Source organism: Ceratotherium simum, chromosome 25 (genome assembly GCF_057802395.1).
Source record: "Ceratotherium simum simum isolate JZ-2026a chromosome 25, ASM5780239v1, whole genome shotgun sequence".
In the NCBI taxonomy this organism is placed as follows: domain Eukaryota; kingdom Metazoa; phylum Chordata; class Mammalia; order Perissodactyla; family Rhinocerotidae; genus Ceratotherium; species Ceratotherium simum.
The window spans coordinates 33,047,807-33,336,164 of NC_141924.1; the positions used below are offsets into that span (position 1 = coordinate 33,047,807).

Genomic DNA, 288,358 nt, shown 5'->3' on the forward strand with positions numbered 1-288,358 from the left:
TGATGAGCATTTGGGTTGCTTCTAGTATTGTATTACTACAAATAAAACTGCTAAGAACATTTGCATTGTGCTCAAAGAACATAGTCTTTTGGAATTTACTGAGGTTTCCTTTGTGTCCTTTTGTAAATATTCCATATGTGCTACGAAATAATGCATATTCTTTGTGTTGTGTGAAATTCTATATAAATTTAATAGTTGAAACTTATTATTTAGGTCTTTATCTGCTTATATTTTTCTCTGCTTGATCCATTAGTTTCTCAGAGGGTTTTGTTAAAATCTCCAGCTACAATTTCTGATTTACCCATTTTCCTATACTAGTTTGTTGTTGATTTATTTTTAGGTTGTATCATTAGATGACATATATATTTATGATGGACATATATTCTTGTTCTATTGTTCCTTTTACCAGTGCACATCATTCATTTTCCCCTTATGCCTTTTTTTCCCCCCTTTTGGCTTTAAATTCTATTTTGTCATGTCTTAAAATTGCTATCCCAGCTTGCTTTGGTTCATACTTATTGGTAGACTTTTTGTCATACTTTTATTGTTTAACTTTTCTATATATTTTGAAGTGTTTCATAGACAACATATTGTTGGACCTTGTATTTATAATTCAATATATATTATATAAAATTTACTTATCCCAAGAACATGAAAACACCAATTCAAAAAGATACACGCACCCCTCTTTTATTGCAGCATTATTCTCAATAGCCAAGACTTGGAAGCAACCCAAGTGCCCATCAACAGATGAATGGATAAAGAAGAAGAGGTATATATATACAATGGAGTATTACTCAGCTATAAAAAAGATGAAATTGTGCCATTTGTGACAACATGGTTGGACCTGGAGGGTATTATGCTAAGTGAAATAAATCAGACAGAGAAAGACAAATACTGTATGACTTCACTCATATGTGGAAGATAAACAAACAAACAAACACATAGATAAGGAGAATAGATTGGTGGTTACCAGAGGAGAAGAGGGTAGAGGGAGAGCAAAAGGGGTAAAGGGGCATATGCACATGGTGATGGATGGAAACTAGACTTTTGGTGGTGAACATGATATAGCCTATACAGAAGCCGAAATACAATGATATACACCTGAAATTTACACAATGTTATAAACCAATGTGACCTCAATAATCAAAGAAACATTTAATTGAATAGAATTAAATTATGAAAAATAAAATTCTGAGTGTTTTTGGTTAGATTTAATCCATTTGCATTCATTTAAATTATGGCTATATTATCCCTTTATTCTAACATCTTCTTTTGTACTGCACTTATTTGCTCTACCTCCATTACTGCATTCCATCAGGGTGAGTTTTCTTCTCATGGGTTAAAAGTCATAAATTTTTTGTAGTATGTTTTTAACCTAAAGCCCCAAATCATGTTTATTTACGCTGTCTTAAACTGTGCCAATGTTCTGAGTAGATAAACCATTAGCAAGATCTCATGTCTCTTTGGTCTCTCCCCTACTTCCCTTCCCTGCTCTAAGTTGGATATATTTCCTTTTTCTTTCTTTCTCTTTCTTAGATAGAGTAACCTTATCATCAAGCAGACATGAAGCATAGAAGAGAGGAAGGGGGGAATGAATGCCTGTGGGTGTGGTGTCTAGTAGACCATTGGATTCATGGTTCTGGAGCTTACAGAACATCTGGGCTGGAGATTTGGAATCATATATAGCTAAAACCACTGCTCCAAAGAGAGGGGGAGAAGAAAAAGGGTGGAAGAGAGAATATGAGTATTTAAGGTATAGGGAGAAACAGAAGCCTGCAAAAGACACTGTAGATCCACTGAAGGAAATGGTGTCATATAAAGATGTACACCATGTATTTAAAATGTACACCTATATCCACTGCCCAGGAATTAAATTTTACAGATATCACTACTGGGCCCATGTCCAATTCTGCTGATAGTCCAGCTACTCTGATTCCACTTTCAAAGGGCAGTCCCCTGGCCTGCCAAGGCCCATCCAAAACAGGACTCTGGTGAGAAGTGGCCTTGTTGACAGCAGTTTTTTTGGGGCATCTCTCAATTCTTTGCTTAGATAGGCAGAATGGTGGAGAAACTCCATATACCTCAAATAACTGCCACTATACTGCCTGCAACTTGACAATGCAAGAATTAACTGTTGAGATGGTGATCAAGATCCACCTACCATTCATACTTAAGTATGGATTAATTTAATCAGACTACGTTCCCAATATCAGAAACTAAAGCCATGGGGGAAGGAAGGAATAAAGAAGACTGAGTTTTAACGATGAGTCTTCAAGAAAGGGCAAATTAAGGACCAGCCTGATGGTGTAGTGGTTAAGTTCACGCACTCTGCTTCGGTGGCCAGGGGTTCGTGGGTTTGGATCCTGGGCGCAGATCTATGCACCACTCATCAAGCCATGCTGTGCCAGCATCCCACATACAAAGTAGAGGAAGATTGGCACAGATACTAGCTCAAGGACAATCTTCCTCAAGCAAAAAGAGGAAGATTGGCAACAGATGTTAGCTCAGGGCCAATCTTTCTCACCAAAAAAAAAAAAAAGGGCAAACTAGAATGGTTTGGTACTTTGTTCAAGGCAGAAACATGAGGTACCAGGTTCTTATAGGCTATAAATGCTACTTGATGGGAAACATGTTATCCATTGGCATAGTCACAGAAATGTTATTCATGAAGAACTGCATTCCAAAGAACATGAATTTGCCTGAGATCAGGTGTTAGGAGATATTTAGGCACTAATATTTCATTTCATGCTACGTCCCTGATGGCAGTGAACAGCAAAAGAGCAAGGTAGTACAATTTTAAGGTGTCTTAGTTTGAGTTCTCATCTGTGCATTTTAATAATTTAAGTTAATTTATACATTTAATACTTAATAAATATATTTTATTTTAGGCTATCTATATCCCTGTTGGCTTAGATGGTTTTGGAACAAGCATTAATATTAGATTTCTAATAATTTGTTTGCTATCAAGACCATCACTGACATTATCTCTGCTAAGACATATATCAAATCATATCCATCAAATGGAAGCCTAAGCCTTGTGATTACAGTAATAGTAACATCTATTATTTCCTATGTGCCAACAACTGTCCTAAGCAATTTAAATATATTAATACATTTAATATATATAATATATATATTTTTCCATTTGCTGAATTTACTTAAATAAATCAATTTAGAAATGAATTAAACAAAACTTCTGACATGTAACATACTGCCATGTTCCTGAAACAGACGGTAACACCTGATAGAAGTTAATAACCGCTTGTTAGGAAAGCTGTTCATTAATACGGCCAGTCTTCTGCAAAACTAAAAACTATTTTGTTTCTTTCGTTTCCTTTGTTTTTTTCTTAGTCTGACAATGCAATTCTATCAAACCACAATCAAATATAATAAAGACACCACTGGATGAATAGATCTGCACGAATGGTTACAGACATTAAACAGTTTCATTCTTGGCGCCACATAAAAACAATTATGCCTGTCACATCAAACAAATCATGGCTTTTTTAAATCACAAGTCATTAAGTGATGTTACTTATCGTCCTTGTCAAACACGTTTGTAAAGGCTATTACAGTGTACATGGCTGAACATGAACTGTTTATAGTTAGAAAGATACCTGCCAGTTTATTACAATAGGAGATATATATATATAATCTCCTCTCATTAACTTAATGAGGAAAGTATTTTCCCCAACTTGCAGATGAGGAAACTGACGACACAAAGGTAAACAACTTCCCCTAAGTTATAGTAGTAAGGGTGGTACCAGCATTTAAATCTAGGCAGATCCATAACTTAAATTCCTAATTATTTCACTACACTGACTTCCAATTGAGTATGTGCATAAAATTCCACATTTGAGTTTAACTGTCTCATTTTCTTAATTTACTTTTTGTCACTCAAAATGAAAATGTTGTTGAAATGTTGAAAATTGTATCATTGAGTTGAAAATGTATCACTGTTGGGAAGTAATTTAAAACATACCTTTCTCAGATCATCGTTAATAAAACTACCTGCCAGCTCTTCTTTCTTTGTGGGGGCAGAAATCTCTTTATAGACTATTGTATTTTTCATTTTAACACTAAAAGGCAATTCAGCTTCAGGTTTTAAAAAGTATCAATTTAATAGTGAATATTTAGAAATATGTTACACAGACACCATAGTAATAGAAAATGCATACAATTTTAAACTCTTTTCTTAGGAAACCTTAACATAGATGGCTGACAGCATCCAACAAATAACATTTTGGACAAGGTCCCGGATATTTTTGAGGGTTCATTTTAAATATCATTTAGTCATGCAGACAATTAGGAGGCTTTTAAAAAAATAAATATGACAAATATACGGATTTCTGAAGTATAAACTGACATACAAATCTATATATTTTCATAATATTTTTCATTAAAGCATCTTTAAAGAAGCATTCTGTAACATGAAGTTGAGAGCTCAAGTTAGATGTAATGAAAAGGTATGATGTTTTATTAGAATTGTGTAATTCGCATACCAAATATTTACATAAAGTAAACAAAATTGCAAACATCTTCCAAGTCATCAACTTCATAAAATTAGTTACTGGAATAATTACTAGATAAAATTCCCAATTCTGAATGTTAATAAGGTAACACATATAGGAGCAATATGAGAAAAACCTAATCCTACCATCTGAGAAGCAGTGAAGGAGTAACATACTGCCCCTTGGGGATTGTCGACGCTTTCCTAGAACTCTTGGGGAGTAGATTCTTTTGTAAAACAGTGAGAACTAAACTACATCCCTTCACCAGCACACAAACTACGATAAATTTTTCTTTTCCAAACTTACAGATGCTTACAGCTGTAAACCACAGGTTAGTAAACTGTGCTAAAATGTCCCTACCCTCCATTTCCCCAAAAAAGGCAGCTCCAGAGGAAAAAAAAAAAAATCCATTATCTTTTTTTCACCTGAACAGCTTGAATAAAATTTCTATTATGAGTTGAACGAGAAGAAATAATCCTCTTACACATAAACAAGTTTGATAGAACTTAAGATGAAATAAATACTAGTTATCAGAAGAGCATATTCCTTAATGGAACTTAAAACATCAAAACTTAATTGGATTATATTACTAATTTAAAAAGTTAACACAGGAGAGGTAAGAGGATTTTCTTGAACTAATTTAGAGCAGTGTTTGCTATCTCCCTGACTACAAATTAGAATCACTCAGAGCTTTTAAAAAATGGAAGCACGGTTCCACCTCTAAGAAATTCAGATTTCTTGGGGTGGGGTCCACATTCAGAACTCTCCAGATGATTCTGATATGAAGTGAGGGTTGAGAAAAACTGATTTGGAGAAACTATTAATTACACAGAGTGGATTCAATTTAGATTATTTAAAATTCAAATACATGAGCACTTCCTATATGATAAGCATTGTTCTAAGTGCTAACGAGGAAATTCTTTTTTCTATAAAAATCATGGGATAACATTAATATACCTTTTACCTTTTGAATAGTTATATAACTTTATTAAAATATTACTCAAAACTTTTATTATGGTCTGCTGTCATGAAAGATTTCTTTCTACTTTTCTGAACTATCCTCACTTGATACTACACAACAAGAGATCAAACTTAGAAACTCTTTCTCAAGATATGTGGAGAGAACATAAGAATAACATAGATTTCATTTTTCAAGTCATAGTATATGAGGTATAGTCTACCCTATTTCTGGAGTCAAAAAGTCATTATCTAAGAACTGAAATTAGGTATTGCTTTAATGCTTAACAGAATCTCCTGGATCAAACACGAACTACCATTGGTGTCAGTGCTTGCTTTAAATTGCCTAAAAAATAATCTATGACAGATCCTCAGGGAACCTGGGAAGAGTGGGTCTTTAAATGCAGACCATGCTTCTTGTGACCTATTTATAAAACATTTCTTGAAAAGAAGTTACAGGAATACGGTTTTGAAACACACATAATTAGAAATTAGTTATCTCAAAGGAAAAGAAGTACAGTTTTTGAAATACTGCATAATTAGAAATTAGTTACTATCCCAGGATGATAGCTCGAGCTTTAAACTTTTTAAATTAAAACCAACTTTATTAGGTATTATAAAACTCATTTGAGACTTATTTTAACTCAAGAAAAAAATCAGATTTAAACTAATAAATTTGATTTGTATCTACTCTTCAACCTAACATTTTTCAGGTTTAAATTTGCTAAAACCAATGGACTAATTTATTAATCTCATATTAGGCTAATTATCTTTTAAGCTGGACAGCAAGCCAAAAATAATGGAATTTTGGTTAAACTGTAACATATGCACATGTAGAAAATGCAATAGCAATTTGTTTTCCATATTTGATGGAATTAAAACAGCTTTAAAGTTTTTATGAAAGCTTAGTAGTCAAAATAAATATTATATACACCATATCAAGAACTTAGTGTTTAAAAATAAACTTTGTCACATTGTTTTGACTTCAGTTAAACACAATTCATTTTAGTTGCTTAAGGTATCTAAGAATGATTAAGGTGTGTTTTTGGAAACAAAATTAAAAATGAAATACACTAGAGAGATAACACTAAGACGAAAGAGAAACTTACTATGTTGTAACTCAAAAGTTTAAATAAAATTATAGTAACTATTGGGACTTCTCAATATGACTGTGACCCTAAGAAATATAAATAGTTTGGGGAGTAAAAGTCAAAGATAGTCATGATTATGTGGTTCATGCTGTGAAACTCTCAGTGTGTAAAAAAATCAAAAAACAGTATACATGAGCACCATTAGAAATGTGTGTGTGTGTGTACGTATATATATATTTTAAACTTCACCTGACTAAAAATTGCATTTTCGAGTGAAGGTAAGGACAAGCACACAATTACGTAAATACATTCTTAGCTAACATGTCATATGACTTATTTTAAAATGTTTCATCTGGCATTCTTTCTAAAAATTCAATGAAAGAATACAACACCAAGGAAGCCAGCATTCTTTTGTATTGCAAAGTCCCTTGGTTAAATAGTTTACTGAAGAAAAAAGAATGTGTTCAATAAGTGTTTTCAATCCATAGCCAGATTCTAACCGTTAAAGGAAAAATGAAGTTAGCTAATACACGGGAATTCACAGAATAACCAGCACATGTTGGATTTGCCCCCAAGGGATTATCATTCAGGCATCAGATTATTTTTAATTGAAAGTAGTCAAGATTATTCAGCCGAAAGAATCTTTCTTCTACAATAAAAGATACAAATCTGTCACCTGTAATTTAATATTTCTGCTACATTCACCAAAACTGAGAAAACTACTACTGCCATATCTTATATAATACATACCCTGGGTTAAAATAGATCTTTAATGAAAATCTTATTTTGATCCTACGAAGAGACAGCTTATAATAGACTGTTAAGTATCCTTGCTCTTTTTCAAAGCTCCCAGTATAAGCAACCACATGATACAGATTGAAGTTCTTTGAAACCACTGTCACATGATAAAGACTAAAGAGTAATACTATTCACCATTTAAAATACGTTCAATCTCTTCTAGTCTTTTTAAAGCAGCAACTCTTTTCTTCTCAATTTCTTTGATTTCTTTTGCTGTTTTGTGGGAGGTCTCTTTGTCTGTATTTTTTCCTAATTGTTTGTTGGATTTAGATTGACTTTTATTATCACTTGTTTTTATTATCTGTGTGGGTCTGGGTTCATTTCTGATTTCTTTTACATTTTCAGTTGGAATGTTGTCTCCTTCTACACCTGAAGTCTTACCAGCTGGGAATATTGGCTGTTCTACAAAATTAGATGAGGAAATTTTATCCCTGACTATATTCAAATGGCGTTGAATATATTCTTCATGTGGTGCTAATGCCAATGTTTCAACCAGGCATCTTTCAGCTTTTAATAAGTCCTTCTCTTCAAAATAAACAACACAAAGATTGTGTTTTCCTTGCACATTGCTTGGATCCATCTCCAAAATCTTTTCAAAACATTTTTTTGCTCCAAGTATATCTTTCTTTTGATTCATCAGAATGTCTCCCTTTAAAATGAGACCCTTGATATGATCAGGATAGTATCTAAGTAACTCTTCCAAAACTGGCAAAGCCATTAATTCCTTTGCAGTCTGAGAATATAGGAGAGCCAAATTAAACAAAGCACTTCTAAAGTCAGCTTGTAATTTTATAGCTTTCTTCATCCACATCTCTGCTTCAGTGTCCTTTTTGTCATCCATGGCAAGCATTCCCAGATTGAAATAGCCATTAGCATCTTGTGGCTCTTCATTTATATAGTTCAGAAGTCGTTTTCTAGCTTCAGGTCTGAGTTTAACCTCACCTAAGGATAATTTTTTTAAAAAGAAAACAAGTTATATTGTTAGCAAATGAATTAAGTCTGAGGAAAAAAGCCACTTTCAAGTATTTATCTAGTTAGATTACAAAAAGACAGCATCAAAACAACTGCTATACCTAAATCAAAAAGCAGAAAGCAAAAACCTCGAAGTCTTCATAGAAAAGACAGTGTGTTTGAAACACTGAAATGATAGCTCATTTCCTTTCCTTTAAAGCAGTAAGTGCGTTAAAAACCAAAAGGGGTGAATATCTCCTTACAGTTTAGAAGCAGAGGAAGAAAAGAGAATTAAGAGGAAGAGGCACTGGATTTGCCAACAAAGACATTTATTCCATCTTGATTCTGTTAACATTATGACTTATGCACTGAACAAGCTATTTAACTTCCTGGGTTAACTGCTTGAATTTTCTAAGAGACATATGTAAATATCCTCAGCGAATAGTAACTATTATTGAATAAACAAAATGTTTCAGTCTTACTAAACCAGATCTTTCTGTATGTTACTTCCAATTTTTTAGAATGTTTCAAAGGTAAAATATACCATTAAATATAAAGCTTATAAATATAAATTAGGATTTAGAAAACAAATATTAATATTGAGATAATTTCTATTGCAAATAAATACAAAAAAATTCAAGTTCTACAACTTCAAACTTAGGGTTCAATCTTGTGTTGGTAACGGGCATCTTTCATGATTACTAAGGTTAGCTAACTTTACAAAAACACTTATTAGCTTTTCTCCAAACTTACGCTTTTTGGAGTAACAGGCATAAAGTTCTCCCTCTATTATTTGACAATATGATGAAAAAAGAAAATTTGAAAATAAACCAGTAGGCTTAAGTTCTTGTCTTGGACTAGTTACTAAATTACCCATATGAAGTTGGGTAGTTATTAGATCTATTTGATCCTCACTCTTTAATCCACTAAATAGAAGATTGGAAAAAGGAGACTCAAAGGTCCTCTTTAGCTCTAAAATAATATGATTTTATGATTCTTTCATTTTTTGCACAGTTTTAAAAAAGTATTTAAGAATTTATCTAAGAATTAACTAAAAAAAGGTAAATATAGAGACTTTCCTAAACATAAAAATTAAGACTATAAATCATATACACTGCCTTCTGAAGTAGTACTAAAATTCCTATATATCAAAGATCCTGATTTATTGTGATTAATGATTTAGTTTTGATAAATTACAGAAAATACTGGATATAACAATAATATCTCAGAAAGTAGTAACACTGGATATAAAATGATATCAAAAGTACCTGGTCTTATAAATCAAGAGAAAATAGAATGCTATTTTTTCTAAAACATATAATGCTCTTGGCTCCCTAGAAATAAATATGTAAAAAATTTTTACAACTCCAGATTACTTGGACAGTATATTTATATGAGATTATACTTCCATGCATAAAATGACAAGAGTAGATTGACAAGGCACTGCTTAATAGACTGCCTAAAAAATCTTAACACATACCAGAAGAACTAACAATTAATACTGTCATATATGTTAGTGCATTATTATGTGAAAAGTTTACTTCAAGTATTTAAATATTCTTCTTATAAATCATTTATGCACAGTTTTGATATAAATTATCCATTTGTAAAACATTTGCTATGGGTAATGTAATTTAAGTTAAGGTTTTATTATATTTCAAACTATAACATGTTTAAATATAGAAATATTTTGAAAAAACATACCTGATTCTTGCATCAAAATAGCAGAATTGAATAATGCTAACTTATGCTTTGGATTTAGTTCTAAAGCACGATTAAAGTTTTTTAGGGCTTCATTTGGTTCTTTAAGTTCAATATGAACAATCGCCAAGTTGTACCAAAGATCTGCATTATTTTTGTCCAGCTCTAGCGCTTTAAGATATGCTTCTTTTGCCTTGAGAGGTTTATTCATTTTTAAAAGCAATTCTCCTCTGTGGAAAAATCAAACACAAGCTTCACTTAAAAACATTACCATGTCAGTTTGTAGATACTATTTTCCACAAGTTTTAAGCTTTTCCACATATTCACAGCTTTCCTTTTTCCTTTTAACTTAGGCTCTTACAGTTTTCTTTCAAAAATAACTATCTGAAACTGCCCTCAAACCTGAACTCATTAGTTTAGCAAACTTGGCTTGATATGTTTTCAAATATTATTAAAGAAAAAAAAAGCATGCCTGACTTTAGAGGGTAAGATGTGGGGAGGTATCTAAGAAACAGGGACAGAGAAAATACATATTTGAATGTATCTGGCAAGAAAGCAAACTAGACTACATCAGAAAAATGACAGCAACCAGAGTGGGAGATCAATTTGTCAGGAGACAAAGTAATAGCATTTGTGATAGGGAAATTCCAGTATTCAAATCTATGTTAGAAGTCTTACTATACAAAAAGCAGAGCATCTGAAATTTTTTACCCCTTCTTATATTAATTTAGTCTTCTTCAATATATTCTTATAAAATGACCATTCATTAAAAGAAAAAGAAAGAAAGGAAAGGAAAAAACAAGAACTAAGGGAGCTGACTGGGAGGGTGGGAGGGCGCCAGTGCCACCCGCAGATACCTCTGCAGAGCACTTCTGGAACTGAGGATTGCAGTTTGAAAACCATTTTACAAATCTTTCTAATATGGGTCTATTTTTGTTAGACAGCTTAGAAAAGTCATTTTGCCTAAGTACATATGTGCAAATCAATTTAAGCGGCGATATGAGAGTTACTTTTACTATGATACTATTCTTTCCTAAAGTATCAGCATAGGAATGAAATCAAATGAACAACTATTACTATTCTCAATTCAGCAACTTCTAGAATGAGTGTTTGTCCGAAATGTTATTTTTTTAATCTAGAGACTGTTGAATAATTCTTTATAGATTAACACATGACAGGTTTCATTTACAAATGCAATCCCACTAAATTTACCGAATTTCAACAAGTACTGGAGAAGGCTGAATAAGTATAGCCTCCAACTTATAAACAGATTTTATCTCAAAAACTTATTAAATTCTGAATGCATTTTCCCCATAGAAACAATGTTATAAATGATTAGGTTTCTGGGCCAGGTTACAAAACATAGTTTAATATACAATTTTCTGCAAGTATAATACAAACGATAACTCTTACATGGGAAAATATATCAAGTTCTAACAAGTGATGTCAAAATATTTTTTTTACTGACAACTAACAAGTTTCTTTGTGGTAAAGACATTAATAACCAGTCAATTCTCAGTATTTATTTAAGAAAGCTCTTGAGAAATTGGATATTAAAAGTAATTACTATAAAACGTTAAGTCTCAAAGGTTTTAAATAAAAATGAATTTGGTAATGAGAAGCAAATGAAACTAAGAAGGAACTTCTTCTACACTTTCTTTCATATAAAACCTAAGTTTGCCATTATAAGTTACAGACTCTTTTGTCAATTTCAAACCAAATCAGTTAAATTTGTTAGTCTAAAACAGGCTATGTTTCTATGCTCTTGGTTGCCAACTAAGATTACTAAAAGAAAAAAAAGCCAATTTAGTCAAAATGCACATGCAGATGCAGCTTCAATCTTCTAGAATGACAGCTTAAAGTGAACTACAGTACCTGCTAATGTAAGCCTGCTTGAAGTCGGGCCTCATGCTTATCGCTTGTCGGTACAGTTGATCTGCTTCCTCCAGTCGGGACTCATTTGCTCTGATCAAGTTGGCCAGATTGATATAAACATTTAGGTGGTTAGGCGCAATTCTGGCTGCATATTTTTTACCAGGAATAATCTGTTCAGAAGAAAAGGCATTTTCATAATCTGATATTTCAGTGCCAAGTAAAAATCAAAAGTAAGTATTCCTATTGGCTTATTTAAAATACACACAGAACATAAAAAGATTATGCTACTAGTTTTACTGCTATACTAAAATAAATCATAAAAATGTGAAAACATCTACAGTATTCACAAAATGTAAATAAAATAATACTTTGTGGCACTGAAGGATATATTTTTCATTCACGCCAGCTCAACAGAATATTGTTAGCTTTTTATTTACTGTCTAGTTTTTCATATAGATCAGAACTTCCAGAGGCTAAGGTCTCACTCCGTGTGCGTCAGACCAGGAACCGAGTCTCTCGCTCTAGTGCGTGTGCCGCACCACGTCAGCTTGCACGTGGTCAGCAACATGCCTCCCGGTCGCGATAAAGGGTGCTTAACTTGGTTTCAGAAAACCTCACTTATCTGGTGGAGTTAGGAAATAAAATTCTCTAATTAACTCATTATTCAGGTTAAGTAAAGCTTATTATATATAATAGATATGGATGCAAATTTTCAATGATCATAATAACTTGTATCCAGTAAGAACCTACACTGAACAGAATTTACCTTTAGAATCTTAGGACTGAAATAATTCTTAAGATATCATGTGGTCCAACTCTGTTTTTAAAACATTTATCAAACTATTTAACCATTTTAACATTATTCTTCTTATTACCGTAGTATCAATCTATACTACAATTAGGAAAACTGTAGCCCAGGGTAAACTATCTTTTCTGATGACACAAAGCTGGTCAAGGCAAAGATCCGATTTTCCAGCTTTGACACTGTATTGTGATATCTAATGAATCTTGTACTTGTGTCATTGTAACAACTGATGGACACAATACAGCAACAGACATGTACCCATTTTATCACTTTATTCATTTATTTTTTGATAGGAATAATGTTGATTTTAGTGCTTAAAGTATATAAATAAAATTCTCTTCATTTAAAGTCATTGAATTCATCGATAACTTGTAATCAAGAATATCAAAAATTCAAAACTTTATGGATTTAGTTTTTATAAACAGATTATAAAAATTTTTTAAAAAATTAAGTGAGCTAGAAAAGTAAATGTACTCCTTTTAAAACTTGTAGCAATAGATGGTTCATTGGACACTCTATTCAATATGGATGTCTAGTAGACATGACACAATAATAATAAATTACGACAACTTACTTGAGGCATCAGGGACTTAGCCATCATGTAAGATTCTTCAGCTTCTTTGGTTCTATTCAAATTTTTATAAGTTCTTCCTACATTCATGTGGGCACCAATATCATCTAAAATTTTTAAAAAATCATTTGTTGGCAAATATACTAAATATTATTCAATGTAAACTACTAAGAAGACATGTTTCTAGCAACAAACACACTAGGCAAAGAATGCAAAAGCAGGCAATAGGTCCTGCTTCCTCCTTAAAGCTCTTCTAACACAACTTGATATGACTTATGATCAATGTTACACTAGAAAATTATTATATAAAGTACTGTAAGGACAGAAAATACATATGACATGAAAAAACTATTTGAATGGACCCTTGAAGAATAAGACATGAGAGGGGAGAAACAGGGGTAATGAAAAAATACACATCATTTCTCTTCACTGTATTTTACTATACTGTACTAAAACTTACTTCCATTTTCTTAATCTCATAGCTTTAGAATTCACTCAAAAAGTATGGCTCGGGGGCCAGCCCCGCGGCTTAGAGGTTAAGTGTGCGCGTTCCGCTACTGGCGCCTGGGTTCAGATCCCGGGCGCGCACCGACGCACCACTTGTCCGGCCATGCTGAGGCCGCGCCCCACATACAGCAACTAGAAGGATGTGCAACTATGACATACAACTATCTACTGGGGCTTTGGGGAGAAAAAGGGGAAAAAAAAGGAGGAGGATTGGCAATAGATGTTAGCTCAGGGCTGGTCTTGCTCAGCAAAAAAAGAGGAGGATTGGCATTTAGCTCAGGGCTGATCTTCCTCACAGAAAAAAAAAAAAAAGTATGGCTCAACTCTCAAAGTGAAAGGGATCTATAAGTGAAAAGGATCATCATGATCCTAGAATTATTTCATGTGTTATAACTAACAAACATGCACCCATGGAGGAACGGGGCAAAGAGACTGTGAAAAAACTCTGATTTTGTTTTTAAAAATTTTTGTGAATGTGGCTGGAATGCAAGTACAATGGAATATCAGGATTCTATAGTATTACTTAAGATGCAGAGGCCCCTCTCTCTTAAATAATGATAAATTCCTATATAATTTATTTAAAACTTTTTAAAAGGTTGTGTTAACATCAGAATGTCAGGAACTTTTGTCTCATTTTCTAATATGGAAAATCCAATCCTCAGCAAATTTATTCAGGGCCAGAAAAATATGCAATTTAAGTAAGAAAGATATGAGGGTTCATGGCACACTAGTTTTTTTTTTTTTTTTTGAGGAAGATTGGCCCTGAGCTAACATCTGTTGTCAACCTTCCTCCTTTTCTTCTCCCCAAAGCCCCAGTACATAGTTGTATATTCTAGTTGTAGGTCCTTCTAGTTCTTCCATGTGGGATGCCGCCTCAGCGTGGCTTGATGAGCAGTGTGTAGGTCCATGCCCAGGATCCAAACCGGCAAACCCCAGGCCACCGAAGCGGAATGCACAAACTTAACTGCTATGCCACTGGGCCAGCCCCTGAACGCTAGTTTTAAGATACATTTCCCAGTAAATATTTCAAAAGAGTGGAATAAAGATAGAAAGAAGGAAGATCTTAAATCAGACAAATTTTACTCAACATGAATCTCTAACAAACATGACAAGGTTTCAAATTATGATTACTACTTGCCTGTGACACCGATGATTTTGCAATTGTGGAATAGTTCTCTGCCTGCAACTCCCAGGACACTTAGGGGCCAAGCATATATATTTTAGGCATTCCCCTAGGAGGAGAGTAACAGTCCTAAGATCTTGCTACATTATGTTTCAGGCTGGCAATTGTGTGCACTGCACAAAAACTGTCAGATGCAGCACAGGTTTGGTTAGAGAACTAGGGGACAAGGTTGGAGGAAAGGGGTTAATATTTTGTTTTCAGATGTATTGCTGAGTCTCATGGGGTCTCAGGAGGGGGTCAAGCAAAAAAAAAAAAAAAAAAGAAAGAAAAAAATGCTCAGGGTAACCATTCCAATCCTGGCTGCAAATCAGAGTACCTGTATAGCTTTTAAAAATTCAGATAACTTAGCCCCACCGAGCTTTATCAAAACAGAATCTTCAGGGATAGGATCTGCAAAAATGTTTTTAAAAAGTTTCAAAGGCAATTTTGTTGTAGAGCCAAGGTTTAAATTCACTGCATTACCAAGAACATATAAAAATAGAGTAGGTAGTCCTTGCTCTTACATAGCTCAATTTTTTTTTTTTTTAGTATCAGGTAAATCTATACCATTTACTATAGAGATCAGAAAGTTACTTAGGAAAAACTAAGGATATATAGAACCTGAAAAAATTAATTATACAACAAGAACCTGATCTAAGGAAAGAACAAATAAACTGAAAGTTTAGATAAATAAAAGTGTAATTATGTTCCACTAAGTATTTAAAATGTTACTGAAATCAGCCCCAACCAATCTTAGAAAAGAAAGAGGTTATGTATTTATTTGAAACATGAAGCAAATTACTACCCACTGTAATCAGGTTCTTAGAATTATGGCAAGGAGATAGTGTCATCAAAGAAGACTTCAGACACTAGAGTAAAGCAGCCCTACTTTCTCAAAGAACAAAGATAGCAATCAGACAGCCTTTAGCATCAAAAGGACTACAAAATACAGCTAATAAAACAAAGACATAATTTTTAAGCAATTTTTTTTTTTTTTGTGAGGAAGATTAGCCCTGAGCTAATATCTGTTGCCAATCCTCCTCTACTTCATATGTGGGACGCCTGCCATAGCATGGCTTGATTAGTAGTGCATAGGTCCGTGCCTGGTAACTGAATCTGCAAACCCCGGGCTGCCAAAGTGGAGTGCCACAAACTTAACCACTATGCCACCAGGCCAGCCCCAAGCAATTTCTTTTTAAGTTACAAAGCTTTAAGATTTCAGAGGAGGAAATAGCATTACTGGTAAGGTAAATTTAAATTTGAAAAAGGTAAGAAAAGCAGGCAAGATGTAAAAATCAATGACATTTAAATGACTAAAAAGCTACAGAATTTCAAAGAATAATCTTGCTATCATGAGTGCACCATCCATACCAACAGCAGCATGAATCTGACAGTCTGTTTTTAATTCAACATAAATGAGGACTGGCAAGTACCAGGCAACTCTGTGCCTAATAATTCTTCAGCCACCAACAGTGAGGTTAAGTATTCTCACACTGATAATCCAGGCATCTGTGTTGCTCTCCAGTATTTCCTATCCACAAAATTGTCTGTCTATTCATTTAAAAAGATAAATTTATAAATAGCTGGAAACTCCTAAAAACTCTTTAAAAATCATTTCCATCTTGATAGCATCAAAGTTGAAATACAGGTCCATGATTCCTTTCTGATAACAACAGTTTCAAAGATCTGGAGAATTCTGGTGTCCCTTGAGAAAAATCTACCCTTGTCTTGAAAAGGTGTTTATGGAAACTGTAATTCCATTTGCAAAAATTTTATCTTGGTGAATTGGGATTTTTTTTAAAACACTTGTAACCATCAAAACAAAAAAATCGGAATCAATTGTTTAACATGACATACATGTGGCCTGGTCAAAGACCACTGGATAGTTTAGGTTTTTATTCTGGCTAAGCAAGAAAAGCTTCAGACTGAGTTTTTTTTAAAAAATTAACTTTAAAATGTTATGAATCCCTACTCTATGTGATCCTAGACTGTTCCAGGGTTTTAAATACCATCTATACGCTTGTTACTCCCAATTTTTATCTCTAGTCCTGACCATTCCCCTTATCTTCAGACTTATAAATCTATGTCCCTCTCCATCTGTATATCTAAAGGGACAAAAAAGGACTCTTGATTTCCCCTCCCTACACGTTAACTCATGTGTCAAATCTATCTATGAAGAAGACGCCTAAAAAACAAGGAACAGCCAAGAAACCTCTGAATGCCAAATTCAATGTTTCTAAGTTTATGTACCTCTTCACAGTAAACTGTAATAAACTGGTTTACCTGTTTTGCTAGCCCATGGCTTATTAGAAACAGCAATTTTGAGAGTATGGTAGAGAGGTCACACTAAAGGACACAGTAAGAAAAACAGTATCTCAAAAACAGCAAAAAGTGGTGCCAGACCAGTGGCATAGTAGTCAAGTTCATGCACTGGGGTTTGCAGGTTCAGATCTTGGGTGTGGACCTACACACCGCTGGTCAAGCCATACCGTGGCATCGCCCCACATACAAAAAATAGAGGAAGACTGGCACAGATGTTAGCTCAGTGACAATCTTCCTCATCAAAAAAACCCCCCAAAAACAGCAAAAAGTGACAATTAATTGACAATGAAGGGAAAAATTATTCTAAAACTGAGTGCCTATAACTGGCAACATCCTGTGATATGCACACTACTCACTAGACAAAACTAAACATGCACATACACACCCACCCGCGCCATTTAATTTAGTCTTTACAACAATGCAATGAGAATAGAAATTACTCTCCCCATTTAGAAATGAGAAAGATAGGGCTGAAGGGGCTTAAATAACATATTCTAAGTCTCAAAGTCCCTGTGTGTCTGATATTAAAGATGACTTTGCTTCTCTAAAAACTCCTAGAACGAATCTAAGAGACTTAAAAGTAATGAATTTAAACTACCACAGTTAGTGACCACTGACTATGTATAAGACAGTGCCAGATGATGCAAGTGATACAAAGATACATCAGGTGTTCATGCTGCCTCTAAGGAGCTCCTCAGTTTAAGTAAAGAAATATTTTAATAAATAAACATTTAAATAAATAAACATTTAAATAAATAAATACAATATAATACTAAATGGAAAAGTACAAATACCATAGGAAAGATTAGAAGACGTTGTAAGAGGTTTTAAAGATGAGAAATATTTGCTTCTACCTGGAAAGACAGGAGGGTTTTTAGAAGAGAAGCCATGTGAGATGGGTTGTAAAAGATAGATAGGGTATGGTAGAAGGTGGGTGGGAAGGAAGGGAGAAGAAAGGAGTTCTAGGCTCAAGGAAGAACATGAACCAAGGCACAGAGGTGAGGAAGTCCAGGACATGTACCCTATATTTCAAGAAACACTAAACTACATGAAGAGCCAGGGGAGATAAAATTGGAAAGCTAGACCATCAGTTATATTTCTACAACTTTCTCCTTTCTCTACTTGAAATGTGGCTTTGCCCTGGGGACACAGTTTACACTGTAGCTCTTCCAAGTGGTGACTGTTCTTTTTCTTATCCTTTGCAACACGGCCTGGAGGAAGAGTAGGTGTCCTCCTTGATCCTTATCACTTCCAGACAGTTCTGACTCCTTCTTAAAATCACTGATCTCTAAATTTCAAGTCATTAAACTCTATTACCAACTATCCCTTCTTGTTGCAGTCACCAGTCTCTGGGTCACACAACTCCTGGCTCCTTGTCATTCTCTGCAATATGACAGTTGTCAAAATTCTTAGTGATTTCAAAATCTACACAGATGCATCTTCTTTTTTTTTTTTTTTTTTAAATTGCTTTTGAATGCCTAGTAATATATATTTTTTAATTATTTATTTTTCCCCCAAAGCCCCAGTAGATAGTTGTGTGTCATAGCTGCACATCCTTCTAGTTGCTGTATGTGGGACGCAGCCTCAGCATGGCCGGAGAAGCGGTGCATCGGCGCGCACCCGGGGATCCGAACCCCGGCCGCCGGCAGGGGAGCGCGCGCACTTAACTGCTAAGCCACAGGGCTGGCCCCAGATGCATCTTCTAATACTTGGCCTTCATGTCCTTTCTTCCAGTGATTTTCACCTCCTTACTCCTTTAACTGTGGCCAACAGCCATAGTCATATCTAACAGAAAAATAGGGGGCAGCTTCCACCACTCTCTACCCGCTAGAGGATATTTAGAAATGTATGTAGGGGGTACTTTTGGGTCATCATTCTGAATGAAAAGTAATGATGGCATTAGTGGGTGGGGCCCACATTTGGTACATATCCTGAAATACCATTCTGCACACTTGAAATGCCAATAGCATTCCTATTGAAAAATAGTGATGCTCTAGCTAGATCCTACTCAGACATAAATAATTCTTCAAATTTATAAACTACTGATCCTATTGCCTTTCCTCCATTCCTCACCTTCCCTCCCATCCCTTCTTGAACAGCTTAGATTCTGCATCCCATTATCATAATCACTCCCTTATCCCTTTCTTGTTTAACAACGGACGTCCACAAAATCCTAATCCTGTTTAACTGAATTCTCCACGCCTGTACCATTGTAGCCGTAAAGCAGTTGGAGAAAACATATAACCACATCAACTGGTTTAATTTTAAATCAAGTATTCCTATCCTACAGTAGGGTGTCAGAACTGCTTGGCAATTATAGCACATTTTCCTAGTCTATATACTTTACTAGATCTTTGTTTCTCAATGTGTGATCCATGGGCTAAGCATCACCTGGGAACTCATTAGAAATGCAGAACTTCAGGCCCTACTCTAAATCTCTACACATCAGAACATGCACCATAACAAGATCTCTAGATGATTCCTAGTCACATTAAACTTTGTGAGCATCGTCCTAGATGACTACTTCAGACCCTCTCCTGTTCTTACATGTACAGCACTTCCTCCCCTTTCCTCACTCTCTACTGATGATTTTGCTTTCTATCTCACTGAGAGAACACAAGCAAACAGAGAACAACTTCCAGAAGCTTCCTCCATGTCATCTATTCACCTCCCTATATCCATGTCCCTATACTCTGCCTTCACTATTACCACAGGTTAACTATTGGTTCTATGGCTAAACGAAGTCCTCACCTTGTGCACCAGATCCTATTTATCTCTTCTCATCTATTCAAGGACCCTGATCCAGTAATTATCCTCCCATCTTGAATTATCACTTTTCCCAGTTTCAATGGATTAGCCACACACATGCTTTGTTTCTCTCACCTTAAAACAAAAAACAAAAAACTCCCTATCATCCTACCACCCTCTCTTGACCCCATACCCAGCATTGCCATCATTTCTTATCAATACCCTTTAAAAGAGTTTTCAATATCAATTGTCTTCAATTGTTCTTCCCCTACTCTCCCAAACTCACTCCTATCAGGCTTGTGCATCTATCATTCCACCAAAATTGCTCATCAGTGCCACCCAACAACTCTGTGTGTAAAAAAACTCGTTAAATGTCTGATATAAATAGCTCTAACATATAATCCAATTCAAAATAAGCCGGCATCGAACATTGTAGTATTTAAGTCACTTGGAATAAAGCTTGAAAATAAACTCTACCTTATTTTCCCCAAATATAATCAAGGTTTTAAAAAGAAAATAAACTATTCAAATAGTTTTAATTAATAATGCTTACCTGGCTGAACATGGGTAGCCTGTAAGAAGTATTTCAAAGCTCTCTCAAAGTTCTTTTCATTTTCCAGAGCATGACCCACATTATTCCATAATTTGGCATTATTTTTATTTACCTTAAATACACAAGTACAGGTAGAAATTAGTTACAATAAAAAAAAGTATGACTCCAATTAAGGCAGATATTTATTTGTATACTATTAGGAATGGAGTGTTCCAAGGAGATGTCCATGAATGGATGAATGTCATTAAAAGGTACAAACTTCCAGTTATAAGATTAAGTTCTGGGGATGTAATGTACAACATGGTGACTACAGTTAACAACACTGTATTGTATATCTGAAAGTTGCTAAGAGAGTAGATATTAAAAGTTCTCATCCCAAGGAAAAAAAAATTATAACTATGTGAGGCGATGGATGTTAACTAAACTTAGTGTGGTAATCATTTCCTAATATAGAGCCAATCATTATGTTGTACCTCTTAAACTAATACAAAGTTATATGTCAATTATGTCTCAATAAAACTGGAAAAAAAATCATTCAGATTTTCTCCTAGAAAAAAGAAAAAAAAATATATGTATATACACGACTCCAATTAACAGATATTTGTTTGGTATATTACTAGCAATGGAGTGTTCCACGGAGATGTCCCTAGAGACAAGGAAAGAGCCAAATGAACACCACTTCACCAAATGTACTCTCCTTTCTTTCAACACCAACACACTAAAACGATAGCAGTCTGATGTCCTTTATTTTATATATTAGAATTTTACTAAAAATTTTATTTGATGAAAGCATAGTGCTGTCTGAAAACTCCTGCTCTACTATTTGTATTCTTTGGGGAGAGAAGGTATTTGAACCTGAGAATATGTTTAAACATTTCACTGATTACTTATTTTTAGGTTCTATATAAAGCAATTATGGTAATCGGAACCCTAGGATTAAAGTTCTAAGTTGATCTGTGCTTTCAGAGTTCACAGATGGGCATGGTGTTCCTGCCAGGAAAGGATGGTACCTAACCAAGGAACTGGCTGCAGTGATTAGGGCTGTGGTTTCCAGCATTGTCCTGAGAGTAAGGACAAGCAAAATTCCTGAAAATTATGGGGCTCCACTGGTATTTCAGGAGTGTGGATTAATAAGAATGGTAATGAGGTCTCATTTTTTTTGTAGATTTCTGAGATAGGAGAACGGAGTTACTGAGTGGTACAAGAGGAGAGTCATCTGATCTTAAGTAGATGTCAAATCAAGAAGTCACACAGACTACTGGAATGAGGCAGTGATCCAGTAAAGCTAGGCAATGGAGAGTACAGAAATAGCCAAAAGGAAGTTAAGAATTTAGAGATTTGAAGAGAGGCATTGGTAAAGGAACACCTGAAAAAAAATCTTTGCTTACAACTTTTATAGAAAACAAATTTTATGATTTTGTTTGTTTGTTTTTTGTGAGGAAGACTCACCCTGAGCTAACATCCGTTGCCAATCCTCCTCTTGTTTTGCTGAGGAAGACTGGCCCTGGGCTAACATCCGTGCCCATCTTCCTCTACTTTATAAGGGATGCCGCCACAGCGTGGCTTCACAAGCAGTGTGTCAGTCCGTGCCTGGTATCTGAACCTGTGAACCCCGGGCTGTGGAAGTGGAGCACGTGAACTTAACCACTATGACACCAGGCTGGCCCCCAAATTTTCTGATTTTTAGAGAGACTTTATTTCTATTTATGTTGTCCACTCTATAGAAACTATAGAAATGCTGTATCACTCCTTTCAGCCAGTTCCTATCTTTCCTATAATATTGTAACCATTGTTATCTTTCACATAGTGGAGTGCCATTTTTTGCCATGTATTTTATTTCACTGAATCTAAGAAGCCATCAACTATAAGACTCATCATTATTTTATGTACGATTAAGAAAGAAAAAAGGTCACTAATTGATTGTAAGATGCCTTTCCCTGTAAGATTTATTCTAATTTCAGAGATGTTAAAAAGTAAAAACACGTGTACCTTAAGAAGCAATGAATTATAGTATTTTTATTTAAACATTTTATCATTTGAGCTTCAGACAACTGTATAGTATTTAGGGAATTATTCATATATGCTGTAGACATACACCTAAGTACTATTCAGAGCACTGCTTATGTTACATACAATATAAAGAACAAATTATTTTTATTTAACTTTTTAGTGAAGTATTTAAAATTGACAGTTAAACGTCTAATTAAAAACAAAGTTAAAACATTTTAGACATGGCTATAAGAAATAAGCGATGCCATATTTTCCTGTCATTCTGGATAATACTTTACCTTCAAGGCTGACATAAACAGTGTATATTCAGACTCCCAATCCCAATTTCTGTGGAGTGTTTTTAAGGCATGAGTGAATATCACCATAGACAGACAAATCCAGGCTAACTTTTTAAAAACACTGTTTAAGAAAGAAAAGCAAAACACAAAAACATTTCTACATCACCAAAAGCATTTTGCCTTTTAGAACAGAGGTAAGAAATATGCTAAATATCCCCAAATATCATGTTTGAATTTATTCTAAAGAATAAGAAACATCTAATCATCATCCCACTTCAGGGAGAACACCACCAAAAAAATTAGATGAATACTACCTTTCACTTCAGTCTACAAACACATTAAATATTGCAATATTTGCCTCTATTTCAAAAGCTTTGTTTAGATTTAATGACAAAAAAATTGATAAAACCAGTTTTTAATTGTGACTTTTTATATTTAGAGTCCTTTGTACCATTACCTACAACTTGAATACTCTTGTGTTTATAAAGGGTCAATCTTATCAATGGGTATATTTAAAAACGTTTTTGCTTACAATATATACTACAGATTATCATAGCATTCTTAGAATCACTTTACATTTTAAAGCTAGAATTATTTATTAAAAGCCATAGAAAAATAAATTCTTTATAAAACAGATGCAAATTACTTATAGAGTTTATGCTAATTATTTGGGACAATTCTTCATCTATAAAAAGACGGTTATATTTCAATAATCCCCATAATTTCATTTAACACTAATATTCTCCAAGTCTCTGTTTTTGCCCTGGTAACACAGTTCAATTTCTTTCACTTTGATAAATCCACTTAACCAGGATGAAAATGCACGGATCAGAAAGAACACGAACACTGGAAGCAGTCAGATGTAAATCTGAATCAAGACTCTGCTATTTAATAGCTGTGTGATCTTGCGTAATTCAGGTAACCTGTATGAGCTTTAACTTTCAAATGTGCAAAAAAGAGTTAGGGAGTGTCAAGATTAAACGAGAAAACAAATCTAAAGGGTCTATCATGGTACCCGGCACATAGTAGGCACTCAAAAATTGGTAGTGAAATTGGTAGAAAAAGTTTGGTAGATGGTAGTAAAAATTGTAGACATGGATGAGATCATCCAGGGAGAATATACAGTGTGAGAAAAATGGCTGAGTAAAACTCTGAGAAATAAAAAAATATGTAAAGAGCAGATACAGCAAGAAGAATCCAAGAAGAGACTGAACAGAAATGAACAGATGTGGAAGAGAATCAGGAGAGAGACTTTTTACAGATGCCAGGGAAATAAAAGCACTGACTGGATTTAGCTACTAAGAGGCAATTTGTATGTATTAGTAGAATGATGTTGAGAGAAGTGAGAATTCTATGGGCTGAAGGGTGACTAGAAGATAAGAAAGAAGGGAGTGATCATTTCTTGCATACATACAATGTGACTATTCTGTTCCTTAACTGTTAGTTTAAGGCAACTAGGACATGATGAAAATAGTGATGACAGCAAGAAATTACAGACTGCTTATTATACACATTTTATATAATAAACTCAATGTGACTAACTTAAGTAAGAAGACAATATTGCACTATATTCATTGTACAGGGAAGTGGCAATGGTCATTTGTAACTTTAGTCTCCATAATATCCTTGTTTTCATTTGGGCCTGACTCAAAGTTTGTTATGTCTCAGGCTGTGAAATGCAATTATATAAATACAAGGAAGAACATAGGATGAGGTAGGTGCTATGGAGCTTTCCTAACTTAAGTTGCAGACAAATGAGACTATCAGGATGAAAAACAAAAAGGTATAAAAGTATGACTTATAAAACTGAACTAAACAAACATTTAAAATACTTAAATGTATCACATTAGATTTTATAGTTAGCATTAAATGAACTAACATTTTAATTCACCTTTTGTTTGATATTTTTTGCCATCCATGGGCTACCAAAATACAGAACCCCATGCTAGGAACATATAATACTCGCTCAGCAACAACAAATCCAACTGGAAAAAAAAGGTTCGATGCAGGAATAAATGGTAACGCCATTAAACAAAGTGCCTACAAGGAAAAAGAAGATATTTTATTAAATTAAAAAATATATGGACACTCAACAGTCAAATCCAAATATTTTATCATTTAATTTGAATAATGTACTGGTGGACCATTTTTAATAATACTATATAACACTCATTTAAACATAAAGGCTGCAACTTAGGGATAGTAACAACAAACATCAGGATGTATGTCAGCAAGGTGAGGTGAAGTCTTCTTGAATGCTAGAACTTATAACTAAGGCTCGTCCAATTCAACAAAAAAGAAATAGTTTTTGAAAATATATCTAAATTAAGACATTGATAATTTTTATACATCTAACTTACGTGCATGTGGTAAAAATAAATTGACAGAAAGATGTCAACAGGTTTTAACAAAACAAAACTAAAACTGCTAAACATGCCAGTTTTTACAATTTTGCTACTATAAATAACCACATCATATTGGAAACTGATAAGGTGTATTTCAGACAAGACAGTAGACTACTACTTCTGTACTTCAGCCTTACTTTGCATAATATTTTGATGGGTCACATATATTTAAGAGGCTTAGTATATGTACAAAAAGAAAACTGTCCCCCTTTAAGTCAATAGTCTTTTATTCTATAGGAATTGCTAAAATTCTAACATTGTACACTGAAATAAAACATCACAAAAATGCTTAGACTTTTTTTTGCCAGTTTGAAAATGAGATGGCGTATGGTTTCCAGATTATAAAGCCATAACAAAAGGTAGGACACAAATAACTAGCACTCAAATAACTTGTGGAAGGAAATAAGTTGGCTGTCAGTAGAACATCTGTTTCTATGGACATATGCTTTCATATTTTCTCACTCTGATTTGTTTTATAGTACCTAATCGAATAAGTTGTTCCTTCAGCTTCAGAAGTGTGGGAATATTCTAACAGTTTGAGAAAAGAATGTCTTTTATTATACCTTATTAGTGAAATATAGATGTAGAGATGTATACATAGTGAAAAGAATACTTTCTCCATGAATCACAAATTAATGATTTGTAATGAGGCAATACTGAATCTGAAGAAAAGCACTACCATCGAACTGCTCAGTATCATTCTAATTTATATGTCTGAAATTTTAGTGTTTTCTTTTTAACCAGAAAGGTAAAACAGGAACCAGCCTGGTGGCGTAGCAGTTGGGTTCATGCGCTCTGCTTTGGCAGCCCGGGGTTCACGGGTTCGAATCCCAGGTGTAGACCTACACATCACTTGTCAAGCCATGCTGTGGCAGGGTCCCATATAAAGTAGAGGAAGATGGGCATGGATATTGGCCCAAGCCCATTCTTCCTCAGCAAAAAGAGGAGGATTGGCAACAGATGTTAGCTCAGGGCTAATCTTTCTCACAAAAGAAAAAGAAAAAAAAGGTAAAACATTAAAAGTGCATAATTCACCTTCCATTTCCTAGAAGTGCTGGATAAAAATAACCAGCTAGCTGTGAAACAGATAGAGATGTTCCTAAATACGTAGTCCTTTTTTTATCAATATTCTCTATTAATTCATGGCTGCCCTAAGGCAATTTCACTTGAAAGAATTAAAAGTGTCATATTCATCCAAAGATGCATCATGGACTGATGCATACATAAGCTATGCAAAAAAGAAAGGCAATCTCTCAAAAAATCCATGGGTTCTTGAATAAGGAATGTTTCTAATGATTAACTTATTCAGAAGTTCTAATGATACTCTCCATTAATACGCCAACCTAGTTAACTATGATGAATATAATTTTCTTCTCCTAGTGATATATAAACTCTCTTAAAAAAGGAAGGATCGTAGTGGAAAGAGCAGAGTTTGGCGACAAATCTGCTTCACTTCTTTCAGTGTAACATAAGGTAAACTACTCAATCACCTTGCAATCGTTTCTTTATAAATAAAATGGGGATTAATAACTACTTACATTTATTGTTGAGATACTTATGACATCTTATTTAATAAGTGCTTAATATGGAATGTGGTACTCCTGGTAGGTGCTCCTTTGATCTACTTATCCCTTCTAGAGATCTTCAGAAAACATCACCATAAAAAATAGCACGTTTAGGACTATATTTAAAGCAGTTATGCCTAAGGTCACAACTGTTCCTTTTTTATACACATAAAATAAAATATAATTTATATAAATGTGTGTTTATTTCACTGGCACTGTCCTCTCTTTATTTTTTATTCAGTTTACATTATATAAATCATTTTTTTATTTGCCAAAACTTTAAATTCACCTACTCCTCCTTTTTGTACCTTTCTTTTAGCAGAACTTTGGCTTTGGATGTATTCTACCATATATCTGCTTTGTTTGTTTATACTTGAGCAACAAAGCACTACTAGAGACACTCCCAAAGCAGCACAGATTAATATCATCATAAATTCATAATAACCAACTTCAAAGTGATCCTCAAGACTGCTCAGGATTCCTAGGTTTCTTTGGTAGGCTCACTCCAACTCTCCTCGACTAGTTTGAATCTTGACAACTTTTCTCAAACTTTTGATCCACGTCACTTTCAGCAGGTGAACACACTTCCAAACTTAACAGAGAAAACTAAAGCCATGAAACAAGAATTCCTTCAATTCCCTGCTACTAAACCTACTAACAACCACATTCATGCCCATTTCTATCCTCCCTGTAACGTAAGAGGAACCTCCATCTATCTCAGGCCAAACTGGAGCTTTACATCCCCCTGCTCCTTACAAATGTCACTATCAATCATCCCTTCTTTCATTTACTCAACCCCTAATTAACTATATCCTTCCTTTCTATATTTAAATACGCTCTTGCCTCTCCAACCTTAAAAATCTTCTCCTTTGACAACACATCTTTAAGCTACCTTACCCATTCACTATGTCCCTCAGGTATAAAACACGTTTCCAGACTCTTAGGAAACACCTTTTGTAGCCATGGTAACAAGTAGTTGGTTTTAACGCCACTTAATCAATCAACATTTCAACTCAATGAATACGTTTTTGCAAGCCAATCCATTAGTAATATCCCCTTGCTTCTAAAAGTCAGCCAACTGAGTACTTTAATGAAAGGGATTCTAAATACCAACCAATCAACAGTCTCCCTCTGACATCAAACCACTCCCAACTCTAAAGGTCCACTCTATGCTTCCTCTAAGTCCTAGATAAGATCAGTAGTCTGTTATACTTGAAGCCACTGCCTTACCGGCACAGTCTTCTCTTACTCAAGCAGGCAATAAATTCAAGCTTGTTTCACCCTTTGAAATATTCAAACTTAATTACCCTTGAAGGTTATCTACACTAGCAATCTTCACTTCCTCATCTCCTAATCAAATCACTCCACAGAAATAAATTTCATTTAAGTAAATAATACACCTAAAAGAGGTCAAATCCAACTGATCTCACTTTTCTACTTGACAGCATCTGTTAGTGTTACCCATTCCATCTTTCTTGAAACACTCTCCTACCCTTTTGTCCATTTGGTCTATCTCCTGTTTAGGTTCATTCTCCTCTACACAACATCTAAATACGGAAGTTTTTAAAGACCTGGTTATAAGCTTCTTCTCTTTCGCTCTATTCAGCCCTTCAACTATTTTCTGAGGGAAAATTAAGACCAAATACTCTAAGACGTTCATTATGTGTATGAATTAACTTCTATTCTATGCATCTAGAATGGTACTAGCTAGCTACCATCTTTGAGAGAAGGGACAAAACCCAGGTGAGAAAGGCTGCTCTATAACCTCTCCATAGGCCTTCTTATCCATATCCAGGTTTCAGTTACAATCTCTATGCCAATCAATCAAATTTTTATGTGCAGCTCAGGCTTCTCCTCTGAACTCCAGACACAAGGTGCTACTCAAAATCTCCACCAAGACGTTTCAAAGGCACCTCAAACTCAAGAAGTCCAAAGATAATAGTAAATATATATTTCCCCCAAACCATATATTCTTTTAATCTTCTCTGTAACTCAAAGATTGGCTTCAAATTTCTCCAGAATGTAAGTTTCCTGGAAATGGAGACCTTGTATTTCTTTTTATTATCATCTCTTCAGTGTCTAAAATGCTGCCTGGTACACAGGTTGCAATCAAAAATTTTTACTGAATGAATAAATGAATCTAGTGGCTGCAGCCAGAAATGATAATATTTGCAAAGTATTAAAGCACTTTCTGGCATATAGTAAATGCTCAAGAAAATGGTAAAGATTATCACTATCTTCAATATTTTAAAATAAAGAGGGAACAGAACTGTTATGAGTAAGAAGTGAGGGCAGAGTAAGAAAATTATAAAGAAACAGACTTTAGAAAAAACAACAACAAAAAGATTTTTCAAATAATCAGAGTTCTCTGAACGTACCTCAGGGAGTAATAAAAATCTTGCTAATGAGAACTGAAGAGTTATATATTTCTAGCTGCATATCTTACATGATACTCTTCTCTGTGCTAAGGAACCAAAGAAGTATATATGATCCATTTCTTCAAAAAGTGTTTAATCTAGTTGGGTAAAGGTAAGAAATCTAAGAAAATGATGCCAAAAGGGATGCTTCATGATTTCAGACTTCCCACCAAATAGGGAAATTCATAATCAGTTTTTGTTTTACATACTGAATATATATGTCAAATTATGCCTGTCATATCCTGATATATAAATCTTGATATATAATTTTAGGATAACTTAAAATAAGTTCATAAATTAGGATGATGTTGAACAAAGAAAGATGCTGTTTCTAAAAACATGCTTTTGATGAATTAAAGGCAGTCTCTTAATCAACTGAATGTAATATCCTCTAAAAAACTAATAAAGTTTCTTACCATTAAAACAGTCTTGGAGGAATCACCAGGGTATCTGAGACTGAATACTCCCAAAGCCCCCAAAAAGCAAAAGAAAGTAAATGTGGCAAGATTTCGAATATCTAGAAATGACTCTATAAGTGGTATTGTTCCCATGGTCCAATCACAGCACAGCTCTGAAGGATTTAACAGAAGCCACACATTCACAGGAAGGAGGTAGTTAAAAGTTAGCTGTCTTGTAGGAGTTGGGCTTACAGCAGCTGGGTTATCAAACCTGTATAAAGAATGAAAAAAAAAAAGCTATTTGAACTAAAAAACTTTTTAAACACAAAATTAATATATAACATATATAAATAAAATACTGAACAAAAATAAAATCAATATTTTATAGGTAATCTTATTAAACAGAAGACACAAACATTTGTTATAGATATCTCAGATTCTTGCCAGAGTTCAAGCTGCCTAACCTCTATGAAATGTCTACTTGAGAGGAGTGATATTTATGAAGAACTGTTTGAAGGACAAGGAGGTTATCTATTTCTAATTTATTATTAGAATAATTCAGACATATGTACTATAATAATATTATGATGCTCTACGGAAGTGCTTTCATTAAATTCAGACCTGATTAAAAGTAATAAGAAAAGTTTTGAAAGATTAATTGTTATATGTGCTGTATGAATGCTTCTGAGAACACTAACCTATGTTTTTCTACATGAGACACTTCTTTCAGCACTAAATGTTAATAAAATTTATGCTTCCTAGAAAAAGTTACTGTGTTTTTTCTCTTGTTACAGACAGAGGAAACTATACCAGCTATGAGCTTTTTCTCTTTGCTAAGACTTTCAGGAAGCTAAAAACCAAATTTCCAGTACAGTAGTAACTTTATAGGCCTATGTAACATTTTATTTGTGTTCTACTTTTTCTCTTAGTACATATTAATATAAGCCTATATCCTAGTTTATATTTCCCCAGGTCATGATATAATTATTGTACATTTCATTAATTTAGCCTATTTCCTGGAACTAAGTCAAACCATGTTTTTAAAGTATATTTCAAATGAACAGCTTCAGATTTTTATTTCTTTAGGCTATGTTCTCAATTTCACTGGCTATATTAATACACAGTTCTTTAAAAACCAAATTTCTCATTTTAAAATGAGTAAGTCAATGAAAAATCAATCTCTACCACTAATTTGACTTGGTCTTCTTAAAAATATTAAATGGTTAATACAAAGTAAATACTATTTGAACAAATAATACTTTAAAAACTTTCTTATTTGAATGTCTACATACATGAAAAATAATAAATCTTGAGAGTAAGGACTTGAATTCTCAAAACAGCCAACAGAACTAAATACAGAATTGTCTTTTTTCCTGTAATCCACTATACAGAGTTCATTTTTTATAATCAACAGTTTATTTAGGATACCTGATTTAATAATTGAACTGTAGAGAAAGAGTATACGTCAAAGCAAGTCAAATCATATTATAATCAACGTCACAGGGTAATGTAATAGAATAATATATACATACACTCACATTTTTAAATGGTTATATTCATAAAATATATATTTACATGTAACACACCCCATACACGCATCCACACATACATGAAAACCACATTTTCATACTGTAGAACTGGAGACAGAAAGTTAAAACGTATTCTTTACAGAAAAAAATGCTATTGAAAAGGACAACTATGTGAAAAATATCACAAAGAAAGTGCTGGATATAAGATAATTATGTGAATAAAATTTATTCTAACTAGAGCCAGCAATGCTGTGTCACAGAAAGCAACGTGAACAACATTTTGTTAAAAAAAAACTTTTTGCATGTAATGTCAGTCACTTAAATAAAATAGAAAAGGGAACTAGTATAAATTTCATTCTAAATTTTAGCTGAGTAGGGTGAAATGGAAAAATGCTAAATGTTAGAGCAGGAAAAAAGCGATATGTCAACTGTTAAAATTCAGTATAACTTTTGCTTCTAGCCTTAAAAAACTGGACAAGAGATATAAAACTTTTTTTTAGCATACTGGGAATCAGGCAAAGAACAGAGATACTTGAGAGAAGAAAAACAAATGAGGGAGACCTACCTGGAGAGTTTAGTATGGACAGTGGAGCAGTGAGGGGGAATCCGGGTGGAGCCCAGTAGTACCAATGAGTTGAGAAGATGGAACTAGGAGCCCTAGCAGTCCAGGAGGCTAGAGTTAGTGGGCAGGATACCAGAGAGAAGAAAGTTCAGGAGATCTATAGATGGTCTCTCCCCAGTTTTCAGTACTGATGAGAACTGATCAGCATACATATGAGGAAGCACCCAAGGTCAGTGTAGTGGGTTGAATCATGTCTCCCCAAAATTCATGTCTATTCCAAATCTCAGAATGTGACCTTATTTGGAAATAGGGTCTTTGTCAATATAATTAGTTAAATTAAGATAAGATCATACTGGATTAGGGTGGGCCCTAAATCCAGCGACTGGTGTCCTTATACAAAGAGGAGAGAAAAGAGAAACACACAGGGAAGAAGGCCAGGTAAAGACTGAGCAGATTGGAACATGCCAAGGAAGGCCAAAGACTGCCAGTAACCACCAGAAGCCAAGAAAGAGGCACAGAACAGATTCTTCCTTGGAGGCTTCAGGAGGAACCAACTGTGCTCAACACCTTGATTTTGGACTTCTGGCCTCTAGCACTGTGACAGAATAAGTTTCTGCTGCTTTAAGCCCCCCAGTTTCTGGTAATTTGTTATAGCAGCCCTAGGAAAACTAAACAGTCAGGAAAGTACCTCCCAAAAGGATTAGATAGAAATTCCCAAATATCATAGAGAGCTGGGAATAGTTCCTCAGCAGCCAGAGTGAAAATCCTCATAATTCACAGTCCATCAGGTAGAGTAGTCAGAAGGACCTCGTGTCAGTAGCGGAGCAAAACTAGCCCTATCCTAAATGCTGCCACGATCTCACAAAACAAAGCTTAAAAGCAAGACTAGAAGATGTAACATTTTTCAAATAACTAAAATGCATCCTAGAACAAAGCTCTAAAATGTTTATTGGCATATATTAAGGCAAAATTCACATATGGCACCTATTAAAAAATTACCAGGCATGTGAAGAAGTAGAAAAATACAATCCACGAGGAGAAAATTATTGAATCTAAGTTGATCAAGAAATGACATAGATGATAAAATTAGTAGACAACGACATTAAAGCACTAGAACATATAGAGACATGGAACACATTAAAAAGGCTCAAATAGAACTTCTAGAGATGAAAACAATTCTGAGATAAAAAATCACTAGAAGAAATAAAGAAATTAAGGGCAGATTAGACATGGCAGAAAAAAGATTAGTGAACTTGAAGATATAGCCAACCAAACTATCCAAAATGAAAATAGGGGGAAAATAGCTTTGAGGGGCAGGGCAATAAACAGAGCATCAGTGTGACAACTTCAAGAAACCTAATATACATATAATTGGAGTCCCAACAGAAGAGAGGAGAGAGAAAATAGCATAAATATTTCAAGAAGTAACAGCTGAAAAGTTTCCAAAATTTATATAAAGTAAAACGTACAGATTCTAAGAAGCTCAATTAACCTAAGCACAAGAAACATGAAGATAAAAGAAACAGTGACTGGAAGTTTGTACCTTTTGACCATCTTCACCCAAACTTCTACTTATAAGATAAATAAGTATTCTGGGGATGTAATGTTACAGCATGGTGACTATAGTTAACAATACTGTATTGTATATTTGAATGCTGAGAGTAGACTTTAAAAGTTTTCAGAAGAAGAAAAACAAATTTTGTAATTATGTGTGGTGATGGATGTTAACTAAACTTATTGCAGTAATAATTTCTCAATACACATAGATCAAATCATTATGTTGTACACCTAAAACTAATAAAGTGTTACATGTCAATTATGTCTCAATTAAAAAAAATAAAGAGAAGAAAAACAATGATAAACAGAAAATATTAAAAGCACGCACAGAAAAAGACACACTACATGCAGAAGCATAAAGATGACAGAAGATTTCCTATGCAAGCCAGAAAATAGTAGAGCAACATTTTTAGAGTATTGAATGAAAAACAAGGCAGAATTCTACAATGCAAGCCAGAAAATAGTAGAGCAACATTTTTAGAGTATTGAATGAAAAACAAGGCAGAATTCTACATTCAGGGAAAATATTTTTCAAAAACAAAGGTAAAATAAAGATATTTTTATATACAAAAGCTAAAAGAATTCATTACCAGCAGAACTACAATGTTATGAAATGTTCAAGTCCTTCAGTCACAAGGAAAAATGGTACCAGATGAAAATCCTGATCTAACAAAGAAATGAAGAACACTAGAAATGGTGACTTTATGCGTTAATATAAAAGACTTTTTAAAATTACAGTCACGCCACGATGTTATATATAGAAAACCCTAAAGAACCACCAAAAAACTTTTAGAAGTAATAAACGAATACGGTAAAGTTGCAGGATACAAAATCAACATACAAAAATCAGTTGCATTTCTATACACTAACAACGAAGTAGCAGAAAGAGAAATTAAGAATACAATCCCATTTACAATTGCAACAAAAAGAATAAAATACCTAGGAATAAACTTAACCAAAGAAGTGAAAGATCTGTACACTGAAAACTATAAAACATTGCTGAAAGAAATTGAAGACACAAAGAAATGGAAAGATATTCCATGCTCTTGGATTGGAAGAATTAACATAGTTAAGATGTCTATACTTCCTAGAGCAATCTATAGATTCACTGTAATCCCTATCCAAGTTCCAACAACATATTTCACAGAAATAGAACAAAGAATCCTAAAATTTATATGGAATAACAAAAGACCTCGAATAGGTAAAGGAATCCTGAGAAAAAAGAACAAAGCTGGAGGTGTCACACTCCCTGATTTCAAGATATACTACAAAGCTATAGTAACCAAAACAGCACGGTACTGGCACAAAAACAGACACACAGATCAATGGAACAGAATCGAAAGCCAAGAAATAAACCCACACATGGACAGCTAATCTTTGACAAAGGAGCCAAAAACATACAATGGAGAAAAGAAAGTCTCTTCAACAAATGGTGTTGGGAAAACTGGATAGCCACATGCAAAAAAATGAAAGTAGACCCTTACCCTTACACCATACACAAAAATTAACTCAAAATGGATTAAAGACTTGAATGTAAGACCTGAAACTATGAAACTTCTAGAAGCAAACATAGGAAGTACACTCTTGGACATTGGTCTTAGCAATATATTTTCAAGCACCATGTCTGACCGGGCAAGAGAAACAATAGAAAAAAATAAACAAATGGGACTACATCAAACTAAAAAGCTTCTGCACAGCAAAGGAAACCATCAACAAAACGAAAAGACAACCTAACAATTGGGAGAAGATATTTGCAAACCATACTTCTGATAAGGGCTTAATCTCCAAAATATATAAAGAACTCATGCACCTCAACAACAAAAAAACTACCAACCCAATTAAAAAATGGGCAAAAGACCTGAACAGACATTTCTCCAAAGAAGATATACAGATGGCCAACAGACACATGAAAAGATGTTCAAAATCACTAGCTATCAGGGAAATGCAGATCAAAACTACAATGAGATATCACCTCATGCCTGTCAGAATGGCTATAATTAACAAGACAGGAAACAACATGTGTTGGAGAGGATGTGGAGAGAAGGGAAATCTCAGACAGTGCTGGTGGGAAGAGAGGAAAAGGGGAACAGAGAACGGACAGGACAAAGAGAAAACAATTAGCATGACGGTAGATTTACAGCAAATTATATCAATAGACATATTAAATATAAATAGCAGAAACTCTCCATTTAAAAGACAGATGATCTGACCAAACAAAGGAAGACAACTATATGCAGCCTACAAGAAACCCACTTTAAATATAAAGAGAGAGACAAAAAGTAAAAGGATAGAAAAAGAGAAACCATATAACATTAACAAAAGATAGCTGGAGTGGCTAGATTAATATAAGACAAAGTGAATTTCTGAGTAAAGATTATTACCACGGACAAAGAAGCTCATTTAATAATGATAAAGAGATCAATTCATCAAGATAACATTACAATCCTAAATGTTTATGCATGTAATAATAGAGCTTTAAAACACATGAAGCAAAAATTGATAGAACTTCAAGGAGGAACAGACAAATCTACAATTATAGTCAGAGATTTCAACATCCTTCTCTCAATAATTAATAGAACAAGTACACAAAAATCACTAAGGCTATAGAAGACCTAACACTTAATCAACTCGGTGGTCTTATTATCTTGACTGTAGTGGTTTCATGAGTGTACACATATCTCAAAATTTACTAATTTTTATATTTTAAATATATGCAGGTTTTTACAAAATATTAACTATACCTCAATAAAGCTGTTAAGAAACCTCAGTGTAAATCAATGACTTTCTGGAACATTTACAATCACTTAAAATCCAAAGTTAAAAAAAAAGGATGGAAAAAACAAAAAGAACCAGAATTTCATACCTGGTGAATACTGGAAGTTGGGACTGAATAACCTGGACTCTAATCACAACAAGTAATAGTGTACTGAACATCAAAACAATGAGTTTTATTAGTGTTTGCAGCATGGAAAATGGAATACTACCCTTTCCACGGAGAAACTGTCCAGCAGTAGTACATAATAATGGCAAAGTATACTGGAAAAGGAAAAAAAGTTTTAAATAACAAATAACAATATACTACAAAGTTTTTAACAACGTAGTACTTTCTAAATGCAAGATTAGATACAAATTGAATATAATTGTAAAATCAATATGGAATAATTTGTGGAACTGATAATGAATAAAACTGAGCTCAATAATCTTATCCAATAATGAATTACACTGTACAATATTACTGTGTACTTTTCCAAATTGCCTAATGATTCCATTACTGAAACTTAAAAAGCAGTCCTTAAAAAACTGAAGGTGTTATAAAATGTTAAGTAATTTTCAGTACATATGAAGACAAAACATGCTTGTTTCTTACAAATTTTTGGTAGCATTATTGGTAAACAGACTGATTTACATAATGATACATTTAGAAAATAAGTTTATTATAATCCAATTCAAATAGGATAAAAGCAACGATAAAATTCATATCTCTCCTTACCCCCTGGGCAATAAATACTTCATACACACAGCAAATTCCCACAACTGTTATTCCTTGTTCTTTACACAATGTTGCAACAGCTACTAAAAACACTGTCAATGCAATTGGAGTCCACACTGCAATTTAAGAACAGAAAAATATAAAACTACACAAAACAATTTTATAACATTATAAAAGGATATTTTAAGTTAGACAACTATTAGACATTACTGCAAAACCTGACATGATTCTATATTCACATTGCGTTATTTCCCACTGACCTCTACTTTATATTTTAAAATTTATTTAAATGTTGTTAAGTAATTTTTGTTTTATATGTTCAAAACAAAACATGAAGATGGATAACTTGAACTAAAAAATTTCTGTGGAGAGGAAAACTATCTAACCAAATACTAACTTTTAAAACAAAGGTAGGATGGCCAATTTGGAGAAGAGAAACTTACAGGCTTGAGTGTCATGATTCATTAAAGACAAATGTCTGAAATTTTCACACAGATATCTATATACTTTATTATATCTGTAATTTACTAAAAACTTGAAACTGAAAACCACTGGGAAAAGTAGAGTACCATTCTTATTAAAAAGACTATAAAAAATGAAACAGGTTAACAATGAGCATTTAAATCAATACTATTCTTTAAAAAATCTGCAATAGAATATTCACAAGTTCTGTTTAAACAGAAAACCTATTTCATCAACTTTAAGTAAATGCCTACTACTTAGTAGTAATTTGATTGAAGAACACTGAATTGTGAGAGTAATTCTGGATCTACTACTAACTTGCTTTGTGACTTTGAGCAACTGTTCTGAGCCTCAGTTTTCTTACTGGAAAATATGACCTCCAATTCTTTTCCAGTTTTAAAAAATATATGGTAGTATGATTGTGTGACTTCAGTTTTTATTCATTAAGAACAGTAACAAATAATTGACTCAAATCTAGGTAAATAAGAACACAATTCATGAACCTAATATATTTTCTTTTGTTATTTGGCTTAGTAAAGAAACTCATCTATTTTTGAAATTGTTTTCAACTTGAAAGTACTCTAGACCAAAATTACTGAGAGGAAAAACTACTCAAAAAATCCAAAACACTGTTGCAGATACTAAGTATAATAGTATTCCTTTCTCAAAAAAAGTCTCATATTCTAGTTGGGTTAAAATCATCAACAATATTTAATAATAGATTACATCAAAGGCTGAACTATCATGCTGAACTCAACAATAAATTCATAGAGTAAAGAAATCGGTAGATGATTATTCACAATACAAGGTGAACCTAAGGTTGGACCTTGAAGGACATACAGGACATAGAAAAACTGGGAGAGGGGTATGTATGAATAAAGGAGTGGAGGAAGGATTAAGCTTGGCAAATGAATGATATAGAGAAGAGTATGACTGAACAGGTATGCATATATTAAAAACTAGCGGGAAATAATGTCCTTGAAAAGAGATACTTAAAAATATATTTTTTAACCATTTATATAACCAGTTTAGCATACACTATTTAGTATATATTATTTCACTGAGTCTCAAAATCACGTTATGGGATAAAAGTGCAGATACAATCATATCCATTTTTAAGATGAGGAAAGAATTTGGAGGTTTAAAAAAAAGTCATGCAGGGCCAGCCCCATGGCCTAGGGGTTAAGTTCAATGCGCTCTGCTTCGGCGACCCAGGTTTGGTTCCTGGGCGCAGACCTACACCACTTGTCAGCGGCCATGCTCCGGGGGCAACCCACACACAAAATAGAGGAAGATTTGCACAGATGTTACTAGCTCAGGGCAAATATTCCTCAGGAAAAAAAAAAAAAAGTCATGTACAATAAGGAGACCATGACTTCAACTTTGTCCTTCTGATATTAGATTCAGAGCTTCTTACCAATTTGTATTTCCACTCCAAGGAAGAGAAAGAAAACAGCTGCCTTCCATAATGATGGATTCAATCTCAGCAGCTAATAGCTCTAATAAAGGCAAAAGTTTTACTAAAACCAGTCACTTCAGTTTTTCAACCTCTGGTGATTAAATTACTATACGAACACTTATAATCAGAACTCTGTGGCTAAAGTTACCACGTGTGATTTTGTCCAAATAAGTGCCCTTGCTAAATAAGTTAATGACACTTCATTTCGTGGGGGAGAGAGATAATAATTAAATAAACAAGTAAATATGCATTTTGTCGAATGGTGACCTAAATGTTATAGAGAAAAAAAGAAGGTGAAGGGAAATCAAAAGGAGTGGGGAAGATGAGTAGCGCTACTGATGACATCTGAGCAGACACCTAAAGAAATGAAAAAGCAAGTGCACAGGCCCTGAGATGGACCATACTTATAAAAATGGTATGGGGCATGAATAACCTAGAATTTAAAGTGATTAAATAATTGCAAATTGAAAATCTTTGCATAGGACAACATATATTAGATAGAATGGGGAATGCAAAGATGATGATGAAACTGTTTGTGGTCTTAATCGTAAAAATTATGTAACGTGGAGCACAAAGTATCATAGGGGTTAAGAGGGTAGAGACAGGTCCAAGGCGGATTTCAGTATCTTTTCAACTAGAATTTAAAATATATTACATTCATTCACTTGACTGTTTCCTCAACAAATATATACTGAACACCTACTGTACACCAGGAACCATGCTAGGAAATGGAGATAGAAAATGAGAGAAAGTTACCTACCCTAATGAAAGTTACATTCTACTGTGAGAGAACAAACAATAAAGGGGTAAAAGAAAAATGCACATTATGTATTTTTAGGTTAGAAATGAGTCTTATGAGAAATGTAGGTTAAAGAGATAGAGAGGAACATGATTTGGTTTTTGTTTTGGTCAGGTGGTGAACTAGCTTGACCTGTCGACCTGTTGGTCCCTTCCCCAAAAATCAACCCTAGAAAAAGGTTAAGTGAGAGGGGAATATGGCTTCTAAGATATTTAAAAAAAAAGAAACTCCTGGGCACTGAAGGTTATCTTAAACGTGTGTATTTCTGTGAGTGTTATGAGGGACTGCATCTAAAGCAGAAGACAAGAGTGAGAAAAATTTTTTTTAACTTTTGTTCTAGTCAATCCTGACTGCTTCAGGTAGACCATTGTCTGCTCCTTCACTGAAGACATCTGCAGTTACAGTAGCTTGTGGGTGTCCCAGAGATTAAATCAGAGCACTTCAGAAATCTTGCTGGGGTAAGGAGTAGATGTTTTAAAAAGGTGCAAAATGACCAACCACCTTTAGGCAGTCACTTCCACACAGCCCCCATCCAAATGCAGAGGGATGGTGGACTGGCCTTCTCTCAATGCTGATTCTCTTTAGGAGACCTGAGTGGGTGCTTGGTAGAATGATAACAACAGTGATCAACAGTGGCCCTGGGGAACCTGGAGCTCTCCACCCTGGGTTTTAATGAATCACAGGATGGACACAGAGTGGCCCTGGTCTTTCTCTTTAACAGACAAAGTGGTCAATAACTTTAGAACATGCAGCTTGAGCTCACAAGCCAAAATAAGTAGATATCTGAAGGGTACAATAATCAGAAAAGAGCAAACATAATAGCATATACTACTAAATCAGAATTACTTGAAAAGAAAGACAAAGAATTTAAAATAAGTAATTCTAAAGAAAATAAGAGAAGATACTGGAGTTATGAAGAATAAGAAATCATTAAAAAGAACCAAGTAAAATGATTAGGAATGAAAAAATATAATGAAGTGAAAGGTTATTTTAGTTCGAACAGGGAAGGTTTCTCTAAGAGGGAAACAGTCAAGCTGAAGCCTGACAATATAAAGAAGAATGTAAATGAGACTATTATGTGAAGCTCTAAGGGAAGAAAATTCAAGAAAGAGAGACTAGCAAGTATAAAGACAGGTGCTTCACCTGTTTGAGAAACAGCAAAGTCTATTTGGCTATAGTGAAGCAAACTAGGGCAAAAATGGCAGGAGATATGGTTCAAGAGCGAGGCAGGAACCTGATCATGGTCTTGTAGGTCATGGTATTTTCTAAGTTTATCACTCATGCTTTGCTTAGGATGGTATTTAAAGAAGATATTTGTTTGCAATTCTACATTAGCTACTGAACTACCTCTAACTGCATGACAGGCAACAGAGGAAATAGGTATACTGCTTATTATGAACCAGGTACTGCTCTTAAATGCCTTAACATGTTTAACTCATCTAATCCTCACAACAGGTAGGGACTTTTATTATCTCCATTTCATAGATAAAGAAACTAAAGCACAGAGAGGTTAAGTAATTTGCCCAAGGTAGCAAATGACGGATATGGAATGTAAAACCAGACTCTAGAGTCCATGCTCTCAACCTCTATGTTCTGCTGCCACTCAAACTGTTTTAAGAAGGCGTACGTATAAGCAGCAAGAGGCAAATCTACTCATATTACAAATCTAAGAAGACACTAAAGCTGTTTGGCTAAATCACTTATTTCTTTTTTGTTGCTGTTGTTACTTTTTTTTGTGAGGAAGATCAGCCCTGAGCTAACATCCATGCCAATCCTCCTCTTTTTGCTGAGGAAGACTGGCCCTGAGCTAACACCTGTGCCCTCCTTCTGCACTTTATATGGGACGCCACCACAGCATGGCCTGACAAGCGGTGCATCGGTGCGCGCCCGGGATCCGAACCTGCGCTGCCAGCAGCGGAGCGCGTGCACTTAACCGCTACACCATGGGGCCAGCCCCTACATCGCTTATTTCTTGAACCTTAGTTTCCATACATACAAAATTAGACTCCTTATCATCAGTACCTCGGGTCTGTAGTGAGAAAATTCTCCAAGAAGATAAGAAAAAAACTCAGAGATAAATTTTAAGATCAACCAAATTCAGGTTAAGGCCATTATGCAAAGCCTCTTTCATGCCCACTGTACCTACACTCTTAAAAAATCATTTTCGGGGCCGCCCCGTGGCTTAGCAGTTAAGTGCGCGCACTCTGCTACTGGCAGCCCGGGGTTCGGATCCTGGGCGCACACCGATGCACCGCTTCTCTGGCCATGCTGAGGTGGCGTCCCACATACAGCAACTAGAAGGATGTGCGACTACGACATACAACTATCTGCTGGGGCTTTGGGGAAAAAAAGGAGGAGGATTGGCAATAGATGTTAGCTCAGAGCCGGTCTTCCTCAGCAAAAAGAAGAGGATCAGCACGGATGTTAGCTCAGGGCTGATCTTCTCCGAAAAAAAAAAAAAAAATCATTTTCATTACCTGCAACTTGTTTTCTGACAATGCCAGGCATCATTACGACTAAATGAGCTAATGTATACAAAGCATTTTTCAGAGTAGGCGACACGGTAGGAACTCAATAAATAGCTGAACTATGATCAACACACAATAAAAGTTATACTCTAATAGGCTTTTAACTTTGCCTAAACAATACAATTCACAGCCTTCATAGGTGTTATTTATAGAAAGACAATTGAAGGATTGGTACTTGTATCATTTACAGGTAATAGCAGATGAAACTAAGAATGACTCTAAAACTCATATCATAGGGTAACGTTTTAAAAATTAGATCATACAGAATCTGTTAGTTGTGATAAAATATAAACTATACAGAAAAACTTTTAATATTGACAATATTGCATACTTTCATTAGGTCCATACAAATACAAAGATAAACCCCAGATGCGGCATATGTTTTATAAGAAGCACTTGGACTAAATAAAAATTACTTGATCAAGTTTTATAGCTATAGAAAGAAATTAAATGTTAAACATTTACCTATGGAATTATCTGGTCCTTTTGATTTGGTATATGACAAAAATGCAGCTAGAAAAAAGATAGATGACAACAGTTCTGCTCTTCCTACCACACCTGTTACCTAGAAAGGGAAGGGGTGGGGAGTCATATTAATAAAGAGCATCTTCAAAATTTAACTATACATAATAGCAACAGCACATTAACTAGAAACTAAATTGACATAACTTTCCAAGTGCACGTTTCTGTTTCTTAGACCTTGAGTGCCCTCATGTGGTGAATTTGTGTATCTTCCATTAAGATAAATTTATCAGCGACTCTGTAATAGTTTTTAGTAATACTATTTGGAAATAATTATAGACTCACAGGAAGTTGCAAAAATAGTACAAAGAGGTCCTGTCTACCCTTTACCCAGCTTCCTCCAATGGTAACATCTTACAAAATTATTGTACAATATTTAGAATAGTTCTTACTTTAAAAAAAGAAAAAAGCTAAGTCTTTCTTACATATTTTCTTAAAATACAAAGATAGCATAAATTTAGCAAGGTTTATTTCAATAAACCTGCAAACTAAAGTTTAAAACGACAATAAACTTTAAAGTCCTTTTAAATTCTAGAAATTTAAATATAAAACCCCCAAGTCTCTCCCTTTAAAGTATTCTGAATTCACTGTAAAAAAAAAAAAAAAAAGTCTGTTCAGTCAGACACCAAAAGGTTCAAGATAGTGGGAGAGACACACAACCTCCCTCCAACACATACACAGGGCTCAAACATACAGACTTTTGCTTACAACCAAAAGCTTGTAAAAAAAAGCAATTGAAGAGTCCTCTTTGCTCTGCTGAGAGGCAATTTTGGAGTTGCAACGTCACCAAGAAAAATAGTTATAGTTTGAGTATGTCTTGGCAGGTAAGGGCTGATGGATATATTGGCAATAACACAGGCAGTTCACAATTTGGAAACACATGGCAATAGACATTATGAAACTACTGAGAATCATCATTTGTTAGGATATCTGTTCATGTTTGCATATATTTTGATGTATTTTCATCAATTACCTAAATCTGCCTTATTGACTGACTACTTTCTGTCCTTGAAACACAAACAATGCCGAGTTGACAAATATTTAAAATCTATATTCAGGGCCGGCCCTGTGGCTTAGTGGTTAAGTGCGCGCGCTCCGCTGCTGGTGGCCCGGGTTCGGATCCCGGGCGTGCACTGACGCACCACTTCTCGGGCCATGCTGAGGCCGTGTCCCACATACAGCAACTAGAAGGATGTACAACTATGACATACAACTATCTACTGGGGCTTTGGGGGAAAAATAAATAAATAAAATTATAAAAAATAAATAAATAAAATCTATATTCATAAAAAAAACAAGTAAGAGGAAGATTGGCCACAGATAGCTCAATGTGACTCTTCCTCAGCAAAAAAAAAAAAAAAAAAAGTAGCAAAGAAAATAACTGTATTTATTTATATTTTACATTACTAAAGTTAAGAGATTATGGCTTATGTTCTTGATTAATTAATAAATGTTTGTTTCAAAAATTATTCTAAAATTAAAAATTTTATGTGGTAGGAAGGTAGATTGTATACTAGGAAGTTAAGACATTATACCAATTTAAGAGTCTTCAAATACTTGGATTAAAAGTCATTGTTAAATTTTTTTCTTAAAAATATAAACCATTATAATCATTGCGTAGGCTTTATAAAAAAAAGAAAAAAACATTGATTTACAGTTTTACTTACTGCTTCTGTGTGTATTGGGTGCACTGCAAAAAGTAAAGAAGCAATCACACTACTCCTGTTGTCCAGAAAAAGTTTGCAGACTTTAAGAAATATCACACTAACCACAGCGTGAAAAATCATATTTAGGAGATGATATGACATTGGCTTTAGTTCACTAAACAGATAATTTAAGCGAAATGTCAATACTGTTAAGGGACGGTAAGACTTGTGGCTTCTCTCCTAAAAGGAAAAAACCGTCAGTGATTATTAAAGTACTTTGGTCATCAAGGGTACATAAACTAATCATTGTATTTACTATTGAAAGTATCTACATTTAGCTGAGACATAATAAGAAAATAATGAAATGCCCCAAGAATAACACAAACATAAAAGACAGCTTTATAATCTGTGTTTGCCTATTTCCTTAGTCCAAAAACTAGGCAATTTCCTCTCTGATATATAGTGGTCAGAGAATTAACAGTAGAAGAAGAACATTTGATTATTAATTCCTCTTCAATACACAGATTAAAAAGAAAAAAGTAGGACAATAGTGGCCTTGATCAAGTTGGAGCACAGTGTTCTCTCCAAAGCTTGCTTTCTAATCTGTCACCTGAATACAAGTGCTTATATAACTGCAGGCTAGGTCTTCAAAAGGAAATATAAGAATGGAATGCTTACCAGTACAGTCTCAATAGCGATGACTCAAAATGGTACTGTCTAGTTGTTTTATGAAAAACATCTCAGAAGATGTTATAAACATCTTATAACGTATAAACCTGAACATAGTAAACTGAAAGTCCCCAGATACTACACAGAGAGTAACACAAGAGCAAAAACTTTCTTAGAATAAGAGAATAGACACCTTTGTTTGGTAGTCTCCATAGGCTATAAATCAAATTTTATGTGAAGTATTGAATTTCTTTATAAGCTAGAAGTTACATTTAACCAGAAATATTTTTACCCTAAGACAAAATCAAATCAGATTTAAGAATAAAACACACAGTCAAAAACATATAAAATATTATCCTATTCTTCCTAATTTTATATAAGGGAATCCACATCAGCTTCTTTGCTCTCCTACCTATTACCATATTTTGCTGTAACTCTGGTAAATAGGTATAGATGTAAGCCTGTTCATCCCTACTAGGGAACATGAGGAAGCACAAGGAATACACATTTCCCATTTTGAAATTAGGAGCATTTTAATATCTCTGTTTGTATTGACTACACACACCGTGAGTGCCAGCTACCTAGGATATTCTTTCCTGCTTGGCTAATTCCTGTATATCCTTTGAATTTCAGCTCAGGCATACAAATTTATTTTTAAGGCATTATATTGAACTGACATGATTTGTACCAGAGAGCAGAAAAAGGTTCTAGAAAACTTGTGAGTGCCTAGAATGTTACTGTGGCTCCACTGAAACATAACTGCCAGTTGAAAGGATGAAGTTAGAAAGTAGCAGGAAATAGATATTTTTAATTGCAGTATACATAATTGCTTTGTTAGGTTGATTAGATGTACATATGCCATAGGTAATGACCAACTAAAAGATTAATTATTAACATAACTATTCACGTAATTCATTAGTAATATACTTTATACTTAAGACTCCACTGTGACAAATAATTATTAGCTTGGTAGATATCAGGTTTACTCGGTGAAAATATAGTAAAACAGCTATATGTTCCATTATGAAGAAAACAATTCAGATCATTATCACATTTAGGCATATTAAAGAAAAACTTAATTACTCATGGTATTAGCTGGCAATAGAAACACAGCATGAATATAATGAATGAGTAAGCTAACGGTTGCCTGTTAATGTGAATCTCCATATAGGGATGGCAAAAACAGTGAGACAGGATATCTGCAGAAGTTACCTTAACACAGGTACTTCAAAGGCCAAATGCCAGAAGAGTGTGGCTCCTTACAGCTCAGTGGTTCTCAACCATGGCTGCACCAAAGAATCACCTAGATAACTTAAACCACCTTCGCCACCCAAAAAAAATCCCACAAAAACAACAAAAGCAAACACACACAAAACAAGACAAAAAATATTGATGCCCACATCCCACTCTGAGATAACTAATTAACAAGTTTGGGTAGAACTTTGGTAATATTCTTTTTTTTTTTTTTTTTTGTGAGGAAGATTGGCCCTGAGCTAACATCTGCCAATCCTCCTCTTTTTGCTGAGGAAGACTGGCCCTGGGCTAACATCCACGCCCATCTTCCTCTACTTTATATGGGATGCCGCCACAGCATGGCTCGACAAACGGTGCGTTGGTGCGCGCCCGGGATCCGAACCTGTGAACCCCGGGCCACCGCAGTGGAGCCTGCCACTTAACCGCTTGCGCCACCGGGCCGGCCCCGGTAATAGTCTTTTTTGAAGTGCCCCACGTGGATTCTAATGTGCAGCCAGGGTTGTAATCCACTGAGTCATCAATAAGCAGAGTATTACATATTTAAAGAATGGGCTTACTAAAGAGATAATCTGAACACTGAGAGGCCCAGAGGAGTCCAAAGACCCTTAATTAATGGCAGTATGTTATAGCTCAGGAGAATGTGCTAAGCCCAAAATGTGTCTTTAACACGTGCATTGGCACAAAAATCCTCACAAAGTTTTGGGTGCCTGCACACAGGCTTCCAGGCTATCATTACTTGATGACATCAACCATTAGATCTTTTACTGTGCTAATTCCAGGCTTGTCAAGAAACCTTCTGACACTTAAATAATACTTAGAATAACTTTCTCCCTAGTGGCACATTTCCCTACAAGGAGGGAATATGCCCATCAAAAAATACACTATAAACGATTATTCTAATTTGTTCATCTATTCCGTCTGAGTTTAGTATGAGTCTTTTTCACGTGTCCTCTTATAGGTACTCTGAATGAAATCAAATTTTCATCTGCAAAGCTGAGAAAATCACAAAACATAGCATTGACACCATGGTATGATAACTTGCATGAATCCTTTAACCTGGCCAGCTAATCTTGCAGGCCAAAATCTCAACGTCACAATCAAAATCACAACAGCTACTAGCATAAGTCGGGGGAATGGACATATATTTCTAAGCGTCTCTGGGGATAATGGGTACGGGTAGAGGGTAATAAATTTTCTAGAAAATAATGTACCTTATAATAGGACCATATTTTCCCCTCATTATCAAAAGATTTATGTTTTTACAGGCTAGAACTGGGTGAAAACAGGAAGGTTGCGGGAAAATAAAGTGTGCTTATTTAATAATAAAAAATACTTATATGCTTGTGACTTCCACCCTCACCCTTGAGAAGCTTCCAAATTTGGAGAATAAGGAAAGGAGCCATAAATGATGACTGACAAGCTACAACTATAAAAGAGTGTTACATATTATGTTTTGACAACTATGTGCCAGGTACTACAGATAAATTAATTCATTTATTTACCCTCAAGGTGAATTCTTTTATTCTTTTATAGATTAGGAAAACGACTTGCATCTAAAACCTGTATTCCCACCGATTTCACATAGCTACGACATAATAGAAATAAAATTAGAATCCAATCTATATGATCCCAAGCTGACAAGGGATTAATCCCAAACAGTTTAACACTGACCTTCAAAATAAAGTTACTGGCAAAGTAAAAACACTCTCATAAAAATGAACTAAACTTTTGGATTCTCAATACAAAATCAAAATAACTATTAAGTAAGAGGTATGACACAAATTTAAAATTTTTAATAAATCATTTTTGTTTTTCTGCAGAAAAACTGACAATATGTACTTACTATTTTTACCCTTAAAGTCTGATCTATTTATATTGAAGTTACATATATTTTAAACAGTTAAATATATCACAGTCATCTCTTTTGCCTGACTCATAAAATAGAAAAGAGAGAAATAAAGTCAGTTAGCAACAATAAGACTTGTATTACACTTATCTCTCCTAACACATATTATTTTCATATATATATTATTTTTAAAAAGATTAAGCCAAGGTACACAACCAAGGAAAGAATCAAGCACTGCTTTAAAGAAGATAACTGTACCTTCAATTTCATATCTAATTTATTATAAACATGTTATGTCTCATATAAATTTTTTTTGGGGGGGAAAAACCCATAATTGCTATGATGACAATGTTGATAAAGAATTAGGAGTAATAAACCACCACAATATTTTAAAATCTGAGATACATATAAGTAATATATAAGTAATTACTTACCTCAGACATAGGGGTTCCCCAGAAGTCATTCTGAAATAAAGTTTTTAAAGGTGTAGACGGATGCAGGTCTTTATTATCCAGTATTGCTGAAACATCATCAAAAACAAAACCACAAAAGAGGCTGTTCCAATAGCAGGCAGTAACCACACCTACTATTAAGGTTACTTCTTTGAGGTTAATATCAGCCATGTTTTCCACAAACACTTGTGGACAAAATCTGGGGAAAAAAATCATGAAGATAAAATGAAATAAGCAACATATATTTTTCAAAAAAGTACAATTTTAAGAGAAGAATAATAACTACAATCAAGATTGAATGCTAATTCTCCAGGAGAATTAATTCAAAGCTCAGCTCAAATGTCATCCACCCCTACGAAGCACTAGCTGACCACCTCTCCATATTCCTAACGTAGGACAGAACTGCCCCTTCACATGTGCTTTCATAGCTCTATCACAGTCCTTGATCACCCCACTTAATCTGTGGACCTCTCTCTCTAGCAAATTAGATGAACTCCTTATCAATCGTTACAGGTCAGGTTACCTGGGAAACACATATATACAAGTTAACTCTAAAAAACGAGTATGATGTGCTCCAGGAATAGCTAAACGAATCTTTGTTGGAAAACAAATACTTAAAAAGACACGGCTCATGGGTTTTCTGAAATGTAGATGAAGCTTATATTTCAGTACTTTATGAACTAAAGATCAAGTATTATTTAAAGCAGGAGTCCAAACTTGCGGCCTACAGTCTTGTTTAGTTTGACCAAAAGCCTTTCAAAAATATTTGTCTTGAATGCCTTTATGCTACTGTACACCAGCCAGTTAACCACAGTCCCATTATCTTTCACCCAGATTGATTTATTTCATTGATTTATGTTATCTGCTTGGCCGTTGAGTATATGAGTTTATGATCCAGATCTAAATCATGGTTTTTCTTTTTCCCATTACAACAAACGCTTTTAATCTAGAGAATGGGTTTCATCCATGACAATTCATAATTAAGTCACTGTTTTAGAAAGGATTCAGTAAGGAAATGGTTTAGAGTAGAAAGGGAACTGGAAGATAATGAAGAATAGCCCTATGATAAAAACATGGTTGGAAGGTACTCTAAAAAAAAACAAGCTGATGATATCCTTTCCTAGTTTGAGTAGTGTCATTAGTATCATTTCAGCATTATCACCTGTGGAGGGCAGAATAATGGCCCCCAAAATTATCCATATCCAAATTCCCTGAACCTGTGAATATGTTACATTACATGGCAGAAGAGACTTTATAGGTGTGATTACATTGAGGATTTTGAGATGAAATTATCCTGGATTATCTGGGTAGGCCAGTTCAATGGGAAGAGACCTTACAAGTGAAAGGAGGAGGCAGGCAAGTCAAAAAAGCAGAGGTCAGTGTGATAACGATAGCTGGCTGGGGGCCATAAACCAAGGAATTATGGCAGCCTCTAAAAGCTGGAAAAGGCAAAGAAATACATTCTTCATTAGAGCTTCTAAAAGGAGATAGCCTTACCAACATCCCGATTTTAGTCTAGTGAGACCCGTTTCAGACTTCTGACCTCTAGAACTATAAAATAACAAATTTGTGTCATTTTAAGCTACTATGTTTGTGGAAATTTGTTATGGCAGCAATAGAAGACATACATTACTCACAGAGCCAGAAGATCTGAGACTTGAGATATATCTGTAGGAGTTCTGGTCAGATCAGAGAGGAAGAACAGGGTAGAGAGAATGGGTAGAGATTTAGAATCAGATGTAAGACTTATATAAGGATATGTATACAAGAGCCTATGGGATATATATAAAAGAGCCTATGGGAAAGTATTAAAGTCTCTTTAGAATCGGACAAGGAAAACTTAGAATATGTTAGATGTTTTAAAGAAATGCAAAATCCAATCCAACAAATCAGGAAAGGAAACTGGCTGCACCCTTTGAAGAAGCATAATTTTCAATTAAAAGAAAAATTATCCAACGGCTTATCTTGAATCCACAAGTGATTTACCATCTCTAAATGGTATGGACTTGTACACACTTATTATCACAAAAAAAGTTGATGGTGCTTGTTTAAAGATTGGAGAGACTGAAGAGGTATTTGCCTCAGCTCCCTCCCAACCACAAACTAAAATGATGTCAAGGTATTAAAAAAAAAAAAGAAGACTATAAATTCACAAGGATGAAAACAATTGGAGAGGAAATCACAGCAAATTTTGGAAGCTGGAAAGGCAAAAGGATTAGTAAGTAACTCAACAGAGCTCAGGAAAGTGAATCCTAAGCTGAAGTGGGGAAAGCTGAAAAGTTTTTTGTACTCCTGCCAGCATCGATCTCAAACACTGGTGCCAAGGATCTCAGCAAACAGGGGTAGGAACAGATGGCTCTGTTAAAGTTTAGACCCGTCTCTCACCAGGTACAGCCAGGTAACCTTCCCTCCTATAGCAAGGCAGAAGACTGGAGACTTCCTCTATGGAGTAGGTAAAATAGAGTGTCTGACCCAGGGGACACAAGTGAGAACAAAGGCAGCACATTGAAAGTGAGGGTTAAGTAAAAGTCTGTCTATGTATTTTAAGAGCCTCCAGCTCTCTTCTAGCAACTGGGCACAGAATCTTGTAAAATTTTACAACACTAGAAACAAAAAAAAGGATTTTAAAAGCTTCCAGAAAGAAATAAAGCAGTTTCCATACTAAAGAGTAGGAATCCAAACAAATCTTTTTTTTTTCACTAACAACACTGGAAGCTAGAAAAAAAAAAATCCAAGAAAACAAAAAGGGAGCAACGCTTCAAATTTCTGAGGGATAATAGTTTCCAACCTAAAATTCTGTATTAATAAACCCAAATTTCCCAAGTGGGAAAGTAGAATAAAAATATTTTGAGACATTTAAAATCTCAAAAATTTACCTCCAATGTCTCCTTTCTCAGGACACTAATAGAAGAGGTACTCCACTAAAACGAAGTATACTAAGAAACAGAAAGATAGGGAGCTGTTTCAGCTGCTAGCAGGTTAATTTCATAGGGCTGCTTCCCCCGCCTGCGGGCACTACTAGCTTCACCATTACATGTGTGGATATTTTTACCAGCTTACTGCTTGCTACACCTACCAGGAACACCTCTGCAGAGCAGGCTACACATGTGCCTCCAACCTTTATTATTTATGGTGGAGACCTCCCATGCTTTGGAGGACAGCACCTCACGATCATTTGCAAGATGCGCTCTAGTGATCCCCAAAACTTACTGAGAATTTGTGATAACAGTAGATGCTCCCAATGGCACACGCATCCCAAATCCATGCATCCCTGTTACATTCCTTGGCCCCTCAGTCCCCTCCTGGGTGGCTCCCTGGGAGAGGGAGGCTCCCTGGGTGGCTCCCAGCCCACAACAGCACGGGAATCTGAGAGATAACAATAGCAATGGTGTGGGACACAAGGATTCAAGAGAGAACAACAGCCTATATGATGCTGCAGGACATAACTGCATCCCGGATGCTGCCCCTGCAACCTTCCACTTTAGCAGAGATGACACCCAGGAAGACATGGCAGCTGATGATGGCAAGCACTTTCTGGGACCTGGCTGCTGAACTGAATGCTTGTTTATCTAAATCCCTGCTGACAATCCCCTTGAGTGGCATTTTGCAGAGTTAACTATGTGTTTAGCCCAAGGCCACCTTGTTTATTACACTTGCTGCCTGACTGTGAGGTGGTATTATGACTGCCAGGCTGCTCTCTGTTGTGCCTTTGAGCTTTGGAAGGCCAAGGATGAATCCTGCAAATATAAGCCCACTAGTCTGGCTTCACAGACATCTCTAAGCAGGAGAGGGCCCTTATGATGGCAGTGGCAAGTGTGGGGCCCATCTCTGTTAGTATAGATGCAGGCCAGGATACTTTCCAGTTCTATAAAAATGGCATTTATTATGATCCAGACTGTAGCAGTGCAGACTTGGATCATGATGTTGTGGTGGTTGGCTACGGCTTTGAAGGAGCAGAATTGGATAATAATAAACATTGCCTTGCCAAGAACAACTAGGGCACAGATTGGGGCATGATGGCTACATAAAGATAGTCAAAGACTGGAACCACCACTGTGGAATCGCCACCATGGCCAGCTATCCTACTGTGTGAGATGATGGTGATAAAAGAAGGACTCGACTGAGAAGAGAATATCCAGAGGAGGAATTTTATCTTAAAACTGACCAGACCTTATTGTGTGGGATAAAACACTTGAATCCTTTAAGATCCAAGTTGTGATTTGAATTCTACATTTTACACTGGTAAAATGTTACCATTTCTTTAATTACTGATGTCAACAGCTTTGTATTACTGACTTGCCTAATAACTTCTGAAGTTTCATTTTTTAAAAGGATGTATAAAGTTTTACTTTTTAAAACAAAATTTAATTTCAAAGCAAATGAAAAAAAAAGAAAGACAGGGAAATTAGGAGACAAGGGATCCAACACAAGACAGTGAAAAAGGAAAGACAATGACAGCCAGGCAACCAGGCCTACTAACCAGTACACATTGGAACAGGTCAGAAGGTTCCTGAACAACAGTCCTAAGAAGATATAACCGACAGAACACCTGATGTTTAAACACAGTGAGTGAAGAACTAGTCACTCTTGTGTGTGTATAACTGTAATTCAGAAAAACAAAACAACTCAAGACATCCACCACTGGGTAGGTGAATATCAAGTCTTGTGTATGGTTCAGAAACCTCTCTCCCATAGGAGGGGAGTAAAAGAGTAGAGCTTTCAGACAGAGGTCAAACTAAAGAGACCATCGACTTAATACAGATTGCTATATATGTAGGTTGCTATATGTGAACCTCATGGCAATCACAAACCAGAAACCTATAATAAATACACAAAAAACTAAGAGAAAGGAACCCAAACATAATATTACAGAAAGCCTTCAAACCACAAGGGAAGAGAGCAAGAGAAGAAGAAAGGAACAGAGAAGCACTACTAAAACACCGAGAAAAAAAGTAAAAATATGGCAGTAAGTATATACATATCAATAGCTACTTTAAATGTCAATGGACTAAATGCTCCAATTAGAAGGCATAGGGTGGTTGACTGGATAAAAAACAAGACCCATATATATGCTGCATACAAGAGACACACTTCAGACCTAAAGACACTCAAAAACTGAAAGTGAAGGGATAGAAGAAGATACTCCATGCAAATGGCAATGAAAAGAAAGCTGGGGTAGCAATACCCATATCAGACAAAATAGACTTTAAAACAGAAACTGTAACAAGAGACAAAGAAGGGCACTACATAATGATCAAGGGAACAATCCAACAAGAGGATATAACACTCGTAAATATCTATGCACCCAACGCAGGAGCACCTAAATACATAAAGCAATTATTAACAGATATAAAAGGAGAAATAGACAGTAACACAATAATAGTAGGGGACTTGAACACTCCACTTACACCAATGGATAGATCATCCAAACAGAAAATCAATAAGGAAACACTGGCCTTAAATGACACACTAGAACAGATAGACTTAGTAGATATATACAGAACATTCCATCCAAAAACCAAAGAATACACATTCTTTTCAAATACACATGGAACATTCTCCAGGATTGAATACATATTAGGCCACGAAACAGGTTTTTATAAATTTAAGAAGACTGAAATAATACCAAGCATCTTTTCTAACCACAACAGTATGAAACTAGAAATCAACTATACGAAGGAAACCAGAAAAGCCACAAATATGTGGAGATTAAACAAAATGCTACTGAACAATGCTTGGGTCAATGAAGAAATCTAAGGAGAAATCAAAAAATACCTGGAGACAAATGAAAATGAAAATACGACATGCCAGAATTTATGGGATACAGCAAAAGCGGTTCTAAGAGGGAAGTTTATAGCAATGCAGGCCTATCTTAACAAACAAGAAAAATCTCAAATAAACAATCTAACAGTGCACCTAAAAGAACTGGAAAAAGAACAAACAAACTTCAAAATCAGTAGAAGGAGGGAAATAATAAAAATCAGAGCAGAAATAAATGAAATAGAGACTAAAAAAACAATAGAAAAAATTAATGAAACCAAGAGATGGTTCTTTGAAAAGATAAACAAAATTGACAAACCTTTATCTAGACTCACCAAGAAAAAAAGAGAGAAGGCTCAAATAAATAAAATCAGAAATGAAAGAGGAGAAATCACAATGGACACCTCAGAAATACAAAAGATTATAAGAGAATACTATGAAAAGCTATATGCCAACAAACTGGATAATCTAGAAGAAATGGATAAATTCTTAGAAACATACAACCTTCCAAAACTGAATCAAGAAGAAAGAGAGAATTTGAACAGACCAATCACCAGTAAGGAGATCAAAACAGTAATCAAAAACTTCCCCAAAAATAAAACCCCAGGACCAGACAACTTCCCTGGTGAATTCTACCAAACATTGAAAGAAGACTTAACATGTATCCTTTGCAAACTTTTCCAAAAAATGGAAGAGGAGGGGAACTTCCTAACTCATTCTATGAAGCCAACATTATCCTGATACCAAAAACAGACAAGGAAAACACAAAAAAAGAAAATCAGAAGCCAATATCACTGATGAACATCAATGCAAAAATCCTCAACAAATTACTAGCAAATGGCATACAACAATACATTAAAAAGATCATACAGCATGATCAGGTGGGATTTATTCCAGGGATGAAGGGATGGTTCAACAGCAACAAATCAATGTGATACACCACACTCACAAAATGAAGAATAAAAATCACATGATCATCTCAATAGATGCAGAGAAGGCATCTGACAAGATACAGCATCCATTTATGATAAAAACTCTGAATAAAAGGGGTATAGAAGGAAAGTACCACAACATAATAAAGTCCATATATGACAAATCCACAGCTAATATCATCCTCAATGGTGAAAAACTGAAAGCTATCCCTCTAACAAAAGGAACCAGACAAGGATGTCCACTCTCACCACTCCTATTTAACAAAGTATTAGAAGTCCTAGCCAGAGAAATCAGGCAAGAAAAAGAAATACAAGGGATCAAAATTGGAAAGGAAGAAGTGAAATTGTCACTATTTGCAGATGACATGATTTTATATATAGAAAACTCTAAAGAATCCACCAAAAAACTTCTAGAAATTATAAATGAACACAGTAAAGTTGCAGGATACAAAATCAACATACAAAAATCAGTTGCGTTTCTATACACTAACAACGACGCAGCAGAAAGAGAAATTAAGAATACAATCTCATTTACAATTGCAACAAAAAGAATAAAATACCTAGGAATAAACTTAACCAAAGAGGTGAAAGATCTGTACACTGAAAACTATAAAACATTGCTGAAAGAAACTGAAGAAGGCACAAAAATGGAAAGATATTCCATGCTCTTGGATTGGAAGAATTAACATAGGTAAGATGTCTATACTTCCTAGAGCAATCTATAGATTCACTGTAATCCCTATCAAAGTCCCAATAACATTTCTTACAGAAATAGAACAAAGAATCCTAAAATTTATATGGAACAACAAAAGACCCTGAATAGCCAAAGAACTCCTGAGAAAAAAGAACAAAGCTAGAGGTATCACATTCCCTGATTTCAAAATATACTCCAAGGCTATGGTAACCAAAAAGCATGGTACTGGTACAAAAACAGACACACAGATCAATGGAATAAAATCAAGAGCCCGGAAATAAACCCACACATCTATGGACAGCTAATCTTTGACAAAGGAGCCAAGAACACACAATGGAGAAAAGAAAGTCTCTTCAACAAATGGTGTTGGGAAAACTGGACAGCTACACGCAAAAAAATGAAAGTAGACCATTATCTTACACCATACACAATAATTAACTGAAAATGGATTAAAGACGAATGTAAGACCTGAAACCATGAAACTTCTAGAAGAAAACACAGGAAGTATGCTCTTCAACATCAGTCTTAGCAACATATTTTCAAGCACCATGTCTGACCGGGCAAGAGAAACAATAGAAAAAATAAACAAATGGGACTACATCAAACTAAAAAGCTTCTGCACAGCAAAGGAAACCATTAACAAACAAAAAAACAACCTAACAATTGAGAGAAGATATTTGCAAACCATACATCTGATAAAGGGTTAATCTCCAAATATATAAAGAACTCACACATCTTAACCACCCAATTAAAAAATGGGCAAATTGGGGCCAGCCTGGTGGCGCAAGCAGTTAAGTGCGCACGCTCCGAAGCGGCGGCCCAGGGTTCGCTGGTTCGGATCCCAGGCGCACACCAATGCACTGCTTGGCAGGCCTTGCTGTGGCAGCATCCCATAAAAAGTGGAGGAAGATGGGCACGGATGTTAGCCCAGGGCCAGTCATCTTCAGAAAAAAAAAAAAAGGAGGATTGGCAGATATTAGCGCAGGGCTGATCTTCCTCACAAAAAAAAAAAAAAATGGGGCAAAAGACTGGAAGAGACACTTCTCCAAAGAAGATACACTGATGGCCAACAGGCCCATGGAAAGATGTTCACTATTAGCTATCAGGGAAATGCAAATCAAAACTACAATAAGATACCACCTCATGCCCGTCAGAATGGCTATAATTAACAAGTCAGGAAACAACAAGTGGTGGAGAGGATGTGGAGAGAAGGGAACTCTCGGACACTTTGGTGGGAGTGCAAACTGGTGCAGCCACTATGGAAAACAGTATGGAGATTCCTCAAAAAATTAAGGATAGAACTACCATACGATACAGCTATTCCACTACTGGGTATCTATTCAAACAACATGAAAACATCAGTGCGTAAAGATACATGCACCCCTGTGTTTCCTGCAGCATTATTCACAATAGCCAAGACTTGGAAGCAACCTAAGTGCCCATCAAGGGACGAATGGATAAAGAAGATGTGGCATATATACACAATGGAATACTACTCAGCCATAAGAAATGATGAAATCCAGCCATTTGTGACAACGTGGATGGACATTGAGGGTATTATGCAAAGTGAAATAAGTCAGAGGGAGAAGGTCAAATACCATATGATCTCACTCATAAGTAGAAGATAAAAACAACAACAAACACATAGAGACACAGATTGGATTGGTGGTTACCAGAAGGAAAGTGGGGAGGGAGGAGGGTGAAAGGGATGATTAGGCACACTTGTGTGGTGATGGATTGTAATTAATATTTGGGTGGTGAACATGATGTAATCTATGCAGAAATAGAAGTATAATGATGTACACCTGAAATTTATACAATGTTAGAAACCAATGTGAATGCAATAAAATTAAAACAGGGAAAAAAAAAAAAGAAAAGAAAAGAAAAAAGAAACCTCTCTCCCATGAATCATCTCAGGTCCCTGACCAGGTAACACCTGGGGTGACAAAACTACTGTTTGGTTAAATGTTCTCACCATAGAAAATTTTAAAATTAATAGAAGAAAAAGAAGTAAAATAAACCTGTGGTTTTAACACTTAGAAATTATATTCGGGAATAATATGTATTTGATTTTTAGAGTAGTTGTAACGTTTAAGAGAATTTGACACACACTGGAGACTCTAATATACTAGTTTCAAAAGTATATTTTAAAATATAATATATTACACAATAATATGTATAATTTACATAGTAAATTATTGACCATGTAATTTCTGGATTTAGGACTTTTAGTTGAAAAAGTATAGGAATTTAGTCAAGTTTACAAATAGTATTGGAATTTTTATAAGAACTTGGAAGTTACTACAGTTTTAAGTTTAATTTACTAGCTTTATAAAAGTTGTTTAAGTATTAGAAAGTTTTGCTTGTTAAGTCAGGCATCTGAAATCCTTGAATAAAAATTAATACATTAAAATTATAAATGCAGTTTTAAATTAGAGCAATTTAACCAAGTTTTAAATGTAGATGATTGAGGGTAGTCAGTCCTTGCAATTTGAGAGTTGTTATTTAAAAAACGGTGACATGTACTTTATAAACAGAATAAGAATTTTAGATTGAATTTAAATGCTTAAAAAACACAAGGTTATAAAATGTTACTTTAAGAAACTTGGACAGATCCCATGATTTCTAAATACAGTTAGGTAATAAAAAGTTACATAGTCAGTTTAAGTTGCAAAAGTTTCATTCAGTAATTGAAATGCTCAATTTCAACATAATCAAAACTCTGAACTTGATTTAATTTTGGGGATTGTCCTCTGCCCCAGGCTTGGTCTCACAGCAAACGAGAATCCTCTTGTCATGGAATGGGAACGCAGTTTATTCTTCTCCTTTACCTAGAGAGAGTACCTTACGTTCTTGTTAAACATAGTTTTTGAATGTTATAGCATCTGTGGAAATTCATAAAAGAAACCTTAACTAAATTGGAGTTGGGAAGGCCTGTATGGAGAGCCCGCACATCCTCCCACACATTGTCAATTACACCAAGCCAAAAAAGAAGGATGCTTGCATCTTGGACAGGAAGAAAAACTACTTTACTACTGAAGGAAGACTTCTCTCCCTATCCAGCAACAGCCCAGCCAATGAGAACTGCAACTCTTTTGGTGATTCCCAAATAACTCATTTTGAGATAAAATACCAGGCTAATCTGCTTTTTAAGTTCACATGTTAGAGCAGAATGGAAAGACAAGTAAGGAAAGCAAAAGAGCTTACCTGATCACTATATTCAAAGATGAGACTCTCATAGGTATTGAGGGTTCTTTGGGGACTAAAACCCACATCACTGGGGACTGTCACCTGAAGTTCCTTTTATCTCTATTTCATCTTCCTTCATCAGAACAAAGATCCTTACTCCCTCTTTGGAAGATGGTAATATCCCGCTTTTCTTTGTTGAGGTCCATTTGCAATCACCACCCCTACTTCTAACCTCTACTCCCACAGGGGCCTTTTTTGGCAGAACCTCAGATGACCACAACTGAGCTCATGAACATGCACCAGAACTAGCTCTCTCACTTTCCCTCACTATTAGGTTACCTTGGGTAATCTTGTAAAATTCTATTATCTTGGTCCTTTATAAACTTGGCATGGGCGAGGAGTTTAAGAAGCACTAAGTGGGTTTATCAATGAGATGCTAATCTTCATGGAATGGATGGCATTGCAAAATGTTTACTATTCTTGATAGCCTACTGTTATGGTTAGTTTTATGTGTTTACTTGGCTAGGCTATAGTAGTATTCAAACACTAAACTAGGTGTTGCTTTGAAGGTATTTTGTGATGTGGTTAGCATCTACAATCATGACTTTAAGTAAAGGAGACTATATTCCTCATAATGTGGATGGACCTCATCCAACCACTTGAATCACCTTAAAAGCAAAACTGAAGTTTCCCGAAGAAGAAATTCTACCTCAAGATTGCAGCATCTGGTTCTGCCAACCTACTCCACAGATTTTGGATTCACTGGCCCCATAATCCTGTAAGTCCATTTTTTGATACAGATATCTTTGATATATAGATCTATATTATCAATATATGTATCAAAATAAATATATACAAAAAAATATATATATATATATTTCTTCTGCTGGTTGTGCCTGGGGTCACTCCTGCACTTACAATTATCTGCTTGGTTAAGGCTGGATGTCTAAAGGGCAGGAGTCTCAGCTTGGAAAGCTAGTCTCCGCTACTTGTGGTCATATCCTCTAGTAGGTTAGCCTGAACTTCTTTAAACGGCGATCTCAGGAGAGCAGGAGGGCAAGTCCAAGTGCACAAGCTCTTTTCAAGCCTCAGCTTACTGAATATTTTTTACTATCAATCAAGCAAGGTAAACTCAGAATCAATGTGGGAGAGGTGATAATAGAATTTTTGAAGATTCTCTAAGGGAGCATGTTATAAGAGAAAAGGAGAGAGAGCTAGTTCTCCTGCATCATGAGCTCAGTTGTGGCATCATCTGAGGTTCCGGCCCAAAGAGCGACCTGCAAGGGTAGAGGTTAGGGGAAAGGGAGAGGGTTACATGAGGGTATAGATAGAGGGTGGCATGATTCACTGGCGGCCATTACTCTAACAATGTAACACATCACTGTTAAATGTTACTTATGGGAATGCTATAGACTGGATGTTTGTTTCCCCCCAAAACTCATGTTAAATCCTAATGCCCAATGGGATGGTATTTGGAAGTGGGACCTTCAGAGGGTCGTTAGATCATGAGGGTGGGGCCCTCATATATGGTGTTAGCACTCTTATAAAAGAGGCCTGAGAGAGATCCCTTGCCCCTTTTGCCTCGTGAGGACACAGGGAAAAGATGCCCTCTATGAATCAGAAAGTGGGTCTTTACCAGACACTGAATCTGCTGATGGCTTGATGTTGGAATTCCCAGCCTCCAGAACTGTGAGAAATAAATCCTGCTGTTTATAAATCACCTAACCTAGAGTATGTTATAGCAGTGCAAACAGACGAAGACAGAGAATTTCCAGTTTTTTTCCTAGGCACACAAGCATATTCACACAGATGCACGTAGTCTGAGTGGAGTGGATGAGATGATTGTTTTATGTTTGCTTACAAAAATGGGATGTCACTATATATGTGCAAAAAAATCCAACTGCAATTGAAGACCACCCATGAGCTACATTATAGACACATAAAATAATACAATTCCTTCAAGAAAATTATCCTGAGTGCTCATTTTTTCCAATAACCCAACAGTACAAGTGTGGAATAAAATAAACTTATAAGAAAATTTTAAACGAACCTGGAAATATTTAGCCTGGAAAGGAAAGTCCTTTCAGTTAAATAATTTCATGATTATATCTCCTTCAGCAAGAATAATCTACTGTATTTTAATTCTATTTTAAAGTTTGTAAAACTTTGGCCTGCAAAGTGTACATTCACATTGACTCCTACTAATCTTTCCAGTCTCCTCATGTTGAGAGAAGACAAGTGTCTGCTTGCTGCACACTGACTCCTCTCCACGAGAACAAGGCAAAACAAAACATCTACTACACATAGTGGATACTAAATTTCTCATGGCCATGCTTTATTTTAGATGCTAGAAAAGTAAACTAACATTTATTTTCTTGATAAGGTAGCAAAAAGGGAATGGAAGTAACACGTAAGAAATAAAGGTTGATTGGTACAGAGAACCAATCTTTTTTGTGACATGATTTTGGTCAGATAAAACTGCTCATATAACCATAAAGAAGAAAGAAGGCAGGTCTAGGCAAGTATTCCTATAATAAGGCCATTTATAAAATCGTCACATAAATTCCCTCTCTTGGTGAAAACTGACTGATGTAGAAAATTTGGTGAAAAATAATGGAGAGTTTTAGCAATTTTCCTCAAAATTATATAGTGAATGAATGAACTAGAATTTGAGTTAAACTTGATTCAGTCTAGCACAGCATACAAGCTCAAACCTATTGTTAGAATGAGCAAAATAATGAAATTTAAGGAAGATTTTTGCATTTAATCAAGACTGCAATAGAGATCTGGGTTACAATCTCAGCTTCATAATTATTAGGAAATTACTTAGCTTCTCTGAACTTGTTTTCACTTCTGAAAAATGAGAATAAAATTTACCATTAGGCCAAGTACCTTGAGTTGCTGGGAATGCAAATGTGAACAAGAGAGTGAAGGAAGTAAGGGTAGAAAAGACCAATACAGAGAAAACAAAACTAGTAAGTGAATAAATAGAAAATAATAGTTACAATGAATAAAAAAAGAAGAAAAATAAGGTGCTGCAGTAACAAGAACAGATTCCTAACACGAAAATACAGTTTTAAGCATAGAATATGATGCAATATGTGCTCAAAAAACATTAGATTTCATCTCTACCTTCCCCTGCTAAATTATGAATTAAAAACACTGAATATGAAGAATATTTAATTCAAATTCTTGAGCAAACAAAATTATATAATTAGAATATGATAATATTTATTTATTTTTTATGGTAGTTCTATTTTTAATTTTTTGTTTATGGCAGTAACATTGGTTTATAACATTGTATAAATTTCAGGTGTACATCATTATAACTCCATTTCTGCGTGGATTACATCATGTTCTCATGTTCACCACCGAAATACTAATCACAATCCATTATCACACATGTGACTAATTATCCCTTTTGCCCTCCTCCCTCCCCCCCTTGCCCTCTGCTAACGACCAATCCAATCTCTGTCTCCATGTGTTTATTTGTTACCATCTACTACTTAATGAGTGAGATCATACGGTATTTGACCTTCTCCCTCTGACTTACTTCACTTTGCATAACACCCTCAATGTCCATCCATGTTGTCACAAATGGCTGGATTTCATCGTTTCTTATGGCTGAGTAGTATTCCATTGTGTATATATACCACATCCCACATCCTCTTTATCCATTCATCCCTTGATGGGCACTGAGGTTGCTTCCAAGTCAGCTATTGTGAATAATGCTGCAATGAACACAGGGGTGCATGTATCTTTATGAATCGGTGTTTTCAAGTTCTTTAGATAAATACCCAGCAGTGGAATCGCTGGATCATATGGGAGTTCTATCCTTAATTTTTTCAGGAATCTCCATACTGTTTTCCATAGTGGCTGCACCAGTTTGCACTCCCACCAGCACTGTCTGAGAGTTCCCTTCTCTCCACATCCTCTCCAACACTTCTTGTTTCCTGTCTTGTTAATTATAGCCATTCTGACGGGCGTGAGGTGATATCTCATTGTAGTTTTGATTTGCATTTCCCTGATAGTTAATGATGTTGAACATCTTTTCATGTGTCTGTTGGCCATCTGTATATCTTCTTTGGAGAAATGTCTGTTCAGGTCTTTTGCCCATTTTTTAATCAGGTTGTTAGTTTTTTTGTTGTTGAGATGCTTGAGTTCTTTATATATTTTGGAGATTAAGCCCTTATCTGATGTATGGTTTGCAAATATCTTCTCCCAATTGTTAGGTTGTCTTTTCGTTTTGTTGATGGTTTCTTTTGCTGTGCAGAAGCTTTTTAGTTTGATGTAGTCCCATTTGTTTATTTTTTCTATAGTTTCTCTTGCCTGGTCAGACATGGTGCTTGAAAATATGTTGCTAAGACCAATGTCCAAGAGCGTGTTTCCTATGTTTTCTTCTAGAAGTTTCATAGTTTCAGGTCTTACATTCAAGTCTTTAATCCATTTGGAGTTAATTTTTGTGTATGGTGTAAGGTAATGGTCTACTTTCATTTTTTTGCATTTGGCTATCCCGTTTTCCCAACACATTTGTTGAAGAGACTTTCTTTTCTCCATTGTATGTTTTTGGCTCCTTTGTCGAAGATTAGCTGTCCACAGATGTGTGGGTTTATTTCTGGGCTTTCAATTCTATTCCATTGATCTGTTTGTCTGTTTTTGTGCCAGTACCATGCTGTTTTGGTTACTATAGCTTTGCAGTATATCTTGAAATCAGGGAGTGTGATACCTCCAGCTTTGTTCTTTTTTCTCAGGATTCCTTTACCTATTCGAGGTCTTTTGTTGTTCCATATAAATTTTAGGATTCTTTGTTCTATTTCTGTGAAAAATGTTGTTGGAACTTTGATAGGGATTGCGTTGAATCTATAGATTGCTTTAGGAAGTATGGACATCTTAACTATGTTAATTCTTCCAATCCAAGAGCACGGAATATCTTTCCATTTGTGTCTTCTCCAATTTCTTTCAGCAATGTTTTATAATTTTTGGTGTACAGATCTTTCACCTCTTTGGTTAAATCTATTCCTAGGTATTTTATTCATTTTGTTGCAATTGTAAATGGGACTGTATTCTTAATTTCTCTTTCTGCTACTTCGTTGTTAGTGTATAGAAATGCAACTGATTTTTGTATGTTGATTTTGTATCCTGCAACTTTACCGTAGAATATGATAATATTTAATATACATAGCAAGACCGAAGAACAAGCACTTTACAAATACTGGTGCCCTGCATGCCTGAGGCGGCAGTACAGCAGTTAAGAACATGGCCTCTAGCCAGGAAGATCCGTGTTCAAACACACTCTTTAAGCTTGAGTAGAGTATTTAACCTCTCCAAGCCTCAGTTTGTTAACTTCACTGGAAAATGAGGACATTATTAGCACCTATTTCATTGTATTGTTATGAAGAGCAAATGAAATAATGACAAAGCTGTAGTAATCAAAATAGTATAGTACTGGCATAAAAACAAACACATAGAACAATGGAACAGAAGACAGAGCCTAGAAACAAACAAAGGAACCAAGAATATACAACAGGGAAAGGATAGTCTCTTTAATAAATGGTGTTGGGAAAACTGAAGAGCCATATGCAAAAGAATGAAATTGGACCCTATCTTACACTACTCACAAAAATCAACTCAAAATGGATTAAAGACTTGAATGTAAGACCTGAAACCATAAAACTCCTAGAAGAAAACATAGGCAGTAAGCTCCTTGACATCAGTCTTGACTACACCAAACTAAAAAGTTTCTGCACAGCAAAAGAAATCCAACAAAATGAAAAGACAACTTATGGAAAGGGAAAAAGCATTTGCAAAAATATACTTGTTAAGGGATTAATATCCAAAATATATAAAGAACTCATACAGCTTAATAGCAAAAAAACAATCTTATTAAAAAGTCGGTAGAGGAACTTCTTCCAAAGAAGACACACAGGCCAACAGGTACATGAAAAGGTGCTCAACATCATGAGCAACTAATCATCAGAAAAATGCAAATCAAAACCACAATGAGATGTCACCTCACACCTGTTAGAATGGCTGTCTTCAAAAAGACAAGAGATGACAGGTCTTGGCAAGGATGTGGAGAAAAGGGAACCCTTGTGCACTGCTGGTGGGAATGTAAGTTGGTAGACCGACTATGGAAAATAGTACAGAGGTTTCTCAAAAAATTAAAAACAGAACTACCATATTATCCAGCAACTCCACTTCCGTGTATACAGCCGAGGAAACAACATCACTATCCGGAAGAGATATCTGCACCTCCATATTTATTGCAGCATTATTTACACTAGCCAAGCCATGGAAACAACCTAAGTGTCCACCAGAGGAGAAACAAATAAAGAAAACGTGGTATATATACACAATGGAATGCTAGTCATAAAAAAGGAAATCTTGCCATTTTCCACAACATGGGTGGACCTTGAGGGCATTACGCTAAGTGAAATAAGTCAACAGAGAAAGAAAATACTGTATGATCTCACTTATATGTGTAATCTAAAAAAACCAAGCTCACAGAAACAAAGAACTTATTGGTCAAAAGGCACAAACTTCCATAGGCCAGCCCAGTTGCATAGTGATTAAGTTCTCACACTCCACTTCGGCAGCCCAGGGTTCCTGGGTTTGGACCTACACACCACTCATCAAGCCATGTTGTGGCGGCGTCCCACATACAAAATAGAGAAAGATTGTCACAGATGTTTGCTCAGGGACAATCTTCCTCAAGCAAAAAGAGGAACAATGGCAACAGATGTTAGCTCAGGACCAATCTTCCTCACCAAAAAGAATAAAAAAAAAAACAAACGGAAAAACGGTACAAACTTCCAATCATATGATTAAGTTCTGGGGATATAATTACACCATGCTTAAAAAAAACGATAATGAACAGTACTGGGCATATTATCTTTCAGTAATGATTAGACAAAATTATCATTCCTACAAATCTGATGAATGTCTTTAAATATATCTCACAACATCAGTACCTGTTTTTATTTTCTATTGAGCTATTCCTACTGAGCTGTTACCCAAACATGTGGTTTGGAAAAACATCTAGTATTTATTTTCAAATATTTTCAAAAGGAAAATTTATTATCAATTATAGTAAAAAAAAAAAAAAAAAAAAAAAAAGATAAAGATGAGAGGCACTGGTCCAAACAGTTGAAAATGTCATTTAGATTTCAAGTCTACAGCTTAAGTTACCTAGCGGCGTATCATACTCCAGAATGAGAGCAGTGGGATAAGCAAAACTTGCACAAATAAGAGCTGTAAACACCTGAGAAGGCGCTTTCATAGAAGAGCACCCTCGGTAACCAAGCAAGTGACAGCTGCAGGACTGGTGGGTACTGAAGCCCCTTCTCTCTCCACCCCCAGCAGTGGCCCCGACAAGTTCTAACCTCTCCTCTCTAGAGCCTTCACTCTAGACACACAGCTCCTCAACCTTCAAGTCCTTCCACCCGCGACGGTGATGGTGCTACAGGCAAGGCGGGCGGGGTCGGAGGATGCACTGCCCTCCTCTCAATTCCTCACTTGCCCCCAAACTATGATCTCGGCCGCGCGGCCCCCACTCCACTGTACAGAGACAGGTTCTGATACCAAAGAAGGGTAAAACTTTTCTGTCTTCTTACAGAGGACACCCCCCGGGGCGTCGCTTGCAAAGGCCCAAGCAGAAGGCGGGGTCTTCCCACCTCTCCATTCTCGGGCCAGGCCCTTCCGCCCCGATGGCGGGAGCGTCTCCAAATCAGGACCGCTCCCCTCAACTCCTCCCCCGCCGCTGACCGACAGCTCGACCTCACCTGGGAGCGGTTCCACGAGAGGACGGCTCAGGGAAACCTCAGGAAGAGCGGTCCAGAGAACGACGCCACCGCAGGCACACTCATGGTCCACCTCACTCACAGCAGACGCGCCTCAGCCACCGCGCCTCCCGCCGCCGGCTCGTTCCCCCGCCACCCCGGTACGGTCGCAGCCTCTCGCATTGCACGCCGGGAACGGCCTACCTCCACTTCTCATTGACTTCAGTTCCCAGGATGCACAAGCCTCCAAGCAGAACTGCACTCTGGGATTTGGAGTCCTCATCCCCAAGACTTCTCCTTGTCGTTTTCACAGAGTCCGGGAACCCCGCTGGGGAATCTAAACGTAAAGCATCACCCATAGTCGTGAAATGTAGGCTCCCCTGGCATCCGGGGGCCTTGTTCCAGCCTTGGCTGGGTGGGGAATGGTGTCGCCTAGCAGCCGCCGCCGCTATTCCTTGCTCAGGACCAGTTGGCGGGAGCCAGTGTCGGGCTGGAACTGCGCTGGGGAGCGGTCAGGCGTGGCGGCGGGGCCGGGCTTGGTGGGTGCGGTAGATGAAGGGCCGCCTCTGGTTGCCAGGTTTGGCTTAGGTGCCTGGATCCTAGTGAGCATGAGCAGCGGCTGTCTTCTTACGCAGGTTCTTTAAGCCTCAGGGCCCATCTGCAACAAAGCCCCGCTTCCCCGCCTCTTAGCCTTTTTGGTCAGCAATCCATCTGCCTTCTCCTCGCTTCAGCCCTGGTTTCCCCGGCCCAATTGCACTCATTTCAATCGTTTATTTCCTCACTTTTTTACGCCCAGTTCCTGCTTCTCCGAATCAGGGGTCAGTTTCAGCCTGCCGAGCACCTCCGCGGTTGGCACCATTAGATGTTCGCGTGCCTTGGTGGTAAGGGGGCATGGAGGAGGGGACTCAGAATCTTAGTTCTGACCAAGATTGGTTTTAGCAAAGAAGCTGTCGTAGTTTACTTAGCCGATACAATATCTGATGGTTTGTGCCAACTGCTATACTTGTGATCAAGGTTATTTTACCCACTTATCTGTTATACAGTTAAGGAGGCATAACTCTTTGCTGACACCATAGAGGGTTAGAACAATGTAATGTGTAAAAACTGTAAATTGCTGTGAAAACATTAATGCTGTTTACCTTGAAAATGCTAATACCCACCTATCTTGTTACCGCAGGTAAAGCACAGTGAAAGAATTCAAGATGCCACCTAATATAAACTGGAAAGAAATAATAAAAGTTGATCCAGATGACCTGCCTCGTCAAGAAGAATTGGCAGATAATTTATTGATTTCCTTATCCAAGGTGCTTAATTGATAAGTAATATGTAGATATATACATACAACTATGATTCATCCAAGTTGTCCCTTTAATCACTGAGTGGTACAACTGGAAGAGTTCTTCTATTTTGCTTAAGTGTTATAAATATATAATAGTTGTTTTTCTGTTTACTTAGGTGGAAGTAAATGAGCTAAAAAAAGAAAGTCAAGAAAATGTGATACACCTTTTCAGAATTACTCAGTCACTAATGAAGGTTTGTATGCAGTAGGTTTTAATAACAGCTTTGACTATTAGAGAAGGTTTAAGAATCTGTTCTTAAGTAAGTTAATCTCTATAAAAGTACTTTGTAATATCTAAATCACCCCTAAAAAATGAGGTATTTTCAAATGTGGATTGAGAATTTTAGTGTGCAAAACATGGCTAGTTTCTGCTCTAAAGTTCCTAAAAGAATATGTGAGGGAAACAGATGGATATGTTTAAAAATAACATAAGGAGGTCCTATGTTAATTAAGTTAACATAATCCTGAGGTAGAAGTGAAAAATGCAGACGATTACTATAGGGATTTATTAGGAGGGGAAGAGATTTAGATGTGAGAAGACCTCATAAAGGTTAAAGACTGATGGGTAGTTTTAGGTAAGTGGAAAGCAGTGGTAAAATGTTAAGGAGATTCTAGAGCTGGAGGTTACCATAAATAAAAACTGGAAATAGAAAATGTGTATTCTTTACATTTGAGGAGACAAATGCAGAAAGTTTGTAGCAGGTTGTAGAGGAAACAAATGTTGGGTGAAGTTTGAGATAGGCTGTCAAAGGCCTTAAAGGTATATTTTACGCTGTCAGCAATGAGGAGCCATTACAAGTTTTTGAGCCACGCTTGATAGATACAAAAATATGCCTTGGGAAGGGTAAACTAGGTATGGTAAACTAAACTATGGAAGGTAAACTAGGCTAAATAGGACAAATTGAAGGAAATTAAAGCTGTTTAGCCATAATGTTATAAAGGAGGTTAGACAAAAAATTATGGACTAGAATAATCACAATTAGAATAGAAAAAAAGGGATAGTGGAAAACATTACAAAGAGAAAAGTGGCAATACTGGATATAAGACTTGAGGGAAAAAGAAGAATCAAAGATGTTTCAAACTGTTAGGAATCTAAAAATTATAGCCTTAAGTAAGAAAATCATCTATTCATTCAACAGATATTTACTGAATGTCTGTGTATGCCCGGCATTCTGAGCACTAAGTTTTGGGATAGCAAATAAAATCCTGTTTTGGGTGCTTACATTCTAGTGTAAAGGCGTATTGAAATAAATTTTGTGTGTTTAATGTTTAGATGAAAGCTCAAGAAGTAGAGCTAGCTTTGGAAGAGGTTGAAAAAGCTGGAGAAGAGCAAGCAAAATTTGGTAAGTGCTATGGAAAGTTAATTATGATGCTAAATAGTGGATTCCATTTGTTCTCTAAGCAATAGAGAATTAGCTTTTCTATGCAGAAATGGAAGTACAATGATGTACACCTGAAATTTTTACAATGTTATAAACCAATGTTACTGCAATAAACAAAAAATTAAAAAAAAAAAAAAGAAAAAAAAAAGAATTAGCTTTAATATATTCTATAAAATGTGTAGACTCAATTTATTTTGAAGGATATTCTAGAACTCCTATTTCATAGTTCAGGTATAAGATAGTTATTTTCTCTTATATTACCTTATTATTACAATCATGATGGAATCTTTAAAAAGAATTTATTTTATGATTTTATTGGAATTTATTTAGAAGTTTGTCTTGAGATAAATTGACCAATTGAAACATTTGTCTTTTTTTAATAGAAAATCAATTAAAAACTAAAGTAATGAAACTGGAAAATGAACTAGAGGTATGTCCTTTTGTATTCCCTAGGGTGTAGTTGTTAATTTTATTATTTTGAATTATTATTTTCAAATTTTTCTATTATTATTGGCTGGAAAAATCACAAGAATGATATTGTGTTCATAATTATTTGTTTGTTCAGTATATATTTTACCTGTCTGTTATGTACCTTAAATTCTACTAAGGATTGAGCATCCAATTGTGAACAAAATAAAAACATTCAATAACCTCATGGAGCTTACAGTCTAGAGAGATATACGGAAGGATTACTAGTAACTGAGGTGGAATGAGGCATGTGGGAATTTGAGGAATGGTGACAGAAGGGTACGGGAGAAGTAGCAGCTTTTGAGAAAGCTAAGAGCCAAAATATAAATGTATTGTTAGGGAACTGAATACACTGAGATTCCTGAGAATGTGGGAAAGAATGTGATACAAATGTATAAAGAGGAACGACCTTCTTCCTTTATAATAAGAAGAGATGTGTATAGATGTGTATAGAACATTTATGTTTGTAGGTTTAGTGCCTGGAAGTTGAGAGGATGGGGAGAAGGTCATCTGCTAAAAGTAAGAGTGGGAGGGGCTGGCCCCGTGGCTTAGCGGTTAAGTGCGCGCGCTCCACTACTGGCGACCCGGGTTCGGATACCCGGTGCGCACCGACGCACCGCTTCTCTAGCCATGCTGAGGCCGCGCCCCACATACAGCAACTAGAAGGATATGCAACTATGACACACAACTATTTACTGGGGCTTTGGGGGAAAAAAAAGGAGGAGGATTGGCACTAGATGTTAGCTCAGAACTGGTCTTCCTCAGCAAAAAGAGGAGGGTTAGCAGGATGTGAGCTCAGGGCTGATCTTCCTCACACACACACAAAAAAAGTGAATTACCAAAGGAAAAAAAAAGTTAATTTAAGAGTGGGAGACGTGGGGTCAAATTTTAAGGAAGTCAGATAAAGCTTGAAATATAGTGGAGAATGAGCTGGAAATTACAAGGATCTGGAATCAGACAACTTGAGTTGAAATCCTGGTTCTTTTACTGTTGACTTTTGTGTTAACTCTGTGAACTTTGATGATTTATTTTTTATTCCATACTGTATATCCAGCTCCTAGGAAAATACCACCCACTCTCAATAAATACTTGTTAAGTGAATTATGAAGTCAGATCAATTCTATATTAGTGTTTAGCCAGGTAGCTGCTATAGAAATAGAAGGATACGGTAGTTTTGGGGATATTGGTAAGAAAGTGGTTGAAGTGATGATTTTGAAATCTTAGCCAAATAAGCAAGGAAGTCAAGATTGGGGTGGTAGGGAGAGGTTAGGGAGAAGAGGAGTCAAGGGATTAGGGGGTCTTGTAAGGTCAAAGGGCAGGTATACTAGGAGTAATTGAGAGAATGTTCCTGCTTGGACAAGGTCTTGGTGTGGGCATGGGAGTGGGAGACTGTAGTGAATTCAGGAAGCAAGTAAAAAAAAATGAAACCAGAATGAAAGTTACATAGATGTGGAAATTGCCTAGGGGGGATTTTGATGGAGGACTAATGAGCCATGTGCCGAAACTTCTCAATGAATTTTGTGAGGGAGTGGCGGGGAAGTTGGTAGTTTGTTGCTACCACCAGTTGGCAGGGATAGCTGGATATCATGGGAGATTCAAAGCAGCTGGAGTTTTTACAAGATGATGGAGGAATGATAGTCTGAAGGTTGCAGTTTGGGATACTTCAGCACCTTGTCTTGACCCTGAGGTATATGGGATGTGAAAGAATGAGCATCTCCCAGTTGAAAGTTTCAAAGGAATTAGTATACTAAAGGAGCCAAATTGCAGCTAAGGCAAGGAGATGGAATGGATGATTCAGTAAAAAAGCCGAGCATGTAAAATATTAATTTGTCTTGGAAGAGGATTTTCGAGAGCACAGTGGAAAGCTTTCTGAAGGAGGGAAAGAGTGAGAAAAATTTAGTTATAGAGGAATAACAGAGCTATGTGGTGCAGAGATGAATGTGAGACAGATGAGATGACCAAGGGGTTTGATGTTTTGGACCCTGACCCAAAATAACAGGAATATGAAGCAAAATGGATTTAGTCTGCTGCAAGATTTTAAAGATAATCTGAGTCTGGGCTCCACTAGTGTAGCACTAACCACTTGAGGTTATTTACATTTAAATTCGTTACAATTAAAATAAAAAATTCAGTTCTTTAGTTGCACTAGCCCACATTTTAAGCCACATGTAGATAGTGGCTACTGTACTGAACAGTGCAGAGAACATGTCCATTATCTTTGAAAGTCGTGTTGGATAGCACTGGTCTAAATAGTCTGTGGTATGAGGGAAAGAGCAGGTTAAGAGCACCAGTAGTCAGTGACTGGAGTGGAGGCTTTTGTGGTTTGTAGGCTGGTTTCAGAGCTCTGATAGTCTGGGGAAGCCTAGATAGTTCGCTGCCTTTGTTCTGTGCCTTTGCAGTTTAGTCTGGTGCCTGTGGCTCAGTGGCTATAACTGAGCCTGAGTGAATGACAGTCAATTCTTCTTAGCTCTAGGTGGCTCAGGAACGGCCTACAGGTTGTCAGCCTGTGAGCTAAAGCTTAAATAAGCTAAATTTTAAAAAAGTGGTCCTTAAGCTAACATGATTTTAAACATCTGGTGCTGATTATAATACGTATTTAAAGTCCAGATAATTATTTGTATGTTGTTGATTCATTTGAATCTCCAAGTATAATGGAATTAATTTATATTTTTGTTTTGTTACTTTAAGATGGCACAGAAGTCTGCAGGTGGGCGTGACACTCGGTTTTTACGTGATGAAATTCGCCAACTTGAAAAGCAATTGGAACAAAAAGATAGAGAATTGGAGGACATGGAAAAGGAGTTGGAGAAAGAGAAGAAAGTTAATGAACAAGTAAGGCTCATTTTTTCAGTAATCTTAACTGTTCAAGTTACCTAAAAATAACACCTGATTATGCTTTTTATAATTATTGGTAACAGTATCAATTTTTATGTTTGTATGTTGTATTTGAGAATTGATGTATACTTATCGCTAAGGTTGTATGTTACAGTTCATGTTGTCATCACATCTTTAAAATATAATGGATCACGTACTTCCACTGAATGTGACTTGGAGAGTAATTCTTTATATTCGGAGGTACATTTTTCTCAGGACTTAGACTTGTTTACATAAAGTTGATGATTTGGTCTGGAATGTTGGTATGAAGAAATTAATAGGCATTCAAAAACAATTGATTTTCTTATTTGCCATACTTTATTTTGGGGAAAAACAAAATTTGTGTTTATTTATATTAGTAGTGGACTTGAAAGTTAATCTTTCATGATGTATTCAATAATGATCAATCAGATTTCTTGTTTTCATGTGTACCTCACTTTCTGTAATGTATAGATTCTTAAAAAGTTGTGTTACTGCCAGCATTTTGTAAATCAAGGCATATTTTAAATCACGACATTTCATCTTTTATACAGCATTGTTTGTTATTACCTCTTATGTTATTCCTTGTTATTTATAAAATGATTTTTGCAATGTTCACTTAAATTTAGTTTGAGAAAAAAATTATTTTTTGCAGATAAATTTGTATTTCCTGTCAGAAAATTACACGTTTCCTGTTTTCCCTCAGCTGTCAGTAAACCTAATACAAATTTGATGCCTAAATGTGATAACTGTCCTATCCCTGATGCCCAAAGCTTTTTCTCTCTTTGTGTTCTTTAGAAGGTCAATGTTGTATTACATCCTGATAATCTTATTTTGTCCATTGTTCTCTTGGAAATGAAGGGTTATAAATTTTAAGTAAACAGCAGTGATTATCATGTGATGTTGCTATTTAAAGAGAATCTGTCATAAGTTGATTTATAAGGAAAAGCATCCCCATTCTTAATATATCTATTGTACTATATAATTTGGAAGACTAATGTAAAAGTGAGCTCTCTACACAATTTTTCCAGTGGAAAAAGTATGGATTGATGCCACCTAAAGGTTAGGAATAAGCTCTTAGAGGATTATCTGTTTAGTTGACTCACTAAAACATTATAGACCTATGGATTTCTTAATCATAAAGGATCCAGTCTATGATATACAGTAATAGAATTGCTTAGGGGGATGTCTGTCTATGTGGTTTTCTGGACTATTGTTCTATCTAGCTTCTATATTAGTCAACTTCTCATCGTTCATACCACACATCCTTAGCTAATCAGAACTACGTTGTCCATTCATATCTTAGACTACTATCTTTATTCATAGGCACACACAAAAAACTTGAATATGTGGCCGAAGTACCATTCCAACTGCTAGGTTCCTTGAGATGGAATATGAGTATGAGTTGCTTTGGCAATTTCTTCTTTGCCCTTAACCAGTCATTCATTCTTACTGAGTATTTACTGTATGCCAGAGACTGTGCTAGCAATATGGTGGGCAGCAATATTCTGCTTCTCAGTGATATTCACTGTCAATGATAAATGTAACTTAGAGATGATACGATACTCTGGGGATAGATAAGGCTATAAAAATACTCTGGGATACTCTGGGGAGGGATACCTAAATCAGTCTTCAGGTTCAGGAAGTGATCTGTAAACTGAAACCTGAAGTAGGAGTCAGCCTGGCAAAGAGAATGGGATGTATGTGGTGCTTAAGGAAAGGGCATTCTGGGTAGAAGGTACAGCATTTGCTAAGACCTAGAGGTAAGAGATAGCATGGTGTATTCAGGGAAGTACAGTTATTCATTTTGGCTGGAGTATAGATAAAAATATCTAATGTAAAGTCCCTACTCTGTGCCAGATACTTTATATGCATTAATTCGTTATTCCTCATTTGATACTTATCGTATGAGATAGGTGACATTTCCCCCATGCTACAGATGAAGAAACTGAGACACAGGAAGGGTAAGTAATTGCCCATGATTACACGACTAATAAGTGGTAAAGCCAGGATTTGACTCCAAACTTACTCAAGAGTTTGTGCTCTTAACCACTGTGCTATCGTGCCTTCCCAGTTTTAACATCCGTGATCCTCTGGAGAGATAAGCAAAGGCCAGTTCCTGAAGAATTTGGTACTTTTTCTAAAGGGAGCCAATGAAGAATTTTGAACACAGGGATATCATGATTAGATCTATTTATAAAGTTGACTCTGCTTTCTAGAGAGTGGATTGAAGGGAGCCAAGACTAGTAAAGAGATGTTTGTGCTAATTCAGGCAAGTGTGATGATGGACTAAAGTAATGACTGAGGGAGATTAGGGACATAGACACCTTTGGGAGATGTAGATGTAATTGGACATAATTGGTTGTCGATGAAGAGGGAGGAAAGGAGAGTCCAGCTAATTTTCTGGGTTGGGCCACTGGATAGGTAGATAGTGCCATTCACTTAGAAGAGACACAAGAGAAGTTTAGGAGGTTTGTGCTGCTTATTTCAGTTTTGTACATGTTGAGTCTGAGGTCCCTGTGGCATATTAAAAAAGGATATCTGTGGATATGGAATTCATGAGAGACGCTGGATAGATGATAAGGATTTGTGGGTCATCAGAATAGATATTGAAGTCATAGAAGTGATTGAAAGGCAAGTCTCTGTGATATAGAAATGTCTAATGAAATAAGAAGAGATGCTTCAAGGAACAGCCCAAGAAAGGACGTCTATCAAGAGTGTGATGTTTCAAAAACCAAGGGAAAAGATTATCAGTAGTATTAAATGCTTTAGTGTTAAGTTCTTAACATCCCTCTTCTTGTTAAAGTTTTCCGATTTAAAACACAATGGGACTGTTTCTTAACTCCCAGACAATAATAATAATAATAATAATATGTAAAATAAGATTTGTATATCACATTGCATTGTATTATGAACTTTCTTCAAACTTTTTATTTTGAAAACTTTTATATCTTCATAAAGATTGTAAGAAAAACAATAAACACCCATATACTCTTTATATAGGTTCACCAGTTGTTAACATTGTGCCACATTTCCTGTATCTTTCTGTCAGTATCTGTGTATACACAGACATATTTCTCTCTCTCTCTTTCTCTCTTTTTGCTGAGCCTTTTGAGAGTTGATTGCAGATATCATGATACTTCATACATAAATATTGCAGATACCATGATACTTCATACTTAAATATTTTAGCATGTTTCCCCTGAAAAAAGAAGTATTCTCCAACATAACCACTATATAATTAGCATACTCAGGAAATAAAATATTAATTCAATACTGTTATCTAATATCTGGTCCGTAATCAGATTTCCTCCATTGGTCCAATACTGTCTTTCATAGTCTCCTCACCCAATAGCCAGGGTTCTGTCAAGGATAGCATACTGCATTTGGTTATTTAGTATAGACTTTTAAATATATTTGCACACCATTGGGATTCTATCTTCTCCTTGAATAAGGAGGAAGAGGAGAAAAGTGAAAGATCATAAGAGGGATGGGGTTTGGACAGTAGGTGAAAAAAATCCATGGTAATGGGTTATAATATTTGCCTGTTTGGAGACACTAAAGAAAAGAGTCACAAATGAAAATATTTATATGTGGAAAAGAGAACACTTCATAATTTTTTGTTATTCCATGCCCTGAGCATTGTGCGAAGGACTTTATATACATCATACTTAATTCTTATGTCAAGATATGAGATGAAAAAGCTAATTTTAAGAGATGTTAGGTGACTATTCACACTTTACTAGAAATTGGTGGACAAGGAATCTAAACCTAGGCCAGTTTGATTTCAGATTGCTTCTTTTTAGCCATTATATTGTACTGCCTTATATTTCTAAGTAATTTAATGGTCACTCAGAGCAAAGAGTATTCTAGCTCTGGTGTAGAAGAAGTGCAAAATGATAAAGATCTTGGACAGCAAACTACTCATTATTAGATTTTGCGCTAGGGGCAGGTGGTAGTGTTTTTTGTTTTTATAATCTTTTAAACTCAACTTGTTTTATCTTTTCTATGGTTTGTTTTCAAAATTTTTATCTTATTATTTATGTCTTGGGTCGACATGTCCTTAGTGGTTAAAAATTCTTTACTTTATTGGAGAGGATTTAAAATTTTAAATTGATAAGCTGTAAACCTGGCATTATATTGAATTACTACTGAATTTTATCTCATTTATTTATTTTTTGTTATTTTAGTTGGCTCTTCGAAATGAGGAGGCAGAAAATGAAAACAGCAAATTAAGAAGAGAGGTTGGTAAAAAATTTTAGTAGTTGTGGTGGTATAACAAGGATACTCGTTAAAAAAGTTTTCATAAATTTATACTGTAACCAGAACTGGAATCTCATAAGTAACTGATGTTTTTAAACTGGCTGATTTTATGATATGACTTTGTCTCAAGGAAATAGAAGATAAATTGAAAGGTGAGCCATTAAGTACTGCATTCATCTCTTAGGTCTGTGTGGGTACATCTTGCTTTCTGTTTTATAAGCTATTCTTTGCTGGTTTGCTAATTGAATATGGAACTGGATTTCTGTCTTATTTCTCTTATTTTTTCCAGCATTCTTTTAAAATTTATGTTTCTCATGGAATCGTCTTAAGTTCTGATTATTATTTGGTACATCTGAGCCAAATAATGTTTGTATGTTGTTTATCCTGATACGAGTTATCTTTTTAACATAAAATATTCTTTGTTTTGGTTGATGATTAATATTCTTGCTTTCTTTGGTTGTTCAAAATAATATCTCATTCTCCTAAAATTTCTCTTTTTTTGTTTTTTTTAATTTCTGATTATTATTTTTAATTATATATTACCTTTCTCATTTCTAATTACCTTTTCCTGTCCTTTTCTGGAGAACAAACGTCTAAAGAAAAAGGTGAGGCTTTAAGGGTGGTGAAAGCTTGGAAATTTAAAGATACGTTTTGAGGTCACTATTTAGAGGATGAAATTTTGTTTCTCTGGATAGTTTCTTAATAGAATATTGTGTTTGGTCCACCTTCAGAATGAACAGCTTCGTCAGGATATTATTGACTATCAGAAACAAATAGATTCGCAAAAAGAAACACTTTTATCAAGAAGAGGAGAAGACAGTGACTACCGATCACAATTGTCTAAAAAAAACTCTGAACTTGTCCAATATCTGGATGAAATTCAGGTAAATTTTCAAAGCTTATAAAACTTGAATTTCTTTATAGTATAAATCTAGTATTTAGCCCTATAATTTAAATTCTTTAGTATAAATCTGCAACTATGTACTTGTAAAACATGAAATGTATCTTTGAAATTGCAACTCTTCTTGCAAACTCATTCTTTCTATATGCCTATCCTAGGTATTGTTAAGAAGAACTAAGATTCTTAGGTACAGTTTTCTTGATATTAATTTGATTTGTCAACAATAATTGATACTAAAGATCTATAAAGCAGTCTGTTTTCTCCAGCAGAAACTTAGGACTCCATTTAATTTTAATTTAGTTTACATTTCAGTTTCTGAAATTGTTTTTTAACCATAGTGACTTTAACTTTCTTAGACTTTAACAGAAGCTAATGAGAAAATTGAAGTTCAGAATCAAGAAATGAGAAAAAATCTGGAAGAGTCTGTACAGGAAATGGAGAAGATGACTGATGAGTATAATAGGATGAAAGCTCTTGTACAGCAGACAGATAATGTAATGGACCAGTTAAAAAAAGACAATGAGCGTTATCGGCTTCAAGTAAGAATTCCTGTTAGACTGACTTATCTCTGTAGACTACATATTGCATCATTACTATTTATTGGAAAGTAGAAAGTACTTTAACTTTCTGGAATATGAATTTTTGTCTTATACTGTATACTATGTTGTCTTGTACTGTAATATTTTGCCATGCTGATATATTTGTCTATATGTGTTTCTCTAATCCCCTTACACATACCTCGTAATTCTTACCAGAAAGGTATAAAGGTGATAACCTGAATGAAGGTGTAGACAGCAGTCCTGCAAATCTAGTAATTATGGGATTTTTCCACTAAAGACTCTTGGAGGTCCTGTGGACCATAAAGTTTAATTTTACACCTTAAAATAAATACACTATAAATGTCGTAGAAACCAATACATTGTTCACTATTTACATGGGATTAAACTTGTTTAAAAAAATGGAATAATGCTTAAAAATATAATTCTCTAGTAATGAAAAATAATTATACAATTGTAAAGATGCAGAAACCATTAAATGTCGCCTCTGACTGCAGAACTGCTCCAATAATGAATAAGCATTTGTAATGTATATGTATATATGTATATGCATATGCATAGTGTTGATGTATGTGTAAATATTCATATATAATAAATATGTATATGTTGCACTAATTTGCAACAATTCTTGAAATAATTGTTGCCTTTTAGGTGCAGGAGCTTACTGATCTTCTCAAAGCGAAAAACGAGGAAGATGATCCAGTTATGGTAGCTGTGAATGCAAAAGTAGAAGAATGGAAGGTGCTTTTTTCAATTGATATAATGTCTTCTTCATTTGTATTTTAGATTTCAATTTTTTAGTCTTAGTTTTCTTTAAAGGCATTATACTAGTTAATGACATTTTTATTAGGAGTTTTTTGTTTTGTTTTGTTTTGTTTTTTTGTGAGGAAGATCGGCCCTGAGCTAACGTCTGCCAATCCTCCTGTTTTTTTGCTGAGGAAGACTGGCCCTGGGCTAACATCCATGCCCATTTTCCTGTACTTTATCTGGGACGCCGCCACAGCATGGCCTGACAAGTGGTGCAACGGTGCACGCCCGGGATCCAAACTGGCGATCCCTGGGCCGCCGCAGCGGAGCCCGCGCACTTAACCACCTGCGCCACCAGGCCGGCCCCTGGACATTTTTTTAAAGTGTATTAAATGTCTTAGCTAGAAAAGCTCTAAGAACTGTCCTATGTAGTCCTCTAGCTTATTTGTTATTGAGTGAGCTCTTCCACATCAATGAGTTAAACTTTAAACTAAACTTTTGGATAGAACTCTTAAGTCCAAAATATATTTGTCATCTAAAATAGATAATTCTAAATAAAATTTAAATTTTTCACGTAAATCATAGTTACCTTGTATACATTAGTTATATAGTTCTAGATTTAATTTTAGTTTTTCCAACTTTCTTTCCATGTCAGATTAATCAAGCTATTGGCATTCAGTGGGAATGAGAGTAAGGAAAGGGATCTTTCAGAATCACCTGAGAAGTCTTTGCAAAAGTCTCTTCCTCCTCACCATTCTCCAACCCCAGTCAAATCCTCCAGCCTTACTATATCAGAAGCTAGGATACTGATGATTGTATATTTTGAAAAAGTCTGAAATGATTCTGAATAGATAATTCTAATTTTAAAAACTATCACTTCTGGGCCGGCCCTGTGGCGTAGCAGTTAAGCACGCGCGATCTGCTGCTGATGGCCCAGGTTCGGATCCAGGGCGTGTGCCGATGCACCGCTTGTCAGGCCATGCTGTGGTCGCGTCCCATATAAAGTAGAGGAAGATGGGCACAGTTGTTAGCCCAGGGCCAGTCTTCCTCAGCAAAAAGAGGAGGATTAGCATGGATGTTAGCTCAGGGCTGATCTTCCTCACACACAAAAAAAGAAAAACAAACTATCACTTCTATAGTTACTGTTTCTAACAGGGTTCACATAAATCTTGTTGGCTATTTGGAATTGGTTATCATCTGGGAAGCTCAGATAACCTATAGAATCAGTCAGAGGTCAGTCAATTTTCTGTAAAAGGCCAGGGAGTAAATATTTTAGGCCATCTGGTCTCTGGTCTGACTGCTTGACTCTGCTACCATAGCATGAAAGCAGCCACAGATAATACTTAATGGATGAGCAAGGCTGTTTCCAGTAAAACTGTACAAAAGCAGGCAGCAGGGCAGGTTTGACCTATAAGCCATACATAGCTTACTAACTCCTAGAAAAAAAAAGTTGCTTTTACCACATTTAATTTTGGGGGTGAGAGATGGTAACATTTGTATTCCTCTGCACTTTACTTTGTTTTTACTTAATGTTAAGAATTTATATCAGTATATCGGGGCTGGCCCCGTGGCTTGGCGGTTAAGTGCGCGCGCTCCGCTACTGATGGCCCGGGTTCGGATCCCGGGCGCACACCGACACACCACTTCTCCGGCCATGCTGAGGCTGCGTCCCACATACAGCAACTAGAAGGATGTGCAACTATGACATACAACTATCTACTGGGGCTTTGGGGAAAAAAAAAAAGGGAGGAGGATTGGCAAAAGATGTTAGCTCAGAGCCAGTCCTCCTCAGCAAAAAGAGGAGGATTAGCACGGATGTTAGCTCAGGGCTGATCTTGCTCACAAAAAAAAAAAAAAAAAAAAGAATTTATATCAGTACATATAGTGTTTGTTTTTTTTAATGGCTGTATAATTTTTCTTTGTAGAAATGTATGTTATTTATTTAATTAATTCCCTATTGTGTGACATTTAGGAGGGTTCTCATTTTTGCTGTTTGAAACAATGTTTTAATGAATATCTTTATACATTCATTATTTTGACAGTGTATATCTATAGAATAAATTCTACGAGTGTAATTGTGATATGTATTGCAAAAATATTCCTCTAGTTTGTCACTGTCTTTTGGTTTTATGATATTTTTTGCTATGAAATATTTCTTTTTATGTTGTGTAAATTTATTTTTTTTATGGGTTTTGACCTTTATATCATAATTAGAAAGGATTCTGAGTATAAAATTTTCTCATATTTTCTTCTGATGTCTTCAACTTTCTAGTTTCATCTTCTACATTTAAGTCTTTGAAGCATATATAATTCATTTTGGTACGAAGAATGAGATATGGATGCGACACAGCTAGTCTGTTGTCCAAACATCATTTATTGAATATTTTATCTTTCTACTATTGAAATACACTTCCTTTTTTATTACATAGGAAACTCCTGTTGAATTTGAACTTATTGTTGGACTGTCTTCTTTTATATTGATTGATTGATTTTCTAACCATGTATACTTGTTTTAATTATTGTTATGTTTAAATATTTGAAAAAACTGTTCTCATTATTTTTCTGTTTTTATACTTTTTCTTATAAACATGCTTTATTAATACAAATCTTAGAAATAAGATTTCTTATTTAGTTCTTAGTTTTTAGTTCTTAGAAAATATCTTAGTTCTTAAAAATATCTTAGTTATTTTATTGGGTATGTATTAAATTTATAAGTTAATTTATAGATTGATTTTGATATTTGGTTCTTCTAGTGAAGAACACCAGATACCTTTTTTTTTTATTGAGGTGTAATTGACATAACATTAATTTCAGGTGTACAGCGTAATGATGGGATATTTGTATATGTTCAAAAATGATCACCACAATAAGCCAGTTAACATCTGTCACCATGCATAGTTACAGTTTTTTTTCTCTTGTGATGAGAACTTTCAAGGTCCACTCTCCCGGCAATTTTCAAATATGCAATGCAGTATTAAAAGATGATGCTTAGATGCCACAAAGTAGGTGGCAAGGCTTTACCCATATGCTTGTTGTCAGGCCCAAGGGCCTCTTCCATCCTTGTCAGGGAGAATGCTAACCTCCTCTCTTTTCATACACTACTAGATACTTTTCATTCATTCAAGATATTTTATGCTTCTCAGTGACATTTTAATGTTTTCTTCATAAAGATGAGTTGTACAAAACTTTTTGTAATTCGTGGAGATATTTATAACTTCTTGTTTTAGTAATGGTTTTTGAAAGCTTGAGATTGTTTAAAGATTGAATTCCTGAAAAAGCAAAAATTACTGTGTATTTTTGAATCATTTCTTATTTGAACTTCAGATTGTACACACAAAAGGAACAATGAATGTTCCAATAGTTGCTGATACTTTCTCACTTCAAAGAATTTAATTTCCTGTATTTTCTTGAAATTGATGGTGTATATTAGAGTATTTAGCATAAATGAAGAATGGTTTATTAATTTTTCTTTTGTGTAACAGATCCTCTTTTGTTTATTTCTAGTCAATTTTGTCTTCTAAAGATGATGAAATTATTGAATATCAGCAAATGTTACATAACCTGAGGGAGAAACTGAGAAATGCCCAACTTGATGCTGATAAAAGTAATGTGATGGCTCTACAGCAGGTAAAACCTTCTCAAAATTTGGTTTATCAACCAGTGTTATTAAAGTTGGCAATGAAACTTTGAACTATGTCTTACTTATTATATCACCTGTGCCTAATCTAGTGGCTTGTGCTATTGGATGTATAATAAAGTCTTTTGAAGTTTCTTATACCATCCAGTTCCAAGAAAAAATTAGGATTAAGTTTAGAGTTAGGAATGGGATTATTTTGTGTATTTTTCTATGTTGATACAGATAATACATTCATTGTTTAATTGGGAATTATTTAATAAACTATTAAAAATCTTTAGAAATTTTAAAATATCTTAATATATACTTCATTATTAAAGTTTATTATATTGTATTGTAGTGCTGAAATATCCTATACAGTTTGAAAAAACTGAAAAATATGGTTATAATTTGTCTGTGCTACATAAAGACTTCATTTTTAGTATAAATGTATTCTTTTTAGTATAAAAAGAAGTTCCACTTTTGCCATCTGTGTTCTGTAGTCATAGTCTGAAAGAAAGAAGGAAACTTGGGAAGTATTTGGAGAATAAGGACAATTGCAAGGGATGATATTTTTGAATGAAGTACTGAGTAAGAGGGAAAACTCAGGGCAAAACACAAACATACAAAATGGTGAAAAGATGGAATGGGATGAACAATGAGGAAAAGTAACATAAAGAGTCATGAGAAGCCACGAATATTAGAGGGTTCTGGAATTCCTATTTGCCAGAGTGTTATTAGCCATTATATCATCTTTAAGTATTAGAGTGACAGCAGTGTACCGAACATTGTGTAGTGCAGTTGAGGTATACAAAATAGTAAAAAGCATAGCTTAGACCCACAAAAAAGTATATTCAATAGTCTTGTTGAAAAAAACAAAACCTACTTTTTTATTTTTTTTTTGATGGGGAAGATTGGCCCTGAGCTAACATCTATTGCCAATCTTCTTCTTTTTGCTGGAGGAATATTGTCCCTGAGCTAACATCTGTGCTAATCTTCTCTATTTTGTATGTGGGACACCGCCACAGCATGGCTTGACGAGTGGTGTGTAGGTCCACACCTGGGATCCGAACCCGTGAACCCCAGGCCACCAAAGCGGAGCACGTGAACTTAACCACTACGCCACTGGGCCAGCCCCAAGACCTACTTTTTTCTTTACTTTTAAAATATATATTGGGGCCAGCCCGGTGGCGCAAGCAGTTAAGTGCGGGTGCTCCGCTGCGGCGGCCCGGGGTTCGCCAGTTCGGGTCCTGGGCGTGCACCGACACAGCACTTGTTCAGCCATGCTGTGGCAGCATCCCATGTAAAGTGGAGGAAGATGGGCACAGATGTTAGCTCAGGGCCAGTCTTCCTTAGCAAAAAAAAAAAAAAAAGAGGATTGGCAGATGTTAGCACAGGGCTGATCTCACAAAAAATATATATATATATATATGTATATAAATGTTTATGAAGAGATAATATGTAATACTTAAAAATCTTTTATAGGGTCTGCAAGAACGAGATAATCAAATTAAGATGCTCACTGAGCAAGTAGAACAATATACAAAAGAAATGGAAAAAAATACTTTTATTATTGAAGATTTAAAAAATGAGCTCCAAAGAAACAAAGGTAATTCAATATTTTATAAGTGTATAGTTATTTTATATACTGTTAAATATTTAAAGTATTTTATTTTTATTAAAAGAAAATCATGTCATGTCAATAGACATATTATTGATTTTTCTCTATTTGAATTGTATGATATTTTCAAAAAATTGCACAGGATATTATTTACTACTTTACATATGTACTAGTGTTTAAATTTGTAAATGATGGAGATATTTTCTATAATTTTTATCTGCTGAAAATTACGTTAATCTATTACCAGATTGGCTGTATAAAAGAAATGAAAAATGGTAATATAATTGATTATGTTTATTTAATTCTCTTTTTATAAGTAACAAAGAATGTAAGAGAAAAAAATTTTGATCAGTGTAGCAGCATTGCAGATAGTTTTCAGAAGTAATTTGACTTGTCGGCATTTGAATTAACCTTACCTAACTTAATGTCTCATCATATTCTCCCTACCCTGGGTCATGCTGCCTTACCTAACACATCAAATCCTCTCAATATAAGCCCTTACAACATCAGTGATCTTATATTTCCACAACACTACATACTATAGTTAGAGTTAGACCAGAGCACATTAATGCAAACTATTCATAATAAGTTCATGACACATTTATTATTACTGGTGAAGATAAAAACATAAGACACAAAGGGGAAATAGTGAGTGAGTCTATATGTGTGTGTAAATGTAAGTGAAATAATAGTGGTGGTGGTTGGAGGTATAGTTGTAATTTAGGTAGTAAGCAAAAGCCTCACTGAGGAGATATTAGAACAAAGACTTAAAGGAGGTGAGGGAGTAAGCCATGCAGCTGTCCCTAGGCCATGGGAAGAAGTGCAGAGGTGCTACAGCAGGAGTGTACCCTGTCTGAGGAACGACAAAGAAGCCTTTGTGGCTAGAGCAGAGTGAGTGAGTGGGGCAGTAGTAGGTGATGAGAGAGGTAACCAGGAGCCATATCATAGGGGGCCTTACAGTTCATTCTAAGGACTTTGGCTTTTATTTTCAGTGAGAAAGGGCACAAAAGAAAGTTTCTGAAGACAGGAATGATGTAATTTGACTTAGGCTGTGTCTGCAGTAGGTTGTAGGAGTAGAAAGGACAGAAGCAGGGAGACCTGCTACAAGACTGCAGGATGTGGGAGTAAGAGTTATCAGGACTTTTGGTCTGCACACTGGGGAAAACTGTGGAAAGGGCAGGTATAGAGATGATGAGGTATTTAGTTAAACAGGGCATGTTAAGTTTGAGATGCTTATTAGGAATCTGAGAGAAAGGTTAAGTAGGCACTTGTATGTAAAAGTCTGAGGTTCAGGAGAACAATCTAGGCTAAAAATATAAATTTAAGAACCATATACATAAAAATGATAGTTAAAGTCATGAGATCAAGGGAGAAAATGTTGGTTAAGAAGAAAAATCTAAAGACTGAGCTCTGGGATACTTTTACTATAGAAGCTGGGGAGATGAAAAGGAACATCCAAAGGAGACTGAAGAGGAAAGTCAGAGAGATGAGAGGAAAACCAGGAGCGTGTAGAGTCTTGAAAACCACATGAGGGGTGTTGTCATGGAAGAAATATGCAGCTGGTTCGGAGCTGTATTCATTGCTGCTGCTAAGTCAAGATAAGCACTGAAAATTGACCATTGGATTTAGCAGTGGTCATTTTTGTTCAAGAGAAAATGGGTAGAGATGAAATAGAACAAATACAGAGACTCTTTTGAGGGCTGTTTTTATGAAGGGAAGGAGAGAAATAGAGTAGTAGCTTGAGGAGAAAGAGAGGTGAAGAAAGTGTTTTTCTCCTTATTATGGAAGAAATGATCATGCTTCTAGGTTAGTAGGAAAGATCTATTAAAGAGGAAACAATTGATGAAGCAGGGGAGGGAGAAAAGAACTTCTGGAGTAATATCCTTGAGAAGGCAGTGTGATGGGGTCTCATCTTCCAGTGGAATAGTTAGCCTTAGGAGCACAGGGAGTTATCCATAACAACAGGAAGGAAGGGGGAGTGTGTAGATATAGAGGCAGGTGGCTAGGTAGGTGTCCTGATGGTGAGAGCTTGTAGAACTTCTCTACTCATTGCCTCTGTTTTCTCAGTGCTTCTGTTTTCAGGGAAGGTTCTCAGCTGAAAGTGAGAATAGGGGAAGATGTATTAGAAGTTTGAGGAGAGAAGAGAAAGGAGAAGGTATAAAATGGTCATCTAGGAGAAGGAACAGTAGGGAAATGTATTGTGATTGTTGCCCAGCATCAAGGCCCACTTTTATACATATTTCTATATGTGTATGTATTATGTATATATGAGAATTATACTTTGAGTAGTTTAAACTGCTTTAAAAGGATGACTGATATGGATTTTGCATATTCCAGCTACCAGGAGAAAAAGTGGCGGTTGATCTCTGCTATCAAATAAGGAAGAGGTCTTATCTGATGACACTTCAGTCAGACCATAGTCCTATGACCCCTAAAGCCCACAGAAGGTGTATGGATAGAGTATTCTCTATCTTTTGAATTTAACTTGTAAATATGACAGCTAGTGATGTTCTCCCTTCATTGGTTAGGATTAGGTTTAGCTATCAGAAACAGATCTGAAAAATGGTGGCAAAATAGAGATAGAAGTTTATTTCTCACTTGTGTAATGGTCTAGAATTAGGCCATCCTGGGTATTGCCTTCATCTGCCTCATCCAAAATAGAGCTTTACCCTCACATCCACATCCAAAACAGCAAGATAGAGGAAGAGGGGGCAAGAGGCAAAGAGCACATACTGATGAATAGGCAAGTAAATATACTGTGGAGGGCCATGTGGAAGAAAGAGAGAATAGGTATGGGGGACAACTCAGCCTTTGTCACATTCTCCAGCTAGCCTGTTTGTTCCAGAGAGCAGGGCTCATATCTTATAAACATGTGTGATCTCCCACACTAGTCCAATGGCTGTACGTAAGTATATGCTCTGTAAATCAGTAGATGTTTATTATGGATGAGTATAAGAATGATTTGTGTCAATAAATTTTAGAATGATAGGAACACTTTATTTTGGTCTAGCAACAGTTTGGTAAGATAATACAAGTAGAGATTTTTTAGTTGTATGGTAGGATTAAGTTTAGCGGCCAGCGACAGAAAATCAAATGTAACAATGGCTTAAACAGGATAGAAAGGTATTTTTCCATGATATTAACAAAGTTGAGAGAACCAGGTCAGGGTTGGTGTGATAGCTGCACAAATATCAGTTATTAGGCACCCTGTATCTTGTTGCTCTGCCTATCTCAACATGTGGTTTCCATCACATGTTTTAAGACTGTGAGTTCCAGCCTTAAAATCCATGTTCCAGAGGCTGGCCCGGTGGCGTAGTGGTTGAGTTCGTGCACTCCGCTTCGGCGGCCCAGGGTTCGGACGTGGACCTTCGTACCGCTTATCAGGCCATACTGTGGCAGGTGTCCCACATATAAAGTAGAGGCAGATGGGCACGGATGTTAGCCCAGGGCCAATCTTCCTCAGCAAAAAGAGGAGAATTGGCAACAGATATTAGCCTAGGGCTAATCTTCCTGACACAGAGAAAAAAGGAAATCCATATTCCAGCTGGTGGGAAGGAGGAAAGAGAAAAGATTCATTCCTCTCCTTTAAAAACATTTCCTGAAATACACACATGGCCTTTCTGTTTGTATCCCATTGGTCACATGACTACACCTAGCTGCTGAGTGTAAGTGGAAATTTATTGTTTATTTCAAGTGGCCATATGTCCAGCTAAAAATCCCTAGTTCTATTATGGTGGACAAAAGGGAGGTTGAATATTAGGAACAGAGAGCTAGCAGTCTTTGCCACAATGATCACCCTTTGTAAAGCAGCGTTTTGCAGTCTTTCATAATCCATACCCTTTCAGCTAAGATTTTATTGAACTTGACTTTTTTAGTGTGTTTTGTTAATAAAACCAAATCAAAACTGTATTTTACAATTATAAAATTATAATATTGAAGGGACTTTTTTGGTGACATACCACTTGCTCTGCTCCCCGTATAGGAACCAATGATTTAAAGGAATAAGTAGTCAATTTAATTGATTCATGATTTTGTTTTTACGCTGTAGGTGCTTCAACACTTTCTCAACAGACTCATTATATGAAAATTCAGTCTAAGGTTCAAATTTTAGAAGAGAAAACTAAAGAGGCTGAGAGAACAGCTGAACTGGCTGAGGCTGATGCTAGGGAAAAGGATAAAGAACTAGTTGAGACTCTGAAGCGATTAAAAGATTATGAATCGGTATGTATTTTTATCTTGTCACTCAAGGAGCTTGGAATAATTCTTGCCACTCATGGGTAGACTGTTCCACTTGTGGTTAGACTGTTCTGTGCCATTTACTGCATACCATTTGAAAACATTCCAGAAGCATCTTATGATAAAGGTTACCCTAATTGATTTATAGTAAACTATTCAAACTTTTGAGCAGCATTTCCTTTTTGGCAGGAGAATTGTTTTCAAACCATTTTATCAAAGCATTTTGCCCAGATAAGCAGCTTTGGTGATGCAGCAGGATTAGATTCTTTGTAATCCGGGTGACATTGTGCCACCCTGTAGACATGACATCATCAGTTAATCTGATAAAAGTTATAACAGGGATAGTTTTGCCACCTACTGTGCCCACAAAGCCTTACTTTGTACTTTTTATATTTTTAATTCTGACTATCACTAAGTCAGGCAACTAATGACTTACATATTCTAATGGTATAGCTGATTCACCCTCACTATTACTTTTCTATATTTTGTTAAGTGTTTTGTATGTAATATTCTGAGTCACTTTGCCATTAGGATGCTGTACAGGGAAGTTTCAATTGTTCCATTTTTAATCATTATTATTACTGGATTTGTTTTTTAAAATCAATAAAACAGTTTAGTGATATAAATCTTAGGTATCTGTGCACTTCCTCTCAGACTTAATAAGAAAATAAATTCATGAATTTGATAATTTATTCAAATAAACTACATTATACTTAAACTAGATTGGGTATTTTTCAGGGAGTATATGGTTTAGAAGATGCTGTTATTGAAATAAAGAATTGTAAAAACCAAATTAAAATAAGAGATCGAGAGATTGAAGTATTGACAAAGGAAATCAATAAACTTGAGTTGAAAATCAGTGATTTCCTCGATGAAAATGAGGCACTTAGAGAGCGTGTGGGTAAGTCATCTTTTAAAATATGTAGTTTTCTCAACCCTAATTGTCAACTCATTTTTTGTTTTTCTTTTTGTTTATTATTACTAATTTTAAATAGCTGAATGCTTTTTTTTGAATGAATCCTTCTATAAAAATATTTAAAACAAATAAAAGTGGAGCTGCTCTGATTGAAGCGGGATTGGGGATTTTATGGGGTTGAGATGGTGGGTGGGCAGGCCTGGAACACTGCTTTATTCAGTCCCGGATCTCCTCAGTAATAATTGTTTAAAAAATGAAAGTCTACTAAGTTAATACCACATATTAGAAGTTAACCTTTTTTTTCCCAACAAAAGTAGGATTTATATGACCATAGTAGTTTGCAAAATACTCTTGTTTCAGATGAATTCATGAGGATATTTAGAAATACTGTCTAAACCTTTTTAAGACTTTTAAGTACTTTTGTAATTTAGACTGCTTAAGTTTTACTTTGGTTGAGTATTTTAAGGTTACTATTGATTCTAAGAAGTAATTAGTAAATATAGCTTCAGAGTTTATGTATTGATTTCAATAAATAGTTCATTAGTGAATATTAGTTTGAGTGTTATGACAATCCAATGTAAATTGCTACTTTAAAATGCAAATAAAGATCTGAATAATGGGCCAGCCCTGTGGCTTACCGGTTAAGTGCGCGCGCTCTGCTACTGGCGGCCCGGGTTCAGATCCCGGGCATGCACCGACGCACCACTTCTCCGGCCATGCTGAGGCCACATCCCACATACAGCAACTAGAAGGATGTGCAACTATGACATACAACTATCTACTGGGGCTTTGGGGGGAAAAAAGGAGGAGGATTGGCAATAGATGTTAGCTCAGAGCCGGTCTTCCTCAGCAAAAAGAGGAGGATTAGCACGGATGTTAGCTCAGGGCTGATCTTCCTCACAAAAAAAAAAAAAAAAAGATCTAAATAATGATTTCATTATACTTGGTAAATACCAGTTAATACTTTCTTAAAGTTAAAATGATCATCTGTAAAAACTATTCTCTAGAGGAAGGAAAAATAAATATTTTATACAAATTATTTATTTGTAAAAAAGTATCTAATTAGTACCCAGAGTCATGCCAAGCCCTCAAGTTAGACATCTAATCAACTTGACCTATCAGATCACAGCCAATCTGGAAGTTCCTGAATGTGACTGAGCCATCTAGATAGCTGTCACAAATACCAAATTTTCTATTAAAAGCTTCAAATCTTGGTTTATACTTACTTAAGACAATCTTGATATCTGGTTGTCAGAGCATAGCTGCTTAGTAAGAGGAAGTTACACATACTGGGAGCGTCAGACTAGTCATGATAATATAATTGATATCGACATTAATAATGACTACTATGTACCAGGCAATGCAGAAATACTTCATTTGGGTTAATTTTATTATACTCCTGACAGTAAGCCAAAAGTAAATAAATAAATACAGTATTATCCCTACAACTTAGTTAATAGTTGAAAGTGGGACTTGAACCCAAGTCTGTTTTATTCAAAAGCTTCTGTCTTTAATTAGTACAATATAGTACCTGTAGGTTTTTATCAAGATTTCCATTAAGAATTGTGATAAAATTTTAACTTGTAGGGTTACAGTTAAATATCTGGAAAATTCTTACACAAGAAAGTACCCCATTCTTCTGTGATGCTGGCTAAATAAATTATAATCAGTTGCTATATGAAGTTTTTGTAGTTCATTTGAATGTGGATAAGGTTTTAATTATATTACTTTCTATTTTAGGCCTTGAACCGAAGACAATGATTGATTTAACTGAATTTAGAAATAGCAAAAATTTAAAACAGCAGCAGTATAGAGCTGAAAACCAGATTCTTTTGAAAGAGGCAAGTGCAGTAGTCAATTGGTTATTTTCTTGGTTGAACTAAAGAAAAATACTAATAATTTGTACTTTTTAGATTGAAAGTCTAGAGGAAGAACGACTTGATCTGAAAAGAAAAATTCGCCAAATGGCTCAAGAAAAAGGAAAAAGAGCTGTAACTTCAGGTATACTCAGTTATTTCAAACTTTTAAAAGAATCATTGGAAAATGAATTGTCTGGATCTGAAATTTTCTGTATGTTAGAAATATTATCACGGTATTCCTGTGGTTCTGCTACAAGTTTAATAAATTAAATTAATGGCCTGATGAAGAATATATAAGCAAGTGTCTTTGAGTTCAGTCCTAAATCTGAAACAGGTAAAAAAATAAGAAAAATAAAACAAGTGAACAAAAACAAACTTCAGAATCATGGACTTTTGAAAAATTTACAGTATAATCTCTATTAATTTCTAGATGATCCCAATATTTTGTGATTAGCAATGATAAAACTTAGTAATTTTTATGTTACTATATATTACAGTTAATATTTTCCCTTTCCTTGAGAGCTATGCATTGAAAACTTTCTCTGTATATTATTCTGTACTGAGTAAAAGTAATGTTTTATTGAATAAAAATTAATATCTTTTCTTTTGCTTTACCTTACATGATATAAAGAGAACAGTTGGTTAAGTTTTTTAATAGGTATTGCAGTGCTTTTCTATAAAAAGATATAGAGAAGTATTTTTTTTTTAATTTGGCCCAAGTCCAGAAGTATTTATGAATAATAGAGTTTTTTTGTTTATTTGGTTTTGTTTTTTTAGCATTATGGTCTCTATAATACATCAAAAAATTTCTAGAAGGGCAAAACTTCATAATTTATTATTGTATTAACCCAGTTTAGTCATTATTCATGATTCTTGTCTACTTTCTTTGTATGTGTCTTTTAGCTATTTTAGTATTTGTTAGTTAACACTTTAATATAGAATGGGCAAAGAAGGATAGTGAAGATAAAATTCATATTAGTTTTTCATATTAATATCTTTTTAAAAGTGAGCACCTCAGAAGGTTGTATAGGCTACATATGGATCAAGGATTTTGGAAATTATTCTACATTTTGTCTGAGGTAATACTTGATTCTAGTTTTTAAGAATTAAAATATTGGAATAATAAGAGTTATTGTTATGTTTCTAATTTGTTAATTATTTTATATATAGGATTAACTGTTGAAGACCTGAACCTAACTGAAAACTTTTCTCAAGAGAATAGAATGGGAGAAGGAAAATTTGATTTCATGAGCCTCAAAAATATGAGTGAAGCACAATCAAAGGTAAACAATACAGTATCGCTATGGAAAAGAGAATAAAGAATGTTATTATCAGTGCTTTCATTTCTGACCCCATTATCTCATTTTGGATATCATTTCTTTTTATAGATGTTAAGTTAAAAAAAAAATTTTCATATTTAAATAACTTGTTGATCCAAAGATTGATTAATGAGACATTATTTACTCTGAATAGAGATTAGGAGTTCAGACAAAATAGAGCTGCTGCATAGGAGACCATCATTGAGTATTCCACAGTCATATCAGAGTGAGCCAGAAGAGGATGTGACCATAGGGTCATTATCAAGAAGGTTATCTGAACTTCATCATAGTGTAGAAAGTGAAGTGGATCCTTTTGTCTCTTTAACTAGACATTCTTCATCTATACAAGAAAAAGATATTAATTCATCTCCAGAAATTACAATAAAGGAGATTTTTAAAGCACCATGTCTACAATCTTTAAGAAATCTAGAATCATTAGTCAATACCTTGAGTAGGGAGAGTCATGAAGAAATAAATGACTACTTATACTCTCTCTCTGATGACTCTGTGAAGAAATTGTCAAGAAGCCAGCAGGCACTTGAGAAGACTAGTTTCACACAAAAGAGCAGTTCATCTTTACAGGCTTTATCAACAGCTTCAGACTTAATGCAGAAGTTATCACTTAGGCAAAAATCTGCAATATTTTATCAACAAATACGTGATAATAGAGGTGACATGGATAAATCACAAGTAGCAACATCAGAAGATGAACAAGTTCCTGGCCAAATAAAATATGCTGATATCAGTTTGAAAGAAGATATAAGACAAAGTGAAGAAGTACCCTTACAGACAGAGATTTTGAAAAGTAAACTTGAAGTTAATCTTCCAGACCCTGTGCCTAGTACTGCACAGTCGAAATTATCACAGGTAGATCCACTTGAAAGCCTTATAGAACAGCTACGGAGAGAACTAGTATTTCTTAGATCTCAGGTGAGCTTTCCTCCCAATCACATTCCTGAGATTGCTTTTTTATTAACTCTTTTTTTTAACTTCTCGAACATAGTTCTGTAAGTAGTAATTATAGTAAGAATTTTTTTGTATTTGCACATTAACCCTAATTTATACACATTCTGTTTTGTTAAAATCTAAAAATGATATGAACTCATTGACTTGCCTAATTTGTTAAATGTTTCTTTAGAATGAAGTCATAGCACAGGATTTATTGATCAAAGAAGCACAGAGTAGAAATGCAGAAATAGAGCTTGAACGTCATAGAAACCAGGCAGAACAGGTAGTGTAAAGGCAGAACATTAAAAGAGATGATTGTGGTACTAAAGACAAAAACCTTCATTATATCTGTTTGCCTTTTGCCTTGGATGTGGGGGGAGGGAGAAGGTGGGAGGGGGATCACCATCTGTTTTACGTTTTAGATTTTATTTTATTTTTATGGCTGCTGCTGTCTCTATAGCTTGTTTTTGGTGTAGTAAACCTCCATTGATCAAACTTTTTTTAAACATCAAAACTATAAACTGTTGTGATATTTTGTAAATCAATTTTATTCTCTTTATGTTTTATTCAGAATGAATTTCTTTCAAGAGAACTAATTGAAAAGGAAAGAGATTTAGAAAGAAGTAGAACAATAATAGCCAAATTTCAGAATAAATGTAAGTTACTACTATCTCTTATTTTTCTATTTATTTATCCTATACTGAAAATCATGGGTCTGAGAGGACTTTAATACCTTCTGTTTTCTGTTTTAGCCTTAGTTACCTCCCTAATGTATAGACTTCAGTGTTTCTCAGTCATCTGTTTGGTTTGCCTTGCTATATTCATTTTCAGAAAATGTTACTAATCTGAATTTTTTATGATGATAAATAAGTCCATTTTTTCTCTTTTGTTCTCTAATGAAAGTGAAGTTTGAAAAATTTAAAAGATTTTTAATATAAAGTAAAGGCAAAGTATGCTTATGATTTATTTTTTTCATATATACATGATTTAAATAGATGTACCATTTAACTCAACTATTCACGCGTTAGATTTATAGTTGAATTGTTTTGTACGTTTATTTACGTTTGTGTTTTACAAATGAGTTTTTCCTATATGTGAAAAATCTGTCATAGAATAGTGTAAATTGTGAAAAAGATCTATTCATTAATGAGAAAAATATGTTATTTTAGTAAAAGAATTAGTTGAAGAAAATAAGCAACTTGAAGAAGGTATGAAGGAAATATTGCAAGCTATTAAGGAAATGCAGAAAGATCCTGGTGTTAAGGGAGGAGAAACATCTCTAATTATCCCTAGTCTTGAAAGACTAGTTAATGTAAGTTAATTTTTCTTATTAATGGTTTTATTTTGTTTCATCACTTTAAAGATGTTGTTCCACTGTGTACTGGTCTTTAGTTTCTAATGAGACCTGTGCTGTCATTGGAGTCATTGTTCCCTCCCTGTATGTAATGTGTAATTTTTCTGAGGTTGCGTTCAAAACTTTCTCTTTATATTTGGTTTTCATCAGTTTGACTATAATGTGCCTAGGGGGGTGTGTGTGCGCATTTGTGTGTGTGTGTGTGTGTGTGTATCTTGTTTGGGGTTTGCTGAGCTTCTTGAATCTGTTTACTTATGCTATTCACCACAGTTGAGAAGTTTTCCATCATTACTTTCTTCAGGTATTTTTTCTGCCCCATTCTCTCTGGGACTCCAGTGAAACATGTTAGACCTTTTGATATTCTCCCACAGGTTCCTAAGGCTCTGTACATGTTTTTCTTCCCTAGTTTTTTATCTTTCTTTCTCCTAATTGGATAATTGCTGTTGATTTATGTTTAGGTTCACTGATACTTTCCTCTGTCATCTCCCTTCTGCTGTTTCAAGGGTCAGCCTGAGACTTCGCAGAGTTTTTACACAGAAATTGGAGCTCCCTTTTGCTGGCTCTTTTCTTTCTGAGATTCCCTTCTCACTTTTCTGTGGCTTTGGGCTCTATCCTCTGGTTTTCTAGGTCAGAAAGATGACTGGTCACTGCAACTGCAGCCTGCCCTCAGAGTAAAGCCTTAAAAATGGCAAATTCACTTCTTGTTGGTCTTGTCTTGCAAGTTCCATGTGCCCTCCAAAATCTACTTGCTTTTGTTCATCTTCTGGAACCTTTAAGTAGTTGTTTTCTGTATTCACTTGTTAAATGTGGGAGGGTAGGTCTGTTAGGACCTTCGTGCCACAAACCTAGAAGTGTAATAGAGTGTAGTAAGAATATTTTAAATGTTTAAAGACTTACGCATTGCTACAGGAAAGATTTTAGCCGTGAAATAATATTCTATTTATATTTACCATGCAGGGACTTAAGAGTTCTACAGTATTAATGAGTGTCTGTTACAGAAACTTGAATAAAATATGCATTTTAGATCCTTAATATTTAAACATGTCATTTACATAATCTGAACATATTTAGCATACATTATTATATTGATTCCCAAATTTGTACTTGATTTAAATAGAAGAAAATTCTTATTATTCATTGAATTGGTTTTTTTTATGATGACTAGTCAATAGTTGAGTACTTTTTTTGGTAACATCACTAAATTGTTAGCAGAAAGAGAGAGTGATATTGGTATGTTAAAAATTTCCTGAGGCAAGAAAATCATTTGACAAAATTTATGAGAACCATTTGATTCCCTTTATATGTTATTCATTCTGACTTTCCTTCTCTGTTTGGTGACTTTGTTTTGCTGCTGCTGTTTTAAATGTCTAAAATGATTCTTCATGCTTTCTTATATGAACATCTTTTGTCCTGGATGCTACCCACTACTAATACTTGTCTCAGATCAAACTTTGTTCTTCAAGGGAAACTCTACTTGATGACCAAATATGAACAGAGTGAGTAGCCCAGGAAATTCTAACTTCTATTTCAATTGACAGCCACTGGCCTTCCCAGAACCATTGCTTCCATTGATTTCCTCTGCTTCTATTCTGGATTGTCATTCTTTTTTCTGATTGATATGTCCTGTCTGAAACTCACAAATACCTAACAATACCTCCTCTAAGAAATTTTTAGCGTTAGTGATACTTTAGATCAGATAATTCTGGCTTATGCACTTTGGTTCACTTTCTTTTGCTACAGGATATTTTTCAGTGCCCCTAATCATCATCTAATTCAATCTCATTTTACCAAAAGGCCGTGTAGACAACATAGTGCTATTTCTCAGCAAGACAACCAGCTAGACTACCTTGTTGTCTGTCAGAGTACCTGCTTCTACCTACTTCTGTCTTCCTGGTATCTCCTTTGAATTAGTAGAACTTATTATTCCACATGGCCTGCTCTGATCTCCTTAGGGTAAAGCCTTACTTTTATAAATCTACTGCCTAGAGTTAAATCCCAGATTGCCCTCCTGAGGAGAATACATTTGGTTTTACTCATCTTACCTTCTTTGTCTTCTACCATCATTTCTGCAGCTTTACTTTGCATTTAACATTTCTGTTCCATACAGTTCTTTTAAAGTCCAAATACATTTATATGTATGTATTATGTACATGTGTACACAGGTGTATGTATATTTATGTGTGCCATTGTTGGAGAATTAGGACCAGTGAAGCCTCTTGGATAATATTTTAACATTTGACATATTATCTTTGCCTATACAGCACTCTTGCATAATACTGTGTCGTTATCCTTTGCCTTTGTTATCCTGTGTGCTTCAACTATGTGGAGAGGAAGCAATAAAAAATGCATTTAGTGGGCCAGCCTTGTGGCGCAAGCAGTTAAGTGCGCGTGTTCCGCTGCGGCAGCCTGGGGTTCGCCGATTCGGATCCTGGGCATGCACCGACATACCGCTTGTCAAGCCATGCTGTGGGGGCGTCCCATATAAAGTGGAGGAAGATGGGCATGGATGTTAGCCTAGGGCCAGTCTTCCTCAGCAAAAAGAGGAGGATTGGCAGATGTTAGCTCAGGGCCAGTCTTCCTCACAAAAAGAAAAATGCATTTAATTGAATGTAGTAGCTATTTCGTTCCTTTGTTCATGCTTTAAATTCAGATGCTGCATAGTTTCAAAGCATTTACATATAAATTATTTCATTTTGACTGAATAAAAATCTTGTGAAGAGGATAGAGCTAACACCTCTTCTTTAGAGATAAGGAAACTAAAGTGTAAAGAATTTAAGTCACTTGCCCAGCTAGTAAGAGATTGGTTAAGATTTGAACACTAGTCGTCTTATTCCTGTCCAGTTGTTTTTCTAGTCTACCAGTCTACTAAGATTACCTAGATGTTTGTTAACTGTTATAATGAAGTAATTACTATGCTTGGTAATATTGATGGAAGTTAAACTAGAATTTTATAAATTTAAATTCATAAATAAGAAACAGATTTGGCATATTTTGTTTTTATACATGGCAATGGGAATAGTAAAATGCTTAAATGTGAATTTTATTTAAAGGTAGATTTTTTTTTACTGTGATTTTAGTGTTTTTCTTCACATTTCTTCAATATAATCTGAATATATTAGGCTATAGAATCAAAGAATGCAGAAGGAATCTTTGATGCCAATCTGCATTTGAAAGCCCAAGTTGATCAACTTACTGGAAGGAATGAAGAATTAAGACAGGAGCTCAGGGAATCTCGGAAGGAGGCTATAAACTATTCTCAGCAGTTGGCAAAAGCAAATTTAAAGGTGAGAATTTTATTAAATAAAAGAAAATTCTAAGCATATGAACATAGGTTTAATATGAAACTTTTAATTTTTTAAAAATGACCACTTTATGAGAAAATGCCTCTTGAATTAATTCTTTCAACGTGAAGAAAACTCCTGTTTGGATTTTTCTTATAAAATTAAGTGGAAAAATAAGTACCTTATAATATAAAAGAATACAAAAATTCTAAATATATACCTAGTCATTTCTAAATAGAAATTAAATTATGGCGTAATTAATTCCTGGCAGCACATTCATATATCTACTTTTTAAAAATATTCAGCAGGAAACGTAAGTTACTACTTTTAAATCTGTCTTTATTTGGGTGTAAGAGTTGTGCTTCTCATTCCTGAACTGTTTGTTTCCAGATTGATCATCTTGAAAAAGAGACCAGTCTTCTACGACAATCAGAAGGATCGAATGTTGTTTTTAAAGGAGTGGACTTACCTGATGGGATAGCACCGTCCAGTGCCAATGTCATTAATTCTCAGAATGAATATTTAATACATATCTTACAGGTACTGAAAATTTTACATGTGAATAACAAAAATAATTGATAGTGTGTTTTTTAATTTAGTCTTCATGTATTCCTTTGAGTTCTTAGAGCATTAACAGTGAGATATGTTTTTAATGGACTTGGATGTTAGATGGAATATGATGAATAAAAGCAGTTTATTCCATTTATCGGCATGGGAAGCATGCTGATGCATCTTGTTCACATGCAGGTTGTTCATATGAAATATATGATTGACAGGTAGAATAACATGCAGCTACCATAAGGTAGTAGTATATAAGTAAGGTGAGTACTTTTATTTGTTGCTGGTTGGAAAAGCAATTCAAGTGAATAAAGTCTGACACAGCTTTTTAGTGTAATGATTAGAGTTGTTTATTTTTTATGTTAACTACAAGAAAAAGCCTTTAAACCAAAGTGTCTTCTATCTCTTTCTTCCCTTTACCCCGTTAAGTATTAGTTAATCCATCAGCAAATTAGAAAGGGTTCTGCTTGCCTTGTGTTTGTTTCTCAGTTTTGCTGTTTGTATCGTGGTTGTTATGAATGGCCTATGAGAGACGCTTTTCATTATTTCATCTGAGGTGTTAATACCTGTAACATCATGTACATTACAAGTATAAGTATAAAAATGTGTTCAGAATCAATGAAAATATGTTGTTGATTATAAGCACTGTTGTTTCCCTCCATTTGTGAATATACTTGAGTTATGATTATCAAATACTCATTTTTGTATTTGGAAATTACATTAATTAATCTTTTTTTTTGAATATTGGAGTTTATATGTTATCTAAGTCGGGAGGGACAAATTTAACTACTTATTTAGAACATTATAGTTCATTTTATATTATTACTTTTAAATTTATAATTTTAGAACTTTATGATTTCTCTTAGTCTACTGCAGTATAGGAACACTGTCAACAAGTAATGCTTGAAATAAGATTCGTGGGTTTTTTTCATCTTTTATAAAAAACATATGAGAAGCATGTGGTAGATTAGAGAGCACCAATTGGGAATCTGAAAACCTGTTCAAAAGTGGCAAAACAGGTGCTTGGACTCCCAATCCTAAGGCAGCATAGAGTGCTGGAAGTAGCAGGGCCTTAGGAGAGAGACAGACGTGACCTCAAGTGTTGGATCTGCATACACATAAATCACCTAGCCTCAAGCTTGACACATGTGCCCAGGAAATGGTTACCAGGTGTAGAGCTAATGAGTTTTTTAATGTTGAGTAAGTTACTTAATCTTTTTTAAGTCTCAATTTCTTCGTCTTTAAAATGAAATAATTGGAAGAATAGTTCTAGTGGAGGCATGCATGTATAAAAAGAGTATGTGAGGTTGAGTGACTACAGGTAAGGTGGTAACTACTGTATCTGATAATTTGTGTGGTTACTGTAACTATCATATACGATAAAAATTATTTTACCTGTTTTATAGTACTTCTCTTTTACACATGTTGCCTCATTCCATATGACTTAAACTAAGATGTTCAAAATAATCATAGAAATGATATGTGCTGTTTACGGATTTGGTGACTATTCTCTTTTGTATATTTGTCTATAATCTTGTCAGAATATGAATTTATACCTTCAAATTTAAAATGTATTCTGATGCTTTTTTAATTCTTATTTCTAAACCAATTTTTAGGAATTAGAAGATAAAGAAAATAAGTTAAAGAATTTAGAAGATTCCCTTGAAGACTATAACAGAAAATTTGCAGTAATTCGTCATCAACAAAGCTTATTATATAAAGAATATCTAAGGTATAGGTGTTTGCTGAACTTCATAAATATAATTGTAGCATATTCTTGTTAATGATTAAAAGTAACATAAAAAATATTTAGAGATATTTTTTTACCCTTCCCTCTTGCCTCTTCCCTTCTGCTTTGTCTGTGTCTCAATTTCCTTATCTATAAAATTCTGTAATAGTAATACCTTTTTCATAGGATTATGAAACTTAGGTAAATTATTATATGAAAATGCTCAGATATGAGCATTTTGTAAATGTCATGGCACATATGAACACTTTCTAAATGTCAGCTGTTAGCATCATTCATCATCACCATCGTCATTATTCATATATTTTGATAGGAAACTAACCTATTTCTCCTTATCTCTGCCATCTCATCTATATCAATAGAATAATTTCCTTAGTAGTAATTTGAATTCCTGATCAAAAGTGATTTAAATACTAAGGGGTAATTATTTTCTGATCTAACAAGAAACCCAAAGCTAATTATAGGATGGGTCATATTTAGGGGTATTGTAGTATAGGTCACATTATCTCCTGCTGCAGTTATAAAATAGATGCAGGAGTTCAAGGAAGAGGGAACCATGCTCATTCAAGAAGCAGGGCATTTTTTTCCCACATAACTTTTTAATTTTAGATAAAATTGTTTTCCAGAGGCTTCTGACAGATTTTGACTCAGATTTCATTACTCAGAATTAGGCTAATGAGCTGTGCAAGTCTGAACTGTTCAGTGGCAAAGAGAATGATAACACCCTAATTGGTTTATGCCAAGCAGATTGCAGGTGACTGTGGAATGTCTCTTGGGTAGGCAGCAGTGTCATACCTGCCTTCTTTTAAGTCTAAGAATTTCTAATTTTGTTTGTATTCTAAATATTTTGCAAGTATTTAACACTCAAATTTAAGAATAGGGTCAGAATATTGAGACTTGATTTCCAGAATTAGTTTGAGGTATTGATTATTTTCCTAATTTTTTTCTATTTTTAATAAAATATTTATGAGATTCAGCTGCAGTTGTTATATTGTAACAGTTGTAGAGTGGTGATTCATGGAATAATGAAAATAATTTGATAAAATAGTTTCTTTATCTTGCGTTTATTAAATAAAAATTTAACTTCCAGGCTAAATCCTTTTTCAATGGAATTTTGACATCTTAGGTTATCAGGGACTGAGTAGCTATGATGTCTCTTGTTTTATGAAAACTCTAAATTTACATAATCTAAAGTTATCTCTTCCTATAGTTAAATATTTCATTAGGTTTACCATGTTGGTGTCATTTTTATTTTTTTAAGTGAAAAGGCGACCTGGAAAACAGAATCTGAAACAATGAAAGAGGAAAAGAGAAAACTTGAGGATAAAAACCAACAAGATGCTATAAAAGTAAAAGAATATAATGTAAGTAAAACACTTTTAAGATCGATATGCAATATCGTACAAAGATAGCTAAATTCAGCAAGTAATATAAATGTGTCTGTGCAGAATTTGCTCACTGCTCTTCAGATGGATTCAGATGAAATGAAAAGAACACTTTCAGAAAACAGTAGAAAAATCACAGTCTTGCAAGTGAATGAAAAGTCACTCATAAGGCAATATACTACATTAATAGAAATGGAGCGACAACTGAGAAAAGAAAATGAGAAACAGAAGAATGAATGGATATCAATGGAGGCTGAAGTTGGTGAAAAAATTGGACGTTTACAACGATTTAAGGTCTGTGTGATTTTTTTTTGACTCTGAAAATTTTTGAACATGAAGAAAGGATAGTATAATGAAGACCTATCATCAATTAATAGTTAACTTTTATTAACATTCGACCATAATTGCTTCATCTGTCTGTTATAGGAATATTTTAATTGCAGACGTTTTTCCCCTAAATATTTGTGTGCATCTCTAACAAAGCCTTTTTTTGTTTACATAACCACAATAATTTATCACACCTAACAAAATTGACAACAATCCCTAACATTATCTAATGTCCAGACCATATTCATATCTCCTCAGTTGTCCCAGGATCCACTCAAGGACCCTGCATTGTATTTGGATGTTACATGTCATAAGTCTTTTAAATATAGAATCCCCCCTGGTTTTTTCACTCTCTGAAAAATGTTGACGATTTATCTGATTATTTTCTTGTGTAATTTTACTTGTTTCTCAATCCATTTTATTTACTAAAAATTAGCTCTGAAGTCTTGGTTATATTCAGGTTACACATTTTTGGCAAGAATGCTTCATAAGTAATTCTTTGTGCTTTATAAGTAATGCTTTATATTGCATCACTTTAAGAGATGGAATGTCTGGTGGTCCCATGTTTCATGGCTGATTACTGTGTTGGGGGGAGATAGCCATATATCTCTATTATTAAGTGATTTAGTTAACTCTTTGGTGATATTTTGGTACCACGCAAATAACCAATTCTTCATCAGTCTTCCTAATGGCTTCACCATCCACTGATGATTGTTGTTGCCTGACTCAATTATTTCATTAGGAGTTGCAAAAATCGTTATTTTCTGGTTATATTATGTTCTCTACATTTATTAGCAGATACTCATTTGTAAAATAAAGAGCTTTCCCTCATCAGCCTAGGCTATTTAGTTATCTTGAAGTGTAGTTCCTACTAGAAAGACAAGGTAAAAGCTTCCTTCTTTCCTTTTTGTGACCAGTTTTCAGAATACAGAGTTAGTGTACTCTGCTTCTACCTGTCCACCTCCCCCCCGGCCCCCACTTTCTCTTCTTTAAGTATCATAACAGACTCATACACTTTTAAATATTCAGTGTGTTTTAGTCAGTTATAGTCATTCTTTTGTCTCAACTTTGGCCAGTGGGACACCTTTAAAGCTGGATCTTGTATCCTTCTGACAAGAATCCTTTAGTCTTTGAACCAAGCTTCAAAGCTTAGTTTGTTTTCTGGCACAACAAGATGTCCAAGACTTACCTTATATCCTTCCTATCCAGACTGGGATAAGCTGTTTCTCCAAAAGAACCCTGGTTCTTTTTAGTGGGAAAGGCATTTAGATACCAAAAACTGGTCACTGAGTGTCATTGTTCTTGGAGTATCTTTGCTGCTAGTCCCTTTCAGTGGACAAGTTAGGAAAATATGGATAGATTTAAACCATGAATTCATATTGTTATTTCCTCTGCAAATTTAACATTTTGGGTTAAGTAGATGGTATGGAGTTTTTACTAACCTTTGATTTTGTACTTGTATTTCTTTTTTCTTACATGGAAATCTCTAGTAAAATAACATTAAATCTAACATTAAAATAATTATTTGTTTTGTCCTACAATATTCATACATTAATTTGAAAATAATAATCTTGTATTGGTATTAACAATAACAGTAGCAGTGCTACCAGATGTAGTTTAAAATTTCTTCACAATTCTTATTTTCTTTAGAAGATCTCTCAGTAAGGATGTATAGTCAAGGTAATATATTCTACAGTAACTTGAAATAATTCTCCACCAGAAAAAAATGCACCAACTTAATCAGTGTATCCTTATTTACCTAGGAAATGGCCGTTTTCAAGATTGCAGCTCTCCAAAAAGTTATGGATAATAGTGTCTCTCTGTCTGAACTAGAATTGGCCAATAAGCAATACAATGAACTGACTGTGAAGTACAGGGACATCTTGCAAAAAGATAATATGCTTGTTCAAAGAACAAATAACTTGGAACACCTAGAGGTAAGTTTGTGTAATTCTTGAACCTAGCCCGTCTTCTTTGGTGACATCTTATCCATAGGTGCAGAATGACTTCTGGATGACTTCATCCAGGCCATTCTTCTTAGCCCACTTGCGTGATTTAGCTGAATCAAACCTCTTTCCACCAGGCACTTAAAAAATAAAAAAGAGCATGGAACAGATAGGATATTACAATCAAAAGAGGAAGCATCATTAAGTACCTTTCCCGTTCTCTTACCCCTGATCCCAGTGCAAATTATTCTCTCATGGTCCCTTGCTTCTGTTCCTTGGGATGGATGTAGCTGAGAGTGGGTGAGATATTAATGGCTCTTTGTGGACTGTGGATGAGCTCTGCAAATTCACATCCTTTGTTATTGTAGAGATAGAGAAGAGTGGGATGGAGCATCTTTAGTTTAATTCAGACAGTCTATAAATGTGGCCCAGACCCTTTGTAGTTCGCTTCTAGCATCTTGACCTTCACACCTTTTACAGCAGACAGACCAAGCTCCTGATTTGTTCATCTTCCTCATCAGAAATAGGGGCTTATGTCTTTTGGCTTATTCTCATTTCTGATCCTCTCATAGGAGTGGAATGAGATCTAATTCCTTTGACTCAAAAGCTTTTACTTGCTTAGAGGGATACGTTCAGGAAAACAAAACATTATTCTAAACAGCTTTTAATGTCTTCTACAGAATTATCTGAGTCATTACTTATTAATGGTAACTAGAAGTAATTGTGATTAGTTTACTTTTTACTATTTTTGCCTAAGAGAGATGATTGTTAATTTTTTATAGAAAATTCTGAATATTTAGGTGTGGTAATAATTTATTTCCTTTTTCCCCATCTTTCATGTCTGTTGTCCTCTCCTCTCTAGCATTAGAAAATCCTAGGTAAGAAGTCTCCTGTAGAGAACATGTCAATGAGTAATTTTTAACTTTATTTTATCTATTTTTCCAAAGAATATTTTTCATTTTTCCTCAAAACTTAAAAAATTTTGTATTTGAATTGTATCTCTTTCTCGCCTTTACTTCCAAAATCTCAGTTATAATTCTGAACATGTATCCATCCCTGTTGGCAATGGCTTTGTTTTATTCTTTATTATCTGTATTGTGGTAGCCATTACTCATATACCTATCTCCAGTGTTACATTCTCCTTACTGCCACCAGAATGGATCATTCTAAACATGAATCTGACCATGCCACTCCCTTACTTAAAACCTGTCAAAAGCTGCCAGTCACTTAAAGAATAAAAGCGATTATTCCTCTTGTGATTAGCACCCCCTTACCTCAGATCATCTCCTGTGACGCTCTAAGGAGTTTCACAATTTATGTTTTAGAAACTGAACTACCAGTTTTCTACAACAGTGTTTTTTCTTACATATATTCTTTTGTGCATGCTGTTTCCTTTGTCTAGAAGGCTCTTGCGCCTCTCCCAGTTTATCTGCTCAGTGAATTTCTATTTATGTTTCAAAACTTTGTTCAGACGTTATATTTTTTCCTGAAGCATCCTTCTTTATAGAACAAACTCACTCCTTCTGTCTGTATTAGTTCTATATCTAGTACCTAGTTCTATTTATATCACATCATGTTACATATGTTTATATGTCTACCTCCCTTACTGGAATATATTGCTCTTGATCAGGAACTCTACTTAATTCATTTTTGTGTGTTTACCTTGTGTTTGGCATAGAGTTAGAGCTAATAAATCTTGACCTCAGAGAGTGATTAATGGTGTGGAGCCACCGTGCAAAGATCATCAGATATGATTAGGAAATCATTGATGCCTTTTGAGAGAGTTTCATGAGAATAAAGATGATGAAAATCAAATTTCAGAATATAAAAAACAGAAGGGGGGACTTGCCCCATGGCGTAGCAGTTAAGTGCATGCGCTCTGTTGCCAGTGGCCCGGGTTCAGATCTCAGGCACGCACCGAGGCGCTGCTTGTCAGGCCATGCTGTGGTGGCATCCCATATAAAGTGGAAGAAGATGGGCATGGACGTTAGCTCAGGGCCAGTCTTCCTCAGCAAAAAGAGGATTGGCATGGATGTTAGTTAGCTCAGGGCTGATCTTCCTCACACAAAAAAAAAAACAGAATGGGAAATAAGAAAATAAAAAACTGAACGGGTGATAAGGCAATAGAAAAACTGGAAATATGATAATAAGAAAAAGAGAAATAGATATGGATTGAGGTAGAATCGAGAGGAGGATTTGTTTTGTTTTATCAATCTTTTTTTTGTGTGTGAGGAAGATTAGCCCTGAGCTAACATCCGCTGCCAATCCTCCTCTTTTTGCTGAGGAAGACTGGACCTGGGCTAACATCCGTGCCCATCTTCCTCTACTTTATATGTGGGACGCCACCACAGCATGGGTTGATAAGCGGTGCATAGGTCTGCCTCCAGGATCCAAACTTGTGAATCCCAGGCTGCCTAAACAGAGCACGTGAACTTAACCATTACACTACCGGGCTGGCCTTCTCAATCTTTTTTTTCAAATAAAGGAGACCAATGAAGTTTGAGGAGAGAGAGAAGAAAATTTTGAGCTAATAGGAAGAGGATGACTGAAGGTTAAAGGTGAGAGTGGTAGTAAGTAGAGTGCAATACCAGGGCACGGGGATGACCCTGGGATCTGGAGCAAGACCAGAGTTATCCTTTGACAGAATCTGGAAGTATGAGGAAAAAAGGGTAGAAAGATATTTAAAACACCCTAAGCCCTCTCTTGTTGTTCTTCTTTGTATTTACAGTATCTGGAACTGGGCTGTAATTGTGCATGTTACCAGAAAGTCACATTTTGTTCCCTTATCCTGCTTTTCTTTCATTATAACTTTCCTTTTTTAAAAAATCTCAGTACCCTGTTTTATTATTGTTCATAACACTTGTTACCTGACATTATGTTATATATTGGCTCATTTTGCACCTACTCCACTGAAACACAAGATCAAGGATGGAATTTGTTTACCATTGAAGTCCAGTGCTTAGAATACCTGGCACAAGTAGGCATTCTATTTGTTAAAAGAAAGGATAAATAGAGCTTAAAATATTATACTTAGGTGCCAACTCCTACATTTATGTCTCCAGCCTGACTTCTCAGAGCTCTGTTCTACTCTATGGAATTACCTACTCTACACCTCACCTTTCAAGGGGATCTCAAATGTAACACATCCAAAATGAACTCCAGATGTCTGTTTCTCTTATAATCGTTCCTGTTTCAATATGTGCTGCCATTATTTACTCAGTTAGTTAAGGCATTCTCTAGTTATTCTCTAGTAATTCCTTTCCCCTGTTGTTTTATTTCCCGAATGTAATTAACTCGTTATGTGTCCTCTTTTCTTCATCTTCAGTGCTATGACTAGTGCAAACCAGCATCATCACTCATCTGGACTTTACAATATCTAACTGACTAATTCCTGATTTCTCTATATCCTCTTTATTTATTTTCCATATTGCATCCAGAATAATTGTTTAAAGCTTCCTCTTTAAAATCTTGAAATGATTTCCTATTATACCTTAAGTTAAATTCCAGTTCCTTAGCTTGACATACCATGCCTTGCCTGGTGTGGCCCCCTGTTATCTCTCCAACTTTATCTTATGCCTCTTCACTTTCATTTTTGCCCACTATGCTCAAGTCCTCCAACACTATTGTCTTTCTTGCTTTAGAGCATCTGGCTTTATCAGTATATCAGTTTTTTCCATGGCTGGTTTCTTGTCAAGACTGGCTCCTTCTCATACTTTAGGTTTCAGTTTAAATACCACCTCTTCAGTGGTTAATACCTTCTTGAACCACTCTATCTAGATATGCCTCCTTTTATTATTCTCTGGGTCTGTACTCTGTTTCTTTCTAGATCTTGACCTTTTTAATGAATTTTTTGTTTGCTTACGTGTTTGCTGTCTGCTAACTTTCACACCCTCTCCAACTCCTGCCGCACAAACATACTCACAGACACCACCTGATGAGGCCTGTCAAGGCCAGACTTTTGTCTGTTTCTGTTTACCATGAACATACAACACCTGTCACTGATGGCATGCTAGCAATGCTCATTAACAACTACTTGTGTGAATGAGGGAAGTAAGCACTGGTTTGTGAAGGTTGTGTAGCTCTGAATATTATAGTTTGGCCAAAATGAACATGGCAGAAGCTAATACTCAGAAGTTTAGGGCCACATATTACATACACAAGATTCTGATGATTATTTTTAAGTAATATTTGATATTATATATGTGTGTGTGTGTATATATGTATGTATATCTATATATGTATTACATTTAGGGTAACTTTTAATTTTATTAAAGAAAACTAGATTGTGAGTTTTAGGAGATATTATATAAAGTTAAGACAATGTCATTTCTGTGGTATTAGTCTGAATTACAGTGTAGTTTCTCAGCATTGTTTCTGTTTTATTCAGTGTGAAAATGCATCTCTAAAAGAACAAATGGACTCTATAAATAAAGAATTAGAGATTACCAAGGAAAAACTTCACACTATTGAACAAGCCTGGGAACAAGAAAGTAAATTAGGTAAGTGTTATGACTCTGATAATATAAAATGATTAAGATCTAATAGTGAATATTTTTCATTTAAAGTTTCTTTTCTATACCAGATGAAAAGGAAGTATTTTGACAAAAGTGAACACTCTAACTGTTTAATTTAGCAGGCAGTTGATGAATAATATTTTGTACTAATCTCTACCAAAATTTAGTTTTCCGTTATTAAATTAGATCTGTTCCTAATGAAATTGTATGTTAAAAATTTATGACTAAACATTAGCTATTTGGAGCCATGTAACAATCAAGACTGGTGATAATTTTGAAATACCTATATTTTAATGATATTATTATGAGTTACTTTGCTATATAGAAAGTTATTTTAGGAATATATCATTTGATTTTTTTTTTAATTAAAAGATCACCATAAAACACCAAAAAATTTGAAAAGAATTTATATTGCCGTAGTTCCACTACTATATTATTATTTTTTGTATTATCTTGTACATGCTCACATATTTTATGGACTTAAATTATAATAAACATTTTATTATATGCTGTATTCATTTAGTAGATATCAAAATATTTCCATGTTTTATTCATCATACTTATAAATATTCATGTAATATCTTACTGTGTTTGAGTGATTAAATCACAAGCTTTTCTTATTTTTGCCATTGCTTGTAGTGCTGCAATGAAGATCTTCACGTATATCTAACAGAGATATTACTTTCTTAGAAGGTGTTAAAATCTTGGTGGCTCTCGCTAGGGTTTTCCATGTTTGGTGTTCAAATGGTTATGTTAGTTTTTGACATTTAAATAATTTTATCTCACTGGCATTGTGCTTTATAATTTTCAAATAAATTTGCTCCTTTGGATAAAATGTTTTTAATTGTTTGTTTTCTAAACCTTAGAGCTCTAATGCTATTGAAGGTTTCTGTTACTCAATAGAGCTATTTTCTTAAATCAGTAACTGAAACATGTAGTTTAGAGCAGCCGAACACTGCGAAGTCTAAAATAGGCTACTTTTAGAAATGTAATTTTTAATTCAATAAGAGATTAAAAGTGAGTTGACTGCCATGTAGCTTCTAGATGAAAGAAGATACCGTTTAAACTATGATATAAAAAAGAATATTACGTAGTTTTACATACAAATTACATACCATAAGTTCTCTGTGCATTTTGCCCAATCTCTCTTTAATAAGTGCTGAACTCCCTAAAGAAATTCTTTAATTTTCAAATACCTTGATCTCTCCCCTACATGGCTTTATATCACTGAAGTTTTAAAAGCTTTTCTTATTTCCTGTCACCCTTATAACTGTGGTTAAAAGTGTCACTTTCTTAGCTTTTTTCATCCAAGAATTTGTTGGTGTTGGGCTATTGTGTTATGCCTTCTCTTTAAGAAAACCCCAAACACAAGAACAGACAGATGGCTGATCTGCTGCCGCCCCTGTGACGTCTTCTCATCATTATCAGAGTGTAGCACAAAATAGAATGGAGAAGGGGTTTTATGTTCTTTGTATATTTATATTCAGTGCAATTTTTTTTTCTTTCATGGTGCTTAGAGTTGCTTGAATGAGTCTCTACACCGTAATGGACTGGTTTACTAACACTTTTAGCTGCTTTCAGTGATCTGTTACTGTTAGTTACTTGATCACTGCTTGCAACAGCTCTTGTAAAATCGTCTATTTAGAGATACGAAGGAACAAAATGAAGTACTTCTTAAAACTGAGGCAGATACAAAAACAGTTTTTTCTTTATTTGTTTGTTTTCAAAAAATACATATTTCTTTGAGCAAACTCAGTTATAAAACTCAAGCTTAGGGCCGGCCCCGTGGCTTAGCGGTTAAGTGCGCGCACTCCGCTGCTGGCGGCCCGGGTTCGGATCCCGGGTGCGTACCGATGCACCACCTGTCCGGCCATGCTGAGGCCGCGTCCCACATACAGCAACTAGAAGGATGTGCAGCTATGACATACAACTATCTACTGGGGCTTTGGGGGAAAAAAATAAATAAAGTTAAAACTCAAGCTTGTGAAGCTGGAAATAGGAGAGGGCATTATTGGTGTTATAAAAGACTGTTTACAAAGTGATCATTGCTTAGTTCCTTAAAATAAGTGACTTCCCTGAATATATGATTGATTCTCTACAAAATAAAACACTCTACCAAATTTTTTTTTATTGGAACGTGTCTGGTATGCAAAGCCAAAGTAGTAGGTTTTCTCCTTCTCAAAAAATGACTAAGTAACGACAGTCCTACGGTGAAGCCTTTTCATGGTAAATTGGAAGGTTTTCATTTAACCACAGAATTTTGTGTCCAAAGACAAGCCGTGCAACTATATATATATAAGGTTAGGGTGTAATAACTAATAAGAGAATTTAGAATATTTGATATTAGATGTATACAAAGGCCAGATAATACTCATGGTTAAAGAAGGTATTTGGTGAAATTCCTAAATCATATGGCTTCAGGTTTTACTTTTCGTCTTCATTCTGAGGCTTTAAAAATGAAGTCATTGCATTTGTATTCAAAAAGTAGTGTTGCTTCACTGTATTGCTTCTTATACGGTTTATCTCCTTTCAGTTAACAAAATATATTTATTTACCCTTTTTTGATTCTCTACATGTGACATCCCCTACACTACATCTTTTACATTGTTATTTCAATAATCCTATGAGGAATAATTTTTATTACCATTTGATTGGTGGAGAGTGTAAGTTCCAGAGAAACTAAATGGGATAGGCAGCATACAGATAGGAAGTAACAGAACTAAGACTGGAATCCAGGTCTGTCGTAATTCAAAGGCTCATGTGTTTCCCGTGGAACCATATTGCCTCCTTATATACAATGTCTAAAATATCTGGGATATAATTTTGATACGAGCAGCATGAGATTGACTTAAGTATTGTTGCGTATAGGAAATGAATCTAACATGGATAAGGCAAAGAAATCAATAACCAACAGTGAGATTCTTTCTATTTCAAAAAAAATCACTATGCTGGAGATGAAGGAATTAAACGAAAGGCAGCGGGCTGAACATTCTCAAAAAATGTACGAGCATGTAAGGACTTCATTAAAGCAAATGGAAGAACGTAATTTTGAATTGGAAACCAAATTTGCTGAGGTTTGATACTCTAATTTTTCATGCAATTACAGAGTAAAGAATTAGTTATGGTAGACATTATATTGTAAGAGATTTGTTTGGTATCTCTGAAGTAGGGTATTAATATAGTGCTTGTGTTTCATGTAATGGATAAATAAAAGATGTATTTTTAAATCTGAAATGTTTAAAAAGAAAGCATATATATCTATGAAGACGTTCTTATTTCTCACCAGCATTACATTGTTAGATTTAATGTGCAAAAAGATGTTATTTGCTTAATAAGTGAGTTGACTTCCACTACCATCTGTTCATTTAACAAATGTTTTTTGAGTGCCTGTTACATGCCAGACACTGTATGGGGGCTTAGGTTATATAGGAAACAAAATAGACAGTAATCTCTGCTCTCAGGGACTTTATGTTCTAATAGGAAGTTTTAGACTTTTTTGATAGGGTCACAATTATTAAATTGGTTGGCGATAAATACAGTTTGCAAATATTCAACAATTTATGATGAAGTAGCATTCTTGTCATGTTTGTTTACCTTGAGAATTGTATATTTTTCAAAGCATATATGTCATTTTGTTCATTTTAACTCAGTTACTAAATATATATTAAAGATTTTATTAACTCATTTAGTTTTATTTATAGATGATATAATTGAAGTGAAATATCATGAGTATATCACATTCCAAGCAAATTAAGAATGTCTGAGATTCTGATATTATTAGATTGTGAGTTGCCTAATATGAATAACTTCGGGTGGGTTGGCATATAACCAGAGTTTTTATAATTTGTTCCTGACTCTCTCTTTATCCTCTTCAATTTGTTCTTAATACTTAACACCAAATTCAGTATCTGAACTGAGGCAAAGCAAAGAGGACTGCAGTACACCAGAAGCTAAAGTAAAAGGAAAATCTTGCCCGAAACTGATGTTTCTGAACTTTTTTGTTACTTTTTCTCAGCTTACCAGAATCAATTTGGAAGCACAGAAAGTGGAACAGATGTTAAGAGATGAGTTAGCTGATAGTGTGAGCAAGACAGTAAGTGATGCTGATAGGCAACGGATTCTAGAATTAGAGAAGAGTGAAATGGAACTAAAAGTTGAAGTGTCAAAGTAAGTGTCTGCAAGTGTTTCAGTCGTTTGTAGATGTGTGGACTCTAATTGGTCTTTAAGAAACCTAATTACAATGGTTTAGGGGTAATATTTTTAGTGGCGGTTGATACTGGTTTCTTTTTAGAAGAACAGAGTTAAAGAATATTAACAAGATTGATTTTTAACGGGTGTAAATGATAATATTGAGGAGGAAATAACTTCTCAAGATTCATTTTTAGAGTCCAGGAATAGTGTTACAGAAAGTACTGAACTGGGAATCAAGACCCAGTGAGGTCTAGTTCTTCCACATACTAATATTTTTTTGGAGGGAAAGGTGGTGGCTATTTAATTTATTTAAAATTAAGTTTCTTTACTTTATTGAGGGAGTAATAGTACCTTTTCTACCTATTCATAAGGTTGCTATAAAAATATAATGAAAAATTCAGATTTTGATTCAGTTTACATTTATTATCTACTATGTCTTCTGCTAGGTATTAAGCATATATTAATTCGTATAATTATATGTAATAACCCTGAAACAACATTGTTATTTTCATTTTACATGTGGAAACAGTTTATTAGTTTAGAACACAAAATAAATACTTTGTGCCAAGTGGATGCTGTGTACTCACTCTCCTTTGTAATTATATGTTACTTGAGTAGAAAAGTATGAGGGGCCCTGAGTTGATCTATCAAGCACAAATAATTAGTAAAAAGGGTTTTATGGCTTACCCATAAGTTATAGCCGTTTTCTGGAGCCTTGATAGTCCTTTTGAGATTCTCAGTCATTCCCAGCCCTTTTCACTATGAAGGACTCCTTTTTTTTATTCTTCCTCTCACCTCATGGACCTCACCTTTTGAAATAAACTGATTTATAATTATTCGTTTTATTACATTTTAATTAATCAAAACTTATATAACTGGCAATGAGAGCTTCTAATCAATATGAGGAAACCTAATGTAGCTGTCACGCTGAACTAAAATTATTCTAGCCCAAAGTAAAATGCATTTTACTTTTCTTGTGTAATCTTATCACAGTAGTCCTATAGGAAATTTAATGACTTACCATCAAGTGCTGCCCTCTTTTAGTAATTGTAGCAAATGTATAATCTGGGTTTTTTCCCACATTTCTGATAACTTGTAAATTAAAATAAATCAAAATACACATTAATCCACCTAGGGAACGTAGGAATTTTAAATTTCTGTATTCTTAACTGTAAAATTATATCAAATAAACCTGCTTAATACCTTATTCTCGCTATGCCAAGCTATGATAATTAGTGTCTCATGAAAAAAAAGTGTGAGAGCGGAGTTCTTTGGCCAAAAAAATTTGGGAAATGCTATATATGTACAGTTTGAGATGATTTTTAGAGCTTAGAACATTTAATATGATACTATATGTTATGAATTTTCAGGGGAGAAGGATGTTGGGAATGGAGTTTTTTTACAAAACACTTGTTAACTTCTCATGGAATTATGTTTCATGAAACAGTTTAGGAAACTGCTTTAGTATTTCACACAAAGAAGAGATGCTGGAAACTATTGGCTTTTCTAGAAATTTCAAATTCTGGTATTTACTCCAAAAATGTACCTAATCTTTCCGGAAATATCTTACCACTTCCTAGACTGAGAGAGATTTCTGATATTGCCAAAAGGCAAGTTGAAATTTTGAATGCACAGCAACAGTCCAGGGAAAAGGAAGTTGAGTCCATCAGAACGCAACTGTTAGAGTATCAGGTACGCACAGTGTTGGATCTTCTATGTAGATTCTTTTCATTTTCCTAAATTCTCATTAGATATTGGGATGATTTTATATTTTTAAAACCATAAAAGGATAGTTGAATAGAGACTCCTATTCTTATTAATTTTAATCTAATTAGGAAAACTCTTTAATTTGAAATACCATTCATAATCCAAAAAAGCGTTTAAATGCCTATAAATGCGTTGTGCTGCCTGCTGATCAAAGTTAAGATGGTGAGGAGAAATAATGAGGCTTTCATAATAATATTCTCTCTTGTATTTATATGTAGCTTTTCACATATTCTTACGTTATAAGTTTTTTTAGGATTAAAAAAAAATCTGTCCGCATTAGTGTTATACCAGTATTGTTATTCATTACATATGGAAGTTAAAAAAAAAAAAAGTAATATTCCAACTGTTATTTAGTTAGAAGCCAGATTTGGATTCTAAATATGTTTTGTTCTAGATTTTTTTCTCTTACAAGTTTTTGGTAATTTGTATCAAAGCAAGGCTAGATTTTTGTAGGATCTCGTGTACCACACTGTTTTAAATTTTATTTATTAACTTGTGATTTTAAATCCATGCTAAGGTTCATTGGAAAAATTTGCAACTTACTACAAATAGGTATTTTTTCTTATATTAGGCACAGTCTGATGAAAAGGCACTAATTGCCAAGTTGCACCAACACATTGTCTCTATTCAAAGTAGTGAGGCTACTGCTCTTGCTAAATTGGAGTCGGTTACATCTAAACTTCGGAAGATGGAGGCCTATAATTTGCGCTTAGAGCAGAAACTCGATGAGAAAGAGCAGGCTCTCTATTATGCCCGCTTGGAGGGAAGAAACAGAGCAAAGCATCTGCGCCAAACAATCCAGTCTCTGCGACGACAGTTCAGTGGAGCTTTACCCTTGGCACAACAGGAAAAGTTCTCTAAAACAATGATTCAGTTACAAAATGACAAACTTAAGATAATGCAAGAAATGAAAAATTCTCAACAAGAACATAGAAATATGGAGAACAAAACATTGGAGATGGAATTAAAATTAAAGGGTCTAGAAGAGTTAATAAGCACTTTAAAGGATGCCAGGGGAGCCCAAAAGGTAAAACATTGCTTTTAAGTTCAGTATTTCCAAAAGAGTTAGATAATAATTATAAGTTCCTATATGTGCCTATATGAAAAATGCTTAGTATCAGACCAAAATTCCAATTATAATTTATTAATGTAGATTTTATAAATTAGGAATTTTGGCTATTGGATGTCTACTTGTAAAAATAAAAAGAGACTCTTCTAAGCAATGATTTTAGTAGAAATGCTTAGATTGTATAATATCAAAGAGTTTTAAACAGTCTAGAAAAGTTCATATATATTTAATTAAATACAAATTATAATTATTCTTAAACATTATAGTAGTTATCAGTTGAATTCTACTCTTCATAATTATTATCTGTTTAAAATTATTTACAAGTTGTAGGTCCACATTTATTTTTTAATATAATTTTGTTTTTACCCTTGTTTGGAAGGAATTAAATAAAAAATAATAATCTTGCAACTAAATTTTATTTCTAGGCTAGAAATATTTAGAATTTCCATTTTTTAAAGTAAAACCAGTGTTTCAATTACATACTTACAGTAAGTGCCCAATAAATATATGAAAGTGAATGTTAGATATCCATTTAAACATAATTTGAATAATGTTTTATGTTAAAATCCTACACAGTCTTAGAAAACTATGAAAATTTTAAATAAATTTTGCCATGTGGCTAGAACAAAGATAATTTTATATCTTGTTTTATTATAGAATGTCCATTAATTTTGACTAAAGTCATTAGAAGCAATAGAGAAATATTTATATAGCATTTACATTTGTATATATAATTTGTAAATCTTTAGGTAATCAATTGGCATGTGAAAATAGAAGAACTTCGTCTTCAAGAGCTTAAACTAAATCGAGAATTAGTCAAGGATAAAGAAGAAATAAAATATTTGAATAATATTATTTCTGAATATGAGCATACAATAAGCAGTCTGGAGGAAGAAATTGTGCAACAGAACAAGGTTTCATTTTTTATTTATTTTGGTGTTTTGTTGCTAAGATTTTATACATAAAGACATTGCATGAGTGACTACATTATTCTCCTAATTGAATGTAACTCCCATTATTATTGTTATAAAATATTCTTATTTTCTAAGCCATTCTAAAAATCCATATTTACTTAGTTGTTGTAATAGTAGTCTTCAACTTAAGAGGAACAATACATAAACTTATTTAGTAAGTTAATTTTTATTTTGATATTAGTTATTTGACTTTTCACGGGTACAAGTTTCTACTGGCGGTCACTGGTGGAGTAGGAGAAGGCAGCTTGGTGTAGAATAAAGCACATATGCTTTGAAAGCAGACAAATTCACTAAGCACATGCTTGCTTGCCTCAGAGGTTTTGTTGTTCGCTCTACTTAGATTGTTCTTACCCTGGATACCTGTATTGTTTATATTTTCACTGCCTTCAGGTCTTATCTCAAATGTCTTAACTTCTCAGTGAGGCCTTACTAGCCATCCAATGTACAACAGTAAATCCTGCCATCAGGATTCCCTAAATAGATATTTCCTGGCTTCATTTTTCTCCATAGTGCTTCTCCCCCCCTGACATATTACACACTTACTTGTTTATTTATTGTCTCCCTGTCACTAGTATATAAGTTCCATGGGAAAAGGGACTTTGTCCTGTTCACTGCTACGTTCACATTGCCTAGAATAGTGCTTTTCACGTAGTACATGTTATTAAATATGTTTTGGATGGATGGAAGGATGGATGAATGGGATGGATGGGTGAATGGATGGATTGAAATCCTGACTCCACATCTACCTATCTCTGTGAATTAAGCAAGTTACTTCACCTCTTTGAGCTTGCTTCATTTTTCTATAAAATAAGAATAATAATAGTGACCTCAGATGATTGTTGTGAGGATTAAATAAGAAAATGTATGTAAAATTCCTGTTATATGCCTGGTGAGTGTGTCTGAAACAAATTGTCTTTTTCAGTTTCACGAAGAAAGACAAATGGCCTGGGATCAAAGAGAAGTTGAGCTGGAACGTCAACTAGACATTTTTGACCGTCAACAAAATGAAATAATAAATGCAGCACAAAAGGTATGAATGATTTCAAATATAAAAATTATATATTGTAAAAATTAACATTCTCCTTCTCACTGCTGCAGCCGCCATTTTTAAAAAAATGCTGTTTCTTAACAGTTTGAAGAGGCTACAGGATCAATGCCAGACCCTAGTTTGCCTCTTACAAATCAACTTGAGATCGCTCTAAGAAAAATTAAGGAGAATGTTCGAATAATCCTGGAAACGCGGGCAACTTGCAAATCACTAGAAGAGGTAATTAAAAGAATTTGCATTTTGATTAGTGTATTATTGGATATGTTTGTGGAATTTTCTACGTAATATTTTTTCATGAGGGTGAAACATAGGCTCATGAATCTGTTGCTAATTCCACTCTCCTTTTCTACTCTCCCATAACGTTTCTAATCGCCAGTAAAGAACAGCAGCTACACCTAATTTGAATTCACTAACCATTTAATCACTGCTTGTCACTTTTGGGCACATTGATCAGTAGTAGTGAGCATGAAAGGAACCAAAAAAGAGCTTTTGATTGTAGCTTTATGAGCAATATATTTCCTTCCCCTGTATGATCAAGAGTTGTTTTCTTTCATCCTTGTTTATTTTTATGTTTTACTTTGAAGTGCATGTTGTGTACTTTATGAATCAGTTTTCAGTTCATGCCTTTTTGTGGGTGGTTAAAGGTTTGAAGGTAAGCTAGAAATTACTTCTTAATTTAGTTTAGATCTTAAATTTGATTAATAGATGATCAAATCTGTGTTCTTTATTAAATTGTACAGAAAATAAATTGAATATGATTTTTGTTTTAGTTTACATTTAAACCTTTTAACTGTAAATACATTTAAAAATAATTTTGTGAGTCAAATTGTACATTTTTATTCAATTGAGGAAACAGATTTTCTTCAATAATTGTAAGATTTGTTATTTATGTGAGTTGCAATTGAGTTACTTGATTTAAAATATCTGCGTTAATCCTATTGAAGAGTAAACACTTTTTTCTGTTTTGTTTTAATAAATTGCAGATTTTATAAAGTGATTCATTGACTTTGGCCACTAAAGTTCCAATTTTTATACTGACTTTTTATAGCTGACTTTTATGGATTACTCTTCTAGTGCAATGATAGTGGACTGAAATAAAGGGAATGATTAATTACATTTCCTTTCTAAATCGAGCATCACCACACATTTCTAGTTCTAAAACTATAAGATCTAAATAAAGTAACTTAATTAAATTTTATTTTCATCATAACAATGAAGTTTCTAACACGTGATAATCTTATAAATAGATAAAATGTGCATGCAGATAACTGTGCTGTCACATAGAAATACAATCAGTTTAACGTTATTAAATGTCATTTGGCTGTTATAATTATGATGTGAAAAATCAAGGGAAACTCCTTTTTTTGCTTATAACTAATCTGACTAAAACTTAGGTGAAGCATTTTTAAAAGAAAAAATATACTTTAATAATTTATTATGATTTGATCATTGCAGAAGCTAAAGGAAAAAGAATCTGCTTTAAGGTCAGCAGAGCAAAATATTCTGTCAAGAGACAAAGTAATCAATGAACTGAGGCTTCGATTGCCTGCCACTGCAGAACAAGAAAAGCTTATAGCTGAGCTAGGCAGAAAAGAGGTGGAACCAAGATCTCATCACACATTGAAAATTGCTCATCAGACCATTGCAAACATGCAAGCAAGGTTAAATCACAAGGAAGAAGTATTAAAGAAGTATCAACATCTTCTGGAAAAAGCCAGAGAGGTATTTTACTGTATTATGTCTTGCTATTTTATTTATTTTCATGTGTTTTAGTCAAATGCCAAATATTCTGCTCCGAAGTGGTAGTTCATTTCTTGCTTTCAAATGATTCTATTTAGGAATTGTTACTTTCACGTGATTGGATTACAGATCTGTCAGTAAAACTGGCAGTTTGTGTATGTGTATCTTTCTCTTATGGACTGACTAAACCAGGAATAGCTGTCATGGTGAAACCATATGATTTTGAAAAATATCAATTGAGTTTATAGGTGAAGATTGAGACAATAAGTTAGATTGAAATCTGTCACACTGGTAATCAGTGGAAATCATCTTTGCTAGAACTTTGAGGGGAAAAATGTAATTTTTAAAAAACTTTCTAGAAACAAGATAAAAGATGATGGATACATATTATTCTAATATTAAGAATAAATTATGATCTAAGGCTGGACTTGTCAACTTGAACACGTACTAGGGGATATGCACACCAGTGTAAATATATACATACTGATATTGTTCCTTCCCTATCTCATAGGGATTTTGAAAGATTAAAGATGATAAAATATTTAAGATCTTTAGAATGTGAGTTTCTTTAAATCATAGTTTAAGATATAATTTTGATTTGCTGTAAAACAGGAACAGAGAGAAATTGTTAAGAAACATGAGGAGGACCTTCAAATTCTTCATCATAAATTAGAACTACAGGCTGAGAGTTCACTCAATAAATTCAAACAAGCAGCATGGGTAAGATTCTGAGAACTTTGTTCTATTCTTTATTGATTTTTGAGACCATTTAATTGAAAATTTAGCTCTTTTTTTTTTTTTTTTTTTTTTTTTGAGTAGAAGCCATCCTACCTTTTGTTGCTGGAATAATCTAAAAAAACACAGCTCTGATCATTCTTCTCCTTATACCCACATCCTTTAGTAGCTCACTGCTGCCTACAAAATCATGTTTTTATATCCCTTAGCCATGTACTCAGAGCCTTCCATGATCTGACCTCAGTCTTTCTTTTCCAATTCTGTTCATTATAAGTTTACCTATATCTAACTGCTTTTCCTTTTCTGAATTCAGTTTATACTTGCCTCTTTTGATCTTTGTGTTCTGTCTGTGTGAAATGACCCATCTTTTGTCTCCTAAGATGCAAACCTTAGTGTCCTTGAGCCTCAACTTGTTAACTCAGTCTACATTTGTTGATCTTCCACTACATGTAGGCACTTTGCTGGGTACTGGAAATACAAAGAATAAGATCTCTGTTTCCTGTCTTCTTTAAGCCTTCCTTGCCTATTAAATCATTAAATTTTAGATTAGATACTATGTTTTGATCATTTGAGAAACCAAATTAAAATCAGAGAATAAGTATGGCATTGAGTTGTACATGCTCATGGCTAATTTATTCATATTTCATAGGATTTACTAAAACAGTCTCCTACTCCAGTTCCTACCAACAAGCATTTTATTCGTCTGGCTGAGATGGAACAGACAGTAGCAGAACAAGATGACTCTCTCTCCTCACTTTTGATCAAACTAAAAAGAGTATCTCAGGAGTTAGAGAGACAAAAAGAAATCACTGAATTAAAAATCAAAGAATTTGAAAATGTCAAATTACGGTAAGTCTTAGAAATGTAAAAATAGGCAAATGGTAATAATGATATAATGAAGATAAACATAAGCATTTGCTATGTCGTGTGCTGTTCTAAAAACTTTATATATACATATTATTTTATCTTCAGGACTACTTATGACATAGGTTATTTCTCCTCATTTTTCAGATAGGGAACTAGGCCCCAGGAAGGCTCAGTAACATGCCTAGGAGGAGATGGGAAAGCCACAGTCTGAATCTAGTCAGTCTGACTCAAGAGCCAACCCAGAGTCTTGTTCAGAATCTTGTTTTTAACCTCTTTAAGCTGAAGTTTCATCATCTATAAAATGAAAATGACAGTACTTACCCTGGCTCTTTCAGGGTGGTTATATGAAGGTTATATGAAAGTAATTTGAAAATTATAAAGTAACATAAATATAAAACTTTTGTTGACACATCTATAACAGTTTCTGGCACACAGTAGAGGCTCAATAAACAGCATTTATTCTCTCTTTTAGAGATTCCAAACATTGCTCAACCAATTTATCAGAATACAGATTTTAAACCTAAAATAGGTTATAGTTATATATTTTGTAATTATTGTAGAACTAACTGTCTGGGCCTTGATTTCCTATCTGAAAAAATGAGAAAGTTTAACTACTTGACTTATAATTTGATTCCTGCTTTGAAGCTCTTATTAGAACTTTGATTCTTTATTCGCTTACCAAAGATGCCTCTGACAAAATTAACACTACTTTTGCTTTGTTAAAAAGCTGCCACTTTTAAGATATTATTCTCTAAAAGAAAAGAAAATTAGCAATAGCATATGGTATCTTTTCAGTCTAATTTTCCCCATTCTATTAGATTTTATACATGAGATGTTTTTCGTATCATAAGTTTCTGTCATGTTTTTGAGTATAAAATTGTTTGTGCTTTTGAATCTAATTCCTGGGTGTAGAAAATAATCGTCCTTTGAAATTACCTTGTATATGTTATTTTTGTGCCACATGAAATACTTGAGAAGTGGTTTTGTACCTTAGCATTTCATTTTAGCCTAAAATTATACTTTTATTCTGTGTGTGCACATTGGTATGCATATTTTAATGTCTCAGGAAATTATAGTTCTGCATGTTTTCTTTAGTAAAACTGTATATTTTCACAATTTGATGATTATTTAAAGTGACAAGTTTTTGCTAAAGCAACAAGTCTCAGAGTGTTTAACACTTGTTCATGGCTTAACGCAATCTTCCTCTCACTGGTCAAAGTTTTATATTTAATCTCCATATTGATGACCTTATTAATGCAGTGTCTATATGCACAGTGAACTGGATATAATTCAGTGTATCAGACTTATTAATGCTGAATGAGCAGGAGGATTAATTGAATTAACTAAGTCTATTGATAGTATCTACTTTCATATATATAGATACAAATATTAGTTATAATACTGGTGACTTTGGAACAAATTAATAGTACATGTGATTTCTGTGAAAGTTTATATTTTGTTTTTGCAACATGACAGTACAGGGCAGTGTTTCTCAACTGAGGTAATTTTGTTCTCCTTCTTTCCCTTGGGGACATTTGGTAGTGTCTAGAGACGTTTTTGATTGTCACAACTTGATATCTAGTGGGTGGAAGCAAGTGATGCTGCTGAACATCGTACAATGCACAGGACAACCGCCCCAGCCTCTCCTCCCCGACCCCCAACGAAGAATTATCCAGTAAAAATGTCAATAGTGCCCTAGTTGAGAAACCCTGATATAGAGGAAGCCATCACATCTTGCAGGAGACATAGTATTTAAAGTGCTATTTTGTTTGTTCTCTGTGTTACTTGTCTACAGCCACAAAATTACATGATGTAATTATTGCTAAAAATAGTAGACAGAAACTAGAAGAAAAAAGTCTATTTTATGTTAAGTTTGAGTCGTTAGGTGAAATAAAGAATTGTTGTGGGCTGGCCCGGTGGCTTAGCGGTTAAGTGCACGCGCTCCGCTACTGGCGGCCTGGGTTCGGATCCCGGGCGCGCACCCACGCACCGCTTGTCCAGCCATGCTGAGGCCGCGTCCCACATACAGCAACTAGAAGGATGTGCAACTATGACATACAACTATCTACTGGGGCTGTGGGGAAACATAAGGAGGAGGATTGGCAATAGATGTTAGCTCAGAGCTGGTATTCCTCAGCAAAAAGAGAGGGATTAGCATGGATGTTAGCTCAGGGCTGCTTTCCCTCAGGGAAAAAAAAAAAAGAATTGTTCTTTTGGATTTTGATCAAGACTTAAGTTGTAAGGATACTTAGTACCAAACATTTGCTCTTTATAAAATTTGTATCAATCCAAGTGTTAATTGCAGCAAGCACTCCATTAAATATGTATGTTTGCTTATATTAGGCTCCAAGAAAATCATGCAGATGAAGTGAAAAAAATGAAAGCGAAAGTAGAGGATTTAAGGTGTCTTCTGGCCCAGTCACAAAAGGAGTCAGAGAGTTTAAAATCTGAACTTCAGGCTCAAAAAGAAGCCAATTCAAGAGCTCCAACAACTACAATGAGAAATCTAGTAGAAAGGCTAAAGAGCCAATTAGCCTTGAAAGAGAAACAACAAAAAGTAAGTAACAGAAAATTATCAACATTTAGGAGCTACATGTGGTAGATTGCTTTTAGAGAAGACTTGTAAAAGATGATAGCATATATCTCTCTGTTGTCATAAAAAGTATGAGCCTTATCTTATGCTGTTAAGCAGAATCTTTCAAGATAATTCTTTTACATAGCCTTATTGGTGGTGTTTTAAATGCAGATATAGTCCAGTTTATCTTTTTATGTAGTCATCATTCTGATTTGTAGGTTATCTGTAGGAAATAAGGAGAAATCTTAATTCTATTATTTCTTCTTTTCTACTGGGATTTCATTCCTACTGAGGCTATTTTGAACAATTTGAATAATTGAACAATTTTGGGGATTAAGAGGGAAATATGACAGTGAGGAGGAAATATTAAAGAAAGAGATCACAGAGTTTTATGAGAAGGAGTTGGTCAGTGGATTATCTGATTTATTAGTTTTTTTAATTTATCTCAGATTTGATATACTCAGTTGTTTTAGAAGGTGCTGCTATTTTTCTGTGCTAGCTCATGAAATTTACTGGTGAATTTTAAGCCTTTTCTTATCTTGTAACTTTCCTTGTCTATTTAAATTCAATTAATTTCACATGGAAGTATGGGCTAAGTAATTTAGATAAATATCTAACCTTGGATATTTGAAAACAAAACGTACCTGGTTTTTGTAATACAAATTACTTGATTTAATACTGGGTTCTTAAATTGTTGAGGATATGAAGTCTCACACTCAATTTGGAAAGAATTGAGTGCAATTACCAAGGAAATTCATTTGACAAAGTTGGGTTGTTTGTGAATTACGTTTGATTAAACACATAATATTTTAGGAAAATAGTTGAAAGTAATAAAGCTTGTTTACTTTCTGTATTACATATTGCTAATATAAAATATAAATTTTTCAAAAGAAAATTTATATATGTTGTAATTTTTAGGCACTTAGTCGAGCACTTTTGGAACTCCGGGCAGAAATGACAGCAGCAGCTGAAGAACGTGTTATTTCTGCAACTTCTCAGAAAGAGGCAGATCTCAATGTTCAACAAATTGTTGATCGACATACTAAAGAGCTAAAAGTGAGCATCAACACGTGCATTAATATAACAAAATTCCTGATAACTCCTTTGGAAGAGAATCGCTTTGATATATAGTAATTTTGATAATGAATAGGGGATTTATTCTAATGAATTATTGGTGGATAGATATAGACACATACATTTTGAACAATGAGTATCTTTATTGTACTCACGTGCTGATTGTATCTTTATATGTACTCACGTGCTGATTGTTATCTTGGAGATTAGCAAAGGATAGGTCATTATATAAGCTATTCTTCCTAATAGAATTAAATTTAGGAAATATTTTACTTAGGATTTTTACTTCTATGTTGATGAGTGAGATAGGTGTTTAGATTTTTTTTGTTTGTTTTTTTCCTTTTGCCTTATCAGAATTTTCTATCTAGTTTTTGCTGGTTTATAGTATGAGTTAATTAGCTTTCTTTTCTCCCCCCCGAAACAGTTTATGGAAATCATGTAGTCCTTGACATTTAATCTATAGAGCGGCCAGACTCTGAAGCTTTTTTTGACTTTTTTTTTTTTGACAGTGTATTTTATTATTTTCTTACCTGATCATTAGGTTTGGTCATTGAAACATTTTTTTCCAAAACATACATATTTCATAATGATTTTCAAATTTCTTTACACAAAGTTTCGTATAATTTATTCTGAGTAAAAAGAAATACCTATTTTTTTTTTTTGCTGGGAAAGATTCATTCTGAGCTAACATCTGTTGCCGATCTTCCTCTCTTTTGTTTTTTCCCCTCCTCAAAGCTCTGGTACATAGTTGTATGTTCTAGTTGTAAGAACTTCTAGGTTTTCTGTGTGAGCTGCCACCACAGCATGGTTACTGACAGATGAGGGGTGTGGTTCTGTGCCTGGGAACCGAATCCAGGCTGCTGAAGCAGAGCGCACCGAACTTGAACCGCTAGGCCATCAGGGCTGGCTCGAAATACCTATTTTTTGTATGTTTTATTTTGTTTGTAATTTTGATTTACTCTTGATTTATTTGTACATGCCCCTCACCACCATTAAACTGTGTAGGGACTGGATTTTACTCATACTTTTTTTTTTTTTTATGAGGAAGGTTAGCCTTGAGCTAACATCCATGCCCATCTTCCTCTACTTTATATGGGATGCTGCCACAGCATGGCCTGACAAACAGTGCATAGGTCCGCGCCCAGGATCTTTTTTTTTTTTTGTGAGGAAGATCGGCCCTGAGCTAACATCTGCCAATCCTCCTCTTTTTGCTGAGGAAGACTGGCCCTGAGCTCACATCCATGCCCATCTTCCTCCACTTTATATGGGATGCCGCCACAGCATGGCCTGACAAACGGTGCGTCGGTGCTCACCCGAGATGCTAACCGGCGAACCCCAGGCCACCGCAGCAGAGTGTGCACACTTAACCACTTGCGCCACCGGGTGGGCCCCCGCGCCCAGGATCTGAACCTGCAAACCCTGGGCTGCCACAGCAGAGCACGCGAAACTAACCACTACACCACTGGGCCGGCCTCCTACTCAGATTTTTTAAATCTCTTATTGTACCTGTCAAGGTTGTGAGCATAGCTGACAGTAAAAATCCATTAAGTAAATAAAAGTATGAGCAGAAATAGCCCTTTGTTGATGTCTTTTTCAATATCTTTCTCTTTGCCTCAAATGTCATCTTTTCTGAATTCTTCACATTCTTCACGTCCTTTTTTTCAAAGCCTTTTCTGCCTTCTCCAGGACAGTTAATGTTTTTCTTCTAACTGCATTATACTACTACTAATTTATGATTAGTGTTATTAGTAATGCTTTTTGGCCTATAATAATTTATTCAATAAAACGTGTATTAAGTGCAAGTATTCCCATCACTGTTACTATATAGGACAGCTAGAACTCTCTTCTAGTGGCTTATGCGTACTGTCTAGTATTACGAGTTACCTTTTCATGTCCTGTCTTTACAAAGTAGATTAGAAACTACTTGAAGTAAGATTTTCTTTTATACTACTATTATGCTTCGTGGTGTTTAAAATATTGCCATGTACATTGATATGTACTTGTTTCTTTAGTTAATTCAGCTGTAATGAAACATTTGCTTATTTGATAAAATTTTGTTTCTGGGTGTTGAAAATGAATTGCTTCAGACTGTTTCTTCATATTTTGTTTTATTTTTTTCCTCGAAGTAGTCTTGATTCATTTGAAATGAAAATGGAAAATACATGTAGTTTGTGGTTGTTTTTTTTTTCCCTTGTGTACTTAAAAACTTAGATTGAAACTTTCTATGATATACTTTCTGTTTATTTTGCTTTTATCATTGATTGTTGAAGAGTCATGAGTTAAACCTTTCTTTATCTTATATTAGTCACAAGTTGAAGATTTAAATGAAAATCTCTCAAAATTAAAAGAAGCTCTTAAAACAAGTAAAAACAGAGAAAGCTCACTAACAGATAATTTGAATGACTTAACCAATGAACTGCAAAAGAAACAAAAAGCCTATAGTAAAATGCTTAGAGAGAAAGATGAGATTGATCAAGAGAATGATGAACTGAAAAGGCAAATTAAAAGACTAACAAATGGACTACAGGTAATTTTATATTAAATTCTGAAATGTCTTTGCCTGATAGCTTGTCTTTTACAATATATAGGTAGTAGTTTATTCCCACTTTTTAATTTCGTCTATGATATTTGCTGGAACAAGCTTTCAAATCACTTTGATTAATGTAGCTAATTTTTTCAGTGACCTCTATTGTATTTTTGGTTCTAGAATAGCATATTTTATTAAAATGCAGAGGCAGCTACCATGTTATATGTCAATAATGTCATTTAGAAAGTATGGTTAGCTCTAGCTTCAGAAAGTTTCTATAGTTGGAATATTTATTGTGTATTTTGTTTGATACTTTTTTACTTGTAAAATGTAAAAATACATCTTATTTTTCAGGGCAAACCTCTGATAGATAATAAGCAAAGTTTAATTGAAGAACTCCAAAAGAAAATTAAAAAGCTAGAAAGCCAACTGGAAAGAAAGGTGGATGAGGTAGAAGTAAAGCCTGTGAAAGAAAAGGTATGTGAAGAAAGATACTGATTAACGTATTTACGGTAGTGATAGACTAAGTTAACTCCATAATTAATGGACAGATAATACACTCTATTAATTTGAGGACCTAATAGATACTATAAATGGTACTGGATAATGCAGAAAAGTCTAAGACAAGTTTCTGTCCTTTAGGAATTTACAGTCTGCTTGAGGAGACACCTATAGTGTAACTCTTATTCAGAAATTGCTACATCATCTGCATGTCATCTTCCTGACATTATAGTACCTCCAAAATCCCTTCACACCTTACATATCCAACTGTATTTATCTCTTCTTCTCCCCAATTTAATTGTTTACGTAGATTGATGCTTTTGACCTTTGGGAAAGAAAGCGGGGCGTTTTTAGGCTTCTACCTTGACCCAAATGTATCCTTTTTATCCTTCAGTAGACCAAACTGTCATTTCAGGGTAAACAAAGTGATTTGGAGTATATTTGCAGTAATAATCAATAACCAACCTATTCATAAGTTGATTCTGTAATGTGAGAAAAATTGCTTAAAATTTTCTTACAAGTTAACTAGTAAACTATTTTGTAATAAAAATTACTGATAGAAATTATCAACCCAAAGAAACACTAAAATTGTCTAAAATACATATAATTAAATTTGTTGTAAATAATGAACTGACGACTTATATCTTGTTGGGAGCATTGAAAATATCAAAAGTGACCTGGGAAATATTGGTGCTAAGTAGTAATGTTTGTCCCTGAAGAAAATCACAATGGAGGAGCTATGGTTAGGAAAAATTTTTATTGTACAATTTATGCGGAAAATATCCAGTAAGATGAAAATAGAAAAGAAAATTAAGTATCTTTAATGGCCCTGAATAGAAAATGGCAGTGGGATTAAAATGTTTTATTATATTCCAAAAAATATTTTTCCTATGAAAATTCATCAGTGTCAGTATAATTTTGATGAAAATGTTTGCATTTATATACATAGAGCAACAACATACTTGCTCTCAGAAGCTTTGCTGGTGAAAACTATGAGATCAAAATGTTCCTACTCTTCTAGATTGCTTTCTTTGCTGCCTCCCTACTTGGTCATAGGTCTAATCCTTGGATACCAGTTCCTAACCTGATTCTTATCAGAATACCTCAGTAGCCTTGTGGCTTTGCCTGGACGGCTAACTTCTGTGCTTCAGTTTATTTCTCCTTAAAATAGAAATAATACTATTTGCATTGCCTGTTTCTCAAGATTATTTTGACAGTGAAACGAAATAATATGTGCAAGTCTTTTGTAAGCCATCAAGTCCATACCAATGTACCATATTATTACAAACTAGAAATAAAAAGAGAACACAGAGGTCTACACTAATATTAAAATCTTTACCCAGGAATCTAGTGATATTACACAATGCTGGGTATTTCTAATTTGTGAATGTTTTTATACTCAAAGAATGCTTTCATATTGAAATTTCAACACCTTTTTCTCTATAAACAGTGTTTGTAGCCTATCTATATAAGATAAGAGAACCTACCCCGTGCCTTGCAGTCCTGTGTTTCCTATGATGCTACTTTGTTCCATAGCGTTTATTACTCTCTGACGTACTGGAGATTTCCCTACGTGTGTGTTCATCTTTTGGACTGCAAGCTTTGGTGGCAGGAACTTTGCCTGTTTTGTTTATTGTTGTATCCCCAGCACCTAGAACAATCTCTGGCATGTAGTATATGCTCAGTATTTGTTGAATGAATGAAAATTTTAAAATCCAGTAACATTATTCTGAAGTCTATGTGTGAGAGACTATTGGTACAGAAAATATGAAAAGAGAACTTCTCTCCCCATCCTCTCTTCTCCACTTTTCTCCCTCAGTCTAGAGCAGACCCTTAGTGACATTTGCCTTTGTTATTTTTAAGTTATGTCAGCCTGCTTCCCTCACTCTTCCTTTGGAAGATGATATCAGGTGGGCTAGAATTGCCTAATCCCTACAAAGCACTGTGTGCTGCAGAGTGATTTCTCTCCATACTTTATGCCCACGATTAATATTTATGTTTCTGGAAGTACACAAAGTTCTTTGTATATATTTCAGAAAAAAGGAAGTTAATAGCTATCAAACACTTACTAAAGCTTTTCCATTTTTTTTTAAAGGATGCTTGTTAGCTGAACTAAATAAATAAGTTAAAAAATTGGGCAGTATCAAAGAAGAAAGGTTTGATAAGGCAACTTATCTTAGTTGAGCATTGGACTTAAAACTGGCCATTTAACTTTAAACTATGGTTAACCCTTTCAGCCCCACATTCCCTTTTATAATAATTACAGTGTTTCATAATGTCCCATTTACTGTTCCAAATGAAATTCATGGTTAATATTAACTACCTGCATACATACTTCAAAACTATCATCATAAATGCCCTAAATGAAATATCAAGGAGAAACATAAAAGAAAAATAATTTATAAAAATAATAAATATATTTATGTATTTTTCATATTTCAACATATATCTGTTCTGGCATGACTACACTAGAAAACATAATGAAGTAGTCATATTGCTTGTACCATTAGGTACCGTTAACATGAATTCAGAGCTACAAATGCAGACTGATACAAATGTATTGTGTTGGTAACTCATATGTCACAATAGCTTTGCATTTGTGATTTGATTTCCAAAATGATAGGCAATTGTTGGTACAGTTTTCAGCAAAATGATGTCTACAGTCTTTCCTTTTATATGGCTGTTGTATTCCTAGAAAATTCGGTATATAGTAAATATAAATATAATATATTTATATAAATATTATAAAAATAAATATAAATATTCCACCAAGCAATATAAAATTGCTTGGTGGAATGGAGATATATGTTCTGAGTTTACACAGCTAAGACTCATGTAGTAGTTAAAAACTCTGTTCATATCCAGTAGGACATTTGAAAGTTGTTCAGTACATGAGACTGTTCTGCATTATACAGACTTTCCTTGGACCTTTTATCTCAATTGTAACAAACCATGACACCTACCCCTAAAATGTCCTAATTCTCTTCCTTGCCCCACCTTCCTTTTAGCAGTTATCACCAACTAACATACTAAAAAATTTGTTTATTCTTGTTTTTTGTCTATATTTTGCTCCGTTCCCCTGATTCACCCAACCAGTCATCATAAACTAGACTGTAATATCCATGAAGATAGGGTTTTTTTGTCTGGTTTATTCATTGGTTTTATTCCTAATGCCTGGAGTAGTACCTGGCACATGGTTAGCACTACATAAATGTCTATTGAATAAGAGAATTAATGTGCATTGCAGATTTGAAGGGGCTCTGATGCTAGGAGATTGCTGTGGGGTGACAAAGTTGAGTTGGTCATTTATACATATAGATTCATTGTTAGAAGCTTACTGTAGTCATGACCATCTGTATTAGAATCTTCATTTAAAGACTTCTTAAGGGTGTTGGCGTTAGTCTGAACTGTTGCCCAGAATTTCATTTGTCAAGTTATAGAATACAGAATACTTATATGGAAGGGCATTTTTGCTAATAGCTAGGCGTGCCTAAAGATTCTAGAAGTAAGATAGCAAAATGAACCTATTTACATATTCTCTAGGAAACGTTGGTTTACCATTGTTCTAGTAAATTGTAATTGATAAATCTTAAAATAAAATTTAAAATAATACTGATAATTTTCTTCCTCCTTTGTTATTGTTTACAGAGTGCTAAAGAAGAATTAATTAGGTGGGAAGAGGGTAAAAAATGGCAAACCAAAATAGAGGGAATTCGAAACAAGTTAAAAGAGAAAGAGGGGGAAGTCTATATTCTAACAAAGCAGTTGAATACTTTGAAGGATCTTTTTGCCAAGTGAGTTTAAATTTAATGTAAACCTAATTAATATATAAAGTCTTTAATTGACCTGGAAGTTATATAGTTTTATTGTACTTGATAATAAAAGAAATTGTCTAGTTTTAATTATCATTTATTATTTATGACTTTTTCTCTTTAAGATGTGTTTTAAATATATTTTAATAATTTATAAATGGAATTTTCTATAATTTTGAAATTAGTTAGCTCATAGCAAATACAGAATGATCCAATTTTTGTATATTGGTCTTGTAATGAGTAAGCGGCAGTTTAATAAATTGAATAAGCCAAACAGTGAGTGGTATATTTTCATGATTTTATATTAAATCCCACAGAGCTGATAAAGAGAAACTTAGTTTGCAGAGGAAACTAAAAGCAACTGGCATGACTGTTGATCAGGTTATGGGAGTGCGAGCTTTGGAGTCAGAAAAAGAATTGGAAGAATTAAAAAAGAGAAATCTTGACTTAGAAAATGACATATCGTATATGAGGTAAGCTATAACATGGAAATGTGCTGTCCATTATAATGAAGGAAAACTGGTTGACCCATGGAAACTGACGTAATAAATGTGTGTTATTTTAAGCTTGGATTCTGTTGATTGTCTTTTCCCATGTGAATTGATATAGTCCTGATTCTTTGTATGCCACATAATATGGATCATATTCTTGAACTTTTGAAGATCATTTGTGAGACTCTGGATCTTGGTTAAATTCTATAGAAAATGTATTTTATAAATACAAAAATTGTATTTTTGTTTTAGCAGGTTCAGACCCCAAGTTCCAATCTGCTTTCTGTGGGCTGGGGTTCCAATCTCTCTTTTGTTTTCAAAGCCTTTTCAGTGGTATTTGGATCTGTCCTGTCTGAGCACCTCCCAGTTGACAATTTGGTACATGGGCTGTCTCCTGTCTGTTAGTCCAATTCTCAGAATCTTTGATATTTTGATTAGGATCAAATCTATACATGCATAGCTCAGGGGTGAGCCCAGAAGTTCATAAACAGCTTTACAGGGTCCCTTCTTGAGCTCCTGCCTTTCTGTGATCTCCCGGATCCCTCTGTTTCTCTGGGGCTCCTCTTTTCAGTGCTTAGAATGAAATGTGGGGCTTTAGTTACCCTGTTACACTGTGCTCTTTAGCAATTGTGCACATGTCTGCAACTAAGCAAGCAGCAGGAGGGCAGAAAGGGGGTGGGGGAAAACTACTTTCGCACTACCCCCTTACCAATCACAGCTCTACCAGTTGGAGAAGAAGATTTTCCTCCCTAAAAATTTTGGTGCCTGTGGGTTGCCATTGCAGCCTCTGCCACCACCACCATGGGATTGCTTGAGGGTTGGGGCATGAGAGAACAGATAGAAGGGAAAAATGAGGAATTTCGCACTCTCTGTGGGTATTGTGAGTTCCCTTTATCCTTACTCGAGCTAGAACTTTAAGGCTTCCCTGGAGCTCTCTCCATCGGTACTAACACTCACCTTCATGTTTCAAGCAATGTTGCGTTTAGGCCAAGAACTACCAGAGGAAAAGAAAAGGTAAATCCACCACCTGTTTGCTGATACTTCACATTCTGCCATTCTGTCCCAATCTGTAAAATACATACTTTTCAAAGTCCGCAAATAGCTGCTCCATGCGTTTGGGAGAGACAAGATTGGATGTGTCTACTCCATTTTACCTAGAATCAGAACCCGTCATGTCATTTCTTTAGCAGAGCCTTTGAGATTTTTTTTGTTTTACTGTCTCTTTCCAAGCTTTGTCTTTTGATATAGTCATAGTCATGCGAAGCAAAATAAAATCATGTCCAGTAACAATAACAATTAAAACTATTTATAATTTTCTGTTTCACTCATCTTTTCCAAGATCAATTTAGATTAATTTTACGTAATTTGTTACTTCCACTTCTAAGTGCTTACAAACGATCTATAATCATGTTAATAATCATTACTGGTACCTACCTGTAATATTTGGATATGAGGATACTTAAATTTATTCTTAAATTTATCATACTTTGTTTTCCTTTCCATTAATCTTCAAAAATTACCCTCAGTGCTTCTTTATTAATGTCTATGATTGTGTCAATATGAATGTAATGGGAACATATGAAGTTGAACGCCTTTAAAGGAATACTCATGAGCTTCTAACTTACATTCCATCTCCTTTCCTTCTAAGTCATTGTTTCTTCAGTCCTTCAGAACTTTCCTCCTCCATGGAGAAGAAAACAGTGATTCAAGAATTCTTCTTTCTTTTCACATCTATTTATAGTTACTGTGTGGTCTCACCTGTAGCTCCTTCTCTTCCTTGTTTTCCGTGGTCCAAACATATGTTCGAACAACACTAAACCCTTTTATTCTCCTTTGCAGTTTTACTAAGGGTCAAAATATTTTAGTTTTGAAACCTAATACTTTTAGATGTTCAGTTGCTCTTTTTTTTCCCTAATAATGTGAATCTGTGTAGGCTGAAGTAATTGGAGAAGACTTTATAAAAGAGATTGAACTTGTATGCTCTCTCAGCTCAAGCGTGAATTGTGAATTTTATGATCAGATCTAGATATTAAAGGGAAGAAGGACATTCCACGAAAGCAGAACCCTTGCAGAGATGTAGAGGCAGGAGAGAATCTTTCACGTGTGGGTCAGAGGGGGTTTATTTGCCTAATTAAAGGTAGACTCCTGGATGATTAAGTTGAATAGGTGTGGTTGTGCCAAATTACAGACGGCCTTGTAGGCCATGCTGACAAATGTAGACTTGAAGTAACAGATTATTATCTGGCACTACTAAGAGGCTTTTTAAATCCTTGAACTTCTTGAGAAGCACATAGATGTTATGAAATTATTATATAATGTTTTAAAAATAGTGGGTATTTTAATTCATCTATCTTACACAATCATATAAATAGATGCGTGTTCTTTAAAAATGTTAATGTATTTCTAAAAATCAAAATACACTTTTTAACTTGTAGTTTAAAGGAGCCCTGAAGTGAATCCTCTGTAGAGGATCATTTTATAATAGAGTCATGTCCTAATTTATTTTTTGTGAAGTTTGCAAGTTTTGTAGAGTTTAAAATAAATACAATATTAATAAATACATATTTTTTCCTGTATTTTAATAGTAAAACAGTGAAAAGTTGAAGTTTGTGTAGTAAAGAGTCTGTGGTTGCTGTTCATAGGACCCATCAAGCTCTTCCTCGAGATTCTGTTATAGAAGATTTACGCTTACAAAATAAATACCTCCAAGAAAAACTTCATGCTTTAGAAAAACAGTTTTCAAAGGCGGCATATTCTAGGCCCTCAGTAAGTGTACATCTTTTTGTTTTTCTATTTTAAAGTTTAAAAGTGAAATCAACTTCTACCTTAATGTGGCTAAAAACAGTAGATCCCTCTCATTGATATTAATGTAATAAATTCAACTTCCGTTTTTACTAGCCAGTGATGTATGTTAACTTCTTTACTCCTTCTTACATAATAACAATAAATTTAATATTCTTATACTTTACATAAAACTTCATTACAAATGATTTGTGGAGATTTTAAATGTAGTTATGAGTTTTTCTGTGGCAAGAACATACAATTAGATAAAATAGGAAAATATGTTACAGCATTACTTCCATTCAAACGTGTGTTATGTGTTTCTGCTTTTTCTTTATAAAGAATCATTAGTGTAGAATTGTTTGTTGTATCTTATTTTAAAACACTCAGTGTGTCTGTTTTTATTTTTTTTTCCTTTTCTTCTTTTCATGTTTCTTCTCTTCCTTCTGCTTCAAGCAGAATCTATGTGACACAACTACGCTTTCCACCCTTGCTGCCAGTGTTAATAAATACAGGCATAATATTTTTCACAAAAAGAACACTTTACACGGGAACAAAAAAAACCCCATAACAGTGCTCAGAATTAAAACTGGGAAGGGAATAGATGCCAGTGGCAACTTATATCATCAGGTACCTAGAAATAGTCAACGATATTACAGTAACGAAGAAAAACACAAAGCAGAAGTAGATCCCACTCAGGTGAATAAATCTGAGGCAAGACCAAATAGTGAAGCAATTCCATTTAGATCAACTAATGGTACCTTGGCAGAGTTCAATTCCAATTTTGAAAATGAGCCAGATCCTGAAATTGAGAAAATGAATCAAGACTGTTATGAAAATAATAAACAGGAACATAAAAACAAGGAAGAGAATGATCTAGGCAAGAATGAGAAAGGAAAGGGACACATAGCTGAAGATGTGAATCACAGCAACCATATGGATCCAGAAGAATCTGCTGGGGAGGACCATGATTACGCCACCGTTGCTGCTGCAGAGACTCAATGTGCTGAGGATGCACAGGCAAACTCTGAAACTGAATAGTAGCCCAGCCAAGAAATGAAGTGTCCCAGGTTTGAGTAACGGCAGTCCTTTATTTCTGTGTTAGCTGAGGTTTCTAATAGCAAGTAGTCTATGTATATGATGCAAATGGAAAAAAATTGTGTAGGATTTGTAAAAAATGTTGACTATTAATAAACTTCTCCTTAAACTCTAACATCTGACTAGTTCCTACAAAAAATTAGTGGTTATGTATTTCCTAATTCATTTTAGTACTCACTGTTTTACCATTGGCGCTCACTTAAAAAGTATTAGATTAGATAGCAGAATAACAAAAATAAGGCACTTTCAAGGTGTTTGGTTTTTTTTTTTTCGGCGAGGAAGATTAGCCCTGAGTTAACGTCTGTCATCAATCCTTCTCTTTTTGCTGAGGAAGATTGGCCCTGAGCTAACATCCATGCCCATCTTCCTCTACTTTATATGGGATGCTGCCACAGCATGGCTTGACAAGTGGTGCATAGGTCTGTGCCCAGGATCCAAACCTGCAAACCCCAGGCCACCAAAGCAGAGCACGCAAACTTAACCGCTACGCCACTGGGCCAGCCACTAGAGGTGCTTATTTTGCCTTAAAAATTTCTAATTCAGCATGCTGTAAAATCTCACTACAAGTAAAATTTTGCTACAGTGAATAACATCAGTAAAAATTTGTTATGATGCTGTGTGACATTCTATATAGCAAGTTCCTTTAGTGGTCTTTTTGCCATGCTTTTTTTTTTCTTTTTTTCTTGCTGAGGAAGATCCACCCTGTGCTAACATCCATTTCTGGTCCTCCTCTTTTTTTGCTTGAGGAAGATTAGCCCTGAGCTAACATCTGTGCCAGTCCTCCTCTATTTTTTTGTATGTGGGTTACCGCCACAGCCTGGCTGGTGAGTGGAGTAGGTCTGCACCCGAGATCCAAACCTGCAAACCCGGGCCGCTGAAGCAGAGCACGTGGAACTTTAACTGCTCAGCCATGGGCCCGGGCCCTTTGCATGTATTGTAATAGATACGTTTTTATAATGAGAAAGGGAGCTTACATGTGTTGCTATCTAATATGTTGTGTTAGGCTCTGTGCCTAGGTGTAATTTTCTCAGTACTTTGCAGAACATTATTCCTATTTTACATGGGAAGCTTGGAGAGTAAGTAACATCTCTAGTCATCAAGAAGATGCAGAAGCAGGGTTTAAATGCAGGTCTAACTCCATAGTTTATGAACTTTCTATGTACACACTACTTTTGGTCAGTTTACGTGTGGTACAGAATAAGAAGTTTGTTTTTGTTCCCAGTTGAAATCTAAGTAGCATTTATCTTTTTTTCTTTATCCTTTCCACCTCAGATATTCTAGTCACCATAAGTCCTCAAAACATCGACTAACACCAAACAATTAAAATTAAGAGAAAATGGATGAAAGTGACTTCATTCTTATTTAATTTCTTTATCCAGATTCGTAATGCTTCTTTTTTTCACTTGATAATAAGTAATTGAGAATTCGAGATTTCCACTGTGTGTTATCGTTAACTGCCCTCCACTAAGAATTCGATTTCTAGAGGTGTATACCTTTTAACAGCATTCCTCTTCTGTAAAACAATTTGAAAATCTCATAAAATTCATTATATCCAAGAATTTTATTTATATTACTTTCATAGAATAGTTTCACTAGAATTTATTTTCCAGAAATATGGACAATTTCAACTAATACTTTTAGTTTTGTTTTCTGAGAATAAGAGGAAAGAAATGATCCACATTCACTTACATAAATAATTTCATCTATATTTTAGTGAGGAGAACTGTGTTAAAAAATGTATTCATGTGTAGTCATCAAATAGAATTATGCTCTTCTGTGAGTGATATTTATCATTTGTTACATCAGATATCTATCATGGCCAGAAGAGATGATGTGAAGGAGACAGAAGAGCTCAGGGACAGGGAATTAACAGATTTCCATGTCTGAAGAGACCTTAAAAATTATCCTGTCTCATGCTTTCATTTGTAAGATGCAAAAACTGAGGACCTTACAAGTGACATGATTTGCCTAGTGTTAACGTAATAGTAGTAGAATTGGAATGTGTACTTGGGCTATCTGACAGAGAATAAGTAGGGACATATTCCTAGTTTACAGACATCAACAAATATGTGCCACTATGTATGTTCACACGCACGTGCATTTCCTCAAACAAATAGAAATCGGGGACACGTGGAATGTTTCTGCCGGTGTTCTGTTACATGCCCTCAGGTCAAAATCAAATGTCAGCCCAGAATGTCTTTACTTTTCTCTATCCTATTTTCTAATTTCTTTACTTTTACTGCCTTTTGCCAAAGAAAACATACATATTTTTTTTACTTTTTTTTCCACCTAAGGATGAATATATCAGAATGTATTTAACCTACTGCTAATTAAAACAATGTTTTAGACCCATGTATAATAAATGTATTTATATAATATTATACTTTAACCACTGTAATGTCTGTGGAGTTATTGACTTGATAGTCCATCGAGCCAGTAGATAGAGAAAGGGATGGGAGAGAAAAAACTAAAGCTGTGCTGAGTGCCTTCACCAATTATTTCATATCATGCTCATAACAATCTTATGAGGTAGGTGGTACTGTACCCACTTTACAGAAAAAGTAATCAAGCACAGAGTTCTCTTTCAAATAACCGATCCTTTAGAATGAGAAGTAAAAATGAAGGGAAATAATAACCCAGGGTGGATTCATGCCAAGAGAAATGCAAATATAGTGTTACTGGATTTCAGAGGGGAGAGTGGTTGCTTTGGCTCAAGGAATGAGGAAAAGCCTTCTGAAGGAGGAAGGAATTGAAGCACTTCTTGTTGTAGCCTTGTGTATTAGCTTGCTAGGGCTGCCATAACAAAGCACCACAGATTTGATGGCTTGTTCTCACAGTTGTGGAAGCCAGAAGTCCAAAATCAAGATCGGCAGAGTTGAGTCCGTCTTTAGGCTGTGAGAGAAGGATCTGTTCCAGGCCTCTCTCCTTGGCTTGTAGATGGCCATCTTCTCCCTGTGTCTTCACGTTGTCTCGCTTTTATACATGTCTCTGTGTCCAAATTTTTCTTTTGTATAAGAATAGCAGTGATTGGATTAGGGCCCACCCAAATGAACTTATTTTAACTTGATTATCTCTGAAAAGGCCCTATCTCTAAATAAGGTCATTCTGAGGTACTGGGAATTAGGACTTCAACATGTGAATGAGAGCGGGGGATACTACTACCCATAACATTTAGATAATAGTCATACTTTATTTTTGGACTGGAAGAACTACCATAAATTAGTTTAATCATTATGAGAGTATATATGGAGGCATTAAATGCATGGATGTTATTAAGTTATACTTAACTTTGCTTTCTATATCAATTAAAACAAACTACATTACCTTTTCTCCTGCAGGTTTTATATTTTAACTTATTTATTTTTGGTTGGTTGTTTTCTCTAGAGCTCTCTAATTTTCTCATGTTCCTTTGAGGAAAAATGTTCCCTTTTAGCATAGTGTTTTCTTATCCAGTATGTCTTATGCAGGTTCTATTTATTAAACCTTAAAAATATTCCTAACTTCATTTTCCTGAAGACTTCAGAAATAGAGTCAGATGATCATTGTAAAAGAGAACAGGAGCTCCAGAGGGAGAACTTGAAGTTGTCATCTGAAAATATTGAACTAAAGTTTCAACTTGAACAAGCAAATAAAGATTTGCCAAGATTAAAGGTAAATTTAATGTTCTTTATTACAGTTAGGAAATCTAATACCTGAAAACTTTTTTCTCCCTACTTGTTATATATATATATATCATATTAGCTTATGAAGAAGTCAAAAACTCATATTTGTAGAATATCATGGTGGTGTTATACTTTCTTCATTTGTTCATTTAACAATTATTTGTTGAGGGCCTGCCTTGTGTCAGACACTCTTCTAGGTGCTGGGCATCAGTAATCAAAAAGGTTCTTGGACTTGCAGAACTGACATTCTAGTGGGGAAGGCTGATAATAAACAAATCAATATATAGTGTGTCAGCTGATGTTAAGTGCCAAGGAGAAAAAGTATGGTTGATGTGTAGGGTGTGAATGTGTGTGTTGGGTGGGGATGTGGGGAATTGCTATATAAAATAGGGTAGTAAGGGAAGGCTTTCTTAATAAAATCACTTTTTAGCAGAAAGCTAGGGGACAGATAAGGAAGTGGGTCATACAGATACTGGAAAAAGAGACCCAGACAACAGAAATAGCAAGTTCAAATGCCCTGAGGCAAGAAGATTGTATATTTCATTAACAGTCATCACACTTTAAAATATTAGGATATCTCTAAAATTATAAATAAAGTCTTTAAATTAAAAAAGTATTAGGGGGCTGGCCCCATGGTGTAGCGGTTAAGTGCACGCGCTCCGCTGCTGGCAGCCCGGGTTCAGATCCCCGGCGCGGACCAACACACTGCTTGTCAAGCCATGCTGTGGCGGCATCCCATATAAGGTAGAGGAAGATGGGCACGAATGTCAGCTCAGGGCCAGTCTTCCTTAGCAAAAAGAGGAGGATTGGCGTGGATGTTAGCTCAGGGCTGATCTTCCTCACACACACACACACACACACACACACACACACACACACAAAGCTATAAGAAATTAAATCCAAAATAAGTACAAGGAAGAAAATAATAAAGAGCAGAAATCAGTGAAACGGAAAAACAATAGAAAATAAAAAAATTAAAAAGTATTAGGATAATTGTCTCTTTTAGAAATTTCATTTTATTTTGATGTTTATAAAAAGTTTGTCTTTGGTTTTCCAAATCTTATCCTATTTATGGGAAACTTTTTTTCTCTTGGCTGGCTAATTGTTTCAATTCTATTTTCTAACCTAGAATATTAGCAGTCTGTTAATTCCACTGGTAATTATATAATTAAGCTGTATCCTGCTTCTCATTCTGATTTTTACACTGGTAGAACCAGTGTTAAAAATTCAGTTAGCTGTTGGTCTGTATCATATGGGTAAGGATCTACAAAAGTAATTTAGGGGACAGTAAAATCCAAGTTTGATGTATACTAAGGCAATAATGTGGAAAATATTTCAAGAGAATATTTCTTGAAATTCATGTACAAAATACTCTTGTATTAATATACTCTAATTCAACATATGTCTTTGTTAAAATCCTCCCTGTTGCTGTAGAGACCCGCTTGTTCAGTTGGGCTGTAAGAGGTTGATAGTTCAGATGAATTGTTTGCCTTTCCTTTCTGATGGCTGTAGCTACATTAAATTGTTACGTGTTTGCTTTAATCTTTTAGAATCAAGTAGGAGATTTGAAGGAAATGTGTGAATTTCTTAAGAAAGGAAAAGCAGAAGTTGAGCGGAAACTTGGCCATGTTAGAGGGGTGAGTATGTGAGAATATGCCATACATTTGTTTTGGTTTCAGAAGTGATAAGCCAGAAAAGAGAAAAAAAATGTTTGGTTATGTCATAACAGTAGTGATGTGCCTTTACTAGTGCCTCTGGTTCCAGGTTTTATTCTGCTGCATCTACAATGTAAACTGTCATTAACCTTTCCTTGTGTTTTAAGTTGGTGTACTTTATCAGCTGTCGCACCTTACATGCTTTTTATTTCACTTGGACTCCCATCATCTCTTTTTTCATTGCGTATCCCTCCACGCCTTGAAAATATTTAACTTCCAGGAATCTTCCTTCTGTTCATTGAGGTAACTGCTAACTGCTCCTTGGTTCGATTCTAATATTTTGTAACTATTTTTTATGATATCCATGGCAACTTCTTAGTGTAATGCTCTGTACATATGTTTCCCAATTTTTTTTTTTGTATTCTTGTTTTTCTTCCCATGTTATTTTGTATTCACTTTTTACAATGAATAATTGCTTATGAGGCTAATGCCAAAGATTTAAGCCCTTGTTGACTTCATGTTAGCCAATGGTACAAATGGAAGCAATCATAATGCAAAAACTTATTCAAATAATAATATTAAATATATAATGATTTGGTGACAATATGAAGAGTATTATTAGAAAAGTATTTAGAACAATATCTTGCTGATAATAACCAACATTCATTTCATAAATAAAAATCTTTTTGTTAATTTGGCCTTTTCTATCTACATTAATTAGGACAGTATATATTAAAATTATGTAAAAGTTTATGTTTTAGGGTTATTCATTGCACGATGTGAATACTGACTAAAATGCAAAAAACATATTATTTTATTCAACTATTAAAAAACTTTTTGTTTTAAATTATAAGTAGGTAAACTTGTTAATTTGTGACCCATCTCTTTTGGTAACTCTTCGCCAGGTTTTTTATTTCAGATGTCTCTTCTATTTATATTTGACAGAAACTGATTTTTTTTTTTTTTTTTTTTTTTTTTGCTGAGGAAGATTCACCCTGAGCTAACATCTATTGCCATTCTTCCTCTCTTTGTACTTAAGCCACCACCAAGCATGGCCACTGACAGACAGTGGTGTAAGTCCGCGCCCGAGAACTGAACCCAGGCCGCCGAACTAATGCTAAACTTAACCACTAGGCTATTGAGGCTGGCTGGCCCTGAATTTCTAATCAGTGGCTATTAGGGAAAATTGCCTCTGTTATGCTGCAATTTGAATTTGTTAACACGTGAGCTCTTTAAAGACACAATTTTTCCTTTGTGGTTTTATTCCTTATGAAAAAAACTCTGGTATGCTGGAAAGAATATTAGCTAAATAGAATATTTAGGTTCTTAGGTTTAATCATTTGGAACAGACATCAAGGCTAGACTAAGGTGTTACATATTAGCTGCATGTCTTTAGGAATATCAAATTCTCTGAGTCTTGATTTTCTTGTATGTAAAGTGAGAATTATAATTCCTATCTCATAGGGTTATTGTCATGATGAATTGAAGTAATACAAGGTTTGGCTTCAAATATTAGGAATCAGCAATGAGTATAATAATGAACCTATTATGTTATTGGTATTTTATATTATACTTTCTAAAATATTTGATTAAATGAAAAGCTAACATATTCTTTTGTAGTCTGGTAGAAGTGGAAAGACAATCCCAGAACTAGAAAAAACCATTGGTTTAATGAAAAAAGTAGTTGAAAAAGTCCAGAGGGAAAATGAACAGTTGAAAAAAGCATCGGGAATACTGACCAGTGAAAAAATGGCTAATATTGAGCTGGAAAATGAAAAGTTGAAGGTAATTTTTTAATGTGATTATTTGTATGGAATGTTTTACTATTATAATTTTTATTAATTTTTTTAGAAAAATTTTAAATATACTATATATTTAAATATATAGTATATTGCTATATCTACTGTTTAATGGATGCAGTAGATATTTTACATGAATAGAAAGAACTTGTTGGAGACAAGACTAAGAGTTAAGAGTAGCTCCACTTGGTCATCTTATTATTTCAAGACCACTGGTTCTTAGTTTGGTGGCATAAAATAATTTAACTTTGTCTATTTTCAAAAATACAGATGCCTAAACCCCCAATCCTGAAATTGATTAGATTATTTGGGGGTAGGGCCTACCATAGGTATTGTGACTTTTTTTTTTTAAAGTCATCGTCTCATTCTAATGTGTAGCCAAAATTGGGAAACTCTGTTCTAGATGACCAGTATTAAAGAGAAGGCTTTGATTCTAATCATGTCAAATATGGTCTCTAAAACTACTTTGAATTAAGGTTTATGAATTTACAAGATCATCTTTTATTTTATTTCCTTGTGTTGATAATGTATAGTTTTTTTTATTACTAGGCTGAATTAGAAAAACTTAAAGTTCATCTTGGACGTCAGTTGAGCATGCGCTATGAATCCAAGACCAAAGGCACAGAGAAAATTCTTGCTGAAAATGAAAGGCTCCGTAAAGAACTTAAAAAAGTATGACTTTGATTACTAATTATAATTATTTTGTATGTTAACTAACTAATACATCTTGGAAAAACTTGATGAAGATGTCTATTCAAAGTAGATATTAAGAGATTTAAGAATTGTGTTTTCATACCTACAGTCCTTTCACCATGAAGAACATTGAAAATAAAAAAGTAATAAGGAGGCAGTGTAATGTAGAAGCTACACCTGGGATTCAGATCCTAGCTCTATTTTTTATTAGCTGTGGGAACTAGGGCAAGCTACTAACTCCTCTCTGTTCTTCCATTTCCTCATCTGTAAGATTGGGAATAATAAGTATATCTATTTCACAGGGATGCTGTGGGGTTTAAGTGAGGTAATATTTGTGCATATGACTTAGAACAATGCCTAAAGTACAGTAAGGAGTAAATGAAACTATTAAACAGAAAGTAAAATTTCTATTTAAGTAGCAAAATATATTCCTTGCTCCAGACAAATAGGTATTGTTATTTTTATGAATGATCCAGTGAGTAAATTGAAATTGATATTTTTAAACTAGTTACAGTAGTGAGGTCAGAGTGATACTGTGCTTTAAATGTGGATGTGTAATAGTGGAGATAATCTCTGGTACTTACACATAGTTTGTACTTATAGCTAGTTATGTCAAGTATTAGGGAGTCAAAACAAAACAACTTCTCAATGTGTAAAGACACGAGCGATCTCATTATTCTAAAAATATTACAAACAAATTTGAAGCAGCCAAACAAAAGAAAATGACAAACTTAAAGTAAGCACTACAGTAAAGTACTTGTAAATGTCTTTTTTTAACCTCATGTATGTGATCTGCTATTCTGATTATTATGATCATATTGCTATTTTGGAGTAAAGGAAACATTGGATTTTTGTTGGAATTTTAATCAGCATTTAGAACTCCAGTTTATTTTTGTTTTCTAATTTGTAGTGATAATTTTAAATATATTGCATCTTTGAGAACAGTTATGCTTTGTCATAATATACTAATTAGCTCTTAATGATAGGAAACTGAAGCGGCAGAGAAATTGCGGATAGCTAAGAATAATTTAGAGATATTAAATGAGAAGATGACAGTTCAACTAGAAGAGACTGGTAAGAGATTGCAGTTTGCAGAAAGTAGAGGTCCACAGCTTGAAGGTGCTGACAGCAAGAGCTGGAAATCAATTGTTGTTACAAGGTAGGAACAAATAGCTTAAGAAGTGCAGAAAGTTTAATTAGTTCTAAATTTTGCCATCATTATTTGAAAAGAAAATGACACTATTCTGATTAACTTAGTTCTTTCCAGATGAAATGTTTATGTTTGTTTAAAATGATGCTCACTTAGTTTTCTTCTGTCCTAGCATTGCCAAAGAATCTTTTTCTTCCTTAAAATATTTAACTGACTTGTGTGGCAGGGCGTGGAACCGAGCAGAGCTGGGGCTGGGCTGAGGGCGTCGGAGCCGGTGGGCATCATGAAGTTGCTGTCAGCCGTGAGCCTGGACTGATGGCGCCCGGCTTCTCCTGGGCGCGGCTTTTCTCCACTACAACTCAGCTTCTTTGTTGTGTTCATTTTCGACCTCAAGTGTAAGCCAGGCACCATTGAGCTGTCTTGTCAGTATACCTGTGGCATACTGGATCTCGGCTGTGCTGCAATTTGGGAGTTACATTCTGGGCAGCTTGCTCTTCAGATAGCCCTGCCAGATGAATTCAGCAGCAGCTGTAGTGTCTTTCTGGCACTTGATTTGCTCCCGCCCTGTGAACCTTTCCTACAAGAATGTGCGATTCTTGCCTGTGAAACCAATCTTTGTGGCTATGAAAGAGGTGGTGAGATTTCACAAGTAAACGTTCATATGTTCATTGCCGCTGTCACCACAGGTGGTTCGTCATGACTGTGATGAATCAGTAAAAGGTTCTTGTGTCATTCTCATTTCCAACCTTAAATAGCTCCTTCAGGGAGTATAGAGGCCAGAGACCAATGAGATCCTGCTCCTGTCCTTTCCCATTCAAGTCATCGTGTAGGAAGCTGTGTTCTTTACATCTGCTGGCCCCATTTCAAAAGGCAAGCTCATCTTTATCTTACCATATTCATAGAGTTCCTTATGTCCATCCATCCCCAGTTTCCCCTTCAGTGTCTTCGAGGGCTGCCTCTGCCCTACCTGCTATTTAGAGTTAGAGTGGACTTGATGAGGGGTGGGATGGCAGTCACCATCACTCCAGCTAGTACAGGAGCCTTAGCACTGTGAGGCTACAGCAAGTCCCATAGTGGACCGGCTGCTCTGCACTTGCCCCGTCAACCAAGTCTAAGGAGAAAAGAGAAAGGTTATGCAGGTAGATTACAAGGCAGCCCAGGAGGCCAGGCAGTCCTGGAGAAAGGTCCTTGGTTCCTGTCCTCATACCGTACTGACAGTACTCAGAATCCACGTTCCCAACCTCTAGCCTGCTTTTAATTCTGCCAGAGAGCTAGTATGAAGGCTAAGTGAAATAACGTGTAGTAATGTAAACTTCTTTTGTCTGCTTGGACCCCAGCAGAAGCTCTCAGCCAGCAACCCTGTCACTTGATTTCTTGCTTGGTCCTTTATTTCCTTCTACAATCACACAAGGATTCAGAAAGAAATTTGAGTTACTTTGAGACATATTTATTCAGCAGATATTTACTAAGTACCTGCTACGTGCCAGACTCTTAGATGTATTTCTAAAAGGCCTACTTTGCCTAGGTTCCTTTAGAGAGCCAGGTAGCTTACATGGCTTAGAAACACCTAATTCTCACTGTAACCTTAAGTAAATTACATCTGTTCTGTGAGCTCAAGTTTTTTTTAAATCTGTGGAGATGATAATCCCTGTCCTTCCTTTTCTAAAGCGGGTTCTTTGAGGCTGCAGAAAATATTATTAATATGAAGAGGGTTTATAAACATTTGAGAGGAGCGATGATATTTAACCATAATTGAAGATGACTTGGCATTTTAGATCATATATATGTTTTTAATCCAAGAACTCTACAGGTAACTGAGCATAGAGTAGGTCTTCTGTAACCTCTTTTGAAAAAGACATAAGTCCTAGTAGAAACCACTTGACAGAGAGAAGGCTCATTCTGCTCCTCGGCCTCAAGCCTCCCTAAATCCATCAAAAAATTGCGAAGCTCTGGAGCTGGGATTGCAACGCTCAGCTCAGTCAAGTGGTTTAGAGATCTCTTTTGGGACCCGTGACACGTTGGGTCTTCCTCATGCTGAAATCTTTATAGTTGCTCCATTGTTTACTCAGCAAACTAAAGACACCTCTTCTATATCAGGCCTTATACTGCCAGTCGGACAGGCGGGGTGGTGCGATCAGAGAAGGCCTCTCGGAGGGGGTGGCATTTGAGCAGAGAATTGAATGAGGTAAAGGAGTGAACCAGATATTTCCCCACTGTGGTAGTCTTTGTCAGGCTGAGAAGGTTGCCTTCTAATCTAAGTTTCTAAGATTTATAAAAAACTTTTTGAATGTGTTGAGATAATAATAATTTTCCTTCCTGTCCTGTCCTTACCTGATTTTGTTGCCAAAGCATTCCTTCCTTTCCTCTTCTCTGGAAACGTTACGGTATTATAAGCATTGTCTCCCTTTAAGGTCGTGTGATGCGCTTGTAAAACCATTTGGTGCAATGTTTTAAAAATTTATTTTGGAGTCTGGATTTTTTTTTAAACTATTGATCATTTCTTTAAAGGATACAAGTAGATTCAGATTTTTACAGGCGTCATCCCTCCCCTCACCTATCATATGTCATTTCTGTCACCCGTGCTTTTGCACCTTTTCCCTCTCCAGCAGTGTCTTTTTGGTTTTGTTGTACCCACATACCTCCTTTTTATTGTATGTTTGGGTGTGTGTGTATATGTGTGTGTATGAAATGCTTTAATTTGTGGTCTTTAACGGTATGCCTAAGAATAGCCAATAATACAGAATTTAATATTCCGATGAACTTAACTTTCTATTTTTTTGTTTTGTGACTGAAAAAGGTCTTAATTTTAAACTTTTACAGTGGTCAGATTCAGGCTCCATCCTTGTTTATAACTTAGAGAAACACCTAAACCCTCTATTTCAAATGGCCTGTCTGTTGATTAGGGATACTTATGCTGCTCTCACCTAATGCTAAATCACTATGTAGCAAAAGATTTGACTGGAAGAAACAGTACAATAAGATTTTCTTCATTATTTTTAGTGCAGTAATTGAACTGGCTTTTAAATCGGTGAGAGAAATTCTTTTCCACGTCTACACCATTTTTTTTCCTTTATACCTTTAGAATGTATGAAACCAAGTTGAAAGAATTGGAAACCGATATTGCCAAAAAAACCCAAAGCCTAACTGATCTTAAACAGCTTGTAAGACAAGCAACAGAGAGGGAACAAAGAGTTAAGAAATACACCGAAGACCTTGAGCAACAGGCAAGTCGTGTAATTTTTCTTTACATGATAAAATAATGCATTATATCTCAAGCCCCTCTTGGCATTGTCTGATGTAGATAAAAAGCCCCTAGAAGGCCCGCCTAAGTAAATGGCACCACCCTTCACCCATTTGTTTAAGCCAAAAACCTAGATCATCAACTCCTTTCTTTCTCTCATACCCCACATCTTTTTTATTAACTCACGTCAGCTCTGTTTTCAAAATATATCACAAATCTGAGGACATCTCAGTGGCTCCAACATTGCCAGTCTAGTCCAGGCTGATGCCTCACACCTGAACTATGGCAGTAATTTCCTAACTGGTCTCCCTGCTTCCACTCTTGCCTTGTTTCACCTTCTCCCTGTCCCTGATCTATTCTCCACATAATCCTTTTAAAGCATAATGTAAAACTTAGTAGTCCCATCCTTAGAATCCTCCAGTGGTTTCCCTTTACCCTAGAATAAAATCCTAAAGTTCTCTTTTTTGTTTTGGGTGAGGAAGATCAGCCCAGACCTAACATCTGTTGCCAATCGTCCTCTTTTAGCTTGAGGAAGATTGTCCCTGAGCTAACGTCTGTGCCAGTCTTCCTCTATTTTGTATGTGGGACGCTGCCACAGCATGGCTTGATGAGCAGTGTGTAGGTCCACACCTGGCATCCGAACCCACGAACCCTGGGCCACCAAAGCAGAGCATGCGAACTTAACTACTACGCCACCGGGCTGGCCCCCCGAAGTTCTTTTCATAGCCTATAAGGACCTGCCTGGCATCAGGTTTCCTCTCCAGCCTCATCTTGCTTTTCCCCTCATTCACAATGTTCTAGCCACACTGACCTTCTTTCAGTCTTTTGGACAAACCAAACTCATTCAAGCTTTAAGGCCTTGCACTTGTTTCCCTTGTTTAGAATACTATTCACCCAAATATTCCCAGAGCTCACTCCCTCACTTCATGTCTCTGCTTAAATGGAGGCTCCTCAGACCTTCCCTAACCCTACACCACCTTCCATCACTCTCTGTCCTCTCACCCTGGGTTATTTTTCTTGATACCCCTTCCTTCCATCTGGCACTGTTACCACATCACATGCTGTTTGTCCTCCTCCACTAAAAATTAAGGATCACAGGAACATGCAGGCAAGAATTTTGCCTATTCTTTTCACTGTGGTATCCTCTATGCCTAGGACAATGCCTGGTATGCAGTAGTTACTCAATAATTGTTGAATGAATAGTGACTAGAATACCATAGCTGTGTGCCCATATGTGCTTTTGAAAACCCAACTTTTAATATCATGCTTTATTGAAAATGTGTATCTTTATAAAACTTCGTATTTCCACGTCAAACTTTGCCTTCTAATTTTCATTGTGCCCGAAGATTGAGATTCTCAAACATGTTCCTGAAGGTGCTGAGACAGAGCAAGACCTTCAACGGGAGCTTCAAGTTCTTAGGTACATTATCTGTTCGTATTTTATTTTTTATTATCTTTTAATATAACCAGGTTTGCTATATCTAGAGAGTCTGATTTTTCAACCTTGCTGTCTAATAGGCTTATCAGCCTTATTTCTTCCTTCTGATGCCAATCACTGTATCTTTTACCTAATAAATACTGAAAAAAGGGTAAACCAGAAACTAATATAGGTGTCAATTTGTAATTTAGTTTAAACTTTCTTAATAGCACATAATGTATTAAACCTTAGCTTCCCAGAGGTAAATATTGACAAAAGAGAAAACAAAACTCTTTACTTTCAGGGTTCTGTGTAGCACACTCTCATGAGCCTTCCCCAATAAGAAAACTACTCTTGAAAATGGTATCAGGTCAGATTTTAATCAAAACATGAAGAATTCTGATTCTGTGATCTCTATTTGAGAATGGTGGCATTGCAGCAGTGCGAGTAAATGAACAAATGTCTACCTTTATAAATATCAGCACGTTCTAAGCACTGTACATCACACAGTTCATAAGAAGTGCCCATATATTTTGTGGAGTGATGTCTGTTTTTCGTTTAACACATTATCATTGTGTTCTAGATTAGCTAATAGTAAGCTGGAAAAAGAAAAAGCGGAATTAACCCATCAGATAGAAGTTATCCAAGACCCAAGCAGAGCTGAAAGCACCATGCCTGGTAATGTGTGTCATTACATTTATAGTATGTTAGCTAACCCAAGCTTTTAAATTTGGGTGTGCCTTTTTTGATTGTTCACATATTTCTGATAACTGTCTTCCTATACAGTCACATCCTTGATAGAACTTTTTAGAGCTCTTTCCTCCCTGCAACAACAATATTCCCAGTGAACCCTTTGAGTTGTTTGTAATATTGAGTAGCAAGTAGTCAAGTGTTTTTCTCCTTGTGTTCCATCTGGGTGTTACAGATTTAACCACCATACAACGCTAAGCAGTGAAAATACCAGGGGTGTTGCTTCCAGTTTCTAAATATAGGCCCTTTTAAGCCCTCTGAACATTTTCTTCTAAATGTTATTGTCTTTTGTTATTAATGTTAAAACTACATAAAAGTAAACATTGCCTGTATCCTTTTTTTTCTTTTTACCAAGACTATCCTTCTACCCACTTCCATTCCCATCCAGAAGTGGTTAGTAATCATTCCCCTATTCCTGTGTGCATATGCATGCATATATATACATATATATTGAACAGCTGATTCTATTTGCAGATTCTGCGTTTGCAAATTCACCTGATCACTAAAATTTACTTATAACCCCAAGATCAGTACTTGTGGCACTTTTCTGGACATACACAGAGCAGTGACAAATTTAAGTTGTTTGACCCACACTTTCCTGGATGAGGTCCTGTAACAAGGCGATGCTCTGCCTTCTTGTCTCAGCTTTCATAGAGATGACCAGAGGATGGAGACAGTAAGGGGCAGTGCAGCACAGAGCAAGACGCTCTTGTGTGGCCAGTTGGACTGGCCCCCAACTCTGGGGGCCGGCCCAGTGGCACAAGCAGTTAAGTGCACACGCTCTGTGGTGGCAGCCTGGGGTTTGCCACCCGGGCGCGCACCAATGCATCACTTGTTGAGCCACGCTGTGGCGGCGTCCCATATAAAGTAGAGGAAGATGGGCACGGATGCTAGTCCAGGGCCAGTCTTCCTCAGCAAAAAAGAGGAGGATTGACATTGGATGTTAGCTCAGGGGTGGTCTTCCTCACAAAAATAAATAACAAACAAACAAATAAATCCCAACTCTGACACTTGTTAGTGGGGCAGCCTCAAGAGTCATTTGACACCTCTGAACCTCATTTTCTAAAACAAAGAAAATGTAATCTACCAGGATGAGTTGTTTCCAGGAGTTAAGATTATAATCTACATGAGATATATGTGTGTGTATATGTATAATATATATGTTTCCCCTAACAGCAGTGGTTCAACAGTTCCTAATTCATTGTTCGTGTTAACATTGTAGAACATAACGACTGCAAATGAGAATTGATTGTATGTATAGTATATTTGACAGCTTGAGGGAAATGCCAAATTCTGTTCCAAATGATTGTATCAATTTCTATCTGAACAATCTTGGACTATTTCATATAGCTTTTTCAATGTCCTGCCACATAATCCTGTTGCTACAGGTTTCAAGCTATCAAGCTATCATATAAGTATTCAAGCTATCATATAAGAGTTGTACCAGACACTATGCTAAGAGCTTTATAAGCATCCTGTAATTCTATAATCCTGTGTGGTAGGTACTCGTCTCCATTTTACCTGTGAGAAACAGATTCAGATTTTAAGTAACCTGTCTCCAAGGTCACAACAGCCAGAAAGTGGCAGAGGCGCAGGATTAAACCCAAATCTGAAACTCCCAACGTCCGTTCCCTGCTATGGACCACTATGCTCCGTTGCCTCTCGGAGACTCAGATTACACACGTAAATCTGACAGTCTTTCTGAGAGCAGCCAGCTTGGTGTACTAGACTAGACACTGTACCAAAGACCTGTCAATGCTGTTGACATTAGGCAAGTTCTCTCTTCCTAAACCTGTTTCCTGAGAGGGAATTTCTGAACACTCACATTCCTTTTATCTCCTATTTGAAGGAGATAAGGATACCTGTCATATTTCAGATTAAGGCTCAAAATCAAGCCAACACTATTTTGGAAATTCTAAAGCACTATTTTTAAATATAAGTGGTCATTAAGTAACTTTTGGAAAGTGTCACATATAATAATCACTTTTACTGCATTATTTCATTACCAATCTGTATAATATATCGCATCCCACTGTTTAAGACAGTCAACTCTGAAAAATCATTAGCACTTTCTGCAAAGGTAGAGAAGCTTTGAAAAGTGTGATTTTGCTCTGCCTTCCAAAGAATTTTGGGTTCTGCTGACTTATAAGAAAGGATGAGGAAAATATTTCCTGTTTCCAACTTATAATTAGGGGACCACTCCAAGGGCACCTTAATAGAATATGCTCCCTGTCCCATTCATGAAAATTTGTTTGCTGCCCATTATTTTTTTAAACTTCAGCAGTACTTTAAAAAAACTGTATCCTTGAATGGTTGCAAAATAACAAGACACATTATATGTAGTGTTTAAAGAAAATGTTTCTAGGAAAGATGGCAATTAAAGCAAAAATCCTATTTGCCTATTGATTCTCCATATAAAATTAGAGCTGTTAACTCTGGAGAAGGAAATCCAATAAACTGAACTAAAGCCCCTATGCTATATTTGTATACTTTCGTTGTTCTCCCAAAGTATCAGGACTTATTCATCTTTGTATTATCCACTCTGCCCAGCACATTTTTCACAGCGTAATTACACAGTAGATGTGTACTGACCTACAGGGAATAGCCATTGCTGTTGGGTAACAGGAGCATTTGCCCAGCGTATGGTTGTCGCCCCTTACCTAAGGCTTCTTACTCTTCTGTTGTTACTTTTAGTACCTAACAAGTTTTCTTGGTTCTAGAATTTTTCTCTGGAAGATCATTTCTTCCATGTAAAAATTAACCTGACTCTATACTTCTAATACCTAGCAGATGCCTCTTCTCTTTGTCTGCTATGAAATCACAATACCCGATTGATAGAGGCAGCATACAGTGTTTGGTCTGAAGTGTTTTCAGCCATAAAAAGCCACATTTTCCAGGCTCTACGTTTCGTATGTTTTCTCCTTATTTCTAAAATGAATCTTTTATCTTGAACTTATTCAGAGTGGGAAAAAGCTGAGTCTAATTTTTATAATTTGTTTAGCAGCTCCTGATCAACTAAAGGAAAAGGTAGAAGACCTAGAGACACAGCTCCAAACCTCAGATCTAGAAAAGCAGCATTTGAAGGTAGTTATGTAATTATATCTAATCATAGTAGTATAAATGTTTTATGAAAACTATTTTTATGATCACCATCTCTGAGTTTTAATTATGTAGCCTGTAAATTCCTGGGATTACATTTTATACTTATATTTGACCTTGATATTACAAAGTTCATTTATTCATCTGTGTTAAAAATATTTATGAAACAGCTGCCAAAAAATTCAGACAAAACAAAGGATTAAAGAGTAAATGTATATTTTAATTGTCACAAATATTGCTCATTATTTTAATATTTTCTTAAGTTTTAGGTCACACTGGGAATAGTGTCTTTTATTTCCTTTTGAAATTCTTTTCAGGAATAGTTCCCTTAAAGGAAGATACTTGCTATGTTTTATCTAAGAATCTGTAAACAGAACAAAAGAGCATGAATGTGAGAATTAAGTGATCACTGGCTATTCTAAATAGTCATCAAAGTCAAATTCTCTCTAGATGCCTAACTCTCAGGCAGGCAGAAGCCCTCGAGTTTCCCTGATATAAGTTGACCATTATTCATTAAAAATTAGGTATTTGTAGAGAAAATATAGATGAAGCCCAAACCAAAGAATCTTAACCAAAATAACTTCAATGTTGTGAATAGCCAAGTGTTTCTGAGTGCCTCATTGGGAGTATCTGATACACTTTTTGGAGAAAGATTAAATTCCCTCTCTAATTTAAGAGCTGATAAATTTTAATCAAAGACTAAGACATAATTTACAAAACAAATCTTTTGATTTGACAGTTAACAAGTAGTTACTTGTACTGTACAATGAAACCTTATTAACAAAATCTTAAGAAAATACTTCTGTACATTTGACTATTTAGGTTACTTTGGCCTTCATGTTTGCAATTAAATCTCTTTGGTTCAAACCTAAAGAATGTATTATATTCCTATCCATACCTTTTAAAGATAATATGTTTTTATTAGGAGGAAATAAAAAAGCTGAAAAAAGAACTGGAAAATTTTGATCCTTCGTTCTTTGAAGAAATTGAAGATCTGAAGTATAATTACAAGGAAGAAGTGAAAAAAAATATTCTCTTAGAAGAAAAGTTAAAAAAGCTTTCTAAACAGTTTGGAGTTGAATTAACTAGTCCTGTTGCTGCTTGTGAACAGTCTGAAGATGAAGAGGAAAGTCTTGTTAATTTTCCCATTTATTAAGGGCCACCTATAACTGTAGTTTTACTTAACTATTTAACTTTTTAAGTTAAAATTCCATCTGGAAATCAAGCAAGTCTCTGACCTACATGATTTCCTTCCCAATACCTTGTATACCTTTACCTAAATTGGAATTTTTTAGTAAATAAAATTACATGAAATTTTTAACATATTAGAAAGTATATTTTTGAGTAAGTTATGACTATCAAATAAGCAATGAGCTATGGTAAATTTCTGTACATTCATGATGTTTCAAGTTTTTAAAGAGTATGAGGGTAAATTTTAGCAACTTTCACATTTAAAATTGGAGTTTTACACATATTTATATATGTGTTAAGATTCTCAAATTTTATTTATATATGAGGTTGAGGGTGAGCCACGTGTTGCTAAATGTCTAGCAAGATTAAATTCAGCTTAAACTATTTAATATTGAAAGTAAATGATCTAAAATTGTTGATTTAATTGTTGTTTTAAAATTACTACCCAGTTATAGTGGACAGAATCCAACCTTTGTACAAGCTGAGGAGCTTACTCTTACTTACATTTTTAAGTCCAGAAGTTAAAATTCATTTCCTGATTCTAAATAAAATACTGAATAGATATCTGCAACTGGGAAAGTCATTTCTTCAAATGCTAGAAGACACATTGACATATTAGACACTGAACAATAAACAGGAACCTTGAGATATTTTTAGCTTTTAAACATGGCAGAATATTCAAGATTCTAATATAACAATAATAAAGCTGGTTTTTAACTGCATTTCCAGTTTATACATCTAGTATTATATCTTTGAGCCTACCAAATTTCTGATTATCTATTTTTAAAAAATGATTAAACAAACACTTAGTATCAAAGGCATAGTCATATTTGTTCAGGTTCATGTTGATAATAACCGGTTTTGAGTTCATATAAGTATCTAGAATTGGCCAGCGTAAACCAAGATGATGGCGATGGACCTGAAAAGAGTAAAAAAAGGAGTATTAGCTTTAGCTTATATTATCTTCATTCACTTACAGATATTTATTGTGCCTACCACCTGCCAGGCACTGTTTAAGGCTCCACTTAATCTTACCCTTCTTTTTTCCACAGCTGTTCTCCTGACATACTACATATTTACTTGTTTATTGTTTATCTTCCCCATTAGAATGTGAGCTTCATGAAGGCAGAGACATTGTTTTGTTGACTGTGTATTTCCAGCACCTGGAAATATGCCAGGAACATAATCAGGGGCTCCATAACAATTTAATGAATAATAGAGTCTGTTGGTGAGGACAGAAGTTAGCCAACTGAAAATGTGGGCAGGGAGGCATTGTAACTAAAGGGACTGTCGTGCTAGAAGGGTGTTTTTGTTCTGATTAAATTAATTAAGTATGGTCATAAAATATACAATGTGAGTGTGTTTGGGAGATAGGGGAAAGCAGTTTCAGAAAGTTAAGCAGGGGCCAGATCATGAAATATCTTAATGTCACTGAACAGTTTTATGCAGGGAAGTAATATTCTCATTCATATACGAAAAATGGGCAAGACAGGGTAAGACAAAGATGATGGTTAGGAGGGTAACAGAATAATTCAAGCATGAATCTTGGCTTAAATTAAAATTAACAGCCAACTGGTTGGATAGAAGTACACAGATTCAATAGATCAGAATTTTTAAGAACTGATAATTGGCTATATGAAGTAATGGAGAGCTGGGTTAAAAATGATATCTAAGTTTTTAGCTTCAGTGAGGGGGTTGATACGACTAGGTCCAGTTTTGAACATTGTGAATTTTAGGAGCGTGTGAGAAATCAGATAGACAAGTCCAGAGACAGGGCACAAAGTGTAAAATAATTCATTCTATATATATTACCTGTTGTCACCTTGGCACTCTTTTAACTCAAAAAATTCTATAATCAAATAAGTTTGGGAAATGCTGAGTTAAACTAAGTTAGTATAGGATGTCTCAGAAAGCAGTAATGTGCAACATGAATTTCCAAGAAGGGATTCTGTAGTATGCAGGGTTTTCCAGACATTTTCACCACTTTTATTCTGAAGCACATCTAGAAGAACCAATGCCCCATAGAACACACACTGGGAAACACTGCTTTATCATATAAAGAACGGTGGCACGTGAGATGAGGAAATTAAATTTCTTCACTGCACATCAGAATTACTGCAATTTGTAGAGAGTATTTCAGTGCCACTTCTACTTTTTGTTTTAGGAACATAACATGATATAATCCCACAAGCTATTTTCTGCCATTACCTTGATTAAACAGCCATCATTGCAATGCCATACTATTCCTTCAATTTTACCCTCTCTGCAACCTTCAAACCAGGACAACAGATCATTGTGCTTCAAGGAAGGCAGATTCCTTATTTGAAATGCTCCGTGTGGTATAAGAAGATGTAATGGATGCTTCTTGCTTCCTAACCCTAAATGGTAAAAATCTGCCATTAGCCATACAAAGGTTTCAAAAAAAAAATGAGCATGTTTACCTCTCCAAATAAAAAAGCCTTTAAAAACATTTAGAAATAAATTTACCAGAAAGTTTAGTTGATTTCCTTGAAGACAGATACATACACTACAAGTGCTCTCACTTAAAAGGGCACCTTATCCCATGAAATCGAAATTCCACCTTCATGTACTGTACACCAGGGGTTGGCAAACTGACCTGCAGGCCAAATCCAGCCAGATGCCTGTTTTTGTAAAGAGTTTCAATGGAACACAGCTACAGCCAATCATTTAAGTACTGTCTGTGGCCCGTTTCAGGGGTATGGCCCACAAAACCTACATGTTTACTGTCTGGCCTTTAACAGAAAAAGTCTGCTGACCCCTGCTGTACACCATTAGCCACATTCAATTATCATTAACTGTTTGCCAAACAGCCACGCCATATTTGATACCTTGAATAATTACTACCTTTGCTGCCTTCCACTGGCCAATCAGTCTGCTGATTGCTAGACAGGATTTCGCTATTCCAGCTTTAATGTCCTTGGGTCTGTCCTCCCCTGTCAACAATGTACTCCATAGTGCCCTCAGGACTGGAACTCAATTCATCAGGGTATATATTTTGATGCTTGATGTGCTACTCATTGCCAATTCTTTATTTACTTTACTCTTAACTATTAATTTATGCTAAACTAATTACCTAGCCATGAAAAGCACATCATGATTTTCAGTCAGCTCAGTTCATCTAAATTTTTTCATGCAATGAAAAGTTACACTTGAGTAATTACCTTTCATACATAGTTCTATGACATTATTACAGGAAAGAATGAGAGGCTAAAACCAACCTTTTGGATTAATAAAATGGTTAGAGTCATGTATGAATTTCACCATGGACAATAAAATTAACAGAAATGGCTATAATCCCAGGAAGCTATTTAACTCAATACTAGTCATTTCTTTCGAGTGTGTGTTTTTTTAAGTTAAACCTAGGAAGTTCTCTTTATAAGTGACAGTTACTGTAACTGAACAGGAAGAAAGCTTTACTCACCATAGGGGTTTCCATTAATATTTGTTCCTATAAGCTCCAATGTTTGCTCTAAGAGATCTGATAGTGGCACTGTGCTAATTTCCAAAAGACCAGGATCATCAGGATGATGCTTCAGTACCAGGGCAAGTTCAAATTCATAATTAACTACAGAGGAATGCCAGCAATACGGTTTATTATTTTTCTCTACTGGTACCCAACCTATCATTTAAAGAAAAAAGTGGTTTTTATTACCTTGTTTTCCTTTGGATTAAGACTTGAAGTAATCTTATTTTTGTTGTAAATTTTTGTTATTTTATGTTCTATCACACAGATATCACTTTTAAAATCAGTGGAAACAAGTTTTACTACTTTTTAAATGACAATCATTTTTCTAAATCATCAGGTTTCATTTTTTATTCTGTTGAGGAATTAACCTCTTTGATTATTCACCAGAGCATCCGCATTCTTTTACCAGAAAATTCACCTTTTCAGTAAGAACTGAGTACCATTCTAAGACATGGCATTAAAACATTTTTTTATTAAGTTTTGTCTCTACCTTCTCTCCAGTTTCAGGGACAACAGACATATGCAGTAAGTGTTCCACAATTTACTGTATTGTTCCAATACTTATTGAACAATGTATTGATTCCACATTTATTGAATGTTATTGCTATTACCCTCCTAACTCTTATTGCCAGAATAGGCTTCCTCATTGTGGAGCATTCTTTACAAAAAAAAAAAAAAAGACAAACTAGGGCATATATGTCATTGTGACCATCATAACTTTAGCCTTCATTACTCACTCAGATTACTGTAATAACCTCTTTGCTCGTCTACTAGCCTCCAGTGAAACCCACCCCATTTTCATTATAGTTTTACTTCAAAAATTTAAATTTAGTTCTGCTGTGCCCCTGCTTAATAATCATCTTCAGAATAAACCTGAAACACCTTTAGATGGAATACAAACTCCTTTCAGATCTGAGCCCATTCCATATCTCCAGCCTCAACTTTTATAATCTCCTTAAACGTCATACACCCTAAACAGTCCAGCCACAATGAAGTGTTATATAAAATCTCTAAAAAACGCCATGATCTCTCCTCTTTGTGGGAGTTTGCCTAAGCTGATCTTCCCCTCTTCCTAACCAGCTAAGTTCCTGGTTCTTAAGCCTCAGTACAGATGTCTACTCCCCTTAGAAGCCTCCTCTAACAACCAGAGGTTGAACTAGGAATTCTTCCTCTTTTCTCTGACTGTACCCTGTGCATTCTTTCCTTTTTGTTCTTAAATCTACTATTATTGATGGATTTCCTCTGATCTCTAAAAGATCATTGAGGATAAGGGTTCTGATCTTCATTTCTGGATTACTGGAACCTAAGAGTACTTTGCACATTATAGGTACTCAAGACACACCTGTCGAACTGAACTTTAATCTGGGGTATCTTTCTACTCGGCACACTTTTGCAAAAATTTTCCCATCCCCAGAAAAACTACTTGTGAGACACCTATTTTCGCCTCCCTTTATTGAGATATTCTTCTAAGATTTTTGCAAAAAATATACACATATACCCTTTGTTAACACCACTCTAAAAGGTAAAGGCTTCTTAATATCTCATTTTAGACTAGATCATAGTGCCTAGCCTGACAACAGCTTCAAGGCTATTCCCACTCAATACTTTATTTTTACAGACTATAGGTAGTAAACTGCCCATCCTAGAAAAGATTCTCAATCTGAGAGGATATTCTTGATATGAAACATCTTTAGTATAAATTGTTCAACTTAACATAAATTAGACTCAGAAATTTTATGCTATACAGATAAATACTATGAAGAACCATAAAATTAAATTCTGTAATTTCTGACTGAATGGATCTTTCATTCTTCATACTGGTAAACACAAAACTGCATTTTAGAAGAGATTTCATAATACCAGGAATGTGTCCATTTTCGTCAGGCATTGGATTCCCATTTAATTGTTCTATTTCCTTCGCTGGTATCCAGCACTCTGGAACAGGTTTGAAGTCCTCCTCAACATTCCAAAAAAATTCTAAAAGAGTTAGATAATCTTAAATGTGGTGATACTTTAAAAAATATACTGAACAAATTCCAAGTGGGAACAGCTAATAAACCCCTAATATCAGGTGTCATATAATTACTCTCCATTCATTATCTCCACAATGTGACTATATTTCTCAGGGTTAGGGTACTAACATTTTATGTTTCCAATTTTGAACACATTACCACTTGTAAATAGTGGATAACAGCGTAAAGTAGCCAATGTTCCCGAATGTGTAGATTTATGATGAATTTTTAATACACTGAATACATATATATAAAGATTATATATATGAGTAAATACACAATGATGAGTGTATATATCTACTTATATAACAGTGGCATTTTAACATAATAATTAAAAATATTAATAATCCTTTGAGATTTGTGCCTGATTTACAAAATTACATGTTTGTCCCTTAGGTAGACAAAATCAAAATGTCACTCATAATATATATATAATAGTTTGTATGTGTTAGTAAAATCGACATACTATAAAGAAGAGTCACAAATGTCAGGAAAACATTTAAAATAGTTTTCAAGAATATTCTTTTACATATAAAGATATTCAATTATAATTTTCTTCTTTTCCCAAAGTGCTTAAATTGTACAGAAGGATATAATGTATAGAAATATCATAGCAAAAAGTCACAAATTTCAGCTATTTAAATCATGAAAAGCTAAAGAAAAAAAAAGACCCACTCACCTTTTGAGTTTTGTTTTGAATGTAGAAAATTTTTAAATCTTTTCTCAGCTAGTTTGTTAGGTTTTCTGTCTAGCCGAGCCCAAAGGTACGGCTGACCTAAAAAAATAATAATAAAAGGAAAAGAAAGTATTAAGAGGCAAACAAAACTTACGTTGAAAGACTTTTCAGAATGAAATTTTTCAGTGAACCGTTAGGGTCATCTTCTCCAAGAGAAGCAACCTTAGAAGACAAAGGGAAATACGCAGCCTAACAGACAAATCCTACCGAGGGGTACCTGATGTCATAAGACTTAAAGTCTTTGGTTAAAGAATGATGAGGATGAGATAAAAAGTAAATATGTGACCCTTTCATGAAGACATTCCACAGCTACACTTGATTAGTAACTAGCATTTGTGAGAAACTGAAGCTACGTCTACACTAAATGGAAACATAACCAGGTAATTGTATTCACACCTTCCCTGAAACATTATAACTATGTGCTATGAGAGTTAATTCCCGAAAATCTGGCATGAGGCTGAGCTGCTTTGCATGGCTCTGACCCCTGGTCAAGGCATGAAACGCTGATTAATAGCGTGCTGCTTTGTAATCCAAGATCTGAGAAGCTTCAGCGCAGTGTGCCAGCGTTGTTTATTGATAACAGCGAGACTAATGAGCTGCACCTGGTCTCAGCAAGACTCCTGGAGGGCTGGAGGGCTCTGCTGCGAGGCTGGTTACTTAGCAGGAAGATGCCTTCACGCCAGCAAGATATAAAAAGCCCCAGCTGCGATTCCATCTTGGATTCCCTGTTTCTGGTGCTCCCTGCATACATCAGTGGTTTCTGATTTGAGAAAGTGTGTCTTGCCAGGACCTTGTGGGGGTGGGGGTGCAGATGAGGGGGACAGTAGGAGCTCAGCTGGCCTCTCCAGACCCTTTGCTGCGAGATAGTCTTTGGCTGTGATGTACTTACTTTTAATGCCCTTGCTTTATTGTGTTCTTTACCTGTGATAAACTGTGGATTTGTAAGCATTGTCATTTTGAGTCCTGTAAGTTTTCTATAGCAATCCAACCTTGTTTAACTGCCACCATTATACATAATCACACATAATGGTGCACAGTGAAGTTTCTTAATAGAAATAGAAAAGCCTGAAAATCTTTTACAATTGCTTCAAAGATATAAATCAGAGATTAAAAAATTATTAATTATAGTTTGGTTCAGACATTCTGTATTATTAGTTATCTGAATAAATAATATGAAGAACCAGATGAAAATTATATTGTCATTTCTGGTTTTGTTCTTTTTACTAGTAAACATAAAATATGCATTTCACTCACACTCATTAAGATGGCTACTATCAAAAAAAAAACAAAATAGTGTTGGTGAGGATGTGGAGAAACTGGAACCCTTGTGCACTGTTGGTAGGAATGTATACAGTGCAGCTGCTATGGAAAACAGTATGGCAGTTCCTCAAAAAATTAAAAATAGAATTACCATATGATTCAGCAATTTCTCTTTAGGATATATACCCAAAAGAATTGAAAGCAGGGTCTCGAAGAGATATTTGTACACCATGTTCATAGCAGCATCATTCACAATAGCCAAAAGGTGGAAGCAGCCCAAGTGTACATTGATGGAGGAGTGGAGAAACAAAATGTGATATAAACATACAATGGAATATTATTCAGCCTTAAAAAGGAAGGACATTCTGACATGTACTACAATGTGGATAAACCTGGATAAAAAAGATGACGATATGCTAAGTGAAATACCTAGTGACAAAAAGACAAATACTGAATGATTCCACTTATACGAGGTTATCTAGAGTAGTCAAAATCATAGAGACTAAAATAGAATGGTGTTGCCAGGGCTGGAGGGAGGGGAGATGGTGAGTTGTTTAATGGGTATAGAGTTTCAGTTTTGCAACATGAAAAAGAGTTCTGGAGATGGATGGTGATGATGGTTACACAACAATGTGCACGGTATATACCACAGAAATGCACATTTAAAAATGGTTGAGATGGTGAATTTTATGTTATGTGTATTTTATCACAAAAATGAAAAAAAAAAATGCATTTCAGAAGAGATTTCCTGATACCAGGAATGTGTCCAATTCTCATTTAACTGTTCTATTTCTCTTGCTGGAATTGAGAGGTAATTTCATCCAGAAGAAATCACAAAGATTATTTCTCTCTTTTCAATGCATGTTTTTTCTTAACACAGCTGACAACTTCTATTTGAGTTTCTAGCTCTTTTAAAGTACATTAAAATGAAACAGAGACAGTGCCAACAGTAATAAAACAATGGAATCAGCGGAAGAAGAACAAGCTTTAGGGTCAGAAAAACGTAAGTTCTATTACCAGTTTAGCCATTCATTAATTATAAGTTCTGGGACAAATTATTTAAGTTCCCTGAGCCTCGGTTTCCATATCTGTGAAATGGAGAGGCTTATTGTGCAAATTAGAGATAACATGTATAAAGCATTTATCATACCATCTTGCCGTTAATGGGAATGAAGTGAATGTTAGTTACCTTCCTTTCCTCCCCTAAGATACAATGATATAAGTATAATATAACAACTGTGACTTTATTATTATACTTAGGTTTCCAAGGGTTTATGAAGAGCAGATGCTCCATTTCAGATATATATAGTTTGCAAAGTGATTAAGAAAAATAAGTAATATTTGTAGTATAGTTTCATTTTACCTTTGTAGGTAGTAACATAACAACATGTTCCATCCACTTTTTCTGTTGGAATTGCACTGTATATATCTGCGTCTAACGCCTTGTGACTTATAGTTTCAGTTGCCAAAACTTTAAATGGCTTAAAAAAGAGAGAGAGAAAATGGGTTTAAGATAGTGTCTATGACTTCACACACATTCGCACCTGGAATGTTCTTAATTTCACTAGTTCTAAGGGACAATCTTCTGTTGATCCTTCAAGACAATTTAAAAATATTTCTTCCACGCAGTCTCATGATTCACCTTCTTCCTTCTATGCTATCACAGCAATACCTGATTTTCCACACAGATTTGTAATTATTCACATTTCTTTATCCACCATAATGGGCTTGACACTGGAATCATGTCCAGTGCAGCGCTGCATTCCCAGCACAGGTGTGCAGCATGTTCAATCAGCTACTTGACAACTATCTGCTAAACGCCTCCTATGGGTTAAGCACTATCCTTGGCACTGGGAAATAAGAGGTGCACACAAATGTACCTGCCTGCACACAAAAGTCAGGAAGACAACCGCAGCAGCAAAATGCATAACACAACGTTAGGTATGATAAGTGCTGAGGAGAAAAACAAATGGGGATCCTCTCAGCTTTATCAGTAGTAAATTGTTTGCGTATTTCATTTATGGTTTTGCTACTGTCAGGAAGACAAGCCAAAAGAGCATCGAGAATAGAGGAAAAGACAGTTTCTACGATTCCTACTTTTTATCTGCAATTTATTTTCATTTCTGAGAAAGACTTACACCATTGTTTTATAGTGTAAATTATCTGAAGTAACATTTATCACCCATAATGTGAAAAAACACTGCACAGTATAAACATTATATTGGTATGTATAGGTTTAAGACTAATAAGTGGAAGTACTGTTTCAGAGTCAGGTAAATTTAGGGAATTAGCCCCATTCTGGTACTGATTCAGTACTTTTAAGATAAAACTGAATGACTGGGGATTTATCACTAACTTATGACATGAGTATCAGAGGATATCAACTTAATCTGTGGTGGCAGAACCAAGGTTTGGCCCAATAACAATCTGTGTGTGTGTGTGTGTGTACATTTATCAAAGACCCTAGGGAGGAGTTTATTCTGCCCACAGAGCTCTTGATAAGTAGGTATCCCTTCCAGAGGAATCAATTATCTACCACTCTTTGCTACAGACACGTCCAAAGGACAACATAAGATAGCAAGGGGTACACAAAGTTCTCCTTTTCTACTTCTCATTAGACTTTAAACTATGACTGGAAAAACAAGGCATATGTGTACAAAAAGTAATAGTATCAACTGAGCGGTCCTTTACAATTTCTGGGCAGGGGAAATCACTGGGATGACGAAGTTGATCAAAGATTTCATAGAGAAGGTCTGATTTGAAAAATTAAAAATTCCGGAGGTGATCCAGGCAGAGTGCACAGGCTGAGCAAAAATACAGAGACAGGATTGCACCTGGTACATTCCCAGGATGAAACAGCCTTTGCAAGAACACAGACTTCTGTTCTCTAACCTGAAGTGAGGTTAGAGAGTAGACTGGGCCTGATTAATGGGAAGCCTTGAATTTAACAGATAAGGATTTGGATGCTATGCTATAAACAATACTATATGCTATTCTTAACAGCAGAGAGACAAGAGAAGGGGCTTATTTTTCCTGGTGGAGGGTACTTTTCCAAACTACCCCCACCCCCCACCATACAAACTTGAAAATCACAGCTACAGTGAACCACTATTCAGGATGAGTGTTTCATACGAATTAGGTTTGTTAGGGCTTAAAAAATAGACGCGTGACAACTACTGCTGCAGATACTGAGTATTAAGTGTAAGGTTTTTACTAGGAAAGAACATAATAATCATCAGTCTGGGTGGCAAATAAGAACAACTAGGTAGTGCAATAAACAGGGCACAAATACTAAGAACTGTAAGAACAGTGGTGGCAGGAGAAAGGAGGGAAAGAGCAGATGCTATAAGGTAACAAGTGTCACGGTGAATGGAAAACTGGCATGAAATGACTCCAGGCATCATTCTTTAATTCAACAAATATTTATCCAGTGCCTACCATGTGTCAGGTCCTAGAACTGGGACTAGAGATAACAGGGCAGTCTTGGTCTTAAAGGTCTTTTAGTCTGGAAGACAGGAGAAGGCCAGGCGAATGATGTAAGGGCGGTGGGGGTCGATGTCAAACGCAAAGGCTGATTTTGTATGATGAGCTGGTAGCAGCCAGCTGCTAACTGGAGATTCTGCTATCAAGGACTTCGCTATATATTAAAGAATCATCCTGATACAGGTTACTCTTAATTCATCTGTATTTACTAAGGGCTCCCTATGTTAAAACACGGTGCTGGAAGAACAGAAAACCTTGAGATGGGAACACCAAAGTTAGAACCAAGCGGGTAATCACTGGTAACAACACATGAGGTCTGATCTTGAGTGACCTAATTAGGCTAGCTGTCAACACTGCCATCTGTGCCCAGGCTAGAACAGGGAAGGCAAGTCTAAACTCTCCACTATGCACCACACTCTTCAAAAGCAGTAAAGCTTGGACTGCGGAGATTATGTGACTGCTTAAGGAGTTTTCCCCAAAATGTGGTAACCTGAGAAGAAAGGAACATTATTTAAGATGTGGGTTTTCAATTTCCACGCGAGGGCAAGTTTGAATTGCCCGGTCAGAAAAATTCTCTCGCATATTTCCTCCGTTGCAGCTAAGAAGGGACAAGACCCTGGCGCTCAGGGGACAGAAGACCCCTCTCCTAGACTCCCGCCCCCGCCACCCACCCGCCAGCCAAACCTGCAAAAAGCTCCGGGCCTGCAGGGCGCCTCCGCCGCGCCCGGGCGCCCTCCCCGGGTTCAAACGCCGCCGGCGCCGCGGGGAGGAGCCCCCTGCGGCCCCCCGGGCCCCGCTCTCCTCGGTACCTGATGCTCCCGTTTGCTGGAGGGCTCCTCTTTCACCTCCGTCACAAACACACACGGCATTTTCCGCTGCACCGAGCCCAGGCGCCTCATGGCGGGCTCAAAAAGCAGTGCGAGCGAAGCTCGCCCGTCCGCACGGCACCGAGTCTCGCACGGACGAGCAGCCACAGCATCCACCGCAGAGCTGAAACCACGCACGCTCGGCGCCCAGGCACCGAGGCTGCGCCCCTGCGTCCCTCCACGCCCGGAAGCAGCCTCCCGGCCGCGGCGCCTTCTGGGAATTGTAGTGCGGAAGCCGAGGCTCTCCCACGTGCGCTCCGGCGAGTGTTTTCCTGGGTTCTGACGACCATGAGAAAACAAAGATCCGTTTCTGAGGTGTGCGTACTAAACCACACTCAGTAACCGATGATATTTATGAAAATTAAATAATACCACGTTAGAAGTAACGAATCATTTCAGCTGGCGATTTAACACCATTCTGATGAAACCTACTTGCCTGTTCTCTTTGATAAGTTCGTGAGGGAAGCTCTGTAGAAGTTTAGAAATATCCAGAGACGCCCCCAGGTCGAATGACAACTGATTTCCCAGGAAGAATGTTAGAAAACGCTACAATTAAAACACCTGGGACCAGAAAGAAAATTAAGCCTCATTGTGTAGCATAATATGGTCGAAATTGGTTCTGATGTTCTTTCTGCAGTGAGGGCAAAGTTTAGCCTTAGACTAATCCAAAACCTCACGAATAACAACAACCAGATTTTAATAACAATTTTTGTCTTAGGAGTCCCATTTATCTTAAATATGAGCTCCAACAGAGTCCAAATGGCTTGAGTAGTCGTAGTCAAGCAACTGTGGCTTTATTTGACCTATTGCTCCAAAGAATATTGGAGGGTAAGTGATAAGACAGTCAATGACTGAATAAAATAAAAAATATTTAGTAATAGTAGGCTTTGTATCTCATTGAAGCTAGTACTCATCACTAGAGGAGTTTTGACTACGGCCATATTTTATGTGCTTGGTGAAGGCCCAGGTCTCATTTCTACAATTGTCTTATGCGCAAGTATTATACTGTCTGGCATTTTCCTGACTTAGCCCTTGGAAAATTAAACAACTATGTCTCACTTGGAGGTATCTTTTTATAAAGGGGTTCCCGAAGAATAAAATATCCCTAAAAAAAAATTCACTGTTTTGATTACTTGATTCAGAGGGGAGGGAGGGAAGAAGAGATTTGCCATTTCAAAGTATTTACTTTCTCTTCTGCTGTCTTTCATTTTCTCATTGGAAATACAAAAGGGCCAAAAGAAATTTTAAAGCAGGGCAAGGGGAATAAAACACCTGATGCCAGCTGTGAGATCTTGGGACTAGAAACTTCTTAGCATTTTAGAGTCAAGTCCAAGTGACTTTTTGTTCCTCCAGAAGAATCTTAAAAAGCTTGTTTCATGGGTCTCAAGGGGACAACATTTAAATAACCCTCACGACTATCAACTGTCATTTCCCAAACTGCCACAGAATCTTCTAGGTCCAACATTCTGTCATTTCTGAGAAAGGATCATCTTCTAAAACATTAGAAGGTTAGGGAGGCTAACCATTCCTCAGGAAGCACTCTTTATTTCCAGTGCTTTGGTTTCAGCGGTGCCTGGAGCAAAGCCTCTAGCAGAAACAGCTGAGTCCAAGCCAGGAGAGAGCCGCGGGTCCAATTCACAGCTATAAACTGGACTCTTGCTCTGATGGGTATCAGCCAGCAGCTCTGCCTGATTTTCATAAGCCTGAAGAGCCAGCAAGGAGACTACCAGTCCCGGTACTTAAAGTGGTGCTGTTGGATTTTAAAAGCTGGAAGAAAAACTTTCTTCTCTGATTGATGTGCTAGTGTTCTAGCATGCACCAGATGAAAGACACTCAATGTGAGTCTACCTTGGCCAACACAAAACACTTACAGAATTTTCAGGCCTACCGCCAGCTGCAGAGGCAAATTTCCCATACTCTTCATTACGGGGAGTAAAAATCCTCATGGATGTGGTCGTAGTTTTCCTTGAAAGACTAGAATGAATTTCACAACAGGAAAGAAGTGAATAAAGAAAAGAAAGAAAAGGAAAAGAAAAGAGAGTTTAAAAAAAAGAAGAAGAACAAGAAGAAATTAGGGCTCCAGGCATTCCAAAGACTACCAAAATGTGCAGATCTATTTGTTGTTCTTTGCAATGACAAAAAAAAAATTGGCTTGACCTGTTTTTGCTGTGTCTAATGGACTCACAATGAACTGAATAGGTAAAAACATTTTTTCAGCCTTTCTCCTATGTAAAACATGGATTTTTCACAATGGCTTTAATCATGTTACATGTAATCATGCAATAATGGTGTTTTGTAACAGTAGTTGAAATAGTCCAATAGTCCAATGCAGCTAACGTTCATGGGTAGAGAGAGAGTTTATCTGGAGGCAAACACCACTTAAAGATATTTCTTAGGGGTGTAAGCACAAGTAACCCATGTGCTTAAAATGGATATTTTGTTGTTCTAGAGTTAGAAGGTAGGCCAAAATAAAAGGTAAGATATTAGATTTTACTATATATCTTTGCTAATATGTTCAAGAGTTTAGCCAAATCTTTATTCTTTATTCTTTATTTACTTCTAATACTGCCTAGTTCTTTTTATTATTTTCTCTTATTTACAGTTATCGGCAAACAACTCTTTTCTAAATTTTAGTTTCTTATTTTATTTCCTAGATTTTTACCCTAAAGTATCAAGAAAGTTCACACTGACTTAGTCTGTTTTACTTAGCTAAAATGGGAACCCATATGTCTTGATCTTTTAAATTTCCAATTAAAAGTACATTGCAATTTAAAAATACATTTTGATCTACTGTAATCTGTCATCTCTACGGCATCTTCTAAGTCACCTACTGTGAATATTTTTATTAATTTCTCCTAGGTTCTAGTTCTTTTAGTAAAGATACTAAGATGAAGAAAGGCCTCAGTAACTGCCAATTGAAATGTCTCATTGTAGGAATCAGAGCACTTCATTCTGCTTTCAACAAATTCTAAAAATTTGCAAACCGTCTGGAACCTTGCTGCTATAGGAAGAAGCTATTCCTCCTTTTATGATGGATGAAAAATGAATGGAATATAGCTACAAGATGAATAAATAGTCCAGTTTATTTTCAGCTACCAATTAAAAGATCACAATCTGAATGATATTTTTTCCAAATCAGTGGATATCAGTGAGTACATATTTAAGTAATTTTATTTATTATCTTGGAATATAGATAGTGTATTTACCTATTTAAAAGTTTTAGTTTTCTTTCCAAACCATATATAGAAATAAGAGGGTTTAGAAAATAGCTATTTACTTGTGAAATACTTAATAATTTTTAATTATAAAATTATGAACTTAATGTTCCATATTCAATCAGAACATTAAAAGATAAAATATACTATTTTATTTTTACTAGCCTTTTTTGGTTAACATACTAGAATTGAGTAAGAGAAATGCTGTAAAGTATTCACCAAGGCAAACTAGACTACAGTTACATGTGAGGTCATTTCTGATGAGCAAACAATGGATTAGGTAACAATGAGGAAAATTCTGGAAGTTTGAGTTTGTGCTTACTAGCAACCACTTTCAACATTTCTGCAAAGCTAGAGAAGGTATCTTCTAATTTAAATTTCTTTAAGAATTATCTATTGTGTAAAATACTGTCAACAGGAGGTCAGTTTTAAAGGAATACTACTGATAGCCTGAAAGACTGTGGAAAAGAAATTTTTTCCCCCTTACACACTGATAGTTCTTATATTTGTATTCCTGCAATTTTTATATTAACAAACATTGGATTAGCCGCAAGAGAGTTGAAAATGGCAGAAGTTGGAAATGACTGCTATTTCTTTTTTAATTCCACATGCATAAAGGTAAATATTGTACAGTTTACAGTACTTCACATGCTTAAACTTTTTAGTAGAATGAAAGAAGATATGGCAATAATTAGCATTGCTGAATCAAAATTTACTATTTTCCGGCAAAGTATTTGACGTATTTAAAATCTGAAGTAAAAACTTCTTATGTATTTTTGATATATTGAATTTCTCTGAGAAAATCTGGGATAATTTAAAATTATTATTTGTTTGAAACTACCTTCATATGTGCCAGTTACATGAGTGTGGCTTTTTGATGTTTGTGTGGCACTTTTGCCTATTTTATGGCTCAATAAGATATCAAATTCCTAATATTGAAACGTTATGTGATGCATCATACTGATTTGGTTAATGTGATGCCAGTCATATAAATTCAGAGAGTTAAATTCAGGTCACTATCAAACTTAGCTTAATAAATCTAATTGATTTCCTGTTTGAAATTCATTAACCCGGTTACTGAATTTTCCCCTGTCAAAAGTCTAAGTAAAGTAACAGCAAAAGTTTAAGTAACAGCAAATGTTTAATATCATGGAAAAAGAAAAAGAACTAATATAAACAAATTAACGAGACACGAATTAGAGTTTATCAAGTTAAATGGGAAAAAAAATTTTAATCTAAGAGATTAGGATTAATGGATCTCAACAAAATCAGGTATATGTAGAAATTTAGAGCTTCATATTTATGCCAGAATGAATCCAGTGAAAGACACGATGTGGGTGGTTTAAAGTGTCTCATCTCTGCCAGGAAACTTGAATGGAGTTAACCTCTTTGACCATAAGAATTAGATTCTCTTCTATTGCCTGTTACCTTATGATTAAACTCTGAGAAGACAAATAGTAATAGAGTTTATGTTCCATGTGGGCAGAGAGTTTTGTCTGTTTCACTGCTGTATCCCCAAATACTTAGCACAATGATTGATGAGTAGTAAGTTCTCAATAAATAATTAAATGGGTAAATTAAAATAATAATAGCAATCATACCTTACCTCATGTAATTTTTACAACAGTCAGTGAGGAGGGCATTTTGTTCCATTTTTACAGATGAGGGAAACAGGCACAGAGAGGGTGAGTAATGTATTAACTTTGTGACTATGGACAAGTAAGGGAATCAGGAGTTCAAATACTGGTTTATCTAGCCCCTGCCCACTACCCTGTACTATGAGATCTGCAGGTTCACTTTTGAAAGGGGGAGAGAGTGAAGATAGGATAAGAGGGTCGTAAAAGATAAGGAACAACCATAGAACATGTGTCAAAAGAGGGAAGAACTTGATGGAATATTTTTATTGTATGTTACCCACCTCTCTGCCCAAAAGACAACGGCCTGCAGTTTTTCCAACTGTGGATCTACGTGTAAAAAACATAGAATAAAAAAAGTAATAGCAGCCCATTAAAATAATCCACATCTGCTTTAATTGGTATATAAGATGTCGATGTGTATATGTATTGGCACAGTTGTTTATCTTTGTAGACCAAGTGCATAAAGCAAGTATATATTTAATGTAATGTATCATAATGTGGTAATTACATAAAATTCCACAATAAGGTAAAGTTTAAGCTCCATTCACTTTCCCTATATAAACGCACTTAACAGTATCTCCATAGACTAAGAAAACAGTATCTAATGAAACAATTGATTAATAGAGATCATCTCCACCATTAGAATATGGCTAGTAGTTCTTAAAAAAATGTTCTGGCTTTCTTCAGAAAGAGAAATGAGGTTGTTCTGTCATTGGCTTGTGGTCAAGAGTATCACTGGTCTCATATATTTATCCTTAGTGAACCATATGGGTTAACTGATAACAAAAACAGCATTTTATCAGTAAGTTGTGGCATGTTGTACTATTTAATCATTAGATTATATTGTCAGTCTCTTACTAAAATTAGACTAATTTGCTAAAATTTAGACTTATGGCCTTATATTTGTCGTATGTTTTTTTGTGATTCAAATTTGATCTACTCATATTTTCTGAATTAATTAGCAACCTACTGTTGTGGAACACTAGCGTTAATATGGTGGGTTTTCTACACTGTTTACTTTTTTTCTTTTAGGGTTCCCAGTGCCGCTTCCGACACTGTGAAGAGGCCCTTGGCAGTGACACTGTGTGCTCATTATGGAGAGAGAGAAAATGTTTAGATCCACTTTGCAGATTTAGACACATGGAAATGCAGGTAGAATTACTCAGCATCATCATGTTTGTTAAAAGGGTCTCCCTTCAATAATATGGAACTATACTCTTATAACACAATAGAGAAGAAGTGATTCTTCCTTCCACTACTTAATTTTAGGCATTTTGCACTTTTCTCAAATTCTTAGAAAAATGGAGGAGTCTATTGAATCTTTCAATAATTTATTTTTTATTTTTGTATAACTTTTTGGGGTTTTTTTCTTGGTAGACTGTATTTTTTAAATTTATTTATTTATTTATTTGTGAGGAAGATCGGCCCTGAGCTAACATCTGCCAATCCTCCTCTTTTTTGCTGAGGAAGATTGGCCCTAGGCTAACATCCATGCCCATCTTCCTCTACTTTATATGGGACGCCGCCACAGCACGGCTTGACAAGCGGTGCGTCAGTGCGTGCCCGGGATCCGAACCTGCGAACCCCGGGCCGCTGCAGCAGAACGCACATGCTTAACCACTACATCACCAGGCCAGCCCCCTCTATTTAATCTTTTAAATGGCAAAGCTTAGAAACACTGAAAACCGGCAAACACGTGTGATCCTAACTCAGTAAGTGCAATAGTTTTTGTCACACTGTGTTGTGTTGTAGCACGTGTATTTACTTTGAATATGGCATCTGCTCATTCCATTTCCCCCATCTCCTTTGCCTAGCAAAACTGCAGCATTTCATGCTTCTGGGAAACTCAGCCTCTTGGTTGTGTGAAGATCAGTTGTATCTTTTATCACAGCAAACCTCGAAATATTAATGGATTATTTTTGCCACCAAGTAGCAGTGAGTATAATTTTTGAATAGCATAGACATACCGTATTATAATCTGGTTTGGGGATAGCAGCATAAAACGATACATTAAATAAAGTATAGCAAGGTGAGTAATGCAGTTTAATAGCCAGTGGATGATTTGGGATGATTCTATCAAGAATCATGAGATGAAGTTTAGAAGGAGCCATCAAGTAGCTAATAAGGTGAAGTGAACGAAGATCAACTTCAACTGTCTCTGACTGTGTATCTAAAGTGGATTTTATTCATATGCTGACCTCACTCGGCAGAAGGAAACTGTTTCAGCAAAGCATCACACAACTGGAGCCGAGCTCAGAGGTCATGGTCTCGCTGTTGCTCCCTGTGAATGTGCAGAAAACTATCTCGTTGGTGGGGAGAGCAAGGGCATGCTCTGGATCGCACACTTCTTCCAGAAGAGCAGCTCTATATGTGGTTCTTCCAAAGACTTCAGTTGTGGAGAAATTGCTGCAAAAGCTGTGGCACAATTCAATCCACCTAAATGATGCTGAGACTCTGTGGTGAACCTTAAACTAGGTTCTGGGAAGGGGATACAGAAGACACCATGCCCTAAAACAGTGCATGCGAGAAGCTTTCTTAGGAAGTTGAGAATGGCAGGCTTCCCTGACGTTGTAGCTACTCCACTCTCCTGATATGGGCATCATATTTCTCGTGATGGAATAGTTCTAGAAATGAGCTTACAAGATATCAATCCTTTGGGATTTGAAAATTTGGCTTCAGATAATCCTCAGCAAATGGATAGCTGAAAATTAGGTCCCCTTGTTATATTCCTTGGAAAACTCTGACCTCATAGCATTCATCATACATGTAATACCTTGGTCAGTGAGTCTTTTCCTCACTAAACTGTAAACATCACAAAGATGGAGATCATAACTAGTTTCCTTACCAATCCTTTGTGCAGTGTCTGGGGCACAGATGCTCAGTAAAACTGGATGTATGGATAGATGGATGGGGGCTGGATAGATGACTACTGAAAGGTAACCTACTGAAATCAAAGTTATTGCACCTACTAAGTGATTAACTTGGCCCCGTTGGTTTACACATAGTGTAATTTTATTTCGTGAGGAACATTGTACTAATTATTTCTAGTTAATAGTTTGCTTTCCTAATGGTCTATGGGTAAAATTACTATCTTTCAAAATTTCCAAATTTTGCCCTTTATTTGCCCTCCAGTTAATCTAGGAGAAAAGAAAAACACTCCATTGTGTTCCTCCTTTACTCTCACACTACTACTGTTACTGCACAAAATTGGGGTTCTCTGCCCGGTGTGCGTAACCAAGCCAATTAATCACGGCATCAGCCTTTGAGGGGAGAAATCAGCTTTTATTCTGCAAGATCGATCTCCAGGGAGACATGGGGCGTGTGCCCTCAGATCTGTCTCCCCGATTCAGCATTTGGGACACAATTTACGAGGTTAGGAAGAATAGGTTGGCACGTAGAAATGCTGGTGGGATAGGTTTCGATTGGTGGGCTTAGGCATTTATAGTAAGGTTTTAAACTTTTATGATGAGATTCTAAACATTTATGATGGGGTTCTAGACATTTTTGCATGAGGCGGGGAAGGAATTTTAACACCGGATCTTCCTGAATGAGGGAACCCTCGCTTCTGATAAGAGTCTGGCTTTCAAGTTCAGGTGGTGTCCCAGTCCTTATGTTCTGTGGAAAGGAGGATCTTTGGTTCTAAGGTCATTTCAGGTCACGATTTCTTCTTTTGGGCACACCCTGGCAACATGACTTTGCAATTTTTCTGAAAGACAATCCTTAATCACTTTGTTGATAGGAGATGAGATCTGTTCAAGCTGGCTCTAAATGGGCCAGTGGTTAGACTACCATATTCACAACACTTCTGACACCAGATGGGCGGGGTTTTTTCCCCACACCAAGCAATTCTCTGTGATACCAGCTGGGTGTCCTACAATTCTGTTCAATTCTGACACTAACCAGAGTTAGTGCAGACCTCACAGGTTAAGGGCTGAGTCCCAGAAGATTGCTCCCTGCCTCAGATGTCAATCACAAGTAGTAGGTCCCCATTTTACTCACCACTTCTTTCTAACTTGGCTACAAATCTGAGGTTCCCATGATCTCCCTTCTTGGATTTGGCCATTTGCTAGAACAGCTCACAGAACTCAGCAAGGTGCTCACTTTCATTTACCAGTTTATTATAAAATAAAGATATTATAAAGGATACAGATGAACAGCCAGATGAAGAGGTACATAGGGCAAGGTCTGAAAGGGTCCCAAGCACAGGAGTTTCGTCCCTGTGGAGTTGGGGTGCACTACCCTCATCGTACATGGATGTGTTCGCCAACCTGGAAGCTCTCTGAATCCTGTCCTTTTGGGATTTTTATGGAGGCTTCATCATGTAGGCATGATTAATTATTAGCTCAATCTCCAGCCCTTTCCCCCTTCCTGGAGGAGGGTGGGTAGGGCTGAAAGTTCCAGGCTTCTAATCATGGCTTGGTCTTTCTGGTGAGCAGCCCCCATCCTGAAGCTATCCAGGAGCCCACCAAGAGTCACCTCATTAGAACAAAAGACTCTCCTATCACTCAGGAAATTCCAAGGGACTTAGAAGCTCTGTGTCAGGAACCAGGGTCAAAGACCAAATATGAGAACAACAGATGCTCCCAGTGAGCTTGTTAGTTAGGAAATTGCACGAGTTTTAGGAGCTCTGTGCTAGGAACTGGGGGAAGAAACCAATATCTGCATTTTTTATTATTTCACGTCACCCAATACCAGAAACCCCTTTCTCAAGTGACGCACTCCTGTCCTTATCCGATCCCTTTCACTCTTCCCTCCCTAACTTTCCATTATCAGCAGAATTTTTTCTCAACTTTTTCCTTGAACTTTCCCTTCATCTTCCTGCTCTAGTGTAAGAGTAATTTCCCCCTGAGGACCCTGCTTGTCCTGCAGCACTCTCCAAGTGGTGGCTGTTTTTTCTCCCAGTCCTCAAGTACCACTTGGCTGGGAGAGGAGGTAGAAGATTTCCTTGGTCCTCATTACCAATTGCAGATTGTTCTCTGTCGCTTCTCCCTAAAGCCATCCAGCTTATAGCTCATGTCAGCAGGTTATATCATTATTACCCCTCAGTGTTGCTGTTTTTCGCTTGTGTCTACATCCGTCAATGTCCTTCCTCGTTTTTCAACAGTATGAACTCTTGACTCATTGTGACTCTAACAGTACTCCTGTGTCAATTCTTGGTGATTTTAATATATAAATATATGGTCTATCCATCACCCTTGCCTCTCAGTTTCTTGAACTCAGTTCCTCTACTGACCTTATCCTCCTCCCATCTCAGTCACTCTCTCTTAGTTGTACTCAAAATGCTAATTAGCATCCCCCACCGCATGATCTCAATGACATGCATTTCACCCTATGGCCTATTTTTCTGTTTCAATCCTTCTAGAATCCTGACTTAAACAATGCTTTGAACCCCCTGGGACCTCCAATTCATTGATTGTACCAACTTTTCACGATCTGTCACTCCCTAGATATCTTCCCTCATCTCTATCTGGTAATCTGTCCCTTGCACACCCTCTCCACTCTCTTGCTACTTTCTGGCTTCACTATACCTGCTTGACAACTGTAACGCGGGTTAAACACAACTGTCTACCTACTCAGAGCCTGAATTCATTACAGCTGAACATAACTGCAGAAAAATACACAACTGTGCTGATTGGGTTAAATTCATGACCACAAACCTCACGAGACCTTAATGCTGACTGCCAGTCATACTACCTGATAATCCCTGTTCATCCAAACTCTCTTAGCCTGTAATTTCATACCTTCTTTCCTCTCCTTAAACCTCATACCCCTCCTCTCAGGTCTTACTGAGACCTTACACCTGTGTCTTACTGAACTGAGAAACTTTAGGTAATGAGAAGAGAAGCTATCACTACATCTACCCACCTATCAGCATCTGTACTTGCCTCTTCACTCTTACCAAAGATCCATACTCCCAGCTAAAGCCTGACCTTCCATTAGTTGACTAGATCTTACCGCCTCTTGTCCACTCAAGGATGCTGATTCAACAATTCTTCCTTCTTATATGTAATCATTTTTTCCACTCTAATTGGATCATTCCTATCAGCATACAAACATGCATTTATTTCTCTAATTAAAAAAAAAAACCCTCCGTCTTCTTGACCCATTCTATCACAAGGCACCACCCCATTTTTTCTTTTCTATTATTGTAGTTCTCCTCAAAATGGTTATCTATTCTTGCTATCACCAATCACCAAAACCTCCCCTCCCATTCTCTCTTAATCCCACGGTAATCAGGCTTTTTAGCCCCTTTCACCAGTGATACACAGATTGTTCTATCCAGTGGTCAATTCTCAGTCCTTACATGACTTTAACCATAATCAGCATTTGACACATTTGATCACCCCTTCCTCCTTGATGTCATTTCCTTATATAGCTTCCAGAACACCATACCCTTCTCGTTTTACTTCTACATTTCTAGTGTTCTGTTATCACTCTCTCTTACTGGTTTTTCCTCTTTCCTCAACTGTTACCAGCCACAAACACAGGTTCTTTTACCTGCCACACAAGAGAGAGACCAAAATAAAAATGGGAACGCCAGGCTTATGGCAAGGAGAGAGTTTTATGGAAAGGCAGCCAGACGAGGAGATGGGAGTAAGTTAGAACTCAGATCCACCTCCTCGAAGGAAAAAAGGTAGTGGTTTTTATTTGAGGTTTTAGGTGGGGAGAGGAGCATGTGGCCTTGCAGGTGGGCACATTCCCGCCAGCCTGCATTTGGCTTTTTGAGGCTGTCTGCAGGGAGGAGGATGGCGAGAGAAGGGAATCTGCAGGTGGGTGTCCTTGGTTGTCTGCCTCTGTGTGTGGATAGTGAATTCTGGTGCCAGGAAGCTAAGGAGTTGGGGTCTGGGAAGCTTCAGCTCCTTGTCTCTGGATATCAGTTTTCTTGTAATAAAACTTCCCAGTGGCATAGTGGTTAAGTTCATGTGCTCCGCTTCTGCGGCCTGGGGTTTGCAGGTTCAGATCCTGGGCACCGACCTGTGCACTGCTTGTCAAGCCATGCTGTGGCAGGCGTCCCACATATAAAGTAGAGGAAGATGGGTATTAATTTTAGCCCAGGGCCAATCTTCCTCAGCAAAAAGAGGAGTATTGGCAACCGCTGTTAGCTCAGGGCTGATCTTCCTCACCAGAAAAAATAAAATAAAATAAAATAAAACTTCAGAGGACTGGTAACTAGCCAAAATGTTAGCATGAGGCCACCTGGGCTCTAACAATTTGTAACTTCTATTTGCCCTGTGAATTTCAGGGATACAAAGGTTTAAAAAATGATATTTGCATATGAATGTAACAGAGCAGCAGGGAAAGGGGATGAGTGTTTTTGGTCTTAACCCCATATATGCTGGGTTTAATGTAGGGGAACTGATATCAGGTCTGGTATCACAACCTCTTACATGTGAAATGTTCTAGGAGTTAGTCCTTTGTTCTCTTTTCTTCTCTGTCTACTCCCTTGGTAGTCTCATCTCGCCTTATGGCTTTGAATATGATCCACAAGTCAATGAGTCCCAAATTTGTATATTCATTCCAGACCTTTCTCATGAACTTCAGATCCCTATCTTTAACTTTTTGCTTGAACTCAACTTGGATGACTAATAGACATTTCCCACTTAACATGCTCAAAACTTAACTCATGATTTTACTCTGATACTCCCAAACCTGCTACATCTGTAGCCCTTCTATCTCAGTTTGATGAGAATTCTATCCTTCTAGTTGCTCAGGTCATCTGAATCATCTGCAGATTCCCTCTTTCTTTCATATCCCACATCCAATCCATACAGAAATCGTGTTAACCCTACCATCTTAATATAGCCACAATTTGACTTTTCTCATCATCTCTACTATTCCCACTCTAGGCCAAGCCACCATCATTATCTCATGCCTGAATTACTGCAATAGCCTCCTAACTGGTTTCTGTGCTTCAACTCTTGTCCCTCTATGTCTGTTTAAAGCACAATAGCTGGTGAGAGTTAAAAGCACGGTAGCCAGTGTGGTACTCTCATACATAAATCAAGTGTCACCCCTCCAATGGTTTCTCATTTTATTCAGAGTAATATCAGAGTCTTAACAAAGACTTAAATGATTCTGCTTGATCTGGTGCCCTGTAACCTCTTGGAATTTGTCTCTCACGACTCTTCTACTTGCTCACTCTGCTCCAACCACACTGGTTTCATTGCTTTTCCTAGAGCATATTGGCATGCTCCTACTTTAGGGGATTGCATGAAATGCTCGTCCCTCAATATCTTTATGGCTATCTCCTTTACCTCTTCAAGACCTTCCTCAAATGTCACCTTATAGTGACATCAATCCTGATCACTCTATTTGGAAGTAGTCAGGCTTCCCACCTCCTCCCTACACGTTCCCAATCTTTCTGGCCTTGCTTTACTTTCTTTTTGCCGTATCTCTTATCATTTTCTCAGATACAATATAATTTACCTGGTTACTGCTTCTATTGTTTCCTGTCTGACTCTTTGCTATAAAATGAATGTTCCGTAAGATCAGGAAGCTTTATTTTGTTTGATGATGAATCCCAAGCACCTAACATAGAAACATAGCATTACTTTTCACATAGAGGCCAGTTCTACCCTAGAAAGGCCTAAACAGTATGTGTTTGTTTCAAGCAGGAAACTATTTTCCCTCTGCCCAGACACATTTCTGTGCTCTGAGAAAGAGGGTTCAATTTCCAGACTGTAGGAAAGTACCAAGCTCATTTGAATTATGTATTGAACTACCGTATCATCTGTCCATTTTGGAAATATTTCAATACCTCGGAAAGTATAATTTGACCTTTTGTAGACCTAATATTTCCAACAATATTTCCAGGAAGATCTGTTCACCAAAGTTCATATTAACCAAAACTGGGACCATCATTTTCTCACCTTAGACAAAGATTACATTATAAAGTTGTAGCTTTATTAAAATCCAACTTTTTATGTTTCAGTAAGTGCATGTGATTGATAAATTCAGGGTGGGATTATGACAATTTTTTTGTAGCAAAATATAACTGAGTAGGTGTTGATTCACACATAGCATTGCACAATTTGTGTAATTCTGTCTCTTAGGTTAAAATAAGATACAATTTAGACATTTAAATGTGCAACCCCCGAAAATTTCTAGGGCCTCTGCTGGAGGAATTGAGACCCATCGTGTGGTCCATATTAAGTGGGTGGGTTGGAGCCACAGCAATGCGAAGTCACCAGCTGTGCTCTTCCAGAATGAGGCGCTTGCCAAAAGCAACTTTTCATCAGTCGATTTTCCACTGTGTGTTATCTTTAAGCACTAAGTCCAATTATCAAGAGTCCTGCCTTTTTTGTCTGAGAATTAAAACTGCCAGTTAGTCTTTCTGCAATTTAAACTTTAACCTGCCAGCAAATTAAAAAAGGTTTTGGACTCTTTTGAAAGAGACTTCATTTAGATGTTGCTAAACCAGACATTTTAAAAAGAGGCCTAATCCCTCTGGTTGTCATCTCCAAGTTTAAAAGCAAATAGCTGCTAAACCAAACGATGGTGCTGAGAAAACATGAGAAATTACAAGAACTGCCTAGGCACTTCTGAGTACATTCATATTTTCTTTGCACGTGTGGTAAGTAGTTCTTTCTCCCATAGTGTACTTAGAGGTCAGTGTCCTCAAACAAACCATTTCTCTTAAGAAACTCCCTAAAGTTTCCTAAGGGATAATTTATTCAAAACAGTAGCTCAAATGTTGAAGCAATTGCTCATCCCCTTGGCTAGTTGCCATGTTATTCTCTAATGAACAACTGAATGAGGTAATTTGGTTTTTATTTACTCTAAGACAATGTCTTAGAGATGCCTTAGATAACCGACTATTTGACTACTTTAAATGAACATTGGGTCAGTTCAATTTAGAAGGTCTAGCCTAAATGAATATGTATGCATGAACTTTTAATTCTAAATCTTGAAAAACCATTCTCTAACAAATGGTTTTTAAATGGTTTAATGAAGACTGACCTAAATATTTGAGTCGGTAAAGCACAAACTAATTTTTTTTGTGTAGGGGTCAGACACAGAGTAAAACAATTCTTAATGGTTATGAGGGACAAAACTGTTCAACTCAGTTGTTTCCTCTTTGGAGGAGGGGAAGAGGGGTTAAATAAATGCATTAGCCACACAATGGCGACCCCGGAACAATTTGTGTTTGGATGAGAGACTCTCCATCCTGACTGGACACTGTGTCTGTCCTCATCCGTGATCCAAAGTGCTTCTAAAAGGGCAAAAATAGGAGCAGATACTCAAATATTAGTTCTCCAGGTTTAACATAAGTTAGTCACATCTGATCCTGCACAAACTTGCTTTTTAGAACTGTATAAACTGCAAATTTAGTTACGATTTTTTTATTTTTATTTTTTTGCTGACAAAGATTAGCCCTGAGCTAACATCTGTGCTAAACTTCCTCTACTTTATATGCGGGTCACTGCCACAGCATAGCTGATGAGTGGTGTAGGTCCACGCCCGGGATCCAAACCCACAAACCTGTGCCACTGAAGCAGAGCACGCCGAACTTAACCACTAGGTCATGGGGCCAGCTCCATAGTTATGATTTTTAAAAAATGAAGTGGGGTTATGAGAAATGAGAAAATCTCATATCTCGTGTTTTTGAATAATCTCTTATATTCAGTGTTTTCTGTGTGGCAGCACTGTGCCGGCACTTTGCATGCCTGATTTTATTTAACCATCACAAAAGCCTGTAAAGTAGATGGAGTTAGTATCCTTATTTTATAGATGAGGAAACTGAGGTCTAGAGAGGCTAAATATCTTAGGCGGGATAATGCATCTCATAAGTGGCAGTACCTGAATTCAAACACAGTTCTGTCCGACTCTAAAACTGTCTCACAAAAAATGCAGACATGGCATTTCAAGCATACCTAGACCTTTTGGTCATTTGAATGGACCCACCCCAAGACCATCCAATTCTGGCTTCCTCCTCCTGAGGGGCTAATTCTATTCTACCCTACTCCATAGCCTTCCTTTTGAAACTATTAAGGTCTTTTACGTTTAATAGAAGATTCCCTTTTTCTCTTTAATTTACAGTAAACAGTGGACTACTTCTAACATTTCTGAGTTATGCTTATTTCCATTAAGATTTCTTCTTTCCTTCTCTCAATTTATTTTCTCCATTTATTTCTGGCTACACATCAGTGGAACTTTATTTCCTTTCATCATCTGCAGCCCAGAAGCTCAGGTACCCCATCTGATGTTTGCCTAATCCAGAGGTTCTCAACTCTGGCTGCCAATTAGAATCACCTGGGGAACTTAAAAAACAACAATAAGAACAAAAAAACCCAAAACAGTTCCTGGTCACCACCTAGGCCACCAATTAAACTGATGGGTGTTGGAGCCCAGCCTTCAGTGTACTTTTTTCCTCTAACTTTTTATTTCAAAAAATTTTAACCTACAGAAAAGTTACAGGATAGTTCAATGATCACCCACCTATGTACCCCTCACCAGATTCACAAATAAACAATGTGTCTATTTACTTTCTCTTTTCTCTCTATTGTACTTAACGTATATGCATATAATGTACAAATACGTATTTATCCCCTTTTTGAACTTTTAAGTATTAGTTGCAAATATCCTGACACTTCATCCCTAAATACTTTGGCATGTATCTCCTAACTTCAAGGACATTCTCCTACATAACCACACTACAAATGACTATCATATACAGGAAATTTAACATTGATATGATGCTAATGTCTAAGACTCAATCCATGCTCATAGTTCCCCAGTTGTCCCATATTGTTCATTATAGCAGTGCTTCTCAAAATTTAATATTCATAGGAATCAGCTGGAGACCTAGTGAAATTGCACTCTGATTCAGTATGTCTAGGCTAGGTCCTGAGATTCTACATTTCTAACAAGCTGTCTGGTTCACAGGACCACAGGTTGAGTAGTATAGCTTTAGAGTTATTTGTTTTGTTTTGTTTTCCAATCTAGGATCCAATTAGTCATCATTTGTTGCAATTAGTTGTCATCTCTTTAATATCTATATTTCCCTGTTTTTTGTTTTTTGTCTTCCATGTCATTGACATTTTTAAAGAGTTCAGGTCAGTTGCTTTGCAGAATATCCCTTAAATGGGAATTTGTTTCCTCCTGATTAGATTTAAATTAAACATTTTTGGCAAGAATACTACAAAGAAGGTGAATCAGTGTATTTTAAAATCTATGCAAGTGTTTCTAATGCCCTAACCAAACCGTTTCTTGTGGGTGTTCTTAAAGAATTAGTGACAAGTAAAGAAAAAGAATTGATAAGAACCTCTGCTCTGTGAATTTTACAAAAATAAGCACTTTTTTTACTCTTTCAAGCAAAAGGAAGTATAGTACCCAATTCCCAGAGAGTATGAATAAAAACAACTTATTTGGTTAAAAATAATTGAATTGTTTATGCAAAAGATTCTTCTAACCTACGTGTTTTGCCTTTGCATTTGCATTCCACCTATGGAAGGGATTTATAGCAGGAGACACTGCATTATGATGACAGCACACATGACATCTATATGAAAAGAACTGAATTTATTTTGAAAATTGACAAAGCACAGAAAATAGTTATTAATTTTTGAAATGTCTGGCCGTGACATGACAGTCTATCATATATATTAAACAAGACTCTCTTAGTCATAAGCAGTGGTGTTTTGTTAAATATTTAAAAACTGGCTCTCTTCGCTGTCCACACCCTGCTCTCCCCACCACCCCAAAAGCAGCATTTCCCAATTTCCATGGAGCAAATACTCTTACCATAGATCATTTCAAGCTACCAATGTGATGTCAATTGGCTTGCAAAATTCCTGAAAATTTACCAGTCTGTCTTTGTGTGCTGATCTGAGCCCACTCCAGCGCACCACTGATTTTAAGAAGAGAAACCAAACTCAATCTGATTTAAGGGAAAACCAGAAATTATTGGTTCATGTAACTGAAGAGATTAGGGACAGAGCTGATCTCAGATCCAGCTTGATCTTGGGCTTACCTTGCCAACTCTTGGATCTTGGCTAGTTGGCTTTCTCCGTATACTGTACTCGCCCCAGAAGCTTCAGATCTAGATTCTGGAGGCAGAAGAAGTGAAGATGGAGAACTCTTGAGTCAGACTGAGGTAAAAGCTCAACTTGCCACATACTTGCCATCTTAACCTTGGGAAACTTACTATCTCTCTGGCCCAATTTCTTCATCTGTATAATAGAGATAGGAAGTGTCCACAATAATCCCATGATAGTAAATGAATCCAATGATATTTGAATTGCCATAATGATTTGATACCCATCTACTAAAAGAGAAAATAAGCACAATAATATCAATCAAAATTCAACCAGGTGCTGAAATTTATATGGAAATGCAAAGAGCCAAGACTATTCAAGACCTGCTTGAAGAACAACAAAATGATAGGACTTTTCAACCAGATATCAAGGTCTATAAAGTAATAGAGATTAAGACAGCATAGTATTGGCCAAGGGCTAAACAATTGACAAATGGAACAGAATGAAAAGCTGGAAGCAGATCCCTGCAGAGATGGGCGCTTGATTTATAACAGGTGGCATGGCTGAGCACTTGGTAAAAGATAGTCTTTCAGTTAATGAGGGACAACTAGACTCCTCTCATACCGTACATAAAAATCAGTTCTAGGTAGATTATAGACCAAAATGTAAAAGGTCAATCTTTAAAGATTTCAGAAGGTAATAAGGATACAAAAATTATTAACTATTAAAGAAAGGATGAATAAATTTGGATACATTAAAATTAAAATTTGTGTTCACCAAAAAAAGAGTGAAAAGATAAACCATAGAATAGAAGAAGATATTTGCAACACTTGTGACCCCAGTAAAAGACTTGAACTCAATATGTGAAGAAAAATCAAAAGAAAAGACAGAGAACATGATGGAACAAGTTTCTCTGTGTCGGCACAGACATTGACACTTGGAGCTGGATAGCTCTTTGTGGTGGGGGGTCTATCCTATGCATTGTAGGATGTTTAGCAGCATCTCTGGCCTCTACCCACAAGATGTCAATAGCACCTTCCCAGTTGTGACAATCGAAAGTAAATCCAGACTTTGCCAAATGTTCCCTAGGGGAGAGGGGGTCAAATCATCTCTGGTTGAGAACCACTGTGATAGAACAATGAGCAGCAAGCATAAACAGGCACTTGAAAAATAGGAAATCCAAATGTCAATCAGCAAATGAAATGGTGATCAATTTCTTAGTAATCAGGGAAATGCAAATGTAAACCACTGTGAGATATCATAACACACCCATTACATTGGCAAAAATTAAAAAATCTACCAATTGTCGATAAAGAGCGTTAGGAATTCTTGTGCGCTGTAATTAGTTATATAAACTGAGACAAGCACTTTGGGAAACAGTCTAGCATTATCTTATCAAGATAAAGTTATGCATAGGGACCAAGCAATTCCACTTCTGAAGCATATATCCTAGAAAAATTCATTCCCATGTGTATCTGGATACACATAAAAGAATGTTCACAGCAGCATTGTTTGTAATGGCCAAAGGCTAGAAATAACCTAAATGTTTAATAATAGTGGAATATATAAATAAATTATGGTACATCCATTCAATGGAATACTATGAAGTAATGAAAATGAATGAATTTAAGAGAAATATACAAACAAGGATGCATCTCACAGTTATAACGTTGAGTGAAAAGAGACAAAAAAAATACATTTATCAAATTTTCAAAAATAAGCAAAATTAAACTTGTTTTAGAAATGCACACCTAGTAGTGAAACTATAAGAAAACCCACAGCGTGATGACCATAAGTCAGGATGAAGATACCTATTGTAGGTATAGAGAAGGAAAGTGGTATAACCTGGAGAGGACACAGAGGAGACTGTTATTTCTAGACTTAGGTTTTGGCTTTGTGATGTTTATTACATTACATATTTTATGATTTGTGCACTGTTCTGTATATGTGTTATATATAAATTTAAAAGGTAATAAATACTTCGACAAACATTTCTTTAAAAATTAAAAAAAATCTTTCCTGCTCCTAAAACTATTTCCATTTTCTTCCTTCACATATTTTTATCCTAACCTAATATTTTTATCCTTGAGTTTATTGATCACTTATTAAATTTAAGTATAATAAAAGTGTATATAAATTGAAATCTAAATTTTTGTTTTATTTCCTATGACAAAAAGACTTCACTTTATGGAGAGTTATTAATACATTTTTTAACGTATTTCGTTGGGATTTGTGTTGTCATTACAATTATTATTGATATATACTTTATTAAAACAACATAATTGTTACAAACTTTGATAAATAATTATTGCACATAAAAGTAGAATTTTATCAGAAAAGTATCTCTTAATGAGATGAATAATGGTCAAAACTGTTCTCTGTTTATGAAACAGAAAGGCATATAGCTAAAAGCTAATATTCAGAACTAGCATATTATTCTAATATTTGCTAAGAGAGTTAGGAGATAATATTTTATAAGCTAAAATAAGTGAGGACTGATTTTAAATGGAACATTTTATAATATTATTTGATAAAATAGGTATTAACTACCTCATGGAATAACACTCAATTGAAAGAAAATCATTTCAACATTTTATTCTATGGGTTTTATCTAAGATATCATGAATAATTCAGCAATCTACTCAATAATTGCACTTACATTTAAAAAAATTATGACTCTAGGATAACTTTCAGAAATGCATTTTGAGGAGTTCCATGGACTTGTTCCCCAGTGAAACAACCATAGTTGATGAAAATTATATATTAAACAAAAAGTAAAGTGTCTGGAAATTGTCCTAAGAGCATACAGCAACTGAAGTAATATTTATTCAAGTCTATTAAATATCAGTAAGAACAGCAAGTCTGTGGGTATTTGAGTCACCACTCTCTTCTCTCCCCACCCCCCAGTTCAGTGTGGCATTCTACTCTAGGTGGGTGTCACCAAGAACATAGGGCACTCTCTACCTCCAGCTGCCAGTTGAAGACTATGGTATCTTCTTGGGAGGAGCAGGCTGCTAGCATTTCTCATTCTCCCCCACTTCCAGCTCCATGTGGAAGAGCTCTACTTTTCAGGCTAGAGTGGCTGAGAGTTCTGGGTCTTTCTTCTCCTATCCAGCCCCCTCAGAGAGAGAAGTTCTATTACAAGGGCAGTAGGCTGAGAATAAAGAGCCCCCAATTGCCCGCTTTCCAGGAGGGATGGCTGTAAATAACAGAGTCTACTGCCTCTGCCCAGTGCCCTGCTTGTAAAGCATGGGTTTCACTCCAAGAGAAGTGATGGTTCCCACTTGCAATGGTGGCACTGAGGTTTTGCTCAAGAGGGAGAGGTAGGCTATAAGAGCAGAGAACTTGAAGCTCTCTAAAAGAGCTTTATTCGGAACAATTTATTTGGAATTTTTTTTATTTATTTGGAACAGAAGAGAGTATGGGGAAGTTTAAGATTATGGGTACTCTGGAAAACAAAGGAGATTTGGGAGGTAAGCAATGACGAGGAGGCTGGTAGCTCCATGAGAGCAACAAGCTAAAGTGTTAACCAGCTAGGAGTTTACCAAAGACAACCAGGGAAAGAGTTAAAAAGAGCTCCCCTGGAATTGGAACAAACAAGAGATTGGCCTCAAAGACTACGTCTATAAAGGGACCATAACTTAATTGGATCAAACTGTGGAGCAAATTATGCCCCAGTGCATTGATGAAAACTATAGCAAACAGCAATTAATGGAGTCTGACAGTTGGGAGTGATACCAGCAAAGGTAGACAGCTTGACAGAAAAACTAGGGAAAGAGGCAGTCAAAGAGAGTCCTGATAAAACCATTGTCATCCCAGGATGATTGGATGTACTGAGTCTGCACTCTCTGGAGAGTGACATCAGGGGCTGTACACTGTGGGAGAAAATATATTTCACTAAAATAGTTCAAGTCACTAAAAAATTAAAAGGCAAACAACAAACTCTAGGGGTTGAGGTGAGGAATCAATATCCAGAGTTGCTACAATATATTATCCAAAATGTCCAGTTTTGAGAAAACTGGACAAAATTTATGAGACATACAAAGAAACAGGAAAGTGTAACCCATACACAGGAAAAAAAGTAGGCAACAGAATGCCTTCAGAGGGCTCAGATTTTAGACTTAGCAGACATGGATTTAAAGCAGTTATTATACGTTCAAAGACTGACAGAAAACCATGCTTAAAAAAGTAAAGATAACAACAATGCCCCAATAAATAAGCAATATCAATAAGTAAATACAAACTATGAAAAAGAATAAAATTGAAATTCTTGAGTTGAATGTTACAATAACTAAAGTGAAAAAAATTATTAGAGGGACTCAACAGTAGATTTGAGCCGACAGAAGAAAGAATCAGCAAACTTAAAGATAGATCAATAGAAATTATGCAGTCTGAAAATGAGAAAAAAGAATGAAGAAAAATGAACAGAGCCTCAGAGAACATGAGACATGGGACATGAGTGGGAGTACCAGAATGAGAAGAGAGAAACTAGAAAAAATATTCACAGAAAAAATGACTGAAAACTCCAACAATTTAATGAAAAATATTAATCTACACATCCAAGAAGCTCAACAAATTCTAAGTAGAATAAACCCAAAGATATCTGCATCAAGACAATCATAGTTAAAAGGTTAAATGCCAAAAACAAAAGCAAATTCTGGAAAGCAGCAAGGTAAACATGATTTGTCACATGTAAAGAACCTCAGTGAGAATAACAGCTGACTTCTTCTCAGAAACAGTGTAGTCCAGAAGGCAGTAGGATGGCATACTCAAAGTAATGAAAGAAAAAAAATGTATATAATTGTATTTTTGAATCTATAACATTTAGAAATGTAATATTTGACAATAACAGCACAAAAAAGCAGGTGGGAGCAAACTTCTGTTACAGTAGAAAAATGATACCAGATAGTAACCCAAAACCATAGAAACAATTGAAGAGAACTAGAAATGATAAATAAGAAAGTTAATATAACAAACTCTACAGATGTATATTTTCTCTTCCTTCTACTCTCAGCTCCTTTAAGAGATATAAAGTTATATAAAGTAATAATTATAACAGTGTGTTTTTAGGTTTGTAATACATACAGATGTAATATAACAATAAGAACACCAAAAAGGGAATAGAGCTATATAGGGTTCACCTTATTAGTTCTCACTGGAATTAAATAGTATAAATCTGAAGCAGATTCTGATAAGTTAGGAAGTATACGGTAAGCCCTAGAGCAACTCTGAAGAAGTTGGAAAAATCATTAAAAGAATTAGAACATTGCACTGGAAAAGATTTACTCACTGCAACAGAAAGCAGTAGAGAAATAGCAGAACAAAAAAATTTTTAATTTGTCTTTTTAATGACAGCAGAACAAAAAAGAAAACAGAAAGTAAAATGACAGATAGAAATCCAACTTTATCAATAATAAAATCAAATGTAATTGGGTTAGAAAATATAATCAAAAAAGCAGACGTTATCAGATTAAAAATAGAGATCCAACTGTATATTATCTACAGGAGACACACTTCAGATTCAAAGACACACATAATTTGATAGTAAAAGGATGGAAAAAGATACACTATGCAAACGCTATAAACAACAAGGAAAAGAAGACTTGAATAACTATAAAGCAACTAGACCTAACAGACCTCTATAGAACATTCCATGCAACAATACCAGAATACACATTTTTCTCAAGTGCACATGGAACAGTCTCTAGGGATAGACCATATACTGGGCCATAAAAAAAACTTCAATAAATTTAAAATGATTGAAATCATACAATGTATGTTCTCCAAATGTAATGAAATCGGAAGTCAGTAAGATAAAAAATATTTGGGAAATTCCCAAATACATAGAAATTAAACAGCACATCTATAAACAACCAAGAAATTTCAAAGGAATTGTAAAAGAAAACTACAAGGAAAGTTAGCAAATATCTTGAGAGGAATTAAAATGACGCAACATTACTAAAACTCATGGGAAGCAGGTAAAGCAGTAATTAGAAGAAAATTTATACTTGTAAATGTCCATATTTAAAAAGAAGATCATAAATCAATAACCTAATCTTACTGTTTAAGACACTGGAAAAAGAAGAGCAAAGTAAACCTAAAGCAAACAGAGGAAATAAAATAATAAAATTAGAGCAGAAATTAATGAAATAGAGAATAGAAAACAAATAGAGAAAATCAATGAAAGCAACAGTTGGTTCTTTGATAAGATCAAGAAAATTGAGAATCTTTAGCTAGACTAACCAAGAAAAAGATAGGACTGAAGTTACTAAAATCAGGAATGAAAGAGGAGACCTTACAGAAATAAAAATGATCATAAAGGCATCTGTATTCCCTTATGAACAACTATACTATGAACAGCTATATTCCAACCAATTAAATAACATATGACATGGACAACTTTCTAGAAAGACACCAACTGCCAAAACTGATTCCAGAAAAAAAACAGAAAATCTGAATAGACCTATTACAATAAAGAAATTGAATAAGTACTCAAAAATCTTCCACAAAATAAAAACTCAGGCTCAGATGGCTTCACTATTGAATTATGCCAACCATTTACATAAGAATTAATACCAATTCTTCACAAACTTCCAAAAAATTAGAAGATGAGGGAACATTTCCCAACTCATTCTATGAGGATGATATTTACCCTGATTCTAAAACCAGACTAAGATAGCACAAGAAAACTACAAACCCATATTCCTAGTGAATATAGACATGAAAATACTCAATAAAATTCTAGCAAACTAAGTCCAGCAACATTAAGGATTATAGTTCATGACCAAATTGGATTTACACCAGAAATGCAAGGTTGGTTTAACTTTAAAAAATCAGTTAATGTAATACACCAGATCAATAGAATAAAGGGCAAAAAAACACATGATCATCATAATAGATGAAGAAAAATCTTTGACAATACCCAACACTCTTTCAAGATAATAAGAACACTCAACAAACTAGGAATAGAAGAGAACTTCCTCAACCTGATAAAGGACATAAATGAAAAATCCACAGCTAACATCATACTTAATGGTGAATGACTGAAAGCTTTCCCTTAAGATCAGGAACAAGATAAGGATGCCCATTCTTGCTATTTATATTCAAGCCAGGGGAATTGAGCAATAAAACTAAATAAAAGGCATCCAGATTGGAAAGGAAGAAGTAAAATTATCTCTATTTGCGTATGGCATGATCTTTTATTTAGAAAATTCTAAAAATCCATTAAAAAACTATTAGAACTAATAAGTTCAGCAATGTTCCAGGGTACAAGATTAATATATAATAATTGATTGTATTTCTATACACTAGCAATGAACAAACTGAAGATGAAATGAGAAAAACAATTCCAGCTACAATAGCCTCACAAAGAATAAAATATTTAGGAATTAATTTAACAAAAGAAGCGCAAAACATACTCAAAACTACAAAACTTTGTTGAAAGAAATTTTAAAAACTTTAAACAATGGAAAGATAGCCCATGTTCATAGATTGGCTTTATTGTTAATATGGCAATACTTCCCAAGTTGATCCATAGATTCATTGCCTCCCTTATCAAAATCCCAACTGACTTATTTGCAGAAATTGGCAAGCTGATTCTAAAATGTATATGGAAATTCAAGGGGCCCAGGATAGTAAAATAATCTTGAAAATGAAGAACAAAGTTGTTCAACTCACACTTACTGATTTCAAAATCTAGAAATTATTACAAATCTACAGTAATCAAGACCATTTGGTACTGGCATAAAAATAGATCTGTAGATCAATGGGATAGAATTGAGAGACCAGAAATAAATCTTTACATAAATCAACTTATGGTCAATTGATTTTTGACAAGAGTGCATAGACCATTCAATGGGGGAAAGAGTAGTATTTTCAACAAATGGTGCTGGGACAACTGGATAGTCACATTAAAAAAATTAATTTGGACTTCTTCCTTACACTCTATACAAAAATTAACTCAAAATAGATCAAAGACATGAAAGTAAGAGCTAAAATTATAAAACACTTATAGAAACCTTTGGTTATGCAAAGCCTTCTTAGATATGACACCAGAAGGACAAGCAGCCAAAGAAAAAATGGATTGGATTTCATCAAAATGAGAAAGTTTTGTGTTTCAAAATACACCATCAAGAAAGTGAGAAAATACACAGAATGGGAGAATATAATTACAAATCATATATCTGATAAGGGACTTGTATCTAGAATATATAAAGAACTCTTATAACTTAATAACATAAAGACAATCCCATTATAAAATGGACAGAATATCTAAATGGACATTACTCAAAGATATCCGAATGGCCAAAAAACTCATGAAAAGGTGTTCATCATCATTAACGATTAGATAAATGTAAATCAAAACCACAGTGAGATACCACTTCACACCTACAAGGATGGTTTAATCAAAAAGATAATAACAAGGGTTGACAAGGATGAGAAGAAATTGGAATCTTTGTACATTGCAAGTAGGAATGTAAAATGGTGCTATTGTTTTGGAAAACAGTCTGGAAGTTCCTCAAAAGGTTAAACATACAGTCACCATATGTCCCAGCTATTCCACTCTTAGGTATATACCCAGGAGACATGAAGACGCATGTCCTCACAAAACTTGTACACAAATGTTCACACCAACATTATTTGTAACGGCCAAAAAAGTAGAAACAACCCAAATGTCCATCATCTGATGAATGGATGAATTTTGGTATGTCTATGCAATGGAATATTATTTGGTTATAAAAACGAATAAAGTATTGTTACAGGTGACAGCATAAATAAGCCTTGAAAACACTATGGCAAGTGGAAGAAGTTGTGTACAAAAGACCACAAGTTCTTCCTTCAGAGTTTTTCACTAGTGCTCTCTTTTCATTGATGTCATGAGACTTTCCCTCAAGAGTGATATATTCTTTAACAATAGCACAGAAATGGAAGAAGCAAACATTTTCAACAAAAATTCTTCAATACTACCATACTCTCTTATGCATTTCAATTCAGAACGCTCCAACATGGACCCCGATAGCACTTTTTCTAATACTATGTGTATTTGTTTCTGTTACTGCTGTAACAAATTACCACCAACCAAGTGGCTTCAACAACTCAAGTTTATTATCTTGTAGTTCTGTAGTTTAGAAATTCGATACAGATCTCTCTGGATTAAAATTAAGGTATCTCAATGGCTGCATTTCTTCTGGAGACTCTGGGAGAGAACCTATTTCTTTGCCTTTTCCAGTTTCTGGAGGCCTTCTGTATTCTTTGGTTCATGTCCTCCTTCCTCCACCTTCTAAGTCAGCAATGGATAGCCAAGTCCTTCTGACATTGCATCACTCTGACCTAGCTTCCATTGTCACATCTCTTTTCCTGCTGTCTTCCTCTGCATCTCTCTTCCACCGTTAAAGGCTCCTTTGGTTATCTTGGGCCCATCTGGATAATCGAGGATAATCTGCCAATTTTAAGGTCAGCTGATTAGTGGTCTTAATTCCATCTGCAGCTTTAAATCCTCTTTCCCATATAACCTGATATACACACAGGTTCTGGGGATTAGGACATGGACATCTTTGGGTGGGCTGTTATTCTGCCTATCACACCATAACCTTCTCCTTGTAGAAATATGCATAAATCAATGTAATGGAGAAAGCCCTATGGGTTCATGGTAGTTTGATTAATCAGTAAAGGAGGATTAGGCTTTTGGGCAATGTGTAAATTTTGGCATGAGTGAAGGGTAGGTCTTTATTTTGTAAAGTGGAGAAAATGCTATTGTGAACTCAGGCCTGTTCTCAGGCAAACCAATGTTAGAGGAAAAATTGATGTGGAAATTGAAGATCTGGAATAGGACTGATTGCTTTCAAATTATTGGGATGGCATGCTCACCGCAAGGCTTCCATGACACAGGACCCCAGTTAGATGATCATTGATTTGGGGCAGTGGTTTCCAAACTTGGCTGATTTCGTAATTACCTGAGGCATTTGAAAAATAGTATCAGATTTCCAGGCTTTAATCTAGACCTGCTTAATCAGAAGTTCAGAAAGCAGAGACTCAAAAGATGTTTTGAATAATTTCTTTAGTTGATTCTGATAATTAGCCAGATTTTATAACTATTGGTTTAGAAAACAAAAGGAGTTGAGCTAGTAAAGATAGAAGATACATGTGTTCACTAGCTTTTTCTATTATTTTCTGGTTAGTTTTGGAGGTTACAGAACATTTAAATATGACCTAGAGTTTTGGCCAGTCTGACCAATGTGTAGCTAATAGAGAAATTTGAAAGCATCATTCTGCTCACTTCCAAGTAATCACCCCCCAGCCACAGAAAACTACAACCATTGGATTTTTTCCTTTTTTAGACATATGTATTCTGCTATTATAAGCTATGCCTTATACAAGTTCGCCTTTGTTAATTTGTGGTAATGTGATTAGTTAAGTTATTCTTATCCCACAGATCTAATGTAAGAATACAATAATGCTTATGATCACATTGCATTTATATCAAAAGTGTGATATACCAAGTCATGGTTATAATTACTATTTAAAATCTATAAATTAGCATATTTTCCACACCTTCAAGGCAAAATGTTGATATTTTTTGCAAGTTAGTTTAATAACCTTTGCAAAAATGAGAAGAGACGTTTTCACAAAAACGTAGTTCATCAGGAGGACAATGGTTGATCATTGAACATGCACATCATATATATCTTGAAAAGACTGAAATGTTGCATTCCCTCTGTAGATATCACACTACAGAAAGAAACTCAGGAAGGAATTCCAGCCCCGACCCAGAGTCAGGAACCCCCGAAACCTCAGGAGAATATATCACGACCCATTCACCATCCTTTAGTTTTAAAAACTAACTTTGAGGAAGAAGAGGAGGAAGGAGATGAACAAAATGGTTAGTAAGCTTTTTCTCAGATTTACAACGCACGTCCAAAAATCTCACGATATTTTCTACATGTTAGTTTAACATTAGAGGTTTATTGTAATATATAAGGCAGATTTGGGTAAGAAAATAGCTTTAATTTTATTACGTGTATTAAATTCATTATGTTGTAATTTGTTCTATGTCTAGACATGCTTATGATCATTTGGATTGGAAAGTTTTTGTTGTATGATGGTTGAGAGACAGAGCTCATGTTTAAACATGTACAGTTGCTTGTAGGAATTCTAATAACCTCTTATTTATATGTAACTTAACATTGTTAACATTGATTTATATATAACTTTTATTTATATATAACTTGACATTGATATACATGTGTGTCCATCTGTCTACCTATTACGTGATTACACCTATCTGTCTCACATTTAATCCTTGAAGTTGTAGAGATCCATAGAGTAGTTTATAACTTATAAAGTACTATCATCGGCATTATCCTAAGCAATCCTTGCAAAAGTATAAACAGGGTTAGAACCCAGATCTTTTGCATCCTAGTCCATCGTATTCCTCCCATATCATTACAGCACTGTGGTGCCAATAAATATGTACAAACATGATAAATATGCAGAAAAAGTAAACTCAGTCTGCCTTTACCCTGTAATGTATCCTTCTCTGGGCTACTGGTCACCATAGTTTCTGTGCTCAGGAATACATAGATCTGTTTATTCCTTTTTTTCTTGGCTGTAACTCTACGTCTGCCATACCTACATCTTCCTCTAAGGAAACAAACATCAACTCAACATGTGAATCTACACCTCCAGCTTCTTATCTCAAGATACAAAATGTATAACTAGTCACTTCTTTTCTCTTGGTTGATTCTTTCTAATACTAGAAATATAGCAATTAGAAATATTTGCCAGTATGCAAATTATTAATTTTAAAAATTAAAAAAAATAGTAATCCATTTATGAGAATGATGTTTGGAATTTTTCATTCTGGTTTATAAATTTTCAGATTATTTGGCTTTGGGACAATTTAATTTAAAAAATATATATCCTATAGATGCTTCTGGTTTATGGACAAAGACTTCTGAAGAAATTGAGGAAAAAAGAGCAATAAAGGAGATGTGTTATAAATCTGGTAAGAAATCAAACATTTGTGGATTTTCTAATACTTGATGTGACAAATATACTAACCATTACTTTTCTTATGGGAGATTAGGTGAATACTACAGATTTCATACTCCTCCAGATATTCCATCATCAAAAAGCATAGCCTCCACAGCAGAGAAAGAGCTAGAAAAGCCTTTGGAAAATGGCAGTGAATTACAAGAAGGTAAGGAATGAAAAGTCAGCATTTCAAGGTGATATATCAGAGATACTTCGTGTGATAGGCTGTGAATTATTTAGTAAGATGAATACTAGAGTTAAATAATAAATAATACATCAGAATTGAGAGTGAGAAGGAAGTGCTTTTATCAGGTGACCTAAATTTAATATGAAAAGCTGCTATTAATGTAATTATGTTTTCCCAGAAGACCCACAGAATGAATAGATTTCACAGACACATGGTGACACTACATACTCCATGCAGTAATTGGCAAGTAATTTGCTTTTACCATTTTATTTGTCTACGAAAATAAATCTCCCTGTGAAACAGGTGTAGATTTTTCTTTAAGCATAGAAAGAACAACCTAGCCCTAGAAGGACGAGGGAGATCACAGAATGACGTTAGTGGCAGAACAGGAGTACATTTGTTCATTGAATGAGCGCTGTCCGTGTTCCGAGCAATTGCAGGGGCAATGCAGGTGGATAACTCCAAGGCTTTTCGTGGATCTTATGCTTTGGTGACTCTGATTTTGCTGTTGGTGAACATTTTGGCCTCCAAGGCAAGATAAGAATAATAACAACATTATTTTCTGGATATATAACCAGGAACTCAGAGAAAATCCCTGGATGCCATGAGTTTATACAGTTTTCTTGCCCCCAGGATGAGCTGAAGAACAAGTTTTACAGCAGTAGGAGAGATTGGAATCCTTTCCTCTCCTAAAAAAAGAAAAAGGTAGTTGGGAACGTCTCGCAGGATTGAGATGAGTATAGGATAAAGAGTAAAATGCCTGTCTTACAAGTACATATGTGACAAACTATTTAAACACAGGGCGGTAGGGGGCAGCAACATACCATCAGATGGTAGAATAATTGGCAAGACCTCGCTGCAGGTGGGAGCCATATAGAGAAGGACGGATGGCCTGCATTACCTAGACAAGAAAAACACAAAAGAATAACAAAATAAAAACAAACAAACAAAATATATTAGCAATGAATGTTAAAAATGGCAGATTATAAAGACAATTATATGCACTTTCACTTTATATTATGGTTTTAAAAGCTTTTTATTTTTAAGTAATTCCTGTTTAATTCATGAACACCCTTTACCAAGATCTCCTCAAATGTTAGCGTTTTACACATTTGATTTTTCACTCTCTCTCTAAATATACATACTGTTATTATTTTTTCCAAACTGTTTGAGAGTAAGTTGCAGACATGATGCCCCTACATAACTCTCACATAATTGTAGTGTAAATATCAAAATCAGGAAATTATCGCTGATACAATATTATTTACAGACCTTTTTTTTTTTTTTACAAATTTCACCAGTTGTACCATCAATGTCCTTGATAGCAAAATAAAGTGTTTTTCCTGGTTTAGACTCCAATCCAGAATCACGTGTTGCATTAGGTTGTTATATCTTGTTTATTTTGCTTTTAATAGTTTATTTTAGAGGAAATGTATCTACAGATGTGTAAAGAAAAGGGTGGGAATTAATCATCACGGTGTAATTAGCATTTTTTAACCAATAGTAGACTCTGATATTTTTGCTCAATTTGTTCATGGTGAATAGATATAAAGAGAAATATTATAAAATTCATTATGTGAAAAACACACCAGGGGCCAGCCCGTTGGCGCAAGCGGTTAAGTGTGCGCACTCCGCTGAGGCGGCCCAGGATTTACCAGTTCGGATCCCTGGTGCGCACCGATGCACTGCTTGTCAAGCCATGCTGTGGCGGCGTCCCATATAACGTGGAGGAAGATGGGTACGGATGTTAGCCCAGGGCCCGTCTTCCTCAGCAAAAAAAGAGGAGGATTGGCAAATGTTAGCACAGGGCTGATCTCCTCACCAAAAAAAAAAAAAAAACCCACACCAAATAAGCTAAATTTATTATACACGCACAGTATTGTTAGATTGCTTAAATTTTTAAATTGCCATTTGATAAATTATCCACATAGGAAAATAAACTTGCTTGCTACTTTCCTGATAATTATAAAATTTGCTTAAAACTCATGTATTTATAAATTTATTGTTCATCATATCACTATGAAACAATACTTGTATTAACGTTTAACCTTTTTACTATCATCATGAATTCTATCATAAACTTATGTAAGCATCTAATGGTTCCCGGGTAATTTTTTTTTCTAGGGGATGGTCTTACAGTTCCAACAAAATTTAGCCTACGTGAAAGGCCAGGTGAGATAAAAGCATCATCGGATGGGAAACCAAGGACTGACATTGCTGCTTTTGAAAATGGAGGTGAGTTAATTTATTACTGATTGATTCTGAATATATCACCATATAATAACTGAGTCTGAATTTTCTCTCTCGTAACTAATTTTGTTTCGTCAAAATTTTTTTGACATTTTTATCATTGACTTTGGTAGGTAAGCTCCTTGAGGTTTGGAACTGTGTATAATCACTTGCTGTAGACGAATCTCTGTAGTAGAAGGTCTGGCACATGATGTGCACTCAGTAAATATTTGTAGAATAAATGATTTTATGTTTAAATAATTGCATAATTGGATGAATGGAGACATGTTCATAAAATTTGCAGATGACTGGAAGTTAATATGCTGGAACAACGAGACAAATTTAATTAGGTAAACTCAAACTGTGATAAACATAAAATCTTGCATTTACGTTCAGGACATTAACAGTAGGTTTTCTTCAAGTTGGGAAAGACCTGACAAGATACAGATTGGGAGAAAAAAAATAAGTGTTTTTTGTTGGCCACAAGTTTTCAAAATGATTCAGTAATGTGTATCAGCTACCAAATAGCTAGGGTAAACTTACATTGAATTATTAGGAGTAGTATAGAGAGATAATTAAATGTAGTAAGTCATTTAACTACTCAGTGGAGTGTCTGACATAAAGAAAAATGCTCCATAAATGTCAACTATTATTATACTAGTTCCACTGATTTCTGTACAGGGTGGTCCACATTTGGGTGTCATTTTTAAAGAAGGTTACTTGAAACAAATATTTTATGTTAAGAAAGGGTAACTTGTATGGTGAAGGATCTGCAAAATATGTATATAAGTAATATTTAAAGCAGCTAAGGATATTTATCCTGGAAAATGGATGACCTTTAAGGAAGATAAAAAGTGCTTTCATATGTCTGAAGATACTACATAAAAGATAAATTATATTTACTCTGAGTATCTCTAAAGGGTGGTAAAAGGTGGAAGCAAAGATTGTTATACATTGAAGGAAAATTAATTGTGTTGACTATATGAATTTTTTTGCAATTATCTGTATGTAAGTGTACATACTATATATTCATATACATATATACACACACCTATTAATCTAAACATAAGTGATATGTATAGAGATGGGGATGGTATCACTGAAAAGTATTTAAACAAAAGTGGGCAAAAGGGATAATGTAGAGGAGGATAATCCTGTTATTGAAAGATAGATAGTTTTGTACAACTTTCTGTCATCATCGCCACTGACAGTAAGGTATTGTCATAGGAGGTGACTGTTACGTTCCACAGAGGATCATATTTCTTGGAGTAGACGAAAAAGAAGCTTTAAATGAAGAGAAAAAAATCACCATGTCAAAATGTTCAAATACTAAAGGTAATGAACCTTCTATATTTTGATCCATTTGTAATTTGGATAGATAAGTTAAATGTAAAGCTTGAATGTTGTAGAACCCAATATAAGACACAAGCTAATAAATAAAAATGTACATTAAATACACAAGACAGGAGTGAAGAGCCCTAAATTTCCGGTCCTGGTTCTATCGCGAATTGTTTGACCATGAAGCTTTATCTTTTTAGCTTTAATTTCCTTATCTGAGAAATTGGCCTGTTGGACTACATAATTTCTAGGAGTCTTGCTAGCCCTAAAGTTATTGGTTGTCTTAAATGGTAATACTAAGTCTTTTTTCGTTTCTCTTTTCCAACTTCAAATACTCAGGGTGATTGAATTTTCTTAGAACACTTTGTTTGTGAAGCTATATACATTAATACTGCCAAGAGTATTAATCTCATAGTGATTTCCTGATTTTATAATTAGTACTAACTATAGTCTGTGAATAATCAAAAGATACAATAATAAAATGCATCCTCTATAGTTTCATCTGCCCATATCATGCTCAGAATCCCCCAGCTGGTACCTCTCTGCTGGGCAGCTCTCTCAGTCACAGACTAAAAGTACAGCTGCACTATAATGAGAGGACTTCACATATTCTTCATCCAAATATTAACCAATATCATTTACTGTTTTCCCCACCATTAAATAAATGTTCTCAAGAACCGGAGAAAGCACTAGTGATCAAATTATTCTTGTGGAAAATTATATGTAAATCTCTTTTTGTCTCTCTCTCACTCAAAGATGGAAAAGTTCCATCAACAAAACCAAACAAACTTCTAACTACACTAATAACGGTAGCCACCATCCCCGTGTGGCTGTTTACATTTAAGTTAATTGAAATTAAATAAAATAAAAAATTCAGCTCTTCAGTTGCACTAGCCATATTGCAAGTGCTCAGTGTCCACATGTGACTGGTGCTGTCATTTCAGACAGTGCAGATTTAGAAAGTTTCCATTACAGTAGAAAGCACTGTTGGACAGTCCTGCTCCAAAGCTGAGAACAAGTGAAAGTTGTTACATTTAAAATATTTCTGGGACCTCAATTTCAATTGGCACATTTGATGTAAAATGGATAACGTTTTCATTCTTTTGTGTAGACGTATTAAAAATATTGCCACAAATATATAATTTACATATTGAAGATAATGGCTGTATTTCTGGGTTTTTAATGTTTTGTTAGTGACAAATTTTGGGGACTTAATGTAGTAATTAGTGAATTTCAGTGATGCATTCTAAAAATTAATAAAGATATATATATTAAAGAGGTATGCCCATCATATAATGTTTGAAAAGTCAAATACCAACTGAAATGCTTCTTTTACTAATATTGCTATTTTATTTTCTTAATTTGCTTTAAAAGATAACAAGGACAGTTCTCATCCAAAGCTAACTACCCGACTAGCACCTACAATGCATGTATTAAATGCTACTGAGAATATCAGTATGAAGTGCAGAGAGGACCTCTGTTCAAGTGAGATATTAGCTCTATCGTTTTTTGGCCTTAGATATATTTGTCTTATCATGGATTTGTTTTGCTTATTTGAAATAGAATTTTAAAAAAGAAAGAAAAAAGGATGATTTAAAAATTATTCAGGATTAAGAATTAAAAACACAATATTCTACTAACTCTGAAAAAGAATTGTAATGTAGGTCCTAGTAAACTGTATACTTTCCCACTAGTTTAATTTTGGTACTAAAATTAATAATATACTACCTTCTTGGAAGATTCATTAGTATAGCATTTTAAATGTCACCCATAGTGGGATACCTTGACAGGTTTTATTATGTTTTGAATTGTTTTTCTTGATTTGGCTTCTCCTTGCCGTTCGGTACTCTGAGCTACTTCTCTTGATAAAATTAAGACTTATGAATCTTCCTCTGTTTGCTTCCCTCCTTCCTTCTTTCCCTTATTTCATTTATTGAACGCTCATAATATTCTTGGATCCCACCTAGGCTCTGAAGGGAACCATGATGGTTTACCCCCAAGAAGCTCAGATTAGTGACACTAGGAATGGGAGCTTGAGAGTAGGGTGGAAATGATGTTGGGAGAGGAGGTGGTGAATCGGAGCTTCACTGAACGCTTAACGCTGAAGCTGAAGTTAAGAGCCAGGGCAGAGAGATTTATTGGTCCAGCATAGAGCGCTAATATAATCTACATAGTGAACTTGATGTTCGTTTTCTCTGTGCAATAGTTACTTGTGAATGTTCAGGATCTCCACACAGAGAAATAAGAAAGAATGCCCCTCTCTACCAAATTGTTTTAAGATTCTCCAGAGAAATGTACCTTAGAAATTTCTGGAAAATTGAACATGCATATAAAATTTTCAATGTAAAAATATGTAAGTAAAAAGTGAATAATTTAGTGATCTTAGCACTTACAAATTCTGATTATTCAATCTTGTTTCACCAAACTATCTGTGTGCTCAACTTCTTACGATCTCAAAAGAATAAGGTAAAATTCACTAAAAGTATTTTACATTAATCCAACTTCTTAAGAAGTAGTAGTTTTGGCTTAAAAAGTACAAAAAGATTTATGTTCAAAATAATTATAAAACTACTTAAAAATAGCATTATAATGAGATAGATAGTTACATTTGGAATGTAATTGTGTGTTCTTTTCAAAAGAATCTACACATTCCTCTGGAGAAAAGCATTTTTCTTTTGAAAAATGCTTTTGAAAGTTTTCTTATCAATCAATTTCCAGGATTGATTTTTTTTTTTTTTACTTAAAAATAAATCACCCTTTGTTCTAGAAAGTAAGTATTAGGATGGTGCATTTATTTTTTTTCTCTTGCTTGACATGTGAATGCACAGATACATAATTATCGCCTACAGTAATTTTCATATGAAAGTATTTCTTTAAAAAACTGTAAAAATTTGTATCCTCTTTAAGTGAATCATGTCCAGCCAGTGAGGAAACCTCATTTTAAAGGTATGAAAAAAAGAAAATGGATTTATGATGAACCAAAGAACTTTCCTGGCCCAGGAATGCGGAGAGGTAAAGTGTCTATATATTTGATATTTCTAAATTATAATTTGAAAAGAGATTAAATATCAAATAATATTTTCTACCTGAAAAACAAATCACTGTTGTGCAACCTGTAACTTTAGATGTCCACGAACTCCTGTAAACTTAATTCTTTTAGCTTACATTGTCTTCCATTGTGCTATCAAACACTTAAAGTGCTGTGTGTTATTTATGGGTACGAAACCAGCTTATTTTATCCCTCACTGCCTTTCCCCTTTCTTTTACAGCAGTACAGCCCCCAAATCCCCAAAATAAAATGAGTTACCATCGCAATAATAAAAACAGAAATGCTGAGAATGCATCCTATATCCATGTTCAGAGAGATGCTGTCAGGACTGTCTCATTGAATGTACCTCCCCGCAGCAAGCCCACAAACGGGTCCTACAATAAAGTTGATGTTAACAAGGAACCTAAACACAACTTCTGTCCAGGTGAGGCTCCTGTATGGTTTACTCATGTCTATGATTTGCATTTCCATGGAATTTCCTGATGGTCCAACTCATCTTCATTGCTACCCACCCTCCTCTTCTTTCTCCAGGCCCCCACCACCATAACATCTTAGAAAACTAGTGAGAGGATTTCTTCCCCGTGCAGGAGTACACATGCTTTAAAGGATATGGAAGGAGACATGTTGGGTGCAGATGGCTGGACATTGAGCCTCCCTAGAGTTTTGTCTCAGAACACTGCTCTTTGTTCCCCCGGGGTAGCTTTATTTCACTCTTGAGGATTGTTTTCAAATGGTTGACATTTTCTTTTTCCACTAACTGCATTGTTCAATTATCACTTTCAGGCTAGTGCCTTGTCTTTTCTTTAGGCCTTCATGATTACTTTCTGAAAGGGTTAGTTTGGGGGTTAACTGCAATGTTTTTGGCAGCCTGTTGTCTCCCCCACCATGCACAGATTGCTTCTAAATCATTTCATCGTGTAATGGGCGGTCACAGGATTTGTCGGGAGGCACAAGGCACAAGGCAGGAGGGAACCACATCTCTCTCTTCCTGTCTCAGATGAATTTTGCTCTTGAAGTTGGGTTTCAGTTTTCTGAACTTAACAAAAGGCCACTCAATTCCCTATAATTTCATGTTTGTATCTTCCTGTGTTCACAGTCTAGTTAGTGGCGTTCTGAATGTTGTATATTTTCTGAAATATAAGTAAAAACTCTATGTCTTTCTTGGGTCCTTTCTTTTACAATTTAAATAGAGATTAACTTTATTTCAATTGTTTTTCTTCTATTTCTTTTAGAATAGACTGATGTTTGGATTTAGATATAAAAATAAAGATATTCTTAGGTGAAACAGGCTTTTAATTCTACTTATCACTATTATTATTTTATTATTAATATTATCATTTTACTGTGAGTGGAAGGCTGTGAAGAATAGAATGACTACCAGAACAGTTTGGTACCATTGTCTAGATTTGTGTCAAGGTGGCTGCAGTTATACTCATGATTGCTTTTGCACCATTAGTGAAAATGTCAACACAGGGGAAAAAGCAAATAAATTCTTAGTATTATTATGGAGCATGCTTTGAGAATCACAGCTGCATAGTAATACTTGAAAACACAAATACAACATAGTTGGATAATAGTTCAAATATAGAGCTGTCAGAAGAAAGCAGATATTTAAGGGCCAAGTCAGTATATAAATGTTTTGGTTTCTTGGGACAATGAGTTCACTATGGCCAAGCAATCATTGCCATCATGGGAGTCACTTCATGGAAGGAAAAGGAGATTGGGCTGTACCTCCTAGATTTTTCTTTCTTTCTTTTTTTGTTTTAAAGCTCTACGAATATTAGCAGAATTGTATGTAAAATCATGGTAAAGCAAGGCAATGAAATATTTTGATCACATTCGGATATCGTACTCTCCTCTAGCTTAGCCTCGTGGGAGAGAGGCTTACTTGAGGAATTGGACAGCCAATTAAGAGATGTGTAACCATGTTCACTGATAACTTAAATGGTCTTAATAAGCTCACTTGCATCTCTGATGCCTTAGCTTTGAAATGGTAAAGTGAATCACTTAGAGAATAGCTTTACTTCTGAGATGTTTATGATTTTGAAACGCTCCTGGAATATGATTTCAAAGTTATAAAATATTTAATTCCAGTCTCCTTTTTTTCCTCAGATAAATATATGTCAACACCATATAATGGTTCAGCCTGGCGAAAAAGAATTCCTTTTTCAAAGACATATTCAAAAGCTGAAAAGATATATACAGGTAAATATTGACTAGTGATTTTAATGTAGCATACAATTCTGAAAATGAAAGACAAGTGTTTAGGCTCAAGGAACATATTTTAGAAAATTTTCATGATACATATGAACATGATTACTTGAAGTTTACTAGATGTCTTGTCTACTAGCAATCTAATTTTACTTTGTTTCATGGTAGTTCTCCTTTGCCTACTTTTATGCGTGATCAGAAATCTTTTGGTATATTTCTCTCCTTAGTTACAAGCACAGCAGTTGCAGCAATTATATAATAAGATGCACTCTTTGTTGAACTACAAAGGAAATATATAAAAGTGTATTTTGACACAAAATATTAAAGCCCTACTGTATCCACCATAGACAGATATTGGCTGGTGCAGATTGACAGGCACCTAAGATGAACTTTCCAGGCCAGAAGGTTCCGAGTCACTGTGTCTCCCCCTTGTTGTGCTCTGTGCTCTGGGAGGGTGTGGGGATCCTAGGAACCTCCCAGGGGTAGAGGTTTGTGGCAGACCCAGCCTCAGGTGGTTCATTTGCTAAAAAGCTTTTCTCCCAGATTATTCTGGGGCTGGCTCAGTAGGTTTGGAAAACCACACAGGATAAAATGATTTCAGTTACTTCTCAGAAACTGAACCTTTCAGAAAAAGTTCTAGATAGGGAGTTCCTACATAAATCAGTAGGCTAGAACTTCCAGAATCATCTGAAATCCGTAAGCTCTTACATAAGAGCTTCCCAGAATGAACTAGCACGCATCCAGACTAGAAACTGTCCCCTTTCCAAGACAAATAGCTGGTATCTTCTAAAGCAGTATTTCTCTAAACTCTTTTGACTGCAACTGTGAGGTAGTACACAGACCTGTGTATATACATATGGACTGGAGTCAATTTTTTTTTCCCATCTCTTCTCAAACCATATTGTACTGCAAGTGAACTCTGCTGCAGTGCTATTGGAGTATATTTTCTCCTAATTTTGTGTGGGTTTTCACATATAATTTCACTTGATATCGAGGGGAAGGAGATGAAAAGTTGCTGAAAATCGTGGATAAAACCACAAATTATTGAGCCACATCTTTTTCTCCCATGGTTTCCTTGTGGGTGGAATGTTATTTGGAGTATTAAAGGATGTGCTCTTCACCCCTGCTCCTGTCCCAGTGCCTGCTCTTGTATCCCAGTAGCCTTCTCTCCAGATAGTTAGAACTGAATTACAGAAGGATTTGGGGGAAGGAAGGCCTCATTTCATACCATCCGCATATGGCACAGGAAAGGGGATGTGAAAGGGGAGGTGAGCAGACAAAACTACTTTTTTCTTTCAATCTGCAGAGTAAGGAGGAGAGTACAGAAAGGCAGCAAGAGACCAGGCACAGTGTAGAGCCACCTATTCAGTCCTAGTCCCCTTCTCTTCTTCCACCACCTTCAGCTATGCCACGTCCCAGGGCTAGAAAGGTCAATGATAGAATTCCCCTTGAAGTTTTTAAGAGTCTGAGCATAAAATGAATCTACATTGCACTTCCCAGATGCAACCTAGGGGGAAAAACTTTGGAGAGAATTTCTCAATGCCGTCTGGTGGTGGGGTTGGGGGAAGGCAAACCATGTCTAACATGAGAAGGCTGGAGACAGCCTCTTGAGATTTCTGCACTCCAAGCTTGCTTGGCAAGGCATCATATAATCCTGTGGGTTTCAAGTGAGAGTGAGTTCCTGGGAGAGAGGACCAGTGGGTCTACACAGTCTCCTGGCTGGCACTGAAAGGACAGCATCAGAAAGATGCTTTTGTGGATGCATTTGTTGGAGGTGAGGACTCAGCTAGAATCCTAACAGATGGCTCTGCCAGAGAGTCCATTAGAAACCAAGCCATCATCCACCAATCAAATTCTTATTACCTGAAGTATCGTCACCATACTTCAGGTCACTTCTTATGTATGGTCACTTCTTATTACCTGAAGAGGCCACCAGCAATGACATCCCCTGGGAGCTTGTTAGAAATGTAGAATCTCCATCTCAGACCTGCTGAATCTGCACTTTAACAAGATCCCCAGGTGATTAGGATGCACAGTAAAGTTTGAGAAACCTTAGATGATGGTATCTGGGCCACCATTCTCCAGCACGTGACCCAGACCTTGTTGAAACCCAGTATTGTTGAGATGATACTCTCTTCCCAGCTGCGGCCATTCTCCCCTGTCCCAACCCTAGAAATTAGGATAAGCAGCAGGGAGGTGGGAGAGGGAGAAAAACCGTGAAAAAGAATTTCAAATCTGAATGTGATTGAAATATAAATGTGAAGTAACAAAGAAATCACTGAATTGGACTAAGTTTACGTGCAAAGGACTAGATAAACTTTCTATATCAGGAAGAATGGGGACTTAGAGTCAAGAAACTAAATAGAGTTATAGCAAAATTAAGTTAGTTTTCTTATTTATCTGAGCTCTTGGCTGGGAAATTCATAACCCCTCAACTTTTATCCTTTGCAACTGTTGTCATCACCAGAACAGAGAGAGAAAGATTAGCTCATGTTTCCTCCTCTGCACTTCTTGTTGGGGCACAGAGGAGTGATTTCAGCAACTCTCAGTGGGCAGATGGACCGCTGGAGAGAGGAGGCAGAAAACAAAAGCTGCCACTAGTCTATTCCTCTAAGAAATATCGGGAGCCAAGGCCACAGAAGTGTAAACGGACAAGAGGAGCCTTTTGGGAAAATTATTAGATGCTATGAGAATAATGCAATAGGAGAGGAAAATGTGCCTAAGGGAATCGAGGAAAGGAGCTGAAGGTGATTAGAGATGTCATTCTCATGGTGAGCCTTCCCTTGAGGCCACATGTCCTTTCTGATAAGGGGGATAGCTGGTGTGACTGGAGGTGCATGTATCCAAAGGATGGAATGTTCATTCTGTTCATTCTGGGTTCCTCATGGTACAGCCTTATATGTAGCATTATTTCCATTCTTTTCCATCCCTCCATTCTAATTCAAAACACAGTAAGCTTTGGAAAGAAGTGGAATTAGTTTGAAAGGCGTTTTGAAAATTTATAAATTAAAACAATAAGGTTAGCTTCTGTTTTGCCTTTAGATTTATGGTAAGTAATTAGCAAAAGAAATACAAAATGTTGGTACCCTGAAGAACACTGAAAAAGAATATAATTGGGATATTTTGTGTATTTTATTATTAGAGCCAAGAAGAAATGGGAGCAAGTAAACCTGGAGGTTGAGAGAAGAGAAAAATGAGAAAAGAGGAAAGTGCCAGACATCATCTGATTTACAATCAAAAATGAAAATTCAAAGAATGAGATATTCAAGTACTCCATACTATATACTGGATAGCCAAAGATGATAAAATGCAAATTTTGAAAATAAGATGCAGGAAGTACATCGTGCTCCTTCAAAACTGATAAAAATGCAAATTGCAAACAGCTGCCTGTTTGTTTATATAGGTCTGGAATTCATTTGGTGCATTGCCACAACATTTAATAAAATTTAAAAGTTTGACAATCAGAATCATTCTTTAATTGTAAACTAATTTAGATTGCACAGATTGAGGAGTAAAATTCTGCCTTTGCTCTCTGTTTTGCAATATTCTTCATGGATGAAACTTCACATTTTCTTTCTTTACCTAGATTTTGAGCTGGGTCCACAGTGGCAATAACAGAAAAAGTGTAAACAAATTCAGCAGAGTCCCAGGGTTACAGTTTGGTGATGAGTATGTTAGAGGAATCCCAATAGAAATGCATTTTGATGTGTTGTAGAAAGAGACAATGATTGGTTTATTATGCAGGCAGTTGCTGAACAATGTCTTTTAATTGGCAACCACAAAATCTGTCTGCTGAGATGTGCTACATTCAAAACTGAAAAATAAACATTTTCCTACCATGAAAACAAAAATTATATGATCATATTGGAGAAAAAGACTTGTTAAAGGAAAAAAAGTGAATTAATGACATGGTGTCCCAAAAGTCTTAGTGAGGTGTTAAGGCTTTCGTACTCGAAAAGTATAAATACTTACAAATGCAAGAGACATCATTTGAAAACTTATTTCCATTTCTTTTGCACTTGGTTAGAATTGTGTATCTTGAATAATAAATTTTTAATTTTTAAAATTTCATCTGCAGAGTGACTGAAACAAAAACTTGAGATTAAAAATTTATCCTTCAAACTTAAAAACAAGAATGAGTATGTAAGTAATTAACCTTTCAAATGATGTTATAAGTTTGTAGTATTTATACTTCTGAGTTTATTAAAACTGAGAACTTCACTAAGGCTTTGGGACACCCTGTATTTATATTTGCATGTATCCCGTGGTTATCCGTAGCTCCTGTTCAATATTTATTGGGGGAGGGGATCAGAGTTCTTAGAGATATTTTATTTTAGAACATTTTACAAGACATGATTCCAGCCTCTGGAGTTATAAACCCTTGTTTCTGGCTTCTAATGATGCTGCCTACCCACTTTCAAAAACGTGAAGATATAGTCATTTTGTTTTTCACAAATAGAGCAGATAGAAATGAAAACTGGCAGCAAACTATCTTGGTGAGATGGATTTGAGAGGGATGTAAGAAAAGAGCTAAGGTGAAAAGCTGTCTAGATGTAGACTGATAGGAAACATCCTGTAATTCCATTTAACAAGGCAATCTATGTCCTTCCAAAACTAGTGATGAAGAAGGAAAGGTTTAAAGAAGGCAATTCAAGATATCTTTCTTGAAGTACAGATTCTCAGTGTGTATCTTTATTGCATGCCAAATGCTGAAAGATCAATGAGGAATGAGAAAAATCCAAAAGGAAGGCTTGAATGTGATTCTTCTGAATGTGTACATGCACTATTCCTGTATAAATGTAAATTTTTATTATGATAAACTTTGTCTAAAAGACCAAGTAGATAATGGAATTAACCAACTCTGTTTTTTTTTTATAATTTTATTTATTTATTTATTTTTTCCCCCAAAGCCCCAGTAGATAGTTGCATGTCATAATTGCACATCCTTCTAGCTGCCGCATGTGGGACCCGGCCTCAGCATGGCTGGAGAAGCGGTGCGTCGGTGCGTGCCTGGGATCCGAACCCGGGCTGCCAGCAGCGGAGCGCGCGCACTTAACCGCCAAGCCACGGGGCCGGCCCCAACTCTGTTGTTATATTTGTGATTTAGGAAAAAGGTAATTAGTTTAAAGGGGGTAAACTAGTAACCAAGAAGGAAGAAGTTAGCAAAGCCCAAAATAAGAAAAGATAGGGGATGACAAAGATTAGTGGATAACCAAAAATGTGGAAACCAGCAAGAAGCTATGCTTGCTGACTCCTAAACACACAAGTGGTCCATTTAAGCTTAAGTTCTGTGATGCCACTGGTGGGCACTTGCCTTTCTGGCACATACAAAAGCTTTCAATGAATTTCACTGGTGTTCTGGATTCTACTCTTTTCAAAATGCAGCAATAATAAAAATGATAATAAAAGTAGCGTTCATTGGATGATTTTTCCAGGGCTGCCATAACAAAGTACCACAAACTGAGTGGCTCAAACAACAAAAATTTATTGTCTCACAGTTCTGGAGGCTAGAAGTCTGAAATCAAGGTGTTGTTAGGGTTGGTTCCTTCTGAGGGCTGTGAGGAAAGAGTCAGTTCCAGGCCTGTCTCCTTGGCTTGTAGATCACTGTCTTTTCCTTGCATTTCTTCACATCATCTTCCTTCTATATGTGTTTCTATGTTCAAATTTCTTCTTTTATAAGGGTGCAAGTCATATTGGATTAGGACCCGTCTAAGGACCTCATTTTAACTTGATTACCTCTGTAAAGACCCTATCTCCAAATACGAGCACATTCTAAAGTAGTGGGGGTTAGGACTTCAACATATGAAATTGGAGGGGGACACATAAAGATGTCTTTTGGACCCTTGCGGTGTGGGTGAGTAGATCTTCAATGACAAATTCACTCTAACATTCCAATCTCCCTAAGATTTGAATCCCATCCTTTATAGTAAACCAAGGCAGGTCTGGCATTTATAGCTCACTCAGTCTGGGCCACCTTTCAGTCCATATTTAAGCCAACCAACCAACCAACCAACCAACCAACCAGCCAATCAACCAACCAACCAACCAACCAGTTAGAACCCTTTCTAACTCCCCAAGCTGCAACATTAAATGCAGAATCTCTGTTTAGGGGGCCCAATATCAACAAATTTGACTTGATCCAACTTTATGTTCCTTCCACCATTATTCCACATCTTTAATACCCATTCCCACACATATTCCCTGGATTTTTGTCTGTATAAATTAGAAAACTCAAGTAGTTCTTTTGGAGTATAGCATACTTCCTTTTGGGTCACACTTTGTACCTTCCCTACAGGGGCCTGCTGGATCTTGAGTCTAGTTACAGGTCTAGTAGCAAAGAGGGATAGTGGGGGTAGATCCTGAGGGGAATCTACATTGTCTTGTTCTCTGCCTCAGGGTTAATCTCAGATGGGAGTGGAAAGGCTGCAACCACTGGGCGGTGAAGAGGCTAATTCTACTGGCAAAGAAGACTCATCAGAATTTAAAGGCTTAATGTCCCCAGCTTCATCAGGCTCTTCCCACATATCTCTATTCCAACTTTCAAGATGATGTTCCTTCCCAATCAATGCCATCATTTTGACAGTAAATACTCTGTGAGTCTGGGAATTCAATTTGCTTTGAAATTCAGTCAGTCGGTATGAGATTCTGGGTTTGTTTTTCAGCACCCCCAACCCTGTGGCTATGGGAGATGAGGCCTTTGTTCAGGGCAGGCATAGAAGCTCTCAGGTCATATATGTGTTATATGAGCCAGGAGTTCAAATCGCTGAGCTCATCCTTTTCTTTCCTCACTTTGTTCAGTGAGGAGCAACCTCACTGCACAGTTAGAAGCAACCAGCCAATCTCATTCTCTTTGTTAGTTTGACAACAAACGTTTGAAAGTATCATATACAGGATCACCTAGATTATTGCCTCTTATAAGTGTTTGATTTTGATTATCCAATGGTGATATTTTACATATTTCTATTGCCACATGGCACCATGGACTATCAGTGCTCTACTACTAGAAATAGAGTCATTAGTGTCTTTAAATCTGATCAGCTTACAGAGCCAAGTCCAGAAACCCCAGAACCAATTCAGAAAACTCAGCCTTAAGATTATGTTCCTACAGAACCGGTCTCAGTACCAAATTCTGTATCAGGGTTCTCCAGGGAAACAGAACCAATAATAGGACACGCGTGTGTGTGTGTGTGTGTATGAAGAGATTTGTTTTAAGGAATTGACTCATGAATGGGCAAGACTTTCGTGCACAAATCTATAAAACTTTGATGAAAGTTATTAACAACACCTAAACAAAAGAAATGCCATATAATGCTCATGAATAGACACTACATTAAAATATGTCGATTGTCTACAAATTGACCTGTTCAGTATCATGTCGACCAAAATCCTAACAGCTTCTCTTCATGACACTTCACAAGCTTATTCTAAAATTAATACAAAATTCCAAAGCTTCAAGAATAGCCAAGATGCTACTAACAGAGAAAAGTGTGGGGAGTTGCCCTGTCAGATATCAAGATTTTTTCTAAAGCTATCTAATGTTAGAAAGATATTTTATATTTTTTACTACATAATATTGACATTGTTATGATATTTTAGGCAAAATGGAGGTGAATAGAGAGCCCAGAAAACCAACCTATGTAAATCTGATATATGGCAGAGGGCGGTATTGTACATCGGTAGAGAAAGGAGAGGTTATTAAATGTTTTAGGAAATTGAGTATCCACACAGAAAGAAAAAAAGGCAATGGAGAGGGCCGGCCCCGTGGCTTGGCGGTTAAGTGCACGCGCTCTGCTGCTGGCGGCCTGGGTTCGGATCCCGGGCGAGCACCGACGCACCGCTTCTCCGGCCATGCTGGGGCCGCGTCCCACATACAGCAACTGGAATGGATGTGCAACTACGACATACAACTATCTACTGGGGCTTTGGGGGAAAAATAAATAAATAAAATCTTTAAAAAAAAAAAAAAAAAAAAAGGCAATGGATCCCTAATCTCAAACAAAATATAAATTTCCAGGGGCCGGCCCCGTGGCCGAGTGGTTAAGGTTCCATGGGCTCCACGTCAGCAGCCCAGGGTCACGGGTTCTGATCCCGGGCACAGACCTACTCCGTTCGTAAGCAATGCTGTGGAGGCATTACACATATAAAAGAGAGGAAGATTGGCACAAATGTTAGCTCAGAGTCAATCTTCCTCACCAAAAAAAATTTAAATATAAATAAATAAATAAATTTCAGATAAATCAAACACTTAAATGACAGAGGCAAAACTTAAAAATTTACAGAAATTGTTGAGTGTATACATGAGTCACAGCATATTTAGAAAGGTACTACTGACTGAAATGTTTGATAAGCTTCAACTAACTGCTATGCTTGCCAATATTTGGGTAAAGGAAGGCAGGAAGAGAGACAGACAAGCACTCTCCACTTCTAAAGTCACATGGAACTCCCTAAAAATACTTTCCAAATAAAAAAGGACACATTTATAAGAAATTAGGCCCTAGTCCTCTGGCATGTATCACTTACGGGGCTGTGTTTTCTCAGTATTTTTCTTCTTATTTAATTCATTATTCCTGGATGTACATAACTTATCTCACAATACAACTATTATACATTTTTACCTAAATTCTCTTTTCTTAGGTTTACTTGAGGGACCCAAATAGCTTGTTTTCAGCTCTAATCTTAGACTATGTCTGTGCTATCTTTAAGAAAAGTTTCCTATAGAGAACCTTTCCTTTGAAAATGATTTTTGGCTCTCTTTACCTGAGGCTACCATTCAACCTGGAAATGAAAGTTCTAGCTAGACAGTTTCTTTTTACTTAAAATTATTTTGTCACAAATTGGAGTCTAAACTGCCTGGCAAAAATAAAAGTCACAACTTCTACTTTGCTCCTGGCGTAAACTCAAAAGGACAATTTGTACCGTTTGTAAACTAATCAAAACAGATAATCCACAGTAATGCTGGGAGAACTTTTGGTTCCGATTCAATCTTCTTTGAGTTGGCTTTGGATGGTAGTGTTTGGGGAGATAATTGCCCCTATTGCCAAGTTGATTTTTATGTTCTTTCCCCCAGGGAAAAGACTGCCTTAGAACAAATTAAAGGTGATTAGCAGGAAAAGTAGGTTATTGTCAATAAGTTCAATAAACTCACGTGGGCTTTGGAGCCAGAAGGACATTTTTTGGGGCTCTTGGTTTTGCCATTTGCTAGTTGTTTCACCTAGGAGGAAATATATAATCTCTTTGTGTGTAAGTTTCCTCATTGGTAATAATAACTTCCTCATAGGGTTGTTACGAGCGTTAGAGATAATATATGAAGTGCCAAGAGTTGTGTCTGAGATAGGGGTGATGTTCAATAAATGGTATCCATTTATTGTTATTGAAAAATATCTGACAGGTTATCACCACTTGCTGATCAATATAATAGAAATAATATGACCATATTCTTGGGACTTAATCTGATATTTAATTTGCATGATATTTAACAGCAACTTAATATAAGATCTGGATGTTTCTGCTGGGGCTTAGGCTAGAAATACAGTTTGAAGTTGTTTTTGAGAACAGATTGATAATTCTCAGACTCACTTGCTCCTTCTCTCTGAGATCTCCTGGTGACTAAAGATGCACAAATGTTTCCTTTTCTCACATTTTTGATTTAGAATAAATCTATATCCAATATTTTAATAGAAATATATATCTAAAACATAGTAAGAACAAAATAAATTTGATACATTATACCACTAAAAATTAAACAAAAAATCACATGTTGTAGCAGAATTTAAAATGCTTTTTCATTTTTCTTTTTAAAATTATCACTTAATAATTTATACTCCCCAGGCTTGTGGCCCTGGGATACTTCTAGCCCAGGGCATTGTAGCTCTGCACAGAGTCAACTGAATGATTTTCATGAGATTTTCCACAGGGAAATGATTTTAAATTCCTTCCTCCTGACACCCAGAAGCTTCTCTTTCTCCCTCATAGCTAGTTGGTTATTATGTTTAAAGGATATAAAATTGCTTTACATCATACTATATAAATTCTTATTCAAAATACAAATTGTTTTCTCAAGAAGGTATATTTAAAATTAGATAGAGAACATTTATTAGCTGGTTGATTTTCTTGGTTATCCACATTATGCTTCTTCTGTAGGCCTGAATGATCAAGAGATAGTTAACTCATTACTGGGAGAAAATAATTCTATTTATATAGTATATATTTTTGAATCATCTTCAGACTAACATTGTGTTATATAATTTATAAATTTGACCCTCTGAAATATATTCATATATTAATGTGCTATTATATTAATATATGTTACTGTATTAATATGCTATATTAAAGTTATTTATTTTATTAATATATGTTACTGTATTAATATGCTATATTAAAGTTATTTATTTTCAGGAGTGCCTAAAATTCAGATTCCACACTTTGTCAGCCTTTATCCAGTGGTATGCTGATAAATGTTTAATAACTGGTTCTCAAGAAAAATAGCTGCAGTTTGAGGCATTGCTGATTTCTGTAGGTAAAATATCCCACCATGGCTGATTTAAAGCTACCAAAGTGAAGTCATTGAACACAAAATTAGGAAGAAATGTACACAGTTGGCTCTTCTTAGCTGGAAAGAGCTCATTCCAACACATCTCTGCATATTCTCTCTCTCTCTCTTTTTTTTTTTTGGTGGGGAAGATTGCTCTGAGCTAACATCTGTGCCAATCTTCCTCTATTTTGTATGTAGGTCACCACCACAGCATGGCTTGATGAGGGGTGTTGGTCTGCACCGGGGATCCAAACCCGTGAACCCAGGCCACCAAAGTGAAACATGCCGAACTTAACCACTATGCCACCAGGCTGGCCTCTGCATATTCTACATGTTGTAATAAAATGATTTTAAATAATTAAACTAAATTTAATTCATATTAATTGAGTGCCTATTATGAACCAATTCTTATTCAAGATATTGGGGATATCCTGCCAACTGTTGTGGGGGATCAGAATTGGTCACCTCAAAATATGTCTCTTTACCTTAATTATTTTCATGAAGAAAAGACTCTGAAAGAAACTTTGACGTCCCCCCAAAACTGCCTAAAAGAATTTAACATAGAAGACCTGTTCCAGGAAGGAGCCCCTACCATATGATAGCTGTAGTATAATGTAAAATAGGTATGATAAGAAAGACACCAACAAGCCCATCTTATCTAAATTCTGTCTCTCAGGCCACATCCTCTATAGGTAGCCCAGTAAGGAGTCGTCTGACAAACATTTGCATTTCCTTCTCCTTGTAAATTGTCTTCCTCCCCTCTGAAATCCCAAACCACTACCCCCAACACCCTCCTTGTCTTTAGCTGAATATACTTAAGTGCAAAGTTTAGTCAGAATGGCCAAGTTGCTCAGTTCTCTTTCTGAGTTTCTCCCATGTATACACATTATTAAACTTTGTTTTATTTTCTCCTGCTAACCTGCCTTTTAAATTATTTGGCCAGCCATAAGAACCTTAAGGGAAAGGGTTGGGGGTGGGGGATACTCCCTTTTCCCTAACACTATAATTATACATATTGTATGTTTATTTGTTTGTTCATTGACAGTTTTTACCCTTAAGAATAAAAGCCTTATGAAGGTAAGGCATTTTCCTCTTTAGTTTATTGAGTTCTCTGATCCTAGAATGATGGCTGACACAGTAGGCAATGAATAAAGATTTGTTGAATCAAATGAAGGAGACTCAGTCTCGGTCTTCAATGAGATTACAGTCTATCAGAAAATGAAACAAAATGGTTTTTAAGGAGAAAAACAAATTAGAGCAAATTGTAATTAACAAGCTTTAGTGTTTTCCTGAAGTTCAAAATTAAATTGTAATAAATTCCATAATACTATAATTAATAATAATTTATATTTCTAACAAAAGCTAGATTTTATTGAAGTGTTATATGTTGATTGTGATTCTGCAAAGAATAATAGCAATAGCACCAACAGTAACAGCAAACCTTTATAGAGTGCTTATTTTGTGGGAGGCATGTGCTAAATGAATTACACGTATTATTGAATTTAATTCTCATAGTATTCTTTCAAATATGAACTAATTTTACTTTCTCATTTTATGAATGAGAAAACTGCAGTTCCAAATTGTTCAGTAACTTGCTCAATTCAACTGCCAATAAGAGTCAGGCTCCATTTTGAACCTAGGTCTTTCTGATTCTAGAATCTATGTTCTTAACCTAATCAGTCTTCTAAACACTAATTATCTTTTTTATTGGTCCTGGAGAGTTCACATTTTCATTTTGATGCTTTGCAATGTGCGGGATCAAGTTCAACAATTAGGATTATTTTTTAAAATAAAAAATGCTCTACCATTGACAACAGAGTCTCTAGGAAGTGCTGCAAATTGGCCACGGGATTTGAATGAGTTCACTACAGGTTGTGAAAGGAGGGAGTCATAAACAGCCTTCCTTTCCTGATGGTCTCAGGAGCCCACAGGCAAGCTGTGAGTAGATATTAATGATGCAGCTCCCTTTACACAGGTATTTTGGGGCCTTGTGGTGGAAAATAGGGTAATTACATACTTCTTATGCCAAATACCGCTTATTTTCTTATCCAGTACCTATACAACTTTTGTATAATTTATCCAATATCTTCAACTGATTTTTAACTGTCCTGATTCTGCCACTTACTGGCCATATCTCTTTTGGCAGGTAAATGGGGACATTAATAATAGAACCTCATAGAGTTGAGAGGAGTAAATAAGGTGATCCATGTAAAGCATTATTAAGAACACCAAATTCTTATAATGGTAGGCACTGTCTATATATTAGTTTTTTGTTTTGTGTGTGTGTGTGTGTGTGTGTGTGTGTGTGTGTGTGTGAGGAAGATTGGCCCTGAGCCAACATCTGCCAATCCTCCTCATTTTTGCTGAGGAAGACTGGCTCTGGGCTACATCCATGCCCATCGTCCTCCACTTTATATGGGATGCCACCACAGCATGGCTTGAGAAGCGATGTGTCAGTGCACACCCGGGATCTGAACCGGTGAACCTCGGACAGCCGCAGTGGAGCACACGCACCTAACTGCTTGCGCCACCAGGCCGGCCCTATATATTATCTTTTATTATTGTTATTTTGGATAATATTAGAGAGACTTAAGGGAGAATAACCTTTCAGTATACCATGCTAGGTGACAAAATGCTGATCACTATTCTTTGTTCTGAAGTAGTGTTATTTTACATGGCTTGGGTGGTATGATGAGTGGGATGTAGTCTGGGGCATAGTAAACATCCTCCCCCACCAAATAATATCTTCTCCCAAACATTCCAATTAAGCAGCAGTTCACAAGTATTTTTTTTTTTTAATTTTTTGTTTATTGCAGTAACATTGGTTTATAACATTGTATAAATTTCTTTAGGTCTGAGGTGTGTCTCTTGTATGCAGCATATATATGGGTCTTGTTGTTTTATTCAATCAGCCACCCTATGCCTTTTACTTGGAGCATTTAGTCCATTGACGTTTAAAGTAGCTATTGATAAGTATGTACTTACTGCCATTTTTTAACTTTTTTTCCTCAGTGTTTTAGTAGTCCTTCTCTGTTCCTTTCTTCTTCTGACAGAATTGATGGTCTCTTTAGTTTGACCCCTATCTAAAAGCTCTACTCTTTAACTCCCCTCCTCCCTCCTTTTATGTTTTGGATATCATGTCTAACCTCTTTTTTGTGCATTTGTATCCATTACCCTCTTATCATGGAAATAGATAATTTTTCCTATTTGTGGTCTTCTCTTTTCCCCTTAAATCAGTCCCTTTAACATTTCTTGTAGCACTGGTTTCTTGGTGACAAACTCCTTTAATTTTTGCTTGTCTGGGAAATTTTTGATCTCTCCTTCCATTTTGAATGATAACCTTGCTGGGTAGAGTATACTTGGCTGTAAGTTTTTTCCTTTTAGCGCTTTAAATATATCGTGCCACTCTCTTCTAGCCTGTAAGGTTTCTGCTGAGAAGTCAGCTGATAGCCTTATGGGGTTTCCTTTGTATGTAACTTGACTTTCTCTTGCAGCTTTTAGGATTCTCTCTTTATCTTTAATTCTGGACATTTTGATTATGATGTGTCTTGGTGTGGGTCTCTTTGGGTTTATCTTGTTTGGGGCTCTCTGTGCCTCCTGTACCTGGATGTCTATTTCCTTCCTTAGCTTAGGGAAGTTTTCATCTATTATTTCTTGAAATAGATTCTCTGCCCCTTTGTCTCGCTCTTCTCCTTCCAGGACACCTATAACATGGATGTTAGTGCGCTTGATGTTCCCAGAGGTCCCTTAGACTGTCCTCACTCTTTTTAATTCTTTTCTCTTTTACCTGTTCAGCTTGGGTAATTTCTTCTAGTCTTCCGTCCAGCTCACAGATCCGTTCTTCTGTATCCTCTACTCTGCTTTCGAGTCCCTCTAGTGAATTGTTCATTTCCAGTATTGTATTCTTCATTTCTGATTGGTTCTTTTTTATATCTTCCATTTCTTTGTTGACATTCTCACTGAGTTCATCTATTCTTCTCCCCAGATCAGTGAGCATCCTTAACACTCTTTGTTTGAACTCTCTGTTGGGTAGGTTGCTCATTTCTGTTTCACTTAGTTACTTTTCTGAGGTTTTGTCCTGTTCCCTTACTTGGAATGTATTCCTTTGCCTCCTCATTTTGCTTCTTTCCCTCTGCTTGTGTCTAAGTATTAGGTAGGTCAGCTACGTCTCCTGCTCTTGGATAGGTGACCTTATGTAAGTGATGGCTTAGGAGTCCTGCAGTGTGCTTCCCTCAGTTCTCAATGTTCCAGGGGTGACTCCTATGTGGGCTACATGTGTCCTTCTGTTATGGCCCGTTTGCTCTCCCTGTAGGCACCCAGGGAGGCCGAGTTATGCTCCTGGCCAGCTGTTGTAATGCTCAGCTGCTTGTAGTTGTTGTGGGCCCTTCAGTCTCTTTATCAGGTGTGGAGAGCCCCAGCACAGTTGGCTGCAAGTTCTAATACCACATTTGTGTTGCAGTATTGCTTTTAAGTGAGTAGGCCCCCAGTGTGGCAGGTTGTTAGGCTCAGGGGCTTACAATTGCTGTAAGCCTCTAGCCTTTAGGTCTCTTGTCAGCTCTCTGAGGATTGCAGCTGGGTGGGGCTGGCCTCAGGCACAGGAGCACCCAATTGTTTCAGGCTTTGGAAGGTGGGGCAAACCCTCTATGTGGGTCTTTGGGAAGCACAAGTCTTCTGCAGGTGACAAGCCCTGTTGCCCACAGGTCCACACACACAGTCAACACAGTTCTGCCCTGTGTACGTGCCCCGACCTCCAGAAGTGGACCCAGTCTCTCCACTGAGGGAGCCCCACACACTCCACCACCGCCCCACACTCTCCACCCGCTCCTTGTGCACACCCTGCCCCACTGAAGTCAGCTCAGTTGCCAGGCTGCAGAGAATCCAGTCACAAATCTATGCAGGCCCACAAGTTGCCTGAGGGCTTGTTGTTGGGTGGGGCCAGTCTCTAGGGTGGGCTGCCTGCCCTGGCTGAGCTGGATTAAATCGGTGCTCTAGCGGGTGGGGCAGACCCTGGGCTAACAGGCCTCAGGGAGAACTCCAATGGCTTCTGTGTCAGCACGCCCACACCAGGCCACAACAATGGCTGCTGCTAATGTCCCAGTCCCTGGAGAGCTCTCACCTCTCACCAAGATGCACTCAGGGCCTATTAGGTGAGTATCTTTTCGCCCAAGCACCGTGCACCTTTCTTTCTGGTGATTTTAGGTTGCTTTCTGAACTGGGTGAGTTTGCACGTGGGCCCTTTAAGAGCCGGTTTTAATTTCTTTGTGAACCAGGTTTTCTGGGGGTACTTCCCAATGTTTTAGTAGCAGGCACAGTCAGATATTATGCCGCTGGTGTCGATTGTGCTGGGTCCACAAAATGCCCACAGCGGGGGCGCTCCCCGGCTCAGGGCCCCGTGCCTCCAGGGAGGCTGCGTACCTGTGAGCTGCTCCCGGCGGCCGTGAAGCTGGCGGCTTGTGAAGGCGGCGTTTCTCCTCTCCAGAAGGGAGTTTCTGCCTCTTCCACCTCAACTAGGATTGTCCTTTGTTGCAGGAGTTCCTCTTATCCAGTTTTCTGTTCTGTCTCAGGGGCAATTTTTCCATGAGTAGTTGTAAATTGGCTGTGTCAGCGGGAGGAGGTGAGTTCAGAGTCTGCCTACGCCACCATCTGGACTTCCTCTCAGTTCACAAGTATTTTTAAAATATACCCCCATTTTCCTTCAGGTGTTCAATTATTACCATTAATTAGCTTTCTTCCTAATTTCCATATCAAACTTGTTTTCTTTTGTATTAGAACATCATCTTTTATAATAGGAACTACATTTTATTCATTGTTATGTCTTCTAAAATACCATTTAGTAGATTCCTCAATAGAGTTGCTAAATCAGAAATTCAGAGGAAGCAAAGGGAAATGATAAACCTATGAAGTGTGTGTTTCTTCTAATGGAATCTACTTTTTTATTATTTTTTCTTATTTTACCTCATATCTGTCTAGATCCTAGGTAAAATTCCATTTGGAATGCATTAACATACTTATTTCATAGATTATACCAATAAAGGTGCTCAATCTGTTTAAGTCAGGACATAAGTTTTGGATAACTGAATTAATAAAGTTCAGACTTAGGTTTTGGCTCCAAAGACACAGAAAGAAACTGTATAGCCATTGATTTCTCGATTCATTTTTGTCCTTTCAGGCAACATATATTTACTTGTGCACTTCCTCTCTACCTTTATCAAAATGTCCGGGTTGTAGCAGTAGACAAAACAGAAAAAAATAAATCCCTGCCCCCATGGAGCTTATAGTGTATTGGGGAGAAACAGACAGACAATGAGTATGTAATAAGTTTAGGTGGTGATAAATTCTATGGGGAGGAATGAAGCAAGTTAAGGTGGCTAGAAGATCTGGAGCACTCCCCCAGGTAGTAGGTAAGTGGGTAGAATTTGCTGTTTTATGTAGGACAGGGGAGCTCACTGATAGGGTGGCATTCTGAAAAAAGTGAGAGAGCAAGTCACGCAGCTATACCTAGGGGCCCACACATTCCAGAGAGAGGAAACAGCAAATATCCAGACCCTAAGGAATTAGCACGCTTGGTGTTGTCAAAGAAAAACTGCAGTGGACAAAGTTAAACAGGCAAAGAAGATTTTATTTAAGACCATTGTAATAGGGGAGAGAGATTGAACTCAACTCTACAAACAAAAGGCTGGAGATTTTTAAGAGCTATGTTGGGGGAGGAATCCTGGGGCACCTGTGTCTATTAATTGGCTTACCCAAAGGAAAAGTATCTTATTCATATCTTTATGACAGGAGGAGGTGTTACAATGCAGAAGATGGAAGTTAGGATCTCACTCTCCCACAGAGCCTGGGAGATGGGGGCACTATCTTCCTTGATGGTTACATTTCAAATAGATGGCTCTCAGGTCCTTGAGAAAGACATTCCTGGACGGTAAAACTGACAAAATGTTTTAAAAAAGATTTGCATCTCAAAGGGGTAGAGAAAGAATGGATAAATACAAGTTTTCTAAAGTAAATACTCTAAGAAAAGGGAGGTCAGGGGCCTAGAGACAAGAAGAACCCTGTCTAAAATTTAGTCAAACTGAGGAGAACTTACAGGCCATCTTGGTCAGTGTCTTGCTTTAGGAAATAGCCAGCAGGCCAGAGTGGCTGGAGCAGAGAGAGGGAGTGTTGTGAAGACTGAGGTTAGAGAGAGGTGAGGCATGGACGCAGGTGAGACTGGGATTGTTGGCATCTCCAGACTTCGATCTTTTCTCTGAGAGCCTTGGAAGCCATTCAAAGGTTTTGAGCAGAGTAATGCCCCAATCTGCTTTCTATTTCTAAGGGACCATGGTGGCTGCTAAGAGTAATAGACTCCATGTAGGAGGGGAACTATGGCCTCAGGGAGTCCAGTTAGAAAGTTAGCCCCATAATCCCAGGGACAGAGCGTGTGGCTTGGTACAGGGTGGTGGTGGCGAGAGGGTAAGAAGTGTTCAATAGTAGAATGCTCAAGATTTCTCATGGATTTGTAGGGTGAGAGAGAGAAAGTAGCCAGGGTTACCTCCAAGGTTTTTAGTATGAAGAAATGAAGTCTGGAGACTGTAAGGGGAGTAGGGAGTTTGGTTTTGGAGTATGTTCAGTTTGAGATGCTTCAGAGGGAATGTCTATGATGACAGCTGAAACTTTATATCTCTTTTAAAAATTCATATTTTAAGAAGCCCGCAAACCTCAATTCCCAGATTCAGTTCTTATGTTAAAAGGCAGTTATTTATTTATTACTGAACTTAGAATTTTTATCACTAATGGAAGAGCCAAACCCGTGAAGAAAGCTTGCAAATAATAAATACAAATGAAGGTAAAGAAACTATCTGTGTTCTGAACGCTAGAGGGCAGCAGTATCACAGAAATAGAAAATGATTCCAGGCGGCATTCACACTAAGACATTTCTTTTGAGCACATTTATTTCTGACTCACTGATACTAGCAGTAGGAGTCTTCAGAAATGAAAATAAACAAGTTATAACCTTTTCATTGAAGACATTTTATGGAAAGAAAAAATAATTTATTTCAGTTTATAAGGATCCAAAGAAGCTATAAGGTAGCTTGGGGATTTCTATAGTATTTGAAAATAAAAGCACAAAGACAGATGGAGCAGGGGACACTCGGGCGCATATTCTTCTCTGAATGCCCTTGCTGAAATCATGCTGGCAGCAATGAATTGCATTAGGGTAGAGAAGAGAACAACCGGGTTGCCCCAGTTGAAATTTGGAATTCCTCTCAAGGGCCAGGCCGCAGCTTTGGTGTGTGTCTCCTAAGAAAGGTGACATTGCTGCCCGAGGTCCTACTTAAATCAATTGTAGCTGTTGGGACCAACAGGTCCTGAGTGCTTGAGTCGGGGATGGTAATCTTCCTTCCACCAGGGAAGAGAGGAGGATGCAAGAAATAAAACAAGACAAGAAATAGTACATAAAGGAAGGAAGTGCAGAGTCAAAGCAAAACTAATAAAACTTTGGAGTCTGCCAAACAGGATGAGAAAAAAAGAAAACATTTATTTATTTTAATACGGGTGAAAGGGACACACAGACTTGTGTAAAATTGATAGCATCTTTTTGTTAGAAAATGGAGTAGGTGCTGATATGGATAAGTAAACTGTCTGGAGCTAACATACTAGATGTAAATTTGGGGGGAGGGTGATTATCTGTTGGAGAAATTCAATTGTTTTGATAAACAAATTGAAAAGGGGTGTGCATGTGCGTGTGTGTGTGTGTGTGTGCGCGCATGTGTGTGTGTAAGAGAGACAGGGAGAGTATCAGTTTCTCCAGGTATTGCTTTACTCTCTGTTAAACTGCTATTTATAGCTGGAAATACATTCAATCAGGGTATGTCTCTTCACAATGGTATTTTAAAAATATGATGCTCATAGAATGACATTATCATGTGTCAAAATTGCTGCCTCACTTTCTCTGTGTAATAGAGAAGGATATAAATGTTTATATCTTTTTATAGGGATACAGACAAAGGCATTATAACTTATTGCCCTGAAACCCTGAAGGACAATGGGGTAAATGGACTAAAAAATTATTAAGCCCAATTAGGCACACATGCTTATAAAGTACCATAAATACAACCCCTTATTTGCACCCACTTGAAGTTCCCCTTTTATCCTTACTTTATTCATCTGTGAGATCGATTATATATCTTTGCTCCTTTCAACCACAGTCCCCTATCTCTTCTAGACAAAGGACTTCGACTAGGGCTTTGGGTATTGATGAATTTTCTTCCACTTTTTCTTTCTTGGATCATTAAAGCCAGCCTCCCTTCTTTCCTTCCATTCTTCCTTAACTCCTCCTTCTCTCCCTCCTTTCTTCCTTTGTTATTTCCCTTATTCTCTCCCTTCTTGGCTCTCTCCCTCCTTTACTCCCTCTCTTCTTCTCTCCTTCTCTTCCTCCTGTCTTCTTGTACTCAATGAGTATGAATTAAGCTCACTATATGGAAGACACTCTGCCAGATGGTAAGATCAGAGACCTGAAGAGGACAGACACATAGTCTCTGCCCCTGAGAAGCTCAGGTTCAGTTAGATAGACAGATATGAGAACAAATAATTAAAGTGCTGTTCAATAAATGCTATATGAAAGGAATTTGCATTTTCTCAATTTTAAAGCTCATAACCCAGGAGAGCAGGATATCTATTATTATTTTCACTGTACATATATGATAAAAGGATTAGAGAAGTCAAATGATACACACAAAAATTCATGGTTATCAAACAAATAGTGACGAGGTTGCATGAAGTATTTAAGTTGCTGTTTCCAAAATTAACTTGCTGCCCCTTCAGCCTCACCCTTCGTTATATCCTTTTTGATGTTTCTATAGGACACTTACATTACTTCTTTTTCTTTGTGACTCTTATCTCACTTCTAGCTCCTTTGTGTCACCTTCATTGCCAGATCTCTTCTCAACTACCCTTATAGCTAATATAGCATATATATATTTTTTTGCAATGAAGAACTGAGTGACTGTCCTTTCCCTGCCTATTTTTCAACTATTCAGTACAATATAGAATGCTTTCAATGGTACAGCTGGGTTTATTAGATTAGTTTGCATCCTTTTGAAAGTTAGAGAGACCCTAGCTCTTAAAGGATGAGATATGATTTATACTAATTTTTTTAATTAATAATTTTTTTTTTTTGTGAGGAAGATTGGCCCTGAGCTAACATCTGCTAATCCTCCTCTTTTGGCTGACGAAGACTGGCCCTGGGCTAACATCCGTGCCCGTCTTCCTCCACTTTATATGGGATGCCGCCACAGCATGGCTTGCCAAGCGGTGTGTCGGTGTGTGCCGGGGATATGAACCAGAGAACCCCGGACCGCCTCAGCAGAGTGCGCGCACTTAACTGCTTGCGCCACCGGGCTGGCCCCGATAAATTTTATTTTTTAGAGCAGTTTTAGGTTCACAGCAAAATTGAGCAGAAAGTGCAGGGTTCCCATATATTCTCTGTCCCACCTCACACAGAGCCTCCCCCACTACTGACATCCTGCACTACAGTGGTACATTTGTTATAACAGATGAACCTATACTGAAATATTGTTATCACTGAACATCCATAGTTTACTTTAGGGTTCACTCTCTGTGAACAATTGTATGTTCTATGAGTTTTGACAAATGTATAATGACATGTATCCACCATTGTAGTATCACACAGAATAGTTTCACTGCCCTAAAAAATCTCTGTGCTCTGCCTGTTCATCCTCCCTCCACCTAAACCCCTGATCCTTTTACTGACCCCATAGTTTTGCCTTCTCCAGAATGTTACATAGTTGAAATCATACAGTATATAGCCTTTTCAGATTGGTTTCTTTCACTTAGTAGTTTACATTTAAGCTTCCTGCATGTCTTGTTTTGAATTGATAGTTCATTTATTTTTTGGACTGAATAATATTCCATCGTCTGCTTGTCCCACAGTTTATTTATTCATTCACCTACTGCAGGATATCTTGGTTGCTTGGTTGCTTCAAAGTTTTGGCAATTTCATTCCTTTCTTAGCATATCATTGATGCTTCTTTTAAACTTTTTTTTATTGGTTGCCCTAGAGTTTGCAATTTACATTTGCAACTAATCGAAGTTCACTTTCAATAACAGTGTAACACTTCACAAGTAGTGCAAGTACCTTTATAAAAGGAAAATAATTTTAACTCCTGATTCCTGTCCGTTGTATCATTGCTGTCACTCATTTTACTCATCTACAAGCTTACATAAGCACACACACATACACACAAACATGTATACATAAGCATACATAGTTGAATATGTTGGTACTATTATTATTTTGAACAAACTATTATCTGTTAGATTAATTAAGAATAAGAAAAATAAGTTTTTATTTTACCTTCACTTATTCATTCTTCTATGCTCCTCCTTTCTATATGTAGATCCAAGTTTCTAAACTATATTATTTTCCTTCTCTTTGAAGAACTTCTTTCAGTATTTCTTGGAAAGTAGTTCCACTGGCAACAAATTCCCTCAATTTTTGTTTGAGACAGTCTTTAGTTATCTTTCACTTTTGAAGGATAATTTATCAGGATACAGATTTGTAGGTTGGTGGTTTTTTTTCTCAACACTTTAAATTTCTCACTCCATTTTCTTGGTTTCAGAAGAGATGTCAGATGTAATTCTTATCTTTGCTCCTCTATTGGTAAGGTGTTTTTTACCTGTGACTTCTTTCAAGAGTTTTTTCTTTCTCTTTGATTTTCTGAAGTTTGAATATGATATGATATTAGGTATAGTCATTTTGGCATTTATCCTGCTTGATGTTCTCTAAACTTCCTGGATCTGTGGTTTGGTATCTGACATTAATTTGGGAAAATAGTCATTATTGCTTCAAATATTGCTCTGTTCCTTTCTCTCTTTGTTCACCTTTTGGTATTCCCATTGTGCATATGTTTCACGTTTTTGGTTGTCCTACAGTTCTTGGATACTCTGTTCATTTTTTTTTTCAGTCTTTTTTCCTTCTGTTCTTCAGTTTTGGAAGCTTCTATGTCATATCAACAAGTGCAGAGATTCTTTTTTTATTGAGGTAAATTGACATAACATTATTAGTTTCAGGTGTACAACATCATGATTTGATGTTTGTATATATTGCAAAATGATCGCCACAATAAGTCCAGTTAACATCTATCACCATACATAGTCACAAATTTTTTTTCTTGTGATGAGAACCGTTAAGGTCCACTTTCCTACCTACTTTCAAATATGCAATATAGTACTATTGACTATAGTCACCATGCTGTTCATTAAATCCCCATGAGTTATTCATTTTATAAGTGGGGATTTGTACCTTTTGACCCCCTTCATCCATTTCATCCCCCTACCCCCCTTTCTTCAGGCAACCACCAGTCTGTTCTCTGTATCTATGAATTCAGCTTTTTGTGCGTGTTTTGAGTTTTGTTTTGTTTTTAAAATTTCACATACAAGTGGGATCAATGGAATTTATCTTTTTCTGTAGCCCAGATATCCTTTTTTCAGCCATTTCCAGCTTACTAATAAGCCCATCATAGGCATTCTTTATTTCTGTTTCAGTGTTTTTGATCTCTAGCCTTTCTTTTTGATTCCTAGCATTTCCATATCTCTGCTTACATTATCCACCAGTTTCTTGCATGTTGTCTACTTTTTCTATTAAAGCCCTTAGCATATTAATCATAGTTTTAAAACTCCTGGACTGATATTTCCTGTTATATTTGACTCTGGTTCTGATGCCTGTTCAGTCTTTTCAAACTGTTTTTTGACTTTTATTGTGCCTTGTAACTTTTGTTGAAAAGTGGACATGACATACTGTGTAAGAGGAACTACAGAAAAAAGGCCTTTTGTAATGTAGTGGTAAGGTGTGGGGGAGGAGAAGCCTTCTATAGTCCTACGATTAGGTCTCAGTCTTTTCTTGAGCCTGTGCCCCTGGACTATGAGTTTCATCAGAGCTTCTCAGCGTTTTTCCTCTCTTATGTGGGACAGAATTTCTAGGGAGGCTGGAATTGGCTTTTTCCCTCTCTCCAGGTTGGTTAGGCTCTGATAAAACCCCAGCAAAGCAGGCTCTGATAAAATAGTTTCATCTGAGGGAAGGCCTCGTTAAGAACAGAATGCTCTGGTGTATTCAAAGTGGTTACTTTTCCTCTCCCCCTGCCGGAAGCGTTTTCTCTGATATTCACGGTCAGGATCTAGTAGGGTTCCTGGAGGTAAAACCCACCCTGGAGTTTTTAATTCTCAGAGTTGCCCACATTGAGCCTCCAGCAATTCAACAATTACAGTTCAGGTTTTCCTACCCCCAGAACTGGTTCCTGAGGGGGTTTCTGCTTGCGAGTTTCTGCTCTGGTAAGTTGTGATTCTCTGTATCTGCATGTCTTTCCAATTTTAGGGGCAGCAATTTGCCTTGTGACTTCACTTCTCTGATGGATCTAGGAAGAGTTGTTGATATCTTCAGTTTGTTTAGCGTCACTTATTGTTAGGATGGAGTAGCAACTTTTAAGCTCCTTACACGCCAGACTAGAAACCTGAAGCCAGTTTATATTAATTTTAACAATGATGGAACAGGAAGCAGAATGTTAATGGTAGTGGACTAGGTAACAAGAAGAAGATATTTTATATCAGATTTACATTCTTGGTTATAAAGGTCCAGATTTCTCATCAGAAAGTGAGTAAATTATAGGATATTTCCTTTAACATGCTTATGTAGTTTAGTTGTCTTATGAAAATATTTAATTGTTGTAAATTCTAATTTCAAATGATTTTAAATCTTGCTATTTTTAAAATATACGTATGTATTCAAAAGTATTGAAAATGTTTTCCCAAAGTGGAATACAAGTCCAAAAAATCATTATATTGAAAAATTCATGGTCAAATTATTTTATGAAATTTCATGTATTATGACTTCTTCTTACAAATGAAAAAATCATGTTGGTCCATTAAAGACTCTGAGAAGCTTCAAAGTAAAGAAACTTCTTTAGTTTTGGTTTATCCAGAATGAAATAAAAATTAGTTAACAACTGACTCCTCTATTTCCTGAATAACACATGTTAATGTCCTGTGGAAATATACTCCCTGGAACATCCTTTGAGACCCTCTAGGTAGTTCTTTCATTGGTCTAGTCATTCGATCAATATTTATTGAGCAACCTGGCTTGTTGAAAGAGGAAAAGGGTCATGGGTTCAGGCCAGAGCTCTAGCCAGGAATTTCCCTATTACACACACTTATCCCTCCTCCTAGGAAAAAGGCTATTGTCACATTTGTCTCACAGAGAGAAGGCCTCAACCATGAATACTCATAAATACAACGAGAAGATAAGTTCTGGATGTAATGAGCAATATGGTGATTTTAGTTAACAATACCTTATTATGTATTTGAAAGTTGCTAAGAGAGTGGATTTTAAAAGTTCTCATCACACACAAAAAAATTGTACCTATATGAGGTGATGGATGTTAACTAAACTTACTGTGATAATCATTTCACATCCATATATCTAATCACTATGTTATACAACTTCAGCTAATACAATGTTATATGTCAATTATCTCTCACTAAAATTGGGGGAAAAGGAAGAAGTAGGCGGCACTGAGCTTTAGATCTATTGTTAGGTATTGTTGGGTGTCACATCAGATGAGAGGAGGCATGAAAATTGTCACAGACTTAAAGTTTGGTTGTATCTTTTCTGATTTTGTGAAAAAAAATTGGTTGTAAAAATTGGTACAAATTTTCCTGAGAGCATTGATTCTCAACCAGAGATATTTGCCTCCAGGGGGTATTTGGCAATGTCTGGAGACATTTTGATTGTCATAATTAGGGATGCTACTAGCATTTAGTGGGTAGACGATGCTGCTAAACATCCTACAATGTTTTGGACAGCCCCTCACTATAGAGTTATCCAGTCCTAAATATCTATAGTACCAATGTTGAGAAACCGTATGGTGAAGTGTAATTTAAACAAGAACAGATAAACGTTAATGTTTCTCAACCAACGTTGAGAAACCCTGTGGTGAAGTGTAATTTAAACAAGAACAGATAAGCCTTAATATTGTTAGGCCTGGGACAATTATATTTTTAGGAACATTGAGCCTGGTAAACAAAATACAGGAAAGAATAGAACTTTCAAATGTTCTTCCTTTATAACTGCGAGTTATACTAATTTTGTAATCGTCCCTGAATTTTGTTTTTATTCTTTATATTTAAATGCTGATACTTATGGACATGCTCAGATGTCCTTTTATGTCAAAAATTTCCTTGTGCCAGTGTTCTCCAAATGTATCTGTGGCCTCAGGTTTTCAGAGAGAATGTCAGGTGGATTGGGCTCATCTCCCCACTCTTCAGGGTTGGACTCACAGAACAGTTAGCTAAGGAAGAACCTACAGCTTGAAATTATTTTTTTCAATGTGAAATTTACTTATGAAATGTGACCATTGTTTTTTCTATGCTATTATGGTAGAAAAGGTGCTATTCATTCAGTTGGAGTAAAAGAAAAACAAGAATGAAGAATAGAATGGATAGAAAGTACGTCCAGTCACCCAAGCCAACTTTTGGAATTCTCTGGCTATGCATCTTTCTAGCTTTGTGACCTTAGGCAAATGACCCAACCTCTCTAAGCCTCTACCTCATCACCTGTTTAAGGGGGATAATGAGGTGCCTATCTCACAGGGCAGCTCTGTATGGACTGCTCAGCACTGTGTCTGCTATGTAGGAAGGTTTCAGTAAATATTAACTGCCATTATCTCTTGTTTTGCCCTGTATTTATTTACCAAATATTATTGGGTTCCAATTACATGCCAAGCTCTGTGCTAGACACCGGGGATTAAATGGTGAGCCGAAACAAACAGGTCTCTGCTCTTATGAAGCTTATTGTTGAGGGATGTGAAAGACATAAATCAAATAACTACAGAAATAAATCATATTTTGTGGCTATTCTAAAGAGAGCTATAGGAGCTATAACATATGACTGAGGAATTGACCCCCTCTGGATCCCAAGGGGCCCTTGGAAAATCCTGCTCGTGGGCTAAGAAATGTTTTAGCTCTTTGCCTTGTGACAGCTCTTCCTTCACATTCATCATTGAAAAATGGTCACTAGTGTTCCTAGAGTGAGATACTGTAGGTTCTGACTGTTCCATCAGAGGATATAATTTGTTCATGTTACAACAAAGGGAGAAAATAGGAAGGAGAAATGTTTTTTAAAATTCTTATATCTCCCTCTGTTCAGAATTTGTGTCTGCTACTTGCTAGTTTTTGATTTTTCCATAGAGATTGGAAATAATGCCACTGCCTCTGTGCGACTTGAGTCTAAAAAGAGAGGTTGGGGCTGGCCCGGTGGCCTAGTGGTTAAGTTCACGCACTCCACTTCAGTGGCCTGGGGTTCACGGGTTCGGATCCTGGGCATGGACCTACATACTGCTCATCAAGCCATGATGTGGCAGCATCCCACATACAAAATAGAGGAAGACGGGCACAGATGTTAGCTCAGGGCCAATCTTCCTCATGCTCACACACAAAAAAGTGAGGTTGTTCTTGGATCTTATCACCACTAACAAGGCAATTTATAGAAGGCAGAGTTGGGCATTGCTGGGATTGAGAGAACACTCTCTCTTTGGATGCAGCTGCTGGGGATACCTGTGGAATATGACTATTGCTGTATTTCTCTTTTTGTCTAAGATGGTGTGGTGTGGGGGAGAGCTTACAGACAGCTATTTAAACAAATGAAGAAACTTTACCAGCAAATGGCTAAGAAGTCAGTGAAAAAAACATCTGATTATTACTTAATATTATCTTGGACGGAAAATAAAAGAGACTTGTCAAAAAACTCTTCTAGTGGTCTATTTGTCTTATAACTTTAGAAAAGGATCAATCCATCTGTTAGGGCCTGTGGCAGAGACTTAGGTGTCTGAAATCCATTCTCCCTTTCTCTTTCTTTCCCAGCATGAAGCTAGACTGTGTTTAATAGCCTCCTTTGAAGTTAGGTGAGGCCATGTGACCAAGCTCTAGGCCATGGAGGTGACCAGAGTGATGGATGCTCTTCTAGGCCTGGTACACAAAATACCCCAATTGCTCCCCCATGCTCTCTCCTTTCTGGCTGTCCTGGATTGTAAGCCCCGGGGTGAATCTGGAAGCCATGTGCAGTGAATACGGCAGAACCTCCAGAAGTCTCGGTCCTTGAACAATTATATGGAGCAGTCCTCCCACACCACCCCAACAGGAAACATCTGCCTGGGGCTCTTACAAGAGAAAAACATGTACTTCTTGATCCTCAAACCATTGAATTTTGAGAGCTTGTTTATTACTATAGCATAATTGTGCTAACTAATATAGGGCCTGGTAAAAAGAACGGATTCGTCCATGATTATGGAATGATGTCAAAATGTTTGTGAAGTTAGAGAGTTCTCTGAGATGAAATGATGATCGAGTTGTTATTACTGCTATTGATATAGTAGTTCTGAAATATTTCTGTGCTCACACATAGGACTGGATTGCCAAATCAGATACACAGGAATCAGAGATCTTACACAGTATCAATGTTTGTTCCATGAAAATGAGGATGAAGTCAATCAAAAGGCTCAGAGGAAGCAGTGAGAGGTCTGGGACATCAAGCATGGTTTGCAAGGTCCTTCCTTCCCATGTTGGATATGCCCCTCTGGCCCAGAACAGATGACGTCCCTAAGTGTGGTCTGCTAGCTCTTTATACCATGGGGAGTGCCACAATTCTGAAACATCTTCATTTTATACCCCAGAGAATTGCAGAACTTACATGACATCCCTCAGGGAGCTATGCCTCCTAGACCCTGGATCTTATTCATTATTGGTAATCCTTAGCCAGGGATATCAGGGAAATCTATGAAATGCAAGGACATTTCAGAGATAAAGTCTCTCCTTCCTAGTATATGGTAATAGTCTATTTACTCAGAGGTCCAACCGATAAGGAGTTTAAACTTATGGAGTTACCTGTGTCTTTTCTTTTTCCCAACGGTGAAGGAGGTGAATGGATCCCAGTCCACTCTTCTAACTCCTTCCTCACAATTTTCTAACTTTATTATAAGAGAATCAGATAGATCAATTGTATTTTATGTATATTGCCAAAGACTGCTTTGGATAAGGCTGAAAGAAAGAGGGTAAACTCCTTTGTGCTTTGTAGCAGCCCTGTGTTTATTAAGCTCTCCACTTTGCAGTAAGGAAACTGAAGCTTGGAGATAATTTGGAGTAAACTACTGAGTTCACACAGCTAGTGAGTAGTCAAGGTGGGACCACTGGACTAGGACCTAGGTCTTGTGACTCTGTGTCCACAATCATTTCCTCTAACTCGAGCTACCACCCCAGTCAATGAGTGTGGTTCTTTGGCTGGTGCCTTAAATGAAGTGTGGTTCTTGGTTCTTCTTATACTTTTCTGAGCTCCATTTGCTTCTGCTGATTGTGTGTTTGTGACAAAAAGTGGTGGGATGACTAGTAAAACAAACACAGAGAAGTTGTTATTTTAATCCCTCCTCAAATTCCCAGTCTTAAATTTCAGTGTGGTAGTCTGAACAATTGGCTTTGGGGAGACTAAGGGGAAGACCAAAGAAAGGAGAATTCTTTGATGAGTTTAGAAAATTAGAGTAGAAGGAATTGAGAAATTCATTTTATTCAACTTACTCCTATGAATTACTTCCCATACTCATCATCTTATTAAACAAACTGATGTCCATAAGAGCTGAAAACTGAGCAGTGAAGGAATGGCACAGAGCCTGTTTCCTGATCTGTCTGCCAACTTTAACAATCTAAAAACAGTAGGGATGTGCATGTGTGAACAACATCTAGGTCAATTTTTAAAATTTGTGAAATACAACAGGAACTACAATAATCAAGATGCATTCCACAAGGATTAAAAAGATATACAATCCTAGATTAAGGTAGAATAAAAATGCATGGAATTGTCTCTAAATTTTCTACATTCTGAAATTTTTTAGGATAATGATCTGTCTTACTCATTTTTATATCCCTAATAACTAGTATAAGGCCTGGCTCATATTGATACTGAGCAATGGGCTGCCTCTTCTCGCTGTGATCTGAGCCAATTAATAACAATGAGTTAGGGATTGAGAAAGGAAGTTTTAATTCAATTAGCCGGCATAATCAGGAAGATGGCAGACTAATGTCTCAAAAAAATCATCTTCAAAATTATAGAATCTTGAGGTAGTTATATAGGGAAAATGGGCAGTAAGGAGAGGGTTTTCTTCAGGCATGACAGACTCCAGGCTCTTTCATTGTTCCGTTCTTCTGTCAGCTGTGATGGATATCTTGTAGGTGTGTTTCCTGCCGGTGGTCAGCCTGTTCCTAGAGAGAAACTCATAGAACAAAGTTTTAATTTATTAAGATATTGGGGCATACGTACACAAGCAGAGGCCATGAGTCAGGAGAGCATGTGAATTTTTTTAGTGTATGTGCAGAACAGCAAATAGTCACACAGAGAAGGGGCTGTGGCCATTTAGCATTAACAAGATGGCCTCACTTATGCTCGTTTACAATATCAGATTTTCAATCAATTTTTGTAGTACTGGAATCCTTTTAGCACTCTTGGTGTATTCATGTGGATTTTCTCTCATATGAGCAGGCACAGTCTCCTGTGACCATTCACAAAGGAAGCGAAGGAATGTGGTTTAATAAGCTTTTAAATCACTTTCTTAGCTGAAAGTTTCTTTCACTTTTTCCCTAATGGCCTAAGTATAAATGAACACTTTGAGTTTCTGAAAATATTACTATATATGCCTTTTTAAACCTAATAATACAATCAATGAAATTTCCTGCATTTGTATAGTATATTACATTATAAGAGGATTTCCTCATGTGATTTCTCCTTTAATTTCTACAACCAACTGAAGCAGGGACATTATTCCTTTTTTAGATAACAGCAAACCAAAGCATAGATATGTCAGTTGACTCACCTTATGGTTATGCCTTTACCCACTCAAATACAAGTTTTATACATTATTTTAAATTAGTTACACATGAAAACAGTTTTATTATTAAAATTTAAAATTACACTTGCTCATTGTATTGGAAATTATAAAAATATATAAAGAAGAGAATTAAACTTATCCATAATCTCACAGTCTCGAGATGACTGCTAACATCTTGACATATTTCCTTCCAGTATGTTTTCTATATGTATGTATATCTTTATACTGTTAAAGATCATTCAACAAATTTAATTTTGTATTTAGTCTTTCTATTTCTGTATCAGCACAGTTTGGAACCTTTGAGTAAACCTATCTGGGCAATTAAGTTTTATTACTATGGGGCCTAAAATAATAATACCTAGGTTATTATATGAAAGGTTATTATATTAATTTCAGAGTTAATTGCTATCACTATATAGTGTAGTTTACTATGTGTCAAACATTATTTCAAGTGCTTTATGTACATTACCTAATTTAATCCTTACATCAACGCTATAAGGTAGGTACTGTTATTAGTACCATTTTCCACAGGCAAAAACAGGCACGGATTAATTAAGTAACTTACCAAAGTTCACACAGCTAGTAAGTAAAAGGTTGGAAATTGAATCCGAGCTGTCTGAATTCAGAGTTCATGTTCTTAACTATTACACCCACCTGCCTCTCGGAGTCCTGACTTTCCTCTAGGAAGTAAATAGCAGTGTGGATGCCTAAAAAACTTAGCACTACAAAGCTTTGGGACCTTAAATGAGGGTAACCTGTGGCCTAGCCCAAAATGGAGAGATCAGAGTTGCTGGCAGAGTGGCCTTCCTTCAAACGATCATGATTAGGGAGCTCAGCAAGAGAGACTTGGACAAACCTAGGGAGAGATTTCACTGTGGCATGGCCCAGCGGGGCTCGGGTACAACATTCTGCACAGCACACCTGTGAGGTTGGGAGGACAAACTGCAGTGATGGCAGCTGCAGACTGGTAGACACTGAACTCTTCCCAGCTTGGAAACGAAGGCTGGACCACCTCTTTTTCTTACTGCATAAGCCCTTATGGCTCTTGGATGGTGGGTAAGGGGTATGGGATGACAATAAGAGGAGCCCCAAGAGTGTGATAATAAGCCTTTTGTGAATATATTAGATGGAGGCTCAAGTCAATTCTAATATAATTTGAGTTATAAATAAATACAGTGGGCATAAAAAGATCTACCACACTTATGCAACCATTGTCCTATCATTGAATATTTAGTTTGTTGACCTAAATAATGCTATAATAAACATGTTTGAAATTTCACATTTTAAAGCAAAAATTTTATAAAATGATAAATCATTCCTCAGTCATAATGTTGAGCAACAGAATCTTCACACAAGGAATTATAAACTTCCTGACTCTGTTTATATGACATTCAAGGATAGGCAACATTTTATATTGATAAATATACCCATTGATAAAGTGGGTAATCGATTCAGAAGGGAGACAAGGGAGCCTTCTGGGGGTGTCGAAAATGTTCATATCATGATTTGGGTGGTGTCTACAGGGGTATATACATATGTAAAAATATGTCAAGCTGTACACTTAAGATTTACACCCTTAACTGTTGGAAGATTATACCTAAAAAATAAAAAGATAATCAAACAGAGGTCAGATATTCAGCAGCCCTTTTGTTTCCCAACCTAAAAGAGTTTCTTCTTTCTGTTTTCCTTTCCATCTCACGGCTCCATAGTCTAGATCAAGGGTTGCAAACTTTGACCCATGGGCCAAATCCAGCCCACTGCCTATATTGTAAATAAAATGTTGTTGGAACACAGCCGTGGATTTGGAGACATGCTTTCATGCTGCAATGGCAGAGTTGAGCAGTATGACGGAGACGACATGGCCCACAAAGCCTGAAATATTCTGTATCTGGGTTTTTACAGTAAAAGTTTGGTGATTCTCGGTCTAGATGACCTTTCGGTTCCCTTCCAATAATGAGATTTTGACTGTATGATTCTTGCGTCCAGGACATTTTCCTCTGGAAACTTCTCCAGAACTAATGCCAATACCTCTTAAGATTTATTATTTGTAAAGAGAAAGTAAGAGGACCACAGTCTTTTTAGTCTTGATCTTGAATCTCCACCTTATACTTCTATTAAAAAAAAAAAGTGTTTTGAGTATAAACATTTCCAAAACACTTACATGGGTGTGTGCTGAAACTTAGGCCATGAATCATATGAAAAGTGTCCTTCTTTGTTTAGGAAGAATGACAATGAAATCCACAACCACAGAGGGATATGGAGCTGGAATTTTATTCCTATCAGTTTTTAGGATATAAAGGTAAAAAAAGGAAAGAAAAAATTGGGAGAGAACCCACCCTGAGAAATCTTCCAGATCCACCTCTGCAATGTTTCAAGTCTGAAAGTTGGCTAATGCTTAATATTTCTTACCTTGAGGCTGTGGAAACCTGCTGTTTGATTTAAGGCATTAGAAAAGCAGTCAGCTTGCTCTGGATGAAATTGCTGTAGAATAAACAGCCTCAGAAGCCTAGCACTTCTGTGCTTTCATTGTATTATTCACCCCTCAGTTTCTCTCCAGTCTTTGGTAGCTTCATAGGGTTTCACAGCATCTATTCCTAGCCTATGATATTAATGATGTTGATAGGCAGGCCCCAAAGACTGCTGTTTTAAGAAAGCTTTACTGGAGCAATCTTAATATAACTCTCCTGAGTTTCTCGGGTTTTTTATTTGTTTGGCTTTTTTCCCTTTGCCCTGTAGAAGCTGCATCTGCCATTTCTTGCTGCTACTTACATTTTCTCTCCTGCTGACACTTTGAATAAGGTTGTTATTAAGTTACCATTCTATTCCTTTGGGACAACCCTATCTCCATACACTGAAGGTAGAGCCCTCCCAGCAATCTGCTGTTCACAAACCAGAAACTACAGCAGAAACCAGGCAATTCCTTTGTTGTTGTGATTTCAGACATATTGAGCACTGTCAATGTACTGAGCATACAGATCAGAAAGTTCCTACCCTCTACAAGCTTGCAATATTGGTCTTCAAAGATACATAAACTCTTAGGGAAAACAGAGCAGTTAAAATTAGTGAAGTCAGTGATATTAACAGGTTCTAAACATTGAGTCCCAAAATGCTCAACTAAGAGCATCTGAAAAACTAATTTTTCAGCTTTAAAGCCATGACCTGTATCTCCCATTTGCTTAATTAGAACACTCCAAAAAAGCCTAAGTTCTTTAGAGTTCACAGAGAGAGTCTGATAGTTTGTCATAGTTCAGCCATATTTCTCCTGGCTCATGGCAAGATGGGATCTAGCATGCTACACCTCTCTGAAGAGTGGGGTGCTGTTCAGCTGGTGCTGCCATCTCTGAGCTCAGAGGAGGCATCCCATAGGGCTGTAAGCCAGACTTCTGGGGAGGGGGTGCCACTCAGATGGAGCTGACATCAAATGGAGCTGGTTCTGTGAGTGTTAGGGAAACTGGATTCACTTGCTTCTGTGAGAAGGAACTGCCTCTGCCAGGGTGAACATGCATTGTGGGGTTGATGTTCCCGGGAAACTAAGGCAGAGAGGAAGCTCAGAAATACACAGGGAATGAATGGAAAGGTGCCTGTTTCCTTTTCCGTCTCCAGCTTCCCAGTCTTCCTCTATTGTCCTATGGGGAAGGAACTGCCACTGCCAGGGTGAAGAAACCTTGCTGATATGATGCTCACAGAAACGATAGCATCGAGAAGCCCACCAGAAACCAACAGAGAACAAGAAAGAGCAAGCTCCTTCCTCCTCCAGCCTAGCAGGCTCCTCCCAGCTCCTCTCATTGTCAATGCTTAACAGGCAGCAGTTCGTGTATGAGAAAAGGAGTTTGCAGAGTCCCAGCACCAGGAGTGGGTGAAGGTAGGTTTGGAGCTGAGAGATAGCAACTTACTAAATAGCATACTTATTTTCCCCACAAAGCTCTGTTCTGCTGTCATTAATTGTATGGAAATGATGATGGGTACTAAGAAGTATACAATATTTCTGAACTGTGCTGTGGGCCATTAGACTATCCAGGAGTGAGAAGAGACAGGGAAAGAAGAAGAAAGGTTTTGAGGAAGGAGCTGTAGGTAATAGGCTAGGCATTGACTTCACTTTCAATTTGAGACGCTGTTATTGGTTGGTTAGGCATGTTCTCAATATGTAGGGAATGGAAGAAAATGAGAAAAAGCAAGTAGAAAGAGAGGCAATCATTTCACAGAGAAGGGGTCCCACCTGCCAGACATCATACAGTTTCTCTATACTATTTATCCTATTCATCATGCCCTCTGTAAAGCTCTGGGTGGAACATGAGACATAAAATACCTAGAGTAAGCTCAGCACCTTTGATAAAGAAACGCATGGTGAGCGTATGCCTGCAATTCTCCTCCACGCATGGGAGCCTCGACGTGGTTTCTGTTTGTTTTACTGGTTAAATTCTATGCAGTTGGCTGTCATCTGGTACATCAGTTGCTGGAGCACACAAATGGCTCTACTTCCTCATTTCCCACAGGCAGGATTTATAATGGCATGATTATGTGTCCAGAATTCAAGTTGAGAAAAGAAGAAAAAAAAATAATGAGCTGAGAGCTATAGCCTTAGACTTTCTTGAGATTGGGAGGTAATGGTTTCACTGGTAGGCATTCTTGGCTACAGATAGTAATGGCGAGACCCTTGTGTGCTATCCCAGGGGTGAAAATAAAGAGGAGCAAGGTGTAATCAACCCAATAGACCAAACTTATTGTTAAACCCTGTAAAATATATCACCTCAAACATTTAAAGGAAATAATGCACCTTAGGAAAATAGAAAGAATAAATAATCAAGTTCAAGTTTCAGAATATCAAATCCATTGGTCAGCGTTAAGGAATGGGGGATTGCTCTCTTGTTTTAATTATGATTTCCAGAAAATCATTTTTGTGACAGCGCTATATACTTTGCAATATGGACAGTAAAAACTGATTCTTAAATATATTTTTCTCCAAAAAATTTTCTCTTTTACTTCAACCAGCAGTTTATTTAGATTGTTGTCTTTTTGTTTTATTTTTTTCACATCCTTGGAATGAAATTGGCCATATTGTATATCTTTAAGAACTTCAAAGAACTTCAAGGAAGATACAGCTGAGTGTGAATCTTGCCTCTGGCACTTATGAGTGAGATACTTTGATTAAAAGATATAAATAGCCCTGAAATTCAGTTTCTTTTCTAAAAGGAGAATAAGAATAAGCTTAGAGTGTTTAACTACTTCAACACCCTAACTTGCCCATATGTACCACCAAAATTAGCTATTATTATTATTAGCTACCATTATTATATAATTATAATATTATATTTATCACTAGTCATGTTATAATTAATAATAGAAAGCATTGTTGTGGTTATTTTGTTAGCTATATTTATTATTTCTCTAAAGTCTAATTTACACTTGTAGACTAAAAGCGTGGCTTGCTTTTCTTGCCCATGTGTCTTGCCTGAAGGAGCAGCAAGCTGGAGAAAATAAACGTTTATTAAGGGAAGTGAGCACAAGGCTATTCAGCAGCTGCTCTGTATAATGCCAACACAGCAGTGGGCAACATTCTGTCTCCAGCTTGAACTTACCTGCTGGAGTGGTGCTCACTGTGGGTGAATTCAGTTTGCATGTTGATATAACACCTTGGTGATCAAGAAGGCAGTTCAAATTCAAATTGACATCATCTAGCAGCGCCAATACCAATGAAACAACTATTTGCATTCCTATATACTCACAATGAGATGGGAAATCAGTTAAAAATTATAGTTGATCTGTATGACTGTTGAGGAATACTTTGTAATCTGCTGTTAGATCAACACTCAAGAATTTGAACTTTCACACTGAAGATAAATGAAAGATTCCTGATTTAGTCCTATTAACTGCCCAGGATATTGCTAGAGCTTATGGGATTTCTGTGAATGATTTGAACAGGCTTTTGATCTCTCTGAATAATAACACACTTGGGCCATATAGAGGAAGAGTAGGATTTGGAGACACATATGGTAAGGCTGCAAGGTAGAAATAATTCGAAAAAATTTCCTGAGGTTTTTGCTAAATTACTTAAAATAATTGGAAATCTCTTTCCTGAAATGTCACATTACTGTGACATGTTGAAATGATGTGCTTGGTTTTAACCACTTGCAAGTGAAGTTCCAAGATTCTAGCATCTGCTCATGTGCCAAGACTGTGACCAAAGTCTGCTGTTAGTGTTGCTGGGAAAGGATGTCATTCTTTGGGCATCTTTTCTTGGTGAAATTAAAGAAATTAAAGAATTTCTTCAAACTCACTGTCCATAGGGGGGAGATTTCTCCCAAGTCTATTTCTCTACTTAGAACAAACATCTAATTTATAATCATTGCATGGTAGTAAACACAATTATTCTATAACTCCAGACTTACATCTAATAGAGTAAATTATCCCTCCAAAAGGGAAGGTTCAGATATTTTTGTTTTTACATGTAATAAATATGCTGCAGGATCATGAGTGGCTCAATTGTAATGGTAATTGATGTAAGCAATGTAATCTTATTCAAGATGATCTGATATAGCTCGCACTTAACCACTTCTTTTCATCCCTAATGACTTTTTCTTAATTCAGTTGTGGTGGACAGATCTTAAGATGCCCCTACCACTCGAGCCATGTTGGAGAACTCCATATTGCAAGGAACTGCTGGTAGCTTCTGGGAGCTAAGGTGGCCTTTGGCCAAGAGTCAGCAAAAACTGAAGCTCTTAGTTCTACAACCACAAGGAACTGAAGGTTGCCAACAACTATAAAAGTGAGAAAGCAGATCCTTCCCTAAACTCCAAATAAGAACAGAGCCCTGGCTGACACTTTGCAACCATATAAGACCTTCAATCAGGAAGCCATGTTTAAACTTGCAATCCACAGAAACGGATGTGTGTTGTTTTAAGCCACTAACTGTGTGATAATATTATTATGTAGTAAAAGAAAATTAATACAATAGGTGACTATCATCAAAGGCTGAATTATTGCCCCAGCTTCCTAATTAACCTCTTTGACTATAAACTTGGTCCTCCTCTAATTCTTTCTCTACTCAGAGGTCACTGTTCTTCCTAAAACGCAAATCTGATTATGTCACTGCCTTACTTAAATCTCTCCAGTGACTCTACATATCCTCTGAAGACCCTCCATCATCTGTTTCCTAGGTACCTCTCCATCTCACATAAGGCTTTACCCCATGTAAGAACTCCTTTAGTCTTTGCACATTCTCCATTTATTCCTCATGTGCCTTTCATTTCTCAATTTAGGTATGGCTTCCTAAGCTTAGTTCACAAGCTTCTTCTATTTCCTACTGTAAAACTTTATACTTAACTCTAACATTGAGTTTATCAAAATGTATTGTAATTACCTACTGACTTGTGTATGTCTCCTGTTGACTAAATACTTCTGGGGAGGGAAGCCACAACTTGTTCATCACAATTTTCCACTTATAGCACAATGGCTAGCATGTAGTATGTAGTCAACAAATATCTCATGGATGTAGGTTGTATAAATTTCTAAAGTAAAAGAGTGTTGCATAAATCTCCACTAAACTGATTTATATTGCATCTCCTATTTTATAGTTATGACCATTGTCTCCTTTCTTTGGTTTGATTAGTTTAAAATCAGTGGTTCCTAAATTTGATGGTGTTTTAAGCCCCATCATTATGGACATTTGCTTAAAATGCAAATGTTTGTTCCTATCTGCTACCCACTGCATGAAGCTCTACAGAGTAAGACGTAGGAATCTGTTGTTTTAACCAATACTCTTTGCGACTCTTGTGATTTAACAAATTTGGAAACATGGGTTTAATATTATTATATATTATTGACTATTGCACACTTGAGTCCTACCTACTGACTTTAGTCTCCCTGTAGAGCCAATTAAATCAAGCCATGTTAATTACCTATTGTTGGTAGAATTGTCCAGAACTGAGCTCCGATGACTTGTCCCTGGCTCAGCAGTTGATTTTCTGTTTTCCCACAGCTCAGTTCCCAGAACCCTTTCATGTACACCTGTGTTGACTACCTCTTGGGCCCACCACATCACCATTTTGGAGGTGGCCATTGCTTGGTGTTGACTCATTCTTTCTCCCTTGCTACTAATTTATACGAAAATTAAACCTTAATTCAATGAAGCCTCTCACTTCCGAGAATGCAGTTTTCTAATGTACTTCAGACCCAGGTGTTCCTGAGCCACACAACAGCAATTCCTGTGGGAATACAGATGTTGTAACTATAAAAAAAATTTATTGCATTTTAAGTAAATGCAAGATCTTTTTTTTCTTTTTTACTTTCAATTATCATCTCTTCTCAGGGGATCTAAATACATAAGTAAAATAGAGACACAACTAAATATTCCCCATGGTTCTACAGAACGTAACAATAGGTTCCTTGAGAGATGGAAAACTGATATTAATATTATTATTGTCATTTCCTACATACTACAATACTATTTTATTCCAGCTATAGGGTTGTGTTGGGCAGGCAGCAGGGAGCTACATAGCCAATGTAGATCCCAAGTCTTCAGGAAATTTCAGATCTCGATTCCATTCATTACTGACAGGACCACTCTGGGCAAGTGACTTAATTGCTCTGCACCTTGGTTTCCTTATCTGTATAAATGGGTATATTAACAGGGTTTTTGTGAAAAAGATAGGATTCAATATAAATAAATTGCTTAGGGAAGTGTCTGGCACATGGTTAGTGCTTAGTTAATATTGAATTTAAAAACTCAAGTAGAATGATGCTAAATCAATTCTGTAGGCAATTTAAAACCAGCTCATAATGGATTAAAAAAATATAGAATCTACTAACTCATAACTGAGAATCCAAAAGTGGAGTCAGGTCAGCACCAGTCTCATTTTGTTCAGGGATCAGATTCCTTTTTTGTCTTTTCTGTTAGCTCCACTCCGTTTTGTATGTAGGTTTGTTTTAAGGATGGCTCCCATCACAATGGAAAGATTTCTGTCAGTAAAAAGAAGGGGACTTTTGGGGCCAATCCAGTGGCATAGTGGTTAAGTGTGCACGTTCTGCCTCAGCGGCCCGGGGTTTGTAGGTTCGGATCTCAGGCGTGCACCAACACACTGCTTGTCAAGCTATGCCGTGGCAGCGTCCCATATAAAGTAGAGGAATATGGGCACAGATGTTAGCCCAGGGCCAATCTTCCTCAGCAAAAAGAGGCAGATTGGCATCAGATGTTAGTTCAGGGCTAATCTTCCTCACGAAGAAAACAAAAAAGAAAAAACAAAAAAAGGGGAACTCTTCTCCATGCTCACTTAAGTGTAAGAGATAGAATGGTATCCCATCTTTCTTATTTAAGGAATAAAGAATTTTCCCAGAAAACTGTAGCATTCCTCTCCACTGCGGTGGGTATTAGCTCATTCCAGAAGAATCAGTGATAGGAGGGACGGTTTTCCTTTAAGCAATCAGATTCTACCCTTGATTTGAGGTGTAAAAACTGCACTACTGCTTCTCATCAGGGGAAAGAATATTAGTAAGTCAGCTACAGTGTTCACTACACTTTATTTTTCAACTATAAAATGAAGAAGATGGAATAAATGATTGGTAACATCCTTTCTCTAATATTCTGTGGTTTTCTATCAGAGAGCAGAAGTTAGAAGTTCTTAACCATTTTTTGATACCTCAGAATAATTGCAAAGGAAAAAGTCTATATTGGCATGTAGTTAGTAAAACACCAAAATATTATGTATAGTAATATTTGTTGCTTTTTAGTAGCACATTATATAATAATAATTACTATAACTTAAATGTAGCGATAAGAGAAAACAATAGTTTAAGATCTCTTGTGATTTCAGACGTTGCTAATACAACTGTGGATTTTTGCCTACATTAATAATTGCAGAAGATTACAAATTTCAGTTAGAATATAATGGAAATGAAGATTTAATAATTTTCCCCACGTTAGTCTATGAACATCCTTCTATCCACAGTCCTCTTAGGACTTCATGGGGCCCAGATTAAGAATTCCTATCAGAGGGCACTGTTTTAGGAAATCAAGACAAATCCATGATATGAAAGATCACAGCTTGGAGGGTCAGTCGTAATTCTCTTATAGCATTTACCACAATTTCTCCATAATCTGATTATGAGAGTATGTGGTGGACTTTCATAACTAGATTGTGATCAAAGGAGAGAGCTATAACATCTACATCTAGCACTATTCTTAAAACTGACTCTGCAGTAAAATCACTTAGAGAGATTAAAAAAAGATGCTCCCTACCTACCCTAGACTCTCTGCAACAGAATGTCTGCCTAGGGACCTGGAAATCTGTATTTTTAAAGGCTTCCAAGCTTATTTTTATGCAGTTAGCTTTCACCAAGTTGATGACTCACATTAGGGAACCACTGTCATTTAACCCCCGGCATAATGCCTTGCACGAATTACAGTCTCAGTAAATGGTTAGGGATTTGAATGAGAGAAACTAGGGCATACAAGAGGAGTTTACATTTAGAAACACCACCAAAAAAACCCCTCTCACTCAGATATGACATAAAAATATCCACAAGAGTAAGGTTTCATTTCTGAGTTATTTTTTAATAATAAAATTATATTTGAAGACACATTCCATGGCTCTTATGTAAGAATTCTGAATATAAATTCCTCCTAGAATTCAGTGCCAGAGAAATTTTAACTCCTTAGATGAACAATTGTGATTCTATTTACTATAGTATAAAAGCTTTGACTTGACTGAATAGAAGTGACTGAAGGTGTAAGAGACAAGAGATGGTGCCACTGTTTAGTAACTCATGCTGCTTGCATTACAAATGTCACTGTGATGGGTGACTTGGAGTCATTCAAACTAATTATTCCAACCTTGGCACCAAACCGTGACTAGCTGTCCTTTTGGATCCAAATTTCAGATATATTTAACCCCAATACTACAGTGTTTTTTTCTGTAATATTAAGAGAATAAATTTGTTGAGAAGATCCTCAAAGAAATTATGGTTGGAGGTTCAGTTGTGATACTCTTATAGCATTTACCACAATTTCCCCATAATTTATTTAAAAATTAATCTATGTCCATATATTACAAATTAACTGTAGCCAAGATACGTCCATGGACAGGTACTACTTGTACATACACTACTACCATGTACATATGCCGGTTGACTAACAAGAGTGCTCTTAACTAATCACTAATCCTTCACAAATAGATTGAAAAACTCTTCTTACCATGGATGGCTAGAGCCAATGACTTATGGTTTACCTTTCCCTTTTGTTCTGTGTGATTTGCTTTCACCTGTTAGTTATGAACTGCCGTTTCTCCTTGGTTGAATTCAGGAGCTCTCTAAATTCCTTTGCATTTTCTCACAGTTTATTTGCTCAAGACCACACCATAACAATTTTCCCATTCCTGTTGCCTTTCCTCTTCTTGCACTCTGTGTATATTGCACTACTTTACTCTGTATAGAGTCCGGTTTCCCTTTGCTCCTTTCTTTTTCCTTAAACTCTCAAAGTTAAAATTTCACATTTTGCTACCCATCTCCCTCCAAATTAATCTTAGGCATACCAGATTTAATAAACAGCACTTATGGACACATAAAAAAATTATATCAACCTAGTTGTCATTTCCAGAAAGAGTCTCCCTTGACACCCAAAGTAGAGATTAGGGTCCCTGGATCACAAGCCATAACAACTAAGTATGGCTAATATAAGCACAGCAGAATTTATAGGTTGACTATTAGGGCTCTCAGAACTGATCATTAGGGGAAAAGTGCTGGAGGCTATGGGAGCAGGAAGCTCAGTAACTATCTTGTAGCAGGAACAATTTGCTTTGGCTGTTTCAGTGGGGATAAATAATGAATTTCAAAAGTTTCTTCTATATTTGTGATACTCACTCAAGATGCTCTGGGAAAGAGCAGCTCATTAGCCGAGCTAAGCTAATAAACTCACGCCCTGAACTAGTTGGGCTGTGAAAAAGAAAGAACTTGAACATTTTCATTTCTGTAGTATGAATCAGGCATCTGAATTTGCCATTCTACCAATATTCAATGGAAAGATAATTCCAAAAGGAAATCCAAGAGCTTTAGGAGGAGAGAATAAAGCAAGTCTTCAAAAATACCACCGCCCACTATATTGTGGCTTCTAATTCTTCTCGTGGTACTCTATGCTTCTCTCCTCATGGCACGTCCCATGCTGTCTTGCCTATTCTCTAACTACTTCCCTGGTTCTAAATTCTGGGAGGGCAAAGACCATACTTATCTTGTTTATCATATCATGCATCTTCTTGACTTAACACAGGGGTTGGTACATATAATAAATAAATGCTGAAGAAAGAAAAAAATATATTTTGACCAACTTGATTAACATTGTTGTGTTGCCAGTCTCTCGCTACACTTCTGTGGCAATAACAGAGAACCTACCTCAAATACACTTAATCAGTAATGAAAATGTATTTAGTCGTATAACTGAAAAGACTAGAGGTAGAACAGGTTTCAAGTATCACCAAGGACCAGTTTCTTTCTCTCAGCCCAGCCTTGTGCAAGGTCAACATTTCCTCAGTAATGGTTCCTCTACAGTCTTGAAATGGTTGCCAAAATCTATCAGAACTATCAACGTCCTTTTTAAATGTCCAACAGGCAAGAGACAGGTTTGGATCCAGAATTCCTGCAACAAGGCTGAGGAGAATCACTCCTTTATACAGTGGGTTTGATCGCATGCCTACTCCTGAACTAAATCCTCTGCCCAGTAGGAGGCGATGAGCTTATTTCTTAGCCTAGGGTTGGAGTACATTTTGCTGGGTCTGCTTCACTTCCTTAAATAATTTGGGAAGTGGTAGGAAGGGAAGATTTCTAGTGAGACTACCAACCAACGTCTATGTCACCAGTCAAGCTTTACGGCCAGTGATAGCCACACAATGACCTCTTTTGAGTATGACCCCATCCCAGAGTCTGTGCTGTTATTCTATTTAGCCTGCTATTCTACTCCTTCAGTATCCTAGAAAAGGTGATTAATCTTGCTTCTGTGGTTGAGGTGAAAAAAAAAAAACAACAAACAGAAATACTTCTGTATAGTCAAGAAGACTTTTACTTTGGAAAAACAGATGTTTTCTGTAATAGTTTCCTGTTTTTCCCTTTCATTCTTTCGTCTTTGTCATGTCTGACTGATGGAGATGGCAAGCTAACCTCTGCTCCCACCAAAGGTTGTCCAGAAATGGAAAAGTCTCTTAGTCTTAGTCCTTTGTAAAATCCTATACCCCTCTTCCTTAATTCCCACAACTGCAATTTGGTTTTGCTGACAATTATGGAGAGCGATGTACTAAACCAGGGAAAAGAAAGAGATAGCTGAAATAGCTTTTTGCCTAATCCTCAGAAGCCTTGATGTATTCCTCTTCAAGTAAGAAAAAATCCAGAGAGAAGGTTTCCAGAGGATGTTCCAACAGCCTCATTTATCAAAATACCATATAATGTATTGGTCTTTCAAGGGTGTTAATGGAGTGCAGCATTTAACCAATTCACCATCTTACTCTTCACTTGTTAGCATCTTATGTCTTATCTATTATGTGTTATTATTAAGCACCTGTTTATTTTCAAAACACTAAGGTAGGCACTTGCCCATCATTGATAAAGCACTTGCTCCTTGCGAGTCTCTGAGAACATCTAGGAAGTAGAGTAATTTCTTATAAATAAAGGCATTATGTGTGATATATATACGATATTAGTATAAATTGCCCTAATTAAATATAAGGTACTTGAGAGCCCAAGTCATGAGTAAAGTAAGATATAAATGCTTTTAGTGCTTTAGGATGAGTGAAATGCCACCTCACATAAGCCCACTAGTTCTTAGGATTCTCCAGTTGTGCAGAATAAAAATTTGGGGGAAGATAACATTATTTCTCCTTCTTTCTTTTTGTCTGCCAGACACAGTGTAATATCCTGCCACAATCTTAAAGATGCTTTTAATAGACTATTGTTAAAGGACTTTTAAAATTGTTTTGCCCTAGAATTGATATTTTACCAAATCTGGATTCAGTTGCAAAGGTTAAAGAGTGACTTCTTCCTTGTTATTTATTCAGACATCTATTTTAACATTTAAATAACAAGTTCAAAACCATGTCAGAACTTTAAAATAGTCAATAAAATTCAAAATGTAGCTCATGGCAAGCAGAATGCTGGATTTTTGGTCTGTAAGAAACTAAGAATTCTTCCAAAACCAGTGACATTTTAGCCTGAAGAGGTTGATTTTCTGAGTATAAATAAGTTTTTTCTACATGCAAACAGTGTTCAACATCTGTTTTCAGACTTTAATTTTCTTTTGCCTTTTTGTGTTCTGTCTTTCTTTTTTCTTTTCCACCTAAAAATCAATGATCCCTAAGGATTTGTCAATGGATTTCTCTCTTTCCTTAGGAAAGGAGACTTTAATCAAATTTGCTTTTTTTCCATACTTCCTCTCTCCTTCATAGAGACAGCAAGATTTCTGCAACAACTGTCAGCTGGCGTGGATAGACTGTGATCATATGCAAAGAGTCTGTGAACATTTTCAGACATCAGAGTGTTTCGTGTTGAATGGCACCTGACAAATAATTACATCTTGGAGATGAGAGGGAAATGCTTCTTAAGGCAATAAAATGTCTTTGTAATGTGTTCATTTCATTACATATTTAAAAAAATATATATCATGAACATTGATGGCATCTGAATGAAAATATCCTGTGAATTCTGAGGAATGTCTTCTGCCTATATAATGGCTTACCAGAAACATTTCTAAGGGTTTATTTATAACAATACTAATAAGTGAGGAGCAACTTAAGAAGATACCCTTGAGAAAGGAGAAGATATTGGCCATTATATTCCACTTTCTGCCAAACATTTTTTAAATTTTCTTTTAATTTCTTTGTAATGTCCTTGTTCTTTCTAGATACTATGTCTTACAGGGGTTTTTATTCCCATTTATCATAATATTGCTGTTTTGTGGTTGCCCGCAAAACATGGGCATGGGACCCATCCTCCCACCCCAAATTGGTTTTTATGTGGAGATTAAGGATGCCACACATGCACCCAGAGAGTATGAAAAGGTTTATTACTCACATAATGAGACTTTCTGGGCAGAATGGGGCAGGCACCCAAGCCAGTCTGGAATGGCTAAGCAAAAGGATAGATGATGGCTTTGGTTTTTATTGTGGTTAGGGGATGGGGAGTGTGTGCATGGCCCCAAGTTTGTGTGGTTTGAATTTCTCTACCGACACCAAGAGAAGCAGTGCCTGGGCCTTCCTACTGGCTTGCCCAGATGGAGGGCAACAGGGGAAGGGGTAGGGATGGGGACTGAAAGATTTTAGTGTCCAAACATCAAAAAGGAGGGAGACTGTTTATCACAATCGTTCTAAATGAAAGTCTGTTTTCATAGATTTTTTTAAAGGAACCAAAACCTTTTAGAGGTTAAAAACCAAAAGTACTACGGGTATCTTGTCTGGATTTTTAAAAACATTTTAACATGATTTCAGACTTACAGAAAGGCTATAAGTCTGAAACTAACAGGAAGTCCAGGCTTTATCTTACATTGTTCTCTCCAATTCTTCCCTCATAGATAAAGTTGTGCGTGGGACTCAGAGCTGGTACTTTTTGCCCTAGCCTTCCTCTTTCTAGTGTCCGCCTCTCCAACTCTTCTGCTCCACTGACGCCTGCTGCTTTCTCTCCTATGGTGGCTGCTGGTGTTACTACCCTGGTGTTACCGACCTCCTCCAAACCCCGGACATCCACGGCCTATTGGCAAGAGAGCTGCTTCTGCTTTTTGAGACTTGCTCAGCTTATTTAGAGGGCTTCCCCATTGGCAGAGCTGTTGAGCCTCTATGTACACTTTTTTACCTCCTTATACTTGATCTCTCTCTCCTTCCTTGTTCAGATTGTGGGGTGGTGGGAGTGTTGTGGAAGAGTGCTGGGTCAGGTCATAGGTAGCACCTCATATTGGACCTGGAATCACTCTTCCTTCTGCATTCCATTCCTTGCTGCCCAATCTCACCCATTTTGCTAGATTTTTTCGCTTGGGTACTTTTTTCTTTTCCAAGTTCCTCTTTTTTCTCTCCTTCCAAATCAGCTTCCATTGGGGTCCCCAGTCCATTAGATAGATGTCTACCTACCTATACCCCATTTATGGGCTGTGTTTAAGCTTCTTACCCAGAGGACTCCCAGTCCCCAGGCAAGTCAAGGATGTGGCTGAACATTTATTTTCATATCCCTAAACAGTCTGTGACATGAAAAGGAGAAACTGTCAAAATAAACTAAGAGATGGGAAAATAACCAAGAAAGTGGTATTATAGAAATGAAAATGTATGTAAAAAGGGAATGATGCGCTATGTCACATGTATTGAGAGACTGGACAAAATGAGATCTGAGAATTGATAAAGCTTGGCCTCATAGAGGTCATTGCTGACCTTGGATATCAGCATCTTCAGTGAGTTTTGGAGATAAAATCCCCATGGAGTGTGCTCAAGTGAGAAGAAAAGAGGGGGAAGTGGAGACTACTGAATGCGAACAATACTTCTAAGGAATTGTGCTGTGTGAGGAGGGCGGCGGGTGGGGGTGGGGAGAGAGATATCATTGCATTGCAAAGGCAATGGCTTTGAATAGTAAAAAGGGGATATGATTGACAAGATTGATGATGCAAGTGGAGGAATTGGCCTTAGACAGGAGCGTGAATCATTCATCCATTGTAACAGGAGGGAAAGCAGAAGAAACAGAGAAATAGGATCAGATATTGGCAGTTTTGTGGTAAGCACTAGAGCGATTCTCTAGTGGGATTTTCCACTTTTGCAGTGAAATAAAAAGCAAGTCACTAACATATGCTTAGGTTGAAGGTATATAGTTTATGACGTCATTTGGGTTAAAGTCTTCACAATTTTTCCCCTTTAAGGTCAGAATTCTTAGTATAAAAAAACCACTTATAATTTGAAGGAGAGGTGCTTGAGCCCAAATCAGAGAGATTACAAACTGGTGAAACACCACATAGAGTAGTCCTGTAGATGGATTTTTTCAGCCCTCACACAGTTTAAACATTTTAAAATTTAGTTTTCATCATTTAAATATCAGAGGATTTTACATTAAAACCAAATTTCATAATTCTCTAAAAAACCCAGATTGCCTAGTAGCCCTGGAACATCCTAGCATGTACTTACACAAACCTAGGTGATATAGTCTACTACATACCTAGGCTATGGCACTAATCTTATGGGATCACTGTTGTATATGCAGTCCATGGCTGACTGAAATGTCGTTATGTGGGGCATGACTATATTTGCAGTTCCTTTCTTGATGTCCACATTGAGTTATACAACTGAACAGCACTCCTAACAGACTGGTTCTCATACCCAAGTCTATTTCTCTTTGTTTTGCCACATTTTTCTTAAGAAAAAGCTCTGCAATGTTGTTTTCCTTCAGGGCCTGTAATGGGTTGAATTGTATCCTACCAAAAAAATATGTTCAAGTCCTAATCGCCAGTACCTGTGAATGTGATCTCATTTGAAAATAGGGTCTTTGCAGATGTAATTATGATGTAAGTTAAGACGAAATCGTACTGGATTAGAGTGGCCCTAAATCTAATCATTGATGTCCTTATAAGAAGAGACAGAGAGACAGGCACAGGTACACTCAGGGCAAAGAAGGCCATGAGGGAGACAGAGATTGGAGAGAGGCAGCCAAGTATTGCAGGCAACCCTCAGAAAGTAGGAAGGGGCAAGGAAGGATTCTTCTCTTTACAGCCTTAGGATGGAGCATGGCCTAACGGCACATTGATTTTGGACTTCTAGCCTTCAGATCTGTGAGAGAATAAACTTCTGTTTTTTAAGCCACCCAATTTGTGGTAATTTGTTACAGCAGCTGTAGGAAACTAATACAGGGCCTATTCATCTAAAATTTTCTCCATTACTTTTTCCCTAAGACTCTTTGGAAGCTCTTTGGCATTCAGTATTCATACTTTACCTTTATCTTCTTATGTGAAAGAGCTTTGATTTTTCAGGATTAAAAAAGGATCCTGCATTTGAATTATGCTTATTGCCTTTTATCAACGCTGAAGTCGTTTAGACTCCCTAGGCAATTCACACTCACTTAGTTTTCTCCAGTGAAATCTGTACATGTCTTTAGGTCCCATATTACATACTTGCAGATTTCTAAAAAATGAGGTACCCTGCAGTGTTCTTTAACTTTTGGACCATAAAGTGTATAATGATGCAATTATGCCATCCGGTGATTAAGAGTAGAGCTTCATTCTTTTAGCACATTTAGAAAAGACTAGAAATGACCTTATTTAAGTATTACTTTTAGTGTATACAGACATACACCATCAAAATTAGTTATTTGGTAAAAATCCACACTTAAAATGTTGCCTAGGAGCATTTCACCAGATGTAGAATTTATATTAGAAAAAGGATACTCTTCTACTTAGAGGAAAGAAATGAAAGAAGATATTCATAAAATGTTTATCAAAAACCTTTAAGTGCCAATTATTTTTTTGGTTCCCAACCTTGGAAGTACCAGGTAGCAGCAACACTTTCTTTCAAATAGTTTGTAGTATTACTTCTAAAGATAGCAATAAGATAAGGTAAAGAGTGAACATAAATATTGTAACAGATGACTTGCTCTAAGTCAAGAAAATAAGAACCGCAGAGAGATCTTTACTCTCCAGTGGGCAGTGTATTCCTTTCTCTTACATAACTAAATATTCTTGGTCCAATCAGAAAGCAAGCCAAGCAAAAACAAATGCATTAGACTTGGAGCTTCGTGAACTTCAGTTACATTATTAATTACATGAAAAAAGATATGAACATTTTATTAATTTAACATTTTGGTAACTGGAAAATTAATTATAAGATGAAAGTCTCTCTTTCAAATGAATGACTCCATTAAAATATTTAATAATCTCCATCTCATTGAAATGAATTCTACTGTTAAAAATCTTCTGAATAATTAAACTGTTCTATTGGTTACAAAGTTAGATATTTTCTATTATTTTTCTAAATAGATATATTAAATTAAATTCTGAAGTTTTAAGTGTGTGAATGTCTAACCCTAATGGAGAAACGATTTCCCAGAATCCAGTCAGCTTTCTTAACAGAGGTCATCAAACCATAGATATATTATCTTTCTTAATAACATGTACAGTTACTTTTCAGAGATGTGTTAATATTCAGTCTAAAGTAATAAATTATTAGTATAGTACAAGCTAAATCCTTTCATATTTAAAAACTATTAATATTTTTTTACTATTATAGGGAGAGTTTTTTTTTTCCAAAGCTACATAGACTCTTTTTCTATTGACTTTCTATGGAGGAAGCAACAACTGATGAACTGTAGAAAAATATTTTTCCGCATATAGTCCTATTACTATCATTAAGAACCTTAAAAATACCACCTTATCTAGATGTGAATGCACTAATAGTTATAACACATAACTAACTCTGTCTCCATGGTATGAGTGTATGAATCAGAACCAGTCTAGTTCTTTAGTCAGTTCACTCTGAGTAATTGTGATATGTTAGAACTTCAATATGCCATGAACACAAAGGCAATATTTAAGATAAATTATTTATTTTTTATTTATCAAATATTAACGGACTGCCTACTATATTCCCAATACCAGGGATATGGCTGCGAACAGGACCTAGAGCTTTATGAAGCTTATCATCTATGGGAAGATAAATGAACATTTCTACAGCAGAGCGTTTGTTTTCCAAGTTTTTATTGTATACATTGAGTGCTATAGACTGAATGTTTGTGTCCCCCCAAAATTCATGTGTTGAAACCTGATCTCCAATGTGATAGTATTTGGAGGTGGGGCCTTTGGAAGGTTGATGAGATCATGAGAGTGGAGCCCCCATGAGTGAGATTTGTGCTTTTATAAAAGAGACCTCAGAGAGCTCCCTCATCCCTTTGCCACGTGAGGACACAGCAAGAAGACAGCCATCTATGAACTAGGAGCTGGGTTCTCACCAGACACCAAATCTGCAGGTGCCTTGATCTTGGACTTCCCAGCCTCCAGAACTGTGAAAAACACATTTCTGTTGTTTATAAGCCACCCAGTCTATGGTATTCTGTTTATAGCAACCTGAATGCACGAAGACCATTTTGTCTTCCTTGCTTCTCCTGAATCTGACAGGTTAATCATTTTGCCCTTGTGTCAAATATTTTCTTTACGAAGTCACACTAGGACTTAGTTCCTGCCCCAGTCCCCTCATCCCAGGTACTGACAATGATAGTACACACAGTTTCTGCATACCCTTCACCCAATTTCCCCTGACGTTAACATTTTATATAAACATGGTACATTTGTCAAAACTAAGAAGTTGACACATTGGTACATTACTATTAACTAAACTTCTGACTTTATTGGGATTTCCCCAGTTTTTCTTTTTTTTTTTTTTTTTTTTTTTTTTATTTATTTATTTATTTATTTATTTTTTCCCCAAAGCCCCAGTAGATAGTTGCATGTCATAGATGCACGTCCCTCCAGTTGCTGTATGTGGGACGCAGCCTCAGCATGGCCGGAGAAGCGGTGCATCCGTGCGCACCCGGGATCCGAACCCGGGCCGCCAGCAGTGGAGCGTGAGCACTTAACCACTAAGCCACGGGACCGGCCCAACCCCAGTTTTTCCACTCATGTCATTTTCCTGTTCAAGATTCAATCCAGGATACTACATTGCATTCAGTGGTGCATCAATTTTGTGATTTTCTTAATTTTAAATCACGTGTTTGGACCAGAGATAATAGAATTTTTCTACTTTTCCCTCTTCCTATTCATTTCCTGTTTCCCTTTCATTTCAATAAAATTACATTTTTGAAAATCAATAAAATTTTAAAAAGATTCTTTATTCTGTCAAACCAGTCAATAAATTTACAGCTCTGCTGAGTTTTAGGAGGTAGGTTTAAATGAGAAGTCAGAAAAAAACTTTAGGAAGGGAGAACACGACCAACTCTTCTAAAGTTCATAAGACAATTGACCATCATAAGACCCAGTAGAAAAATTATTTTTCCTCTAAAATTCCAGAGGAATGTGTTGTACTTCAAAGTTAGAAGTAAAGTGGTTTGATTTTTGCCTGACCTACAAATTCATAGTCTTCACAGAAATTGAATTCCTGTTTGTAGAAAATCAAACTGAAATAACGTAAGAACTCTGAGAGCAGAGTTAGAGGGAGGGCATGGTAAAAAAGGCCAGGAAGAGCACTGAGAACTTTCCACAGGACTCCTTGCCCTGCTTTAGTCTTCTGACTTCCTATGAGCACCATAAAGATTAGCAAGATGCTGAGTGGCACTGTCTTTCTTATTTTCCCAAACCTCCTTGTGCATCACATAATTGTATTAGCTCATAGATGAGTTTCTCTTTGATTTTACTTTAACTATGAAGATTTATTTATGATCTATGAAGAATGTCTAGAAAAGTTCAATGAATTTCACTTTTCCCAGGATGAATGTTTTATATTGTCTTATTTTATACTTAAAGTAATTTTCCTTCACTCATTTTATTATTACTGTTCATAAACATAAGGAAATTATGCATATGGTAAAAAATTTAGATTTTGCAATGGAGCTTATAAGAAAAACAACAGGTACCCTCTCTCTTTCCTGGCTCATACCCCAGAGGGAAACTCTTTTAACCATTTCTGTTTCGGTTCTTCTGGTGGCTACATTTGACTATCTAAACAATATGTTTACACTATTTTACTAGCAACTTATGAACTTCTCTCTGCAAAATATGGGAATTTACCCTGTACTCAGGCATCTGCCTCTTCTACTATAACCTGGCCTCTGCTATCATTCCAGGTTTTATAATCACTGTTTTCCTTTTCCCACAAGTCACCTTTGCAATGTAATACTATACTGAATTCTCCAATTCTTGTTCCCCTGGCCTTAGCCAATGTTTTTGTTTTTCTTTTCCCATTATACACAATAAGCTTATTGTAGCCCTACTTCTTCCTGACTTCTTTTTCTAATACCTATTAGCGAGGCTTTTTTTATGTTGTTGAGATTAATAACATTACATTTTATTTTATAACTGTATTTTATAATTTATCTAGAGATTAATTTAAAAATATAAAAACCAGTATATAGCATTAACATTATATTCATAAAGTAAATCTTATTACTTGTTGATCCCTTAGGGGATGCTAGGATTGCAATTCCATCTTCTTAGGTCCAAAGTAATAAAGTCCAAAGTAAAAATCCCTGTTTCACTCAAAGATGAATGTTCTTAGAGTTGATATTTTACTACTTATACCCCATCAATTCATTCATTTGCTTAACACATTTATCGAGTGCCCACTATGTGGCAGGTACAGTTGAAGGCACTGAGGAAACAGTAGGGAATGAAACAAATAGAATTCTCTGTCTCCACCAGCACAGAGGGAGTGTAAGAGGGTGGTGATCATTGTGGTTATGATTTAAAACTGGGTAGTTAGAAAAGATTTTGTGGAGTAGGGGGTATTTGAGCAAATAATAAAGGGGGTGAGGGAAGGAGTGGTGAGTTTGTGGACAGAACATGCCTATTGACAAACTTCAATTTTATTGAGTGTGCAGGAAGCTGAGAGTTGTTTAACTTGTGTAAAAGTTAGCCTTTGTTGTATACACAACACTCCCAAACCCAGTGTCTAACAACAACTAGCACGTTACTTCTTGTACTCTTCTGCTGGTTTCACCGGGGCTCACTCATGTGGCTTCATTCGGTTGGCAGCTCAGCTGGGATGGATGGTCTCAAGTTTTGAGGATCAGCTGGCAATGAGGAAAGTTGGGAGGCCTGGGCCCCTCTCTTCGTGTGGTCTTCCATGCTGGGCTTCTTCACCTGATGACAGAAGTATTCCAAGAGGATGAAGACAGGCGTTTGAAGAACTTGTACAGTGTCACCTTTGCCATATTCTTTTGGTCAAAATAAGTCACAAGGAGCAGTCCAGATTCAAGGGATGGAAAAATAGATTCTACTTCTCAGTGGGAGGAGCTGCAAAATATTATAGCCATGTTTTTTTCAATGTACGAAAGGTCGATTGCCTCCCAAATAATAACATAATGAGGGATATGTGCTAGGTGTTAAAAGTCAAGTGAGTTCTCCTAATTTACCTTCACACAGGTAGTTCAATTTATTTAGAGAAAAGAAATTAATTTTTGGCCAATTTAAACTGTTTCTGATTGATTCTATGCATAAGAGTATAGAGATGGGAGCAATTGACCCAGTGGTAAAAAAGACCTTCTGTTAATCTCTCTTTCTGTACCTTTACCTTTTCTTTATCTTCTGCACCTGTCCACCCTGAGGCTAGTGCCTGTCCATAATTACACTGCAAGAATGCGTTACCTCATCCACTGAAGCCAACTATTTGCTTACTCTAGACTGCTGCCTTTTCCACTTTGTTTCTTTATCGGAACTCTTCCATTTGATTTACATCTTCTAGAAATATATTGAAATTTCCTGTTGATGATCACCTCTCTCCCGATCTCTTTGCTAGCTATGTTATTCATTTCCACAGTGTCTTATGCTTTCCACTCTATCACAAGGGGCTGCAAGCCTGGGAATTACATTTCTAGAATACTTTGGTTCAAGGTTTTTGATGCCATTTATGTTCTTCTAATAAGATGCACTTAATGGAAGATTTGGAAAGAGAAAGAGAAGCAGAAACCATCCTTCCTTTTGCGGTTGTGTTAAGCTCTAGCAGATGTGTGTTTCTGCAGCAGCCAGCTGGGGTCCATGTTCCACCGCCAGTCATTGGCTTGAGGGTTGGGAGCAACTGCAGCTCTGTGAACTCGTGTGCTAGTTTCCTGGCCTCTTGGCTGCAGTTTGCTGTTGTGTGACCTAAAGCACTAGTAGCTGTTTATTCCTGATGTTTGCTTTTTGAGCCCTTCCAACTATTTTGTAAACTTCTATTTTTCTGTATTAAATCTCTTTATGCTTGAAATACCTGGAGTTGTTTCTGTTTTCCTGATGGGTACTTGGAGTTGTTTCTTTTTTTTTTTTTTTTCCCTCCCCAAAGCCCCAGTGCATGGTTGTATATCCTAGTTGTAAGTCCTTCTAGTTCTTCCATGTGAGCCACGGCCACAGCATGGCAACTGACAGACAGGTGGTGTGGTTTCACGACTGGGAAGCAACCCTGGTGAGAGCGCTGAACTTTAACCACTAGGCCATGAGGGCTGGCTCTGGAGTTGTTTCTTTAAGTGTTCTTTTATTGTAATTTTAGTCCAGTCAGGAGGAAAGGGAGGCAAATGTGTACACTCAGTCTGTTGTCTTGAATTGGAAAAATTTATGTTTCTTTATCACTTGTTTGGATCAGTTGTTTGAGTTTTTATCCTATATACTTTCCCAAGAAAAAAGTTAGGACATATTGAAAGGTATGAAAAGAGAATTTCTTAATTTTTTAAAATAACCTTAATCTGATGTCTCATGGACATTCTGATAGCAGCCCTTCTAGGAGGACAGTGTTTCTTCCCCTGTGATGGACAGGTTTTTGTGTCAGCTTGGCTAGGCTGTAGTCCCCAGTTATTCAATCCAACACTAATCTAGGTGTTGCTGTGAAGGCATTTTGTAGATGTGATAAAAGTCCATAATCAGTTGATTTTAATTAAAGGAGATTAACCTCAAAAGTCTAGATGAGTCTAAAACAATAAGAAAGACCTTAAGAGCAGAAATGAGGTCTCTGGGAAGAAGAAATTCCACCTGTGGACTGCAGCTTCAGCTCCTGCCTGAGAGATCCTTGTCTGCCTTCCTGCTGGACTGGCCTCCAGATTTTGGTCTTGCCCAGCCAGTCCCCATACCCCACAATTGTGTAGATCAATTGTTTGCAATAAATCTATCTATCTATCTATCTATCTATCTATCTATCTATCTATCTATCTATCTATCTATCTATCTAATCTATCTATCTATCCATCCATCCATCCATCCACCCATCTCTCTCTCTCTCTCTTTCTCTCTCTCTCTCTCTCTCCCTCTCTCTCTCTCTCCCCCCCCACCATCTGTATCTATCTATTCTATCCATCCATCCAGCTGGCCAGCTAGCTAGCTATATTATCTTTCTCTTATGGTACCCTGACTGTTACAACTTCCAAGCCCCAAACTGGAAAGTCAGTATTTCTCCATATCCCAACCATACAAGCGGATTTTGTCAAGTTTTAGTCTTTTTATGCCTATTTGTTCTACAGATATTTTATGGATTTATTTTTATTCTTAAATCTTTGATCTATTTAGTGTTTATTCTAGAGTACAGTGTGAGGTAAATATCCAACTTTATCTTTTTCAAGATGACTACTCAATTGCTCAACAACATTCATTAATATCTTAAATCCTTGTATACATTTGGGAATATTTCTGGACTTTCTATTGTCACATCATTTTAAATTTTGAGGCTTTATAATATATTTTAGTACCCCATAGGGCTGTTCCCACCTTGTTGCTCTCCTTTTTTCAGACTTATTACTCTGCTTTTTAGCTTTTTCTAATAAACTTTAAGTTGCATGGTTTCATTAAAAGATACTGGTGTTTTTATTGGGATCATATTAAATGTATAAACTTAAGGAGAATTGATGTCATTATGAAGTTGAGTTATCCTCATTACAAATATGGAAAATCTTACCATTTGTTTAAATCTACTTTTGTGGCCTTTTAGTTTTTCTCGAATAGGTTTTGTGTATTACTTGCTAAGTTTAGTGGTAGGTATTTTATCATTTTGCTACTATTATAACTGCAATCTTTGCTTCCTTTATGGCCTCGCTTTCCTAATGGCTATTCTTTGCATATAATGGAGGCAATTGCTGAACTGAATACCCAGGTACTAAACTAAATTCTCTTATTTTTGTAGAACTTTTATAATGGATACTTTTTGGTTTCCAGGTACAGAATAATTTCAGCTGCAAGTAGTTATAGTTTAATATTTTCTATTTTTAATATTTTAATGTCTTTAATTTTCTTCTTTTATCTCAATGCACTGGCTAATAACTTTAGTGGAATATTACATTACAGTGCCGTCAAAGAAGCTTTTGGCTGTATCAGTTTCTTTAGTTTAACAGCCCTCAGTTTGTCCCCATTCAATACAATGCTTGCATACTGTTGTAAGGAAGAATCTATCAGTTCTTATTTTAATTAGGGTTTTTTTTTTTTGGTGAGGAAGATTAGCCCTGAGCTAACATCTGTTGCCAATCCTTCTCTTTTTGATGAGGAAAATTGGCCCTGAGCTAACATCTGTGCCCATCTTCCTTCATTTTATATATGAGACACCTGCCACAGTATGGCTTGATAAGTGATGCATAAGTCTGTGCCTGGGATCCGAACCCATCAATCCCAGGCCACAGAAGCAGGAGCACGCGAACTTAACGACTATGCCACTGGGCCAGCCCCTAATGAGGTTTTTAAAAATTTAAAAAGTGTTGGGTCCGGCCCGGTGACACAGTAGTTAAAGTGCATGCACTCCACTTTGGTGGCCTCAGCGTTCTCAGGTTCGGATCCCCAGCAGGCACCGACGCACTGCTTGTCAAGCCATGCTGTGGCAGCATCCCATATAAAGTAGAGGAAGATGGACACAGATGTTAGTCCAGGGCCAATCCTCCTCAGCGAAAAAGAGGAGGATTGGCATTGGATGTTAGCTCAGGGCTGGTCTTCCTCACAAAAAATAAATAAATAAATAAATAAATAAATAAATAAATAAATAAATAAAAATTAAATAAACAAAAAAGTGTTAAATTTTTGTCAAATGCTTTTTCAGTGTCTATGGAGTTGATCATACTTTTTTCTAGATGTATTAATAAGATGAACTTGATTAATAGTTTTTCTATTGTTAAATTATTATCTTTGAATACCTGGAATAAATTCCATTTGTTTATGAAGTAATAAACTTTCATTAGTCTTTCTAATTATTTTGCATCAGTATTCATAAGTGAGATACAACTATGTATTTCTTTTTAAATCAGGCTTGTTATCAGAGTTACAATTAATTCAGGTAGTAGGTTTTGTTGTTGTTGTCTTGTACCAATTATTCACTACCCATCCTTGTGAAGGGTTATAATTCCTCCTTCCACTGACATCAGTTTTGGCTGTATTACTTGCTTTGGCCATACAGGCAGTTGTGACATTAGCTACTCATTGACAGAAAGTTTAAGAATGATCACTCTTTCCCTCTGCCACGAGGCCATGTCCTTGATAGCTGATGCTCCTTCAACCTGAGTCCCAAAATGAAGAAAATGTGGGACACATAAACAGGCAACTCTCCAAGGACATGGAATATGAATGAGGAATAAACATTTGTTCTTGTAAACCAATGACGTTTGGGGCAGTTGTTTTGTAGCATAACCTCCTTGTTAAGATTATTCCTAGGTATTTAATCATGTTTGCTAGTATTTGAATTGCAGTCATTTCTCCCATTTTTATTCCTAATGGTTGTTCTTTATATACATAAAGGAAATTGATTTCTGACATAGCTCAGAAAAAAAAATATTAGAAATTTTTCCACCTTTAATTATCATCTTGGATAGATTAAATTACATGGTGATTTTCCTGGTGAAGTCATCTGGAACTGATACTTTTTTTGGAGGGTGGAATATCTCTTTGATAGTTTTAAAATTACTTGTGGGGGGTGGATTTTCGCTTTAGATTTTTTATCTTTTATTGTCGGTTTTGGTAAGCTATATTTTCCCAGAAAATTATCAGTTTATTTCAGATTTTCATATTTGCTAATAAAAAGTAGTTCAAATTAGTCACTTGTGATTTAAATAATTTCCTCTGTATTTTGTTTTAAACTTTAAAAAATCTTTATTTTCGTTTGCATAGCAAAGTGTGTAAATTATTTAAATTGTCATCTAAGTTTGAAATGTTAACATTGAAAAATAAAAATCAGTATTTATTTGGGTCAAAAGGAAGTTAAATTTTATTTTTTATAGTTACATATTATAAGAAACACATTTTCAAGTGTTAAAATCTATTATCATTTATGTTGTTAAAACATATGACTCAATTTTGCTTGGTTTCTATCTTTTCTATCAGTTACAAAACCTCCACCTTGAAAAAAGTAGAGAAAACCTCATTAAAAAATTAAAGCCAGTGGGGGCCGGCCCGGTGGCTTAGCAGTTAAGCTAGCGCACTCTGCTTCGATAGCCCAGGGTTCGCAGGTTTGGATCCCGGGCATGGACCTACACACCACTCAACAAGCCATGCTGCGGCGGCATCCCACGTACGAAATAGAGGAAGATTGGCAAAGATGTTAGCTCAGGGACAAACTTCCTCACTAAAACATAAATAAATAAAGAAATAATTGAAGCCAGTGATATGTGAGGAATATGGCAAAATCTCTTTCATTATGGTTGTAGAAAAATAGATCTAGCAGTCAAATCAAAGATCAATTTGGAGCTGGTTTAGCAGGTTTAGCAGTAGAGAAATATTGATTAACCATCCACATTTTAATCAATAACTTGGAGGGTGACAGAGAAACCATGCTACTAAAGTTTGTTGCTGATAAAAAGCTAGATGAGATAACTAATATGATGGGTGATAAAATTAACATTCAAAATGGTCTCAATTGAAATGAGTGAAGGAGGTCAAAAAGTACAAACTTCCAGTTATAAGATAAATAAAACGCTGGGGATGTAATGTACAGCATGGTTACCAGAGTTAGTAACACTGTATCATGAAGTTGAAAGTTACTAAGAGAGTAGATCTTAAAAGTTCTGGGTCATAAGACAAAAAAATTTGTAACTATGGGTGATGATGGATGTCAACTAAACTTATTGTGGTAATCATTTTGCAATATATACACATATAAAATCATTATGTTGTGTACCTAAAATTAGTACAATTTGTACGTCAATTCTATCTCAATTAGAAAAAGAAAAAGTGATCTCAATGGTTTAGAATACAGGCTGAGACAAATAAGCTGCAATTTAATGGGATAAAAGTAAAGGTCAGTATTTTGGTATAGATATGAACTGTCACTGTACAGAATGAGGCTTAGCAGCAGTATGGTGACTGCAAGTTTTAATTCACTATAACCCGAACTTGAGCCAATGGTATTTTGTTGCTTTATGCTGTGTAAGAGTTAGCCAGTTCTGGGGGCGGCCTCGCGGTGTAGCGGTTAAGTGAGCGCGCTCCGCTGTGGTGGCCCAGGGTTCGCAGGTTCGGATCCTGGGTTTGGATCCTGGGTTCGGATCCCGGGCCTGGAACCTGGGCGCACACTGGCACACTGCTTGTCCAACCATGCTGTGGTGGCCTCCCATATAAAATGGAGGAAGATGGGCACGGATGTTAGCTCAGGGCCAGTCTTCCTCAGCAAAAAGAGGAGGAGTGGCATTGGATGTTAGCTCAGGGCTAATCTTCCTCACACACACACACAAAAGAGTTAGCCAGTTCTTAGTTTGGACTAATTGAAACGCAAGAAACACATCATAAGAGGTCCATATCTGACTAGTCTCTGTGCTGGACAGACTCTTTTAGAATTACCGTATTCAGTTTTAAGTCATAGTTTAGAGACGTACAACTGGAATTTGTCAAATAGACAGCCATTTGGATTGTGTAGCTAGTGAGGTCTAGAAACTGCATCATGAGAGGAGTACTGGAAGCGTCTGAAGTTTTGAATGTGAAGAACAGAAGACTGAAGGGAATGTATTTTCTAGGAAGTCTTACATGAATCTCTGTTTGTCCAGGTCCCCTCCTCTATGCCTGTCCCACATACCGTACATTCATTCACTCCTTCCACTAAGAAATGTGTGGAATGAGTGCTCTATGCCAGGAGCTGTTCTATACTCTGGGGCACAGAGTGGTGAAGAAAGATTCCTGCTCCTACAGAATTGACCCTGTGGGAGTCACAGACATTAAACAAGTACACATGTTAGTGGTAAGCACCACGAGAAAGTAAAACAGGGCATGGTAACAAAGAGGAACTAACAAGGAGGTCCTCTTTTATTTCTTGGTTATGGAAGACCTCTCTGAGGAGGTGACATTTGACATGAAATGAATTACAGGAAGACATCAGCCAAGATCTAGTGTTGGCATCTTTCTTGCAGAGGGATTAGTGAGAGCAAAGTCTTCTATTGTAGGAATGAGCTCGGCTTGCGGCAGGAGCAATGGATAGAACGGTAGGAGATGAAATTAGAAACATAAGCAGGGCTATTTCTTGTAGAAAGTTTAGACTGTGGTAATGAGTTTGACTTTTATTCAAAGTGTATGAGAAGTTTATGGAAGGTTTAAGCTGGGAATTCCATGATCGGATTTGTAAGCTATGAGGCTGCTATGAGGTGTATGGATTGTAGGGGGAAGTATGGAAAAAAGGAAACACTTTGGAAGCACTCTATTTTAGCACTTTCCATATTATGTAGACATTATTTGCTTATACATATTCATTTTCCTCTAAACTGTAGCTTCCTCAGGCAACTATTGTATCCTGTTTATTTTTGTCTCTGGCACCCAGAAAAGCACTTGGAATCCAAGAAGTACTCAATAAATTTTTTCTTGAAGATTACAATTTTATTCTGTTTGATCTCTTAAATGGAAGAAATCATATTTGAAAGCTGATAATGTCTATTTCTGCCACAAGAAATGAAAGCAAAGAAAGCTAGTTTGTAACAAGAGCAGAATGAAGCTGACATGTAGAGAGAAGCAAAGAAGCAGACATATTTTTTTCCCCTATGGTACTCCATCAGCTCATTCTTGGTCATATTCTGACTTTGAGCGTTGAGAGGCAATACCCGGATCCTTATAATTAGTTTTCATCTTTTTGTGTTTCATTAAGTTAACTGGCGGTGATTTCTGCTACTTTCAAAGAATATAGTCCTAGAATTAATTCTCAATTTCTACTTACTTGCTGAATGATTTTGGGCAAGTTACTTAACTTCTTTAAGTTTTAGTATCATATTTCCTTAAAACAGGTTTGATAACATTATAATACCAAGAGACAATACAAATTCAGATAATGCAATTAGCATTGGGTTCTTCTCTGTCTAGCTTCTATTAATCATACCACATGTGGAGGGAGCCATGATGAGATTTGGATGGGAACAAAAGGCCAGGTGAGTGAATGACAGCCATTTTGGGAAGAAAGAAGGAGGGTAAGTCCCCAAGTCTCTAGCATTTTCTCACTCTAGTTACCCCATATCTCTTTGACCAAGTGGGCGTTGGAAGATTCCTAGAATTGCTGCCTATGACCTAAAGTCCAAACCATTATCAGACACATGGAGATATTTAAGCCAGAGTAGACAACTGTTACCAGCTGATACTCAGCTACAGTTGGGCCAGGATGACTGCATCTTGCATCTCAACCTGCCCGCCCCCCCCCCGAAATCTTGTGCAGGTTCAACCTAGTCATTTAATTACACTTACAATAACATTACTTTATATATTATGCAGTTGAAATTTCTATATATCACTTATTACATTATGGGGTTTTGCTATAATAAAATCTACCCATACGTTATTAAGAGAATTAAATGAGATTATATATTTAAAATTCTTGGTGTAGGGCATTACACACCTAATAACTGTGAAATTGATATCAATCATTATTATTATTATAATTCTCAAAATTATGGTTATTACAATTGGAGGAAGAACATATAAAAGTGTTGAAACTCAATATGGTTAATTCTAACATTTTTTATTATAGTCGGAGAATAGAGTTAATACAAATGGCTGAAGTGATAATCTGTGAATTTCATTTGTGTAAGTTATTTCTTCCTCCTCTATCCAGACTAATTGTGAGTTGGATGCATATTTAATATTTTCAAAAGAGGAATTGGCAGTGAGTTTGCTCTGTTGGCATTTTTGCTCACACATATGCTCTATCTATGCCTAGAGATTGTATTATTTTTACCTTCCTGTCATCACATTGATCTGTTTTATAAGAGCAAACATTTCAAAATATGAACATTTGGGATTTAGTTTATTCATTTTAAAGCACGCATCTTTTTAACTTGTATTCATTTCCCTTGCTATATGAAGTCTGTAGATTTGATGTTACTTAGGATTTGTAAAGCAATTATTAAAAGTCTTTGATATTTATAAAGGATCTGAAGCTTTCATAGTAATTAATTATTGATTACCCAAATGAATCAACCTATCAAGCCACAATAAACATTTAATATTTTTTTGGTATGAAGTTATGCATTTCATGAGGTCTTTTTTTAATTATATTTTTCTTCTGTGTGTTTAAATTTCTAGTGTGCTGTATTGCAATTAGATATAATCTACTTTTAGTAAATAGACTTTTTTTGGTCCTTACGTCATGTTGTTTGTTATTTTAAATAAACCAAGCATATAAGATGGTTAATAACTATATGTTTTTCATTCAAATGTGGATGGTTTTAAATTTGTCTTTGTTTTGGGATTTTTTGGGGGTTTGATATTCTTTATTAACAAGCAAAAGATTTCTTTTTTTACACAAAAACAGATTTGGATGTCTTCACTGTTCTTACTAGGTATGTCAATCAGTATAAAGTCACTTCTCAAAAATTGATTGGTTCAGATTAATATTTGTAAAGAATTTGTTAAACCCAAACTACTAAGTCCTGTTACCTGTTTCCATGGAATCAATGGTCTCCATAAACAAACTGCTATTCAGTCGTGGAAAATACTGACTCACTCCACAATGAAAGCTTTTACAACAGCAACTGCATTCAAACAACGAGATACTTATGATATACTCTGTGTAAACACGTTTAAGAGTCTTTGAAGAATATAGTCGTGTTAGCAGCATTATACATTCATTCCTTTATTCATTCAACAATTATATATTGTGTCAATACTCTGTGCACTGTGGTAGATTCTGAGGATGTAACAGCGTAAAGGATAAACATTGTTTCTACCTCTCAGAGCCTGTAGTGTGAGAGAGAAATGCAAGGCCAATTACATAAAAGTGCTGTAATAATGAAAATACCCAGAGCTAAGGTGGCACATAGTGAATATACCTAACCACGTGTGTATGTGTGTAGGTGTGGGAGGATGGGGGAGGGGTATGAATTTGCAAAATGAAGAAGTTAGTGGAAAAATAATTGAAACAGAAGGAAGGGTCCATGAAGATGTTCAGGGTTTTGAAAAAGGTAATTAGTAACAAAGAAAGGAATGAAGGGAAGGAGAAATCTGTTCAAGAAACTTAATAAACAGTGTAGACGTTTTAAATAAACATTAATGAATAAATAAACGAATGAAATAGTTAAGGGTGTGAGAGCAAGTGGAGGAATAAGAAATATAGGAAAGATGCAAAGAATAAAGAAAAGAATGGGAGGAAAATTTAGAAAATAAATAATATTGAAAATTAGAACATTTATGAATTTAACGTTTAAAAGGTAAGTGTGATAATAAAAGATAGGGATTGGATAATGTTTTTCTCTGGGTGCTGTTGAATATTATCTTAAAAACATTTCATTGCAATAGAGGTTTGGGAAAAATTGGACAGATTTATTTATTACAAGACTTCTCAGAGCCTTTAATATTCTAATGTACTCTGTGATTCTTGCAGAAAGTAATATACTAGGTTATATATGTCTCTTGACCACAATGTTCTTTTCTTTTTACTAGTATTTCCAGGGATTAAGCGTCTAAGAAACACAATGGGAAATATTATATTAACAGATATATATCGAAAAATGGAGAGGCGATGAGGAGCAAAAAGCCAACCTTATCTGTTTTTCCTGAATTTGACATTGATTCTCTTCAGGCAAACCCCTTTCCGTCTCAGTTGCATCTCTTCCTACCCAGTATTCAGTCTGCCGTAATTTATTTTATTTTTTAAGCATAAATCCTATGATGTTCTATATGTACATATGTATGTACACACATACCTTATATATCTATATATCTTTGATTCTCCTTAAAAATCAGTTTTCTAGGTTTGAAGGTAAATAGTACACACTAACCAAAGATATTCAACAATTTTGATAGCAGTTAAGAATAGTATATGACATGAAAAGTCATAATGGAGATCTCTTATGATTTATAGTAAAAATGAAAAAATTATAAGAATAGGAAAAATGTAATAATGTGGAAAATGCTGTAGAGATATTCTCCTAGTCTTCAAACATATTACAGCACAGACACTCTTAAGGGATCAATAACCAGGGTGTTTATGCATGCCATATGGAAATATTTCCTCTGCAGTGTGCTTGCACTGCTATTTAAATGGAGAATAAATGTTGTGTTAGCAATATTTTTATATAGCTTAGAATTTTTATTTTTTAATTTTTTTCTCCATTGCATCTGGATGGTAAATAAAAGATAAAATTCACTACTGGAGAGGTAGTTATTTATATAATCTTATACAATAATTAAAAATAAAACTTTTATAATTTTATTCTTGAAAGAATAAGAAGCTTTTTCTTTTTCAAAAATAACAAGTTCATTTGGTAGGCACATATGTGTTCCAACAACAATAAGATAGAAGACTTTCTGGATCATTATTCTATAACTTTAAGCCAATGTTGGACAGAACAATGAATGTTATACACTGAAGCACTAATTCAAATAGAAAAATTTAGTAACTTTGGAATTTCTAAAGTTATTGTTCCTGAATGTCTCTCCAGAGGATTCTGATACTGCAGCAATTCCTTTTGTTGATTTTTATCGACCAAATAAGTGTAAAGATGAAAATCTTAACATTGTTAACTTTTCATATCACAAGGCACTGTATATTATAAAGCATACTTCTCAGTCACAGGAAAATAGGAAAACAGAAAATTACAGAAAGAATATTAAAATTGCACACATCCAATCACCCAGGATTAACCATTCTTAATATTTAACATATTTGTCTACATATGGATTCTATATGCACTTCTCTATTTATGATGCATTATAGACACACACAGTTTTAATTTTCAACATAGCATCACACTGTATATATTCCAAGCTATATATTGTTGTTGTTTTTTTCCCTAACTGCACTCTAGGGAGGTTCTCACGTTTACTCAGACGTAAGTGCTATAGTCTACTACGTGGTAGCCATAGCTTACTTCCTCTCCTGAGCTCTAGCAGCCCTCTCGTGTTGTCACTTCTCTTAGATGTTGTTACCGCACACCGCACCATATTCTCACAACATACCCTGCCCCCTTCTCCATGGAGCCCAGCAGAGCTGATTTCTCTGGAACTCCTGAAGCATAAACCTCCATCTATGCTCTGGCTAGGAGGGAAGAAAAGAACTTTCCCTAAGCCCCTAAAATTATGTTTTCCTCAGTGTACTAACGCTATGAAGTTTGGGCTCCAATGTTATGCAGTTTTTTTTTTTTTTTTTTTAGAAAAAAGCTTTCTTATTATTTATTTATAATTGCAATTTTGTCCCTCCACGAAATGAGGGGGTAGGGCAGGAGCTACATCCAATTGACAGTTGTCATTGTGTATTGAGAATGGCATCTTCTTTCACACCACTAACACTCTGTGACTTGCTCAAACTGATGACACTCTGGTGCAGTTCTTTACCTCCAGGGCACATGATAAGCCCTGAAAATGTGTTTTGGGGTGTGTGTGTGTGTGTGTGTGTGTGTGTGTGTGTGTATAGGGGTGGAGTAGCATTTGTGTATATCTGTATATGTGTATGTGTATTATTTGATTATGGTGATGATTGGTGGCTATTTTTCCCTGAATAAAGGTTGACTATACTGGCAAACAAGGCAGAGAAAAATATATATCTGGTTTAAGTATGAAAAGCATTCACTGTTGCAAGATGTAGCACTAAACTTTTCCCCAGGTAATTCCTATATATATTAAGACTCTAAAGCACTCACATCTCCCTCTGACTTATTTCACTTTGCATTATACCCTCAATGTCCATCCATGTTGTCACAAATGGCTGGATTTCATCGTTTCTTATGGCTGAGTAGTATTCCATTGTGTATATATACCACATCTTCTTTATCCATTCGTCCCTTGATGGGCACTTAGGTTGCTTCCAAGTCTTGGCTATTGTGAATAACGCTGCAATGAACACAGGGGTGCATGTACCTTTACAAATTGGTGTTTTCAAGTTCTTTGGATAAATACCGAGCAGTGGAATAGCTGGATCATATGGTAGTTCTATGCTTGATTTTTTGAGGCATCTCCATACTGTTTTCCATAGTGGCTGCACCAGTTTGCACTCCCACCAGCAGTGTATGAGAGTTCCCTTCTCTCCATTTCCTTCATTAAGTAGTAGATAATGACAACAATAAACAAACACATAGGGACAGAGATTGGATTGGTGGTTACCAGAGGGGAAGGGGGGAGGGAGGAGGGTGAAAGGGATAGTTCGGTACATGTGTGTGGTGATGGGTTGTAATTAGTATTTTGGTGGTGAACATGATGTAATCTAAGCAGAAATAGAAGTACAATGATGTACACCTGAAATTTTTACAATGTTATAAACCAATGTTACTGCAATAAACAAAAAATTAAAAAAAATAAATAAATAAAGCACTCACATCATGGAGAGAACCTGGTTCCCACTGGTTATCCGAAGACATAGAGCTCTACTACAGTGCAGGTGCAAAGCTATGCATGATAAGAAACATTATATAGTAAGAAGGCAGAGCTCCTGCTCAGAGTGAATTGTTATTAGAAAAATCACCAAAGATGCTTTCAGTGATGTTGCCCCATTCATCCTGTTTGAGACTTCAGGAAAGGGAAAATTTATTGAAACCTTAGAAAACAGCTAATTTATCTCTTGGAAGATAGAATAACAACTCTTAGGAAAACTCCCAGTGTCACTGAAATTTCTGGTTCTTTTCAATTTATTTATATCCTTTGCTGTTGGATAAATCACATTTCACAGAGATCTTGAAAATTCTTTTAGTGACTTTGAGATGTACCCCTGGGCCCAACTCATTAAATAGTCCTATCACCCTCCACCAAATAACTATCTCTAGTCCCTGCCCAATGAGTGCTGGAAAGTTCTAGAACTACCATCCTTTTTGGGGGGTACAAATGAAATATCTATGCCTGTCTTCATCCCCAGAGCCTCACCAACCAGGAATTTCCAATATTATGCCAAACCCAGTTGCCGATTGTTTAAAAAAGAATTCAAGCAAATTTCCCTAAAGAACAGACATTGGTCAATTTATTATCTACCATATTTTGAAATATCCTGAAAGCCACCGTGTAAGCTATGATAATAATAAGTAAAAGATATAATTCATATTTACAAAATATAGTTTTACATTAATAATTATATATTAAATTTATTCTATATATTTATTTCTAAGTTGTCAAATATTAATATTTCTGAGTTAAATATCACCAAAAAAGTTTCAGTTAATTTCTCATGTTGTTGCAAAAATTAAATAAAACTAGAGAATAAAATAAAAATAAAAAACATAATAGTAAAAATGTTTTCAAAACACTCTTTAGAATAATTCTTAATCAATAAAGTCTTGGTTACTGAGTATATACTTAATAAGGATCCACAACTTTCACTTAAGCTATTCAATTATGTAGCAGACACCCCAGAATCATTAGATATTCTCCTGACATCTCATCAAGTCATTTTTTCCAAAGGACAACTGATTTTTGCCCCCTGTTATAATAATAAGATACTTAAATTATCTGTAGGTGAGTCTAAAACTCAGCTTTTTGAGGTCAATCCTGTCAGTGACAGTGTTGTTTTGTAAATGTTGATAAATATATGAACACATATTGTTACCTAATTCTAATAAACAGAACATCAGTGGAGAACCCTTAACTCCAAGAGAAAACTGGATACAGGGAAGTAAAAAAAGTAAGCTATTGAGTGGTCTTGCTTTGATCCTGGGCTCATGAATGAATTGGCATGAGAGAATCCTCTACTTGTAGGCTCCACGCCAGGATCCCCAAGATGGCAATAGACTGTAGGACCCCAGCCGCAAATGGAGTGCTAGGCATTTCTGTCCCGCCATATTTTTGGGGGCCCCAACCCGATGGTTGCCAAGCCAAGTTCTCAGGACACAAAATGAGCCAAACAAGAAGGCAGTAGCTGTCCCTGGAGAGAAAGGATGACAACCAATGGTTACTTGAAAGCAAATTCACATGTCATAATTTAAAGATCTAATTCTTACAAATTTTTTTTTGCCTGCCAATCTGAATTTGGAAAGAAAAGGACAGTGTGCAATTTTACCTTTCTCTCTTGACAAGGCACCACAGATAGAGATCTAGGAGCACTGACTTTGCTAAGAATTCTCACCTTTTGCCAGCTTCTGCTAGCATCCTGTCTGCAGGCTCTGGAGCAAACATGGTGTCTCAGTGGGTCTCATCCTGGTCACAAGAACTGTTGAGGAGGAAAAATAATTTTCCCTGTACCCTCTATAGTGAGGCCCCTTTTTCTCTAGGGCACCTGTAAATAGATAAGCTTATCTAGGTGAAAAGTTTTCCACTGTGGCCACTGGAACTCAAGACTATCTTTGGTAAGGTTAGCCTGCTTGTTCAGCCTTAAAACAAAATTTTGTTCACCTGAGGCCTCACACTGGCCCTACTCCAGCTTAAGGTGGACCCAGTGCAATCTGGACCCAGTTTGGTTTCTAAGTCAGACCCAGTCCGACCCCAGACCCAGTCTGGTTTCTAAGTCCTAACCAAGAACGAGTCCAACCCTGGACCCGGTCAGGTTTTTAAGTCGGACCCAGTCCAACTCTTGCTTGTTCACGGACTCAGTGTGGAAAAATAAGTGTTCAGATAAAGTCTGAAAGCTCACTATGCAAAAGCTGCCGAGATAGAATCCGAGAGGGAGTTACCCACACGCCCCTGAGGCAGCCACACAGTGGCAGCGAGCTCAGGGCCTCAGCGGGTGACACGTCTGGTCGCTCGTTGCCCCTGGGGGCCCCGGGGGTCTCCTTCAGTTCCCTCTTCTGACACTAAGAACTCTTAAAACATAAACTGAGGGATATTAGGATTTTTAAGAGTTCATGTGAGCAAAAATCAATTTGAATCGGGCAGCCTCTACTCTACAAGATAGCAAGGAGCTACCAGGAGCTGTACAAAATGACTTTTTTCCCCAGTTTTATTGAGAAATAATTGACATACATCACTATATAAATTTAAGGTATATAGCATGATGGTTTGATTTACGTATATTGTTAAATGATTACCAAAATAGGTTTGGCTAACATCCATCTTCTCATATAAATACAATAAAAAGAAAAGAAAGAAGGGAAAAAATTTTCTCCTTGTGATGAGAACTCTTAGGATCTACTCTCAACGACTTTCCTATATATCATATGGCAGTGTTAACTGTAGTCATCTCATTGTATATTACATCCCTAGGACTTATTTATCTTATAAGTGGAAGTTTGTAGCTGTTGACCCCCTCCCTCCAGTTCCCCCTCCCCCTCCCCTCTGCCTCTGGCAACCACAAGTCTGATCCCTTTTTCTATGAGTTTGGTTTTTTTTTAGATTCCACATTAAGTGAGATTATACAATATTTGTCTTTCTCTCACATTTCATTTAGCATAATACCTTCAAGGCCCATCTGTGTTGTCACAAAGGGTAGGATTTCCTCATTTTTTATGGCTGAATAATATTCCATTGTATACGTATACCACAACTTCTTTATCCATTCATCCACCAGTGGACACTTAGATTGTTTCCACCTCTTAGCTGTTGTAAGTAATGCTGCTGTGAACGTGGGAGTGCAGATATCTTTTTGTGTTAGTGTTTTGATATATTCCCAGAAGCAGAATTGCTGGATTGTATGGTAGTTCTATTTTTAATTTTTTGAGAATCCTCCATGCTGTTCTTTTAGTGGCTGCACCAAGTTACAATCCCACCAACAGTGCACAAGAGTTCCCTTTCTCCACATCCATGCTAGCATTTGTTATTTCTTGTCTTTGTGATGATGGCCATTCTAAGAGGTGTGAGGTGATAGCTTATAGTAGTTTTAATTTGCTTTTCCCTAATGACTAGTGATGTTGAGCATCTTTTCATGTACCTTTCATATATTTTCTTTGGAGAAATGTCTATGCAGGTCCTCTGCTCATTTTTTAATTGAGTTATATGATTTTTGCTATATAGTTGTATGAGTTCTTTATATATTTTGGATATTAACCCCTTATCAGATATATGGTTTCCAATATTTTTTGCCATTCTGTAGGTTGTCTTTTCATTTTGTTGATAGTTTCTTTTGCTATGCAGATTTTAGTTTGATGTCGTCCCACTTGTTTATTTTTGATTTTGTTGCTTGTGCTTTAGCGGTCATATCTAAAAAATCATTACCAGGACTCACGTCAAGAGCTTTAGTCCTATGTTTTTTTCTAGGAGTTTCATGGTTTCAGGTCTCACATTTAAGTCTTTAATTCATTTTGAGTTAATTTTTGTGAGTGGTGTAAGATATGGGTCCAGTTTTATTCTTTTACATGTGAATATCTAATTATCCCAGCACCATTTGTTGAAGAGAATGTCTTCTTCTCCATTGAGCATTCTTGGCTCCCTTGTCAAATATTACTTGACCGTATATGCTTAGGTTTATTTCTGGGCTCTCTATTCTGTTCCATTGATCAGTTTGTCTGTTTGTAGGCAAGTACCATGCTGTTTTGTTAACTATAGCTTTATAGTACAGCTTGAAATCAGGAAGTGTGATGCCTCCTGCTTTGTTCTTCTAAAATAAAAGAATTTTATAGGCCAAAGGGAGCAGAAACAAGGAAGTTATACTATGCAAAAAATTGGGTTGGTTATTGTAAAGTTACTTTCCTTTAGGGAATGGCTGGGGTCTCTCGGGTGGATTACTTAACTTCCGCTCATCAGGCGATTCCTGATTGACTTGGTTAAGATTCCATTTCTGGGAGAGCTGAAACTGTAATTAATTTAAGTCTCGGTTTGCTGACATGGGCTTAGCATAAATGACTCCATTTTGGGCCTGTTGTCTTGTTTTTAACACCTTTATGGCTTATATATGGTGTCATGCTTAAAAGATCTTCCTCATTACAATTGTATTAAAATATTTAGTGCTTTTTTGTATATTTCTGACCTAATTATTGTATTTGTTTTTCCTGTCCAATTAATTTTTTTGTAAGAATATGAAAAAGATCCAGCTGTATAATTCTTTTCCAAATGACGAGTTGATTTTCTCAACATCCTTTATTGATTTATGTGTCTTTTTCTCATGTATATGGAATACATATTTTTCAAATTTCCTATTTAACTGGTCCATCTCTGGATACTGTTTCATTGATTTATTTCTTTATTATAGTGTTTCTCAAATTGTGTTTTTTTCATTTGAGAAAATGTCCCCTTAGCCAACATGATTGGAAATAGTATTTTCTCTCTTTATCGCAAAAAGTGGTTAAAACGGAGAACCATAAAAAAAATACCTAAATAGTTTAATTTAAAACATATGAATTCACATTTATTTGCCAGTCTCTTTATTCTGTTTTTTATTTTTGTCTCTTTGAGGAAGATTGGCCCTGAGCTAACGTCTGTTGCCAATCTTCCTCTTTTTTTTTCTCCCCAAAGCCCCCAGTACATAGTTGTATATCCTAGTTGTAGGTCCTTCTAGTTCCTCTATGTGGGACGCCGCCTCAGCGTGGCTTGATGAGTGGTGAATAAGTCTGCGCCCAGGGTCCAAACCGGTGAACCCCAGGCCACCAAAGCAGAACGCACGAACTTAACTGCTGCACCACTGGGCCAGCCCCTGCCAGTCTTTTTAATTAGATCTCAGGCATTTTCTCTGACTATGGTTCTACTGTTAATTTTTGTGTCTTCAGTTTTGCATATATGATGCTTATATCTTTCTTTAAAGTGGGGCAAAATCTTAAAGAAAGACATATATGAGTAATCTTAGTGAGAATTCCTCTAGCTTTTTATAATTTGTGTCCTAATCTGTTACAGTTTTCTCATGCACACTAGTTCAAAAGATTTTTTTCAGCAATTTACTTTTCTTATATTTTTCTAAAACATTTAACTTAGTTTTCATAGAAACAAGTTTCTTTTTGAACACACATTTCGTGGGTTTACATATTTAATTAAATTAGGTAATTATTTGATACGAATAGGCATAAACAGTTCTGAGTTTTTAGTTTTAGTTCTCAGAAAGAACACAATGGACTCAACCATGGGAACAGATTTGTGTGAATGCAACAAAGTGTGGCCCATTGGCTGTGTTTTCAGTATGCAGAGGGCATAGGATAGTATGTTTCATAGTGAAAATAGAGTTCCTTAGTTAAACTGGTAGATTAATTAGGGGAAGGTTAATTGTATTTTACTTGTGTTACAATCATCTGGGTATCTTGTTATAAAAAAATGCATATTTCCATGCTCTAGTCTTGACCTAGAAAATCACAATTTTTAATGTTTGACCCACAGGGAAATTTCAGAGTTAACATGAATCCTAGGTGATTCTTCTGCATTATTTGAGAGCCATGGGTGTATTACTTCACTGGTACCAAGATACTCTAATTTCTGAAACTCTATTATATTTTAATATTCTGTAGGGCTCCCCTCAATTTTCTTTTCTTAATTTTCTAGGCTAGTTCTGTGTTTCTTTTAACAGATCAAAGTTAAAATTTTACCTTCGAATTATTTTGTTTCAGGTCATATTGATTTTAATAGATTAATTTAGAGAGAATTGACATCTTTACAATGTGAAATATTGGTTTCCACAAACAAGTCATGTATTTCCATTTATACAAGGCTTTTTAATATGCCTCAGTAGGGTTTTAGTTTTCTTTGCCCTACATGATTCTTGTTAAGTTTCTTCTTAAATTTTATTCCTAGTAAAATACAATCTATTTATCCATTAAATTTTCTAACTCAGTTTGGTTTATATATTGAAAAGCTGTTGCTTTTATATTTTGATTTTGTAATCAGTCTCCTGATTCACTTTATTACTTCTAATATTTTGTTTTCAGTTTGTTCTCTGGTGTTTTCTAAATCTATAGTCTTGTCTACTGCAAACAATAGTTATTTTGTCTTTTCCTTCTCACTATTTTTATTTCTTGTTTCTCTTTCCAAGTGCACTGACTTCCAGAATGGCCCTCTGCTGCTCTGCAATATGGAACTGGGTCCCCATGGGGATTTCGTTACTCCTCCTGTCCCTGGTCTGTGCCCACCACTCTTACCAGTCTAAGTAAATGATGCTGGGACCTTACAGAGCTGCACCATTTACTTCTTGGATGTTCTTCCCTGAAATGTGGAAGGTTGTATCCTCCCCCGTTTACTCCAAAGTGTACAGTGTTTCACAAATATTTTTCTTAGCTTATATTTTAAATTTGTAGCTGTTTTTCTTATGTAATTGAAGATGCTGTATTTTTAATTTTTTTGTTTTCATTGAGTTTCACGTAGAGTATAATAATTGCTTCTGTCTTGTTAATGATCTCAGGAAGTCTTCTCCATCAGCTTTTTAACAACTTTCTGAAAAACATGTCATTTGGATTTTAATTTCTTTTTTCTTTTTCATATAGATTTACATAGTCAAATAGGGAGAATTTTTCCTGTATAACTTGGTCTATCAATGTCACAGAAATTTGCAGAATGCGAACAATTGTTGAAGCTGGATAATGGAAACATAGAAATTCGACATGCTATTCTTACTGTTTTTTGTATGTTTATAAATTTTCAAAATTAAAAAAATTAAGAGCATTAACTAAAAAAAGGTATTTCTCTACTTTCAGATGACATTTACCAAGTATTTTCTCTTTTTATGATTTTATTTTCAGTTGGTTGTTTTATTAATTTGGAATTAATTTTTTTATATTGTTAGGTGAGTGTATATGATATTTCCCACCACAAAGAGGTAACCAATTGTCCCAGCACTATTTACTGAATAAACTTTCTTCTCTCTCTGTCCTCCCCTCCCCTGACAGCTTATGATGCTATTGGAAAGTCTATTTCTGGATAACTTATTTCATTCCATTTATCTATTTGTCAATTCTTACATGATAATCTTACAGCTTTTGCACTTTTAATTATTTTTATTATTGGTCATAGCAAATCTCCCTCATTGCTTTTCTTCTTAAAAGTTTCCTTGGATCTTTTAATGCATTCACTCTTCTTGATAAACTTTGGAACATTCTGTCAATTTCTAAAAACAATCACTTTGAGATGTTATTTAAATAGCATTAAACCTACATACGTTACAAAAGACTCTTAATTTTCTTCTCAGCTGGGTAAGTAGTGTGGTTTTCCAATTATTCCAGTCTTAAGATTCTCAGTGAAACGTTATAGACTTTTTTCATATATGTCCAGCATATTTCTTACATTTATTTTTATGTATTTTATACTTTTTGTTAGCAATAGTGATTTTTTTTCTAATTAAAATTTCTATTTTGTCTATTCTTCTGGGTTATATAGTACTAATGATTTTTATATGCTTATTTAGTGTATACCTCTTTATTAACTCTCCTATTAATTTTACAATTTTTTCTACAAGATTTTTTTTTGCACTTACTGAGAAGAGAATCATTATCAAGAAATAACTGAATTGGCTTTCATTTCTCTTGATATGATTCATTGGGCAAGGGTCTAAGAATAAGTCATATTTTTACTGCTAAATAAGTCACACTTTTACTGCTAATTATGAGGTTGTAGGTTGATTTCATGTTAAGATAATAATTTTAGAACTTTGCTAAGATGTTTGTTTCTTGTTACTCTGAAATCAGGTTTTATTACTTCAACTTTGTCACCTGTCAAAAGATATCTTATTTATAATTTCTTAATTTCTCATCAATTTCATATTTATTTTCTCATCTTAATTTTATATGTTTATATTTTCCCTTTATCTTGATTAGACATGAGAAATTCAACTGTTTTATGCTTTTTTAACAAAAATTCTGGTCCTTAGATTTATTCTTTATTCTGTTACTATTTTTTAATGTACTAATATTTGCTTTCACCTTTCTTATTTCTTTCATTTTATATTCCTTAGGCTTTTTTTTAATGATACTTTTTCTAACTTTTTGAGTTGAGTGTTTTGATATCTGCTTTCCTTCTTTTTCATTTAACAATGAAAATATTTACTAGTATAAATTTTTTTTTGTATAACTTTGGCCCTAATCTGTATACTTTGATAGTTAGCTTATCAGTTATTATTCTATTCAGCCAAGAATTAAAGATAACCTGGCAAATAGTACTTTATTTGAGAAATCTTTATTTGGACTCCTTATGATTGGATTTTTCTCCCTGAATGTTATCATTAACATGATAATATAACATATTATCATTAACATATACCTGGTATTGAGTTTTCTGTCCACCTATTAGAGAGGAGACCCTCTATCCTTCCATGCCCATTGTTAGAAAGACTAGTTATTGCTCTGATAATACTTCATATTAATCAACTGAAAATTCTTATGATTTTCAATACAGAGATTTATTTCCCACTCAGTGCTTAGAAAGTCAGCCACAGACAGCTTGGCTTCAGGGTCTAGGTCAAGATGAGCCCTCTGCTAATGACTGCACAATATCACTTCTATTCAAATTCTACTGGTCAAAGGAGGTCATATGGCCAAAGCCTAAGTGAAGTGGAAAAGTATACTCTGTCCACAGGGAAATTATGCAAGGACAAAGAAAGAAGGAAGAATTGTGAAACAGTAATGTAGTCAACCTTAAGCATAATATGGAATAAATGCTTTTCTTAGATCTTTCTTTCCTGGCCTTTTTTAAACAGCAGAGGTATAAGACCAAGGGGGCTGAACCTGGAGTATTAGCTAAGGTCCAGAGTTCAGTGAAGTACCTGCTTTTTACAGATTTAGGGACCAGAGTCATTCTTACCATATATGTGGTTCACCAGGGTAAAAGAGTTAATAAGGAATTAGTGCCAGAACCCTAGCTGAAGTAACCAGGATGAATGTTAGTTTACAAACTCAGGTGTGAAAGAAATATCACATTTCTTTATTTCTATAAATTAAACTCTATTAGGCCCTGTGTCCATATGCCACATTGGGATTTATATCACAATTATATTCCACGTTTTCCCCTTTCTGTCACTGAAGATAACAAACAATCTGGGAGGGTCTTTGGTTACAAAGCCATTAAAATTGCTTCCGATATCCTTATTCTTCCACAAGCATAGAAAAGAGTCCAAAAGGATATACCACAAAAGGTTAACAGTAGTTACATTTACGGTGGGGGTGCACAGGTGGAAGATGGGATTGGTGGGAGGGAGGGACACCTTTTCCTTCTCTGTGTTTATAAGTGGTGGGTTTATGGGTAATTTTATTTTCATTTTTGTGTTCTTGGTATTTTTCAAGCAAAAAAGATAAATACAGCACTAGTTTCGTGAGGTGGTTATGAAGATTAAATGAATATTACATACAAAGCGTTTAGCAGAGTGTCTGCCTCATGGTAAACTCCTTAACCCGGTGTGCGAGATTGTTCTATTGTTAACATGGTTATAGTAGAAACTGTATTTCCTAGAATGTCCTGTCTTGTGTTCTACCAGATTGGAGTTGCTAAAAGTGAAGTTGCACAATCTTTGAGAGGCAGAAGTGAAGCTGCAGCTATGCTGGGAAGGTGGTCGTGGGTTAGAGATTATGAGAGACTGATGCAGTTGTGCGGACAGGATCCATTTTGCCCTTGTTCTTGCCCACTCCGCGTCTAGAATCTCCGCAACTGTCCACCTTCTTAACCCACAGAGGCTAGACCCACCACAACATGCTGAATTATGAACGCCCAAAGCTGCTAGCCACAGAAAGTCAAGTGCTTTTGATAGCCTTTACTAGCTCCTCTTTCTGGTACTTCTCCAGGAGCCAGATGTTTCAGGCTTCCATATATCCCTCCAAGCTCCAGCTGGTTCAACCGTGTCAGGACTAGTTTAGTGAACACTCTTTGATTCTTCAACTCACCTTTTCAGATTTTTACTTCCCTAGCTCCTCCCGCAATTGTGTAAAGTGTAATTCTTATAATAATTTTCTAATTCCATAATGTTCATCGTGGACCTGTGTCTCTGATTAAACCATAAGTGATGTAGTTATTGGAATCAGAAATGGTTTGTGAGCTATAGAACTTTAAAATTGCAAGTCTGGAATTGCTTCTCTGATATAATCAGGTTAAAGGCATTAATGAGCCGTTCACCGATGGTAAAGGATCACTGGGGTTCCATGGCATGTAGTAACAAAACACCTACTTAAATTATCACCTATGGACACCTATAACCTAGTGCCTACAGAAGTTTTGTCTTTGTGTGACGAAGTAGTTACCACAATAGAACATTTTAGTGTAAATAAGTAATATAATGGAGTTAACTGATTTCTTCTAAGTATGCTGAGAACTTGTGAAAAAAAATGATGATCTCATGGATTTAAATTTCCGGGTCAAGGATATAGGACCAGAAAATTCCTTTGGTTTCCCTAAAAGAATTCCTTGTCTCCTGTAGCTGTGGAGATGGTTTTTTGAAAAGCAAATCCAAAGTCTAATCCTGTATGTGGTTAAATTACAACACAAATTTAATGCACCATGTCATAGAGTACCTTTTGTTATATTTAGGGAATCGACTGGGAAGGAGTGGGACACTGAAAATTAAGTTGAGGATTTATGGCAGAGTCCAGTGCAATGGGTTATCTTGAATCCATAAAGTCTGTTGAGCTTTCTTCTCCAGTAAAAGTACCCCTTCCTCCTTTGTCTAAAGAGTTTAATCTTCCTCTCCTTAGAAAACTAAAATATTCTGCCCCATTATAGTTGTAGGAGATTTTTTATCCTTTTAAGGATCTACCTCCACCACCTCTCATTGCTTCTAGATCTATGGCCAGACTCAAGTTCTGGCAGGCTCCCAGGGCTCAGAAACAAAGTGTAAACAATGAGGAAGTGTCATAAACACCAAAAGATTTGCAAGATTTTGCGAATTTACATCAACAAAAGCCTGAGGAACATGTGTAAGAATGGATCCCAAGGGAATGTGAGAATGGAAGGAATGTACTATTTAATTTGTCATAATAAGTTGATATGGGTGCACTAAGCGGATATTCTGGATTCAATGTGTTCACTTGAGTGTCTGGGAACGGCTTTAAAAGTTTGTTTTGTTGACTGTCTGATACCTGGACCCAAGACTGAACTGAAATGAACTTAAAATACCAGAAGTTCCTTGGAGTAACGTAGAGGAAGGTATGAAAATTCTCAGAGAGATCAGAGTGTTATGGTGGATTTATGTAAGAGCTGCTCACCAACATCTTAAATATATCCTTTGGGAAGGTTGTGTAGACCTCCCTTCTCCTAGATTTTGAGAAATATATGATTAAGGGAGAACTGACATCCTTGAGGAACTCTGTAGCGGTGTTCTCTGTAGGCAAGGAATGACAGTGGAACTGCTGCCATTGAACTGGGCTTTCTGAATTAAATGGAGATGATGGGATTCCAGTGAATCAGGAACCAAATAGTGGCACTTATTGGCCAGAAATGATGGAGAAGGGTAAAATGACCATAATGGGTAGCAGGGCCAATGCTGTATGCTCTTGCCTACTGAGGTCTTTGGCGTTGGCTAAAAGACATACTCAGCAGTGGCACGAGCCCCGCATTGGTTCCTTGCCCTGTAGAGTGAGGGCTATTAGGATAGGAAAGACCGAGTGGAAACAATTAACACTGCCTCTACCTACTGAAATAGTAAACCCAAAGTAACACTGAATTCCTGCAGGTAGTGCCAGCATTGAGGGCTTGAAAGATGAAAGTGTTGATTCTCGTTATATCTCCGTTCAACTAGTCTATCTCATTGGAGAAAAAGACAGCAGGATCTTGGAGAATAGCTGTGGATTTTTGTAAACTTAATCAAGAGGTACCTCTAATTGCAGCTGCTGTTGCAGAAGTGGTTTCATTGATAGAACAAATCAGCACATCCCCTGGCATTTTCTATGTAACTACTGATCTGACTAATGCTACTCTCTCTACATCTGTTAGTAAAGAACAGTAGAAGTTTACTTGCAGCTGTCAAAGACAGTAAACACTTTCACTGTCCTACCTCGGGACTGTATCAATTATTTAGTCTTCTGTCACAGTCTAGTACACGGGGATCTTGATTGCCTCTTCGTTCAACTGTACGTTACTCTGGTCCACTGCATTGATGATATTCTGTTTGGACCTGGTAGGCAAGAAGTAGCAACTATCTTACACACCTTGGTAAGACAAATATGTGACAGAAAGTGGGAAATAAATCTCACAGGAATACAGGGGACTGCAAGCTTGGTGAAATTTCTAGATGTCTGGTGTTTTAGAGTATGTCAAAATATCCCATCCAAGATAAAGGACAAATGTTGCATCTGGCCCTTGCTACTACTAAGCAAGAGGTACAATGCATACAGTGTTTAATATATTACTTTTTAAGTTTCCCATTATATCAATAGAATTTCTTCATGTTCTTAAAGAATATGATAGTAATGCTGCATTGTGTAGATGTACTACAATTATTTAATGATTTATTTAGCAAATTACTTGTGCTGTTTTTGCCTATTATAAAATAACTGAATGCAAATATAAGTATTAAATTTTAAAAAATCAATTGGTATCTTTCAGAGTCACTCTTTACCAGGCCAAGTAATTCCTGCATGAATTCTTAGATTCAGTGTCTCATTTTATATCTTGATTTTTACTTTTTTAACCTCGGTGGAACATTCTAATGCCAAATCTTAGGGAGATTGTTCATCTGTTGTTGCTAAAAGTGAAGATGCTGGTAAAGTTTTATTTCAAGAGTACATTATAGGAAATATACAGAATATATTGACGTTATCAACAATGTGATGTGAATTGGGGATAATGTGATTTGATTATCATTCCAGATCAAAGCTGAATAAAGTATGAAACATATCTTTATACTTACTGTATCACATTTGCATCACCTTCTGTGTATTCCAGATAATAGAATAATAAACATTCCTCAATTAGTGATGGAATAAATTTGTACTATGGTCAGTTATTATAGCTACATTGTCAAGTAATAATAGAGCTTAATTACCTATTTCCTAAAATCATGCCATTTTCTGCTTACAACTGCATAGCATAGAGCAAAAGATTCTTCCTGTCTTTGAAAAGAAATCAAAGCATTCACAACAGGCATTCAAAATTTGAGAACCTGCAGTGAGAGAATCACATCAACTACAAGAAGAAAATACCCTCTGAGAAGTAAGATTTCATCCACATAAGTGAATGATCATGACAAGCTGTGATCAGTAATACCAAATGTCCCTGGGACCATTTCTTATCCATTGTTACAGTTCTGAAAACCAATTTATAGTTCAGAATTCACTGACTTCAAAAGCAAATTTGAGGGTCTTGATAAAGAAACAAGAGATGGACTTACTAATATCTCCAGGGCGTTAATACCTAAATATAATCCTTATAGAATTTGGCATTAATGTGAACATCAATGTGGATCTAATTAGCAGACACTGGATAGACAATTAATATGGATATTCTGTGATTATTATTCATTTAATGAATTTTGAAAATTTATAGTGAGACAAATCAAAGAAAAAATTAACTAGAATCTGAACACAATGGCTCAGTAAACTATGTATCTTCAGCACTAACATTAAAAAAAATACCATTGGCATAAGATAAACTTACATCACCACCTGTAAAAAATATTAAACTTCACCAATATAAATTACTTGTAATAACTGTAAAATGGAGAAAAGCAGGGAAAATACAATCAAAATATAGAGAATCATAATAAAATGTATTAAGGCACATCAAGATTTCAGTCACCAAGGTATTGGTTTCACATAGGGTCATAATTAATTCATGTTCTCTTTCTTCTGCATGCAGAGAAAAGCACACAAACAAGAGGAGTTTTCATTCACAACTCCTCTTCTGCCAAATTCCAAATGAAACCAAAGCAAGCAAAGTACAAAATTTGATTCAAAGGAAACCTCAGATACTGAAGCCATTAAGCACACATTTCCTAAATTAAAAAATGAGTTGTTTGCAAGCTGTCTTGACTCGGTCTGCAGAGTCTCACTGCACAAAACCGCAGCTCAGCGGATTGTCAGAGAGCTCCTGAGGTTAAAAAAACCAAATCAAACCTCCCCCTTTCTGTCTTTCCATTTCTGCTTCATTTTGACAGAAGAAAAATGCTTCTCCACTCTCTTAAGAGAGATCTCCAAATATCCCCATACAGCATTTGAGGATTATTGCCTTTTGATTTGGAATAGGTTTCAAAAACTGAGAAGTGATGCACTGACTATATGCAAAAGATGCATGATTAATGATTTATTTAGGAGTTTAAAAATTAATTACTTTTTTTAGCTATATCAGCTCCTGGCAATTAAATCTCAAATTTCAGAAAAGGTTTTAGAGTGATTGCAGTGGGTAAGAGCAAAGAATCTGGAATTGGAGAGTTGGTTTTGAATTCTATTTATGCATATACTGTCTTCAACTTTGGACATTATACTTGACCTGTCTGTACCTCAGATGCCTTATCTTTAATGGGAATAATGGAAGTACTTACCTCTTAGAGCTGTCTTAAGGGTTAAATTTGTTAGTATATATTTTAGAACAACAGTTCATGCCATGTAGCAAATTTTATGCGCTAACTCATGCATGGTAATCATTATTATAATATTATTACGATAGTTTTGCTTATTTTCCAATTCCTAGGTGTTTTCTGTAACCTATAACCCTTGCCACTATACAGCCATCTGAGTATCATTAGCCATACTCTATCATTGTCATATTCTATAAATCTCTTTATGGATTTCTGGACTATGATAAACAATTGTATATATCCAGAGAGATGAGATGGGATGGAAAGTGAGCAACAGGGGGCGCCCCTAGCTTTGTAAAAGCACTGAAAAAAAAGTGTTTCCATTTCTTAAGACTACTCATAGGCAAAACCGTAAAGTTAGCAGATTGTTTTAGATTTTCTTCTGTTGGTTGCTGCTCCTTGCTATACCCCTGCAACCAAGGTTTGAAAGGTGCTTCTGCCTGCATAGAATCTATTATGATGGGTTCAGCATCTTGACACAATGGTCCATGCTCTGCATCTTTCCCTTGTTCTTCAATTCATTTGCTGCGTCCCATTCCCAGTGAAACATACTCAAGTTCCATATCTCTCATAATCTTACCATCTATTAGACAAGGCTGGATTATAGTGTGTTCATCAGAAAAATGAATCCTACCTGGTACAGTAGCTAACTAACATGTTACTCGTTCTAAATATTGCCACAACCTCTCTCCTTTTGCATTGGTTGTCTCTTCCACATAAACACATATTAGCTCATTTTTAGTATTCATTTTGCATCAGTTTTAAGGCCCATCATGGTTAATATGTAAAAGATAATACTTCATCATATACCTTTTGAATAAAGATTTGGTTTAGATGTTGCTTGGCCTATTTTATTCATTCTCAAACCTATAGGTTTATTGTCTGTTGCAGAAATTAGAGAGCCCATTCTCATATATTTTAAAATGAAAGTGTTTTAATTGGATCAGCATTTCACAATTTATGATTGGTGGTCCTTGAGATGACCAGTGATAAAAAAGAGGAAACTGTTACCAAATTAAGTTGAGAAACACTACTTACTCCACAGCATTCTTAGAAATTCATAATACACAATATCATATTAAAGATTATAAGAATTTTTATGAAAGTGAAGCATATTTAATTTTA

The 288,358-nt window shown here is 36.0% G+C and overlaps 5 protein-coding genes and 1 non-coding gene across 17 annotated transcripts; 3 read left to right on the forward strand and 3 right to left on the reverse strand.

Annotated features, from left to right (window-relative positions):
• Positions 1 to 4,099: 4,099 nt before the first annotated feature.
• Positions 4,100 to 66,916, reverse strand: TMTC3 (transmembrane O-mannosyltransferase targeting cadherins 3). Of its 2 annotated transcripts, XM_004417928.3 has the most exons (14): positions 66,760 to 66,916; positions 48,386 to 48,602; positions 44,204 to 44,422; positions 42,480 to 42,579; positions 36,767 to 36,882; positions 36,140 to 36,312; positions 29,647 to 29,899; positions 24,735 to 24,883; positions 22,844 to 22,964; positions 20,556 to 20,667; positions 13,267 to 13,370; positions 11,888 to 12,057; positions 10,016 to 10,242; positions 4,100 to 8,302 (listed from the first exon to the last, which is right to left on the reverse strand). In XM_004417928.3, the coding sequence occupies exons 2-14, from the start codon at positions 48,572 to 48,574 to the stop codon at positions 7,488 to 7,490; spliced, it is 2,748 nt and encodes a 915-aa protein (XP_004417985.1). In that variant the 5' UTR covers positions 48,575 to 48,602; positions 66,760 to 66,916; the 3' UTR covers positions 4,100 to 7,487. The 2 variants fall into 2 exon arrangements, with proteins under 2 accessions (XP_004417985.1, XP_087305254.1); XM_087449128.1 differs by lacking the exon at positions 44,204 to 44,422.
• Positions 66,917 to 67,146: 230 nt separating this feature from the next.
• Positions 67,147 to 155,368, forward strand: CEP290 (centrosomal protein 290). Of its 6 annotated transcripts, none has more exons than XM_087449122.1 (54): positions 67,149 to 67,637; positions 67,934 to 68,060; positions 68,212 to 68,289; positions 69,369 to 69,438; positions 69,861 to 69,907; positions 72,634 to 72,777; positions 76,989 to 77,042; positions 77,793 to 77,945; positions 78,319 to 78,501; positions 79,171 to 79,260; positions 82,771 to 82,893; positions 84,365 to 84,488; positions 88,549 to 88,721; positions 89,475 to 89,637; positions 91,393 to 91,493; positions 91,566 to 91,653; positions 92,682 to 92,794; positions 93,969 to 94,061; positions 94,350 to 94,434; positions 94,948 to 95,090; positions 98,252 to 98,416; positions 98,804 to 98,953; positions 100,588 to 100,703; positions 101,980 to 102,082; positions 102,167 to 102,397; positions 104,194 to 104,367; positions 108,764 to 108,875; positions 111,759 to 111,964; positions 112,906 to 113,057; positions 114,662 to 114,773; positions 115,420 to 115,875; positions 116,667 to 116,831; positions 117,814 to 117,921; positions 118,024 to 118,158; positions 119,395 to 119,661; positions 120,292 to 120,399; positions 121,064 to 121,263; positions 123,625 to 123,838; positions 124,775 to 124,912; positions 127,236 to 127,457; positions 127,812 to 127,934; positions 131,607 to 131,752; positions 132,088 to 132,243; positions 134,904 to 135,027; positions 139,657 to 139,791; positions 141,353 to 141,439; positions 143,078 to 143,242; positions 143,806 to 143,928; positions 144,936 to 145,108; positions 148,182 to 148,323; positions 149,687 to 149,760; positions 150,341 to 150,435; positions 153,509 to 153,591; positions 154,532 to 155,368. In XM_087449122.1, the coding sequence occupies exons 2-54, from the start codon at positions 67,959 to 67,961 to the stop codon at positions 154,760 to 154,762; spliced, it is 7,518 nt and encodes a 2,505-aa protein (XP_087305248.1). In that variant the 5' UTR covers positions 67,149 to 67,637; positions 67,934 to 67,958; the 3' UTR covers positions 154,763 to 155,368. The 6 variants fall into 6 exon arrangements, with proteins under 6 accessions (XP_087305252.1, XP_087305248.1, XP_087305249.1 ...); XM_087449123.1 differs by having other exon boundaries at positions 153,512 to 153,591; XM_087449124.1 differs by lacking the exon at positions 93,969 to 94,061.
• LOC147913769 (U6atac minor spliceosomal RNA) lies at positions 82,243 to 82,368 on the reverse strand. Its single transcript, XR_015556430.1, has one exon. It is a non-coding gene; the product is annotated as a U6atac minor spliceosomal RNA (small nuclear RNA).
• Positions 92,815 to 93,841, forward strand: LOC147913770 (uncharacterized). Its single transcript, XM_087448557.1, has 2 exons — positions 92,815 to 92,845; positions 92,985 to 93,841. Exons 1-2 carry the CDS (start codon positions 92,815 to 92,817, stop codon positions 93,839 to 93,841), a joined length of 888 nt encoding a protein of 295 aa, XP_087304683.1.
• On the reverse strand, positions 153,806 to 166,775 carry RLIG1 (RNA 5'-phosphate and 3'-OH ligase 1). Of its 3 annotated transcripts, none has more exons than XM_087449129.1 (7): positions 166,585 to 166,775; positions 163,656 to 163,773; positions 160,976 to 161,071; positions 160,145 to 160,261; positions 158,240 to 158,383; positions 157,006 to 157,175; positions 153,806 to 155,716 (listed from the first exon to the last, which is right to left on the reverse strand). In XM_087449129.1, exons 1-7 carry the CDS (start codon positions 166,672 to 166,674, stop codon positions 155,528 to 155,530), a joined length of 924 nt encoding a protein of 307 aa, XP_087305255.1. In that variant the 5' UTR covers positions 166,675 to 166,775; the 3' UTR covers positions 153,806 to 155,527. The 3 variants fall into 3 exon arrangements, with proteins under 3 accessions (XP_087305255.1, XP_004417983.1, XP_087305256.1); XM_004417926.3 differs by having other exon boundaries at positions 155,425 to 155,716; positions 158,240 to 158,437; positions 166,585 to 166,773; XM_087449130.1 differs by lacking the exon at positions 166,585 to 166,775 and adding an exon at positions 165,731 to 165,888 and having other exon boundaries at positions 155,425 to 155,716; positions 158,240 to 158,437.
• A 2,984-nt stretch (positions 166,776 to 169,759) lies between these two features.
• ZC3H11D (zinc finger CCCH-type containing 11D) lies at positions 169,760 to 208,685 on the forward strand. Of its 4 annotated transcripts, XM_087448596.1 has the most exons (14): positions 170,421 to 170,474; positions 172,526 to 172,645; positions 173,308 to 173,428; positions 195,191 to 195,349; positions 196,349 to 196,474; positions 196,556 to 196,669; positions 198,815 to 198,925; positions 200,147 to 200,254; positions 201,632 to 201,742; positions 203,165 to 203,269; positions 203,527 to 203,730; positions 205,419 to 205,511; positions 206,715 to 206,741; positions 208,064 to 208,131. In XM_087448596.1, the coding sequence occupies exons 1-14, from the start codon at positions 170,421 to 170,423 to the stop codon at positions 208,129 to 208,131; spliced, it is 1,521 nt and encodes a 506-aa protein (XP_087304722.1). The 4 variants fall into 4 exon arrangements, with proteins under 4 accessions (XP_087304723.1, XP_087304722.1, XP_087304724.1 ...); XM_087448597.1 differs by lacking the exons at positions 170,421 to 170,474; positions 206,715 to 206,741; positions 208,064 to 208,131 and adding exons at positions 169,760 to 169,789; positions 208,660 to 208,685; XM_087448598.1 differs by lacking the exons at positions 206,715 to 206,741; positions 208,064 to 208,131 and adding an exon at positions 208,660 to 208,685 and having other exon boundaries at positions 196,397 to 196,474.
• Positions 208,686 to 288,358: the final 79,673 nt, after the last annotated feature.

Bases quoted from the DNA above. Each gene is read 5' to 3' on its own strand.
- CEP290 (XM_087449122.1), top strand. From the start codon at position 67,959: ATGCCACCTAATATAAACTGGAAAGAAATAATAAAAGTTGATCCAGAT. The intron at 92,795-93,968 runs GTAAACAATACA...ATGTTTCTTTAG, and splicing joins TGAGTGAAGCACAATCAAAG to AATGAAGTCATAGCACAGGA. The intron at 98,954-100,587 runs GTACTGAAAATT...ACCAATTTTTAG, and splicing joins ATTTAATACATATCTTACAG to GAATTAGAAGATAAAGAAAA.
- ZC3H11D (XM_087448596.1), top strand. From the start codon at position 170,421: ATGGCAGAAGTTGGAAATGACTGCTATTTCTTTTTTAATTCCACATGC. The intron at 173,429-195,190 runs GTGAGTATAATT...TTCCCTCTGTAG, and splicing joins ATTTTTGCCACCAAGTAGCA to ATATCACACTACAGAAAGAA. The intron at 205,512-206,714 runs GTAAATATTGAC...GAATTACAGAAG, and splicing joins AGCTGAAAAGATATATACAG to GATTTGGGGGAAGGAAGGCC.
- RLIG1 (XM_004417926.3), bottom strand. From the start codon at position 166,674: ATGAGGCGCCTGGGCTCGGTGCAGCGGAAAATGCCGTGTGTGTTTGTG. The intron at 163,774-166,584 runs GTACCGAGGAGA...CTCTTTTTTAAG, and splicing joins CCAGCAAACGGGAGCATCAG to CCATTTAAAGTTTTGGCAAC. The intron at 155,717-157,005 runs GTAATGGCAGAA...TACTCTTTTCAG, and splicing joins ATGATGGCTGTTTAATCAAG to GTCCATCGCCATCATCTTGG.
- LOC147913770 (XM_087448557.1), top strand. From the start codon at position 92,815: ATGGAAAAGAGAATAAAGAATGTTATTATCA. The intron at 92,846-92,984 runs GTGCTTTCATTT...TACTCTGAATAG, and splicing joins AATAAAGAATGTTATTATCA to AGATTAGGAGTTCAGACAAA.
- TMTC3 (XM_004417928.3), bottom strand. From the start codon at position 48,574: ATGGCTGATATTAACCTCAAAGAAGTAACCTTAATAGTAGGTGTGGTT. The intron at 44,423-48,385 runs GTAAGTAATTAC...TTTTCCTTTTAG, and splicing joins GGGGAACCCCTATGTCTGAG to GAGAGAAGCCACAAGTCTTA. The intron at 12,058-13,266 runs GTAAGTTGTCGT...TCTTCTGAACAG, and splicing joins CTAAGTCCCTGATGCCTCAA to ATTATTCCTGGTAAAAAATA.